We start from the raw sequence: 287,328 nt of genomic DNA on the forward strand, positions 1-287,328 counted from the left end.
TTAACCAAGGCAGTGTGGGAAGCCATTTTGAAGGCAACTACAAAGTGAACCAGCATTGCATCTCTTTAAGTGATGCATTTTATCGAATAGCAGTGCTGTAAACACTGTTACCATCAGTCTGTTCCCCATGAAAAAGGTAAGTTTCCTTAGAAATAAGGAGAGACTGTTTTTAGTATAAGCAGTCAATTTTTATTTTTGCTGCTTCAAAAAAGTTTGTTACAAGTTCATTACAGATATTATGTTCCCCTGAGGAAGATATCTGTTACCTTCAGTGAACAGATTTGCATTCATGTATGCCAGCATGGATGCTGTGTGCCTACATGCATGTCCGAGTGCCAAGAGTTAAATGTCAGGTATATGCAGGTATGCTGACATCTGAAACTATGGCAGGACAAATGGAAATCATTGTCAATTTAATGCTCAATTTAATGTAATATTAAATAAAATACATCCTTGATTAGCAAGTGATTAAACAACTTCAGGTGTGAAACAACTTCAGGTGTGAAACACAAATATTAGCTTGCTAATATTTGTTTTCTTAGAGCAAACACACCCAGGGCAGAGCACTGCATGGGTTTCACTAATTCTGAAAAGCTGGCCAATGCAAATTCATCAAGTTTCACCTGATCAAATGTATTTATTCAGTTCAGACCTGAAGCACAGTGGATTTTAGTTTGGAATTTATTTTTCTTGTTTTGTTTGATTTAGTTTTTTACATTTGCTTTACATTAAAGCCTACAAAATTCAGAGATTGTAATAATTATTTTTAATTTTTGGAGTGCATTGTATCAGTGGGACTAGGCATTTTAGCAACTTAGTCCCTAATGATGTGAAAAAACAATTAAAGCAAAACTAGGGTGTTCCTGAGAGGTTAAACACACTGAAACCTAGAAATAAAAAATAAAAGCTTTTTTTTAAAAAAAAAAACCCAAAAAAACCCAAAAAAACAAACAGTGGAAGTGACTTGGGGGACACAATGTGACAAAACAGTTTCTGAAGTGACCGATAGCAATTCCATTCTGAGTACTTTTGCAGCATTTTCGCAGTGCAGGTTACAGTGCATTTGCCCTGTCAGAGCCACTGTACATTTGCTTAACCAAAAGGATTGTTTGAGTCTATCCCCCAGAGCCAACCTGCCATTTCTAACATGATCACCTCCTACACTACAGTACATTCTCTTCTCCTCTTTCATCATGGCCATTTCTTTGTGAGTTATTTGTTCACATAGGACTGGCATCCTCCAAGTCCCCACACTATTCCCACTGGCACACCTGTATCTCCTTGGCAGTTACACCAGCTGTGATAAAACACCAGTCCTTCGTCACACTCATCACCACATTGTTTCACTAATTAAATGCTAGGCTTGCTTGGGCTTTTTAGCTGCTTGACTTCAATGTGCTTATACTTCATGTATTTGGACTTAATCTTTCACTCTCCTCTGCAGAAACTCTGACTGTTGGATCACATTTTTACTTTTACCCCCATTGCACGGTTAAAGAAATAAACTTTTGAATTTACTGTATAAACCCAACAGAAAAAGGGAAAAGTAAGTAACAACTAAATACAACAAACATCATGAGGTCATGTAATGCCAACAAAGGTCAATAGAAGAAAAATGACCAAAAAAGTTTGCTTGAAGTGGTTTGCTTGTAAATATATTTAGCTGTAAGAGAATGGATTTGGGGTTGCAGAGCAGTCTGGTACATGTCTTGTTTCACATGTTGAAACTGGTGAGCTAATTTAAGTCCAAATGTCCAGTCTTAAACTCTACATCTCGTGCTTGAGGGCATCAAAGATTAGTCCCAGAATATTTTCCGATTTAAATGCCACAGCATTAATGTGGCTGCCTTAAATAACAGAATGGCAATTTAACAGTAATGTTATGAGTAATGACAGACAACAGCTGGGTCTTTTTATTTTTTTGTTATCTGTCAAACTAGTCAATAACCAACCAATCACACAGTGGAGTTGGTAAGGCAGGTGAATTGGTAACCAAGACATTTGTTTAATAAACTGCAGCTCTGCCTAAGGGAACTCCAGTGTGGATAATCAGCAGTCTCTGGCCTGGCTACAAACCCTAAGACATAAAGTTGAAGTTGCAAATTTCCCTTCAAAGATTAGAAATGCATTCCAGAAAAAGACCACAGATCTCTGATAAGAATTCTTGCCAAAGTGTTTAGCGCATTCAAAACAGATTTTAAAACCTATGAAGCGTGTGAATCTTTTTGAACTGAGATATGTAAGCTTGTTTGTGCCAGAATTTTCTTTGTCCTAAAGATATAAAGCAGTGTCCAAGCAGCAGTAGTAAACATCTCTCTATCTCTGTGTGGTACTTACTTATATATTACACAGGTATGTGAGTACTGATAGGAAGATATATTGCAGCACAAATGAGCTGCGTGTGGTATTCATGGTTGGAAGTTATGTGCAGTATCTACACATAAGTATGCATGCACATTGAAGCAGTGAGTTGAGGGATTTCTGGGGTCTGTTCAAAACATTATCAAGACCAGCGATCTGTCTGCAGTTGGATTTCACTTCATTCACTCTTCCCTCACCTCTCTTTTCACCGCTCACTCCATCTATCCACCCCCAGCAAGTCATGACTGCTTTCATTACAACCAGACTGTTCAAATAAATCAAGCCTCTCCCCCATTCCCCGCCTTCTTCGTTCTCTCTGAACACCAAGCACATTAAAAAACTAATGAGGGTGACAGACTCTGAGGTTAAGGTTTGTTTTAATCTAAGGACTTTTAGTAACCTTAGTTAATATTTTGTATGGACTGGCTGTTAACATTAACTGGTTTTACTGGTTCATTTTAGTAAAAAACATAGATACCAGATAGGGCTGGGTGATATGACCCAAAATTCATATCTCAATATTCTTTAGCTGGATAGTAATATACGATATATATCTTGATTTTTTTTTTTTAAAAGCCATAAATTAAGAACAAAAAGAGAGTTCTTAGTCAAAGCTGTGTCCCAGATCTCACACAGGCACTTTTATTAACAAACAGTGTAGATGTACAAAAATTACTCAGAAACGAATTATCGGCATTTATTAAATAATAATGCTCCATAAATAAAATAAAAAAATTTATTTTTGTGCATAACAAAAAGCTCACAATTGTGCGCTCAAAATGTAAACTAAAAGACGCTGAGCATAATAACAAAGACAGACTGATTTTGCAGCTGCTCTGTTCCCAAGTTCTACTGCGTGACTGACAGCCTGGAGTTTGAAATCCACTTCGTAAACATGTCTCTTAACAGGTGCCATTTGTGGTCCTTATATACACACAATACGGTAAATTACATTGAAGCAAAGTATGTATTACTCCACGAGGCTCCCGACTTTGGTAGCCGTCATGCTCCAACAATGCATCAAGTGGTGCGCTTTGTAGCTTACCAAAGTTGTACGAAAACATTTTTTGACAGATTACTGAGCGCCGTGTATCACATAAAATCGGTTCGCGGTCAGTAAGCACAACCAGAATTCCACGGGGCGACCGTGGCTCAGGGGCTTGGGAAGCGTATCTGTAACCGGAAGGTCGCCGGTTCGATCCCTGGGCTCTCTGTCCTGGTCGTTGTGTCCTTGGGCAAGAGACTTTACCCTACCGCCTACTGATGTTGGCCAGAGGGGCCGATGGTGCGATATGGCAGCCTCGCTTCTGTCAGTCTGCCCCAGGGCAGCTGTAGCTACAACTGTAGCTGCCTCCACCAGTGTGTGAATGCGAGAGTGAATGAATAGTGGCATTGTGAAGCGCTTTGGGTGCCTTGAAAAGCGCTATATAAATCCAATCCATTATTATACATAAGGCGCACTGTTGATTTTTGAGAAAATGTAAGGATTTTAGGCCGTGGTGTCAATTAGGGCTGGGTATCGTCACTAATTTCTAGAATCAATTCGATTCCGATTCACAAGGTCCCGAATCAATTCGATCCACGATTCGATTCAATTCGATTCGATTTGAATCGGGGAAATTTTGCCTCAGACAGTCAGAAATATTATAACTCAGATCATGCATCAGTACATTTCCATATTTTTATATCCCTAAAAAGAAATCTGACACTTGCGAGACATAATCAAAGGTGTAAGCATCACAGCAGATGCCTTTGTGACAAAGTAACTGAGGATAAAACACAGGAAAACATGATGGTGATTTTCCTGGCCTGGGATTTTATAAAAATATTCTGCAGTAGATCAAAAACAAAAGAAAACCATTAATGAATATGTGAACATTACCTGAGACTGCTGAAGTGAAGCAGAGCAAAGTTACAGAGGTTTTATTAGAGACACGGCTAAGCGTTTTGCAATTTTGCATAATTCTAAAAAGTTTAAATTTGTTCAGTAGCCTATTGAACAGCAGAAATGAGGCTTTCTTTTAGGAAGTAAGTAAAAGGAAACAAACAGCGGCCGACAGCGCTGCAACGGTAGACTTGTGCGTAACAAGCAAACAAATAATGCAGAAAAAAAGATTTTTAGACGGGAAACTGTTCTTGAAGTATACAGAGAGAGCAAGAGAGAGAGAGAGAGCTGTGCGTGAAGTGCGATTTTATCGTAGTGGAAGCAAAACAGCAAAAGTAAGAGTGAATTCATGACAATGTGTCATGATCCTGGGCCATGTTGGCCCAGTATTCTTAGTTCTCATGTGTCCTGTTTAGGCTCTGTTTCCTGAGTTGCCCTGTTGTGGTGTTCCCTGAGTGCTTTCCCTTTGTGATTCTCACCCCCTGTGTGCCCCTCTGTGTATTCATGAGCCCTCGTCCCCTTTCGTGTTTATTCCGTGTCTCCCCTGCCCGTTATGTTGGTGTTCTACTCGTGCTCTCTCTCCTCCTGTCTGAACCTCTGTACTTCCTGTTTCACCTCACCCATCTCCCGTCAGTGTTGTGTTCACTCCTGCCATGTCTCGTGATTATTATCAGTGTCACCTGTGTTCCCCATGTGCTCCCACTCCGCTCGTTAACCCTTGGTGTATTTATGTCTGCGTCTCCCTCAGTTCTGTGTCGCGTTCTCCCTCATGCTGCGTGGATTTCCCCGTGTTCCTTGGTGAGCTTTATGTTAGTTTTTCCCAGTCTAGTTTTGTATCGCCTATCATCTTCTGTTAAGCAATAAAGCTGCCTTTTGAGTTCATCCCTTGAGTCCGTGACTTTTTGCGATTGGGTCCTCATCCTGCCTGCCACACAGCCGTATCATGACACAATGTTTATGTGAAGCGTAGTTTGCTGCTTCTTTTGCTGCTGGTTTACTAAATATTGTTTGGAGAGAGATAAAACCTGCAGCTTCAGAATCATCGCAAAAAGGACGTAAACACAAAGCACGGACCCGCCAAAACTTCAGAATCAGTGAGCTGTCGGCTTTCACCCCCGACCGTGTCCGTGTCGTCAGGTGAGAAAGTCACATCTCACTGATTCTGATGCGTCGGCGGGTCCGTGCTTTGTGTTCACGTCTTTGTGCAGAATCCGTGTTCAGTTTTTTACTGTTTTAGCTGTTTGGTGGTTGTTGAAATTTTGTGAGGTTTAACCTGAGATTCTGGCATTTCGGTCAAAATAAATTTATATTGAAAAATCGATTCAGGATTTTAATGAATTGATATCGCGTTATCCAAATGAGAATCGATTTTAATCGATGTCTGTGAAGGTTCTCAGTCATCCAGGTCATCGTAGTCAAAGGAGCTTGCAAAGAAAAGCGTCTGGACTTCTTTAAGTAGCTTGAAGATTTTAATCGATAAATCGATAATCAAAACCCACCCCTAGTGTCAATGCTGTTGTAGTAAGGAAACCTCTGGCAGTTACTTGAAGGTTCTGTAACTGGCTCGTAGCCGGCAACCAGCTTACTATACAGGTCAACTCCGCTAGCAAAAAGTTCGAAGGAGGCGTAGGAAACTGCTTTACCGAACTTTATTTCTTCTCCAAGGCACGAACACCGCTTACAGTGGGCTGAAACAGTTTACTCACAGCGAGCATCGCCGACACAACTCTGGCTGTCGAGGGAGTTATTATATTCCTTTTATTTATTCTGTTTCCGTCTCTTCTGTAGCTAACCGTTACTTTTCCCCTGCCCCGCTCTCTCTCTACACACACACACCAGGGCAGTCCCACTACACACATCCCGAATACATTTCCCATCAGGCTTCACCCTTAAAGGGCCATGCCTGTAACAATGCGTTAGCCCGGTTAGCTCGTTAACACGTTGACGCCGTCCTGCCCCACGCACGGGGCAGGACGGCCCGTGCGTGGGGCAGTTTCAGAAAACTGAAGGCTCTCTCTCCCATCCTACTTTTAAATACTCTAGGAACAACAAGTAGGCCTGCAGAGCGAGAGCGAAGATTTAACAGGGAGCCAATGAAGGGAAGCCAATACAGGAGAAGTCTGCTCTCTCTTTCTAGTCCCTGTCAGGACTCTTGCTGCAGCATTTTGGATTAATTGAAGGCTTTTCAGGGAGTTTTTAGGACTTCCTGATAATAATGAATTACAGTAGTCCAGCCTGGAAGTAATAAGTGCATGAAGTAGTTTTTCAGCATCACTTATTTAAAACAACATATAAAAGCACAATCATAAATATCAATGTACAAATATGCTTAAAAAAAAAAGGGGGTATTCAGAGCCGAGGCTTAGCAGTGGAGGGGCAGGGATGCAACGCACAAACTCAAAAAAAGAGAAAAGAAAACACACTAATACACAAGTGCAGCACACTATCACACACTCACACTAATAAACAAAAAGAAGACAGGTGTGTAACACTCAAAAGTTCCCACCACCAAGGCGCCCCCAGTCTCCTCCACGTCAGCTCTCCGCATCTGAATAAAAGAAAAAAGAAAATTATAATATATTACAACAAAACTTACATGCAGTGCTGGGGGGGGTAACCCAACTGCAGGACCACACTGGTGATCTGCAGCTAGAAAAAGGGCCTCCCACCAGTGGTAACAAAAATCAAAACTACAAATCAAAACAACAGAAAACAACATACAATCTAAATAAAACTTTAAAATCTGGAGCAGACGGAATCGCCGTATTATTCCAACTTTCCGTCTGCCCGACTATAAGTTAATCATCCAGTCAATCAATGTGCACGCCAGCCGACTTCCGTAGCCAGCATGCATATGGCTGCTGTCCACGCCGATGTCCACTTTAAAAGGCTGGCAGCAGCAGGAAAAGAAACCTTGCAACAGGAACAGACGGTAAAAGCAAAGGCCCACACTTCCTGCAAAGTATAATAAGCATTTACTATAAAAGAACAATAAAAGGCAGAGATCGTAACAAACTGAATTACATACCGAGTAAACAGCGTCACGAATCATGAGGACAGTGGCTCATTGGAGGCTTCCACAGCTACAACTTAAAAATAATATCTGTTTACCACCAAGTAAGGTAATGTACGCACTACACTGAGTAAACACCTACCAGCTGCGATGGAGGCTTCAGAAGAGTGACCCGCAGATGATCTCTGCAATACCAAGGGAAGTCAGGTGACCAAAAAGGAGATCACAGGTAAGCAATCCAGGAATGCTCAAATGCGGGGCGGATCTAGAGAAATTTTCTTAGGGTGTATCACATAAAAAAAAAAACACATATGCAGGTGGTTACATATGGTTAAAATGATTCAAATGCGGTAAGTATACACGTTTTTCATATAAATATTTTCTATAACTTAATTATTCTCTGTAGCCCACATAATTACACACTTTAGTTAGAATCAAAACACATGTTTTATGTATGTACTGTATAGCCTGTATAATAAATAAATATTTAGCCCAATAAGTATAAAATCCAGAAAGCTACACAACACAGGGCGGTTCATTTAAAAACACAAGTCTAACTTAAGTTTCACACTGTTTTTTGTTAGAAAACAATCAACTCATATGGCTCCTACAGTTGCATAGAGACAAAAGTGGACAAAAGAGGGGCAAACTTGTGGCTCCACAAATATAATTATAACGTAACATATACTATATCAATATAAACAATATTGTCACATCTCATATCTCGTATAACAATATATCAATATATATTTAAAGACTCGATATATCGCCCAGTCCTAACACCAGACATAAAAAAGTAAGACTAGGTGTTTTCATGGTCCCTGTGCCTCGCTGGCAACATGTTTGTTTTGGTTTTCGCTCTCTCCCTCCTCCCTCTCCCCCTCTCGCTCTCTCTCTGTCGCTGCGGCGATGCTCATTGCGGGCTCCCGCTGCTGGCCCACACACCTGCTCTCATCACCACACCGGCCGCTGATCCCAACTGATTGCAGTACTACTGAAGATGGCGAATCTACGTTAGTCTTCGCTGGATCGTTGAGCTATCAGCGTCAGTCAACCTGTGCATCTGCAAATCTGAATCTGTAAGCTTTTGTAACTATCCCGCTAACCTGACCTTTTTGTGTGTAGATTGTTTCTGGAACCCGATTACGAGAGGAGTGGCAGAGGAGGAGGAGGACTTGGAGCTTTTGTACAGAGAGTGTACCTTTTCCCTGATCCCTGTTTCCCCACGGACCCTGGCTACCTGGACCCCCTTTCCCCTGCACATTGTATATAGCCACTTGGTGTTGTGTTCACTGTAAATAAACGCACTGTCTTTCGCATATAGGAAACAACTGGCCTGCGCCTGAGTCCCTGCTCGCTGCTGAAGTCAAAGTAAACTTTATTGTCATCTCCGCTACATACAGTCCAGTACATAGAGAGACGAGACGATGAGGCTCCAGTTACAGCAGTGCAAGTAAACAAACAATAAATATAAGAAGAGTAAGAAAATAAATATGCACTTTAGGACTCGGGGTAAAGGGATCAATAACAATTTAAAATTTATATTTTATATTTTGATGATTTAAAGTCTCACACACAACCCGTGGAAAGGGGAGGGAGAGGGGGGCACCAGAGGGAGTCTTCGCCCAGGGCGCCAAACAGGCTAGGACCGCCACTGCATCAAGACATCACATATTTGCAAAAGTGCTCTAACGTTTTCGGAGATGCCTGTTGCCCACAAGATGACCGCACAACATTTTTATTCTTGTTTGTTTTAACGGTATAAACAGTGAAAGGTGGTGGATTAGCCACTTGGTCATGATCAACTCTGGGCTGGACCAATTACAATACAGCCATATTGAGGTGAAAAGGAACACGATTCGTCTCGTACTTCAGCTAGAATGAAAAAAAGACACAAAGCTGACGTTATTCTGTGTTTTTGCTGCACAACTGGCTGTTCTTCTCTCATTCTCTCTCCCTCCCTCTCCTGTTGCTACTTCAATCATGAAACTGATCAATGATCAGCTGATCGGCTTTCCTCTCTTGTTTGTTTATCGCCCACTTTGCGCCAGATATATAACGGTGTACACAAAGAGTTGAACGCACGGGCAGAAATGTTGAGAGCGCAAGCAACACATTGCGAGCAAGCACAAGTGCAAAAACTGAGCGAGAGGGGCTGCTATTGTGTGTGTGTATGGATAATAGCAAACACTGAAATACATTTTTTGCACACAGCAATGAATTTTGTTCACTCAAATTTAGCTTTTCTTCACTCAAAATAAATTTCTTCTCAAAATGCAACACTTGCACCTGCAAATGTTTTTTTTTACGTGCGCTCAGAATAGTGGCACAAAAATAACACCATATTTGTCAGGCTAAAACAAACTGAGAATAAAGGTGTTTGTTGTTTCTTAGCTTCCACTGACTCTCCTCTGTCAGAGTCTGTTAGAAAATGCCCTCGAAAATTTGCCTTCTTTGTAAGTTCATCGCTGAATTTTACAGGTTTTACTGTTGATCAGACATTCCCAAACTCCCTTCCCACAGCTTATTTTGGTCTTCCAGCTCATGTTGCTCTTTTTATTAGGTTAATTGAGTGACTTCTAAAAAAGCAACCCATCTTTTCTTACCACAGCTATAGAATGCCATAGAAGGGTTCACCCATCAAAAGTAGTTGCAGCAAACACACTAAACACCCAAACAAAAAAGTTTACCCTCCTAGTAATTTTCTGTGGAATTTAGAATGATAATCTATAAAAGCCTGCTCCCCAAGCCACAGTGGCTTCTGTCAGTTCTCCAGCTCTTTCAAAGAAATCTCCTTACTGTTAATCTCTTCCATGTTTTAGATTCCAAAAGGCTATAATCTTTTCCATGAATATATAATTAGGTATTTGCATTTTTATAGAGACTCCCTGCCTTTATGTTCAGCGGGTCAACCCTTCATGCAAAACTTTCACGCAGTGAAAGTGTATTTAGTTTCAGTCTTGCTTTTAGTTCTTCTCTTTTAAACTGTATCCAAACAGAGCAGTTTGTAAATGTGTAACTTATCCCACAAAAATTGGATAAGCAGAGTAGCAAAGATCCAGTCAGTGATATCACAAAGCTAAAAATAGCAGAATAAGTCTAATTAATAGCATTTCGGCATTTTGTTCCAAGACCATGGCATTTTTGCATGAGACATCTGAAAGATAACTCATGTTTCATGAAGAACATACCTGAAGAGTGAGGTCAAGATTGTTGCTGTTTGCTTGGATCAGCAGGCTTTTTGTTTACCTGACCTAATAATCTAAACTTCCACATGGTTATTATTAATACCTTGGCTACCTGGATTTTCGTCAATTGCTTGGACAACCGGGATACTAAATTGTCCATGAATAGCAAGTCCTCAAAGGTGCAGTTTTTTTTTAATTGTACATATAAACATACATTGTTTCGTTTTTAACTGTCTTCCAACAAATTACTGCATTTTTGTAAATGTAATTAATCCATTAAAAATACATAGGAATGGGACGCCGGATTGCACACGCTGCCATGTTGCCTCTCCATCAATACTTTGGCCGAGATGAACAATGCCCTCTTGCCCAATTGCAGTTTATGTATATGGATAGAAACAGTCTACAGTACATAGTACAACAAAGTGGAAAAAAAATGTGAAGAAAAGCAATAATGTGACCCTCATCTGGATAAAATCTCTTCCTCCTCTTCTCCTGAACTGAAGTCGGGGCTCTTACACATGAAAATGGGCATTAACATGCCTCCTACAGAGTTAAGAGCCATGGACGTTCCTTGAGCTGCCATACACTCCTATTTTAAAATATTCAACTCTGCAGCTGAAAGAAAACACATTTCCAGCTGTCTGAGAGAAGTGAACAGGGGTGATATTTTCATAACTTAAAGCCAGTGTGAGTGTTTGAGAGATGCTGACAAGACAAGGTCAGTCAATGGCACTTTGTCGTCATGTTTGTCATTTTGTGCTTTCTGTAGCATGTTCGAATGCTCGAGATTTGGTGAACAAAATGGTCATTTACTTGTGTGGGACCGCAAATTAGCCTCTGTGGAGTCTGTGTGAGACACCCATACATAGTATAGCTGAGGTTTGCTAACAAAGCCTGCTAGTGTTAGCTGATAAACTTGAATGTCTGCTCCAATATCTATGAAGTAGCAGAGTCACTTAACATCTGATTCGAAACCTGTTTGTTAGTGTGTAAAATTTTCCACTGGCATCTGTTCTTCGCTATTAGGGAAAAAATACTTAAAAAGACCTCCATCCACAAACCAACACAACGTCACAAAGTAATCATGTTGTGGTTTAGGTTAGCTTAAGCGTGTGCATGTGTGTAATGAGGTAATAAGGAGTTACAGGCTGCGTGTAATCAGCTCCTGTTGTTAATGGAAACCCTTTTCCCAGTTGTTTACCATATTTCTATGACGACACTCGCGTTCATTTAAAACTAACATAAAGCCTCAAAATGAGCTCGAATTCTTCTAAACCACACTGGCAGGATACACTGCAGTGAAAGATCATATAAAAGTATCTTCAGGCCTCAGCCAACACCTCTTGATCAAACACAAAACCACAGTCGTGTTATCATCAGAGCATTTTAATACTGTTCGTTTTCTCAGCATTGCTTTTATGGCAAAAAAAAATGTACACAGAAATGCTATTGACAGACAGAAGAAAAACATACAACAATGACAAAAATACAAGTTTCCCTAAATAAACAGGGAAAGTAGTGTAACAAGCATGTTGAAAATATTTCAAACATTTCCTTCTCCTACGACTGTCCAAAGCAACACAGCGAGTGTTTCAGCTGATATGTTGGGATAAGGGGAAAACATGAACATCTGTGGCTTTGTTTGGACTGGAGAATTGACAAAATAAAACAGTGAAAACTGAAAATGGGTGCTTGATTTTGGACACTTTGGGAGTATTATATAAGGACAATATGGGGTTGGAAGCATAAAAAAGGGGACACAAAAACAGCCGTGAAAACACACACACATACACATCTGAACAATCAAACTCATGTAAGTTACTGCTGTTAGATAACTAAGAATCAAATAAGGCCTTTTTTTTTTGTCAAAATCCTCACAAAAATTGATTGCATGGTGCTTCATTTTTAGTTTGTAATTTGATGCAATGCCATATGTTGTGAGACAAAATAAAGGCTCTATTGTTCTCGAAATCCACATCAGCATGTAATATGACACTAAAAGATGTCGGTAAGGCTCGGGAGCAATGTTGCTTAGGCATTTCTCTGTAAACCTATTATACTCAGTGATAGAGTATGAATCCTTTTTTTTAAGGAAGAAGATGTAAAAAACTGCAAAAAATTATTTAATCTCTACCCCAGACAGGAGAAAAAAAAATAAAACAGATACATTTCATTGCTTTTAGCATTTACATTTCACAGTCTGGTTGGCAGTAAACAAGCAAAACTACACAAACCAATAATAGTCACTGACCAAAAACACACAATGATGATGATTAAAGTCAAGTGGCAGACAAGTAAGAGGGTAATAGCAAACAAAAAGCTAAAGGGGCCACTGTCTAGACGATATCACTGGAACGATACAGTCAGCAGCCCCAGGAGAAAACTAGTGCCTAAAACTCTAAATCTTTGAACTTCCTTTCTTGGCACGTGTGTGCTGCTTTATAGGAGTGAGCTCTGAGGCTGAAGGCCTTTGAACAGTTTAGGGATCTTTACTGTTCAAAAACAGTCTGAGCCTTGTTTAACTATGTCTTTGTGGAGTGGAGGCAGACCTGGCAGAGAGACTAAAGTATCTGACACTGAACTTTTACATTCAGTTTAAATTTTGGAAAAAACAAAAAGCAGTCTGTATTTTATGTAAGAATGGCTGAGTTTTAATTAAAGTAGTTTTATGAATCAGCTTTTAGTAGATATTTAATTACTCCTCGCTGCTTTTGGATCTCATCTTTGGAGAACTTTAGCTTTGATTTACTTCTCCATTTACTTCTCCACTCAGGACAGTCAAAAATCCACCATTTATGCATGGGTTTATAGGCAGGGACAATTACTGTTTAAACTCATGTTAGCAATACTGCAAAAAAAAACAAAAAAAACAAAAGGCATGCTAAAAATACAAAAATACATGACAAAAATGGAATACCATAATATCAACTAAACACTAATAATCTGCCTCTGATGGCACAGAACAATGCAGGCAAAGTCCGTTCCCATTTACCTTTCACAGCAAATATATTTCCCACAAAAAACAAATGATGTGGCAGAATTATGGTTGATGGGTCAGAAGAATCCAAATCTGCACAAGACACTTGCATGTTTTTGTTTCAGATACTGTCCACAACATAATATAGAGTTCACACAGCTCATATGGTCTTCAGCTTAATGCTGATTTTCAAAATATTTTTATTAATTCCACTTCCTTTTGAGCATTAACCTTGTGACAGTCTATAAGTGGAACATTTGAAAGGAAAATCCAAATGTTTTTTTCAGTGCAAGATCTTTTTATAATCCTTATGGTGCGGTCAGAGTTGGTTGAAACTCCAGTTTGTATTGGGACGTGTGGTCCAGATGTTTTCATATACACCAGTGACGTGATCCAGTTCTGTAGCTCAAACACTCAGGCACTTTCCCCATACCATATCTACTAAATCCAGCAACAGGATTACAACTCAGTCACATTGTTTCTGTTTTATAAACAAAAACATTTTAAAAAAGAACTGTCAGTTACAGCTGCGTCAATGCAAAAGGCACTTCCGTTTTCAGTTCGCTAAGACCTTTCTAGTAAATTGCACTCAGTTAGGTTTCACCACCATCTAATCCTGCTTGATGACTTTTAAACCACTTACCATTCATTTTGCAAATTTCCAATATGATGTCATCGTAATTTTACCATTCACTGACTCTGAAATAAATCATCCACTTTGTTGTGCCACCTTTTGACCTTGAAAGGATAGTAAGTGCCACTTTTTGAATTTTGGATGTTTGGACTGAAAATTCGATTTCAATCACTAAGTGAGCGATATCAGGATCAGAAACTATGGAAGGGGAGTCTTTACAAAATCTTCCCAACAGTTAGAAATAAGATGGTTTTAGTGACGTAACATTGTTATTTGAAGGGCAGTGGCCTTGCACTAAGAGTGCTACATAGTCCAACCCCCCGTTTTGTTGCATGTATGGAAGTGGCTGAGGAGTAAAACAATGATCGATCTCCGGCTGTTTGAGGGGTGTTGTACCGTTTCCTCCATTCTCCAGACAAGGTTTCCCCTCCAGTTCCATGGGATCAGGATCAGTGGGGCCCAGTTCAGGCTCCAATCCAGAATTGGCCTGCTTCCTTTTCCTTAGACAGATGATTGTCCCAGCCACCACAGCAAATCCCAGCACCAGTGCAAGAGCAGCTAAAGCAGGTATGAGAGTATATGTCATAGATGGCTGTGTCTCCACCCAGGGCTCTGAGGATGTCACTGGAATCCCTTCGGTACGAGCCTCTGTACATGACCCCATTTCAGCAGAGTTGTTGGCCCGAGAGCTGATTTTCTCTCCCAAAGGACTAGCACAGACTGAATAGGTACAGTTTGGTCTCAGACCACGTAAAGTGTATTCAGGATAGTTGGGTGGAACATTCAGTGTAATGGATCGGCGATCAGGCCCTGAGAGGTTACGGTAGGTCAACTTGATGCCACGAATATGCGGCTGTGACTTGATAAACCGATGCAAGTCAAGAAGGATTGATGTGGAGGTCACCTGACGTGAACTGATGGCATCAAGTTTATCAGGCATCTCGGTGGTAACTATAGAATCTTCAGTTGCTGGTGGTTGAGGAACATCATCCATATTTTCACAGTAGAGGCCAAATGTCCCTGACAGACACAAACAGCCGAGTTCTCCCACTGGGTCAAAATAACAAGTGCCACCATTAAGGCAGATGTTTGGTGGACAAAAGTGCTCATATTGCCCACTGGTGGAGCTTGGGAAGACTGGAGGTTCTGTTTTTGGAGAGATAGTTTCTTCACTAGGTGGTGGAGGAGGAGGAATAGCATTGGTATGGGTTGTTCTTGGAGATGTGTATGGCAACTGTGGAACAGAAGTACTTCCAATGGGAGAGCCCATTTGCAATGTTGTGGTTGATGGACATCCAAAATCTTTGTGATCCAGTTCTGAAAGCATCTTCCCAGCATTAACTAGAGGAAAGTGGCATCTGGTCTCTTCATGTCTCTCAAGAATCACTTTCTTCTCTTTTAGCCAGACAGGGAACCAGGCTAATGGGCACAAACAGTCAAATGGATTCTTAGCTGCTGTCAGGGTTCTCAACTTGGGGAAAGTGTGAAAAAAATGTGGTGGGAATCCCTGGAGATTTAGACTACTGAGATCCAGTTCTTGAAGCCCAGATAATTTATCAAAGTCCTCCACCCTCAGATCCCCCAATGGGTTGCCAGCCAAGCTCAGCTTGGTCAGCCCTTTTAGGAAATCATGTTTTAGGGCCCTGGGCACCTCAGCTAACTGGTTTGATGAAATGTCTAGCTCATGAAGATTCTTCAGGGAGGCTACGAGATCCTCATGTAAAGTAGTAAGCTTTAGAGAGGCCACCTTAAGTGTCTCCAGGTGGGGAGTCTGTAGGTCTGAGGGACTCAAAGTTGGAATATTGTTGTTGCTGAGGTCTAAAAGGAGAAGACTGGGGAACTGAAGTGATGGGAGCGAGGTTAGCTGATTCCCTTGCAGTTTTAGTTCTAGCAACTTTTCTAAACCTTCAAAAGCTTCCAAATGAATGCTCTGTATGCGATTTGAATGAAGATACAGCCTCTCCAGCTGTACCAAGCCAGAAAAACTGCCTTTGGATATATGGGTAATCTGGTTAGTGGACAAGTCTAAGTTCTTCAGTTTTGACAACATCTCAAATACACCATCTGGAATCTCTGTAAGCTCATTCTGGCTCAGATCTAAAAGCTCCAACTCCATTAGACCTTTGAAGTCTTCTTGAGCCAAAGTAATGATGGCATTTTGGAAGATGTAGAGATTTTGTGTCGTTGTTGGGAGACGAGGCACAATGGGGGCAGGAAGATTAATGCAGAATATAGACCCCTGCATTGGGCAGTCACAGCTTGCTGGGCAGTCAGATGATAACACCAGCCCAGAAGACAGGACAAAGAGCAGGAAGTATTGTATCATGGCGATGAAAGGCTTGCAAATCTGAAAGACATAAGTGGAATAGAAAATGGTTAGTGTCAATCATTAGTTGCTTGCTAAGGTGCCCATATTTACAAGACAAATTGAAACATAAACCCTGGTAATTTATAAATAGCTCTACAGGTAATATAATTAACTACTCTATGAAATAAATGAATATTATTTAAGAATTTTGTCAGCCTCGTACTCAAACTTAGATTCGTTTTGTCTAATAACAAATGCAACAGTTCCATAAAACATGTCCAAAGGAAGAAATTCAAGTATCAAAGAACACAGAAATATAGAAAAGTACAATGAGGTGGATACACACATACTTATGCTAGGGCTGCTCAATTAATCGAATTTAAATCTAAATTACGATCTGGGCTTTCAAGGATTAGTAAAAATGACTGAGCCGATTATTAGCCCCTCCCTCGTGCTTTACTCTCGCGCTGTGTGGCAAATCGAGCGCACCTCTCTGCATTTCGAACACGCGTCACAACAATTAAGAGGACCCGAGGGAAGCTCGGAAAGCTAAGCAGAAGTTATTTGGAGAGGAGAGTGACTGCTGTTGGTTGAAAAGAGAGGTAAAAAACTTCAGTGGTGCAGAAACATTATGGGTTCGCGGAGTCAGACGTGGATCAAGTAGACATAGTGTGTAAACTTTGCTACGGTGTCGTAGCTGCACCACAGAGCAACACTGCAAAGATCATTAAACATAGATGTTTACATTTTTTTTTTTTTTATATTGCAAACATTCGCACTGTTATCAGTATTTGCACACTATTTTATATTATTTTTTGACAATCTTTTTAAAGTCATTATTCAATACATTGTTATTGTTAAATAAATATCGTCAAATAATCAAGATCTCAATTTCAGTGAAAATAATCGTGATTATCATTTTTGCCATAATTGAGCAGCCCTAACTTATGCTAAAAAAAACAAAACTTTATTTCCATAAACACAAATATGTATGCAAAATATAATGCCTAGAGCCTCATTATAGTGCCTTTGCTTTTCATGTCTGTAATGATCATCCTCCCCAGGGATAAAGGCCCATAGGTTAAGTGAGAGGTTAGCACAGGCCACCCAGGGTGACTATTTCTGAGTAGATAAGAAGTCAGTTCAGCCACTTCTTTGTGTTTATGGCATCGTTTTTAGCCCGTGAAACCCAGTCTGCTGCAGTGAAGCATGACATGCACAGCCGCAAGTCTCCCATATACAAACATATCTGAGGCGAATATGGTTTGCTGACAGACACATTACACTATTATTTTATAGTGCCAAAAAACACAGGACAGTAGAAAACTGTGGAAAATTCAAGCACTGCATTGAAAATTTCCAACTAATTTTCCAGTGGATGTGTGAATGTTTTTTAAATCTCATCCCGCTTCCCTCTTAATCAGCACAAGATTTTACAAGGTAGTGTACAAACAGTGCTCTACAAAGAGATAATTGTGTCATCAAGCGTCTTTACTTTGCCCACTTTTATTGTTTATAGTCACATGTCTTATAGGAAGAATAAAAATAAGCCCCATGTATGCAGCTCACCCAAAAAGAAAGAAAAAACACAAAAAATGCACTTAAATGTATAACTGCTGTGTAGTGAGTAAAGAAGTTTTAATAATGTGTCTGGATTGAGCATAAAAACAGTAACAAACTGTTCTGCTGTGGAATAATGAAAAATGTAAAAAACAATTAACTTACAAATATGTTGCTGTTTTTTTATAATCACATGTTTAAATGTTCCTATTATGGTACACCATTTATCAATGTGCATTTCAGTCACCATCCTTAACATTACATCAGCTCTTTGTCTTTCATCTTCCTCTCTCTCCCCTCCACTCCCTTGGCCTGGTTTCTATTTGTTAAACTCTCACACTATTGCCCTTTCCAGGACTCCTGAGGCGGAAGTCAAGGAGAAACCTAAGATGTTTTATTAAAGTCAGGCGTGCACACATAGGGCCATACCTCTATTCCCTCCCTGCCCTATTTCTCCGCCATTCATTCCCTTCACCTCATAACATGAAAGTAGGAATTTGCAATATTCTGGGAAATTCTTTATGTAGCGACAGGAATGGAAAAAAGTGGTGCTGACAAGTGTTTTGAACACAACACAAGATTTTTTTTAGATGAATTAATATGGACGGTGCTCTGACCTGCTGCTCTCTTGATTCTCTGTTAACCTAAAGACACACTTTTATTTAACTGATCTTCCAGGACCAGTTAGAATGTTTCTAATGCTGTTTTATACAGATCACAGCACACTGTCTGGGAATTAGAATCTTATCTCTGATTTTTGTCTCTTGATGCCATACTGTATCTATGTGGGAAACTGGTCACTTTGCTAGTTTTTGCCAAAGAGAACAACACTGTTACACTTCATGTCCAATAAGAAATAAACACGGACACTAAATTGAACAGCTTTACAAACCTGCAAGTCTGCATATACTAGTAATTTTAACTGGTGTTTGAACTTTTAGGTAAAAAAACAAAACAGCAATGCAAAGACATGTTTTCAGACCCAAAGTTACTGGTGTGAGTAACATTTTGTGGCCATTTATCAAAGCAATATATCCATCCATCATTCAGTTTTTTTCTGCTTGTCCAGAAAGGTCACCAGTCTGCTGCAGGGCTAACTTTGCCTGGCATTACTTTGCTTTAGTCACCAAACCAGTACTAGTGGGAAAAAAACAAACAAAACAAACAAAAGCTACAGACACAAACTACAATGCACACCCTAATGCATACAATTAAAAGATCTAAGATGACAGCGTGCTCCACTGAACTATTCCTGCTATGACGGGCTTTTGTTCAGGAGAATGTCTTTATTTAAAGCCACTGCACTCCAGAGTCTGGAGCTTTCTTCGTGTGAAGTCAGTTGTTGTTTACAGAACATTATAGCTGCCTTTCAGTTCTTTAGGGTGCTACCTCTGACACACTTGCTAAGTGAATAGTGTGATGAAAGGAGAGGAACGACTGGAATATGAATGGTTGGAGTATTACACTCTTAAAGCTAGCCTTTATAGGCTTTTATAGAATATGTTTGCAAATCCAAGTGTGTAGGTAATCTTGAGGCCTTGCGCTTGCCAACTAACCACTGTCAGGACATGCACGTTTACAGCCTCTGTGAATGTTCTAGAATAGAATAGAATAGCTCTTTATCCGATTGTTCAGTCTGACGTCACTAGCCGTGTCTGGACCTAAACTCCGCTGCAGGTCCATATATCAAATGATCACTATGGCATTACTGAGAGTTGAAAAACTGTCTAAAGTCTTTCATCTTTAATAAAATGATCAGCGTTCTGCTCTACTAGGTGTAACAATTGAGTTTAACATCCAGGCATCCATGAAAACGGAATTTATGACATTTAACGGAGTTAGAAGTTAGCAGGGAGTTAGCTCGCTAGCTTCTATCTAAATACAATATAGCATGTCCTGACTGCGGGGTTTTGGAAACAAATTAAAACGTACAGCTCTGCTATCACTTCCAACATAAATGAAGACAGAAAACTAAACAGCAGTGATGTTTGTAGGGTTACTGAAGTTTGGCTAGCTGGTATATAATGATGTGCTACGTGACCACTAGCGACACAGCTATGTTAGCATAATATAAACAAGCTAACTTTTTTTTCCCACTCGATAAACGTTAACGTGAGTGTTCTCGGTGGTCAGGAACAAATGTAATCGCATGGCAGGATGCTGTAAAAGGACCAAACTTCAGCCAGGAGAACAACTGAGATAATCCATCCACAATACGAGGTTAGTCATTCATATACTGCTGCATGGGCTGGGCTGTAGCTACATCCTAAGGTTTTAAAAACTGAGCTTAAATAAATGATTAGCGGTAATAAAAGCCGAGGGAGGTCAACAGTGATCACTGACTGTTTTAGGAGCTTTTTGAGATCAAATAGAAGAAAATACAAAACATTAAACATGTTAACAACACAAAAGCCATATTAAACGCAGACTACTTTAGGCCCGGAAGTAGGATTCATCGCGTCATCACTGAACAACCGGATTGTGACTGTTACAAGAACAATGAAAGGCAGTTTGGTATCTCTCCGTGTGAAATACACAATAGCGTAAGCAAGTATTTACATAATAACACAGACAGATTTACATTTACACAAGACAGATATGTACAACTTATTCTTACACCTGCATACATACAGATACACCCATAAAGACAGATATGTACAACTTATTCATACACCTGCATACATACAGATATACACATATATATATATACACACGATATACACATATATATATACACGATATACACACATATATATATACACGATATACACATATATATATATAAAAACACCCAGCACGCCCCTGCGGGCGGTTTATCCTTCAAGCTCGGGTCCTCTACCAGAGGCCTGGGAGCTTGAGGGTTCTGCGCAGTATCTTAGCTGTTCCCAGGACTGCGCTCTTCTGGACAGAGATCTCCGATGTTATTCCCGGGATCTGCTGGAGCCACTCGCCTAGCTTGGGAGTCACCGCACCTAGTGCTCCGATTACCACGGGGACCACCGTTACCTTCACCCTCCACATCCTCTCGAGCTCTTCTCTGAGCCCTTGGTATTTCTCCAGCTTCTCGTGTTCCTTCTTCCTGATATTGCTGTCATTCGGAACTGCTACATCGATCACTACGGCCGTCTTCTTCTCTTTGTCTACCACCACTATGTCCGGTTGGTTAGCCACCACCATTTTGTCCGTCTGTATCTGGAAGTCCCACAGGATCTTAGCTCGGTCATTCTCCACCACCCTTGGGGGCATCTCCCATTTTGACCTCGGGACTTCCAGGTTATACTCGGCACAGATGTTCCTGTACACTATGCCGGCCACTTGGTTATGGCGTTCCATGTATGCCTTGCCTGCTAGCATCTTGCACCCTGCTGTTATGTGCTGGATTGTCTCTGGGGCATCTTTACACAGCCTGCACCTGGGGTCTTGCCTGGTGTGATAGACCCCAGCCTATATGGATCTTGTACTCAGAGCTTGTTCTTGTGCTGCCATGATTAGTGCCTCTGTGCTGTCTCTCAGTCCAGCTTTGTCCAGCCACTGGTAGGATTTCTGGATATCAGCCACCTCCTCTATCTGCCGGTGGTACATACCGTGCAGGGCCCTGTCCTTCCATGATGGTTCCTCGTCTACCTCCTCTTTCTTGGGTTTCTGCTGCCTGAGGTATTCACTGAGCACTCGGTCAGTTGGGGCCATCTTCCCAATGTATTCTTGGATGTTCCTTGTCTCATCCTGGACTGTGGTGCTGACACTCACCAGTCCCCGGCCCCCTTCCTTCCGCTTAGCGTACAGCCTCAGGGTGCTGGACTTGGGGTGAAACCCTCCATGCATGGTAAGGAGCTTTCTTGTCTTTATGTCAGTGGCTTCTATCTCCTCCTTTGGCCAGCCTATTACCCCAGCAGGGTACCTGATCACGGGCAGGGCGTACGTGTTGATGGCCCGGATCTTGTTCTTACCATTCAGCTGACTCCTCAGGACTTGCCTGACCCTCTGCAGGTACTTGGTGGTTGCAGCTTTTCTAGCGGCCTCTTCATGGTTCCCATTCGCCTGCGGGATCCCCAGGTACTTGTAACTGTCCTCTATGTCTGCAATGTTGCCTTCTGGTAGTTCAATCCCCTCAGTTCTGACTACCTTCCCTCTCTTTGTTACCATCCGACTACACTTCTCCAGTCCGAACGACATTCCAATGTCATTGCTGTATAGCCTGGTAGTGTGGATCAGTGAATCGATGTCTCGTTCACTCTTGGCATACAGCTTGATGTCATCCATGTACAGGAGGTGGCTGACAACTGCTCCGTTCCGTAGTCGGTATCCGTAGCCAGTCTTGTTAATGATCTCACTGAGGGGGTTCAGGCCTATGCAGAACAGCAGTGGGGATATATATATATATATATATATATATATATATTAGGGGTGCAACGATATTCGTATCGATATTGAACCATTCGATACAGTACTTTCGGTTCGGTACGCATATGTATCGAACAATACAACATTTGTAATTTATTTTATCAATTTTCCTTCTGACGATGCTGTCTGTGTGGAGCGCTCAGTGAATCTGTGTTCGACTACTCCGCCTAGGCTGCACTGTCGAGCGCAGATCCACTGAGCGCTCAACACAGACAGCATAGTCAGAAGGAAGAGCGCAGGGCAAGCTAGCGAGACAGAAGTTAAGCTCTCCTTGCAACAAGCAAATTGAACCTCATTCAGATCTGGCGTTTGGAATTATTTTGGTTTTCATGTGACGTATGACCCTGAAGGTAAGCGAGTCATGGACTAAAGTAAAACAGTATGTTGGATGTGCCATGCAATGCTCAATTACATTGGTGTGAACTAGTGTGTTAGCGCAGTTAGCTCGTTAACGTGTTGGCCGTCTAGCCCCATGCACGGAGCGATCCGCGGTAGCTCGTTAACGGAGATTTGCCGTGTTGTGGCGTTAAGGTCATTTCAACGAGATTAACCTGAAAGCACTAGTGGTAACACAACGAATATGACTGCACATTTATGCCGACATCATCCTAGTGCAAAGACAAGTGGAAGCAGACAAAAAAAAGCAAGCATGCTGCTAACTTTAGCCGAGTCATTTAGACAGCTGTTAGCACATGATTCTCCTTATGCTGCTGAGAATATAGCTCAGAAGAAGCGTATTGGAGCGGATGATGCCGTCATTCACCTCCTACATCGTTCCCTCGCTCACCTGGAGACCGCTGGAAGCACTGTGAGAATCATGTTCTTTGATTTCTCCAGTGCCTTCAACACCATTCTTCCCTCGGTTCTAAAGGACAAGCTGGTGAACTCTGGAGTGGACCATCACCTCACTACCTGGATCCTGGACTACCTCACCGACCGACCACAGTATGTGAGGACTCAGGGCTGTGTGTCGGACAGGGTCGTCTGCAGTACGGGGGCCCCACAGGGAACGGTTCTGGCTCTGTTCCTCTTCACCATCTACACTGCAGACTTCTCCCACAATTCCACCCAGTGCTTCCTGCAGAAGTTCTCTGATGACTCTGCAATAGTCGGCCTCATCACTGATGGGGACGACAAGGAGTACAGAGGTCTGACCCAAGACTTTGTGGACTGGTGCCAGCTGAACTACCTCCAGATCAACGCCAGTAAAACCAAGGAACTGGTGGTAGACTTCCGCAGGCACAAGCATTCTCCACTGCAACCACTGAACATCCAAGGTATGGACATTGAGGCTGTGGACAGCTACAGGTACCTTGGTGTTCATCTGAACAATAGACTGGACTGGACTCATAACTCAGACGCCCTCTACAGGAAAGGGCAGAGCAGGCCGTACCTGCTGCGGAGACTCAGGTCGTTTGGAGTGGAGGGCCCACTCCTGAAGAAATTCTATGACTCTGTTGTGGCTTCTGCTATCTTTTATGGCGTGGTCTGCTTGGGCGGCAGCATCTCTGCTGGGGACAGGAAGAGACTGAACAGGGTGATCTGAAGGGCCAGCTCTGTTCTAGGATGCCCTCTGGACCCAGTGGAGGTGGTGAGTGACAGGAGAACGGCGGCTAAGCTGTCATCCCTGATGGACAACATCTCCCACCCCATGCAGCAGACTGTGACAGCACTGAGCAGCTCCTTCAGTGGGAGACTGCGGCACCCACGGTGTGGGACGGAGAGATTTCGCAGGTCTTTCCTCCCCACTGCTGTCAGACTCCATAATAAAGACCTTAACTGATCAAACACACACATCCATACATATGCAATAATACTAAGTGCAATAATCCTTTCTGTCATCGTTGTATTTTTACTCAGTTGTATATAGTATTTGTATTTGTATTCTATTTTTATCTTATTGTATATTTATTTTATTTTATTCTACTGTATATAGTATTTTATTTTATTCTATTCTGTACAGTTGTGTACTGTATTTATTCTTATTGTATTCAAATTTTTGCCTCATAACTTTTGCACTGTCCACTTCCTGCTGTGACAAAACAAATTTCCCACGTGTGGGACTAATAAAGGTTATCTTATCTTATCTTATCTTATCTTATCTTATAGTATAGCTTTTATTTTGGAAAGAGCCATTTCTCTGTAATAAACTCTCTTTTCCAAAGATGAGTGATTCCTCAATCAGATACAGGGTTTGCAATATCGCTAGCCCGACGTCCCGGAGCTAGCGATTTTTTCAGTCGGGCTACCAAAATCTATCTCTTCCCTGCCTGTCGCGCTATTGTAGGAAAAATATATGTCAATGCTTTTGCATTCTTTCGGAAATGTAGCTGGGTAATTATGTCATTGGCATCGGTGAGCCACTGTCAATATGTGACATATTGAAGTCGCGTTTGAATTTGCGCTTGTTTTTTGCTTTCACTTTGCAATCGTGCGAACTGTGTATAGAGAGCGACAGCACTGATCTGTGAGTGATGATAATTTGTGCACCAATTCCTCTGACATCGTCTTATTAATCGTTAGCTTACTATGCAAACATGACAAGTGAAATCTCCCACAGCAAGCTTAAACATGTGAGAGGTTGATCACGCAGAGAATCGCTGAGCTTATGTGAGTGCGTGTGTAAAAGCATTTCAGTTCTGCTGAGCCAAATAAGACAGGTCAGGGTGAAGAAGTGACAGCCAAAGAAAAGCTTACCACAAAACGGAAAAGTTATGACAAATCAGACTATAAGGCAAAAAGAAAGTGCAGCTTTATGGTTTCATGGACAAAAGAATCTCTGTGGCTGCGATATGACGAGCTAAATAACCAGGGCTGCACATAAGTGGTCCGCAGGTGCGCATTCGCTGTCAAAATAAAAAACACGCACAAGGGTTAGGGTTAAATTTAAAAACTGTACTTTTGAGTTAAAATATATATTTATAATTTTAAAAAATGCATGAACATTTTTTTGTATCGAAAAAATATCGAACCGTGACACCAAAGTATCGAACCGAACCGAACCGTGAATTTTGTGTATCGTTGCACCCCAAATATATATATATATACACATACATACATATATATATATATATATATATATACATATACATATACATATACATACACATACATATATATATACACATATCACCACCTGGGTCTGGGTGCAGTTCCCCCCTCCAGGGGCAAGGGTACCTAGACCCGGTTCGTAGAGTACGCTTGGGGAGTGTGATCGTGTGTACAGCGTCTCTTTATGTCTGTCTCCACGTTGGTTGAGTGTGGAGTAAGTGCATATGAGAGCATGAGGGTGTGAATGGATGTTTGTGTCTGTGTGTGTCTATATGTCAGGTTGGGTATCAGACGCCACCTCTCTGGGGACATCTCAGGCTGCTGAGAATATAGCCCAGAAGAAGCGGATAGTATAGCTTTTATTTTGGAAAGAGACTCTGTAATAAAAAGAAAGAGACTCTGTAATAAACTCTCTTTTCCAAAGATGAGTGATTCCTCAATCAGATACAGGGCTTGCAAAATCGCTAGCCCGACGTCCCGGAGCTAGCGATTTTTCCAGTCGGACTACCAAAATCTATCTCTTCCCTGCCCGTCGGGCTATCGTAGGAAGGAAAAATATATGTCAATGCTTTTGCATTCTTTCGGAAATGTAGCTGGGTAATTATGTCATTGGCATCGGTGAGCCACTGTCAATATGTGACATATTGAAATCGCGTTTGAATTTGCGCTTGTTTTTTGCTTTCACTTTGCAATCGCGCGAACTGTGTATAGAGAGCGATAGCACTGATTGGTGAGTGATGATAATTTGCGCACAAATTCCTCTGACATCGTCTTATCAATCGTTAGCTTACTATGCAAACATGACAAGTGAAATCTCCCGCAGCTTAAACATGTGAGAGGTTGATCGCGCAGAGAATCGCTGAGCGTTATGTGAGTGCGTGTGTAAAAGCAGCAGGATATATATTTCAGTTCTGCTGAGCCAAATAAGACAGGTCAGGGTGAAGAAGTGACAGCCAAAGAAAAGCTTACCACAAAACGGAAAAGTTATGACAAATCAGACTATAAGGCAAAAAGAAAGTGCAGCTTTATGGTTTCATGGACAAAAGAATTTCCGTGGCTGCAATATGACGAGCTAATTAACCAGGGCTGCACATAAGTGGTCCGCAGGTGCGCATTCGCTGTCAAAATAAAAAACACGCACAAGGGTTAGGGTTAAATTTAAAAACTGTACTTTTGAGTTAAAATATATATTTATAATTTTAATAAATGACAAATTAAAAAGGCATGAACATCTTTTTTTGTATCGAAAAAATATCGAACCGTGACACCAAAGTATCGAACCGAACCGTGAATTTTGTGTATCGTTGCACCCCTAATAAATATATATATATATATATATATATATATATATATATATATAGGAGCTGAACCTAACAAGCTGCTTTAAGTTACTCACGCCCTTATTCAGACATCCCAACAGTAATGGAAAGAACCATGTCACATGTGATATTTATCTTAGATGGTGCACAGAACTGTCCATGTGCTGATTCCAACATGTAATCCAAAGGCATACATGACTTATCAGCAGTAACAGTAACATGCGTACATGTATAATTAAATGTGACTTTTAGTTGCCCATATAAGTATTTCATGAGCTGTTTTTATTCTTCATGTTTCACAAAAAGAAAAAGTACAATTTAAAATAAACTGCCTCTTTGTCCCTGTTTACTAAATAACTTTCAAAATATCTTTTAATAATGTTGTCACAAGCTGTAGCTACAATACTGTAGCTGTGTGTTTGATATCAACACACAGGAGGTTGGGAAGCATATCTGTAACCGGAAGGTCGCCGGTTCGATCCCTGGGCTCTCTGTCCTGGTCTTTGTGTCCTTGGGCAAGACACTTCACCTACCGCCTACTAGTGTTGGCCAGAGAGGCCGATGGCGCGATATGGCACCCTCGCTTCTGTCAGTCTGCCCCAGGGCAGCTGTGGCTACAACCGTAGCTTGCCTCCACCAGTGTGTGAATGTGAGAGTGAATGAATAGTGGCATTGTAAAGCGCTTTGGGTGCCTTGAAAAGCGCTATATAAATCCAATCCATTATTATTATCAGTTGGTGTAAATAATTTTCAGTCATCTATCAAAACCTTGTCTCATTATGTCTTTTGACCTTTTTGACCAGAAATATTTTTCCAAGACTTATAAAACTTACCTGATGTCAGACAGCAGCAATGTAAATTATTAAAACTTGTGTATGCTTTACTTTCTACATCTTTGTTTAATCTTGACCATTGTTAATTTCAGTCAAGTAAAAGGAAAATAAGTTGGCAAGGCTTTTAGATAAGTGTTAAACACCACTGTGGCAGGCCAAATGAAATGCCTTAAACATAATATTTTCAAAGAGCTTACAGGAAAGCACATTTATTCTTAACTTTCTGCTTCACAAACACCTCATCTATTTTGAAATTTCAAAGGAATGACAGGATAAGTAGGAGGGGAAATAAGGAAAGCTTAAAGCTCAATCTCAACATAAGCACTTTAAGTTCCTCTGTTTCTTCTGCTGTCTGATATTAACCGGGTGCCAACATCATAAAGCCAAGAATCTGCCAAGCACAGCACTCCAAAAAAATGGACATACACAGTGCACGCAAGTAATCCTGCATTACGCTGCAGTCACAGAACTTGTTGCAAAACCAGTTCTCTTTATTCTTTCGTACGTGTATAATTAAATGTCACTGCTTTTTGTTGTCACAGTAGGACTTAATGGCACACAGCATATCCTTAGCCATGGAGGCTGTGTGTTGAAAGGGGAACGTGCTCATCAGAAGATGAAAATTAAACAGTTCAGCACACACCCGACCTGCAGAACAGCAACTCACAGGCCTCTGAATGTATTCACACAGGCACGCACACATTCTTGCACATGTTCACGCCAGGAGACACACACAAACACAGAGTCTACAACACAGCTGGATTTTGTTACCCACAATACACTGCAGCCATCTCTCACTGTGAGACAGAATGAAAGGCCCACATAAACTTTACTCCTCCCCTGTGATAAGAAGTGGGCAGCAAGAATAAATGGAGATGGGGAATTGCAGAGAACGAGTGTGAGAGGCAAGATGTTTAAATAGCTGGTTCGTTGACGCCTGCCACAGTTCATCCACAATTTGCTGTATACAAAGACTCACTCATCTAAACTTAAAGTGCATGGCAAAACCCAAACATGATTGTGTTGTGTATTCTCTCAAAGCAAGGTGCAAGGAGTCTTGGTCCTGTAGAAGCACAACTATGGTGACTTGACGACATAAGAAAGAAATTCCGCAGCATTATTATAAGTTGAACCTTATTTTGAAAATCCGCAGAACAGTTACATGGCTTAAAAAAGTCATAACAACAACCTCAAGAAACCTGAGCAGGCTTGTACAAAACATTCTGCTCTGCTTTTGGTTTGTTGCTATGACTTCTGGTCCATCAAACTTTATTGGACTGATGTCACTATTTTCCCAAATGTCAGCAATGAAATTAATGAAAAATAAACCTCAAATTGGTACTTGCTATGAATTATAATTTACCTCAAAAAGAACATATGCTCTCGCTCTCTCTCTTGCCCTCTTTCTCCCCCTTGCTATGGCTGGCTGTACTGTATTGTACAAAAGAGAAGTATACCACTGTTAGTTGTCAAGAATAGGATCATAAGAAGATCAACAATGGAAACAACACTCTTTGCAGAAAGCTTGTTATCTGACGCATGACCTTAGGGGGTTTGCACTGCCATTTCTCCCACTGAAAACTATCATTCGGTCACTAGATTGTAGAGGTAGATGCTGCTCTTATCAATGATTATCATGATGACCCTTGAGATGATAGTCATATCAGAAACTTTACAAATAGCAACTGCACTAGAAATATTCCAGAGACGCACAAGGAAACAACCATGAAGGGGAGATCATCCAAATGTCAAACAACTTTTGTATTTGATCTTATTATTTGTGGAGTTGTGAAACCCTATAATGGCAAATTTTATAGTATGTTGAAGGTTAAAGATTGCTCGTGTTGAAAGCTAATATGCAAATTACGGAAATTTGCATTGTTCTTACTGCTACCAAAGGCTGTGCTGCGTTTCCCTCTTGGCTAGAATATCCAGATAAATGACCAATGCAAAAGGGCAGAATAAATTTAGAACATTGTTGTTTAATTATTGAATAATTATTGTCTTTACTCTTTATTCCTATCCAGTTTAAGTACTTACATGTCAAAGAAAGTAGGACAGCTAGGTGGTGAAGGCTACCTAAAACACTGGTATTAATTACACTTCATACACAGCAAAATCTCCAGTGTTAATTTAACACTGGAGATTTTGCTGTGTACCAGCATTATGAGGATTGGTAAACAGAAACTGCTAAAAAAAAAAAAAAGAACCAACTACAACGGCTGTGTAAAAGTGCAAATAATTGAGCAGTCATTTAGATAAATTATGTAGAACACAAATGCTTTTGGTAGCAAATTATTCACATTTGTTTTTCTCCTGACACTAAATTGGATGATGGAGAGACTGGCAGATGTGAAAGAAAAAACATCAGTGGTGAGGGCACAAAGAAGTAAAGTGGCGATCATAAATTTGTGTTAAAAAGTTGTTCTGCAGGGAGGTTACTTCATTTTCTTTTAGAAAATAAAGGAGTCTTGATTTAGTGGTGCCAAATCTTCCAAAGAGGAATATCGTGTTACCTCATGCTTGAAAAGCTTACCAGTAAAATCAGTTTAACAAGGTCTTTCTTTCTAAAACTCTTACCCCACAACTGTTTTGTAAGAAGATCAATTATAGCCATGCACTGTATCTGTACTGTACTGGGGTTGCACAGGAATGTGAAAGCACATGGACAAACATGTGTAAGGATATTATAAATAAAACAGATTAAGGCTTAACACACACAAAGTAAATAGAAATGTTATTCTGATGGGCGTGCTGCATGAAAGTTCAGTTGTGTAAAGGATTTTGTGGTTGAGCAAGTCTCTTTATTTTACCATGACCTCAAAAGTTATGATGACTTCTAGGATTAGTTTGTTAATCTGAGCCTGACGTGACGTCTTTTCTTTCTTGCCTTAGGAACATATAACGGAGAGTTGCATCAGTCTTATCTGGATAGAGTGTCAACAAGCTGGATTTATGTTGCATCACCTATTCTCATAACCCAAGTATCAGTATAGTAAAAAAAATTAACAGAAGATTAGATTAATATATACCATTGGGTGAGATTAAATGAATATATAATCAGGGCTTTATGGTCTGAGATTACCAATGCAATGACTGTAAATACAAATCATCCAAAAACTATAAATGACAATCCAAAAATTACAAAACGCAAAGGAAATGTTTATATATTGTATTGTTTTCCCATTGATTTGATTTTTACTCATGGGAGTAGTACTTTAGTAGTAGTTTTCCTCTACAAATATAATTAATTAAAAAGTCTTCTGTGTGAAAAAATAACAGAGAAAGATAATCAGCTGTCTCCGATGAGCCTCTCATTCTCCATATGGAGTAGTCTTGTACTGTAGCTAGGATTTTTTACTTTGCACAGCAGCTGTGAGCTGGCACAGTGCAGCAATCTGTTGAAGTATTGAGTCTCGTGCAGTCCTTTAATGTGAAATAATACATTTTAATGATCGAAACTATAAAAGAAACATTCCCACAAAGTTAGTCATTGCCTGTGAGGTTTTTGGCATCACATGTGCTGACAATCTATATTAGGATGAAGAAGAATCGCATGCACAATGAGCCACATGAAAGCCACGATAAATAAATTACATTAAAAGCTTAGGTACAAATACAATTTATATTTCTTTGTCATTCTCTTCAGCTGCATTTACTCCTTGACTTGTTCTTCTGTGTACTCTTAATAGAACCATTGTTTTTGGCAAAGTAGCAGCTCCACACTTAGAGACGTATCTGTGACTCCTCTTACTATGTTCCCCTCTGTCTCTCATTAACCGTACCTGCTTTTGTACTGTTAATAGAAGCAGTTACATACCAGCTAAATTGTATGATAGGACAACCTTTCTGACACTGGTAAGGGTAGCTTCAGATATATTATGAGGTTTGAAATATCAGATAAATGGCAATTTGAGCTGAAAAGCCAGAGTAGGGATCCAGTATCTGCCCTCTAGTAACTTACAATGGGTGAGTTGCAGTATCCTGTAAACAAAAATCTATCAGTGAAAGTATTATGACTTTAAGTCTGCCAGCACATAATGACAATTAACCTGGTTATTGCCTTGTAGATATGAGATTCGTGCAGAGGATGTGTAATTACCAGGAGAAGCCATTATAGAAGCACTGAACAAAGTAACCTCAGTCAGCTTTGTGGATGGTTTTGGCCTCTGGCGGTTTCACCAATGCCTTGGTGTGGTGTTTTAAGGTGTGGAAGTGTTCCAGTTATGCTCCTGCTATGCTGAAAATGCAGAGCAGTGTGCTGCGGCTGCCTGTTAGACCTGTTAGAGTCCTATCTGTGGGTTTAAGGAACATTTCCGTAAGGAAATCCAGTCCCCTTCCCAGTAGAATACTAGAAGGTAAGCTTAGCTTGAGGTATTCATGGGCAAATGTATACAGAAGAATATCTGAACAGATTTAGATTTCCTCCTGAAGTAAATCCAAACAGAGCTGTACTGACAAGTACTTGACAGTAGAACAGTGTTAGTGTTGTTGTCGTTTTGTATTTGATTGGACTTTGTTTTTAAATAGGTGCAGATACTTTGGCTAATCTTACAGGGACTGAATGATTCTTAAGAATTGGTTGGCTTTATTACTCTTCATTGCTATCTACTTTTTAAAATCAGAATCTTAGCCATTACCAGGACTTACTAGGACACAATTTCTAACAAGCACATCTGTTATGCCCCAGATGTACCTTTCAACAATGATAATTGCTGAACTGCATTTTGGTCTCTCTGTGCCTGGCAAACCTTAAAGAGTCATTTTTTTCATCACGTTATAAGGTAACGTGATGAAAGGTGTTTACCAAGGTGATAAGGTGTTTACCAAGTGAAGTTAAAAGCAATTATGTTGTTTTTGTGTCTGATCCACCAGCATAACAAGAAGGTGCTATGGAGCTATTTGCTGCTCCCTTTAGGGTTCACCAAAGCAGATAATCTGCCTTCATTCCACCCGATCCCTAGCATGTCCTCCCCTCCTCCATGAACCTCTTTTGTGGTCTTCTTCTTTTCTTCTTCTTTTCTGCCAGCTAAATCCTCAAGATCCTTGGTCCAGTAAATCCACTATCCCTCTGCAAATGTCCAAACCATTTCAGCCTTGCTTCACTAAGTGTATCTCCAACCTGATCAACCTGAGCTGTACTAATTTCTAATCCTATCCACTCTGGTCACTTCCAGTGAAAAATTTAACATTTTCAATTTTGTCACCTCCATCTCCTCCTGTCTTTTTATCTGTGTCACTGCCTCCAGCAGATCTCACTATCAACTTATAAACCTTCCGTTTCACTACTCCTGTCACAAATCACCCTTAACATTCACGGTTCACCCCAGGGATGTAAACTCTTCAAACTTGGGGTCAGCTGTGGCTCAGAGTGATTCACATCCCAGCTCCTCCAGACTGCATGTTTGAAGTAAAGCAAGACACTGAACCCCAAGTTGTCAGAGTACAACTGAGTTCACTTCTGTGAATGTGTGTGTAACTGTGTGAATGAGGCTTATAGTAAAAAATACCTTGATTGCTCAGTTGAAGTAGAAAAGCGCTATATAAGAAAATCTAGGGCAGAAAACACATTTATTGTGCCTTGCTGCTATTAACTCATCAAACAGCTCTACACCACACTAACAGAACACAAACTGAACTTTCATTCATTTTGCTAACTAGAAGAATATGTCTGTGTAAATAAATAAATAAATACATTTTTATTTATATAGCACCTTTCAAGACGGAATCACAAAGTGCTGAAAGATTTTTCAGCCTTTCAATGAGGATGTGGTGGTCAACTGTGTCGAAAGCTGATGTTAGGTCCAACATGAGTAGAACAGAGCATTTTCCTGCATCATTATTCACCAGGCTTTCACTAGAGACCCTAAGAAGAGCTGTCTCCGTGGAGTGAAATCGACGAAAACCTGACTGAAACTTATTGTAAATGCCATGTTTATCTAGAGCTGCCATAAGTTGCTTAGCCACAACCTTTTCTAGAAGCTTAGCAAAGGTTGTGTATCTTGATATGCTTTTGTTTCTTCTTGATGTGTTTACTTGTGGTACACTGGCCACATGCCTGCATTCAGGGTGAATGTTGGTGACACCGGGTTTTCCACAGAGTTGAAGCCTCAACATCAGCAATGAGGCACCACAAGCACAGTTGGGTATTCTGATGTAACAATTGGAGCAGCAAACAAGTCACAAAATCGAAGGTTGTGTGCATGTCTTCACGCTCAAGTGCTTCCAAATCTGTTTTGTCAATCAACAGTTGTAAATAAGCCTGTCACCTGGAGTCAGCTTCACACAGGTGTGCCAGCAGGCAAAGGGCAACAGGCACAACCCATACAAGCATGCCTATTCTTTCACCCACCTTCTCTTCTTACTATTTGTAAAAAAATTTCTAAACCGTCCCAGTGAGGTATGTAATCCTCCAGATGCTCCTTTTGTGGGTATTTTCCTTATAGCAAGAGTAAGTGCATAAAAACAAGTCTGATATAAGTAACGCACACGTAACTTGCTATTGTCTTTTTGAAATGTTTGTAGAGTCACCCCGAAGCAGTGAGCCTCCTCATTCACCTTCCTTGGATCTATCACTTCTTGGCCTGCAGTCACTTGTCGCTCACTTTAAAGCACTGTTCACTGTAAACAGAATCTCTGCAGCAAAGACAGTGATAGAAGTCACAACAGCAATGAAGACTTTTGAAAAAGAGCCAAGGTTCTCTGAGATTTTTACTGTCATTTTTCTCAATTAAGTAAGCCCGCCCCATCTTCATTTCTATTGCATCCTACAATCATTATTTTATATGACAAATTACGTCTTTAATGTTAAACACACGTGTGATGTAACTGTTCCTCCTTCATCTTTCTCCCTTACCTCCACCCCAGTTACTGACTGATGTTTGCCTGTTTGCCAACAGGGCGCCCTCATGTGTGTTCAGCCCTCTGGCAGGGTCCCTGTTAGGCATGACTGTGAGGGAAAAGTCGGGTGGTAGAGGCCTGTTCTCCGGTTTGTGCAAGTTTAAGACAGATAGCATCTTCACAGCTTATCTGCACTTTGAGACATCAAGCTCAGGTTTGGTTCAGACTAATTTCATTTGTTTGGTTCATCACCGCAAACATACACAGAGACAGAATGTTAAGAAAGCAGAAACTCGAACTGAAGCTTATCTTAATTGGCCGTTTACTGGTCCACATGAACCATCTGTAACCATGTGTACAGAGTATCCCATTCATATGCACTCAACTAACTTTGAGTTACCAGAACCCAACAATAAAATTATCTTGGATAATTATTGATTTTAGGGGTTATAATCACTTTTGTGTTTGATTGTATTGAACTAGTGACCTATCCAGGGTGTGCAGCTGCCTTTTAGCCTATTTCAGCTGGGGTACGCACAAGTCCATAACTTTAAATCTTCCCCCCCATGAAAACTACATTTAACCTCACCTGTACCCTGATGAATTTTGACAACTCAATATACATCAATAAATGACAACTTGATTTTCGTTTTTTCTAAGGCTAGGTCTAGTAAGCCAATCGCCCTCACTAACTTCTGATGCAAACCCAGTTATTTTGTCCTGGAATCAGGCCTAATATAAGACAAAAACTGCTCAATTCAGAAAAAAGAAACAATAGTTACTCCTAGTATGCTTAGAAAGAGTTTAGTTGGATAAGCAGTTATAAAATTAATTCATCCAACGATTTCCTCAACCACTTATCTAATTTAGGGTTGTGTTGACCTCTTTTTTGTTGTAGCCTCACATTTCATAAATTTGAGGATGTGAAGTTAGTTTGAGGATGTTAACGTAATACTTATTCAGTCTAATTTAGAAGAAACTGGAGGTCTCATTTCCACAACATTTTTAGCTTACTGGAGAAAGTGTATTAAAAATGTGTATTCAGGTTTTTTCACCTGACTTTAAGTCAGACCCCGGTTTCTGCAAACGTGCAAACGCTGGGAATTTATTTATTTTTGGCTCACGCTGATTATGTTAGCTTATCCAACTAATATTCTAGTTAATAATCTTTTATACATATACAAAAGGGCTGAAATAATTACAGAAAAGCAAAGAAATGTTCTTACTATATACTTTCGTTTACCTGCATATAGGTGATATGCAACCAGCTTCTCTTTTTCCAGCATGTTACACTATATTTATTCAGACATTTCTTTATATTATGTTATATTTCTTTATGTTTTAGTGTTCAAAATATTACATAGAACCAAATTTGTTCTGTGAACATGCCGGAACTTATTTTCACCACAAGCTTCGGATGCTAGAGCACCGCTTGCGCAACTGTCATGGGAGTTCTCGCTTGACCAAAATGTACTCTGTAATTTGTGCGGAAATTTCACTGGGGTGGTGAAAAATCAGAAGCAGTGTTGTTGTTTACAGTCACACATCTAAAGATCAAATTTCACCTTCTGAAAAACCCATTAATATGAGGCACAAGCGGTTCATGTTTGTATGTAGACGTGCATCACTAAAGAACGATTTTGGCATCGATGTGGGATGAGTGTTTACTTTGTCACTTATCTATTTACTTTACCTCCTGACAGATGCTTTAAAATAAACACACGCACACATACACACACACACACAAGCCCATTCTTGTCCCTGTTGGAAGGGGAATCAATTAGTGCAAACTGAACTGCGTGTGTGTATGTTTGTTTGGCTCAGTTAAAGCCACTGACCTTGACTGGTTCATGACCCAGAAACAAAGGCTGCATTTTACACAGGAACAGATTTTTAACTCTTTGCAGTGCTGTTCAGAGCTAAACCAGGCCGTCTGTTCTATCAGCTTTACAAGACCAGACCTGTTCCCTGCCAGCATTTCCACAGTGTGAACGCAGCTACAGACACATAAAATGTGTCCTGGGAGGGCGACTTTGCTGAGAAGCCTTTGTGTCGGTGAGAGACGGGAAATATATGCGTATGAAACATACACACAAACAAACACACTCTCTAAATTACTCATCTTCCCAGCACACCATTTATAATGGCAGGAACCAGGTTTTCTATCTGTTTGTGCTTGCCTCACTATCAGCGCTCACAGATAATCAAACTCATCATCACATACCTCGAATAACCGGTAACTGCCTTCCAGTCAGTCTGCAGTAAAGTGACTATAACTTACTGTGGTGCACCGCAGAGTGTAAGATTGCGAGTCGAACCACTTAAGTCGTCCAACGAATGATGTAGTGTCACGAGGTCAAAGGTCATGTTAACAGTCTGTCTTACTTCTTAGGTTTGTTTTCATTCAAGAAGGAATGTGATGGATGTTAAACAGCAAACTATACAGAAAAAGGAATAGGTTAAATCAGAAATTTGCCTCTGTGTGCAACCGATTCATTTCTGTTATCGCTGCTAGCATGCTTTTTTTTGATGGCCCCACATTGCAAAACTATGACTTTAGTATTATAGCTAACCAAAAATATGTTGATTTCAGTGATGAGTAAAGCTGTATCGTCTCTTTAACCGATCGACTGCTTGAAGTAGAGGAGGATGTACTGTAAGTGTTTAAATCAAGATTACCTTAATTTGCTACAGCATATATAGTGCGCTCAGTGTTGGTGTTGTTTCTTCATCATCATAATAATGTTTGTCCAGGATCAATATTACAACAGACCAATCACGTTGTGATGTCATATCTTTGGAATGTGGAGGAAAAAGGAAAAGAAATGCCTTTGTTTACATATAACACCCTTCTAAAATAAATGGTAATCATTCCAAGTGTTTTCTTTATTCCTTTATGCTTTAGAATATATAATAGTGCTTTCAGTGTTAGCACGGTTAGCTCGTTAACGCTTTAGCACCGTGCAGCCCCACGCACGGGGTGATCCGCATTAACTCGCTAACGGAGATTTGCCGCGTTAATGCAGTTATGGCGTTAACGTCATTTTAATATGCAAATGTTTGCAAAGTTTAACCTCACATTTGGCCCATTCGTTTTTAACAAGGTGTTACTTAGATTGGTGACAATCAGCAAAAGTTCAGTAAACACAAACATAAAGTTTGCAGGTGCTAACAGGTTTTGGCACTTCCACAGAACTCAAAGTAAAGGGTGGTTTCAAAGGTTGTTTGTTCCTCCCGCTGCCAAAAATTATTAATCTGACAGGCTTTTTATGTTCTCCCTTATAAAGTAATGCTCATGGTTGTCTGTCCAGTGAAAATAGATCGGATGAGAGCAGACTGACCTAACCATCGACCAGCTGATCCTGACACTATGTCACTTGATGTCAAACAGAGTCCAAGAAAATTGATTTCCAAACAATAAGAGAGTCAATAAAGAATTTAGCTTGGAGGAACGACTTCTAATACCCATGCCACTGAGCAGCTGTAGCTGTGAAGCAGTCAGACAAAACTACATAGTTTTAGCACTTCACTCATCGTATCAACAGGTAATTGCTACAGCCACTGGTGTGTGGAAAAGGAAGCTTATTAGACATTACAAAAATTGTGACTGGCTGATTATCATCACCTCTTTTGGCTGTACTGTACTGTTAATAGCAGTAGCCGTATGTTTTTGTAACAAACTGTTTTTGTAACAAACTGTTTTTAAGGAGTGTGCTACAGAATCAAATCAAACTGGTTTAATTTAACTTGTGGTGCAGAATGACAGCATGTTGATTTAACAGCAGTTACACAAAAAGATCCATGAAAGCAAAAAAGTGGAAAATGCTACAAAGTCATTAGTTGAAGCTAAAAATATGAATGCTGGAGAGTCACATGTCACACTGCTGTGCAATAGCAAAGAACACTGTAGCTGCTGGAGAATGGTGAACAAGACATGAAAACTTTTATTACATTTAAATTCCACATATGCTGCCCTATCTGCGACAAATCCAGTGCTTCTTTTTTGTTTTAAATAACAGACATGCCATTCTGCATGTCTGCAGTAAAATGCACGGCGTGCTGGAATCAGACTCCTGGGAAGACAAATGTGAAGGAGCAGTGCTGACACGCTTCACTGCAGGCCAGGCGTTGACACACGACTCAGAAAAGCCTCGAGGCTCGGAGGGATGTTTGGAAAAGGAACAGGAAGAAAAAATGGTGTCGTGTTTATGTAGATGGATGGAGTGTGAATGCACAATTGCAACACATACACACAGACTCCCACTGAAGCCACAAGTAACCTCCTTTGATTTTGCACTGATGGGATAAATAAGGCTGGCTTTTTATGTATGCCAGCTCCATTTAATAGCTAGACTTGATATATATTGTAGGTACCTATAACAGTTAATTTGCAGAGTGTTAACTTTTGCAAAGCAGCTGATGGTATCTGCTTCACATCTCTGTTTCACAGAAGCTGAAAGAGGCCAGTGACAGCAATCAAGCGTAGTACTCTAATGCTCAGGTTATTTAAAATAACACTATTTTAGTTAGGAAAGCATCAGTTTGTAGAAAGTACGACAACAAGACAAGACAAAAGTTCCTAAAATACAACATGTAAAGCTTCCATTTATAAAAAAAATTGTTTGTTTCAACTAGAGGAACAAGGCTGAGTCAATGTGCACTTTTTACTTTAATGTGCTCTGGTGTCTGCTTATTCAGCTGTCCTGTGTTGCTATCTCCAGCTGACAGACTACACGGAGTTTAAAGTCCTTTGGATCCTGTATGAACTCTTAGATTTCTATCTACAAGTCATTTTACATGCAAGGCATGCAAAGAAAATCTGTAGTAAGTTTATTTGGTTTGTCTCTGATCTTCTTACTGGTTAGAGGGGGTAAAAGCTCAGTTTGAAAAACATGAAATCACTCCATGCTACAATCAGTTTAATCTCAGTTTAACAACTTCTAAATTAGAACTGGCAGCTCTTTATAGTGTTGCAAACATAGTGACGTTCCCTCTAGATCTGGCAACTTCTGAGGCCTCTTTAAAGATCCCTGCATTAAAAAAAAATGGCGAAAGTCGACTGTTTTAATGAGAACAATTTATGTTACAACATCAAGAATGTGCAAATTATTTTTGAAAAATCTAGCAACGTTTAGCAACCCTTATAGATTAAGCTTTAGTTTCTTAGTGTTTTCTCACAACTAAACTCACTGAAGCAGAATAATGAAGGAACAAAGAACACCTAAAGATCTTTTGCTCTTTCTTATTCCTCATTTTTTAATATTTTGCTTGGAAAATGGGTGCAGGGATTTAGTCTTTGGCCTTAAAAACGTTTTTTTGTAGAGTTGTAAAAAACACAGTTTGTACAATTCCAGTAAGCTTGGAAGTTTTTCAGGAAATGTTCTACAGAAAAAGGCGACAGTCTTTTCAGTGGTGGCTCCTAATCTTTGGAACAATTTATATTTGTCAAACTGTGTTATGTTCACAATTTGACAAATAAATGGGGACAAACTGTGTTTGTGCAACAGGGTACAAGTAACAAGGTGCCTAAAAATCTAATTTATGACAAAATACTAGCTTATTCCTTGAGAGAGGCGCCTTTTTTAAGTTTGAATGATTCATAGGTCAGTGTTGAGTGCCTTAACAAACAAAAAAAACATTCCTCTGAAAATATTCGTTTTCAAGGACTCGACTGAAAATGAGTGAAAAGAAAGGCCTTCAGAAAACCTGGAGAACTATTGCTCAAGACCATGATTAAAAAGCAATTACGTCTGGCTCCTTGGACACAAAATATAAAGAAATAAAGGGGTGGACCAAGACTTTTGCAGAGTACCATATATGAAGACTAAAGAACAACAGCTAACGTTAATGGTGCGTGAGGTTATCTATCACCTTCATTTACTGGCAAACTCTGGGTTTAGCAGGACACATCCCATCCTGAACCCCACCATATGCACACTTTTTCTATCCCTTTGAATAATGGCAGCCATCAAATTTAACTAAGGAGGGGGTTTAGTGAACGCCAGAAGTCTGTGAACTGAACAGCAACCCAATCAAGACTCAGCACAGATATATTAAGACCAAACTGCTGCAATTGAGCCTGTGAAACTGCTCCATCAATCCTTGCAACCTCAGTCTGTCTAATATATCCCATCTGTTCTGGGGAAGGGAGTCTGGTGTGTCTTGGCCTCATCCGTGGTATGGAATAAGGTTTCTGCAGTTGCCTGACCTGCTGACTGCTTGTTTTGGACTTTGCATTGGTCTGTCTATGTTTATGGAGTGTCTTATCCAGCAGTCACAGCTAATGTAGAGCACATTTGACGGACACTAGTAAATCAACACTGGCTCCTATCTACAAACTTAAAACAGAGTCTGCCACGTATCTGAGAGCAAATTTTAGTTAGTGCATCCTAAAGATTAATAAAACGTGTCGTTATTTGCTGTCTCAAAATCAAGCACAGCATTAGTTGCAGCAGTCCCAACAGATCAGGGGCCCGTTCTTCGTACCTCGCTAAGTAGGTTAGCCGGATTAGATTGTTGACGATTTCGCGTGATCCTGGATCAGTCGGTTCCCCGAAGCTCATCCGGGACTTGCTGTCATAGCAACAGAGCCGTAAGCGTAAACCTGCTCGGGAGCAGGTTTACTTTATGTAAACAGGATTAGATCGCGGCCACGCAGGTATGTCCGCTTCATTTATACGAAAGCAACAGCGATATTTTTCCACTGTTTCACCATAAATAAATATTATCAATGTAACTAAAGATAATGCAGCACTTGATCCTTTTATTGATGTCACACAGATACATACAGGTCATTTCCTAAAAAAGGGAAATGTACTATTAACATTCTATTACATGTATGTGATTATTACAGATGTAATTCATATTTCAGAGTAGTAATTGTAAATTACTTCGTGTAATCAAGATGAGAGACCACGGCTATAAAAGCGAAGGTGGATTTGGGAAGCCTGTCGCAGCCATGTCCTGTCCGTATACGCGACCAACCCATTGCGGAAGGTGCAAGATTGATAAGGAGAGTCCTCAGAATTCAGCGTATATTGCGGGACAGACAGGATCCTTTAGCTCAGCGCGACAGTGTGCTCATAGAGAGATATCGATATTCCCGTGAGGGTATTATTTACTTAACCAACTTGTTGACGAGGGGGTGCAGGACCACCACCTGTCTTTTTTTCCTCTGCCCTTTTCTTGGTTGCTGTTATGAACAAACTAACAGAGTATTACAGGCCAGTATTACCTTGCCAAGAGACGCAAAGCAATCTAAGAGATAAATATTACCATTCTGTAGAATACTCCTGTATTCCACTTTTACTTGTTCCCATGTTCTTGTGGGTCCTGTTGTGGCTCTAATGTGAAAGGGGATATAATATAACATATTATAATATAATATAATGCCATATGATATTGGACAATATAGTGTCATATGATAGATCTACCCTACCGCCTACTGGTGTTGGCCAGAGGGGCCGATGGCGCGATATGGCAGCCTGGCTACAACCGTAGCTGCCTCCACCAGTGTGTGAATGTGGGAGTGAATGAATAGTGGTATCGTAAAGCGCTTTGGGTGCCTTGGAAAGCGCTATATAAACCCAATCCATTATTATTATTATTATTAAATTACCTACGAGTTTGATTTGTCAGCAACTTTCTGCCAGCCCTCTCTCCTTGCTTTTGCAGCCTTTGCAGTGTTCTCTTGCGTTTTAATTAAACTCTGAAACTCCTGAAATCCCTCACTCATGAGTTCTTGCTCTGCTGCCGGAAAATACCGAGCACGCCCCTTGGACATTTTCGCCGACCAATCAGCGGGTTGCCGATCAATGTTTCTACTATCGATGCGTAGCCCCTTTTACGACACCCAGTGATGTCACATTCCTGCGTCCAGCTGTAGTAATCGTCAACAGCAGGTGTGTTCGGGGAACCGGATTAGCGAGCTCACGGTTAGCGCGATGATTTGATCTTGGATGTGTCATTTGATCTTGGATGTAGTAAGCGACGTACGAAGAACGGGCCCCAGCTCACCTTTACTCATGGCTCAGCTGATACTTAATGCAATCCATTTGGATGCAAAGACGTAAGGCACGGCTAATCCTGCCTACAGTTGCGGCACATCTGCAGGCTGCTTTGCAACCCATCTCCAATTCCACGGAATAATTGATGGAACAGCTGCTAATTTGCTGCTAACAATTCACTAACAGACCCCAAAGCAGCAAAAAGTGTGGATAATTTTAATTTTAGGGGATAAAATTATCAAAAGAGTCCCATCTTAAGCATACACTCTAAACTTCAAAGTTGAATTTTCATATCTTATACCATCCGTGTTTGGCATCGATATGAATACACTTGAATACACAGGCTACATTTCCACTATGAACCCCTCTGCTTGCCATTGTTGTTTAAGCTGCTAAAAGCTAACTCTTGATCCACCTCTGCGCTCTTTGAAGTGGAATTCATCTGTGAACAAGATGTCCAAATTAAAAATACCACAGGCTCGCCCACAGCCACATTCTGCTATGCAGGATTTAGCGAGACGGCAATGTGTGTAAAGTGCCAAGTCAGATGCATGTTAGACTACAGTAACTCAGACACACAGCTGCTGTCAGACACCGGGGGAGTTTAAATAAAATGTGATTGCCACTTTTTACCCAAAATGTTGTTGTACCCAGGTAAACATTGTTTGTCTTGAAAATAAAAGCAAAGCTGAGTCATTCTTGACCAGGAAATAATCCTCCTCATGATCTTATCCATGTTACAGATAAAAAGAACAGCTTTAAAGTGGTGACGTGCACAGACGTTTCTCATGAACAATAATTACTTGGCGTAATTCTTCTCAGCTTTCTGCTCAATTTAAAATCCGAATTTCCGTTTTACAGCAAACACAGTGCTGAGTCGATAAAACACGCTTTGGCCTTTGATTTTTTTGTCACTGCAGTGTGAGACATAAACATTTACATATGTAAATACTTTGATCTTTTTTTCATTCAAAACCCCAAGATGCATTGGGCATTGTAAAGCAGTGAAGCCAGAAAAATCTGAAAGATATATTATCATCTTGTGAAAAGCTTACTTATCTTTTCCTTTATATAATAATTTCTAGGTTTTATATTCCAGACTTAACTGCAGTCAGTTTCACCTTTCAGAATGCCGCACACCTTGGAACATCGTGACCCTAACCTGCTCTCATACTAATAAGCAAGCAAGTAACAGTTGCACAAGCCTCTTCAAACTCTTTTGTCTTGCTTTGGTGTTCCAAGTATCACCACAGGCTCCTGGCGAAACGGAAACCAGTCGAGTGAGTTTCTTCCTATTTGGATCACCTCTATTGCAATTTTGACTCAGACTCAACACTTTTTTTTTCTTTCTTTTTTTTTTGCAGTTCTTCTGCTTGGTCAGTTTCTTGTCCCAGTCTTCTGGTTGACTGAGTCCCCCTTTAACTCCTGACCCCTTAATCCCCTGCCAGCTGCAGCGAGGCCCCCAAGGAAGACCTGTGACTGTGCGTGCCTGTGTGTTTCTATCAGTATGTATGTGAGAGAGGCAACAAAAGTTCTATGCAAGATATGAATGAGCACTAGCATGCACTTCTGTACTGATTAGCACTGTCTAAAAGCTTTTTTCTTTACACATCATCATTGTGGATTGACATGTGCATGACATTTATCCTCTTACATGAAAGAATTTCTGTTAATTGATAACAGTAGTCTTGCCAGTTATGGTAACTTGCCAGTTACAACATAACTGGCAAGACTCAACATTCATACAAAGAGCCCATAAAGTTGCTACTAATCCACCCGAGGCTGTTATTGAACAGCGAAGCAGTGATTTATGTTATTCACAGACACTAAGTGTCTGACTGTTGAATTTCTTGGGTAACAAGTGTAGCATCACACCTGCAGTCATGGATGTGATTCAGCCGACTTTACAGTAACTTTTGTTGATATCTTTTCACTGTTGCACAACTCCTTTTACCCCCAAAGGGATCAATTATGCCTCTTCATTCATTAGTCACTGTTACACTCCGTCTATCTATTGGAGGCCATCCCAGCTGACATATGACTAGAGGCAGGGTACAACCTGGACTATCCAGCCCACCCCAGTCCATCAGCAACCATTTTTACTCACATTCACACCAACGTCCAGTTAACCAAAGACTATGTTTTTCTTCCGTTTGTGGGAGGAAGCTGGAATACCCAGTTTAGTTTCACCTAGCATTTTAAAAAGAGGAATCCTGAAACTAACAACCATTAATTAGTTGGTTTGTGGGTTTTTTGTTGGTACTCCCTTAACTTACACCAAAGCCTGATCAACCGCCTAGAGATTATCCTTCCAGTACTCTCATGTACCAACTGACTGTTCTGTTGCTATCACAGGGAAACTCTAAGGTCTTATTTAGAGTTAAGATATCAGTCTCCAAGTTAGTAATTTAAAAATACAAAATTTAAAACCAGATTCCTACCGAAAAACAATGGCCTGAGCCCAGCTCTAGAAATTAGGTACTAAACTTGCTAGCAATCGGTCCTAAGAATACTCTTGACTTCATTCTGCCATAGCAAGCTTTCAGTAACTCTTCACTGAGTTAAATGTGCAATCCTGACAACACAACACCAAAGAAGACTGCAGAATGCTACCAAGATAATGCATGCTTTGAGAGCCATTGGTGCACTCCATTTGAAGTCAAAATGTCTAAGGTCCAAGATAGAATTTTCAACTGGAACGTCCCCTCAGGTCAGACTTCCAGCCTTACACCAACACCCGCACGACCAACGCACGTAATGCATGTTAACATTAGTAAAACTGTACAACTTGCAATCTTTAAAGTCACTGTTGTGTATTTGTGATTGGCTAAATAAGTGATATCAGGGCATTGACCAGGATCTGCCTTTCAATGTGCTGCAGCTGTGCTTTTAAGCCAAAATAATAACCATTACATTGCATTGCTAGTGATGCATGGATGCCTGTACCTTCCTAAGGGGCTAAACAGGTCCTGTTTTTCCTTGCTTTTCCAAGTTGACTACTAAAATGCGCTCAACACAGGAGTGATGTCACTCCCAGCACCGATATCTGACTTCTAAGGCAAGCATTAAGCAGCGTAATATTGTGACAGACCAGCATTAACATTTTAGGAAACATATAATAGAAGATTTACCTCACATCCTCTCATTATTTCTCACTATACGTCTAAAAGCAAAAGTTTCTGTAGTTTGCAGAATTCTGTTGTTTTATAAGACAATGTAGAGCAGGAAAGGCAACAGCAAGTCGAGGTATTGCTGCTAAAGGTGCTTCTACAAGCTACTTAATCATCTGTAGTCAGCTCTGTGCAGTCTCACAGAGCTGAAATTTAGAGGGTGTTTAATGTAACCGAATAACTGTTTATGTTAATGTGCATTATATTCTCTATTTAAAAAAAAACCTCACTCATGAATTGTGCAAATAGGCAAACGGAGATTTGAAAACAGACAAAATCAGGTCTTACCTGTCTGAGAGTAAACACGATACTACACATGCACCTCTATGCAGACTTATAGAGGTCCCCTAAAGTAACACCTCACCTAACAATGGCTCAGCGATCTTTCAAAAGTCCTGATGCGTACAACTAGTTAGGCACACACGTCAACTTTAGTGCACGCGGCTGTATTGAGCAACAATGCCGGTTTGTCAAACGGCCTCTGTCCTCACCTGTTGTCTGTCTGACTTGTTGAAAATATCACAGGTCCAGACCTCTGATCTTTGAAATGCTTTGTGAGGCCCTGCAGTCCCCAGGCCATGTGTGTTTGTGTGTGTGTTGACTTGTGCTGTGAATGGGAATGAAAGGGTGTGTATGCGTGCAAAGCAAGACTATGTGCCCCCAGGAGGAAAAAAAAAGATGGAAAGGGGCTCAGAAAGAGGGGGCTGGAAGCTGGGCTTTCTCTAATCTACTACACTACCCCCATCCAAAGACACACACACACACATATACATAGATACACACTTGCCCTCAGGTATATCTCCCACTGAAGGACAGGGTGGTGAAGTGTTATCTTAAAGGCAGATTAAGGAGCAAGTCTGAATTTGAAAGCTTTCTTTATATGGAACAGAGACTGATTCTCTCAGCTCTCAATTGGCAAGGAAAATGCTTACTTGCTTAATGGTCATTGTCATTTTTAGAAGCTGATTTTGCAGTTTTATTAAGGTCTCAACCCCAAGGGGAACTTTTGTTGAATACTAAGATTTTGTTCTTAAACTCGTCACACATTAAGTGCTATGACCGAGTGGAAAAATAGGTATTTTCAAGTCATCAGAAGGTTGACTGTCCTGCATTCTGCATAAAGCAACACAGTTGTTCTACTGGAGGCATCTTACATCTCCTGGTGTCTCCTGGTACCACGCAGGAATGTTACAAGGAGCATGCATGTGTCACGCTCTTTACCTTCCTATTGACTATTGAGCCGCCAGTGTTTATACAACACACTGTGAGGGTGGGTGTTCGGGGGGGGGGGGGGGGGCATGCTTCACGGGTTAGTAAAAGGAGTAACAACTCCTAAACCATCCTTGGTGGTGGAAGGGGAGTAGGCAGGGTTTAAACTCAAGGAGGTTCCCCTCTGGTGAGCGTGTTAAGCCTCACGTTGTTATGTGTTGTTTGAGTCTTGAATTCCTCGGCTGTCAAGGAGGCTTGTAAAGATGTAACGTGAGCCTTTTTTTTTTATGTTGCTGAAAACAGAGACCAAATTTAGCAATATAGCCCAAATCCTGTCATTCAAATGAATGTTTTAGTGGATTTAGGCAAAAATTAGATGCATAACAGGCTGCAAGAAAAAAAGAGGCATCCACTTCCAGTAACTGAAACAATCTTTGTCTCGATTTTTTGGGGGTTTTTTTAAAGTAAATTGAGTATAAGCGTACTTTTTAAGCGGGTGTGTTTCATGACGTTGCAAATTTGCTGTCTTAAAGGTTTTGCACAAAACAATTCAAAGATGTTTTTTGTGACTGTGGAAATTAGGATACTTCAGTCATTGAGATAATAACATGATACAAGTTCCTCTTTCTGACACTTAAATTGTTTAAATTTATCACACTAGTTAAGTTAGAAAGAAATGCATTCATCAACTGCTAAAATAACAAAAGGGAGCAAATCCAGAGCAGCGTAATGACCCAACTCGGCAGAATGATTTATTAGCAGTCGGAGGCTTGATGTTGGACGTCTGCTCCATCAGCGTAGCCCTCACTTCCTTAAATGTTCTCAATTGAGCTGACAAGCAGCTCAACCCACCGCACATCTGCAACAACAGCAAGAGCGAATTCTTCCCTCTATCTTTACACTTTGTGCTCAAATACCAATGTGATGGAAATGACAGTTGCAACTGAATAACGGCAGAATAACAGCTGATGATACTGATAAAGCGTTTGGTTTAAAGATACAATGTGAAGACATATCTATGTAAATATTCAACTGTTCAACTGATATGTTTTTTTGTAGAAAATGTAACGATTCCAGGAATGGATTTTTCCGAGAGAGGAGATATGCTTTAAAATTTCTTACAACTATGAACAACAAATTAAACACACATAAACTCAGTATTGGACTTTATTTGAGATTCAGACACGTATTTCTATGTTATTAGTGTATACTGAAACAAATTTAAGGCTAAACACCAGAACAGCACTAAATAAACAAGGTAGCAGATGAAAGTCAGTTTCAAATGAGGTCTCTTACATTAATTTTTTCCATTGCAAGGCTTCTGTTGAAAGCTTTTTGGAGTTCTAAACAGACTGAGGGTGTTTTCGCACATTCGCTGTTGAGTCAGTTAAACTCGAACTCTGTTTCATTTCCACCCTTGGTGCGGTTCACTTGTGCAGATGTGAACATGGTAATGGCACTTGGGTGTGGACCAAAATGACCACCCCTGATAGGAGGTGGTCTCAGTCCAGTATCAGGCGAACTCCAGAGTGGTTCGTTTATGTTGAGAATATGATCTGAATGTGAGCTCGCGCCAAGCCAAACACCATGTGCACGCTGCAAATTTGAGCTAAACGCTGTGCATTCTGGGATGCAGCAGTACCGCAGATATGCAAAGTACACAAACTGTAACAACCAGAAGTAAAATGATTAAAGTCACCCAGATAAATACAAATGTCAAGAGTAAAAATTATCCACTAGTTCAGGCTACAGCACTTTCTTCCTATACTGAATTTGATGCTCCCACCTCAGACACAATCTGACCTTCAGGCCTGAATTTGGTCAATAGCTGACTAAAGTTTTTATAGGCAATATAGTATAATTAATATAATTGAGAGTATGTACTGTCTGGTGCCTGTAATAAGGTAAAGTTTCCTCCAACACTGTGCTATTAATATTTCCATTATTTTTTCAGCTTCGATGCACTGACCTCACACTACTTCCTGGTTTCTCAAACCTCCTCACATGGTTTTGTAGTGACGCATTTCAGTTCACTTGGAGTTTTCTCTGTTGGAAAAACATACAAGTTTACAAACTCGTCAATTGATTTAGAACAGAGTGTAAAAAAAGGTGTGAAAACGCTCCAAAACTTTAAAAAGTGTCACTGAATGTAAACAAATTCTGTTACTGATTATGATACAGGGAGGGTGGTTATCACAATTTACCTTGGATTAATTGGGACTTTCTGTTCCACATAAAAGAGAAAGCCACAAAAAAGCATTAGTCTTACAGAAAAAAACAAAGCTGGATAACAGAGAAGAAGAAACCAGAACAAGGGAGCAGGAGGGTGAGGCTTGACGGGAGTCTCTCTGCAATGTAAAAATGTCACATCTGCACATGTAAAACGCAGCGGACGCAGAGAAAACAAGAAAGGAATGACAGGATGGTAAAAGTGTCAGGATGAAGTAGGGAGGGAGAAACTTTTCATTCAGGAAAGCCAAGAAAAACAGTGCCGCCAGCTCATCGAGGCTTACAAATCTACGGAAATATAAATAGCACGGTGTTGGAGGGAAGTTCACTTCATTACAAGGGCTAGAAAATAAGTACCGCTTTTTGTGTCACTAATGTTGTTTACCAATAAAAAGCCTACTCAAGTTTGGTACAGTGACCAAATTCTAACCTCAAAGGAGGGGTGTGTGTGTGTTTGTGTGTAAGAGCTAGGTGTTATTCAACTTATGTGGATGTGAATGCATTTGCAAAGTCACATTATGGAAAGTCTACCTAGTGTTATATACCTAGAATATATAAAAATGAATGTACCGACTATGACTTCACCCATCATTTTGTGGGCCTGGCGTTTTGGGTGTTGTCATCTTGGATTTTTGAAAGCAGACGATCAGGAGTGGGACAGTAACGAACTGCCAGTCAAAATCACAAGACAGCCACACCCTAAGGCATAACCCTGCTCTATCGCTCAAAATCATAATTTACAAAATGAACATCAGACTGCATTGACTAAGATTTTTAAACTAGCACCTGAAACCATGAACTCGTTAAGAACGGGTTTACTGAGGTCAGAAATAAAGGGAGAAGTGGGCTCACTACTGTAGAACGTGGCTGGTGGGTCGCCACCTGTTGGCCATTAGTAAGAAAGGATCAGTCACTTTTTGGATCCACAGGCTATGTTCACTCCTTTAGTAAAGAGTCAAGATGTTAAGGCTAGGAAAGAAGTCAATAATGTTGAGCTTAGAGGAAGACTCGTGGAAATGCAAATAAATGTAATGTCTTCTGTATAAATGGTTACTTTTAGCTGTGAAACATCTGAGGACCACAGGGCTCATTTAAACTCCACTAAGAGGGGGGGGGGGGGGGGGGGGGGGGTGTTAGCTGGTGTGGCTGATAACAAGTGAAATCTCACACACACATCCATCCAACCAACCCTCTTCACCTTGTACCTCTTTACTTCATTCATGAGCTTATTAACTCCCTGATGGAGGAACTTTCCTTCATGTTCCCCCCTATTTAGTTGTCATGGTGGCTCGACCTGAACACTTATTAGCTGACCCCTGGGATTAGTCCAAGCTTGAGATGAGGAGAGTTGAGGTTAAGCCTTCACCTCGAGGTGCTCGCTGCAGCATCTCACCAGAAACCTTAATTAAATTGCTGAGACACCGCGTCAGGAATGTTTGCTTTACTCTCCTGTATTCACTTCTGTCCATCCCATCTGTCTCCACCTTTCTTTGCTTTTCCCATAGTCATACTCCACGCTGGGTTTGTTATACTACCCCAAACTCATCACGGAGCAGACAGTGAAGGCAGCGAATTGCAATATAAGGAGAAGACGGGAGGTCAGATTCAGCATATTGCTGTCTAGATTTATTAGATCAACAAGTCAGCCATGCATTGCAGGCATTCCTTCTACATATTACCACTGCAGTATCAGAGAGTTTAGACATGAATATTGATGACTAAAAGTGCTCTTTTGGATGGATGAATCGAAAAGATAGAAGGATAAGGATGGATAAGATATAAATATTGTTTAGAATAACTGTTTATTTTTCAAAAGTTAGAAAAAACCTTTGTACCCTGCCTCTTGTCCTATGACAGGCTACCCTGAAGTGGATGACTGGAAAACAGTAAAATGCCCAGCACAGCTTTCCAAAACCCCTAGAGGAATCTTTGACTCCTTGCCTTCTATTATCAAGTTCAGAGGTTTATGCATTTGTGTTCTGTTGCTTATTCTATAAAATGTCAGGGGGGAAAGTGAGAAATCCACACCACATGATCCCAAAAATGACAGCACCTTGTTCAACTTACAAAGTTTTTCATTGATATCAAAAGTTTTTTTTAAGTGTTCAGTTTACAGAAACATCAACCAAAGACAAGCGCAAAAAAATAAAATAGTCCTTAAACTTGAGTTGGAATCTGTGTTTTTGATCATCATCATACTTTTATATTTAAAATATAAGTGAAGGCAAACTCTTTAAAACAGCCACTAAATAAAATGTGCATATATATATATATATATATATATATATATATATATATATATATATATATATATATATATATATATATATATATATATAGGCTTGACAGGATAACATCACAAAGAAAACAAAATGAAATCATCACTCTGAACTGACTGGCGGTATGTTCCAGAGGTGATACCTTGATTTGTCTCTGGGGAATCAACAGCTAATTGCGGAGATTAAAGTCTCAAGCAGCCAGAGGTGGGAGAGACAGAAACGGTGAAGGGGCAGATAACGAGTTCTAATCCGATACATGCGACTCCAACACGGTCTGAAGCAACGACCAAGATAAGAGCTAATCCTGTTTTCCATGTATCTCTGTAGGAAACGGTCCTCTCAGCGTCTCTTCTGTTAAGTGCGTCTCCTCTGAGCGCGTCTGTCCAACAGATCCTGACCCGAGATACTGACCCGTATATGCGGAGAGGAATGCGAGGATATGCTGACAAAATCACAACCACAAAGGAAGCTTTCACGTCCGGAGCTGGCTGAGTAAAAGGTACTAGAAGGAGCCGATGCCGGATTAATTACGAGTGTGCTTCGGAGCGTCCAAGTTTGCAGAAGAACGGATTAACTCTGCACATCTAATCGATATCACAGCACCCAAACGCATGAGCAGATTTTCTTTAATACAAATCGCTTCAATCCAAAGAATTAAAGGAACCACAACACAGTTCACTGTGCACACAACTTTCAGTGTGGCTATCAAAAAGGCTTACCTTGGCAAAGAAACCCAAAGTCCGCAGGAATACGCTGGAGCAGCTTCTACCCGGACGTTTTATCCACTTTGTTCCTATCAAATGCAAAACCCTCCAAGAAAAGTTCAGAAACCTCCTCTTGCAGCGCAGCGTGGTCGGCGTGTGCACGGAGTTCAGACCAGAAGGTGTCTCATGGCACTGCAGCGCGCAGGCTGTGCTTGAAGACTGTGGTCCGCTGGCGTTCAGCGGCGCACTGACTTTTCAACAATATTGCTCATTGAAGTAAAGGAGGCGAGCACTTAAACAAGCTGGGGAAGTGGGAGGTACGGTGCAGAGCCGGAGCGCGCTGCCGTGCGCGACCTCGAGGCAGGCTGCACCTGCGAGCGCCATCCATTACTCTCCACCTCACTTTATAATACGGCCTATTTTATTTTGAAAATAAATTATATTTACATACAAATATAATAAACACCAGGAAACAAAGAAATTATTTTACCCTTTAGGTCATTTTCAGTGCTGCGTCATTTCTGGTCATTTTAAAGAAAAACAATATTTTGGTGTGACTTGACTTTTTCACAGCGTCATTTTTTTTTTACATTGTTACTTAATATTCGTTATATAGATCAATGTGATTATGTCAGTGATGGATTTTCTATTATTCAGTTGTCCTTGTTTACTTGCGTGTCTCCTTTTCGGTAAGTTAAGCAAAGCAACCCGCACCCTGAGTACGGCGTCGTACTAAGTCAGATGGGAAAATGGTGTTTGTTTTTCTGCTAAATTACCAGGAAAAGGCAGTACTTAAAATTACTCACGCACTACTTCAATGTATTAAAAGTTGTTTTTGGGGATTGTCTGTGTGTGTGTGTGTGGGGGGGGGGGGGGACTTTTTACCCCCTATATGTACCTACGTTTAAGTGTTTAAATATTTGCATCTGAATATGGTTATATTGTCATTTCAAATAAAGTTAATTAAAATTCCATTTAATTACAGGGTAATGACACCTTTAGTCATGGGTCATACTATTTTATATTTATTTATTTATTTTTAAAGTTGTGTCTTTGAATTTTTTATTCATCCCTCTTTTTCCATAGGAAAATTTGTAGCTTTTAGATTCCAAATCCTGCATCCTCAAGAAAAAGCAATGAAGCTGAAACGCAGACTCAAGTGAGATACCATGTCTTCTCTTCACCCCTCCAAGCTAACTGCAGGGAGATTTGACAGAAGTGAGAATTTAATCTCTAATCAGCTACAGGAAATGATCTTATAACAGGAGAGCTTACAGGCTTACAAGAATCGGGTTGTTGACATCTGAAATCAACCAGTGTAATCTGTCCTTAGATTTCTCTGTTGTTTCCTTTAGTTTCACCCAGATAGAAGACAAATGAAGGGCATTTACAACACATAACAAATATGTCTGTCATGTTTAGAATGAGTTACAGGTCACTTTTGATGGTTCTCCCAGCTTTCTCTCAGTGTTTTTCCACAAGCCCCCGTTTGCCACAGTTACAGCTAATGAACACATACATAATGTAAACCTCTTTTTTATTGGCTAGGCATTTTGCCTTAATTTTTAGTTAGTTAACACAAATGCTGTAAGGTCAGCGATACCTTTATAAATGCTTATTTCTGTCCCTTCTACAGTGATGAAAAGCTTGAATCCTCGTGCAGAGTCCACATTTCCTGTTGAAGTGATCTCATAAACACTATGTAGGTAACCTGCTAAGTCATAATTAGCTGCTCTGAAATCATTCAAACATATATGCGCCATTCATGATAAAAGTTTGGTCTCCCCAATAAGTCTCTCCATAAACTTCAACTTCTTCAGAATTCTGCCGCTCGGGTCATAACTTGGACTCCCTTAAGAGACCATATTACCCCAATTCTTCAACAGCTTCACTGGTTGCCCAGAAGCCAGGATAAATTTTAAAATCTTAGTTCTCACGTTTAAGTGTATTCATAACATTGCGCCTCCTTATCTCTGTGAACTGCTTCATATCACCATTGCTTCCCGCTCTCTCAGAGCTTCATCTGCCACTCATCTTGTTGTTCCTTCTGCTCGTCTTATCACTATGGGGCACAGAGCTCTCAGTCGCTCTGCTCCTCGGCTCTTGAACTCACTTCCTTCAGCCTTAAGAACTATAGATTCCCTTCCCTTATTTAAGTCACAACTCAAAACCTATTTGTTTAAACTAGCTTACTAGCTTTAATGCAGATTTTACTTGCTGTCACACCTGGTTTATTTGGGGGGTTTGGGTTTTTATTTGTTGTTTTTTGTATTTTGTTGTTTTTGGTATTTTAATTTATTAAAATCTAATAATTTAATCTACTGTTTTATTGATATCTTTTTCTCTTTGTAAGGTGATCTTGGATTTTAGAAAGGCGCCCTCAAAATGTATTATTATTATTATTATTATTGTTATTATTATTATTATTATTATTATTATTATTATTATTATTATTATTATTATTATTATCATTAAAAGAGGGAAGTACAATAAATCTGCTTTACTCTTGTAGACATTTCCATGACAACTGCATTGCAGAACCTCAGCCACCTATCGCATTCCTCTGTATTTCCAAGTTTGCATTTCCATATTAGGCCTGTATATTTATACGCGGTCTTGGGAAAGCTGCTGCAGGTGCACCGCTAACCAAATACTTCCGCCTGTCACTTAAGCTGTAAATGAGCTGTTGGATGGAGAAACTATATTCAAGTGCAGAGCTGCACTGTGTGGACGGGAACCCACTGAAACCTGAAACTGTCGTCATGGTCACCAACTCTCAACCTGGTAAAATGTGTTTAACAACATCGTTGATAGTGAACCATGCTCACTGGTGTCACTAGGGTATGCAGCAAGGCAAAAATTAATAATCCACCAAAGAGAAGACAGAGGAAAAAGAAATGTTTTTAATACAAAACTTCGGTACATGTACAGCTGCTCCCCACACACACATGCCTCTCGCACATTAACACATTCTGGGAGATCTGACAGTCTAAACTGAGACGGTCAGTCAGACAAGCCGGGGCATGTGTGAGCAATGTCCAGATGAAATCCATCTATGTGACACACGCACAATAAAAATATAAAGTTAGCCAGAGACACGGCTGATTGTGTAGAAGATCATTTTAAATTCTCTGTACAATCAGTTTGTAGAGCTTTACGCCTTCCCCAAGGTAACCCATGACCACCTGTTAGCAGTCCACAGCATGGGGCGCATTTCACTGAGTGGATCATGCCATACCATGGGATGGCATCAGGTACAGTACACTTAGTTGGTTTTATAATTGCTTTTTACTTCTCTTTGGCAGCTATAGATAATTACTCATCATGTACATCTTATATTATCTGCACTGCAGCCTTGAAGGGTAAAATTGAAGGTCCTATTGTGCGAAACCTACTCCAGACTAGCAATAAAGGCACACCTTTGCCATCCTTTTTTTTTTATTTCATATTTTACTTCTTATGATGATATTTTCTTTTTGGGCATTTTTACCTCCACCAAGGAGGTTGTGTTTTATGTAGCGTTACTGTGAGTGCTTTTTAAATGAATATCTGAGGTTTGTAGAGTGGCTCATGTTAATAATCCATTGCAATTTGGCTTACATCAAGGTTCAAGGTCAACTCAGTGATTTCTTGGTAAAACCTGACAAAATGCCTTGTAACTTAGAAAATATGATTCTTACAAGTGTGCTGTGTATTGTCAACATATAGGAAGAATTGTATAAAGATATAAAATATCATGTCACATTTGACCTCTGACCTTTTTATTCAAGGCCAACAGAAGGCCAAGGTCATAACAATGCTACGTAGAGCATTTTAAAATGATGTTGCATACTGCCATTGTTTGTACTGACAACGTATAGATATATAGGTAATGATATGTGGGTATTGTAAATTCTTATTCTAAATTTACTTTATTATGATATTGTAAAGTACATTATAGTAACAGGTCATAACATTTAAATGAGTAATATTTTAAATACATGTACAATGTTCCTGAAAAATAATTTTTTTTTTTGGTAAACAAAATAAAATTGTGATCAAAAACTTGTTTCACTTGATATTTATCACAAAAAAATGAAATGTATTTTACTAAACACTGCAATGATGTTTCAGTGTTTAGTAAAATGTTTAAACAGTGTGGAAAACAAACAATGCCTGCACTTGGCACGTGGTTTTACTGCACTACAAACCTTTTAAAGTAGGTTTAAAAAGAACAAAGAAAAAATTAGTTTACAAAAAATGCAATAATATTCCACTTAGATTAAATACTGCTCAGATAGTGAGCTGCCTCGGTTGAAGTTTAAACTGTCTGAGTGCTTCTTGTTTTCTTGTCGTTGTAAATCATAACTTCGCCTTTGTGTTTTTCTACTTTGACTCCCATGTGATACAACATCATCTAGTGGTACTCTAACAAAATCAGATGCGATTAATCATTTAACCTCCATTCTTCATCTGCTGTACATGGAATCAATCCGTAGCCCCGAATCTCTCACGAACATCAGCTGGCTTTTGTTTGATGGGTCCCATCACAGAGCTGCTTTGCCTCGTGTGAGCCTGTGCTTGGGTGTTTGTGTGAGCGCACATGCGAGGCTGAGAAAGAGGAACAGATTTTGACAGGAGCGCGAGAAAACAAACACAGCAAGCCAGATCCTTTGCAGCTATGTTTGATCTGCTGCTTTACAGCACAACACTAATCTGGGTTGTTCTCAGGGGAAGAAATCAATACAGCAAAATGACTAACCTAAAGGTAGGAAACCTAGTAATGGCTAGTATGGATGAGCAGGGTAATTAATTAGGGCATAAGAATAAATGTCACATAATAATGTGTTAGTTTTTCCACGTATAGATTACCAGATTAAATCTGGTAACATTACTGAGCCTGTGAAAATCTATCTACTATCTATCTATCTATCTATCTATCTATCTATCTATCTATCTATCTATCTATCTATATATATATATATATATATATATATATATATATATATATATATGCATGTATGTATGTATGTATGTATAAGAAGTCAATTTTTGAACACCATCAGACCATGAATGGACACTGAAGACATGCAACAGCACTCCCTTCCAGAAACACTCTTAATACCACAGCACAAAGTGGTGTGTGCTGTAACAGGCTAAGTGTGGCTCTTGCTGTGTGAGCAGAGTAGGAGGACTGCAGTCGGGTACAAAGCGGGAGTGTTTCACTCAGTGTTTATGTGATTCACACAGCCGAGGCTGTGGAAGGCTTGACCCTCCAAAGACCTCCCCAGCACAGCGGAAATGACTTCTGTCTAAGTAAGACTTCAGCTTCTCTGTTTCAGTCTCTCCCAAAGTCCTAATTTGAAGCTTTAGGAAATGTAAATAAGACAGGAAAGTAGCTAAAGCAGAGGGAGTGTTACGTTGCTTGTGCTTGCATTCTGTGTATCAGCCACTGTGCTTTTGTGTTTTTATGTGTATACGTGCCAGCCAGGGTGCATGTGCTTCTATTGTGCACATAGCTGCCTGTGCAGTGTGTTTTACAAGTTCTTCGGGCAGAGATTGTTGTGGCAGAGAGGAAAACATGAAATAACACAATGGAATTCAGGCCTGGAGTTACTCTCCCCACGGGAGGCAGGCAGACTGCGTTTGGTCTGGAGCCAGGAACACTGAAGGAAAATGAGAACAGTGTCCATGCTACTTTTCTTATTCTCTCTTTCTCTTAAGTTGTGACAACGTCTTTTTGATTTTTTTGTGTGTGCTTGTTTGGGGGTTTTTTGTTCTCTTAATGCAGAACAAGCGCTTCCATATGATTCTTCTTCTTTCCTTGCCTTTCTGTATATCTGTGTTTCATATTTCCTGTGTCAGTGTGTGCTCCTCTCACTCTGGTATATTAATAGCACTTTGCAGTGATGATTAGGTTGCCACCTGCGCCCTATCACAGTCCCAACCCACACACACACACACACACTCATTGGCTGTGCGTGTGTGTGTGTGTGTGTGTGCGCGCATGTGGCGCGGGCGGGGGGGGGTTACAGTATGGGAGGGGCAACATATATATATATCAAATATATGTATACATGTATGTATGTAGGACACTACGTATGTTGTAAGGAAATATCACTGCAAGGAAATTAACAGCAAATAAAAAATATGCATATGAGAGAAGGTAGTGAATATGCAGTAGTTTATTTGATTAAAAAAAAAAAAGGGAAGGGGTCTATGCAAATGAAAATATATTTGTCTGATATCCAGTTCAAGAATATCTTCTCCAGCTTCTCTTAGATGTCTCAGTGAAAGTCCCACTCTGTCCCCTTGCACTTGTGTCTCAGACAATGTGTGCAGTGTTCAACATGTCAAACTTTCAGTTTGACTTTTGGAACGTGGGCAGGAAAGCAGGGAGACATACCTGGTAAGGAAGGGAGGCAGTTGGTAAGACTGGTGTGGCCAAAAAGCTCCTGGCTTTTCAATTTGTCGGTGTTTGCTCAGTGTTCTCTCCATGAGCCTCAGGATTTTATAATAGAAATCAGCATGGAAGGTTTTGCCTTTGGGTGCCAAGTAATGGTGCACAACCAAATGAATTTAGGGAGAGAAAAAAAGACAAGCATGGTTTTGGTCTCTCCCCTTGCCCTGATCATTGAGCTGTGATAACCTTTAGCACAAACATGGGGTTGCTCTCTGTCCAGGATTGAGGTCCATGATGAAACTGCCAAGTGCACAGCACAAGTGGTCAGAATGGGACGTCTAGTGAGTGATCTAAAAATAGTAGCTGCACTAGAAGCTGTCTGGATATGGCCAAGAAGATGCCTTCGAATGGAGATATAGCCAAATTCAAATCAGGTAATTGTTTTTCACTATTATTGGACTATCCCCAAAACTTGTCAGTCATATCTGTCTGTATGTCACAGACTAACAGAAAGATCACCCACGCACAGAGCACTGAAAAAGCTAACCAGGTTTATTTTTTCTGGTTCTACCAGAGGTTCCTTCCTGTTAAAAGTAAGTTTTTCGTTCCCACTGTCGCCAAGTGCTTGCTCAATGGGGTTTGTCTGACTGTTGGAGTTTTCTTCTTAATACTGTATGGTCTTACAATATAAAGCACCTTGGTTGCTACATATAAATAAAATTAAACTGAATAAAATCAAATTAATATCAATGCTTAAAATATAGTTGTGAGTGTTTGCGTTTTAGTTTAGCAATTCCATCATTTATTGAATAACTTTATCTTGATATTCATATTGCAGAAAAACATCCTGACATTTTCTTTAAAAACATGATGGCACAATAAAGAATCCATGCTATGTGTTCAATCACAGATCAGTTAAATTGAAACTGTAGAAAATAGTTATTTTACCTTTTTCAGCTTCATGAGCATCAATTATTCTGATTCTGTGGGATTCTGAGAAATCTCTTTCTTTTTTTTTTTCAAATTTGCACAGAAACAGAGAAAATTGAAAAGCATTCACATTCTGAACAGAACAGTTTTAATATGAAAGAGTAATGTAGTTATGTTTAGATTGTTCAATTTCACTTACATATTATGTGCAAATCAGTGGAAGTCACCAGTACCACTAGAGAACCCACACAGACATGCAGAGAACATGTACACTGCACAAAGAACGGCTCCGAGCAGATGATGGATTCAAACTCAGGACCTTCTTGCTTGCTTTTCCCCCCACTTTATTACTTAAAAATTTATGTGTTTAATGCAATTTATTTTAGGTTTTTTGGAGGGGGGTGTTCACACCAATGAAGTAGAAGTCTGAAAAACTCACAAAAACTATATATCAAATATGATGCACGCGTTAAGAGCAGCTCTGCAAGAGACTAAAATTTGCAATTCAATGAGGAGATTTGGCAGATCCTGTTCTTAGCATGATAGAATCTTTGAAAATGTGTAATATGTTGAGCCACAAAAAGGAAAAGATTGAAATAATTGGAAGAAAATGTGAAGCCTTGGAATCAGTAGGCCCAATTATAGAATTGACTCAGTTTAGTTTCAGTGTGGTTATAAATATAATCCAATGTGATGAATGTCTCAATATCTTAATGAAATGAGTGCTGGAGCTGGTGGAGGGGAGAACAGGGAGGACAAGAAGGAAAGAAGAGGCAGAGGAGGTGACAGTGAGATGTCAGCACAACAGGAAAGAAAAATGATCTGACAGGAACTGGGAGGGTATAGTAAAAGAGAAGAGAGAAGAGCGTAGAGAGGAAGACTAGGCGAGATTTAATGGCGGAGAGTGAGTGGGAAGAAGAGAGCAAGAAAAACAACAAGGCCGAGGGAGGGTGGACAGGGGAGGGAAGCTGGGATGACACAGTCATGGGAAACCACATTCGGTCCCTGCCCCAGACTCTGCAGTTGTTGGCCTCGTCAGTGTTGTTGTTTTGTTTTCACATGGCCTTAAACCTCTCTGTGTGGACCACAAACAGATGTTAATGACGTTTCTCACTGCAGTTTGTGCTCGAAGTCATCAGTGCTGCAAATGGGCTGTGGTGAGACGTCCTGTGAGGATGGACGCCAGCAAACAAGAAAGAGGTTAAAAAAAAGAAAAAAGAATCTCAGAAACACTCATGAAACAAAAACATGTGAAAAAAATTTGTTTGGCGATGTTGGCCAAAAACCCAATTTGCTTACTTTACAGTTATACCATTACAACGATGATGAGTGGAGGCCTGACAAATGTCAATATTAAAGGGTTTACAGCAGTTCCAGTCAACACACAGCAAACAGAAGCCCGTGGTGCAAGTCTTTGTGGCTACAGCTGGGGGTGAATTCCATTCAGGCTTTCTTTGGTAACAGGTTTCTTACAAAACATATAATTAGCAACAGTAGAACAATGCACCACATTATGATTAAAGATCAATGACAAATTACACAAAACTCCCACAGCTTGGTTTATCAGAAGTGCTCATTAGCATTGATTCTCTTTGATTTCCCGTCAGTGCAGCTGAACATTTATTTTAAAAGGTATTATCTTAATGTGAATCAATTTAAATGTTTGTTTTCAAGCGTGGCTGAAAGTAAAATACAAAAGGAGCCCACCGAGCCAGCCTAACCGCAATGCAAGCCTGGATTATCCTGTAAATCAATGGCAGTTCAGGGAGAGAGCAAAAATACGTTTTCCAAAAGTAGTCTGTTATGCTTCTTCACTTATACAGTTAGGTTCATATATATCGACACTGACACAGGTTTTGTTTTTTACCTGTTTACTGAAACATATTCCAATTATATTGGAATAGTTATATAATTTACATGGACACCATGTGTAGACTCTCAGCTTTCATTTGAGAGTATCCACATTCAAATTGGATGAAGGGTTTAGGAAATTCAACTCCTTAACATGTGCCAGCCTCTTTGTAAAGTGACCAAAAGCAATGGACAGTTGACTCAAATGCTATTTTATGGGCAATTTTGTTATGTCATTATCAGTTAAGCAGATAAAAGGCCTAGAGCTGATTTGAGGTGTGATGCTTGCATTTGGAGGATTTTGCTGTGACGATATGTGGCCAAAGGTGCTCCTATGCAGGTGAAACAAGCCATCCTTAAGCTGTGAAAACATCAGAGAAATTGCTACAATATTAGAAGTGACAAAATCTACAGTTTGGTACATCCTGAGAAAGAAGGAAAGCACTGGTAAACTCAGCAACACAAAAAGATCTGAATGTCCATGGAAGACAACAGTGGGGAATGATTGCACAATCATTTACATGGTAATGAGAAACCCCTTTGCAACTGCCAAGTTAACAACACTCTCCAGGAAGTAGACATAATGATATCCAAGTATAAAATAAAGAGAAATAAAGAGAGCCTCAAGGCTCAATTGTACTTTTCTAAACAACATCTAGAAATCCAGCAAAGCTCTGGAAAAACCAAGACAACTTCTAACAGAATGACGGTATGAAGAAAGTATGGAGAAGGGGTGGAACAGCTCATGATCCAAAGTATACCCCATCATCTGTAAAACACTGCGGAGGCAGTCTAATGGCGTGGGCCTGCATGGCTGCTAGTAGAACTGGGATACTAGTTTTTATTGATAATGTGACACAGGACAGAAGCAGCAGAATTAATTCTGAGGTGTTCAGAGACATACTGTCTGCTTAAATCCAGCTAAATACAGTCAAATTGATTGGGTGGCGTTTCATAATACAAATGGACAATGACCCAAAACATCTGTCTGTCAATCTCCCGCTCCTTTCTCCCATCACTCGTAACCAAGACCCCGAGATACTTATACTCCTCCACCTGGGGCAGGAACTCGTCTTTGACCAGGAGTGCACACTGCACCCTTTTCTGGCTGGGGACCATGGCCAGATTTGGAGGTGCTGAATCTCATTCCCACCGCTTCACACTTGGCTGCAAACCATTCCAGTGTGAGCTGGGGGTCATCACCCGATAAAGCCAACAGAACCACATCATCTGCAAAGAGCAGAGATGAGATTCTGAGACCACCGAAGTGAAAGCCTTCTGCCACTTGGCTACACCTAGAAATTTTGTCTATAAAAATTACGAACAGAATCTGTGACAAAGGGCAGCCCTGGCGGAGCCCATCACCCACTAGTCCAACTTATTGCCAGCTATGCAGACCAAGTTCATGCAATGGTTGTATAAGGATTGTATGGCTCGTAGCAATGGGCCAAATACCCCATAGTCCCTAAGCACCTTCCACAGGACACTCTGACGGACATGGTTGAATGCCTTCTCCAATACCACAAAGCACATATAGACTGGTTGGGCATGCACCCTCAAGAATCCTTGAGAGGATAAAGAGCTGGTCCAGTGTCCCACAACCAGGATGAAAACTGCTCTGTTGCTCCTGCATCTGAGATTTGACTAATGGACAGACTCTCCTTTCCAGCACCCTTGCATAGACTTTCACAGGGAGGCTGAGCAGTGTGATCCCCCTATAGTTGGAACACATGCTCTAGTCCCCTTGCTTAAAAGTGGGAACTACCACCGCAGTCTGCCAATCCAGAGGTACCATCCCGGATCTCCACGCAACATTGTAGAAACGTGTCAACTAATACAGCCCTACAACATCCAGAGACTTCAGGAACTCAGGGTGAACCTCATCTACCCCAGGGGCTCTGCCACCAAGGAGTTCTTTAGCTGCCTCAGTGACCTCATGCCCAGAGATAGAAGATTCAGTCATTAAATTTGTCCAATTAAATAACTGAAATGAGTTGTCTTATTTAGAATGCATTGTGGTAATGCAAAGAACCAAAATTTGAAAAAAAATGTTCTCTCTGTCCAGATATTTATGGACCTATTTTTATTTTCCAGATTTGTCCTTTGTAAATCATAATCCAGGAATGTCAAAGATTAGGCCCGGTCCAGCCTGCTGGAGTGCTTTCCAAAGTGTGTCAATTTCAGCAAAATCATCACCAGTACTGCTACTGTACTGTATGTGATAGTGTACAGGGCCAGTATTGACAATATTCTCAATACTGATACTTTTGACTTAAATGCAGCTTATGTAGGGGAGAGCAGCGTGTCATGGTTTGTGAGATGAATCATCATTTTGCAAATTCCCAAACCCATTTTAGTGACTAACTAAAATGGGTTAGTCACTAGTTAAACCACTAAATGATTGTGATTTTTACTTTTCACGATAACTGGTGAACAGAACAAAACATCTATTTTGACATTGAGGTTTTTTTTATAGAGGACTTGTAAATGTTTCTGTCTCTAAAGCACTTTGGATCAGCTCCTGCTGTTTAAATATTATATAGGCTATAAAAATCATAGACATGAAAGTGAACACAGAAAGGCTTTTTTTTTTATTATTTATATCTGAGGTACCCAAAACATTGATTTGGTTGATCGAGACGTGACATTTTCAGATGAACAGAACAGAATCAACTTTTTGGGATTTCGTTAGCTGGATGATTGAGCATGCATCAAGACATATTTAACCTCCTAGGACCTGGTGTCCACATATGTGGACATCACATTTTCTGATATCTAGACCAAAATACTACATTTTGCTCTTCAAGGACCTGATATGCACTTACGAAGACATCATACTGCCACTGTTCTATCGAAATTTAAAGCGAATGTCCTCAAATGTGGATCTCATTTTTCTCAGAAACTAAAATCAGGTTAAAAAAAAAAATGCATCCCACGATTCTTTGTTTTTACATTCATCAGGTCCCAATCAGCCCAAATAGCATAGAGAAATTAAAAATTCATGCCATGAAAGAGTTCAGGTCTTATGAGGTTAAAGTATATTTATAATAATAATAATAATAATAATAATAATAATAATAATTTAACAAAATTCAGAGATCTACATACTGATCTTAGAGGACCAAAACAAAGTATCGGTCCTATCATATCATATACAAACAAAATTTGGATCAATCTGCCCATCTTTAGCCAGGAGTACTGGCATGACCAGGAAATAGCAAGTTAAAGGTATGTTTAGATCTTGATAAGTTGTTTGGTTAAAAATACACTGTTATCTGTGAATTTCATATGTAATGTATGCATAAATGCATTATATATAGTGACTGCATATGGAAAGAGTGAGACATAGTGACTAAAATGCACACGTTCATTGTGAGTGCATGGTACTTGAAAGAACTTGACATATAACATATATGTCAACTGAAGTAATTCATTTAGTATTGCTCACTCGGAAAAAACAAGTTATTCTAAGTACTCATTTTGAACAAGTTGCCCTAACTTAAATATCTTAAATAAACTGTAACTTTTCTAATGCAGTGAGTCTGCATAATCTTTTTAAGTACTGGCAACTTGTCAGATTTTACAGTGTCAAAGCACAAGTGGTATGGAAAGCATTTCCCATGACACACAGGCGTTAATCTACCTTCATTATAACCAAAACAAAACCAAACACTGTCCCTGATAGGGACAGTCTCACTTTATCATTACTGTGGCTACAAGAACTACGGTATCACCATTATTTTTACAATTATGTTTACAAGAAGTATGTGTGTTAAGAACAAATTATTCCAATTTTCAGGTCTTTCAACCATCAATAAAATAGCACAAATTGTGATTATATAAGAGATATGTAATAAATCAAGAACATGCATAGATCTTATGCTGGAGCTTCTTTTTTCCTGTAGCAGGGCAGTCTGAACAGCTGTGTTTGTTATGAGAGAAAGAGGAGAGAGGATGCTGGAGAAGAATCGGGAGTAAGAGACTGTATACTATTATGTACGCTTGTTTAATTCTGTGTATATACAACATACATGGGCCTGTGACATGTTTGTGTGTGTTTTTGTCTGTGTCTGCATGTGTGTTTTTAGGGAACTGACCACAGCGGGAGGCCTCCAGCAGCAGGGGCTACCAGTGCTTCTCACAGCCTGCAGAGTGACTCCTTGACAGGGATCGTGAGAACCTGAGTGGCAGGGGTCCTTGTGGTCAAGAGGAACTTGACTAAATGTAAAGAAACGAGAAAAGGCAGTGTACACAGAGCATCTGGCAATTCTGCTCATGGAAACAAGGACGCTCTTTGATTTTCTCCTATTATACTCCTTGCCACTGAAACATCCTCTTTTTTTAAAAGAAATAATAATTATGAAAAATTATTACTCATTGTTTTTAAACATGCAGAAGTGGTCGACATGACCTGCCAAAGCTCAAAAGATGAAAGAAAATTGATTCAAGTGACTCTGAACCCGGCATGGTTGTTGGTGCCAGGTGGGGTATTTCAGGGACTGCTGATTTACTGGGATTTTCCCCATTCATTACAACTGAGGTATGGAGAAGAGCATCTCTGAATTGCCATGGAACATTGAAGCAGATGGGCTAAGGAAGCAGAAGAGCACACGTTGTGCCATGTCGAAACTGAGGCCAAATTTGGACCATAAAAGATTGGAAAACCAATCTTGTCTGAAAGTGTCAATTCAAGCTAAAATTTTCAATGGTAGGCTCATAATTTGGCATAAACAACATGAAATCAGGGATCCATTCTTCATTGTATCAGTGTTTCAGGCTGCTGGTGGGGTAATGATATCAGGGATGATTTTTTCGGCACGCTTTGGGTACTAATTGTACATCATTTAAGCACCACGGGCTACCTAAGCTCTGTTGCTGACTGTATCCATCCCTTTATGACCACAGTGTAACGACAAACAACAAAATCTCTGAGGAATGTTGTTGAATCTGTGTCATGAAACATTAAGGTAATTCTGAAGATGAAAAAGGGACCAACCCCGTACTACCAAGGTGTACCTAATGAATTGGTTAGTGAGTGTATATTTTAATTCAAATGGTTTGCTCAAGCCCTGAATTTGATTTTTTAATTGATTGTCATTATCGTTATTATTATTGTGAAATAAACAATGTGAAAAATGCGATAGTGTAAATTGACTGTTTGTAAATTAAAATGCTTTACAGTGCTCCAACATTTAATATGTCTATGATGAAAGTAATTTGTAATTTGTAAATTTAAATGTTTTTTTGTTTGTTGTTTTACTTTTGATTTTTTTTTTTTTTCATTTTAGAAGTTTCTTTTTTGTTGTTGTTTTTTAAATAACAATAAATTTATAATCAGTCAGAGGCTCATAATCACAGCTGCAAAGTCTTTGGTGGAGGTAACTACATTCTTCTGTGATTTTTCCAAACAACTTTGTTCTGTATGACTGCTTCAAGTCCCTCATCGCTCTTTGACACTGAGCTGGAAGCAGCAGGACATCTGATTTTCTTTCTGTTCCCACACCTGTCTTCTTGCTCTTTGCTGCTGTTCTTCTTTCTCTTAGTCATCAAAAGACACCACGTCCTCTCTGTTTTTTTCCCCCTATGTCCTTCATCTCAAACTCTTACTTGTGTCAGTTTGTGCCTGTGTTATTATTTATGGGCTGGTGAATGGAGAGAGATTGAATGAGACCCAGAGCTTGGCCTTTACCCTCACACTGTCTGCTACTCCTAAATCACCACAGAGTCTGGCTTACTTTCACATTAATGGTTTGTCCATGGTGTTTGTGTGAGTGAGAGAAAGAGCCAGGCACAGAAAGAACAAAAGAGCCGCCTTTTGTCCTTAAACTACTTGGTTGTTTGTCCAAAAGCCTCGTATAGCCTTTGTTTTCTGTTTTCTTGTTGTAAAAACAAGTATTTTATTTTAAAAAATTCAGTTTCTTCAGTTATGAACAACCACTTAGTGACAGTGAAAAGGAAAAACTCTCTTTTAACAGGAAGAACCCTCTGGCAGAACCAGGCTGGGGGAGGGCCAGGAGGCTGCCAGGTCACTGTGGAAGAGATCCAACGATTATTAATAACTAATGATTAAATGCATTTAATGACTGGTGTTTTAAGTTTATTTAGTTTAAAGCCTAATATCAAAAGTATAGAAACTATCCAATCAAAACTGGGAGCTGGTTCCACAGAAGAGAGGTTTGAAAGCTGAAGGTTCTGCCTCCCAAAATTGCAAACTAGCAGTCTGAGAGCCAAATGCTCTGCTGGGGTGATATTGCTCTATGAGGTCTTTAAGATAAGATGGGGCCTGATTATTCAAGACATTGTTTGTGAGTATTCACTCTACTGTCAGCTTGTCTCCAGATTTTTTTCAAATGAGTGTGTCAATATTTGAGGGCTGTACAGGTAAAAAAAATGAGCTCTTTTCGTATTGTCATTGGATTCATTATACTACTAGCTTGGCTTAACTCTGTCACTGTGGTTTTCATGTAGAGGAGCATGTTCATGTAGCACAGAGCTGTTTTAACATATGCAATTAAAACTCTTCAATATAGTTATCTGTTCAGTGGTTTACTTCCCATAAAAAAACCATAATATTCTGCACATCAGTGCAACTTAAACCACTGTACCTGCTTTAAAGATACATGCACTGATGGATGTTTTTGGTGTGTGTGTGTGTGTGTGTGTGTGTGTGTCTACGGCCAAAACAGGACCAGCTCAAGTTTATGACCCTGCAGTGCAGTCTTTCTTCTCAGGGTGACAGAGCAGACAGCCGATCTGCAGGGGGAATAGGAGGCTAGTCTGAAGGACACCTGGTCTGCGAGGAGCTCAGTTGGACAGTATTTTATGTATTTTGTACTTTCAAAGTCATTGAAGCAATTGTAAAAATATATTTTCAGAGTGTCCAATTTTGCCTTGTCATTGTGATTTAAATGGACATGAAGTTTAAATTGGGTTTGCACGTTAGCCTGGAGCAAAATCATCCTAATCCCTCTGTTTCCCTTTATCTGTGAAGCAAGTCACCTTTTTATGCTTTGAAAAAACAGCAGTTGTGTCATTCATTGGTATTTGGTATGTCTATTTTTATCTGTGTATGCTTAACTTCTTCTCAGCTTCAGTAAATTCAAAACACACTTTCTATTACCCCGCACCAAACTACTGAGAAAGGCTTTGGTTTCTTAGGAACATAAATGATATCCAATTCTCCTCAAAGCTACAGAGAGAGAAGGAGAAAGACTGCACACAAATCATTCTGAGCTCCATCAACTCAATCCTTTTTGATAGCATCAAAGGAAGGAAGAAGATGAGCAATTTCCTGTGTTGTGAGTGTACAAATTGAAAAGTCTGTATAGTCTCTGTGAGGGTTTGTGTTTATACCTGAAACAGGAACACAATATATGGCCTAGTAATGCACACACCGCAGACACATGCTCAAACAATCTGTCTAGTGGGCAGAGACAGGAAGTAGTCTGAAAAGGAGGAAGAAAAAAATGGTTGCAACATTTAACATTTAAAGTGACAAAAAGCACAGCAGTGCTAAACCAACAAACGTATGGTACACTCACACTAGCACACCCATGTGTGTGTGACCTTCAAATTTAAAGTTTGTTTGACTAGTGGGATTACTGGTCCTGGTCTTACAGGACTCACAGGTGGCCCCCTGTGTGGATCAGTTGGAGCCAGACATCACTAACACATGTAGTGCGATCAACTCCAACAGCTCCCACAGCCTGGTACTTCAAAACCTCAACGAGAGTTTAAGGTACTGGGAGTCAAAATTGGTGGGTAATTGTGCTAAGTAATCAATAAATCTGTGAGGAACAGTGTGTGCCCACTTCATTGTGTCACCAAAGGCATAAAATACTGAAGGGAGAGAGAGTATGACAAACAAATTGTCGCTATTTAAATTTTTAGCTGTTTTCTTGGTTAAGGCTGCAGTCAGCGGGAGCTAGAACAGGGCCTTGACAGAAAGTTAATGGATCAGAGAGCTGGAGATAAATGAAAACACAAACCTATCACATTACCCTCGTGGAACAGAGACAAACCATTGTATGACCATTAGTTCTGAGCATGTTACTCGCCGGTTTCCCCCCCCTTTTTATCAATATGAAAATTGCTTTTAAAATTGCCAACAATGACTGTAATTCTTTCATGCATGCTTTTCATATTCTTTAAGCATCTTTAAATTTTAAGAAAATCCATGATGTCAAACCATCATTCCCCAAATAGCATTAACGCTCCTGCTGTAGGCACAATACAGCACTCAGTTGTGCAGACTGTGTGAAAGAAATACTTCTTTATTCTAAGCATGAAACTGCACATAAGTGATATTTAAAAGTGTCAGACAATCAAATGCACGTCTCTCCTTTTAGGTTTGGAACCTACCAAAGATTTCAGTACTCACTGTTGATTTCTACTGGAGCCAAAAAAGATTCAGTTCTTAATACACAGTACCCATGAGTGCTTGCCTAAAACTCTGACCTTGATGGGTCAGAGGTTTTGGTGCTTCGTTATGTTCATCAACATGTTCTGGAAGTTTTTTTGGAAGTTTATGAGCGAACTCACTGGCTGACAGGATAAATGGCAGACTTGCCTTTCACCTCAGCATCGTTGCTCCTCTTGACACAATGATGAGGAAGAGGTTCCTGGCATTCCTCCCGAGCTTCCTGATGCGTTCAAGTCAGCATTCCTAAATCCTTCTGTGTGAGCTAAACCTTTCTTTAGATGTCTGTTAAATGCTAAAAGTTGTATTTTAAAATTGTCTCGTTTTAGACGAATGTCACTGTTCTCAAATATATGGCCAGATAATGTTAGGTAAATGTAATTAAAAGTAGTTTAACAATTATATATTTTACCTTAAAAATTCAAAATTTCCATTCATTTGGAAAACAAACACCACATAGTACATTTCTTTGATGCTGGATTTTTGGTTAAAAATGAAAAACTTCAATTGGACTTAAACAGACATAAAATGATTTTTATTTAATGTAAATATTTTAATTGTGTTTTGAAGAAATTTACATCAAACTTTTAAATGAGTGGGGTTGATAAATATGCAGCAGATTAATAAAAATTGTTGTTGTTGTTGTTTAAAGTGGTTAGGAGTGTTGTGGCTTAAATTTTATCGAATCAAAGTCTGCCATCTTGTGGAAGTATGAGAAACTACAACTGTATTCCCAGTACTGGCCAGTTTGTTTAAACTCGTGGTACTTTTCCTATATCGCATTGCATCAAGATCATACATGCAACATAGTTTAGATAACATCAGTTTAACTTGACATAGAAACAAGTATGTTACATGAACTAGGAAAAACACCACAGCATTTATATCCTAAATCCTATATATCCTTTATTTATATGTATATCCTTTGGTGTTATCCATACCATAACACCAAATATAAAAGACAAACACAGAGAGTAAAAAGTACAGAAAGACAAAAGAGCTAAAGTTAAATACAAGAGGATATAAAAGTAACTTAAACATCTCACACTTGAGCTGAGGATAAAGGAGGCCTGGCTGACTTCAATAAAAAGTGATTACAATATCATTTTATCATTTGAAAATCCAATATCACCACAAAGATCTAACATGTAAATATATAAATGTACTCTTAATACTAACCCCTGACAAAAAGCCTCTCACAACCTCTGTGCTTCAGTTAAATATATTGACCTTTTTCAAAGGAAAGAAAATTATATTAACTTGGCCTAATGATCAGATTTTGCAAGATGTACCGTAACAAAGGTGTCTCCATTTTGCCACATAATAAATATGCAATATTTTATTTTTGTTTTAACCATTGGCCAGATTCAGGTTCCCACTCCATTGATCCAAAATCCTATAAACAATCCCTTTTTTGGAAAACCTTCAGCACTGAACTCCCCGTTTGATCCTCTCCCAGTAGTCATTCATTTGCAAGATGCTTGTTGTTGTCGAAGCGATCACCTTTGAAAGACTGCAGCTGCTCAGAGAATGGCTGGGATTGACAAGAAACATTGTTTCTTCTGGAGGGTCAGTAGGAGATACGCCCAGGCGTTTCAGACACATGCCGAGGTAAGCATCTTCAATGTAGATCGGTTTGATCTCAGGTGACACTCCCAAGATCTTCCCAGGAAGGTCTAGTGACATGACGTAGGCAAAGCCGAGCGGATACGGGGGGTACTCTGATTCAGCAATCACAGATCGAGGCATGTAGAACTTTATAAATGGGTTCCTTAAAACAGGACTATGCCACCAAACCAGCCCAGTCATATAGTTTTGCTTAGCTGTGCTAGGATCCACCAACAGTTTCACCAGATTCGGGACATTGAGTATAACATCGGAGTCGATCTTCATGACAAAGGAAGCCTTAGTACAGTGTGCAGCCAGCCACTCCAGCATGACCATAGTCTTGATAGTCAGATTATAGTAGCTGTCCTGAAAGTTGCTCTGAATCAGGTCATGGTACAGTTGATTCTCCTGCTGAAGCTTCTCTTGCTGATGTTTAGCATCACTTCCACCAGGGAGGCCCACTATGAAGACAGTCTCTACCTGCTGACCCAGAATCAGCTTCTCATTTCCCCACGTCTGCCGGATGGCATCCCGAGTTGCCACATTACCGGGTGCAACAGGAACCATCAGAATAAGGAAAGGAGTTGTGGTCCTACATGTAGGCGTGTCATCCATGATGAATTTGTAGTTTCGTGGGTAGGCCACATGATATGGTCCTGGATCCTCCCAACGTGGCTCTGCTGATGCTGGTTGATAAGGAATGTTCCTAACCACTTTGTTGGAATTGAGATAGAAAAAGATGAAAATCACTGCTGCTGCAATGCAAATGAAGATGCCTTTTAGGTGCCTCTTCTTGTCCATGAAAACTACAGAGAAAGGAAACATATTTTATCACGAGAACTTGTACAGCACGTATTCTGCAGACTTCATTGAGTGGTGGCCTCCAGCTCACTCTAGAGGGCAGCAGCGGTTTTTGATACGGGCGACACGGGCGGTTGCCCGGGGCGGCATCATGGTGGGGGCAAAATAAATAAATAAAAAATTACTCGTACTCATGCTGCCCCGACATCATGCCAGCGCATATCGGGAATGTCGTAGGCACCGACTGGTTTTCTATCGCCCATTTGCTGTGGGCGATAGAAAGATAGAAAGTGCTCAATACATAATGGCATTTTTTAACAACCCACTGAAAAAAGAGAAGGAAAGAAAACTTTCTAATCTTGCCAGTCATTTGTGAAGCCAAATTATCTTAATAGTCAATATAGGAACAACATCTAGAGTATATTGTTAAAGATTCAGAATTTTAAGTTCCGTGAAATGTTTTGCATACTGAACCTGGCAACTTCCCTTGTTTTATGCTCAAACAAGTGTACAATGAAAGCAGTCTACGGGAATTCTTGGACTTTAATGAACTTAAAAATACTTAGAAACTGTGCAATCGCATAGGCACACCTGTTCTGCTTGTTTTTCTGTATAAGGAATAGACGTCGGAGAGATCAGATAGACATCCCCGATAGAACCTGTTTCCCCTGCACCTGGAGCAAGGATCCAGTTTACTCCGCCTCCATTAAAACTAACTCGACGCGGAAGTCGTGATGTTTTAGTTTAGTGAAAAAGTGGAAAATTACATTACTGTTTAGTTTGTGAATTACAATATAAAGTGATATATTTATTGATTTTCACCTGTTAGAGATTATTTACTATCACGAGGACATTTTGCCACATAATTATTTGTATCCCCCTCTAACTTAACTGTATGAAGAGGTACAACCTCCAAAATCTCAGGAGTAAGAAGTCATTATAAGACGTGTTTGTGAAATAAAAATCAAGTATACGTGGGACAATTTGTCCGTATTTGGACGGGAAAATCAAATTGTGGGAAGATCAGCATGATATTATTTTTATCCCACTGTAATCTTAATGTATAAAGAGCTAACGTCTTCAAAGGAGTAAAAAGTCCTTATAACAAGCGTATTTGAATTAAAAATCAAGTACGTGGGATATCTGTGACTTGGACAGCCCAGCGCGTGCTCCCGACTCAGGGGGAACAAATTATGTCGGGGATACCTACCTTGGCACAACCGGACCTCTTAGCAGCCAATCAGCATTTAACCTGCTTTTGGGTCATCTGCGTCCAGCGACCTGTAGTTGACCTTTAGATTTGCACGGAAATAAATAAATAAATAAATAAATACATTTAAAAAATAAATTACAATAAAAAATAATTGCACGGTTTTTACTGTTTGTGAAGCCATCCTGTCTGTTCACCGACCGAACGGAAAAATAAAATAAAGAAAATTAAAGAAAAATTATAAACACCATAAATGTACGTTTTTAGCAACTATTTCCGCTTTTTGTGAGCTTCCTCGGAGCATGTCAGTGGACTATGTCTTAAAGAGAAGAGCTTTTCTTTATTCCAGAATCCGGTTATGCTTTGTCACATTAACAGCGATCAGCGCTCACCTGTTTTTGTCCCCTGCATTCGGCATTAAATCGGAGCACAAAGTAAAGCGTGCATGGAGAGTTTATTCAGCACGGGAATACAAACTGACGTAGGTTGTGTTGTTCCTTGATTTCCATCCGCTTGTTTGTGAAAAGCGCTCTTCTATTTCTCTTTTCATTTGAATTTAGATAAACTTCAGAGAGTTCCTACAACGTGTAACCACAGGGAGATCAAACAGGTAAACTCCACGCCCTGAGTCTGAGCACCGCCCAGTCAAGTCACTTCCTTACTTACTCTGGAATTCTCAAACTTTAATGAGCTCTGTGCTACTGCTGGCACTAGTACAACAAACAGCAACAAAAAAAACCCCGAAAAAACACCCACAAATCATCATCAGTGACTCATGACTGTGTAGCAACACACAGTTCAAATCACATCATTAAATTCGCTGATGACACGACCGTGGTGGGTCTCATTAGCAAGAACGACGAGTCAGCGTACAGAGAGGAAGTGCAGAGACTAACGGACTGGTGTAAGGACAACAACCTGTCTCTGAATGTTGACAAGACAAAAGAGATGGTTGTTGACTTTAGGAGGACACGAGGCGACCACTCACCGCTGAGCATCAACGGCTCCTCTGTGGAGATCGTTGACAGCACCAAATTCCTGGGCGTACACCTGGAGAAGGACCTCGGCTGGTCCCTCAACACCAGCTCCCTGCACAAGAAAGCCCAACAGCGTCTCTTCTTTCTGAGAAGACTGAGAAAGGCCCGGCTTCCACCACCGATCCTGACCACCTTCTATAGAGGAACTATTGAGAGCATCCTGAGCGGCTGCATCACTGTCTGGTTTGGGAGCTGTGCCATATCAGACCGCAAGACCCTACAGCGGATAGTGGGAACAGCAGAGAAGATCATCGGGGTCTCTCTACCCTCTATTGAGGACATCTACACCACACGCTGCATTCGCAAAGCCACCAGCATTGTGGCTGATCGGACACACCCCTCTCACACACTCTTTACACTCCTGCCATCTGGAAAAAGGTACCGAAGCATTCGGGCACGCACATCCAGACTGTGCAACAGCTTTTTTTCCACAAGCCATCCGTCTCCTCAGCAAAAAGGGACTGACTGATAAACACGCACACACACACACATACACTAACATTATCACTCAGCTTAACTCAAATACCTCAAAACATTGAGACTGGACTGACTAACCAACACAAGCGCAAACACACTGACCTACACCACCAAACCATCGCACACACCAACCTGTAAATGCTCTTTTGCACAATATTATTACTAGATATATTATATATATTTTTTTTTTTTTGCACTAACTTGTCTTGTAGCACCTTGGTTCCTGGAGGAACGTTGTTTCGCCTCACTGTGTATTTTTAAACTGTATATGGTTGAAGTGACAATAAAGTTGAACTTGAACTTGAACTTGAAATATTTTCAAATATTGTATAACAAGGCAAAACTAGAAACGTGAAAGCAAGATTTTTTTTCTCACTCTTAACTAACTGAAGCGTTTCTTTGAACTACCAAGTAAACAAATTAGTGCTCTCGTTCTGGCCAGACACGTGGCAGCACCTCTGCTATAATTTTGTTCGTATTAAAAATAAAAAATGAAGATATAAGTGTACACATACGTATTTTACTGCCAGTAAAAATTGCTTTATTTACAAATAACTCTCACTGAACTAACACAGCGAACCGCTCAACATGTCTGTACTCTCTGCTCATATTGCCTTCATACTAAATACTTTTTTTGCTTTTTAAAGAACTTATTTTGACATCGCACTCAACACCCAGAAACAAAAGAAAAGTAGCTTCAAGTGCCAAATTGTATTATATTTCTTCACGTCGATATACGGGTCGCAAGTAGGGGTGACGTGGGCAGTAAGTGGCCCACCTGACAGGTAGTTGAAATACTGGTTTTCTGAGCTACAAGGAAACGTCAGTGTAAAACTAATAACCGTTTCTGACGTTGGAAGCAAATGACATCCGCGCAATTGTTTGTTTTTTTTAAAAACAAACAAAAACAAACAAACAAGAAAACAAAAAAAACCCACATACATAAAACAGGAAAACTCACTGGCCAAATTCACAGTCGTGCGTTTGATTAAAGCAAAGTTAACACCTCCAACTTGTTTTTCCCTTCAAACCATACCGTTTTTCCTTTTTGGCATTATCCTGCTGAAAGAGGTCACGGTCATCACAGAATACTTTTTGCATTAAAGAGTGTAAATAGTCTGCAACAATGCTTAGGTAGGTGGTACATGTCAAAGTAACATCCATGGATGGCAGAGTTTTTATAGTCCCAGTTAACGAAAATCAAAGAAGCTGCCAGACAAGACAGGCAAAAAAAAAATGACATTAAAAAATTTCATTTAGATTTTGCCCACATTAGTCTACAAATGTCAAACTGAGAGTGAGATGCTTTTCTTTACATGCAGAACATTTTCTTTATCTTTAACAACAAATCAATTCTTTTATCTGCCTGCAACTATATAATGTAAGATCGCCATCATGGCCCAGTAAAGCTATGAGACTACACAGTGGGCAAAGATGTACAAGCGTCATCAAACCCAACACTTCAGACCTTGAATAAAACTTGATATTCTACATCTTGTTAAATGTAAATAGGCATGTGTTTAGTCTTAGTTTTTGCCTTTTTTTTTTTTTTTTTTGAATAATCAGAGGCATTACATGTTGCAAATAACCAGTCAACCATTGCAAATGTCATTTCCACTAAGTGTATCCCTCATTACTACAGCATACTAAATAAAGTACTACATACATGGTGGAAGCAGTCTGTTTCTGGCAGTCTGTTTGTGTAATTAGAGAGCGTGAATCAATTACAGTCTTCAAGTCCATTTTAACCTTTAAATGCTGTCCATCTTTGAGATCAGAACCCTCGTACTAAGGTGCATTTTTCTTTAAGATGTACAGTGAACCTTGACTTAATGACTCTTTACTGCCAGTGTCTCTTATTTCAGGTGGGACGGACTAAGACACAAGAGGAAGTTAACAGATGTATGCAATGAGACAGTTAAAACAAAGGAATAGTCTAAAAGCATTGAAAGTGCTCAGCACATTGAATTGTCTTCTAAGGACTTTTAAGGATCCCAGATTTCCCACTGATAGAAAAAAAAACAAGACAGTGCTCTACTGTGGTATTATCATAGACTCTAGTATGTGAATGACACTCCTCACAACCACCGGAGAAACGTTCAGGTTTTGGAAAAACATATTAATTACATTCAAATGAATAAGAACAGTCCATTTAATTTAAATATAATTTAATATGTAAAATGAACCTTATAATCTTTTAAAATATTCACACCTTTCACTAGAAGTCACTTTAAAGCTTAACCCCAGCTGTATTATTTCTAAACACATTTAAGTAACTTCAAGTTTTTTTTTCTCAAAATGCTCCGCATACCCTTAAGAAGTAAGTGAAGTGCTGAATTCTTTCACTAATGCATCAGTAGTTGTAGTGGATTTGTCTGTTTGTTTCTCCCCTCTCACCCCTTTTTTGTGTGTGCTTGTGAGGTTGTGCCTCTAGCCTACATTATAACCACACCCCTAAGTGCACCCTAATGGTATCTGGAAACCAAACACACAGGCAACGGTGATAGCCCCAGGTAATGTGGTAACTTGTGCTGTACAAACAACTCCACCCCGTCCGTCAACCCTGCCAAAATGGCTGAAACACAAGCATCAGTTGTAGAGTTTTTATTAAACCTTGCCTGGGATACCTTCAAGTAGTTTATGTTTCAAGTATTAAAATGTCCCACAGGAAACTGAGGAGCCAGGTACCATTGGTCAATGCAAATGTAAATTCCCTGCATATTGCTCTTAATAAAACCTTAAATGTAATGCAGTAGCTCACTTTCATCTTTACAACCCAGTAACCCTAAATCACATTTAAAATATACAAATAAAAAAATTTCCACATATTTCTCTGGAAGATCATTAGAAAAGACATATCCCATACCCAGTGTGTAGGTCGGGTATTCAGGCTCTGGATACAATTCCTCAGGCACATACCACTTGGAGTTCTTGGAACGAACGACTGGTCTGTTCCACATAAGCATCCCTGTCAGGTAGTTTGTCTTGGGGATGCCCGGCTGTTTTAGCATGATTACTAGATTGTCAACATTCAGAAACATGTCAGAGTCAATCTTCATGGCATAGGCTGCTGCAGGGCAGTGTGTACTTAGCCAGTCCATGATCACCATGGTTTTGATTGTTAGGTTTAGATAACTGTCTGTGAAGTCACTCTGGATCAGATCATGGTGCTGCAAATTTTCCTGTTTGAGCTTCTCAACATCATCTTCTCTAGAGACACCCAACATAAATAAAGTGAGTACCACCTCACCCTGAACTATGTTTTCTTTGCCCCATGTCTGGCGGATCGCGTCCCGAGCTGCCACATTTTTTGGTTCCACTGGAACCATGAGAACCAGGAATGGGATCTTGTTCTTGCAAACCTCTGTGTTATCCATAAGAAAATGGTAGTTGCGTGGATAGGCTTGGTGGTACTGGAGGGAGGTAGATCGCACAGTCGAAGGTTCAGTGGTTTTGTTTAATATAACTTTGTTTTTGGGATGAATGCGGTAAGCAGGTGCATTAACCCTACTGTTCTGGTTTAAAAACCACTGGTATTGTTCCTGCAGTGGGAAGCTCTGCCATAGTGACAGCGGGCGGCTGGACAGGGTGTAACACAAGCCTAAGGCCAAAACACAAAATAGAAGCAGTAGCTGAAACCAGGAATGAAATAAGATCTTCTTCTGTGGAAAGATGCTCTGGACAAGTTCCCTAAAAAGACAAGAAAGATAAAAGTGGTGAGTTATATCACCTTTCTTTGCCATTGTTAACAAAGTGCACAGCTTCACAACATTTGAGTTAGAGCTGAAAATCTCTAAGCTCACTGATACTGAAGATTTATGCTTCAGTGGGAAAGCTGCACCATATCAACACTCCTCTGAAATCCTGTGCCATAACCTATGGAACAACTTGATATGCACCTCCTTAATGATGTAAGTACAATCCAGGTGAACACAGCCCACAGCTATTGTGTTCAGCCTCTTTAGTACTGCCAATTTCTGTTGCATGTTTCCAGCTACTTTTATGCTGCAGTTTTTGAAGACAAAACTGCAAATGTGAATGCAATTTTTATTTCTCAGTCTTAACTAAAGCCTTTGATACCATCCTCTATGGTATAATAGTAAAGAGACCTGGACGGGAAAAGACAAAAAGAAAGAAAGTTAAGTTGGGGAGAAAGTTAACAGAGAGGGAGAGAGAGAGAAAAAATGCCAGTTGTTGAGAAGAGGCAGGGGGGAGCAGAGAAACCAGAGCAACTACCAACATAAATAACAGTGATGTTGTTACTGAACAAAGTACTAATAATAAAAGATATTTTTAGAGGCAGCAGCAGCCCAAGATGACATGTGTCTGTGAGTACCTGCTTGTACATCTGTGTGAACATGTCTTGCCATGCAGGAGTGTGCTTGTGTTCATAAGGTTTCCCACTGTAACTGTCTAACAGTGTATGTGGGGAGCCACAGTCCCGCCCACCAACATCTGAAGAAGGCATGGAGAAGCCCACCACACCATGAAAGCTCCAGGAGGACCACCGCAGGGACAACCCTGTGCTTTTAGCTCCTGGGGGAGCCTGAGATGTTCTAAGAGAGGTGGAGTGTAAGACCAGACCTGACACAGACATAGACAAACAGCCACACACATGCATTCCCCTTCCTCACACACCCAACATCAAGACATGCAGAAATGAATACTGTACACTCACACTACCCATAAACACTCTATACTCCCAGGTCAAGCACCAACACCCCCATAGGGGCAATTAGCACCCAGACACAGGAGATGTTCTCCTTCACTCTGGGGTTTAGACAAGCAGTCCGCCCGGCCCAGCACACCAATCCTATCAGCGACTGATTGTTATTGGAAGGTATTACATGAGGTTGTTGTTTTGTTTTGTTTTTTAAATATAATATTTTAGTATTTTGTGTTTTGAAGGAAGCTTAGATCATACATTTAAAGCAGTGAGGTTAAAAAATATGCAGCACGTTAAACATACTTGTGGCTTAAATTTTATAGAATCAAAGTCGTCCATCTTGTGGAACTATGACAAACTACAACTGTAGAATTCACAGTACTGGCCAATTTTTTTTCTTTACAGTCATGGTACATTTCGTATATTGCATCACATCAGGATCATACATGCCCCATAGTTTAGTTTAGATCAGTTTAGTTTGACATAGTCCATGTAAAAAACTTGTCTCTAAGAAACACACCACAGCTTTTATATCCTAAGCTGGTTTACAATGCAAACAAACAAACAAAAAACAAGCAAACAAATGAAAAGAAAAAAAAGAATCAACAACATGCACAATCTATAGTAAATATACACATTAAAACAAACATCAAAACAGCGCAGGGCTATTACAATATACTTAAGTAGTCGACTACATCATAACAAAATACCATAGCAAAACAGTACACTTCATTAACAATTATGGATTGTGGTCATTTGGATGTTTAGCTATTGTTAAAGCAACTGCACAGTAATGTCATCTTATCATCTCGTCAGTTGGAAGTTCTACAGCAAATATCAAACCATACCATAACAACAAATATAAAGACGAACACAGGCCGGAGGGTAAAAAGTACAGAAACACAAAAGAGGTGGAGAAGGTAAATACAAGAGGACATAAAAGTAAATTAAACATCTGTTACTTGAGCTGAGGACAAAGAAGGCCTGATTGATTCCAATAAAAAGTTGAGAACAGTATCATTTCATCTCTTGCCAATTTAGCAATATTACAATATCACCAAACACAAAGTTCTAACTTGTAATTATTATTATTATTTCTTTTTTTTTTTAAGAGAAAAATAATTCTGTTAACTTGGCCTAATCATCAGATTTGGCAAGATGTAACAAAAGTATCTCCATTTTGCCACATAATAAATACGCAATATTTCATTTTTGTTTTATCCATTAGCCAAATTCAGGTTCTCACTCTTTTTGGAAAACCTTCAGCACTGAACTCCCCGTTTGATCCTCTCCCAGTAGTCATTCATTTGCAAGATGCTTGTTGTTGTCGAAGCGATCAGCTTTGAAAGACTGCAGCTGCTCAGAGAATGGCTGGGATTGACAAGAAACATTGTTTCTTCTGGAGGGTCAGTAGGAGATACGCCCAGGCGTTTCAGACACATGCCGAGGTAAGCATCTTCAATGTAGATCGGTTTGATCTGAGGTGACACTCCCAAGATCTTCCCAGGAAGGTCTAGTGACATGACGTAGGCAAAGCCGAGCGGATACGGGGGGTACTCTGATTCAGCAATCACAGATCGAGGCATGTAGAACTTTATAAATGGGTTCCTTAAAACAGGACTATGCCACCAAACCAGCCCAGTCATATAGTTTTGCTTAGCTGTGCTAGGATCCACCAACAGTTTCACCAGATTCGGGACATTGAGTATAACATCGGAGTCGATCTTCATGACAAAGGAAGCCTTAGTACAGTGTGCAGCCAGCCACTCCAGCATGACCATAGTCTTGATAGTCAGATTATAGTAGCTGTCCTGAAAGTTGCTCTGAATCAGGTCATGGTACAGCTGATTCTCCTGCTGAAGCTTCTCTTGCTGATGTTTAGCATCACTTCCACCAGGGAGGCCCACTATGAAGACAGTCTCTACCTGCTGACCCAGAACCAGCTTCTCATTTCCCCACGTCTGCCGGATGGCATCTCGAGTTGCCACATTACCGGGTGCAACAGGAACCATCAGAATAAGGAAAGGAGTTGTGGTCCTACATGTAGGCGTGTCATCCATGATGAATTTGTAGTTTCGTGGGTAGGCCACATGATATGGTCCTGGATCCTCCCAACGTGGCTCTGCTGATGCTGGTTGATAAGGAATGTTCCTAACCACTTTGTTGGAATTGAGATAGAAAAAGATGAAAATCACTGCTGCTGCAATGCAAATGAAGATGCCTTTTAGGTGCCTCTTCTTGTCCATGAAAACTACAGAGAAAGGAAACATATTTTATCGCGAGAACTTGTACAGCACGTATTCTGATAACACAGCAATACACAAATTAATAAATAACAGAATTAAAGTCATAAGGTCTGTGAAGGTTCTCAGTCATCCAGGTCATCGTAGTCAAAGGAGCTTGCAAAGAAAAGCGTCTGGACTTCTTTAAGTTACTTAACGCCCACTCACATCCTGGGCCATCTGATCTCAGGAATTCGCATGATAAGGTGGGGCCAGGTTGCACAATGAACACACCCGAAACTCTGGCTGATTGGGACCCACACCCAGTTTCACACCTTGTCTCAGGCGATTAGAGGATCATCAGGGGGTCCTTTGTCCCTCTGTGGGGGGATACTCCCACTAGGTTTATATCTGGGACTCTCCACCATTTGACCTTAGAACTGAAGAAGCTTCTCGGATGAGAGGTGAAACGTCTTCAAGTAACTTAAAGAAGTCCAGACACTTTTCTTTGCAAGCTCCTTTGACTAAAGTCATAAGGCTTCCAGCTTTGTAGCCCTCAATTTCTCATATCTGCTTTTTGCAGAGAATGTGGTTCTGCAGGCTTCATGAGGGGTTCACAGCTAAGTGTGAATGACAATCAGCACCTCCACATCTGAGAACATGGTCCTCAGTAGGAAAATGCCAGACTGCCCACTCCGGGTCAGGGACGAGTCACTGCCCGGGAGTGGAGGAGTTCAAGTATCTCTGGGTCTTGTTCACAAGTGAAGAAAGTGGGAGCCTGACAAACAGTTTTGGTGCCACAGCAACAGCAATGCAGACGTTGCACCCGTTTGGCACGAGACGGCCGCTCATAGAAGCAAAGCTGTTGATTTACTGATCGATGCATGCCCCTACTCTCAATGTGATAAAGGAGCGCCGCATGATTCACAGTTCAAATAATTGTTTCGTACTGGGCCTTAGTGTGGTCACCCAATTAATCTAATGTCTGAAAGAAGTTGTTTCCATTGCTCTCAAGGACACGCTTACCTTTCTGAGTGGCTGGCCCTTGAAAAGCTCAAAACAGCAGTCAGGTGGGACTGCTGTGCAGATCTATCCTCAGTTACCTATCCAAATTCGCTATCAAAAGGCCTTTACACACCAGATGTGTAATATTTGTGTGAATATTTCTTGTTAAAAATTTATTTGGGCCTCACCTATTTTCTTTCTTGCAGCCATTCACACAGAACAATGTTTTGACATTTATCTTTTTTTTTTGGACACGAATAAACAGCTTTAACCTAATCAGACCACTGCACTTGGCAACAAATGCGCTCATCGTGTTGAATATACAATTCGGAAATAATTCTATTTTAACTCAGACACACAGCTAGACGCGATTCGGGGTCAATCGGCTCACTGAACCTATTTGTTTGCCTCCTCAGATGAAAATCTCATGGTTTGATGGTTGCTTCTGGTGAGAACTAGACATAGCCATAATCTCTTTCTTCCTTTTCTGGTTCAGAAACATCAGGACCAGCTCATCGTCACTTGATGTCAACTTCATGTATTTCACAGTTTCTTTTTTGAAAACTAATTTTTCACAAAACCAAAACACATTCAGTACATCTCTATGTTACAGGGCAGGGTCACATTCGGAAAATTTTTTTTGCAACATACGCGGTAGATAATGACTCAGAAAGCTTTGGCAATTTCTAAAAACCTTCTACCCTTGCCATTCATTTATGAAGTCAAATATCTTAACAGTCAATACAGAAGCAACATCCAGAGTCAGGGGCGATTCTAGGATCAGGGCTTTGGGGGTGCTGAGCACCAGGAGAGCTGCCCAGCCAAGCAAGATAAACTTTACTTGTCACAATGAGACTTCTTCCCTGTCTCTGTCAGTCCCTGTATCCCTAAATGTCTCCAGTTGTCCCGAGTTCTCTCTGATTGTCTCCTTGGTGCATTTAAACCCCTGTTCCTCCCTGTCCTCATCGACTGTTGTCTTCGTCTTCGTTATCAGTCATCATAATTTTACCATCTCTGTGCAAGTCTGCAAATTTCTTTATTAAATAATAAGATTCTTAAATTCATCAAGTCTCAAAACATGAGATCACTGTTTTGTACATTTTAACACAATTTAATAAGCAAGATGGCGCCGGTGTGCATGGCTGACCGTCTCCGACCACGTCTTCGCCTCGGCGTTGTACTTCTCGTTGTTTTATCTTTGGTTTTATGTTCTCTAGGTGATTGTACACTAATAACTTATGACAGAGACACGCTCCTGAATCTTCGGTTTTCCTGTTCCCAACGACCTGACTGCCTTGGGACCGCCGGTGCCGCTATCCCCCTGATGCCTGTCTCCCCTACCTATGTGACCTATCCTCCTCTTCCCATGCTCCGTAGGAAACGCTTCAGGAAACGGGGTAGGAGGAGCGGCGTCCGTGTCCGCGTTAAGGCTTATATCAGAGCCATGGCTATGGACTTCCCTTCTACAAGCCGTGAGCTATCCTGTTTCTTCCACTATCTCAGCAGCCACTCTGCGGCTAGATTGCTAACTCACCGTTGGATTTGCTCCGTCGGCCTTCAAACCTACCCTGCTCGCCCAGTGGCTTACCACTCTGCCCGATCTTGGATAACACCGCCTGGCCGCGGTGTTCAACATAACAACCTTTGCTCCTTGCGACGGGCTACTACAAAGGTCCTGGCCCCCCGGATTCGGATGGCCTTATTTAATGTCAGGTCTCTTTCAAATAAGGCCTTCCTCCTAAATGACTTTTTTCTCACCTCGGGACTGGATGTCCTATTTCTAACGGAGACCTGGACTTCTCCGGGTGAGTTCATCCCCTTCTCTGAGCTTCTACCTCCTGACTGTGCCTTCTTTAGCTCACCTAGGCTAACTGGTAGAGGTGGTGGCTTAGCCTCGGTTTTCAAAAATAAACATGATGCACGGCTGCTATCCTCTCCAACCTATTCCAGTTTTGAAGTTCAGCTATTGGAACTGACGGGCTCTCGGACCACTTTGTGTGTCGTGGTCTATCGTCCGCCTAAATATCATAAGATGTTTATCTCTGAATTTGCTGATTTTTTGGGATCCGTTCTTTTTAAATATGATTCTGTTATTGTTTCTGGAGATTTTAACATTCATGTCTGCTGTATGAATGACCAATTGGCTAAAGACTTTCTTGTGCTGACTGATTCTTTTAATCTTATTCAGTGGGTGAATGAGCCTACCCATGTTCAAGGCCACACCCTTGATTTGGTTTTTTCATTCAATGTGGACATTTGCATTAAGGAAATCAGGAATACTGGTCTCTCTGATCATTCCCCGGTCATCTTCGATGTAGACCTGGGTGATACTGGTCAATACCTAAACTCTCCTCTTTATCCTACGCGCACTATTAATGCCAATACTGTGGTCAACTTTATTACGTCTTTTGTTAACTCCCCATTTAGTATGCTGGATTGTTCTTCCCCACACACACTTGAGAACTCTACTAATACTCTTTTTACCACCTGTTCCTCGATTCTTAACATTGTTGCACCCATCAAAATGAAACGCCCTAGAACTTTCTCACAATGCTGGTTAAATGATTCTGTTCGTGCCCTACGACGTATATGTCGGCGTGATGAGAGGAAGTGGAGGAGTGATAGACTTCAGTCTTCTTATGATATTTTACGTATTAGCCGCTCGAAGTTCCAAACTGCTGCCAGAACGGCTAAAGCGGCTTTTCTCTCTAAAATTATTACCACTAATGGTGATAATCCACGAATTCTATTTAAAATTTTTAACTCTGTGGTGAACCCCCGTCCCTCTATGCCACTGCTGTCTTCCCCGGGTCTTTGTGGAAAATTCTCAAACTATTTTTTAGATAAAGTTTTATCCCTTAGATCTACTCTTCCTCTGGTGACTGATTGTATGTCTACTCCTGATTGTTCGGCCACCTTTTATCAATTTGAACCCGTTTCTCTCTCCACTCTGAAGCGTCTAATTGATAAATTGAACAATACTAACTGTGTACATGATGCTCTCCCATCCCGTATTGTTAAGGATTGTTTCAGTGTAATTGGACCCTGTTTATTGTCCATATTGAACTTCTCCTTGTTTTCTGGCTATGTACCTTCAGCTCTCAAGCATGCCATAATCCAACCTGTTCTAAAAAAAAGGAACCTTGAGCTTAGTGATTTTGCCAATTTTAGGCCAATTTCTAAGCTTCCCTTTCTGGCTAAAATACTTGAGAAGGTGGTTCTGCTCCAACTGCAGACCTACCTTGATGAGAATAATATAAATGATAAATTTCAATCGGCCTTCAAACAACATCACAGTACAGAATCAGCATTGCTTCGTGTTTTCAATGATCTCCTACTAATGGCTGACAACGGACGCCCCTCAGTCTTAGTGCTTTTGGATCTATCATCGGCATTTGACATGGTTGACCATAATATCTTATTAGCGAGACTTGAGCACACTGTAGGCATCAAGGGCGCTGCCCTGGATTGGTTTAAATCCTATCTCTCCAATCGGCTCTCTACGGTACATCTGGCTACATCCTCTTCCTCGGCTGTACCTGTTTGCTGTGGTGTCCCCCAGGGATCTGTGCTGGGCCCTACCCTTTTCTCATTATACTTGCTTCCTTTAAGTGCCATCTTTGAGAAATACCATATTGCTTATCACTATTATGCAGATGATATCCAGCTCTATTTTGAGCTAAACGACGATCTTACTCTGTCTCTGAATAGCCTCCGAGAATGCATGTCCGAGGCCAAGAAGTGGTTGTTGTCGAATTCTCTTATCCTTAATGAGAAGAAAACCGAGATTATGATTTTTGGTAGTAATGCCCTTCGTGCCAAACTCCGGGATGCCTTTGGTTTTCTTAGTTGTTCTCTCTCTGATACTGTCAGGAATCTGGGTGTCCTATTTGACAGCTCCTTTTCACTTGACAAACAAGTGTCTGCTGTTGTCAGATCTAGTTTTTACCAGCTTCGTCTTATCTCTAAGGCTAGGCGCTATATCCCGCATAAAGATCTCGAAAAGCTCATCCACGCCTTTGTAACGTCGAGGCTAGACTATTGTAATTCACTTTATTGTGGTCTCCACTCTTCCCTTTTACAGAGATTACAGACAGTTCAGAATGCTGCAGCTCGCATTCTAACCAAAACCAGCAAGTTTGCCCACATTACTCCTGTCCTTGCCGATCTGCACTGGTTGCCTGTCAAATATCGTATTCAATTTAAAATTTTGTTGTTTACTTTTAAAATTACTAACAACACTGCACCCAGCTACCTTAAGGACCTTTTAAACCCTTATGCTCCTGCTAGGGCTTTAAGGTCATCGTCACAGTTACTGCTGGCTCAGCCCAGATCTCGACTTAAGACTAGAGGTGATCGATCGTTTGCTCTTGTTGCACCTGTGCTGTGGAACAATCTCCCGATTGGCATCCGGGTATCTGATTCTATTCATTCTTTTAAATCACAGCTTAAAACATATCTTTTTAAACTTGCCTTCTCCACCTTTTAATTGCTGGTTTGTTTGTTTGTTTGTTTGTTTGTTTGGTTGCTGTGACCTATTGACCTCTTGTATTAATTCCCTCCTATCTTTCTATTGGTGTCTTTTATTATGGTGGTACAGCTTTTATCTTGCTATTACCCATGTGCTGTAGTCATTCTTATTGGTAGCTTTTATCTATGAACATAACTCGTTATTTTTATTTATCCTTTATCAATGTTTGAACCTTTTATTGTTTTCTGTAAAGCACTTTGGTATGCCCAAGGCTTTTAAATGTGCTCTATAAATAAAGATTGTTGTTGTTGTTGTTGTATATGCTTCAGCCAATACCTTTTCATTAGCCTTGTCTTGGTTTCTTGCTTTGTGGTAGATCTTTATTCTGTTTTCACTGAGATATTTGAATGCTAATCAATAAATCAATATTCAATTCTAAAAAAAAATCTAATCCCCACATTTGTGAAAGAAAACCAAAACAGTTTTTTGAAAAGTCTGTATCAAAACCATCAAATCTGACAAAGGTTATTTAAATGCTGCAAAAGAAAAATGGATTGGAATAAAAAAAAAATACATATCCTAACCTTAATTACTGGGGGAGAATAATGAATGATGCTCACAGTGAGTAAAAAGTAAACTGAATGCATTTTTTGGACAGAGATTCACTTTTAAAGTGTATGTATAATATAATACAGATACATAAAAAATACACTCCAAAAATAGAAGAGTCCTTGAAATGTACAAAATATTAATTAAAAAAATTATAAAAATGGAGACAACTGTGCCTATGGTACAATGTATGAAAAGCTCTTTACTGCAGATACTACTAATATGGCTCTGCAGATTTTTTAATATCATTTTAACCTATGTCGCCTCACCTTGAGGTTGGAAAATCTATCACTGTTTCGTGGTCAACTCTCTCAAGCAGTTTAACAGTTTCTGTTTTGCCTGTCACTGTTCCCTGTCTGTTTTCTTACCTGGTTCTTCCTGACCTTGTACTTTCTCCTCACGTTCCCCTCTTTCCTCTCTCCCTCTTTGGACTGACAATCATACACAAATAGATTGTATTGAATGAAAAAAGTTAAATTAATATGAAAAAAATACTATTGAAATCACTATTAAAGTCCCTTCTCAATGTACTTTCAACCAAAAGGCAAATAACCAAACACATGAACATCTAATAAAAGATATAAATACTGAAACACTGATCCAACATTATCCTTTATTGACGGATAATTTGATCTTACACTTTTAACTAAATGTGGCTACTTTTTTGAAAAAACTTCCTTATATCCATTATGAACGTGACTGTCTCTCTGTACACACACACACAACAGGAGTTAAGGCTAATGGGAATGCAGTCAGTTAGCTGATAAGTACCTTGGGTTTAATATCGGCACATATGACAAAATAACCGGCTTCTCTCATTCCTTTTCAAACAGGACAGTGGTAACAACAGCAGGCTACAGACACTTTTAAGTTTTAGATTTTAAATAGGCTTTATACATTTCAATGGGAGCAACAGGACCGTCAACTGTCGCTTATTTTACTACAGAGCAGGACGGATTGTAGGGTAGCAAACATCATCGGAAAACACGTTTTCAACACTGCAGGTTACTCGGGTGTAATGTTTTTCAGCTAAAAAGAAACATGGTCTGACTCCTACCTAACTATATAAAGAGTAACTGAAGGTTAAATGCAGCTAATATGTCCTGTTTTAAGGCAGGCACTTACACCTCCGCTCCTCTGCATCTCAGCGACTATCGGTCTGGCAGTGAGGGCTAGTGGTGGGCGGATTGATCCAAATATCGATAGTATCAATCCCAAGTCGGGATCGGTATCGGATCGATACTAGCCTGGTTAGATCGATTCTTTTATGTTATGTTTTGTTTGACAGTTCTGCTTGTTTGCTATGCTATGCTGTGCTTTCGGCAAAAACGAAACAGCCAGGTCGCTGGACTCGCCGCTCCTGTGTCAGCAGTAAACACTTTGCTTCCCCCCCCCTTATATTTCGGTGTTGCGCTCAATAATCACACGGTTGCTGTAACAGTTCATTCAACCGCTGCAGCTCTCCCGCTGGCAGCCGTACACATCACCACCACCAAACCTGCAGCGGCATCACAGAACACGCCCTGCCACATACCCCCATCGCCCGCTTCACCCCACCCCGCGAGCAGGCGAGGGAATCGGCCCGGACCATCGGCGCCCCATGCCCCAGCGACAGGGAAGTGTTCACTCTGGTGGTCGCCCGCGACTCCAGCGGAAGCCCGGGAGCTGGCCTGATGGCCACCCATGTGGCAAGCAGCGGCGGCGCAGCAGCAGTGGAAGTGAGCCAGGGCTCAGAGGCAGCTGGGCGGACAGCATTCAGGGCCAGGCAGGACCCCCGCGCACCTCGACCTTCATCTCCAGCTTGGCAGGTCCCGCTGGCGCGCCAGCCTCCGGCTCACCCCAAGCCGCGCGCTGTCCACCCTTACAGTGATCACCCGGTTGCTGTAACTGTAGCCTACATTTAATGGCTGCAGCCATCCTGCTGCCAGCTGTACACATCAACACCAAAAACAACAACAGCACAAGCAGCGCACAGGTTTTAAGCCGGTGAGGCATCATTGTAGATGCAGTGAAGGTGAGTCCATCTCCTCTGCAGCAGCATCGCAGACCATGGCCCGCCACAATAATAAAGCATTTTTTTATTTAATTATAAATAAATGATTTCTCCTAATTATGTCCTGGGTTTTAAGTAATTAATAATACAAAAGGAAAAAAATCACAAAAAACACTTAAGGTCATGAAAATTAATTGTGATTTAGCAATTCAATGAGGCATCCACCTTATTTATTGAAAAGTATCGGTAATGGTATCGGCGATACTGGCCCGTATTTACTTGGTATCGGATCGATACCAAAATATGCAATATCGCACACCACGTAGGGCACAAGAGCCAGAGCAGGGGCAAGGCGAGCTGGAACAAACCATTTGGGGAGGGGGGTATCTATACTTTTGTTGTTAAAATATTACATCTCAACCAAGTACTGCATGCTTTCTATATTTTTTGTAGTGTATCACACACACAAAAAAGACAATATCCTGTACCAAATATTGTCAAAAAAGTAAGAAATCTTTGGGGGTGCTTTAGCCAGAAATGGGCTAAAAACGCTAAAAACGCCCCTGTCCAGAGTACACTGTTAAAGATTCTGTATTTTAGGTTCAGTGAAATGTTTTACATAGGCTACTGAACCTGATAACTTGTTTTATGCTGGAGCGGATGTAGACAGAAAGCAGTCTACAGACACTCATAGAGTGTAATGCAGAGAACACTTCCACTTGTAATATAACACTTGAAAACTGTGGTAATCAGATGTGTACAATAGTTCTGCTTGTTTTCGCTGTTTATAACAAAATATTAAGCCTAGGAGCAACTCTTGGCCTTTTTCCCATTTTAGAGATCACCACACTCCAATGAGGAAGTCAACGTGTAGTGTTAGTCTAGCTGCACAGATGAGTGATGTCCAAACAAACAAAAAACAGAAGCGAAAAAGAGGGTTCAAAAACAATGAAAAAATATGCACTCCACCACTGCCTGTGCATTTCATGCTGTACTTTTAGATCTGTGTTGATCTTCCTTATTCCGGCCCACTTATCAATCAATCAGCATTCGACCTACATATGGGTCATCCGTGTCCAGCCTCGTGCAGCTAACATTTAGAATTGCCCTGTTCTCCAGAACACCGGCAGTGTGTGCCGTTTGTGAATCCCCCTCTACGTTTGCTGATCAAACGGAAACCGATATGCAGACGGAAAAACTACAGACACCATAAATGTAGGCGTTTAGCCATCATTTCCGCGTTCGGTGAAATTTCTCGAAGCATGCAAGCCGACTTTGTCTTATCAGGAGAACTTTTCTTTATTCCAGAATAATCCTTTCACGTAATAACATCATTCTGTGCTCACCTGTTTTTGTTGGGCATTAAATCGGAGCACGAAGTAAAGCGTGGATGGAAAGTTTATTCAACACGGGAAACCCACGTAGGTTGCGTTGTTCCTTGATTTCCATCCGCTTGTTTGTGAAAAGCGGTCTTCTACGCTTTTGTCTTTATAAACAGATTTTACGCAGATAAACTCCAAAGAGTTCCTAAACGGTGTGGTCGCAGACAGGGGACCTCCCAGTGCAGAGTTTACCTGAAGTCACGCCGAGTCTGAGCACCGCCCGCGTCAATCCAGTCTCTTCCGCTTATTCGCAATGAACTCAGTCGGCAGGAAATCATCTTGAAATTATATTTAGAACAAATTTCTAACAATTGATATTTTTCACTCCAAACACTTCCAACTGTTCGCTTGTGAGGATTTTCCAAACACTACAATTAGAAACAAAGTATCCTAAATGTATGTATTTAGTGTTTTAATTAACGTTTTTAAAATGAAATATATAAACCCGTACTAAATATTTGTATGGGGAACCTAAACAAAGACTATATGTCAAAAAATATTCTGCTATTTCTCAATTCTTTCCTAGAAGGTTTTGATGAAACTGATCATTCGTGCAGAGGTATCGAAAACGGTTTCTTACTGCCATTGTTTAAATTCACAGTATATACAGTATACCTTTAGGGAATAATATGGGCATCTGATCTCTTCTTCGGGTCAAATAAGGCCAAACTTTTATAAAATGTTTTTATTTTTAAAGTTGTGCTTAAAATGTGGTTGCCTCTGTTTGTACGCTGTACGGGGATTCTAAAGATCACAAACGTGTCACATTTGACTGGTTAGTTATTTTGAAATATACTGTAGTATAATTTTATGTAATAAATATAAATATGTAATGAAGTAAAGTAAAGCTCAAAGTCCGTACCTATCCACGACTTACTTCTATGTAATGTTTGTGTGATCGAAGTAGACGTCAGGCTGCCCTTATCTGATTTTTATTGCATGACTAAAGAGAACAAAGAAATCAAAATGAATATACAAAGTAAATGTTGCCCAGGGCTGACCTACCTGGAAATGCAAACTCACTGCAAAATATGACACTCGTTTCTGAGGTTGGAAAAATTCCCCTGGCCCCAAATGATATCTGCACAGTGCTTTGACACGAAACAGCAGGCAGTAATCTGTCAGGATGCTTACAGGGCAGGCATGGCTGCTGTCATAAATTTAATAAAATGCAACTACAATTTATTAACTCAGTAGTTAATTCTTTATAGCACACTTGATAAAATACTCAAAAATTCTAAATTTGAATCCTACCATATTGTTTTTTGTTTTTACTTTTATGATATTTTTATTCACATTTTTCTTTTTTGGGACCTCAAAATGGATGTCAGCATGCCGTCTTGAAGAATGTGTCCATTCCTAAAATGCATCTGAAGTTGAGAGAGGGCTTCTTTATTGAAGACGTTTTCAGCAAATAAACAAATAAAATGACACACAGCTTGTCCCTTTAATGTGAACTGAGATAAAAAGAAACATATAAGTCATCATGAATGCTCCTGCTTAGCAGTCATCACATGAAAAACACAACAATAATACCTCATATTCAACTATCAGCTATGTATGCATCATTCTGATGCTCATACTCCATATATGCACACATGCCTATGTTACAAAGTTACTTGTGAGAGAGAACTTTTTCTACAAGAAAAATAAAAGTAGTTTTCATATCCACGCTGAAAACTGTGCTACTATATTCCTCCTCAGGTACATGGACTGATATCATCAGATTGCACCATAAGGGCAACTGGAACTGATGAGCATAACTGATAGCTAAACAGACAATTCAACAGAATTGAACTACCGGGAAATGGTTATCTATAAGAGCTGTAGAGAAAAAAAATCCACCAAAAGCTGTTGCATAAGTACAAAATATCATCAGCCACAATGACGATGTCAGTGCTAACAAGCTTGCCACCAACAGATGCTTGTTAGCTGCCATTAGGCATTTGTTTAGTCTAAGTTAAAATGTTTCTATTTTTGACATGATATTTACAATTTGCAGGACATGTTGCAAATATCAGTCAACCATTGCAAATATCATTTCCAGTAAGTGTACCACTTGTTACTACAGCATAATAAATGAAATACTACATGGTGGTATCTGAATTCATGCAGTCTGTTTGTGTAGTTAGAGAGTGTGAGTCAATTGCAGTCTTCCAGTGAGTGAAGTTGCCCCCCCCCCCCCCCCCCCCCCCCCCACCTTCTTCAAATCCATCAAAAGTGGTATCAAACGTTTGTGTTACGTTTGTGCTGGTTTGTGCTGCAAAAATTTTCGTTTGTGCTGCTATCATTTTAAAGATATTAATAAAAATTACTAGAGGTCATAAGAGGTCAACCAGCCCCCCCTCACATTAATTAAATCAAACAAAATGGGTGTCAATCAGTTGTGCTATGTTTGTGCTGGTTTGTGCTGCTAAAATTGTCGTTTGTGCTGCTTCTGTTTTAAATATATTAATGAAAAGGTAAAGGTCAAAAGGTCAACCAGCCCCCCCACATTACCCAAATCCAACAAAATTGTTGTTAAACGTTTGTGCTACATTTGTGCTGCGTTTCTGCTACGTTTCTGCTGGTTTGTGCTGCAAAAATTTTTGTTTGTGCCGCTATCATTTTGAAGAAATTAACAAAAATTTCTAGAGGTCAACAGAGGTCAACCAGCCCCCCCACATTAATAGAATCAAACAAAATTGATGTCAAATGTTTGTGCTGGTTTGTGCTGCAAAAATGTTTGTTTTTTCTGCTAACATTTTAAACTTTTTAATAAAATAACATCTTGATGCGTGCTTAATCATCCAGGTAAGTAAATCCCAAAAGGTTGATTCTGTTTATCTGGACATTTTCAGTTGGAGAAACGTTTCGTCACTCATCCAAGTGACTTCTTCAGTCTCAGCTGACTGCAGGTTTCCCCAACCTTATAAACAGTACATTTGCATAGGGAAGAAACTAGCACCACTGAATGAACAAAGTGCTGGGGGGTTAGTTCCATGATTGTTAGTATGCAAATTCTTATGAGCATTGATCAATGACAACTAATCAAAGCCTACTGAAGAATGGCCATGAGTACCATTCACAGAAAGTGGGGAATGGCTACAATCATAGCATTGTAGGATGGCGAAAGATGTACCCTTGGGCCCCCCTTCTCAATTCAGAGATGATCAGCATCCTGACAGCCCGATGGACAAAGCTGTCTCTCAGTCTGTGTGTTCTGGCCCGGAGGCTCTTCAGTATCCTTCCTGATGGCAGCAAACTGAAGACGCTGCTGAAGGGATGAGTGGGGTCACCTGTAATGGAGACGACCTTCCAAATGAGGCAGGTGCATTGTCATTTTTTCCTGCAGAACCCAGTGCAGGAGTCATACCACACAGTGATGCAGCTGGTGAGGATACTCTCAACTGTGCCTCTGTAAAAGGTGCTCATAATGGGGGTTGAATCTCTTGTGCTTCTCAGTTTGCAGAGGAAGTAGAGTCGCTGTTGGTCTTCTCCACATTCAGGGACAAGTTGTTGTTGCTGTACCACTCTGCCAGATGGTTAACTTCACCCCTGTAGTAGATCTCGTCGTGGGTCAGCAGAGTAAAGAGAAGGGTGCTCAACACACATCCTTGGGGAGCCCCCGTATTCAGTGTTCTTGGGCTGGAGTTGTTGCAGTCGACCCGTACTATCTGCTGTCTTCCTGTCAAGAAATCTAGCAGCCAGTTATACAGCAAGGTGCTGATCCCCAGCAGATCCAGTTTGTGAATGAGTTGCTGGGGAATGATGGTGTTGAATGCTGAACTGAAGTCTATGAACAGCACTCTGACATATGAGTCTCTAGTGTTGAGATGTGTGAGGGCTGAGTGAGGGGCAGTTGAAATTCCATCATCACTTGAGCGTTTTGACGAAAGAGATCATTTGATTTGATGCAGGACTAACCGTTCAAAGCACTTCATAATGATGGAGGTGAGTTTGACAGGACGGTAGTCCTTAAAGCAGGAGGTAGATGACTTCTTGGGTACAGTAATGATGGTGGAGGCTTTGAGGCATGTGGGAACGGCGGTACTGATTTTGGCAAGGGATCTCCACACACTGTCTGGGGATTGTGTCACCACGGTCTGCAGAGTGGGCTTGTAGTCTGTGATGGTTTGTATTCCTTGCCACTGCCTCCAAGTATCTCTGCTGTCGCTGAAGCTTTGCTGTAGCTGATGCCACGTGACAGGTTTGCCCTTGCTGTTCTTTTGCTCACCTAATTCCCGGCTCTGAAGGCTTGCATTTTTCAACTTTAGCAGCATTTAAACCTGACCTGTGAGCCATGGTTTCTGATTGGCCCGGACAGTGATAGTCCTGGTGTCACGACCTGCAGGATCGGCAAGGTGCTGATCAGAATCTCTCCACTCCTAGCCCTCCTTCTCTTCTCTTTTTTCCTCTCTCTCCCCCTCTCTCCTTCTCTGCCCTGTTTTGCAGGGGCAGAACTCATGGCAGCTTCACGCCCTCGGTCCACACCTTCCTGGATTGGGAACACCTGGGCCTCATCAGACCAACTGGTATATTAGAAGGAGGAGATCAGCTGTTCAACGCTGGATTGCTGTGAAGGCTCTAGTCAGTACACGTCTAGCTCAAGTTTCCTGTGCCTCCGTCTCAGAGACTTAACGAGTGTTTCTTTGTTCCTAGATTCCCCGTGTTTCCCCGTGTGGAGTGTGGAAGGAGTGACTGGTCGCTAGCGGAGAAGAGAGAGGTTGAACTGAGCGCGTGTGTGATTTCCCCGTTTTCCCTGGACCCCTGCCCCTCACGTCTTGTATATAGCACTAACCCCGCACTGTCTGTACATACACTTGGTGAAGATCTGTAATAAACAATCTCTGTTTAAACGCTACTCATGAGTCCTGCAAGTGGTTCCTCTAAGCAACCGGTGACACCTGGTCTCTGTGACATCATCGATGCATTTTGGGATGTAGGCAGTAACAGTTTCTGTATATTCCTGAAAGTCTGCGGTGTTGTCGTGTGTAGCAACCTGTGGTGGAAAAGCAGTCTTGCAGTGCCTCTGAGTACCCTTCTGGCCACACCTGTACCTGCTTACGAACTGGTTTGGTGACTTTGACCAGGGGCCTGTGGGAACCCATGGCACACCTAGGTTTCTGCCTGTACTGACTCTTATGCAAAATAGGTGGAATTAAGACACAGTTCCAAAAGCAAACACAACTGATCAGTGCTGAGAGTGGTCCTGTTGCTGAGGTTGGGGTGATCCTGTAATCTCTTATGAACTACCTCTAACGCTTCTATGACTGGGATGCAAGTGAAGACAGATGTAACATCTCTCTCTCACTGTACATATACTGTTTATAAAATTAGGGAAACATAACCTGCACAAACAAAATAATTTGCAGGACAAATGTTTGACATCAATTTTGTTCGATTTGAAGAAGGTAGGGGGGCAACTTCACTCACATGTGTTTATAAGGTTGGGGAAACCTGCAGTCAGCTGAGACTGAAGAAGTCACTTGGATGAGTGACGAAACGTTTCTCCAACAGAATCAACCTTTTGGGATTTACTTACCTGGATGATTAAGCGCGCATCAAGACCAGCTGATCATTGATCAGTTTCATGATTGAAGTAGTAACAGGAGAGCGAGGGTGAGAGAATTTGAGAAGAAGAGGCAGCTGACAGCGTAAAGACGCAGAATAACTCCAGCTTTGTGTCTTCTTCCATTCTAGCTGACGTCCAGGACAAACTGTGTTCTTTTTCAGCTCCGTACGAAGTGCGTAATAATTTCTCTGAATGCGGGGCGATTCTGTTTTTTACAGAACAGTTGGCAACTCTACTAACTTTATGAATAAAATAAAGTTCACTGTCAGCAACATCATAGCTCCCATAGTACGCAGTACAACTTATTGTAACTGTAAAAAGTCAGCACAACGAAAATAAACTCCACCTAAACTTGGTTTATATCTGACCCAGATAGACTGCAGGTCATAACTTCTTACCTGAAGTTCAGTTCACCTGATACTCGGACCGGCAGCTGCCTCGGGTCTCTCCTCCTCCTGCCTCCACTCTCCCTCATCCACCTGCTGGCCTCTGTGGCAGCTCTGCCACAGCCACCAAAAATTTGGTTACTGAGTTACTTTTACATATCGGCCAGCATCTGGCCAATCCACCACCTTTCATTGTTTATACCATAAAAAAAAAAATTTTAAAAACGAAAAATCGCCATCGGCCCACCGGTATGCCCGATGGCCAGTCCAGCTATGATGTGGCCATTACATTTTTGGTTGTCTAGACCAAATCACTAAATTTTGCTCTACAAGGGCCTGATATCAACTTATGAGGACATTATACTGCCTCTGTTTCATCAAAATTTAAAACAAATATCCTCATATGTGGCTCTCATTTTTCTCAGAAACAAAAATTCAGTTTAAAAAAAATCTGGTAATTCTTTGTTTTTACATTCATTGGATCCCAATATGCCCAAATACCAAAGAGAAATTAAAAATGCATGCCATGGAAGAGTTTGGGTCTTAGGAGGTTAAGATGTGCAGTGAACCTTGGCTGTTTTGAGTCTTTGCTGTCTGTGTGTCTTATTTCTGGTGGGAGAGATAAGGACACAATGGGAACATAACAGATGTATGCAATGAGAGATGAATACAATTGAAATAAAGAAATAGTCTAAAAGAATTGAAATTGCTTTGCAGATTAAAACAATCTGAGGCAATATAGAGAAATATGGATTCTGTAACTAGTATCTTTCTGTATGTCAGAAACTGTCCTCTAAGGGCTTTTAAGGATCCCAGATTTGCCAGTGATAGAAAACAAAACAGGACAGTGCTCTACTGTGGTATTATCATAGACTCTAGTATGTGAATGACGTTTCTCACAACATTCAAGAGAACACTGAAAGGTTGAGGTTTTGGAAAAACATATTCATTACATTCAAATGAATAAGAACAGTCCATTTAATTAAATGTACTTTAATATGTAAAATAAACCTTATAATCTTTTAAAATATTTACACCTTTCATTAGCAGTCAATTTAATCTTTAACCCCAGCTGTATTATTTGTAAACGCATTTAAGTAACCTCAGCATTCTCACATAATAATCACACATGTAAAAGTGCACCCCAATGAGACCTGGTAAACCTATAAAACCTTCAAGCAATTGTTCACCTTCACCTTTCCAAACAAGTAACTCTAAATCACATTTAAAAAAATAAATAACTTCGGTAGTTTATAACAATCTATAAATACATTCAAACTCTAGCATAAAGCTAAGGTGTTAAGGACAAGGTGGCCCAGGCTTTTTCAGGTCTGTCCAATAATCCAGCAGCTGTTTAGAAGAACCAAGAATGTATGTAATGACCTTGGAAAATTCACAGCGATTATATGCATAGTTATAGGCCTTGAACTGGGAGGGTGTTGGTGGTGCTGTGAGGGCAAGTCCAAGCTTTTTCATGCACATCCCAATATAAGCATCCTCAATGTTAAAGGGTTTGACTGACTTTGACATTTCCACATATTTCTCTGGAAGATCATTAGAAAAGACATATCCCATACCCAGTGTGTAGGTCGGGTATTCAGGCTCTGGATACAATTCCTCAGGCACATACCACTTGGAGTTCTTGGAACGAATGACTGGTCTGTTCCACATAAGCATCCCTGTCAGGTAGTTGGTCTTGGGGATGCCCGGCTGTTTTAGCATGATTACTAGATTGTCAACATTCAGAAACATGTCAGAGTCAATCTTCATGGCATAGGCTGCTGCAGGGCAGTGTGTACTTAGCCAGTCCATGATCACCATGGTTTTGATTGTTAGGTTTAGATAACTGTCTGTGAAGTCACTCTGGATCAGATCATGGTGCTGCAAATTTTCCTGTTTGAGCTTCTCAACATCATCTTCTCTAGAGACACCCAACATAAATAAAGTGAGTACCACCTCACCCTGAACTATGTTTTCTTTGCCCCATGTCTGGCGGATCGCGTCCCGAGCTGCCACATTTTTTGGTTCCACTGGAACCATGAGAACCAGGAATGGGATCTTGTTCTTGCAAACCTCTGTGTTATCCATAAGAAAATGGTAGTTGCGTGGATAGGCTTGGTGGTACTGGAGGGAGGTAGATCGCACAGTCGAAGGTTCAGTGGTTTTGTTTAATATAACTTTGTTTTTGGGATGAATGCGGTAAGCAGGTGCATTAACCCTACTGTTCTGGTTTAAAAACCACTGGTATTGTTCCTGCAGTGGGAAGCTCTGCCATAGTGACAGCGGGCGGCTGGACAGGGTGTAAAACAAGCCTAAGGCCAAAACACAAAATAGAAGCAGGAGCTGAAACCAGGAATGAAATAAGATCTTCTTCTGTGGAAAGATGCTCTGGACAAGTTCCCTAAAAAGACAAGAAAGATAAAAGTGGTGAGTTATATCATCTTTCTTTGCCATTGTTAACAAAGTGCACAGCTTCACAACATTTGAGTTAGAGCTGAAAATCTCTAAGCTCACTGATACTGAAGATTTATGCTTCAGTGGGAAAGCTGCACCATATCAACACTCCTCTGAAATCCTGCGCTATAACCTATGGAACAACTTGATATGCACCTCCTTAATGATGTAAGTACAATCCAGGTGAACACAGCCCACAGCTATTGTGTTCAGCCTCTTTAGTACTGCCAATTTCTGTTGAATGTTTCCAGCTACTTTTTTGAATTTTATCAGTGAAAGATTAACAATCATTACCTCAGTATAGGGAACAATATTTATAGCATCAATATAAGGACTCACAAATGGCAACAAATTCCTGGAGGCAGATAATACAGTCATGATAACACTTGAAAAACAGGCCATTTCTTTGTTTCATCAGAAGTCACTTTGACCTTTGTTGGAAAACGATTGTTTGCGCAGGTTTTATCAAAGGGTCTATAAAGATTTTCCACTTTTTTTTTTTGTAATGATAGCACTGAAACTGAGTCACGGATGCCTGTTTAGATTATTTTCTGTCACCAATGCCTTGTGTGAAACTTTTTCTGAGGTTTTCTCTCTGAGCTATTGAACTTGTTATTACCTGTAGGGCTTCATATTTTGTTTATCAAATGTGTGTTGTGAAATTTGCATTTGAGTTCTCATCTCTGCACTCCACACTTTGTGACATCTAATGGTGACCATAGGTGGAAAGTTACAAAGTACAAATACCTACGTTATTCTACTTTAGTAGAAATTTTAGGATTCTGTACTTTATTTGAGTATTTTAATTTCTGACAACTTTTTTCTTTACTCTCTACATTTTTACATAAATATTTATGCTTTCCACTTCTTATATTTTCTAACAGATTTGTTACTTCGGGAATTTAAGTGGGGGAAAGGAGTGTAGGTCTAAGTATGTTGTGTTTGTGATACATCAGAATCTAGTGCTACAGAAGGGGGGAAGCATTTTTTAAGTGTTAGGTCATTTCAAATGTAATGTTTCTATCAGCTAAACAAACATCAACAATCACACAAACTGTTTGTCTGCATTTTGTCACACAGTGTGTTGCCAGGTAAAGGTTCAGCTGCTGTATTTCCAGGGAAAGAAAAGAGAGAGCACTAACTTCACTCAGAGATGGAGAAAGATGTAGGAAAACAGAAAGAACAGGAGAGGAAGATGAGAGGTTATTTTTAAAGGTAAGGGCAAATTAACTGCAAATTTAAAGCTTACATATGATGTCATCATTATCAATCACATTGATAAATTACGTATATTATCACATGTTTTATATATAAAGCTAAGCTGTGCTAACTCCTGTTAGCTGTTATTCAAATGTTGCATGTTAGTGGGTAGTTATATTATGTATATAAATATATAGCTTAATTTGAATTGGTGTGGTGGATTCACAGTAAAGCACTGTGTTGGATTGGTGCACAGTGCAGCATAGGGATGGGTATCGTTTAGGTTTTATCCGATACCAGTCCCAATCCGGTACTTTTGAAATGGTGCCAGTGCTTAAACGGTGCTCGAACCGGTGCTTAAAGAATCAAGAACACAAACTTTGTCCAAAACCTCTCATGTTTAGCTGTTTTTTGTAAAAAGATAACAATGTTGGCCTTTTCTGCAGCTATAGGGGATTTATGGTATCACTCTTGGCTGGAAGCAGTGCTTAAACAATGGAAAAAACACAAACTTTATCCAAAAACCTCTCATGTTTAGCTGTTTCCCACATTTTCTTTGGTCATTTTAGCCTTTTTGGCCAGGGTGAAGGGAGTATCTGCCATCAAACAAGAAGACAGCCACATGTAACTACGACAGTGTTTGCTAGTTCACCTTACATACATTAATTTATTAACGTGGTTAGCCTAATCAATGTAAATTACACACGAACAACATTAAGCTACTGACCCAGAGAAGAACGGCTGCTGCTGCCATCATCATCTGTCATCATTTCTGCTACACTGGCAGGGCTAGGGGCCAGGACTCTCCTCTTTGGGTTCATGTTGCTAACTCCGGGTCCGATAACAGGCACCACACCCGCAGTAGATATGCTCGGTGTGAGGTCCTGCAACAAGCTATCAAATACGGCGCATTTCTCGGCTTTTAAAAAAATGCTATGCGTCACCAGGTGTTTCATCAGATTCGAGGTGTTACCTCCTTTGCACAGTATCACCGTATCAACATAATACCACTTGTTGCAGGCTGCTGAGTTTGCATCTTTTGCTGTGAAGTACAGCCAGACTTTGACCGCTTCACCTTGGGCATTTTTAATCTGTAGCTCTGCTCTAAAAGAACGTACGTACCTTGGCCCGCCTACTACGCTTGCAAAGGTAAAATGATTGGCTAGAATCCAAAGTGTATGACATCTCAGGAAAAAAAAAGCACCAAAAATGTGCGCTGCTTTTCGGTCTGGTTACTACCGTTTATGTCAGAACCGGTGCCGGTACCCATCCCTAGTGCAACAGAGCTGAATTAGCATTTAATCTGACTGGAGTATTTTTAAACCTAGGTATCTCTATTTCTACTTAAGTAAAGAAAGTCTGTGCTTTTCGCTACTTCTGAGGTTGACGCAGTTTCCAAATTACTTCAGAAATTATTTCTAGTATTGTTATAGTAGTGTTAATGGTGATCTGGAGGAAGGAATCAAAAGGTATTTTTCTGCCTCCTCAACATTTTTATTTAATGTATGCTGCGTGACAATGGATGCCATCTATCAACTGGAGTTGATAATTTAACACTTATTAATGCTAACTAGGTGTTAAGAGTTTATATACTAACTCTCAGAGTATTCTAGTTTAACTACATAAGAGATCTTCTAATTAATTCTTAAAAGTTTGAATTTTACTCTTCTGAACTTCTAGAAATTCCTTTGGAAATAAACATGTATTACAAAGAGGCAATGGTTTTTGAAAAACATTTATTTTTGAACTGTGCACTACAATTTCAAAACGTTTTCTGAAACATGTAACAATATGGAGCAATGTACATGTTCTCACTTTCATTAGAATATTGTTTATCAAATGCTCTGACATAGATAAATGCAACAGCATGCTCATTGTTCTTTTCTTCAATACAATATGCATGTCCTCCATTCATCACTTCTGCTCTCCCCCATATTCCACCTTAACAAGCATATCCTGTGTGGAGATTCAATAAAAATTAGTTGTGCACTAATTAATTGCACAAATAATCTGGTAATCAATTGAAGCACAGTAAAAAAAAAAAATCATTTTTGAGCTGTAACTTGTATTTAAAGGCAATATTCTACCCGAACATGTTTGTTGAAATGGTGCTCTCTCAAACAACTGAAGAACACAGACAACAGTTAATGGTGAACTAAATTTAAAAACTCAATCTTTTTCATTTTTACCTAAACCGTGTGCACAAAACTCTGGAGGGATCTAAACGTACAACCCAGTCAGGACGTCTGCAACTGCTGTTAGCTCGGTTTTTTTTGTGGGAGATCGTTTTCAGGCTTGAAGTAGCACCATTATACCAACATTTCACAATCTAGATATTGTTTTAGGTGTATTTAAGTTAACCAAAAACCTGACTGAAAATTCATATGCAAGCTTTTTTTCAAGGCTGTACTATTTGCCCGCAGACAATATATTTCAGCTAGCTAAAACAGATTATTATGCTATCAGCGAGCAACATGGCTAATGCCTTTCACACAGCTTTGTCTCAACTCCAAAAAGCCACAGAAGTAAAAGCTCATAATAATAATTGAAACAATCTCACAAAAAAACGACTTACCAAGCATAGCAAACAACTCAGAAATATGTAGAGCAAAATGTTCTGAAACGGCTTCACTTCAGCTTGGATCAGAATCTGTGGTACTGCGGGCGGAGTCTGTGAATTTACTCTATTAGTGTCATAGCCCCTCTAGGAGTTCGGAGTTAAGAGGTCAAGAGTTAATGTTAACATTGTAACACCTCCAGATTTGAAATAGAAACACTCATTTTTAACACTCGATTTTAACTACTATCATTTTACACCTCAGAGTTACATTAAAAGAATGTGACTCTGCTTAGAGTAAAATTAACTCTACTTTTGCAAGAAGTCTACTAACACCAAAACATTTGACACTTTTGAATTTGCTGTGGCCTATAATCCTATACGATTAAACACTGGTTTCTGTTTCACCAAACCTGTTTGCCTCACTCCACAGCAGTAGAGCCACACCAGTTTGACTCGTTTTCTTTTCTCAAGTAATACTGCTCATATCTGTAATTCTAATTCCCCAAAAGTTTTCCATTGTACTTAAGTCAAGCCAAGTGGATAGTAAAGACTCCGTATGCGCAGCATTGGAGTTCAGGGAATGTTTTATTTGCACACTGCCTTTTGTATTTTATTATTTATTTTGTTCTGTCAGCCAGACTGATTAAACAAATTGCATTTTAATAGTCTACCCATTGTGTTCACTATGTTTTGTTATACTGATGTGTATACAAACTTGCCATGAAAAATCAGTTAGATGCAAGTCACCAATCATTAATCATCAATCATTTCCTGCTCAGAACAAGACGGTCAACTTTGTCTAACTTACCAGGAAGAACAATAGCGCTAACACACCATCAACAATAAAACACACAAAAGACGTTAAATAACATCTTTAAAAATGTTAGTTTTCGTTTGTTTGTTAGTTTTGTTTTGTTTTCTAATCATTCATTGACACCGAAACCGTTTCTTGCTTTTAAATAAGTTGAAAGTGACTTCAATTAATGAGTTTTGTCTGTCAGGTATCCAGTATTCAAGTAGAGAAAATGTATAGCTTATATTATCGCATAAGTCAGCTTCTCCCCGAACGCTAACATTTAAGTTTAATCAGTTAAACTTTTTAATACTGATCTTGTCACTTTTTTCATCACAAAAAATGGAATCAAATATGAATGAAAGCTAAAGAATAGCGACTAATGCGTCCCAGAATGATGAATTCAGAGCCTTTACATGCTGCTGCTTTTCAGGAAACCAAAGCTGAGTTTTGGTTTGGAAGCAGTTTGATAAGTTCTTACCTCTTCGTTCCATTTGCACCTGAGCCAGTGTCGGAATCCCCCATGATCGGCCCCGATCCTTCTTTTCGTGATTCCTTGTTCTCTTTCTTTCCTCTTCGCTTCAGCCACAAAATCCAGCGATTATTTATTTAAGTGGCTCACTTAAGGTGTTCTATCCATTAATGTTTCCAGATAAATGAATGAAGCGACTTCTTTTTGTCTTTTTCCTTTCATTGTGTGTGATATAGGATAAGTGAGAGAAGGAGGGAGGCGCAGGAGCGCAGGAGGAGACTGGGGAGGGAGAAAAGGGGGAGGAGAGAGACGGGACACGGGGGGGGGGGGGGGGGGAATTATAGTTTGTCATTTTCCCCTAATTAGAACCAGCTCATCTTTCCACTCAAGTTAACTGTAATCTGAAAATTTACTGCATGTGGTCTTTTATGGTATTAAAATGGATGTCTATGGGAGTAGGAAGGGTCTTAACCACAAAAATTGTGCGCATGGGAGGAGACGCATTCTTTTTAATATTGAAGGAGTCAGCCGAGTATTGACAACTTTTACGCACAGCACTCTACACCCTAACCCTCTACACCGGCACTGTCAACTGCCTTTTAACGGCTGAGGTGCTGTGGTTCCTACCCTAACCCCAGCCACCAAGAAGCCCGGAGAACTACTCTCTTGTAATTTCTTTAACACTACATAAAGAAATTTCAAGAAAGCTTGCCTAAGACAGCTCGGGCTGTGTTGAAGACTTAAGGTTAAAACATTGACTTCAAAGCATCTTTGAATTGCACAACTATTCTTTTGTGTATGTTCTATTTGTTTGAACACTAGTGTTTGTTCAGTACAAGGGCGTAGATTTGGTTTTGGCATTGTTGGGGACGGATGATTCAACCACCGAACCCTGCCCTGTTTCTTTTTTTTTCTTTTCGTCTTTGCTTCTTAATAAAAAAAAGGAGAAATATACTTGCCTACATATGCTATTCTACGTGCTTTTAAACCATTTAAAATTACAATTCATAGTTTTATATGGGAATTATATAATGTTAAGTTACTATTAAACAAATGACTGACTAAGTATTTTATACTTTAGTTTACTTCAACCATATTCCATATAAATCAGATATCATACAAAAATAAAAATACCTTAAAATACAGTCATGACAATAAAAGAATATGACTTTAAGGACTTAACAACATTACTTCAGTTATACTACACCAACATCTCTTATACATTAGCACTAAGGGAACGCACTGAATGACCTGGTGGTTTTTGTCCATAAAACTACTCGTCTAAGATTACCACAAAGTAAAAGATCTCTCAGCAAAATTATGCAACATTTTAGGCACACTATTGCCCCGATCAAATCAGTGAGCTGGGATGTTTTACTCTAAACATGAACTACTGTTACAGCAACAGACATGGACTACTAGTTGTAATCTGGAAAAGGTCACCTTCTATTTGTTCTCCCGTAAATTTTTTACAGCGCTGTTAATTCAATCTTGCAGGCCTTCTTAGAACAAAAATGAGAAAAAGAGAGCCGATTAGTAGCTCATCCAAGCACAAAACAAAATCACCTGCCAGGTTTTCTCTAAGTGCACTGTCACAATGTTAAAGGGCCCCGTTATACACTGAAAAAAAGGGATTGGCCAACTCTTGGATTTACGTAAGCATCTTGCGTGTATTTAACATAAGTGCCTCATGCTTTAAAGTTAAGTGTAATTATATAGTGTAGAAACTACATGATATGCAGAGAGGCTAGATTAAATTGTTCATATCATGTTCGAGTGAAGTAAGTCAATAACTTACTGCGACACCACACGGGATTTCAGTCTCGCACGCTTTGGATTGTGGTTTCAGGAAGGCATCCATCTCAGTCAAATCGAGCAGCCGCCTCTAAGTAAATTGGGTGGTTGTTGCATTAAAAAAGTCTAACTTGTAATTTAAACACAATAATTTCATGTTTCTATGAATGTAATGAAATCATGAAGAATCTGTACGAAATTCAACAACTTAATTTGTTCTTGTTGAGACGACCTGATACAATCTAGTAAGAGTGGTTAGTTGCTGAACTCATGAAATTCACAAGATCGCACGAGATTTCAAACTGCAGGAAAACCACTGGAGTTATAAGAGGCAGACAACTACACACACACCACATGTATGCTATTGCTATTTATTGTGGTTTAACCTGTCAAGGACAAAAACGTACAAAAGAATTCTGCATCAAGCCTTGAAATCATAGCTTTCCTACTTTTGTTAAGTCTGGATTGGTGGCGTGGTGGTTAGTGCTGTTGCTTCACATTAAGAAGGTCCTGGGTTCAAATCCACAATCTGGCTAGTTTGCACTGGGTTCTCTCAGGGTATTCTGTTTTTTGTCCCAGAGTTAAAAGTCAAGCAGTTGTTAGAATTAGGTTAATTGGTGATTCTAAATTACCTGTGAATGTAAGTGCAAATGGTGGTTTGTGATAGACTTGTGAGCTGTCCTGCCTTGTAACCTATCACTTCAGGGTTATTTCCCAGCCCCCCTGCACCAGAATAAGGTTAGGAGGATGGTAGCTATTGTAGATCCATTCAATTTTTATGGTAACCAGACTCTAGACTTTGTTGAACATTATGTAATATGAAGACAACATGTAGTATTTAAGTGACCAAGTAGTACTGGGGTAAAAGTTATTGAATAGTGTTAAAATAAAATGACAAAATTGTGAAGGATTAAAATATTCCAAGAGCTCAACTTACATCATCTGAACATGTTTCAATCGTGTTTTATGAACACAAAATGCACATGGTTATTACATATGAAAAAGCTGTGTTGATTTAACTCAATTGTTTAAGTTTTTGCCAAAGCAAGAAATTTGTGTGCAACCAATGTCCACTATTGAATCAAGTAAATTCAACATGGCCTTTTGTTCAGTGTAGACATGTCCATGGTGGAGAGTCCCAGATATAAACCTAGTGGGAGTAACCCCCCACAGAGAGACAAAAGGACCCCCTGATGATCCTCTAATCGCCTGAGCCAAGGTGTGAAACTGGGTGTGGGTCCCAATCAGCCAGAGTTTCGGGTGTGTTCATTGTGAAACCTGGCCCCACCTTATCATGCGAATTCCTGAGGTCAGATGGCCCAGGATGTGAGTGGGCGTTAAGGCGTCTGGGAAGGGATTTCAAAACTGGATTATAGATGGCAGAGAGTTGGTGTCGTAAACCCCGCCTCTGTTCAAAGATGGTCGCTCACAGTGGACATAGTCAACTGACATAATTTCACCTAAATACACAGAAAATCTTGTTAAACGCCACACAGTTTGCACACTATTGATATTCTCATTAAGCCTTTTCTAAAGACGTTATAACAATCTATCATCCCTAAATACTAAATTTCTTTTCCAAATTTGGACTACTGCACTTAGTCACAGACCCGACCACTTTATTTAATTATCCTGTATGTTACCAAGCCTTTCTTCTCACACAGTCACAGTGTCTCTTTCAGTGCAAGCTTCACTCATCCAGTCAGACAGGAAACCCAAGTAGCACGTGGGAGCAGTATGCATCACATACAGCACTGCGTGTATTTGTATGAAATGCTGGTTTGTAGCCTCGCTACCAAACCAGCATTTCATCTCCGAGGAAGTTATCCCAGAGAGAGGTAAAGCAAGTGTGTAAGTTCATCTCTGAATGTTTGTAAAGCATTCCCACGTTAAGCTTAACAACCGATATATGGAGCGACTGCCTCTTCTCTCCCCCTCCCTCTTCTTGCTGCTACTTCAATCGTGAAACTGCTTAATGATCAGCTGATCGGCTTTTCTGTCACGAGTCCGTCTCTCTTGTTTGTTTTTCGCCCACTTCGCACCAGAAAGAGGAAACCAGCGGCTGAACAACAGCAGCACATTTAAGCTTAATAAGCTGTTGTTAGAATTTATTTAATATTACTTTCTACTCGAGGATCTTTTTCTACATAGCTGACAGCTGGTAACTGTGCAGGGGCGGATCTAGCAAAGTTTAGCCAGGGGGGCCGATAGGTCATTAACAGGGAAAAGGGGCACAAAGACATACTTTTCTTTCTTATTCTCATTTAAAATGTCGAGCTTTTAATAAATAATTATCTGAATCTTACACCCAAAGTTTTAATCTGATGTAAAATGTATAGAAGTTCATTACTGTCTGCTGTTAAGTCTAATATACCCTAGTAAGCTATATTACTTTTTCCTCTGGGAAGATACCAACCGTGCAGTCTGCAGTTCTGTTGAAGAAAGATGTTGAATCTATTTAATTATTCTTGAAAAATAATTGATTTCTGTGCATTTTTTTTCACACTGCATCAAATTAAAGTTGATTACGTCGATTAAGCATCATGAGGTGGAGGGGGGGGTTCCCTATTTTATTTTATTTTTTGCTGGGAGTTTGCAACCCTATTAGTTAGGTTGCTTAATATTTCTGCTAAGTACTCTTTAAAATACCAGAATAGGAAGGATGGAGTAGGTTTAAGTTTATTAGATTGATCAGTATTGCTGAACTATGAAATATTTTGGGTGCAGTGTATTTTTTACACACAGGTATAACAGAATAGCTTTAGTGTTGTCTATTTAAACTTGAGTATGAATTTATACAAAATGCAGTAAGATATTAAAAAAACTGTTTTATTGATTAAAAAACACTGTGTCAGATTCATATCGGTATCGGCAGATATCCAAATTTATGATATCGTATCGGACATAAAAAAGTGGTATCGTGCCATCTCTAATTTAAACATTACCACATTATTGAATTATCTTATTTTATTTCTACAGCAATCACTTGTTTTGATCAATCTGTACAAGAGCACTTCTAATTCAGTATTCTAAAAACTACTTTAAGCTTTAATCGCTTTTTCCCTTTCACACTAAGTGACTTGGACAAGATGATAAACAGACTCACATGCTCAAGATGCTGTCCAATCTTCATGAGCTCTCTTGTATTTGTAAGTGTTAGTAAGGTTAATACATTTTCTGTATATGTTTCTTTTCACAATTTTCCCACTTAAGCAGTCAGTTTTCTCTTTCCCAGGTTTGCTAACCCAAATTTTTTTGAATTCATCCAATATGCACAGATTTGCTTTTTCTTTGAACAGGTTTGTGCCTACCTTTAAATCTTTAAATCTCATGTTCGCCTCATATCAGATCCAACCTTCGGCCACGTTTGTTCTCTCTGTTGCAAAGGGAACCAGGCGGAAACACCAAATATTAAAACCCAATTCTTTTATCCCCTTGATAGAACAGAGAAAACCGACTCATAGTGGTCAAAACATTTATATTTCTTTTTATTCAATCATCTTCCGGAAGAGAGAGCCCCAAAAGCGAGTTGCAGAAACTCTAACATTAGAATTTAAAAACGTCTCACATATAGGTGTTATTTTGGTACTTTACACCAAGGTTATTATCGTTAACGAAAACTAACGAAATAACGAAAACTAGAAGTGAAAAAACATTTTCGTTAACAGAAATAAAAATAAAAACGAGACTTTGCGAAAAAAGGAAAACTAACTAAAACTGTAATGAGTGTTCACAAAACTAACTAAAATTAACTGAATTTATAGCAAAAATGTGTTTAGTTTTCGTTGATGTGTGTGTGTCATACAATAGTCAAGGGTGAAAATGAAGTTTAGTTTCCAGGTTTTTTTCTTGCTGTGTCTCATTATGCCAGCAGGTGGCAGTACATTAGTCAAGTCGTCTGTGTTGCTGCTCTGTCCACACGTAGATTCATGTCAGGAAAAGTCGGGAGAAAGCGCCAAAGTCCAATTTGGGATTACTTTGAATATGACTGTGTTTTGGATAAAGCATAATTGTAGTGGAAAGAGACAAATTATGAGGGACATTTCTAAAGGGAAAAAAATCCCACAAACCTTAAAGTGCACTTGAAAAGCTCACACAAGAAGGCTAACCTAGCTTACCTTGAGAAGGTAAGGGAGCACACTCAACCCTCATCCCCAGAAAACAGAAGCTAACCCCAGGCAAGGCAGCGTGATGCATCCCGAGACAACAGGACGGGGATATCTACACAACTGTGTGAGTCAATTGCCTTCAAAAAGTTTATCAATTCACTTGAACCAAAATTACGAACACCCGATGCTGCAAAAGTTAATAGTCTCATTGGGGCCAAGATATACATTTTATAGTTGCCTGGTATCAATGGTTGTTCATCTGCCCTAATTAATTAATTAATTAATTAATTTATTTATTTATTTATTTATTTAAAGAACCTATAGGTGGGAATGTGAGTTGTCTGTCTCTGCGTGTTAGCCCTGCGACAGACAGCTGACCTGTCCAGGGTGCAGGATATGGTAGCTGGAATAGCAACATACCCAAGGATAAGCAGAAGAGCATGACTGATATGATGAAACTGGGATTTTGTTACACTTAATTATTGCAAACACAACTAAAACTATAACTGAAACTAATCAAAACTAAACTGAAACTAAGGTTTTTCAAAAAAAAAAAAAAAACTAAACTAAACTAGCAAACAATTGGTAAAAACTAATTAAAACTGATATAAAATCTGAAGTCAAAACTAAATAAAAATAAAAACTAATGAAAATTGCAAAACTATTAAAACCCTGCTTTACACGTCACACAGTTTTGATACAAAGACTCCTTATATGGTACAAGTTCCTCTTTTCTGTCTGGCTTCCTGTATTTATTAATGTACTTGTATAGCTCTACACTAACTTCCTGTTTTTCAGTCTGGCTGAGCACTTAGTTTATGAGTCAAAAGTGGCCTTGCTTTACAAACCTTCATTATTAAAGTACATAAAACAATATATTAAGAAAATAAGCACTGAGGATAAATTAATTACATGACATCTGTAATATTTATTTTAATACAATCCACATCTTAACACTTTTTTTCATATGATTTTTATATTGTGTGATAACTACATAGAAAGTTCTGTCTGTCTAACATTTTGACAAATTGCCTGACAGTGTGCAGAGATGAGGCTAAATTTCATATTTTACTAAGTATCTTTATCGTAACATATCAAGATTTTATTCAGTTATACTATGAACATTAACATTCAAATATTGAAAAAAAATATAACAAAACAAAAGGTACTACTCTGTTGTAAGTGTTATTGTTAGTAATTCACCAATATTAGCATGCTAACGTGCTATAATAAAGCATTAAACATCACTAGCATTACAACTTATTTCCCTTTTTTTTAATTACCTCTATGAGGTAGCTTTCTTCTAACTTCTTTAAGTAGTTTCCAGGCTTCTTGAAGGACATTCCAAGCTCTTCTTTGGGTGTTGGCTGCCTTTTGTTCTGTTCTCTGTCCAGATGATTCCACACTGCTTCAATAAGTTTGAGCTCCATGCTCTGGAGAAGCCAGTCCATGACTGATAGTATTCCACTGTGTGTTTTCCCATACAGCTACATGTTTACTGAATTGGCATTGTGTTTGGGGCAATTGTCATGCCAAAGCAAAAGCCATCACCAATAAGATTGTATTGTTTGTATATGTTCGTAGTTCCATCCAATTTCGCCAAAATCCCCAACATCACTGGCTTGAAATGCAGCAGTCACTGTTGTACGCCTCATAAGTTCATGACCGTTTGACTCAAAATTCTGAAATCTGATTTCACTCCTTGATAAGAGGCGTAACAATTGTAATTTGGCAACCTCAGCCTTTGCTCCATGTTAACCTTCCTTGACAGCTAACCTTCTGAGACCATTTCTAATGAGGCTTCTCATTTCAGGTATTTGGTAGATTTCTTTAATTTCTTAATTTCAGATACTATTCATCTATTGCAGGTAGTTTTTAAGCAACACCACTTTTTCTTTTGTCCTCCACAGTTCCACATCATGCAGAGATCCACTAGATTTTCAGGTGATGGCTCTTTGGAGATCATCCTGTTGGTGCAGAAATAATATTTTTATGCCTATCAAACTGTTTTATTGTTGGCATTTTTCATAGATTCAATTAAAGAAATGGGGAGGGTTAACTCGGCGCAGACAAGGATTTACACTCACATTAACACCTACAGGTCGTTTAGAATCAACAATTAACTTTTCCCTGCTGGGGGGATTTTCCCATGACATTTTTATCAGACACTTCTGTGGTTAACCACAATAAGCCAGTAATTGGTTGGAATCCCATCCCTCCATTCCCTCCTCTTTCTTTTTGTGTGTTTGTGTGTGAATGTTATATACCACAGCCACAGCATTTAAATGTCCTATTTCCTCAGGCTGGCAGTTCATGCCTGTCCAATCAAGGTTAGAATTAGGGTTAGGGTGGGGACTAGGGGTCTAAGTGAGCATTTGCAGATTGAGTGTCATCACCCCATGAGGTTTTGGATTGGAGGTATAAAACTTGTTGCAACCAATCCACTGTCTTCAGTCCAGAGAAAGATTACACGTTTACAATGCTTATACAACTGTATTACTTCTCCAAGTGCTGAAACCTAAGGCTTTCATTACAAAGGTGTATTTACACGTCAAATATTTACTGATTTTCTTTCTCACCTACGAACAATTACCTACCTGGAGGGGAAGAGGGGCCCTTACTATAACCAAAGCTGTGACAGGCATGCCATTGCAACACCCATCAGAAATGTTTTATTGTTAATATGTCACCCGAGATGTGGAGACATATTATTATAACCCACTTAGATATGGGAGGACCATTTTCTGATTCTCCTCGGAGCTATCAGTAACATTCACGTGGTAATTCTTTCACATCGATAAGAAGATACCTGTTTGTCTGCTTTTTCCTGCTTTCTATTCATGCTGGTATACAAGGAAGCTACCTGATGTCATAATCTCAAACAAATGAAACAGCAGAGGCAAACTCTAACTGTGAGTGGGCATAACACAAATAGAGAAGAGTGGACACGCACAGTAAGAAAAACCCTAATTTATTACAATTCTTTATTCTACCATGTAGTCTTTCAACTTGTAAAGTAACAAAACAAAAAACATCACAGCACAAAAATTACACAATGGTGTCACACTCTCTCCTTTAATGCATTTATTGACACTGAGTCATTGCCATAGTCGTAAACATTGGTGGAGTGTTTAAAAGGTGTTGCAGTCGCCCTGATGTACAAATCACATCTGTTGTCAAGCCTTTAAAAAGTTTAACGTTTCCTAAAATGTAATTTAAAAAAAAAAAGCATATATATGCACTTTACAGCTGAGTACATATGTTCCATATACTGAGTGATATATTTTAGCTGAAACACAAGGCACTTACTGGGGCACCTTTGAAATACTGATCAGGATGTGCAAACAGGAATACAAGATCAACACAGATACTGGCCATGTGTGGCCATCGTCAAACACTTCCCCTTCACTGCCTCTGGATAGACTGCTTTTTTTTCTGTTCCTACTTATGCCATGTCTCAACATTTGTTCAAAGCAAATGTGTAATTATTATTGCCATATACACACCTTTGTCTACCCACAAGAATTATTCCTTCAGGCAGGGCTGATCCTGTTTAGACCATTGTCTTGAAACGATTAGTACAACAAACACTAAACTAATATAATCTGCGAGTGAAGGAGCTCTGACCTTCACTTGTGTCAATATGTTTGTTTTTCGTTTTTTTTTTTTTTTTTTTTAGTTCGTTCTTCTTGCGATTAGAAAAATCACATGGTCAACATAGCTTTTTGTTGAAAATAATCTGTCACACGTCATTGTGTTCTAAGTCTGAGTCAAGGTTTTACTGTTAGCTAAAATAAACAGCAGTGGAGATATGAGAGCAACACTGAGCACTTTTCTATGTGCAAATTAGTGCGATAACTGCTGACATTGTCCTGTGTAGCGTGAGACCTCTTGTGATTTAGCATTTTTAAATCAATATTTTTGGGGGTTGGAGGCAAGGCAATTATTCTGTTTGCTTTTGGCTTGGAAATTAAGCAGGTGAGGGGATATACCAGGACTACATATTGCACGTAGCAACTGGTGTACCAAACTGAAACCATAGAAACCTTTACATGATCAGACCGAGTCAAAGATTTTGATTTCAAACTGACTTAAGTACAATCTATAAGAAGACTGCTGTGCAAAATCTTTTCCATAAACACATAATTTCCTCTTCATATGCATAAATATTGTGTAAACAGCTTTGCTCAAATAAAATCAACTGTATCAAGGGTAGCTCTGTATTGTATGTTTTAATATTACATAATTGTGTGTGTTTTGGTGTGTGGACTGTACTTCCTATTGCTCCCCACATCCTTGTTTCCTCACATCTTTATTGTTGAGGAAACAATCTGAGTCGATGGAAGCACTCTGTGGGGGTTGTCGAGCTTAAAAACTACACAAGGCCGGGGTGCCAGCTGTTTTTCCTTAGCAGCTTTGGTAAATTTAATCCACGAGCTTGCCTGTGGAAAAATCCTTTAGGAAATCAAGCTGTAGATGAAATTAAAAAGATGGGTTTATGAAGGCTCAGTTCACCCAGATTACACATATTCCCTAACTTCTGTTATTTAGCTGTGCAGCGATGTGGTTTTGTTTCTCTTTGGAGTAAACATTTCCTAGTGGGTTTATGATCTCAGGCCCCAGTTTCAAGTCTCACCATGATATTAACTTGGTAAACTGTGGTTTAATTTAGAGTAAAACAGACTATGAAGGTGGGTATACGTGATGGCCGGGCAATCACAATGTTTTCCCTGGTCATTACTGTATGAGTCACTATTATATGGACTTACTTTTTGACCTTTGGTTCTCTTACTCATCATCTGGGGTTTTAAAACCAGAGACCAGTTAAAGCAAACAAATTTTAAATGCCCGAGACTTTTTATCAAGCCTACTAATAACTACAAACAGCTATAGTGGTTGAGGAAATTATCCAAACAACATTGCTATCCTTAGGAGTATTTCAACAGGAGAAACTGTTTGCACTGATGATTTAACATTACCCAGATAACAACTAGAGCTATAGAGATACTCAGTAGGTATCTCAGGTCAATGTGAAAAAAAAAATATAAAGTGGATCTGCATGCTACGATTAAGGATCTGGCTTTTTTTCTTTTCTTTGCAATATGGATGAACTGACCTTCTCAAAGTTAAGACAGCTAAATGCATGTATGGTGTAAAAAATAACTGTTATGCAGTACAAAAAGGCCCTGCTGAAGTTTTGCTCATTACAAGACCACTGTACTCAAGTCTGTCTTTAGTTATTATTGGTTGGAATGGCTGAACTGTTGCATGGCTCTAACTGTGGAAGGGATTTTTATAACCTTATACACCCACAAAAGCTTTCCACAGTCATATGCACTGCATTATGTTAGTAAAACCAATAAGGTTTCATGCCCGGGTATTAAATACTAGTGTTTTGTCAGGAGCCACCAGCTTCACAGAGATCTACACCTTTGGTTTAACTCCTTAATACAACATAAATGAGGAAGTAAACGTCCTGTTTTAAAGAGCAACAATATATCAACAAAAGGAAGTGATGCAGGCATACACTGAGGGACTGTAGATAGAATTATCTGGATTTTCCATGATATGCCAACATAAAGACATTTCAGTGTATCTTAATGTGGCACCAAGGTATCCAGAGCGAGTCTCACATGTTATGTACTTTTTTAAACTATTACACTTACATTACCAGTGATTTCTGATAAAATGTTAGTATGAGACACGGTGATAATGATGATGGCAGGCTGGAAAAACACAAAGTCAAACTCTCTGGTTCTCTGAGTTGCTGACAGTTCATCTTAACTAACAACAGCTGGTTTGAGGAGTAGCGCCCTTGATGGAACCACCACCCAAGACAAAGCGTCACTTTGTCTCACCCCAACCCCTGCAGAGAGGTTCAGCACTTCCCCGTCCTCTCCTTCCTCTGATTCCTCCCCGTCCTCTGGCTCCCTTCTTACCACCTGCCCCAGACCTCCCAAAGCCCCCAACCCAAACATAGACGCAGCTGAAAGTCCAAAGCGCAACAGTGGGGAGTCTGAAAGGCTGAGCGATCCCATGCTTCCTCCTCCACCCATGGAAAAGAGCGGTGCCCGGTGGTGGCCTAGAGCTCTGGCATGGCAGAAAGCAGAGAGTGGCAAGGACGTCCCAAGGCCCCCAAGAAGGGCTGCAGCAGCCCCAGGGATGATGACAGGAGTCCCGCCTACAGAGGGCTGTTCAGTGGCACTCTGGTGGGTAGGAAGGCCCAGCCCTGTCCCTGACCTACTTGAACTCCCCGGCTCTTGGGCAACAAAGTGCCCATGAGCCTTGATGTGCTTGCGTAGGGAGCTGGGGTCTGTGTAGCGCTTCAGGCAGCCTGCCATCTTGCAGTAGTAAGGCTTGTCCACATAGTGGGTGCGAGTGTGCTTGAAGCGGTCACTAGAGTTGGAGTAGCGCTTGCTGCAGCCTTCATAGGGGCAGATGTAAGGCTTTTCCCCTGAAAGAAAAGAGAAACAAACAAATATGAGTCAGAGACAGAAGGACAAAGGAAGGAGAAATGGAGGGGAAAGAAATGATTTGATTTGAGAACAATGCCAGAGAAGGATGTTGTCAGTTTGTTTCTAACTCTTGAGATTCATGGTGTGTCATTGCTCAACAAGGAGAGGAACAAAGAAGAAAGTGTTATTCCGATGTGACACTTTTTAAAAGAACAAAATAAAATACTGCATAAGAACAAAAGATATAAAATACTTTATTTTTAATGGTCAATGGTCGCCATTGACCATGGTCGCCTTAATGGTCGCCTTTTGTAATAGCCTCACTGGGACGTTCCTTTTTTTTCAAAAGGTTTAATTTGCTCCTTCTTTACATTATTAGAGTAAAGTCTGTCATTTATGACAGAAGTGATAGCAGAGTTGTACGTTTTATTTTTTCAGAAATCACTCAGTCAGAACATGCTATATTATTTAGTCTTAAAATATTTTTGGAATCTTCCCGTGTACCACTAGAGGGAGCCCACGTACCACCAGTGGTATGCATACCACAGTTTGAGAATGACTGGTTCAAGTCATTGCTGGTTTTGATGGGACTGAACTCACCTGTGTGCGAGCGAGTGTGTATCTTCAGGTTCTCCAGACGTGAGAAGCTCTTGTTACAGGTGGGACAATGGTGTGGCTTCTCATTGGTGTGTGTGCGGATATGAATCAGCATTTTGTACCTAGAAATCATAACAAATAAGACACACATTTACAATCAAGATCAAGCCGTTTTTATTTTTTTCAGCATTTTTACCTAGGATGTGGCTGCTGATATTCAAATGTGTCTTATCTTGGAAGCCTGACATATGATGCTTACATTTATTAGTTTCAGATGTAGCCATTCTTGTATTTTGCTTGTTTACATTATTGTATTTGCACAACTCTGTTGCTTGTGAAGCTCGCACACAAGAATTTCACTCACATGTACTGTACCAATGTACCTGCACATGTGATGTGACAATAAAAGTGATTTGATTTTGACATTATATTGAAAAGATCATGACTCGCTCTGATGACCTGTCACACTGGATTCAAAGCTACTATTGCTAGCATGTTTTCATTTCTTTGTTTCTTAAGGCAGCCAACCTTTTTTGCACCACGGACCAGTTTATGTCCAACAATATTTTCACAGACTGGCTTTAATGTGTCGCGGATAAATACAACAAAATAAAATCAGTACTGGTACCAAAAACAGAAGATTTATTCATGATATACGGGAAAAGACCCAGGGAAACCGAGTTAACAATAAAAATGATAAAAATTAAAACAACGCTAAAAACCAATAAAAACCCTGAGAACCATAAATTTCGCACTCAAGCCTCAACTGTCGCGGCCCGGTACCAAGCGACTCGCAGATGGGTACCGGAAATTACATTGCTTTTAACACCTGTTGCTTAGAGACTGGTATAATTTTTATGAGAAATATGCTTTGTGTCATCCTCATGACAATGGAATAAAGCCACAGAATACCTTGCATTGAAGCCCCTCCCATTTCGAGCACAGCCTTCCCATTGGCAGCAGTATCCAGAATCCTTTTCGGGCTTGACATGGAAGTCGTTGATGTGATCCACCAGGTCCTGCAGTGAATCGAACAGCAGGTGGCACTGAAGGGCAAAAAAGGGAATGAAGCACATGGCTGATAAGAAACCTGATTGTGACCTTTTTAGGAAACTTTCACACAAACAGTTGATGTTTTTTTCTTCTTATGTCACTCTTTCTTTTTAATTGAAAATGTTTGAACAGTATACCATTAAAAGCAACCTTTGTCAAAGTATCTACAGTTCCACAGTTCAGTACAGTAGGTGCTATTTCCTAAATTTGTAAACTCCGTAACATATTGTATTATTTAAATAGTTTCGTCTTTTACTGTTACTGTCTTGGAGCAACTGTAACCCACACAATTTCCTTAGGGATTAATAAAGCATTCTGATTCTGATTCAAAGGATTAAAGAGAAAATAAGCCTCTGTCTCTAGAATTTTCTGCATTGTCCCAGGATATGGATTTTATATCTGTAAATTTAATGTAAATTAAAAAATAAAATGAAAAAGCAGAATCATCCTAGACAAAACAAACCAATAGGCGATTGTGGCAGAGGTGTGGTCCTTGGCTCAGCTGCAGGGGAGGGGTGGTGCAGTGAGCTCAAGGGGCAGTGCCAGGGAGGTTGGTGGGACATGTGTGTGGTGTTATAGTTAATGAGCTCTCTCTCTTTTCCTGTCTGATTTTTAGTGAAGCCGGAGCAGAGAGTGGGGAGGTGTGTCAGAGTGTGGCTGGAAGCTGCTCGCGTGGGTGCCAAGCCGGGGAAAAACGACAAAGAGACTGTCAGTAGTGTGTGTGATGGCAATAAAAGGAAAATAAACCCATACAGTGTGTCCATTTGTGGTCCTTCTTCACAGCAATAGTATTTTCTATAAATTTGTATATTTTAAACATTTATTTTAAAAAGTTTCTATTGCACTAAAAATCAGGTAGCATGACAGATGTTTTGTCTAATTAAATTAATATAATGTAGGAGTAGGTCGTGGATAATAGGCATTGATTTGTAAATAACTGGACATAAACTTGAGCTTATTATATAATATTATACGAGAGTATCTTTCTAACTAAATAGGCAGCTTGTAATCTTTTGCTTGAGGTTATATCAAGAGATATAAAACGTTCTGGGGTCTACTTGAAGGAAAGGCAGATGCCAAATTTAAAGTGAGGTCAGAGGTCAAATGTGACATGTGTCAAACTATAATAACATGATACAGGCACGCAAGCAAACACTATCAAAAACATAACTTTGGCAGAGTCAACTGCAGTTTAAATGACAGGTAATAAGTATGTGTAAGTATAAAAAGATCATTTCATAGCTCGGATAAAGCCATCATAAAAACATAATGTTATTGATGGGTAACTCTAAATCTTTAAAAGAGTTTTTCCTGTGGATTCACAACAGTCACAAACCCCATGAATGTGTGACACAAGCTTTAAGTGTGCAAGCTGATCATCACAAAAAGTTATTCTTCTTTGCTTCATATTTATGGTTCATCCCATCTTCAAACTTAGTCTTAGTACACAACTATACATTTCTGTGACTTTGATGGCTCTGTGTGCGGTATGAATGTGAGTATTAATGGGTAACTGTGGCTTGGTGTAAGAGAGCTATAAAAAAACAGGTGAAAACACTCTGAGGAACACTGCTGCTGCTAGCAAAAAGGGAGATTCTGGCTATTATTAGCCTGACGTGATGATCTTACTGTATGTAATAAATTTAAGTGTGACGTACTGAAGAGCATGTCCATTAATCATAGCATCTGTTGTTCTGATATATGAGTTACGTTTTGTACAGTTTACCTAATCAAGGTACTTCATTGTTTTTCATTCATTTTTTATACATAATTATTAATCCTTTAGTTCTTAAAACACCAGAATATAATATAGGAAATGGTTGATTTTGACCTTTTAATTCACCCAACTATATTTTTTTAAAAACACAAAGTTTATCTATTTAAAATTACACAAACAGATGAAAAAGTAAATCCCTTTTCACACCAAAATGGTTAATTTGTTATTGCTAGATCACACCGCACACCACACTCATTTTTTTATACTGTAACCTCTGATAGCATTTATCCCCGCTGACCTCTTTTTCTGTAACTCTCAGCTTTATATATTTTGTTTCCAGCGCCACTTAGTGGTCAGAGTAATGTTTGCAGGCTCTTTTTCACCCTCATTGAAGAAACTGCTTGTGCCTGCTATTAAGTGTAGGGTTTGAAGCGCGACACATGATTAATAATATTATCTGCCAAAATAATATGACTCAAGCTTCTGCTAAAATGCATGCAATAAACATATAACTAATATATAAGTATAACTAAACCTACAATATTTAATTACACGTACCTTCATCCAACGACAGGCCAACTGAGCATCCATGGAGGGTTCCGGAGAAACCGGCTTCTCTCTAGTCTGACTGATGAACATGGAAGAGGGAAAGCTGTAGCTTCTTGGTGGACTTCTAACTGGGACATAAAATGGATAGCCCTGTGGTGAAGCACCAGGTTCCACACCTCGGTGAAAAGGTGATTCCTAAAGCAGAGGAGGATAGAGAGAGGTCAGAGCAAGAGAATTTTGTGGCAACAAAGGCAAGATGTTCATTAGCTATTCACAAAAAAAGAAAAATAATTAATTTACTTCACCGTTAACGATGAAGAAAGAAGCTGACCTAACACTAAAGCCTGCCACTTTGAGCTTGATCATTAGAAAGATACAACTATCAGAGGAAATGGAGGAAGGTTGTGAAATAATAATGTACTCCTTCTGATCATGTTTACTTCAAGTGTGTTAAAGTACGATTTAAGAGCTTTTGCATCCATGACATGTATGTTTATTAAATGGGGATTGAAGGTCTGCATTTGTTTTTTGATTTATAGAATACACTTCAGCAAATCCAGTGATGACAATGAAAAAGGGCTTGATAATGTAAAAATGAGGACTTTCTCTGCTAAATGATAAATCTGGTCCAAGAAGGGAGATTTTGTGCTGTAACTAAAGGAGTTGTGTGTTTGATGTTTTCACCATTAAAGCACAGCTAAAATTTGATTTAGACAGAATCACTGCGTGGCTGTGTGCAGATGCTGCACCGGCAAATTAGATTCACTCCCTGGATCATTTTTCTATTCAGTCCTGCTGAAGAAAAATGGAGCGCATTCAGCCACGATTAGTCACCGGTGTGAGAATTCTAAGATTGTGGTCATGCCTGTTCAGAAGATTAAGTGATTACATGAATACATACACGTACCTGGAGTGCGTGCTTGTAAAACATTTTTATTATTCTTTTTATTCTTGCAATCGTCTTTAAAATGAGTGCAACACACATGTGTTTGTAATGAACCCCGCTCAGGTTAGGGGAATGTGACATTCCTGGGTTTTTCAAAAGCTGGACAAACATTAAAGGAACTGTTTTAGAAACATGCTCACATGCTCACATGCTGAGAGACAGATGTGACTCACATGTGTACTGTGAAGGTAACACTACAGCCAGCAGCCAGTTAGCTTGTAAAATATTCATTTGTGAGCTGTACAGGTGCTAGTAGTCCCAAAAACCGCTGTTCTATTAATGTCCTCTTGGGTTCCGCTCCCATTTGTAAAATGCCAAAATCCAGCTGTAACAACTACATCTCTGTACAAAAAAAATTATATTCACATTCACAACAGCTTCACAGTTGGTGATCTTTTTTTTATATCTCATCCATTTTGATACTTTTAAGACATCAATTCAGGGGCATGTGCATTTTAATCCGACCAGTGTGCTGACACAGGGAAATGATTACCATTTCCTAGGCCTCACTTCTGCTTATCTGAGATCTTAAACAATCACATGACCTTCTATGAGTAAGCATTTTGTCAACAGTGGAAAGAAAAATCTCCCTTTTAACAGGAAGAAACCTTCAGCAGAACCAAGCTCAGGGAGGAGCGAACATCTGCTGCGACTGGTTGGAGTGAGCAAAATAGCACAGGACAAAAGACGTGATGTGAAAGGGAGCCAGAGATTAATAACAACTGTGATTCAATGCAGAGAGATCTATGAACATAGTGAGTGAGAAAGGTGGTTGAAGAAGAAATACTCAGTGCATCATGCAAATCCCCCAGCAGTCTACACCTATTACAGCATAACCAAGAGAGGATTCAGGGTCACCTGATCCAGCCCTATCTATATGCTAAGGACAGTTTTAAGCTTAATCTTAAAAGTAGAGATAGTGTCTGTTTCCCGAAGCCAAACTGGAAGCTGGTGCCATAGAAGAGGGGCCTGAAAACTGAAGGCTCTGCCTCCCATTCTACTTTTAAATAATCTAGGAACAACAAGTAGGCCTGCAGAGCAAGAGTGAAGTGCTCTAATACGGTGATACTGCAAGGTCATTAAGATAAGATGGGGCCTGATTATTTTAGACCTTGTATGTGAAGAGCAGGATTTTTGATATCTCAAATCAAGATCAACAAGGTCAACAAAATTCGAAGCAGAGGTTTGGCAATACAAATGTGCAACATAGAAGATGTCATTTTTTTCTCCCGTTAATTTTTAAACAAACTAAAACGCTATCCACACAATCCTAGCAACCGCTATCTAGACTCGCAAATTGACATGTAGTTTTTGACAACAATCATTTTTCAAGCTTGATACACTGCTCACAAATTGCTGTTATAAAAATGGGTCTTAATACAAGGTATTGATTCGGTCTGATGCTTTGCATGCTAAGTATACTGCACCCAGCCACTCAATTCAAATCTTTTTAATCCCCATGTCCTCTCTGGAATGTCACAAGAGATTGAAGTCATTACCAAGTCAACTGATGAAACAAGCAAAACACAACTTTCGTGTTTGCACACTAATTGCAAAGTGCAGCAACGCAAGGAGCGGTAGCATTAGTGCACTCCAGCAAACACATGGACTCACCCGAGAGAAGAGGTGTGGCTGAGGGCTGCTGCTGCTCTGAGGGGACTCCATGGGAGAGGATGGAGAGAGGGAGGATGGCGAGGAAGGGGATGGGGAGAGAGAAGAGGCATGGCGCAAGGAGGGGGACAGGCTGAGGTCCATGGCTGGAGGGGTGAAGCAGGACCCAGGTCGTTCTTGAGAGGAAGACAGGGAATCTAGATTAGAGATTAGAGATAAAGCAGGATCCTTATTACACCCATCGCAGTATCATGATTCATTGATTTCTTGCTTTGCTGAGGTTCATTTCACAAAATGTCCCTGTAATTTTACCAACGCGTTATTGTTTGCAGGTAATGCCACGGTCTTAGCAACACCCCTGCTCACTCTTTTTAAATATGTTTCAAAATATTTTAAATATACCTTTTCAATTTCATTGAGGCATGTAGAACATTTCTATAATCCTCTGACTTATTTTGTTCTTTCTTCTTCTTAGATTTTATAACAATCACAATAAAAGTAATAAATAAATCATGAGGCACTTTTCAAAACACGAAGAAAGTCGCATAAAAAATTGCACAAAGCGACTCCCAGGCCATTTCATTTTGTTATTATCGCAGCTATCTGAAACAATCACACAGAACTCATTAATGTAAGTGCATGGTGCTTCATCCATACTGGACACACAATAGCTACTAGCCCTTTGTTTGTCATCAGTAGTTAAAGCAAGCCATTTATCAGTTTGAAGGTTGGTGGATCAATTCCCAGTCTACCCCAGACTGCGTGTGAAGTCATCATTGGGCAGGATACTGAAACTCAAGTTGCCCCCAATCCATCCTTCAGAGTCTGAGTGTATGTGCAAATGTTAGACAAGGCACTTGGGTATGGATGTGTGCATGACTGGGTGAATGAGACTTTTAATAACAAGAGCTTCCATAAACATGGAAGGGAGGACCTTGGCATTGTTCATTAGTTCAGTCACGGCATCCATTGTGAATGATGGATTAGGTCCTCTTTATATGGTGATATATGGACTATTTATTATTATTTATATGGGCTTAAGCTTTTCCTTGTGTGAAGCTCAAAATCTCTTCTCTCTGTCCCAGGTTCACCACTCACCCCAGCTTCAGCCCCTCTGCCTGCACCCTCTACTCTCAGCCCGTCCTACCTGCCTAGCTCTCCAGAAACCTTCCTAAGACTATATATGCAAACCAACCAACTAAATTTGTTGTAATCTCAGTTTCTATTTTCTGCCCATGGGTCCTTTAATCAATAGCAACAGCAGTGTTTCTGTGTTAAACAGAGACGGAAGCACACAATGCAGTAATACCTAGCACAAAAGCTGACACAAGAATGAAGACACAAAGTCCATTGTGTTTGTGAATGTCACAGAGGTGCTGTATTTTTTTTAGGTCACTTCATATCAGTGTCACACTCCTCTTGTTATGAGCTGCACTGACAAAAATGGGGACAATCTTCTCGAGGACACAAATGAGCTACTGTTCACTGGGTTTGCAATAATAGGTTACCAGGAAAGTGAGGACAGAGAATCAACCTATTACGCTATTGCATTACCACAGTGATAAACTTAATTACTGCGCCATGACAATATCAAAGTCATGTCATGTGTGTATTTAGGAGAGTAGAAATGATGGAGAATTTATTTCGGTGATGCTAAAACTGCCAGATGTTTACCAGGTTAACTCGTACCTGGAGAAGAAGGAGGCGATGGAAAAGTTGTGCACTGTAGCCGCAGTCGTTTGATGCTGATGTGGGCACAAATAGAGGACGGGCAGCTCCTCTTTCCCAGTATCCCTGGACCGTCTGTGCGACCTGAGGGAAGCTTCAAGTCCAGTGGCTCATCCACAGACAACATGGCCGCCGATTATTGTTGCCCACCTAGCAACAGACAAGCAAGTTAACAAACAAAGTGTCTTTATTTCAGTAAAGAGCAATGAAAGCAAATTTATTATTAGGACTTGCTTACTAATGTGTTTTTTTTAATAACCTCCTGGAATAAATCTGTACATTTCTTTTCCCTTTTCTCTCTCTCACACTCAGGGATACTGAGTCTGTTGTGGGTGCTAACCACAACTCCCCACACTCTGAAATGACTCTGACTCATCTGGGAAAGAAATACCTGGGACCCACAAATCAAAACAATCTCATTTACACGCAGGGAGACATTTCTTTCACACCACCGTGCTAACGGACGACTATATAACAGGTTATTAAACAAAAAAATAATTTTGCACATCTTACAGCTACAGATGAGTTAAAAGATACGATTAATTCAATTAATTCACTCAATAAAGTGAGTTGTATGACTAAAATCATCCGTTTTTCTTGATCCAGGTTCTTAGGCTCTCGAGATTCAACATTCACACAAATAGTACAGAGTTACACATCTTTCTTCATGGGATATCCGCTGGTGTATCATCAGCTATCATTCCCCTCTTAGAATTTGGATAACAATATTCCTCTCTTTAGTAGTAGAGCATCCACATTTAGACTTCCAGATGCAATGAGAAATAATTCTGCAATAATCCCAAAAAAATTCTAAAATGACAGTCACAAAACTGTTACAAAAAGCTACTTAATATCCCACAAACTGAAGTAATAGTAACAGTTAGTCTAGATGACACTTCACTAAATTGTGAATACTTGTTAATTAACATACTACCTACAAATGTTAGTTGTTCTAGGTCATGTATTCTGTAATAAGGCAATTTGAAAATAGCAGGGCTTAGTTCTTTCGTTGTCAATTTTCGTTGTAGCTCAGTTCCCGGGGGGAAATCATAATGATGTGGGCCTGTTACTTTGATCCTCTGCATTTCTGTGGTGAACACTCGAGGGCCTAAACTAGACTTTTCAGTAGTTTTCCACTTCTGATGGTATGATACTCTGGGTGAAGCATGCGACAAAAGTTATCCCAGCCAACGACTAAACTCATGGGTTCTTGTTAGACTAAATGACTCAAGACGCAGATATGTGCTGCAAAGAAAAAAAATCTCCCAGCAGAAAACCAAAGAGGGGAAATTCTTGGACCAAACCCGCAGTGAAATGCTTGACAGCTGCCGGGAAAGTCAACGCAATACACGACATTTTTGCACCTGAGAATTCCACAGCTGTTATTCACTCCGTGTCAGTGGGAGTGTGTACGCGATGTCAAAAAAAGCTCATCTAATGTTGAATTACATTTGATATTATATATAGGGTGGGCCATTTATATGGATACACCGTAATAACATGGGAATGGTTGGTGATATTAAAGTGCTGTTTGTGGCACATTAGTATATGTGAGGGGGCAAACTCCTCAACATGGGTGGTGACCATGGTGGCCATTTAGAAGTCGGCCATCTTGGATACAACTTTTGTTTTTTCAATAGGAAGAGGGCCATGTGACACATCAAACGTATTGGTAATGTCACAAGAAAAACAATGGTGTGCTTGGTTTCAACGTAACTTTATTCTTTCATGAGTTCATGAGGTTTATCTACTCTATGTTATACATACATAACTATAACATAGATATACACTCAACAGTCCATTATGACAACATTATGACCACCTGCCTAATATTGTGCTGGTCCCCTTTTGCTCCAAACATCGAGTCATGGACTCCACTAGACCTCTGAAGGTGTGCTGTGGTATGTGACACCAAGATGTTAGCAACATATACTTTAAGTCCTGTAAATTGCAAGGTGGGGCCTCCACGGCTCAGACTTGTTCGTCCAGCACATCCCAATGATGCTTGATTTAATTGAGATCTGGGGAATTTGGAGGCCAAGTCAAAACCTTAGACTCATCGTTGTGCTCCTAAAATCATTCCTGAACTATCTTTGCTCCAGCATTATCCTGCTGAAAGAGGCCACAGTCATCAGGGAATACCATTTCCATGAAAGCGTGTACATGGTCTGTAATGGTTAAGTAGGTGGTATGTGTCAACATAACATCTACATGGATGGTTGGACCCGAGGTTTACCAGCAACATTGCTCGTAGCAACACACTGCCTCCACCAGCTTGCCTTCTTTCCATAGTGCATCAAGTTGCCAGGTGTTTCCTCATTCAAAACTTTGATATATATGTTGCTAATTGCAAGTTTACTTTAAAGAAAAGAAAAGAAAAAAGACCGAACCAGGCTTAACTGTTAGCCCTTGCGTTTAATTGCAACCCTAGCATACAGACAAGACAATGGTAAAATAAAAATATTTCCCCATCCTACAAAAAAGACAGTTTGAAAACATTTCTACTTTGCAGAGTTCACTTAAAATCTTACACCCACAGTGCAGAAATGTTTGCAGGTATCCGTTTCAAAGACAACAGTATTTAAACTGCATTTAGTCAGTGTTTGCCTCCAGTGGAACTCCTAACTGGCGCCAGACGTGGGTTGTAAGTGCATTTTGTGACACAACTGCAAAAGCTCCACAGTGTGTCTCACCATATGACTCTTTAATGATAGCTGGCAGCAAGAGCATTCTTAATTTACTTTCACCGGCTGGATTAAACCTTCCAGCTACATGTACACCTCCTTAACTTCTAAACTTGCTGTCGCCGCAAATTCTTCCACAATCACCGACACAATCCCCCGACATAATATAAGGCAGAGGCTAAACCACAATGAAGTCAGTGTTTAGGTCCTCCTGTCGGCTTGCCAGCTACCTCACCACACTAAGTTTCACATTCCACAGCAACCCTGTTGACTTCTCTCTCTCACACGCACACAGCTATTTGGAGGTACTGTAACAGCACGCACACTCAGGACCATATGTCACACCAGTAGACATGTGTATGGCTCATAACCACACATGAGCCCCCAACCTCCCAACGGGTCCACCCCCTTTTTTCCCCTCAGTGACCTGCATTTGGGCAGCACGCCCAGATCCACTTATGGATCCTCCACTGCCTACAAAAACACATAGTTTGACTATTTGCAGACTTACAGTCAAGCATATGTACATACTTGTGCACTAGTGCATGCACTCACTGTCCTATACAGTATAGTACATACTGGTATGGTCTTTGTATGGTCTTTCCATACTGTCCCTCACTGAAAGATGGCACCACTCTACACAGCAGAATCTCCAGTGTTAAATTAACACTGGAGAGTGTCTATATGGGTCCACACCTCTGAGTGTTAAATTAACACTTTTGACGGCGTTATATGTTTAAAAGTAACCTAGTCAGTTTTGAAGATTAACAAAGACTAACACTGAGCAGTGCTGATTTTCTAACACTGGAAAATAACTCAAAATGTTAGAAATATTCCAGTGTTAGAACATCAGCACTGCTCAGTGTTAGTCTTTGTTAATCTTCAAAACTGACTAGGTTACTTTTAAACATATAACGCCGTCAAAAGTGTTAATTTAACATTCAACAGTGTTGTATTTAACACTCAGAGGTGTGGACCCATATAGACACTCTCCAGTGTTAATTTAACACTGGAGATTTTGCTGTGTACCTCAAACCTTCAACAACAAAGTTATGCTTAAAACCAACCTACATTAAACCCATTTGTTTGAAATCCAAAACACCTCATAAGTCAGGAGCGTCATCACACAGTGGTTAGATATGCCTGTCAGAACCCCATAATTCTTACAAGGGAGGCAAGCTGACAAACACGCATACACACAAAGTGCATTGCTTACACATTTTTGCATGGAAATACGTACTGGTTTACACTCAGACTGGATTGCTGATGCTGTGTGTATTCTCAGCACACAAATCGTTATTAGACTCATCCAAATCCCACTTTGACTGTTCGATTTTTTGACGCTATTATATATGAAGCAAAGCAGACACACACATATGCTCACACAGTTTATCCCCTCCCCTCAGGTGTAACACACCCACACATGAGAGTTTGTCCTCCTCTCACAGGAAACATTTGCTTCCACGGTGCCCCGATGTGGCCTCTCCCTCTCTCTTATTTTTTTATTTTTCCTCCCCTGTCTCTCTCTCTCGTGCGCTCGCTTTACTTCCCTCCCTCTCACTCCTTCCTGCGGTTTTCCTCTCCCAGTCCTCCAGCGGAGCATACCTCTCCTGTTCTCTGTACCTCCCACTCCTTTTTCTTTTCTCCTACTTTTTCTTCTCCAGTGCATTTTTGAGCTCCCTTCTTTTATTTCTCCCCAGTTTCACGACTTGTTTTTATTCCTGTTCTGTCCTTCAAATCGAACAAGATACAATGACATGAAATGACAGTGTTAATAACTGAGAAGATAGACTGTAAAGCTTTGGATCAGGCATGGACTTCACAGTCTTGAAGTAAAAACCTTTTTCAGTGTAGGTATTCAATGATTGTTTTTTTTATGTTTTACTCTAGACCTATGCTCGTTCCACGTGTGAAAAACTAGCTGTCAGGATGAGGAGGAATCAGGTTCAACAAGGCAGCAGACAGAGAAAGAGATTTAAGCCAGTCCATCACTCCAGGAACAACGTCAGGCCTGATTTCTAAGGTTTATATATTCTTTGATCTTCCACTCAGTGTCCTTATAAGGTATTATGCAAGACCGCCGCAACAGTGAGGATGATAGGAGGCTTTGTTTTTGTGACGTGGAGGCATACAGAGACAAAAAGAAAAGAGGCCGAGGTGCCCTCATGAGAAATGAAATTGGACACCTGTTTGAACAGCAGTGGACAAAAAAACAAAACAACTGGTTTGCATTAGGGAGAAAAAAAGGGTTTCTAAGGACATAGAAAGGTTGTTGAGAAGCATGGAGGAAGCAGCGGGGGGTTCCTCTTACCACACACTCTGTGGTGAGTTGGAGGTAAACAAGTTCTTGGAGGCAAGTTTGTTTTTCTTTTAAAGAAAGAGGACAAACACGAGTTTTTCTTTTCTCATTGAAGTCCAAGTGTTGCACAATATGTTTTTCGAGGGCCGGAGAAACTGTGCAGATCATCCAAAACACTAATGACTATATCACATTTCAAACTCCAGTCACAAAAACAAAACCACCTCCGCTGCAATCAAGCGGCTTTTTTTTCTTTTCACCGCCACGGCAGCAAAAAGGAAATTTACTGTCAGTGTTCACAACTTGAGAATGAGTTGCGCTGTTGTTTTATATGATGTCAACTCTGATTCACGGCGCGCGCTCTGTGCCAGCATTCACGAGGGTGAACTTCCCTCAGGAGAGAGAAAAACGGCAACAGTGCGGGGAGACTGAGAGCGAGTGGGCGATGAAAAATGGCAAGGAGAAAACAGAAACTGTGGGAGTCAGACATGGGCTCCCACCCTTTCCTCCCCTCACACTTTTCCCATTATTTGTCTCGGCATGTCTCGGCCTTCCCTCTCTCTCTCTCTCTTGCATCTCGGCAGCACAAAGTGATGCAACTGTACCGAGCAAGTCTGCAATAGCTACCAGTAGAGCCTGCAGTGTCTCTCATACTGACACTGGCGTCTACACCACTTATGAAGGGAGTGGTGGCGACTGTCAGGGGGAGGGGGAGCGGGGGGTGGGCGGGTGTAACTTCTGGAATCAGCGACTGTCTTTTTTTCACTTGAAACATACCACAAATCTCACATCTCTATACGTCAATAAGCTTACTTCTGACTCTTGCTGTCTATAGGGAGACTTTTGAAAGGCATGAAGTAGCTGCTCACTTTACCAAAAAATTTGTTCCAAAAGGGCTGAGCTGCTAAGTGTCATGACAAGAAGTGCACATTAGAAAACCCAACTTTAAAAGTTGAACAGTGCTGTTTATTCAAGCTCAGATTCACTCACACAAACAATGCTTTTCCTATTAATTCCTTGAATTAAAGCCCCAGTCAGCCCAAGAGACAGATCAGAAACTCCATGGCAACCGCCAGCTGCTAGAGGAAAATATATATTCCCCAACCAGATGGTGAGGGGTTGCTAGAGGTTTCTGACTGACCATAGGTGAACTTGATCGCTAAAGGCCCAGTGACGGAGCCTTAGAGACTAGTCCAAGTCCCCCTGCCAAACACAGGTTATTACAGAAAACTGGGTATTCCCCAACAGGTTGGCGAGTGGGTGCTGGAGGATGCTGGTCATCAGTAGCTGAAAATGGTTAGTAGCCATTGAAAACAGGCATCATTTTGACTGCTTGGTTAGCGAGCGCTTGCAACATCATGGATCACAAGGAGGATTGTTGGTGTAACACCTACTTTGCAACTACTCACCAATGAATGGGGAATGCATATTTTTTCTCCAACCAACCAAAGATTTCCAGGAGAGGTCGCTGACCAGTCTGTAGGCCTATATGACTAGGTCCTAGGGTTTGTTTTTACATTCAACAACTTCAATAATCAGGGAGTCAACTTCATTGGAAGCTGCAGTGTTGCACACTTGATACTGTCTGAAATGCCACCAGCAATGATCCTCCAGTGCTTCTAGTAAACTGTTATTGCTAATACAAATTGTATTTAGAAATCTGTTCCTTAGGGTGTTTTCACACCTGCTGGTGTTTAGTCCGCTTAAATCAAACTCGGGTTTGTTTCCTCCCTCGGTGCAGTTCATTTGTGCAGGTGTGAACATGGTAATCACACTCAGGTGAGGAGCGAAAGCAAGACCCTAATTAACTCCAGAGTGGTTCATTTATAGTGTGAACGTGAGCCGACCACGATCTGAACCAACTACCAGGTGTACATTACAAGTTTGAACTAAAAACCACCTTGGATTGCTTTTCTGGGATGTGCCAAGGTACAATTAAGGTACAATTAAGGTACAATCAGTGGTTTACTTTTGTTGCTCCCACCCCAGACACATCTGGACAAGAAGCGAGCTGAACGTTTTTTCGTGGTTTGTAGTGATGCATTTAGTTTTGCTTGGAGTTCATTTTGATTTTTCTCTGTGTGAAAAGAAATCAAATCTACAAAACAAAAGAGCTACAAGGTTACTGTGGCGGGGCGGGGCTTGCGGTGCTGTGCAGGGAAGGCAGACGCACCTGCACAGCGAACGTGAACGTGCACCCAGGTCTGCTGTGGGTTTGTTACAGTTACAAATTAATCAACTTATACGGACCAGACTAAACAATCTATAGGTGTGAAAACACCCTTAGTAGTGACCTCAGCTGTCACAAGTAATAACAGTTATTAACCTGTTACAAAAACATCTTCCATGTCTACTAAATTTACAGACTTTTAACATAATTCTTCACCATATGTATTGTGTTAAAATCAACCATATGGTTGTCAGCAATGCCCTTTAAAAAAAACCTCTGTTATATACACTAGGTAGCATAACAATGAATGACCCAAACCTGCTTTATCATACTTTCAAAGTAGATGAAAGGATGAAAGGACTTGATCTTTAAACAAAATGTTTACTTTGTATAAAGAGCAAGGGAGCAGAGAGTCATTTTGTCATAGAACCAAAATTCTTAATGCACCCGAAGGAGTCGCCCCCTGCTAACCATTAGAAAGTGTGCAGGTTCAAGGCACTTTTTCACTGACATGTACTTTTCTGACCATAAAGTACACGACACGCATCTTTTGTAGAAAGTACAATAGTGGTGTAGCTAACACTAATGGAAGCATTTTTTATTCAATTGCAAGTTAATTATTCATTTGTGTCAGATGCCAAATACACAATAGTTTTTGCTTTTTTATATTTAAATCCCAAACAGACTCCAGTGCAGCTATGACCAAAGAGTCACATTTGCTTTAAAATAAACAAAGTGGAACAAGCTCGATCAACAGGTTCTTAAACAGCATCCAGAATGCTGAAAATCACATTTAGGGACATTAGGCAGTGAAATATGTGTGTTTATTGCAAAAATATGGGATACCTGTTTTTTATCATATATAAAAAAATTGCTGAACATTTTGGAAGATAGGCCCTGGGAGGAAAATGCTGGAGAGTTATTTAAGACTCCCCCACTTAGAGCACATGGGGTGGGTGGGCGTTAATCAGATAGGAGCTTTATAAATGGAAAGATCAGTTGAGGAAGAGCTGTAATAAAAGATAAACCCCCCTCGTTACAGTTTATCCCTTCATAACTCAAAGATGAACATAACCATGTATAGTAAACTTCATGCTGGTGGAAGTTAAGAGCATATTTGTACTAACTGAACGGTTCTTACTCCTTAGTTAAAGAGGGTCTGTTTTTCTTCTCTAATTCTTCAGTGTTAAGAATTTTGTCAAATCTAACTCTTTTCAAGAAACACTCTGAAACCACTCCTTTGTGTTTACATTAATGAAATGGGTCAAATGAATGCAAGAAAAAGGGGTGATTTGATTTCACTTTAACCATATCAAACCAAATCACTCCAGAGCTTTTCACTCCCTTTGTACACTCGTACTCCTCCCTGACCAACCAAATGGTTTATTAAACCAACAGTTCATTCTTCGCTCAACACCAAGCAGCAAGCAGACAAAGGAAGTAGCTAACTGATGAACATTTAATCAGCCAGTTAGCTCTGAAAGAACCATTATTCTGAGAAGAATGAATATTGGATTTAAATGAATAAGTTAACAGACACTTCACCTCTACCTGCAGCTTAAAGAATAGCCTGTGTTGCTCAGCTTTATAAAGTAGGCCCACACTGGTATAGTACGTCTGTTTTGTGTTTTGAGATTGTTTTGCTCATTGCAAGTGTAAGAAACAGAAATTGCTCACTGTTTACTTACTTTTTACGTCTGTTTCATCAGATATCTGAAATGTGCAGCAGTTGCACTGATGCAGAGTTTAATATGTTTTGTGTATTAGTTTAGAAAAGTGAATCACTATAATAGATGGCTATGGTTTATGTATTATCTGTCCTTATGAAAAGTTTCTGTCAGTGGTAAATGTAGGGACAAATTATTGGCCTGTTGACAAAAAGCTGAGGGTTTCATCCCCATATGGTTTAAATCAGAGTATAAAATTTTCTATTCTTCCGTACGTAAACTCTGAACACAACAGAATACGCATAACCATAACACCATAGCAGTAATACAGCTTATAAAAACCACTTATAGAAAATCATACAGACAGAGCACTCATTCACACTGCATGTTAAAACATATGCATGGCCTAAAAGAATCAAAAACATTGGGGGAGATGAATGGCTTAGTTAACTCAGAACATGCTCATCACTGCCAGTAATTAAACCACATGAGGGCAAAGTGAGCATGTTTCACTTATTAAATCATTGTTTGTATCTACCTGTCTGACTCAGCCCATGCCTTATGTTGTAAAAACGAATTCATAATTATTTGTAATTAATTAGTTAGTAATTAGCACAGACACAGCGCCCCAAGCATGCACTTTATGACAAATAGATGCTAGTCAAATTTTTTATAGCAGCAACATCTTTCCAAAAGATATGTTGATCTCACGGTGGTTTTGGTTTAATTATACTTGGTTTTGGACATGAACACAAATGCCACAAAGAGGCATTCTTGTTACACTTCACTGAAGTCCAGCTAAGGGTCGATGCATAGCTGGCATGCTGTACTCTGTTTTTTTTCTGAGTCTGCGCAGGCACAAAAACTGGCATGTGAACTTCTGCATCGATGTTCACATGCACTCTCTGATGATAAATGCTCACATTCATGGAAGCAATAAAACACCTCCAATGAGTTCACTACTCTGTTAAAGGGTGTGTCGGGCAATTCTTTTCATCAATCTAAAAATAGCATATTCTAATGTAACAGCGAATGTGTTTATTCCATCATCTGAGGCTCATCGTCGTATTTATGACCTGTCCACGTGTGCTTTGGTATTTTGGTAGCCTTTTTAATGCATTTTGGCCACTCGTCCACACATAAACTGCATTCTATGTGACTGAAAATGGAAAAAAAAAACAACCTTCTTCCAGGTGAAGATTTTCACAAAGTCCATGAACATCATGTCCACATGTAAATTTATATTCTTCTTTTTTTTCTTTTTTTTTTTTTTTGATGATCAGCAATCCGGTTGTTCAGTCTGACGTCACTAGCCGTGTCTGGGTCTAAACTCCGCTGCAGCTCCATGTATCAAACGATCACTGTGGCATTACTGAGAGTTGAAAAACTGTCTAAAGTCTTTCATCTTTAATAAAATGATCAGCGTTCTGCTCTACCAGGTGTAACAATTGAGTTTAACATCCAGGCATCCATGAAAACGGAACTTATGACATTTAACGGAGTTAGAAGTTAGCAGGGAGTTAGCTCGCTAGCTTCTATCTAAATACAATATAGCATGTCCTGACTGCGGGGTTTTGGAAACAAATTAAAACGTACAGCTCTGTTATCACTTCCAGCATAAATGAAGACAGAAAACTACACAGCAGTGACGTTTGTAGGGTTACTGAAGTTTGGCTAGCTGGTATATAATGATGTGCTACGTGACCGCTAGCGACACAGCTATGTTAGCATAATATAAACAAGCTAACTTTTTTCCCACTCGATAAAAGTTAACGTGAGTGTTCTCGGTGGTCAGAAACAAATGTAATCGCATGGCAGGATGCTGTAAAAGGACCAAACTTCAGCCAGGAGAACAACTGAGATAATCCATCCACAATACGAGGTTAGTCATTCATATACTGCTGCATGGGCTGGGCTGTAGTTACATCCTAAGGTTTTAAAAACTGAGCTTAAATAAATGATTAGCGGTAATAAAAGCCGAGGGAGGTCAACAGTGATCACTGACTGTTTTAGGAGCTTTTTGAGATCAAATAGAAGAAAATACATAACATTAAACATGTTAACAACACAAAAGCCATATTAAACGCAGACTACTTTAGGCCCGGAAGTAGGATTCGTCGCGTCATCACTGAACAACCGGATAGGTTATGTTGCCACTTGTTGCTTAGGAATTCTCTTGACATCAAGTGAGATCATTTTTTTAGCAGAAAATCTTTGTTACAAAAAATACCCATGTATAAAAGTTTAAAAAACAACAACAACAACAATTCAGTAGCATTTTGACATGTAAGGGATCACACTGTCAAATACCTTTCAAATTGAACAATGAAATGGTGCAAAAACAACACAAAAAACAAGATAAAGAAAAAGTAAAAGTATCAACAAAAAGCCTGGTTAGACAAAAAGCTTTTTAACTGAGTCCACAGAGTCGGCTAAATGTAATTACAGTGGGAGACTGTTCCAAAGTCAAGGAGCCACAGACTGAAACGCTCTGTCCCGCTTCTGTCTCGTACACGGGAACACCAGCAGATTGTGAGCCTGCGATCGAACCCTATGAGCAGCAGTCTTCGATTCAATCTGAAATTATTAACTTTTTACTTTTCATTCTCGTTATATTTTACCACCATCCCACCATTTGGCAGCAGGACAAGATCAACATAGACTTCACTTCTCCCCTCTGCCTCTCTGTAATTCCTTGCCGTCAACGGTGCAACAGAACCCCCACACCCACCCACGGGCCCTCCATCCTGACCGTTTCATCCACTGCCACCTTCAAAGAGAAAGACCACGGATGGAGAAGAGGACGAAAAAAGAGAATGGAGGATGATGGAAAAGAATGAGTGGAGGATGAAAAAACGGGAAGGGATGTGGGAAATGAAAGACAGAAAGAAAAGCGAGAAAAGTGTTTTTAACCTTGTCAGGCGAGACAGACGAGGCCAAGCACAGTCTGCATCCCAGAAATCCGTCTCTCTTTTTCCCTTTCCCTCAGTTTTTGTTTTTTCTTTGTCCTTCTTTCCTCTTTCTTTCTCAGCCTCCCTCTTTCATTCCCTCAGCTCTGTCATCCAGACGTAAAACACACAAACACATGTGCCTCACATTCCTGCGTGCAGAGCAGATTCACCCAATTTGTTTCCACTGAGTGTGAGTGTGTGTGTGTGTGTGTGTGTGTGTGTGTGTGTGTGTGTGTGTGTGAGGGAGTCTCTGCATGCGTGCTTTCGTATGCGTGTGCTCGTGTATGTGCCAAGCCAGTAAATAATAACCAATCCCAGCTGTACTGTGGACCGTTCCTCTCATTCTAGCTGAGGAAACAAAGAGGGAGGGAAAGGAAAAAGGCTCCATCAAATAGCAGAGTAATGAGCTGGAAAAAAGTCAGCTGAGAATTGAGCAGGAAGAATTAATTTTGTTTTAATGCTAGCAGACATTATGAGTCCTGTAGGAGTGCCAGTCAGTATAGGAGTTGGGCCAGATGCCACCTGAGAAAAACAGTCCATTTGTACACATTTCAATAGAGAGTCAAGGTTCGGCTACCTTTAAGCTATAGGTAAATCACTGCAACAGATTCCTTCCAGATTCCACAAAACAATCCATTACTAAGTTGGCTTCCTCACACTGTGGGAAACAAGCAGACTGACATTTTCATCCAGTTTTCTCTCTGGATTTGTGAAAAACAGTTGAATATGACAGGAACCAAATCTGAAACCAAAACAGGGGTGTTTTTTTGTGCAACCTTAGAAAAGAAGGCGGCTATATCCAAGGAGATTAGACGGGGAAGTAGACAGGACAGCCCACATGAAGAAAGGCAAGGAAGATCTTGAGGAGAGAAATAAATGTTTAGCCACAGGGTCACATCACAGGCCTAGCAGTGTAAGCAGCAATGTCCAGACTTCCCTATCCCTCGCTATCACCTCCAGTTCTTCTGGGTGGATATGTTCCAGAGCCTGCCAATTATAATCTCTCCAGCACATCCTGGGACTTCCCCAGTCTTCCCTCCCATTTGGGCATTTCCAAAACTACTTCACCTAGGAGGTGACACCATTTCGTTTGGAGGAGCCTTTCACTAAGTCCAGACAATCTTCTGTCACTAGCAGCTGGAGGTCCTTTTCTTTCTGTTACTACTCACAGTGGTGATACTGTCCTACTTTTCTATGCATCTAAGGTGGAGATACTGACTTTCCTATATGGCAGGGATTACAAGCTCTTTATTGCTCTCACTGTTTCAAGATTAAAGCAAATCTGTTATACAGATTTACAGTGTAATAATTTTAACTCTGCAAGTTGTCCATTAAAAAGTGGAGATTAGTCCTGAAACAATAAAAACAATCTCTCTCATCTCAACTTTAATGCCACTGATCTGGGTCAACACCACCCTTGCCTGTTCCTCACCTCTCCGCTAATTTCATTACATTACAACTTTAATTACATCATTACTTCGCCTGAGCCAAGGTGAGCCATACCCGAAACTCTGGCTGATTGGGACCCACACCCAGTTTCACACCTTGGCTCAGGCGATTAGAGGATCATCAGGGGGTCCTTTTGTCCCTCTGTGGGGGGTTACTCCCACTAGGTTTATATCTGGGACTCTCCACCATTTGACCTTAGAACTGAAGAAGCTTCTCGGATGAGAGGTGAAACGTCTTCAAGCAACTTAAAGAAGTCCAGACGCTTTTCTTTGCAAGCTCCTTTGACCAGTGCCACTTGATTTTCCCTTCAGTGGAATAACTTATTAAAAAAGTTTGGAGTGCTTTTTAAATCCCTCGTCAGACTCCTTATCTTACACAAAGGTTTTCTTCTGAAGGCACTTGCGCTTTCCAAGATGGTGTCACGCAGTTTAATAGCAAAGACCCTGGAGATCAGATGGAGTCTTTGCATCAAGCAACAAGAAGACCCTAGACATGAACATGACATAATTTCCTTAGGGATTATTAAAGCATTCTGATTCTGAATCTAGATCCTCTGGGTCTACTTTTCAATGGTTTTGAATGTGCAATAAAAGTAGTGGACCACCAAAAGAGTTCCAAAATGTTACTTTGTGTCATTAGTTTGAGTATATCACTTTTAAAAAGGGAAACTGTTTTAAAGAGTGTTGAATCTTTGCTTGACCACATTTGTCAAATTCAGTTCAGATCAAGTCACAACAACAGTGGGCTCAAGACGTTTCATATAGTGAAGTATAACAGGGAGATAAACAATAGAGAGAAAACCCCAACAATTAAACGACTCTCTATGAGTGAATACTTGGCAACAGTGGGAAGAAAAAACTCCCTTTTAACAGGATGACACCTCCGACCTAACCTGGCTCAGGGAGGGGCAGCAATTAAGCCAACAATCTTTCATGTAGGCTTCCTAGCAGACCTAGAGATTTGTTGAGACTGACACCTACGCAAAATTTAACATCATCAAAGTAGCCACAAGAAAAAAAATAAACAGTCATCATATTGTTGTCTACATCTAAGGCCACTTGAACACAGAACAAGATCCTACGCCCATCTGCGACGGCACTTGAGCCCCCTTTACAATCATAATTCCCGACCTTGAGGAGACAAGGCTGTTTTCCTCTCTTTCTCTACCTCACAACTCACTCCCTCGCTCTGCCAGGGCTTTTTCACTGAGGCCAGCATTTCGTTTGCCTCTTTCCTCCAAACACAAACCCAAAAGAAAGAAAGAGGGGTGGGAGAGGAGAAAATGAGAGAGAGAGACGGGGGGGGGGGGGGGTTTGAGTCGGGGTTTTCGGAATTTGGTCTATGTTTGGATTGGAAGCGAAGGCCCCAGCGCTGGGCTCTCAGGAGGATAATGGAAAAGAGGGAGAGAAGAAAGGGAGGTTTATGGCTGTGTGTGTACCCTCACAGGTGGTCGGCACATACTGACGGGTCCGGGGGGGGGGGGCTTTTGTGTGTCAAAATGTGTGTGTGTGTGTTCACGTGGGGTTGCCGAATCGTGTCCGCCTGTTGGCAAAAGTAACGCCATGTGTGCTCAAAGCATGTATGCTCAAAGATACATGTGTGTATCTTTGCAGATGTTGGCACCAACGCATGTGCGCTTTAGCTTGTAAGAATCAGAGAAGAGAGACGTAGAGAGGAGGTGAATAAGACATTCCTTAGATGCAGAGGAGTGGGGGGGATGCAGGGAGCCAGTGGTTAGTTAGTGGTTTGAAACTAAGAGGAGAAAAATGAACGTCTCGTCCAGGGCTAGGCCTGAAAATGCTACCGCAAACCAACCAACAAGCCAAGTGGGAGAGGAAAGGAGACCGGAGCACAGAAGAGGAGAAGGGGAAAAAAGCGAAGGATATGAAGAGAACCAGTGAGGCCTCCTCTTCCTCCTCTTCCCATATGAGGCCTGCTAACTCCTGCCTGTGCCGCAGGGGAGAAAGAAGGGGAGTGGTGCTTTTATAGCTGGACTGAACCGACTGAACCCATCATGTACAAACAGCAGGGAAAGTATGGAGACAACAGAGGCCTGAGGCCAGCAACCACGCAGGGGGCTTCAGATGGTTTCAGGTTGAGGGCCACAGGAGGGCTGGAGGTCCAAGGAAGAGAGGGATGGAGGAGTAAGAGAGAACCCCTCCAAATCTCCCTCGAGTCCCTTTTCAGTGATACATCAACAGTTTTGGTTGTTCTTTCTTTTACCTGTTGCTTCTTTTATTCACCTTTGTCCTTCTTTTCTTTCTTTGACTATTTTTCCATCTCTTTTCCTTGTTTTCTTTCTTATTTCCTCCACCCTCATCTTCATTCTTTGGTTATTCCTGCCGCATGTCTGCTCCATTTTCATTTTCATTCCTGTTTGCCTTTATTTTTGTTCCCTTCATTTTGTAACATTTCTTTCGTCTTTCTTTTTTATCCCGTCTTTCTGGCCTTGGATTGCTTCCTTTCCCAAACTGTTTTTTTTTTCTTGGCTCATCACTGGACTACTCCACTTATTAAATAACTCATTCAGTCAGTCTCTTTTTTTGGCTAAATTGCTTTCTTCCTTCATTCCTTTTGTCTTTTTTTTGCTGCACTTTTTTGTATTGCACACTCCCTTTCTTATGTTTTATTCCTTTTCTTTTCTTCTGACTACCGTCCTATCACATCTGTTCCCATTGTTTTCCATTCTCTTTCCATCATCTTTGTTTCCCTTGTTTTCCCTGCCATCCTTTCATTCTTGCGTTGATTTCCTCCTTTGTTAGTCCACATCAGATTATTTATTTTTCACTTTATTCACTTCTTCCATTTCATCTTCTGCCATCCTTTTCCTCCCCGTGGCTCTGTTTGCCCTGAAACTTTAATTTTTGCCCATACAGTTTAGTCATTTTGTGTATTTTCTTATAACTGATTAGTGTTGTGAACTGTGATCCTTTGTTTCTTTTTTCACTAACTTTGTTTCTACTTTTTTTGTACTTTCTGGTCTTTCTTCCTTATTTTATCATTCCTTCCTAACTCTTATCTCCCTATTCTATTTGTTTCTTTCTTTCTCCCTCTTTTAACAATTTACTTAAATTTACTTACACACAACCCTGCAGGTGTCCATATGCATGAGCAATGTTCCCACCCTGTAGCAGACTGAGTGGGTGGAAGGGGCCTGTAAGACAGATGCACCCAACAACAACAGGAAAGGAGTTTTCTTGGCTCAGAGTCTTTTCTAAAATCCATCCATGTGCGTCTGCCCAACCTTTGGAGAGCAGCATGATGCAACAAGCCTGCAACACACGCAGTACTGCATGACATGAAAACCACAAAATCAGCAAAAACTTTCGCCCCGACCACCATGTAACATCAGTAAGGGATTTTTGTTGGTCTTATGCACCAGTGGCCACTCCCCAAACCCTAAACCAGGATTTCAGACCCCGGAGAATTGAAGTCTAAGTGCAAGAATGAAGTTGGGAAGTGTTTTTCTGATACAAACTTATGCAGCAAAGCACAGAGGAGCTATGCTTGGTGTGAGGAGAGTGGAAGTTTTGTGTGTGCTTTGTGTCCACCTTGCCACACTTATGGGTGTGTAGAGTTGGTGTATATGGGAGTATTTGTGTCCCTAAATATGGCAACGTAGCTGTTTTAAATTTAAGCATTTGAGTCTAGCACAAGTTGGTAGTTTGTGGACAGAAAAGGTCTTACGGTATGCAATTATATACAAACACAATTGTGGATCACCGCAAAAAACGACAATAACGCCACTGTTACAATGCATGAAGCTAAAAATATGTCCCTTGTCAATGCATTTTCTCAGAGTATAGGCTTTCTGCTAATTTGGTTCAACTGCTTCCAGAGTGAAGACGCTACATTAGGAAATTCCAGCCAATGTCAGTGTTCAAAATACCAGTCTGGGCAATACCAACAGTAATACTTGGTAATCGTGTAAAGAGTCTTTGAGATCTTAATTAATCAAATAATCTTTCAACATTTAGTCAGACCACATCTGATACAGGCAAGAGAGAGACACGGGAGATGAACACAGGCCACTGACACTGCTAAATGCCATCTAATTTTTAGATATGCCAATAAAAAGTCAATAAGGTCAATGCCAATATTTGGCTGACATGTTGTTACAACCCCACTTCAAACTTCATGCCCCACCTTGAAAGCACTTTACCCCACCTTTTTATTTGGGCATGCTCGTATGGCACAAGCACAGTGGACACAGTACAAACTGGTTACAGGATGATGGCAATAACTGTAACACAGGCCAAATGATGTGGATGGTACATCGATGTGCAATGCTAGTCCAGTTAACTGTCACTCAGAAAGCAAAAAGAATTGTGGTGAAGAAATCAAATGTAATTGATTTTATGGGTTTTGTTTTGGGTTTTTTTTTCTTGATTGATATTGGATTTCTTGAATTGATCGAGAAGTAGTTCTAGTTAAGCTGAGAAATTCTTAGTGATCTGACAGCCAAACAACGTCCACCCTAATTTTGTTGTTGTTGTTTGTTGATAAACTGTTTGTTCATAAAATGACAATGTGAAACAATATTGACCACAAACCTTTTCTTGCTAGATATTCCAACAAGGACATCCAGCTGAGTGTAAGGTATATCTCCAGTCTCAGCACAACTTTGCTTTTGGAAACTATTTTTCAACCAGACATCAAGGTAAAGGGGACAGCTGATGCTTTTTCATATGTAGCAATTCTTTTACAGCTCGTTGAGCCCTAAAATTGTGATGTAACTTACCAATTTGTTACTAACCAATTCATTTGCACTCTTCTTTGTAAACAAGGAAATAATGCTGTTGTTTTCCTAGCTTGGACCACTGTCCCTCACATCAATGTTTAATGTTTAAAATTCAACAAAACAACATTTCATCAAGTCCACAGAGTTTTAGTGACTGGTTATTTCTTTAACTTTTTTTTTCTCCAAGCAAAATACATTTCAGAAGAAAATCAGAGCTCCCAGACGAAACCCCTGAGGAGCTCCTGAGATTACCAGGAGTAGGAAGATCATATATGGCTGTAAAGATTATTGTCATTAATATTAAATTAATCGTTTTAAGAAAAAATCATAAAATGTCATTTCAAAAACTCAAAGCAATATCTTTGAAAAGGTCAGAAAAAACAATATATATCCAGATTACAGACAAAGAAAACCACAGGTGCTAAAGATTTCTAGTATTTTTATTGATTAGATTCATTAAAACCCCTAAAGACAACAGATGTCAACCTGTATTAATACTGTAAATGTTTGTTTTTTAATACTTGAATCATGGCTCGTATATTTATACATAGCTAGTTAAATTCTGTAAGTGCTGCCACACTTATGGCCGCCACATATTGTAAATCAATATTAGGGAAACGTCAAGGGACTCTTAGATTTCTAGATACACAGACAAAGCTGAGATTTACCTTATAACAGCCTGTTAGTGAGGCAGATCTTCTCCCTGTAGTTTGCCTGAAGATGCTTCTTCAATGGTCGTACTGTGAGCTCAGAAATTCATCAAAATCAAGCGAGTTTGTCCGACGTGTCCTGTATCATCTTCATCAAAGTTGTCGGTTTTCACTGGCTGCTCTCAAAATCAAAGAAATCTGCGTTGTTGAAAAGCAAATCCTCCCCTCGGGGAATCGTTCGGAAGGTAAAATATCTATTGCTAGTGGTCAGTTTTCACATATGTATTGGAAAACCTTGTCCTGGGAATATTTTTTCTTCAAAATGACTATTATGTAAAAAAAATTTAAATGAATAGGGATTTTTTTTTAAATTGTGTGTCACTCAAATATACGAATGCAGGATACTCTGCGGCGTAAATGTCAAATCTGGCGTAAAATCAGGCTCTCCGAGAGGCGCATCGCTCAGTTGCGACGCTGGTCAACTGAGCTTCCAGCGGCGGAGAGGAGGGAAGAAGCTGTCTGGGAGGGAGAAAGGGAGAGGGGGCGTGGAGAGACACTGTGACAGCATGAGCGAGAGAAAGAGAGGGAGAGAGTCTGACATCCGAGGGAGCATTCCTCCTCCAGCTGTTGAATATCTGGACGTTTTCATTGCAGCGCTTCTTCATTTTTATTTTGTCATAGGGGAGACCGGGGATAGCTGTAACGTGGGTCAGTTGTAACACTTCCAATTTCTCCAATCAGGGCTAAGTTTCAAATGATGTGACTCATCCTGTACATGCCCAATTCAGTTCTGCTATCACATGTGAAAAATCAGCACATTTTGTCAAACACAGACAATTTAACATGAAAAAAAGTAATTTGTATGCCAAAAAGTAAGTTTTTCTACTTTATTTCAATGTTTAATAGCATTATCTGCTTTGCAGCTAAACTCAAACTTAAATTATGTTATTTGTATGTCTATGGGGATATATTCTGTGTAGGTCTTTAGTGCTAATGTTTTAGCCGTTGGCTGTAATGTTAGCTAGTTCATGGCTATAGGAGTCTGGGTCAGTTGTAACAGCAACAGTCTGGGTTAGTTGTAACAATAATGCAGATGTTACAACTTACCACACTATTACTTTAACGTATATTAAACAAGTTGGGGCAACGACATCAGCAGAGAGAGGTTCACTGGTCGCATTTGTATATGCGGTTAATGCCATTGGCAACACAATTCCTCCACTGTTTGTGTTCCCACACATACATTATGCAGGCCACTGTGTCAGAGATGGGCCAGTAGGAAGTACTGGTAGTGGAAATAAATCAGGATGGGTGCAAGAAACAGATTTCCTCATCTTTCTGAAGCACTTTGCAAACCACACCAAGGTAAGCCATGATAAAAAGTAATGGAATTGCGATGCTGGTGAACAACTACATTTTTTCAGCTTCATTGTTATGTTCAAAATTGGTGCAAGAGTTGTAGGTTATAATGCCCACTGAGCCAATGAGGCCAAATTCAAGGAAGACCAACCAAAATTAATGAAATATTCAGTTGCAGAAAATTCCATAACTTGTCTTTTTTGGGGGGTTGGAATATGTTCAAAAGCTAGATTTCTGCATTCTGTCACACACATTCATGTGTTGAATAAACAAAGATTACATGTTAATGTTTTGTTAGTACCCTTATTTCATTGTGTTACATTTCACCCCAGGATATGTTACAACTAACCCAGACTATGGGGTTAATTGTAACATTTCACTCTTCGTGTTTGAGGCCATACCATGCAATGGGTAATTGTGCTGCAGAGAAAATAGCTGCATTATTTAATAGCAGAGACATGTAAATACTTTGCATTACATTTTGAATCCACTACCTTAAAAGAGCTTCAATTTACAGACAGAAATGTCAAAAATGTTACAACTATCCCCGGTCTCCCCTACTTTCCAGATCCAAATTGTTGCTACATATCATCCATCCGTTTCATGCTGATTTAAAAGTAGGGTGTAAGTGTGCGTGATTTTCAATATTTTTGCAATTACTGGGAATTAAATCGGGAATCAAAAGCGGTAATTATGCTACAAACCTTGAATTTCTAGATGTTGATTTTAAATTAAAGCACACACACTCACGACTGGTTGTGCGAGCCTCATGTGTTTGTTCTTGTAAATAAAAGATGTACATTTATTTGTGGTCCCGTTTTAAGGCTTTGACATTTGCCTTTGTGTTATTCTTTCTTTCTTTGAGCTTGAAGTGATCACTTAGACCAGAGGGTTGAGAGGCACAGCTGCCCCCTCATTAAAATGAAATCATAATCTTCTTGGATGACCTGTACCACAAAGCAGGTCATTTAATTTTTCATATAATTCTATTACAAATGCACCAAAAGACACAAACAGCAAAGCCACTGTGGTGAGGCCCACAAGAGGCTGAAATTGAAGGTGATGCTCAGCAAACAACAATCATCCACAGCAGCCTGTATTGGCACACTTGTCACTCGAATCCATTTATTTGTTTATTTTGCTATTTAGTTGCTTTCAAAGAATATCCGTCAAATTTTAAGATCATTCTGTTGTTTCAGTATGGCTGAAAACTTCCAGGAGGCTGCGACCCGTCACCATTGAGACATTTGCATTTTGCAGCTTTGTTTTGCATTTACTTTTCATTTCTTTTTTACTTCCACTTTCACTCACAGATAAGTTTTAGATTTCATTGTTGCACCGTGAATATGCACCAGTTACCTGTGAGTAGATTTCACTGCAGCTTTTTCATGCTCAGATAGTGAGACATGCAATATCGGTCTCAAGGACTGCACTGACATTAGAGCTTTACAATATTATCCTATACTTTTTAAACACTTTTCAAATTCATAACAAAATTCTCCGAAACATTTGTCTGTAGCTCAAAACCAGGAAAACCAGAGAAATTAAGGGCAGCAAAGCTGACTGCTTTGGGAACTGCAGATAAAAAAAACATTTTTTGATTAACTTTTATTTCTTGTATTGAAATGGCTTTTGTTTGCTAATTTTCACATGAAAATATGATGAATACTTTGACCTTCCTCCCTGAAACTAAAACTGTGCAGGCGGGCTACATGTGTGCTGAATCTGAGAACTATAAAGTGGCTGCGTGTTTTTATCACTCCTCTTTCAGGGACATAAATCTCCTAAAACAGTTATATTGTCGTGACCTGGCTCTTTTTTTTTCTTTTTTTTTTGAGGAAGAAGGTCTCTGCAGTCTAATTCATCACTTTATAATGTAAACACTTTAAGGATCAGAGTAAGGGCCGTGGCCTCCAGGCCTCCAGGAAAATGATGTAGAGATGAATATACAACTCTCTCATTTTTTTTCAGTCCATTCCACTGGGGTGGAGGTAGGGAGGTAGAGTGGCCAGTTGGAGTGGCCACCAACCAGTTGGAAGGTTGGTGGTCTGATCTCAGCTCCTCCCTTGTGCTGAGGAATCGTTTAAGCAACAAATTGAACCCTGACTTCCCCTGTGCATCAGTCTTATCAGAGTATATGAATGGTAAATAGCCTGTATTTGTATAGCACTTTACTTAGTCCCTAAGGACCCCAAAGCACTTTACACTACATTCAGTCATCCACCCATTCACACACACATTCACACACTGGTGATGGCAAGCTACATTGTAGCCACAGCTCCCTTCGGGCGCACTGACAGAGGCGAGGCTGCCGGTCACTGGCGCCACCGGGCCCTCTGACCACCACCAGTAGGCAACGGGTGAAGTGTCTTGCCCAAGGACACAACGACCGAGACTGTCCGAGCCGGGGCTCGAACCGGCAACCTTCCGATTACAAGACGAACCGCCAACTCTTGAGCCACGATCGCCCCGTGGCAGAGATCTTTGTAAGGTTTTAAATTCTGGGATCAATTTGACCCCAAACATTAAATATATTAGTCTTTAGTTTGATACAACTTGGTAAACTAAACTAAACCATTCTCTTTGCTTTTCATACTTATTACAAGGATGATGACAGTCACTTATCAGATGCACAAACCTGTTAGACATTATTAGCAGCAGTAGCAGTAGTAGTAGTGGTAGTAAATGTCAGTTTTCAAAAATGTCCTTTTTTGATAATAAAATGTTAAAAATTAAAGTATTATGACATGAATACTCCAGCGAGTTTTAGCAAACAACTTTATTAGGTGACCAACATGTTTTAGTTTGTGGCCTTCATCAGGGTCATTGCAAAACATATATTTAAAAAAAAACAGGAAATAGAAAAAATCCAAGTGGCCCAATCACACATTCATCATACTTTATTCAAAAAAATAAAGTATGGTCGTTTCTGCAATCCAATCATGTACAGTATGGACTAAGAATAAAATAAATCTGTAAACACCTTAAAAGGTTGTTCTGTCAATCTACAGCAAACCCATTTCATAAATTACACATCTTTTATAGTTATAGTTATTCATAGATGTGAGGAGATCCTGTGTGAACATTAGCAGGGATGTTTCTGAGACCCAAGCAAAACTATACAAAAAACCTCTCACGGAGATTCAGGAAAACACTACACCCTGCAGGGTCATTTTTTCCTCACACCAGCCTTTTTAGTGTTCAAAAGCTGTGCTGAAGTGTTTCTACATGCTATTGACAACATGATACTTACAAAGTAATAACAAACAACATGTAAGCATCTAAAAATATTCTAAAATGTCCATATTTGATATTTCTTACAGCACTTTATATTTTCTTTTTCTCCAAGGCAAAAACCAGCAGCTTAGACAAATTTGATTCATTTGGTCAGAGAATTGAAGAAGTAGCACAGAAGTGAAGTGATGAGTAGTTTTTAAAATACAAAATACAAACTCGCTGATGTGATGCTTGTCATGTTATGTTGTCTCTCTCTGTCTTGTAGTGTGATCACCTCCAGATCTCCATGAAAAAATATTCTTTGTGATACTTTCAATCCTGATATATGAATTGCAATAAATTAATCCTGTTTAATCAGATTTACAATTATCACTTTTAGTGAAATATTCACTATTTCTCTTATATTATCATGTAATGATCCTTGTAGAAGAATAAAAAATTATAAAAAAAGAAATACTAAATGTCAGCTACTTTAAAAGTACGTTTTTTGGAAATAAAACAATAAATGAAATTTACTTTATGGACCAGATGAGGAATCTGTGTATTAGGAAGACAATGATTGTTGTCATATCTAGTTATATGAAACAAGCCTGCCCTGACAGCCCTGATAAATTCATCATTAGTACTTAATAATGATAACTGGTTTTGGTGTAACACCTTTGGATTACTTCACACATCAAAAAACTAGACATAGTTTAGTTTAATTTGGACAAAAGGATGATTAAATATTGTCATAATTACTAATACTGTATTATATGATATATTACACTTTGATGCGATGGCTTACAACATATCAGAGTAGGACCGAAGCAACTCTAGTATGCAAAGTTTTAAACAGGAAGTAGCTGTGGATGCGACATCACTGATCAGCAGTAATAAGTTATAAGTAATAAGGCTAAAATATTACTTCAGTATATTAATTCAAATACATTTGGAGAAACAGAAATTTTAAAAAGTTCAAAATAAAGACACAAATGTTTTAATGTAAAAAATAAGTATGTTAAAGCCAGATAAGCAAACTTGATATTTACAGTCAAGTCAAGTCAAGTCAAGTCAAGTTTATTTATAGAGCACATTTAAAAACAACCAAGGCTGACCAAAGTGCTGTACAGTAAATACAGATAAAAATACAATAGAACACAATTTCGTAATAACACCTCGCTGATAAAAATAAAATAAAAATATATAAAACAAATAAATTAAACCTTTCTAAAAGCCAATGAAAAGAGGTGAGTTTTAAGAGCGGTTTTAAAAGTTTCTAGGCTTTTGGAGAGTCTGACGTGAGGAGGTAAACTGTTCCACAGTCTGGGTGCAGCCACAGCAAACGCCCTCTCTCCCTTTGTCTTTAATTTATACCTGGGAACATCTAAAAGCATCAGGTCGGCTGACCTCAAAGATCTCCTGGGGCGATAAGTACTAAGGAGTTCTGACAGGTAAGAAGGTGCAGTGCCATTTAAAACCTTAAAAGCCAGCAATAAGATTTTAAAATCAATCCTAAAGGCAACTGGGAGCCAGTGGAGAGAGCAGAGAACCGGAGTGATGTGGTCTCTTTTTTTTGAACCGGTCAACAGGCGAGCGGCAGCGTTCTGCACCAGTTGAAGGCGATGTAGACAGGAACGATCTAGGCCAGCATAGAGGGAATTGCAGTAGTCTAGCCGTGAAGTAATAAAAGCATGGACCACTCTTTCTAGATCGTTCCTGCAAAGGTAAGACTTGACTTTGGCTAAAATCCGCAAATGATAAAAAGATCCCTTAACTACAGAGCTAATTTGTTTATCAAGTTTAAAAGCATTGTCAAAAATAACACCAAGACTCTTAATGGAAGAAGTGCAATCGGAGGTTAGGGGTCCCAAAAAGTCAAGAGAGAAGTTGGGATCTTTAGGAAGCCCAAACACAATGACTTCAGTTTTGCTTTCATTAAGGTGTAAGAAGTTAAGAGTCATCCAAGTCTTAATGTCAGACAAGCAGGAGAGTAGCGGCTGCAAAGAAACATTGCAGTTCAACCTCAGAGGGAGGTAGATCTGAATATCATCGGCAAAGATGTGGAAGGACACATTATGTTTACGGAGCACATCGCCCAGAGGGAGCAAGTACAGAATAAACAACAGGGGGCCTAGTATGGACCCCTGAGGTACGCCACAGGTTAAAGGAGCTCTGGGAGATGACAGTTCACCAAGGTGAACAGAAAAACTCCTATTATTCAAATAGGACTGGAAAAACTTTAAGACAGTGCCCTTTAAACCGACACAATGTTGAAGGCGGGATAGCAGTATGTTGTGATCAACAGTGTCGAAGGCTGCTGTCAGGTCCAGGGTTACTAAGACAGTGTTCTTAGTAACAGTGTTCTAGATAAAATTCTAGGAAGACGTATGAACAAATCTCACTTCCTTGCAACTCTTTACACGGAAGTGAGATTTGTTATATATTTGCCATCAGTAGCAATATCAGCTACAGATAGTAGTTATGGTTACACGCCAAAAGGATTGTTAGTGTACACTTTAAACACTGCAAACCCCAAAAAGTAGCAGAACTTAAAAAAAATAAAACTTAAGGCAACCTATTGCCTTAATCTGCATGATTTCAGATCTGCTTTCACAGACTCGTCCTAAACGAATGAGTGAGAGTGCACTGTAAAAACTGTGATTTGGGTTAATTAGTATCTAATAGGAAAGTAATAGTAACTATTACTCAGTAAAAACACGTATGTGTTGTTTTGATTAAATCTAAGCAAAATTAAACATTTTTGAGATGTTCAGTTATTTAAATTTACACAATTTTGTTTGGGGTAAATTAAGCAATAGTTAGTTGAGCAGATTTAACAAAAATGTATGAGTACCATGAAAAATGAAGAAATCTAATAGATTTAACTAATGAAAGCAGTTCCATTTCAATCATTCTACACTTCCGCCCGTAGTCCGTTGTGCCATGTGCAGGACACACATGCTTCAGCAGTGGATGATCTCCATTTTGTCCGAGGTAAGATTATCTTAATTTGTACAAATATACGACACGTTTTAAACAGTAACATATAGCAGTTTTGAGTAAAAGTTCTAAACAGTATGATACGTCAAAATTAGATTAATAATGACCACTGTAATGACAGTATTGTATTTTTACGCAAAATGGCACGAAGGTCACTTTCCAAGCCTTTGCGGTTGTGTTACTTCAGAGCTTTGACTAACCACGTTTTACCATATTAAAAAAATATATCAATGATGTATTTCAATGGGCTGTAACCCCCCTCATTTATTTTTAAAATTTTATGAAAAAGTTTTGCACTCAGTGGTGAGTGATGTAGTTAAAATCATTTGTGCGGGATTTTGTCAGTCACAGTTTTTCAAAGCTTTTGTCTCCACGCAGTTTTTCAGTTGTGGTAATTAAGCTAAATTGTCTCAGTCCAGCAAAATACCTGGTTTTCATTTTCATGCTGTCAGAGCCCCGTGAATTTAGTGCAGGCACAGCTCACATAGAGGGATGATGCAAGTTTCTAGTTGAACTGTATCAGTGAGACGCACGCTCAGTCACGATGTTTATGTTTCTGTAGAACGATCTTCAAGATAAAGGTACTTTCAGGAAATAATATAGTAATGCGTGTTTAATCTGACATAAGTCTTTCATAATTTCTATGTTTAACACCCAATGGTGTTTGGATACAGAGATGACCTTGTGTAGATTAAAAGGACATCTTTTCAAGTATGGGAAGATATATACAGTATATAAATACACAAATAGTGTTATTTCATGTCATGATCTGTCACCAAATCGGTACAGAAAATAGGGTCTATCCCCTTTTTAATCTAATAAAGAGTTTCATTGTTTTATATACGAACATCACCTTTAAAAAATGTAGTATTAATTCAAATTTGTCTTTAACAATTTGTGTGTGTAAAATTTTTACTTTGGAGAGTGCGATTGTTATTAATGTTGTGTTCTTTTCAGTTGTTGGAAGATCCCTCAACTTAAATTCAGCTGATCAGTATGTAGACTATGCATTTTGAATAAGTTTTGATGGATGATTGTATTAAATTAAACTACTAGTTTTGAAATTGAAGCAGCAGAAAATGACTAAGTTGACCCTACTTAATCTAATGTAACTCTGCCCATTTACATTTTATTCTAGGTTGAACGAGATAGAGCTCCATGTAATCACTGATGACCAAATGGAGAAGTTGGTTCTTCCATTAGGGATCCCACCAACAGTAGAGGAGCTGCAAAGTGTTGTGAAGGATACCTTTGGAATTTCAAATGACTTCAGTCTTAAGTATTTTAAACCAAAATTTACTACTTCACTATTCGCAGAAGTGACCAGATAAAACACAAAGACACTGTGAAGGTTGTTGGCATCACCCTGGTCATCCTGCCAGTTTTCGGCAGCCCCTCTGATCAACTGTCAACTGACTATGACTCATCATCCAATCCAGTTGTATCCAATGCAAACTCTGCTGCAACCATATCTTCTCAGGACACAATTATTCTCAAAAGGCAGAAGTTCACAGAACGTTGTGAGCCCTGGCCAAAGCTGTTCCCCATTCCACAGTCTGCATATAAAACTGAAATGTAACTGGAAAGAGCCACAGAGGAGTATAAAAAGAGTGGAAAGCTTCTGCCCACCTCCAAAGTAAAGACTGACATTCTCGAGAAGTTGGCTGAAACTGTATTTTCAATTATGGCCTATTCTTCCTATTATTTTGGGGCAAGCACTAGTGAAGAATTTCAGTGCATACAATCTAAATTAATCAGAAAAATGTCATATTATAAATTTTGTATATGTTTTATATTCCACAATAAAAACTATTACTGTTTGAATGTTGTCTTTGTGAAATTGATTCATTTTACTCAGAAAAGAAGTTAAATTAATTTCATTTTCTCTTACTATTCAGTCATTAATTGTAAAGTTTAATTGGAAAATTAGTGAATCCAATTTGAGTTTTAATTAAAAACAAAAAGTTTTCATTTCTTTGTAATGGATATTTTAGTCATTTTTTACTAAACCTTTGCCAGATCGTTAGTAAATTCAAAGTAATTTTTCTCAGCGATTCATTTCAAATGAACTAATTTTTTGTTACAATTAGGCAATTTTAACCTTCAATTTGAGATTTTGTCCCTAAATTCAACACATATTTACAAGAGAATGTTAATAATATCTATTTTTGTTTTTTGTTGAAATTTAATTAACATTTTATCTAAATTTTACATAAATCACTTGAAATTTAAATCTACTTAAGTAAATTAAGTGTCACTTTGTTGCCATAGGTTTTTTAAGTAACCTCTAGTCACAGTTTTTACAGTGTGATCACAAATGAATCGGCTAATTACAAGATGATTTTAGGACAAATCACCTCTCCGATTTCTCGTCTTCATCATAATCTTCATCAGAAAGGTGTTTACACTACTTGTAAAACAGAGGATTCTGCAAAATGTCATGATACTTTAATGTGTTTAAACATGAAAAGATGTTGGAGATTGAGCTAAAGGCAGGAAGGAGAAAAGGCAAAATATGAAAAAAAAATCTGAACAAAAGGTCGGTTGGCTGTTTTTAAAGCTTGCAATTGATGCAGATGTTTTAAATGCCCCCAATAAATTCACTGCAGTAAAGTTTTTTTTAATGTTTACAATGTTTATTGTTTAATGTTTGAAAAAGAAATCAGAATCTAAATCAATCCAGCTGTTGTATCAAACTAAAGACTAATATATTTAATGTTTGGGGTCAAATTGATCCCAGAATTTAAAACCTTACAAAGATCTCTGCCACGGGGCGATCGTGGCTCAAGAGTTGGCGGTTCGTCTTGTAATCGGAAGGTTGCCGGTTCAAGCCCCAGCTCGGACAGTCTCGGTCGTTGTGTCCTTGGGCAAGACGCTTCACCCGTTGCCTACTGGTGGTGGTCAGAGGGCCCGGTGGCGCCAGTGTCCGGCAGCCTCGCCTCTGTCAGTACATCTCAGGGCAGCTGTGGCTACAATGTAGCTTGCCATCACCAGTGTGTGAATGGGTGGATGACTGGATATGTAAAGTGCTTTGGGGTCCTTAGGGACTAGAAAAGCGCTATATAAATACAGTCCATTTACCATTTAGATAAATTGGTACATTTTTTTAAGTAGCAGGTACTTAATATGCAAAGTAGATGAAGCTGATCAAAAATAATAAGCTGAATGAACTGAAATGGAACAAAATGTTAGATGAACTTACGCTATTTCTTAGTTTTTTTTAAATTAATATTACATTACTTCATTTATTTAAGTAGTTTCAGCATTTGCATTTACTGTGTATTAAACTAGACCAGCTAATAATAAAAGTCTTGAGTCATGTATTCTGTTTCCAACCCAGACATTCATGTGTTAAAGTGTTCTATAGGCAGTTATATACAACAGTTCTCCAGGCTTTCTGAAGGTCTGGCTGCTTTTTCACTCCTTTTCATTCCAGTCCTTAAACTTGACCATTTTCATAAGAGTGTTGTTGGTTTTTTATTATTATTTCTGAAGCAACCTAATACGGACGTATGACTTAATCCTGTCACTTCGCATATAAAGAAACTCTACTAGTAGAGCACAACAGTAAGTAGCAGACCTACAAAGCTCTGTACCCGAGGTAACCAGCAGAGACCTACAACAAGCACGTATCTACATCTGTAAAACATGGTGGACAGACTTTTGCACAACACTAAAACCATTAAACAAGATTATTTTGATTAAGCATTTCAAGAGGAAGGAAGTTACAGCTAGATCTCAGGGCTGCGTGTGATGTATTTATCGTCCCCAACAAGATGAAAACTTGCCTTTGCTGAGACACTGCTCTTAATTTCAACATGTGAGTAAAATTTTATGTTTTTATGGATATAAAGTAGGAGATCTTAAAAAACCAGATACAAGTTCTGTTATTTTATACATTTTCTTGTTAATATAGAAACCGAAGCATTCCTGCAGTCATGCTGTTTGTAAAGACTCAGTGGACGGTGATGTGTTTCCTCCTGCACATAACAGGTATTATTATTATTATTATTATTATTATTATTATTAAAGATCTGTATCTATAAACTTTAGAGCTAGATATTTCACATGAAATAGGAGTGATGTTTTTAGTAAGACTGGTTTTACTGACAACATTAATGAGGATTATCTTCTGATTAGACACAGAGCATTGATATAGACTTTATTAGCAACACCTCTTTTTTCTTCAGAACCTTTCCTATAGATTTGAGTTACTGTTGCCTTCTGCATCTCACCTGTGGCCTCTATCATTACTATAGCATTTTCTCTCTGAGTGCTGGATAGTTTCTCATTGTCGGGCATACTTTCTCTAAGAAAGTTGTGTGCGAATATCCCAATAAACAAGCAATGTGGCACCAACAACCATCAGTAACTTAAATCACTTTTCCTCAGCAGGTTGTCTTGACCATGTGTATATGCCTAAATGCAATGAGCAGCTACCATGTGACCGGCTAATGAGATATTTGCAGTAACGATCTAAACAACTTTTAACACCTTTGCTCACCTGTGTGGTCAAAATGGTGTAGAAATCATAAATACACTGATTTAAACAAACATGTTTAATGGTAGAGCAAAACTTTGCATACCCACACACGTTATCTGACATCCAGTATTCAAATGAAGTCCTTCTCCTTCTGTTAAAGCGGTTATAGGGCTACAAAGCAGAATCTGTGCTTTAAAAGGTTCATCAGTGGATCTGCCATGCTCCGCTCAACATGCCACCTCAAACATAAGCTGGTACACTGTACACACAAATGGCTCCAAATATGTCCTGACAGAGCTCTCTGTGGATGGAGACAATGGAACATACAGCATGGCTAAAGACAATAACTTTACTCTGACAATCAAAGTTTTGAGAGAAATAGATGCAAAGTTTTACTGCTGCAAAGAAACTACAGAGAACCCACAATTCTGCTTGAACAACCAAACTGAGCTCCGTGTTTCAGGTAGAGCTGCTACCATTCATAAATTACTGCTCACTTCAGTTTATGCGCACTTATTTTATCCATCATCCTCTCAGAGCTGCAGGTAAAGGTGATTCCTGCCACAGAGGGACAGACAGTAACACTGATGTGCAGCAGCAGCTGTCCTCTGACTGAAAAGCCTGCAGCCTACATCTGGTACAAGAACAGAGAGTTTCTCTATGAGGACTGGTCTCCCTGGTACCAAGAGCTGCTCAGCAGTGAGGAAGCAGTCACATACTCCTGTGCTGTCAAAGGCTACGAGCATCTCAGAGCCCCTCAAGTCTCTGTGGGTGAGTAACGTTCCAAAAACAACCCCAAAGTGTTAAAAGCTACAAAATCCTGGCAAGCCATTAACAAATTCTAAAGTTAAAATACTAATTTTCATCTCTTTTTGTGCAGATTCTGTAACTAAAACGTGTTTCAGTGTGACTTATACTGAAAGCAGCATGTGTTCCGAGAAGCTGAAATCAAAGGACCAGTTCTGCTCCATCACATATCCGACAGGTTTCCACATGCAAACAAACCATTCTCCCCAAAACATATCACAGGTCGTAGCAAAAAAAAAAGTATTTATTTTCTTCCAACAGATTTGCACGTTCAAATAACTCCTGTCAGGAGCTTTGTCATTCTGACCTGTAACACCAGCTGCCCTGTGGCTGATGCTCACACTGCATATAAGTGGTACTGGAACAGAAAGTTATACAATGAATGCGAGCATCAAGACATTACCATTTTGAAACCCAAAGCAGCCTTCTTCTCCTGCGCCTTAAAAAGCAATGAAGATGTGCTCTCTCGTGAATCCTGTGAGTACGTGTATGAGCCAAACATACGTACGAAACAAACAACAGGCAGGTTGAAGCAGAAGTAAAATTGCATGTGTTTAAACTCTGTTTTAGGCATCGACAATGCAAACTGCAAGGCTGTAAATTACGTCAGCAGGAGAATCTGTGCCCTGGAAGGTTCCTCTGTGAACATTGCAAGTCAATACTCGAGCCATTCCATCTCGAAGTATGGATCGTGGTATAAAGTACAGCTTGGTGGTGAGGAGGATGACTGTAAGGAGGTATTTGACGAAGCTACGGGCCGTGTGAAGCATCACGACAACATGAAAGACAACCACACACTGAGAATTAATGATGTGAAGAGGAATGACTCGGCTGAATACTCATTCAGACTTGAGAAAGATATTAATCTCTGTCATTTACCTAGAGTGATGTTAGTTGTCACAGGTAAGTTTAATTGATTTAATACAGAATCACCTGCAGTGTTTAGTGAAGTGCATGTTTTTATATCATATTGATGGTCCACAAAATGTGTTTCATACAGGATTTGATTTAAAGAAACATAACAGCAAATTACCTGATATCATTATCATTATTCTTTCAGATGTGAAGCTAAAATTTGAAAGCAATCATTTTGGATGTTCAGAATTTGTACCATAAAATTTTTATGCTAATTGGAGACAGTCAAGCAGAAGGCCCGTGTTCATTTGAGATACAACCACCCTTACAGTTAGGTCCATATATATTTGGACACTGACACAAGTTTTTTTTATTTTTGTTTTTTTTACCCGTTTACTGAAACGTATTCCAATTATAGTTACATCATGGACATGGGCGTAGTGTGTAGACCCTCAGCTTTCATTTGAGGGTTTCTACAATCAAACTGGATGAAAGGTTTAGGAGTTTCAGCTCCTTATCATGGGCCACCCTCTTTTTTTAAAGAGACTAAAAGTAATTGGACATTTGACTCATCATCTGGTGACGTCTACAAGTTCAAGCTGTCATTGCCTGCAAAGGGTTTTCAACCAAGTATTAGAAATAAAGATTTTATTTTCAGTTATTTAATTTGTTCAGTTACTGAAATGCCCCTAAAGTGAAGGGATTGTGTTAAAAATGCATTGTTCCACCCACTGAATTAAAGCTGAAGGTCTTCATTTCAACTGTATCTGAGTTGTTTCATTTAAATTTCGTTGTGGTAATGTACAGAACCAAAAATAGGGAAAAAATGGTCTCGTTCAAATATTTATGGACCTAACTGTATGTCAGATATAATTGATAATCACACGTCAGTTTTGTCAAAAGGCACAAAAACTCTTCTGTTTTGTTTTTTTTGTTTTGTTTTGTTTTCTATCCAATCGAACTATCTTTGAGGTGTGAAAGTGAGCGTGAGTCCTTCTGCAATGGTGACAGAGGGTCAGAGAGTCACACTGACCTGCAGCACCAGCTGTCCTCTGACTGACGACACAAACTACATTTGGTACTTCGACAGTCGACCAGTCGGCCACCAAACTAAACATCTGATCCTGGACCCAGTCAGCAAGGAGAATGAAGGGAACTATTCCTGTGCTGTGAATAGTCCTCAGAACGTTAGCTCAACTGAGAAGGCTCTCACTGTCAAAGGTAAGAAGGACATAATGTTAAAGATCCTGCTCACTTTCTGACTCCCTTTACATTTGGTGAATGGAGAAATGCAGGCTAAGTGATAGCAGCAGGCAGAAACTTCAACTTTTTTCTGGACCAAACCAACAAAATAGCAGTCTGGCCGTTAATTTTATACTATTCTGAAATATTTTACTACAATGTTTACTTACATCTTACATCAATCTCTACAGCTCTAGAGAAAACCGTAGCAAGGCTGAACGTATTGAAAATGACTCTTTTATCGCTGATCCCTGCAGTTGTATTTCTACTCTACATGAAAACAAGGTAAACTACTTCACTTCAGATTTTGTGTCATATCTTCTGTCTTCAAAACTCTTTTCTTTCATATAAGAAAAATTTGAGTTTGATATATTACAAATGTAGGAAGAAGAAAACTGTGACTGCCACTGCTGAGAAAAGTGACAGGGAACAACCTGGACAAGTAATGAGATATGTCAAACTCTGAAATTACTGTTTATGAAAGTGTGCCCACAGTCATCTGCATGTCCTCCTTTCAGATGGACCAGCTGTATGAGAGTGTTGAACTGAACCCTGCTGCACAGTGAAAACCAGCAGAGAAGCAAGAAGACACTGTGCAACATCTGGTTGGGTAGCTTGTAGACTTCCTCTTCCTCTCGTGTGCAGAGTATAATCTGAATACAATTGATCTTATTCATTTAGATTCATGCTGGCAAAATATGATCCTGCATGTGCAAAGAGACAAACAGCCCTGCAAACTTAGAGTATGTCAAACTTGAGGCCTGTACTCCAAAGCAGGATTTCTTCTTATCCAGGCCATCTTTAGCTTTGACTCTTGCTTTTTTGTACCAGTTTTCACTTTTTATTGGGGTACATTACCATGGTAACTTAGAAACCTGTAGGTATCAAATCACTGCCCTGGTACCCCTGGGCAGTTTTTCAACAGTGTCTAATATCTTCGTGTTTCCCCAGTGAGCTCCAGTAACAAATATAGTTTCTTGGCCACAGCATTATTTGTTACTTTTTCCTGTCGACTCCAAATAAGTTTACAACTATTTTACTGTTCTATAAGCATGGATATGCGATCCCAATAAGGAACACCTATTTGTACTTCCTGATATATCAAATTTGCAAGTAGACTAATCCTACATTTGAATAGTTTTATAGTCATTCTTTACGTGCTCTCAGACAGTTAAGCACCACTGTTGCTGCAGCTGATTGAATAAATACTAAAATAAATAATAACAATTTATTTATAACAATTTAATTAAATAGGTGATAATAATTCATCCAGTTCCCTCGTTTCTTAATAACAGAGCTGTGATACTGACAATCTGTATCTGTATCTGGCTTCAAATGAGCTCAACTGTATTAATATAGCTGATTTTTGTCCAGTCGTATTGCTCTGCAAAAGCTGTGTTACTTTGAGTCTGTAATTTGTATTTAACCTCTTCGTATTTTTCCCATAATGTATTTTTTAATGTTGTTGTATGAAATCAGCTGTTCTGCTGTTAGTACACTTAATCCATAATCTTTATTGGTGAAATGCTGCCAGCACCACCCCTTTCATGTGAACACACACATGTTAACCTTAACATGTGTGACATATGTTGAGCTTGTTTTGTATTTAAGAGCCCCGTAGGTCACAGAAATGACAGATAACTTTATCATCTTCCTGCTTTATATCATGCAGTGGTGGTGGTGAATTCAGTGTAACTAGCTTTTCCTGTGATGCCAACTTTCACACATTAGTGATGCTGTTAGAAAATAAATAGCCATTTTTGCATGTTGTGATTAAATCCTTTTCAGGTTTCATTTTTCATGTTTTAATTGCCATGTTTATCATTTTTAGTTTATTAACCTTGTTTGTTTTGACTTGAGTTTGACCATCTTTAATTAGGACTGTTTCCCAGCCTCTGTATGGCTTCTGTATGGCATCTTAACTTGGCTGTTTTTAAAGGATTTTTGTGCAAATAATAAAAATCAAAAAGTTCTTTTTATTATTTATGGAGATTTTCTTACTAGACTTTGGATGCAGGTTTTAATGACAGCTTTCTTGCCTTCTCTTAGAGGACAAATCTTAATTTACAATTCACTGGCAAAACGCACAATCCGATAGCAGATACGCCCCGAACTGCAACGAAAATCATGACGATGATGATGATGTGATGAGAAATACTTTATGACGACATGATCTCCCCTTCAGTGTAACGTTAAAACAAAGTTCTCAGTAGAATGCCTTTTAAAGTGCTGTGATGATATGTGGAATCAAACACAGCAAAAACTGGAGAGTTAAAATGTGCTGGAGTAAATGTCTCAGAGTTGATTTTAACCCTCAAAGTGTGATTTAAACACTTTCTGGTTTAAATTGTACTCTGTGTTGGAGTTATTTGACAAAATGTATTCCATCAGTGTTGATTTAACTCTTAAAAGAGAAAATTCTAAATACTGTAACTCTGCACAGAGGTTGGTTAAAAATGTTAACTCTGTCATTAGTTAACTTAATAGCTTTAATTCTGTATAGTTCATTTTGAACTGGAGTTAAGCCCAGCCCTCCCAGACACCCCCAGTGCGGGCAGAACAGTACTGTAGAACTACAGGGTAAGCAGAATTATGTCAGACTTACTAAGATAGTTAGAAACTTGTGCTATAAAATGTATTTTGTGCATTTTAACAATTTAAACGAAGAAAACACGCTAGCTTTTGGCGCTAGCAATAAAGAGTTAATGCAAACTGTTAATAGCCTCTAACTATATCAGTATTACAGATCACATTCAAGCTGTTAGTGATGGAAAAAACCCAAAGTAAACTGCTCAGGCTGGCATTCATGCCCCTCTATTGTTTGATTTTTTTGTGGAATTTCTGACATGTAGTTTAACATCAAAAGAACTACAGAAAAAGTCTTCAAACATGCACTGTTTTATATAGTGCGTGACTGACTCGGGGTAGGTTTCGGGTCGCAGATGCCAACAGACTTAATAAACTGATCCGTAAGGCCAGCAATGTTGTGGGGATGGAGCTGGACTCCCTCAAGGTGGTGTCGGAGAGGCGGATGCTGTCCAAGATAAAGACAATGTTGGATAACACCTCCCACCCACTCCATGACATGTTGGTCAGCCACAGGAGCTCGTTCAGTGAGAGACTGGGATTACCGAAAAGCACCACTGAACGACACAGGAAATCATTCCTGCCTGTGGCCATCTCCCTGTACAACGCATCCACTTAACACACTGTTGCTGCTACAGCTACACATGTTTCTTTTCCAACTATTTATTTATAAGTGACTTATGTATGTATGTATGTATATATATGTATATATTGTACTATTCTTAGTTAGCGTATTGTCTGTCTTGTCTTAATGTTGGTTTAAAATGGAGCACTGTAACAAAAAATAATTTCCCCCAGGGATCAATAAAGTATTCTGATTCTGATTCTGATTTTATTTTGTCCTCTTAAAATTTCAGTCTTGCATTTTTCAGAAAAATGTTGGTCCAGGTTAAGTATAATCAACAACTAAAGTATGTGAAGCTAAATAATGATGAAGGACACGACTTTCTGCAATTTAATGTAAAAGCTGTGTAGGTTATTGCTACTTTATCTTGGATAAAGAATATGTTCACAATAATATTTTAATACATATTGTAGGAGCTTCTTACATTGATGTAGATTCAGATTTGTGTTTTTAGCAAAGGTGTTGTTCGTATTAACAAATTGTTAAGCACCATATACAACAAGACACAAGTAAGAAGCAGTGCTAACACCAGAAGCACAATGAGTTTCTTTGTACCATTTTTCACAGTCATCGAGAGATTTTGCCTGCTACCTGGTGCAAACATTACTTACAAGGATGCAACAAGGACAGAGGTTGATGCAGTGACCTTGTTGGACAAGGCAACGTGCTGTTAACAGTGTTCTCCGATGATGGTGAGGCTACACACTAAAAAGTATAATCGAGCACTTTACATTCAATTGAACAAATTATTTGATGTTTTCTTTTTCTTTAGTATTTTCGCACCTGTCTTCTGCTTCTGAGTTGTCTGACTCCAACTCAAGCTTCAGCTCATGTGCCTCAACTATAATCTTAGATGAGGTCTCATGCAAGAGACAAAGAATTAACAATACTGCCACAGTAAACAGGCTGCTACAAAGCTTCACACTTGTGCTTTGTTTTTTTCCTCTCAAGTTTCTAGAAAGATTCCTTATTGCCAGGTTTTTCTCAATGTTCATTTTTCTCTTTTTTGTTTGTTTTTCATTTTTAAGAGTTAATTGAAACTGTCTTAAGAAGCAAGTCTGGTGGTGACAAAGTAATACAGGAATACCAAGCAACAAACACCATGAAGGACGCCACAAGATGACAAATGGTTAACATACTTGTGGCTCACATGATTGATAATCATGGGTATGTATTCAGTGTATGTTGTGTTCTTTATACTTGTGCCAAATAAATGCATACTAATTGTCTAAATTTAAAAAACTGAAAATCTCCTCTCGGGCACCTTCCCCCAAAAGCAATCAGAGAGGAGTATGCTTTGGGCATTGTGATGCCGATCCCCTCGCTCAAGGATCCATATGCAGACAAAGCCTATGTAAAAGTCAATATTTATACAACACAAAATTATTTAATGATGGACATAAAAATTATCTGATATTTTGTTATGAGCTAAATCTGACAAAATATGTTGTGTTTTCACTTATCCAGGAGCAGCAAGGGGTGCAGGATACATTTCTTGGCGTATGAAAACTGTCCAAAGACAGATTCGGCGTGGATCTCCAACACCACCTAATAGGGTGACAGACAGTTCTTCGGGTGGCCCAAATCTCCAAAGGACTGTGAATGTTATACACCAGCTTGATGGGGATGCTTGCAAGGAGGCCATGTCTTTGCTCAAACAACTCTGTGATTTTACAGAAGATGAAGGAGACCTTTCAGCACTGTCAGAGGCTTGTTAATGATCCAAGCAGAAGCTTCCTACATACAAAAGGACTGGTAAGTTAGAATTCATTTTTTGAAATGGTTTGGAATTTGGAGCTACCAGTTGTTTCAAATACAATTTTCTTTCTTAAAGGTGGAGCAAGACTTCACTCTCCTGCTCGATGACGACACATCCTCCAGGTTGCTTCAGAAATGGAAGACATTCTTCAGGCCAAATGCCATAAAAGAGGCTAAGAAGCTCACTTCAACACCAGAGTTGCTTCGCTTGATGCAGTCAGCAGAAGGTCATCCAGAAAATCATCAAGATGATTCTACAAGTGAGTTGTATTTTTTTATATATATATATATATTAAGGGTTAAAGCTGCATTCAGGGGCACATATTCATTTGTTTCTGTGTTTTTTAACATTTTAATTCATACAATTAAGACAAATTAAATATTTGCCCACTTTTTCTAGTTTTGCTATTAGAATATAATATAAAGTCAAACAAAGCATTGTCTGTTTTGTTTGTATGTTCATCCTGAACTAATAATCCTATAGATTTTTCTTCTTCTTGTGTATCTCTAAAAGTTGATATACTTTTGATAACTTTCAACAATAGATAGAAGACAGAAGGTTAAAAATTGTATCTCAGCAGAGTCACTTATTCAGTCTCTAAAGTGTTATTTTAACTCTGTTTTGAGAGTTAAAACATGAAGTCTGGCACAGTGTTAAATATTTTAACTATTTTAAAAATGTGGATTTAATTCTAAAGAGTGTGGACTATGTAAACCCTGAAAAAGTGTTGAAAATGATTCTGTGGGAGTCAATTTAACACTGGTCTTTGTGCTTTGAAGAGATGAAATATTTAAGATTTCCTAATCTTAAATGTGTGTGATAACAGTCTCGTCTTCTGTTGGAAGATATACACATATACATATATTAGACATTTTATTGTGCACCTCAAATGACAGCTGATGAAGATTTACTGACAATATTTATATTTACAGAAGCAAATACTCTGTTTAACATATTTTGTGTATGTACATAGTTAAGATGTTTCAATTCAGGGCAAACTGTATACCTCTGTATATAGTACACTGAGTCTTTGATTGACTGATAGATTGATTATTCAATATTAATCTCTACATTTATGGGCGTTACACTACACATGTAGCCTTTGGTCAAGACCAGGATATGGTGGTGACATTCTTCTTGCCTTCATTAAATCTATTATTGATATTTAAAACAATTTTATATTTAATATATATTCACCTTCATATTCTATTATTGGCATACCAGTGACGTAACGAGGCCTTGTCGGTCACGTGGTTTTGACGTGTCGGACTTTGCTCGATACATTTTGCTACAAGCAGCTACTCTTTTCTTGGATCTGTAGCCGCTCGTGTTGCTTGTTTCGTCCAAACAGCGCACAAAATATCATGGAAGGCAGGAGTTACGGCTCTGGTAAATATAATCTGTTTAGCTTTTGTTTCACATTTGGCTATAGATATTGATAGTTACCCAGTTAGCCACATGCTTTGTTCCCCTGAAACATGACCAGTTTGTTAGCCGTTAGCTAAGCTAATGCCGTTTAAAAAAAAACAACCAAAAAAAAACTCCCCAGCATAAGAGCCAGCCTTTAGCCGGTTGCAGCCTGAAACAAATACCTAGCTAAACAGTAGTCGTGTTGTATTTTCTTACCAGTTATTACAAAATCTGACAAGTACCAGTAGGTTTGTTTTAGCGAAAATTAAAAAAAAAATCGTCAGCGTTACGCTAGGCCCATCGGCCACGATTAATGAAACACTGCTAGCTACGCGGCCCATCTCGCTGTCGGGCAGATTGTTTGCTAGCGATGCTAACGCAGACGGCTTTATGGGCCTTGGGCGGTTTGTCACTTGCTCTGCCAAAGTTCGTTAGCTTATTCTTTTAAAATGGAGTCAATGTCGGAATAGTTTAAAGGCTAGCTGATAAAATGGCCGCCTCTGAGAAGATGCCTCTTAGTCTTTGGATTTAATTGCTGTTCCTTTCTGAACTGCACAACTCTATTAAGACAGAAAGCTTGCAAATCAATTGTCAAATGGTTATAGTTATAGCAGTGGATTCCACCTTCCTATGCTTTTGAACGATTTGCGCTATTGAACAGCTCCTTGTAATAAATCCGCACATGCTTGTGGACCTGTTAGTATAAAATTCCCAGTGCGTTTGTATTATCAGTCCATATTCTCTCTTTTTGTAGGTTACTCCAGTTGGGGAGGTGGCGGTTCTGGAAGCAGAGGTAAGTTGGTACACTCAGCCCTGAATTACTGCTATTCATGAAGCAAGTAAGTAGTGCATGTTTATTCTGTTTAATTAATTTGTTTCCTCACAGGGAGTGTGTTATTCTTTTTGCCCCACCCCCTTTACTAGGTTCTGGTGGTTTCGATATGCACGGGGGAGGTTATAAGGATTCCATGTCTGGACTCGGAGGCTATGGAGGTGGCAGCAGCCACATGAAAAGAGGGCTCTCGGGAGCATCTCTGCTCTCATCGACGGGCACCCATGCAGATGCAGTCATTGCTAAGATTAACCAGCGCTTGGACATGCTCACTCAGTTGGAGGGGGGGTTTAAAGGGGGTCGGAGTGACAGGTAACAGTACTTTCCTTTTTATGCTTCATACCATCTTTCTTAGTAGGGTATCATTCCCACACATCCATGCACCTGAATATGTGCCAAATTTGCATAACAAATTTGGCCCTCTGGTTGCTTGAGCGCATCGTCTCTTAGTGTCACGTCATGTCTGGCTGATGTCAAGTTACCACTTTGTTCTACAGTTGTCTCAGTAAATGCTTAGGCCTTCTAATAGCCGTTCTAATTTTAAAGTCCAGCATTAGGACCAATTCACACCTGGCTGCCCTCCTAGCTTGCGATTCTCCACTGATTCTGAAGAACAGTTATTCACAGTGGTTGGGGGTAAAACAAACAAAGGTATACCACTGTTTGCAGAGACTTGGAGAGTTGATATCCTTTGGAAATTGTTGAGGTTGCACCAGTAAATTGTGCTGTTTTAGTCTTTGTTACGGCATTACTGTTGCACTCAATCCTTGTTGGAAACAAGTTGCCTCAATTCCCGCTTGATGAGAAGATCGTATCGTCCAGGCTGCATTTGAATGCCTCGGCATCTGAGGATGCATTGTTTGCTCCCATTTGCTATGCTGCAGTATCCCTCATTTATTGAGAAGAAAATGATGATGTGATCCTTTAAACCAAAGACATTGTGAAATGCATGGTCCCCTGTTGGAGGTGCAGTTACAGACCAGCTTTTCCATTTGTTACAAACTGACATTGTTGCATATAAAGCCAATCCATCTTTATTGAAAACTCTGAGCATTGCTTTTGTCCCGGCTTTGTGTTTGTGTTTACACACGTTGTTTCTCTCATCCTCTGTGTGACCTAACCCTGTCTTCTGGCTTTAGGTTACTGAAGAGAGATGGGTTTACAGGTGCCCTGATAATGCCTTGTTAAGCTGAAATGTTTATTGAAGGATGCTCAATGTATTTACAGAAACACAATCTCCCCTTGAAAAATGCCCAGTATATATGTTTTGTTTTTTTTTGTATATAAACCCCTTTTCATCAGTATTTATTGTAATTGAGTCAGTTCCCAGGACACTTTACTTCTTGTGGATTCTGATGGACCATGTTCATGTCTGTTCAGGGTTTTACAGCCCATCCTTTAAAAAGGAGGGAGGCTTAAAAAATTAACTGCATTTCCCTAATCTGCAGTAGACTTGAGATTTTAAAAACAAGAGGAATAACCTTTCAATGTACCACAAGCACAGTGTTTAAGTTGTTGTGGATCATTAATTTTTGATCTAATTTGTTTTCTGAAATGAAGCTGGGAGTGACAAGAAAACATGGAGAAAGCGAGACCACAGAGGAGAAGGAATAGCAGGTGGAGAAATCCAAACCTGGCTGCCCCTCTGCCTCCCTTGCTCTCTGCTCTTCTCTACCAACCCTCTTCCTCCCTCCTGCAGGTTTGACCAGTACGAGTCATTCGACTCGCGCTCCTCCGCTTTTGCCTCCTCCCGAGATCTCTACAGATCTGGCGGCGGTAGCTATGGTTTTGGTGATGGCCGGGAGGACAGCATGCTGTTGAGTCAGCGAGGAGGCCAGGGCTTCGGAGGGGGACTTGGGCTAGGAGGAGGAGGAGGCTTTGACAGCCCCTCCTCTTCCTATGGAGTCGCTAAAATGCGACAGAATATGAGGGAGTCCTTCACCAGTCCCCAAGGAGGAGGTTCTGGAGGTGGAGGATGGGCTGGAGCAGGCCGACGTTCCCCCAGAAGGGGTGGAAGCGCCGGGGGTCGAGGAGCTACTGGAGGGTTTGGAAACCGCAGGTCAGACCCCACTCCATTAAGCGGAGGTTTGCGGGGAAGTGGTAGCGGTGGCCAGTCCCACCGTGGCCACTCTCCAGGAGGTGGTAGAGGAAAGCTCCCTTCCCTCCTGTCCAACCGCATGTACCCTGAGAGTGGGGGCTTCCAGGGTTCTACTCAAGGGCCTCACGACTTTCCTGGGAGGCATTTTGGAGGGGGCCCACGGGCTGGCCGGCAGCGAGGCCGCAAGAGACCCCTTAACAAAGTAAGTACCTCCAGCCAAATAAGACCTCCTCAGATACCTGGAAAAAGTTAAGCCCTTTCTAATTCCCTCCTTTTGTATTCTCAGTCAACTGGCAAGTCTTGCTAAACTGCCTGTGCCTGCTATTTGCTACCTAAAGCAGTTTGTCACAGATAGTGCCCAACACATATTTACAGTATCACTTGCCCTTCTAGTTCCAGAAGAAAGTAACTGCCCTGCATCCACAGTAACGACAAATCCCACATCTCCCCACACAATTCATTGCCCTGATAACTGTCCGGATGTTGATTTTTATTTTTTTTTTTTCATTAAGTAGCTTAGATAGATTTTTCCCTTTTCTTTCCTTTGCCCCAATTCTGGCTTGTCTTAAGATGAGGCTAACACTATTGATGTGGAAATGCCACGAGGAGAATATGAACATTGCCAAACATTAAGTCTAGCATCTATTAGTGTTTAATTCTAAGTTGAAGGTGTATTGTCCAGGTTTGTATTTATTTTTATTATCACTAAATGCATTTGTGTGCAAACTGATTTCTGTGTACTGTAGCAGGTGAAGCCACAGCGGGATATTCAGAAGAAAAGAAAGCAGACCCCGACATCAGGTGATGAGCCAGAGTCGAAGATGAACAAGACGGACAGTGCCGAGTCAGAGGCTACGCAAGGTACTGTTTTTGTCGACTGTGTGCTATTCTCAAAAGACCTCATTACTTGGCAGATATTTTGGTGTCTTTCTTGGTCTTATGTGTGTGCTCCGTGTTCTTAGAGCAACCAGAGAAGAACGGCGATGGTGGTGAGCCAAAGACAACAGCTGCTGCGGTTAGTGGATCAGCCTTTTGTCAACAGTGGCATTTTAAAGGTTTATTGTATTACTTTAGGATCTAATTAACTTGTCCCAAGAAATTGCTTTAAGCAACCGGTGTACAGTTTCAGATGGAAATAATAATTTAAATGTAAATGAGGATGAGGAGGTTTTACAAAACAGACAAAAAGGCTAAATGCGATGTTCTTTTTTTCCTTCATGATCAAACAATGTCACAGATTTGAGTTGAATATGTGTTGCAAATATTTATGACAGCATGACTACATCCAGCAATACACATCTGTTAAGTTCAGATGATGGAGCTATTTTTGACTTTTTTTTTTTTTTTAATTTCTTTGAGTAATGAATATTTTTCTTTGCAGGAGACAAAACCTGCTGAAGAAGGTGATAAAGGTAAGCTTAACTCCAGTGACTCCTCACTGCTGATTTTTTTTTTTTTTTTTTTTTTTTTTTTTTTTTTTTAAATTATTAGTTTGAGTTAACTGAATATTGTGGAAACCCAGCATTAGTTTTTGGGTTTTTTCTTTGCGTATAGAGGTTTCTCCAGATTCTCTGAATCTTTTGATATTGTGTTTCATTATTTCTTTAATTATTTCTATACAGTTAAATAATTTATTTACAATTTACACTGTCTCTGTTTTTGTTTGTTTTGGGGTTTTGTTTTTTTGTGGGGTTTTTTTTTGTTTGTTTGTTTGTTTGTTTGTTTGTTTGTTTGTTTGTTTGTTTTTGATTGGGGTTGTTCCTATATGTGTCTTCTGCACTCTTGCTCCTGATTAGCTGCATCCAAACTGGAAGAGAAGAAAAAGCCACAGGGCAAACAGACACCGGCCCAGGGTCAGGACAGACACCCAAAAATGAGGAAGAGACGAGGATTCCTGGAAAGGTGAATTTACAAACTCCTAGAAAGTTCTTTCAACTCTCATTTGCTGTTTTTGTTTTCAATCTCACCTGTGGCTCTTTCTGATGGGCTTTTTTCACTAAGACTTTAAATATTTTTCCAGGGTGATGTTTGCATGTTCTGTGTGCAAGTTCCGTTCGTTCTACAAGGAAGAAATGGAGGCTCATCTTGAGAGTCGCTTCCACAAGGACCACTTTAAGTTCCTTTCCAGCCAGTTGTCCAAGCCCACTACAGACTTTTTGCAGGTAACTCAAATTTATTGGAAGTCATATTTATGATTAATGAAGAACCGAAACTGAAGAAACTTGCCAATCATAGGCTTTTAGAAATGTTACAGTGCAACAAGTACTTGTTGTAAATATACTAAAACAATTTGGAGTGTGGTTAAATGGAAAAACACTTCTGGTTGAATCTGCTGAAATATTTATGCAGTGATCTTCCAGAGCCGACGCGTGATTTATACATGTATGCAAGAATAAAGATATTGGGCGAGGTAAACGTTTGATGAACTGTAAACTGAAAAAAAACCTTTCGTTTGTAGGAGTATTTGCAGAATAAGTTTAAGAAGACAGAGGAGAGGGTGAGCCAGCTGGAGAACCACAGTGCTGCAATCTGCCAGGTGTACAAAGAGCAGGACCTCACCAGGGGTAAGCAGAAACTCCTGCTGTGTGTTGAACTGAAGATGCGCATAGATTGCTCACTACAGATATTTCTCTCACGCTTGTACAGAGCTTGGAATGGAGCACTTTATGAGGAAGGTGGAAGCTGCTCACTGTGCAGCATGTGACCTTTTCATTCCCATGCAGCCCCACCTGATACAGAAACACATCAAGTCTCCTGACCACAACTACAACCGCAAGGTACAGCAGGTCTTCTGCAAATGGACTGCCCCACAAGCCTATATGTTTAAAAGTACAATACTACATTCAAATCAGTGCCCTTTTATTTTTATCGCCGTCCTTCGGGTATCATCGTTATTATTTTGGTGTGGCTTGTCTGGTTCTGGAGATATCGGCCGTATAAATGGATCTAAATAGCACGCAGTGCATCCAAAAATAATAATAATTTCAGCATCATTGAGAAAGTCCACAAATGTTGTTGTGACCAGTTTCATGTAGTAACTGTTTTCTTCCAACTACACCGTCCTGTCATTCTGCAGAATGTTTCATTTAATTGGCAGATGTAGACAGTAGAAGGAAATGATTTGTATATGAAGCTGCTTACACAGCAATGTTTGTAGGCTGTGTGAAACTGGGTCCTGATTTCTGTAGAGACATTGCTGCTGACCTTTTCACTGAAGCACTGAAGGCCAGAGGTTGGCTAATATTGATTCTGCCTTATCAGAAAACATTTACAACTTCAGACTGTCAGAAGTTTGTCCCATCCACTCCGTTTGTGCAGTGCCTTTTTTTTTTTTTTTTTTTTTTAAATGCAGTAACTCTGCGAAGTCCTGCACTAATTTTATAAATGGTGCCACAGAGCTGAGGCTATTGTTTACGATGTTTTGTTCTGACATGGAAATGTTGTTTATTTGAAGGGTATGATGGAGCAGTCCAAGCGGGCCAGTCTGTCGGTTGCTCGAAGCATCCTTAACCACAAACTCATTGGCAAGAAGCTGGAGAGCTACCTCAAGGTATGCACAGAGTCCTGTGTGGGCTTGCATCAGAAATAAATGTGATTATAAATATGCACCAACTACTTGTATGTATATATTTATTTATTTATTTGTAAACACAAAGAACAAAAGACCAGTCGTGTCAGTAAATGCACTGTTAAGAAAAAAGGAAACTTATACTTGGAAAAAATCTGATTAATAACATAACACTTTGGAGGTTTGCATCAGCTGTATGGGTTGTAGCGTGCAGAAACTGTCTGATGCAAACATGCATAACTGACCATGAGTGCAGTGGGTCAAAATGTCATTATTTTTCTCAATTCTTTTATTTCGTCAGGGTGAGAACCCGTTCACTGGTAACCAAGATGAACAGGATCCAGAAGACAGCATGGCAATGGACGTATCGGAGTTGGAGGTCACAGGCGAAGCGGCAGAGAGCCAGGCGGAAGGAGAACCTGCCAAAGATGAGCCTGCTCCTGAGGGGGAGATTAGCAAAGAGGTGGTCGAAGGAGAAGCAGGAGAGACTGCTGAAGCAGCAGCAACATCAGAAGCAGCAGCAGCAGCAACATCAGAAGCAGCAGCAGCAGCAGCATCAGAAGCAGCAGCAGCATCAGAAGAAGCAGCAGTAGCAGCAGCAGGCACGGAAGAAGAGGGGGAGGAAAAGATGGAGGAGGAGCAAAAGATGGAGGAGGAGCAGGGGAACAAGAATGAGGAGAACCAGGATGAAGAGGAAGGTTTTGAAATTGGGGAGGAAGAGGATGAGGGATATGTGGTTCATGATGAGATTGGTGAAGAGGGATTACACGGTGACTTGGGAGATGAAGGATTGGAGGCAGCAGTGCACGAAGAGGAAGATGCCAATGATCATGAATGATTTCTGCACTGTGTGAGAGAGAGAGAGTGAGAGAGTAACCTTTCCATCTGAACATCTGTTTGGACCAGTCTATGACCTGTACTGTCCAGTTTGACTGCCACATGTATTGTGGATTACATATACCTGCTCCCGTCATGTTTCACTGTCAGTCTGAGCTTGTTGTTTGAGTTTGATAAAAAGCAGTTGCACATTTTGTCTACTGCTCTTCTTCTTCACTTTCTTGCAGAGATTTACATGAAAGCAAATGTCAAAAATAGTAACTCTTGTCTTCTGCATGCATACAAAGTTAGGGGTAGACTTCTTTTTAAATATGAGAGTAGACCGGACGTGTGGTTTACCCTTCCTCAGTCTCAATGCTGAACTGATCTGTTCCCAGGAATAGCTTTGTACTCGGTGCAGACATGAGAGGCATTGTTGGACTTTTCATTTCAACATTGGCAAGAAGACACATGAGCATATTTATGAAAACGTCAAAGTAAATTTTTTTGTTGTTGTTGTGCCTTTTTGTTAAAATGTAAGTTGTTTAGAATTAAGAAATTGCGGCTATTGTAACATTGAGATATATTGTGTACTTTTTTGGGGGGGGGGGTCCAGAGTTTACACATTGTTATGGCTTTCAGGCCTTTCCCAGTATTGATGAATGACTGTTTTCCAAGCTTTTGGATAAATCTATTAGGAGGAGGGCTTTTTAACTCTGCAGGTGGGGCTGCCTGAGATGATTGAGGGGACTGTTTGTAGAATAAGCGTGCAACATTTTGAATATCATTCGGAATATTTTCAGTCGTTTTAGTTTCATCTCGGTCTGGGAAAGAAATAAACTCGTTGACTAAATCAGTTTCTTTGTGTTAATTCCTAAATAAAAGTGAAATTAACTCAGTGGCTGCTTAAAAGGTGCCTTTACTAATTTGTGGCAACGATTCAACGAGGTGCTGGAAACGCTGCTCGTGGATTTTTGATTCATAATGATGATGGCAGCTGAATCTCCTGTTACATCACAGCCCTAAGGTGCTCTATTGGATTGAGATATGGTGACTGTTGAGGTGATTTGAGTACAGAGAGCTCATTATTATGTTTGAGAAAGTGTGCCAAAAAAAATTACCCTAACACTATAATGCCACCAGCCTCCTGAAGCATCGAGAGAAGGCAGGATGGATCTGTGCTTTCATGTGGTTTACACCAAACTCCGAGCCTGTCAAAATATCACAGCAGCAATCCGCTCATCAGACCAACAATATTTTTCCAGTCTTGTTGATTTATCCTGTGCAAACTGTGACCTCAGTTTCCTGTTCTTAGTTGACAGGAGTTGCATCTGGTGTGGTCTTCTGAATAGAAAAGAATCGCTCTCTTTTTCTACATGTCTTTATTATAAGAACAATGAAACACAGTTTGCGATCTCTCCGTTGTGTGTAATACATAATAACACAGGCATTTACATTTACACAAGAAAGATGTGTACAAGTTAGTGCTGCTAGTGTAGTTCAACATTTAACATGTTACACATTCAGAGATGCTCTTCTGCACATGCCGTAAACATCTAACCTCAACAAGGCAGTTTTTCACAGAGAGCTGCCACTCGCTGGATATTTTCTGTTTCAGAGCATCCTTTGTAAACTCTCGAGATGGCTGTGCGGGAAAATCCAGACCATCAGCAATGCCCATCTAGCATTGACAACCATTCCAAGTCACTGAAGTCTGGATTTCAGCAGGTCGTCTTGGCCATGTCTACATGCCCAAATGCACTGAGATATTGCCATATGGTTAGTTGAGATATTTGTGTTAACAAGCTGGTGAACAAACATACTTAATGAAGTGGCCAGTAAGTTTGAATTGGAGAAGGACTGCATGTGTAGACCTTTAACGTAAACTGAGCAGGGTATCAAAAGCAAATCATCTAGCAACCAGACTTATCACATTTGTGATGTGTACATATTCACTGCTAATTTTGCACATTTTGATGCAGACTGTTGACCACAATTCTGATAACCTGTTGCAGAGGTTGTTTTGATACTGTGCTTTAATTTAACACCATCCCAACCACTAGGTGGTGTACCTACTCCCTCCTACCCAAGCACTGATAACAGTTTTCATAAACATGAGTGGTATAATATCTTCTAGGACACAGGAAAAGGCAGAAAAGCACAATTTACCGCCATTATCTCCATCAGTATTCAGCTGGATTGACATCTTCATGACTTTCACACTTACCAAACAGTAGAATGAGCCCTCATGCCACTCACACAGCATTACATCTGGAAGACCCCGCTCCCATCAAGATCTAAACATCTAATTACGCACAACAACCGTGGGCCTGAGATCAAATCGGGCAATAAAAGGTTATTTGCAGTAGGTCGATAAGCTGTATAACAAATTGTCAAGTTTTAGAAATGCTTTTAACTTCCGTTGTGTTCTCTATAGTTTGTAGAAAACGTATTTACAGAGGAAACAGATGTCAGCTCGGTGGCCTACGTGCTGTCCGTGCCGTGCACATTTAAGCTGTCAGCTTGTTTTCTACTAACTAAAAACAGGTTTTAGTGTACGCGCACTTTTTACTCGGTTATATATTTAGACCCACTCGTTTAGTAAAGTGAACACCGACCTGTCTCCTGACTGAAATGATTACAAGCTATTGCGTGATGTTAACCCAGGAGAGAGGGGAGGAGTTGTAGGTGACATTTGTTGGCCTGCCCCCCGTGCGTCTGACGTCATTGACGTGAAACGGGACTGTTTGTTCTGGATTTGGGGCGAGGAAGGTCTGTGAACGCTGACAACCGACTGAAGAAGGTAAAAATATCATTTTTCGCCTTCGTGTGGCTTACGTTCGTACATCAAACGAAAGCTTACGACCCCGGGGATCAGATAAAACGCTTACAGCGGGCATCGGTGGCATATTTCCCGCGCGCTCAGTGAGCGCTTCGGGAAGCGGAGCATGAGCTGTCTTCGCAAGGCCTTGCACCGGTTCGGGCACGCGATACAGCTCATTTTTTTAGGTTTTAGGCGCGAGCGACTTGGTGTTGTTGTACATATTCTGCGTTGTGTCTTTCTCCTTTTAACGCTCGCGTAAAGGTCGTTTTTGTAGTAGCGGGCGCTGTCTGTTGTCAGTGTGCACGTTAGCTACATGTCGCTAACATGCTAGCGAGCTAGCTGCTAGGCTGTTTGTTTGTAGCCCCGTAGGCCGTATTCGTGACACAAGTTACGTTCTCTTGGTAGCGTAGTAAAGGCGCTATGGCGCAGAAGCTCATGTGAAATGTGACGTACGTCATTTCGAGAATATCAATCCCGTCAAAGTTGTATTCTGAAACGCAGTTTACGTGCGCAGCTGTCACTTGAGCATAGTGGAAATGGCGATGCGCCGACATGGAAGGTTAGCAAAGGAAAAGCTGAGGAGTAAAGTTGTTTTGCAACAAATTGGGTCGTTTTTATGATCCGGTTACTGGTAGATACTAAGTAGTAGCAGTATGTGATACATTTCGCAGTATCGTTACGTCTAGTGGCTTTATCGATAGAATATTTGATTTGTTGTTGATCAGATTACCTGCGACACTGCTGCGTTCTTAACGTGCTGTGTATGTTGTGTGTAGTTCTATGCAGTTACGTAGTTTGGAGAATGACTTGGTCTTTCGTGTATTTTCCCGCAATATTTATTTATTTTGTCTCAAGCACTCGCTGCAGTGCTAACTGCTGCCCAGTTAGAATTATTATGCATATATTACACGTCTATATTCATTGATAAGGTAGTTATCAACATGCAATCCACTTAACTGGTAAATGTAGGGAACAATTATTCACTTATTTAATGTTTGTTTGTTTTTGTTTTTTTTAAACTAATGACGGATCTGTAGCTGGAATATGGATCTGTAACGGGTAACAGGCATAGAAAGAGATGTAAATAAAGCTTTTGGTCTTTAGTAGAAGAAACTGTCAGGGTGATAACAAACTAAATGTTAGCTGTTGTCTCTGATTCATTCATTTTGTCTTACTCAGAAATTCCTTTGACCTTTGATCTCAGCGGGTACCAAAGGTCATCTGAAGCATGCCAAGGTTGTAGGTCAGGCAGAGTTCAGTTTTAATGCAAAAGAGTACCATATTAGCTCCTGTCACCTAATTTGTTCTAAGTTTGCTGTACATAAACAGTAGCACAAAAGACCTATGAAAACATGCATATATAGGACGCCCCCTCCCCGAAATCCTGAGTTATTGTTGCAAACTGCTCCATGTACTAGATGTTGACTGGGATAAAGAAGAGTAATGTGCCTGTATCATCCAGATGAGGGCTTTCAATTCTGTGTTTTGTGATGTGGAAGTGTTGTTTTCTATTGTGACAGTTTCAATTTTGAAAAAGGGCAGTTTGCACGAACAAAATCTAACAAACTACATAAATTGACTCTAATTCAATTTGTTATCTCGGTCTCTCACAGGTGTGACACTCGACTCTCTGTGTGTTGTGGTTTTTATGCTGCCGCAGCGTGTCACTAACAAACATCCCACATCACCCTGGGAAGTTGCCACCTCCCCAACTGAGATATGATCACACAACTGCTTTAGACCACAGCTGCACAGCTACAAACATGTAAGTCCACCAAAAATAATTGGCCTTTGAGTTGAGAGAGTTTAATGATGAGTTTTTTCTGCAAGATAATTACCAGTTTGTTTGTTTGTTTGTTTTTCATCTGTGATTAGAAAGTAAATACACTTACATTGTGTTTTCAGCTTTTAAAAAGTCGCCATTATCATAAAACATTTCCATCAATCAGACTTTACCAAGGCATTCTTAAACCTGAACCCCAGTTTTATCTTGCCTTGTGTATAGTTATTATTAATATTACAAAATTTCTGATATTACTAACAAAACCTGAGTCTTAGATAAGGTATGCATTTGAAGTTCTGCCTCATCCTGTTGAGCTGTTCAGTCAATTCCTTCTGTAAATATTAGTGCATTTTTGTTGTTTTGCCTAAATTACAAATGCATGATTGATTAAAAAAAAAATAAATACTCCAAGCTATGGATTTGTTTTGTAGTCTTTGTGCTTTTAGGACAAGTAAATGCTCTGCATTGTTTGTGGATATTTTATAGCTGGTGAAGCATGTAATGTGTTTACACTTTCTGCTTCCATTTGATGGATCAGAAACTTTGCAGGTTAACAGTCATAACGGTATTTGATCTTAAGCAATGATTCAATATTTATTCCCAGATGCTTTAAACTAAGAGTTTGATGTTGATGTGGAATGCATGCTTTTTGTTTGTGCACATAAACACACGTTGAGTCCTCAGTGCCTGATCCCAGTTTTCGCGCAGTAGTTTCAAGCACGTGATGACAAAATCAGATACTGAGTTTGAGTCACAGCTTAAAGAGCAGTGAATGTGTCAAAGATGAGATCTTTATTGTTTTCTTGAGCGGGGTGAAAAAGATTGACCCTTTGCCAAGTTGCCTCTCTTTCTCACGCAGAGACCTTTGGCGATGTACTGTAGAAGAAAATGCTCACACTGGGTTGTGGTCGTGAGTAGGGATGGGTATCGTTTAGGTTTTATCCGATACCAGTACCAAACCGGTACTTTTGAAACGGTGCCGGTGCTTAACAGTGCTCGAACCGGTGCTTAAAGAATGGAGAACACACACTTTGTCCAAAAACCTCTCATGTTCAGCTGGGGTTTTTTTGTAAAAAGATAACAATGTTAGCCTTTTCTGCAGCTATAGAGCATATATGGTATCACTCTTGGCTAGAAGCAGTGCTTAATCAATGGAAAAAACACCAATTTTGTCCAAAAACCTCTCATGTTTAGCTGTTTCCCACTTTTTCTTTGGTCATTTTAGCCTTTTTGGCCAGGGTGAAGGGAGTATCTGCCATCAAACAAGAAAACAGCCGCATGTAACTACAACGGTGTTTGCTAGTTCACCTTACATACATTAATGTAATAACGTGGTTAGCCTAATCAATGTAAATTACACACGAACAACATTAAGCTACTGACCCAGAGAAGAACGGCTGCTGCTGCCATCATCATCCGTCATCATTTCTGCTACACTGGCAGGGCTAGGGGCCAGGACTCTCCTCTTTGGGTTTTTGGGGGATGTTGCTAACTCCGGGTCCGATAACAGGCAGCACACCCGCAGTAGATGTGCACGGTGTGAGGTCTCGCAGCAAGCTATCAAATACGGTGCATTTCTCGGCTTTTAACAAAATGCTATACGTCGCCAGGTGTTTCATCAGATTCGAGGAGTTACCTCCTGCACAGTATCACCTTAAAGCACTTGTTGCAGGCTGCTGAGTTTGCATCTTTTGCTGTGAAGTACAGCCAGACTTTTTATTCTGTAGCTCTGCTCTAAAAGAACATACGTACCTGGGCCCGCCTACTATCCTCTGAAAGGCGGGCCCAGGTACGCCAAACGATTGGCTAGAATCTAAAGTGTATGACATCTCAGGAAAAAAAGCACCGACATGTGCGCTGCTTTTCGGTCTGGTTACTACCGTTTATGTCAGAACCGGTGCCATTACCGGTACCCATCCCTAGTCGTGAGACAGATAATTGAGACAGAACGTGTAAAAAGTGGTCTGATCTAGATAGTGGGGTGATAGGAGTTCAGATTCAACGTGTGGCAGTAATGCTAAATGTGAGATACATTCTGAGAAAGTCATGTCAAAATTCTCATAACGGCTGCAGAGATAATGTTTTCCTCTGTGGTTCTTTCAGAGAGTCACGTGAGGAGTGGAATGGCCTGAAGGGGTTCCCCCCGGTCCCACCTGCCCCTGCCAGGTCCAATCTGCCTAAAGTGTCTGCTCAGTCACTGCAGCCCACCTCTGCGATGGGGGACGGACTGGAGGCAGGCAGCAGCCAGAACCCTACCTCCGCCCCACCGCCTATCCCCTTCAACCCTCCACCCCCCGAAACATGGAACCCCTCCAGACCCAAACGACAGACCAACCAGCTGCAGGTAGTAGGACGTTGATTTGTGAACCATGTCTGCTAGTGAAATGTCAGTTTCACTTATTTAATGTGTGTATAATTATTTTTTTTGTTTTTGCTCTTTTTCAGTACTTGCAAAAAGTGGTATTGAAGACATTATGGAAACACAATTTTGCCTGGCCCTTCCAGGCTCCTGTAGATGCCATCAAACTCAATTTGCCTGTGAGTCACGTGTGTGTGTGTGTGTGTGTTTGTTTCAGTGTGTGTGCAATAAGAGTTGAGCACAAAGATAGCTCTGTAACAACTAGTAAATGAATTCCATATGCAAAGTTTCACACAGTAGGACCCGGTGATGGTGGCACCCTGCAGTAAAACACGTCGCTGCCTTTTCTGCTTTTCAGAAAGTGTGTTTTTCTTTTCTGCATTTCCTCATTTGACACTTTGCGACACGTCACATTGACTATTTCAGTTAAGTAGGGAAAAAAACTCTCCTGCAGTCTTCTGTGGTCTTCTAGTTATGGTTACCAAGGAGACACACAAGGTAGTACCTTTAGTCTTGGCACTGACTTTTTGCTGCAGGTGTTGGTTTTTCAGAGGGAGGATGTTAAGGATGCATCTAGGGCTGTGACTGCTGTTTTTGCTGTTGTTAAATTATGTGCTGTGATAGAGCTGGGCGATATATCGAGTTTTTAAAACATATCGATATATTTTTATACGAGATATAAGATGTGACAATATCCTTTATATCGATATAGTCTATGTTTTCGTCCACTTTTGTCTCTACACAACGTTACTCCGCCTCGCCTTCACTGAAGACAACTCCCCCTCCTCCCCCATCGCTTCACGTGCAGGCAGCGACAAGACGGACACGGCAAATCTCCGTTAACGAGTTACTGCGCATCGCCCCATGCGTGGGGCTGGACGGTGTCAACGTGCTAACGAGCTAACAGCGCTAACCCTAAAATCCTTTCATTCTCTCAAAAGTTGATAGCGCGCCTTATGTATGAATTCTGGTTGTGCTTGATGGCCGCGAACCGATTTTATGTGGTACACGGCGCTCAGCAATCTGTCAAAATGTTTGAGTACGACTTTGGTCAGCTACGGAGCTGCACCGTTTGATAGGTTGTCGGCGCATTACGGCTACCGAGGAGCTTCGCGGAGTGATACGTACTGTGCATCAACGTAATATTACCGTATTGTGTGTGTATAAGGACCATAAATGGCACCTGTAAGAGACGTGGTTATGAAGCGGATTTCAAACTCCAGGCTGTCAGTCACACAGCAAAACTTGGGAACAGAGCAGCTGTGAAATCTGTCTTTGTTATTACGCTCAGCGTCTTTTAGTTTATATTTTGACTGCACAATTGTGAGCTCTTTGTTTAGCACAAAAACAACCTTGTTTTCTTTTATTTATGGAGCATGATTATTTAATGAATGCTCATAATTTAATTTTGAGTAATTTTTCATGTACATCTGTGCTGTATGTTAATAAAAGTGCCTGTGTGACATCTGGGACACAGCTTTGACTAAGAACTCTCTTTTTGTTCTTACTTTATGGCTTAAAAAAAAAATCGAGATATATATCTTATATCGCCATCCAGCTAAAAAATATCGAGATATGAATTTTGGGTCATATCGCCCAGCCCTATGCTGTGATTGGAGGGTGATCTACTAACAGTGCAGTGATTTAGATACAAAGAAGCAGCCAGTTTATTTCAATAGCAACCAAAATTCTGTCAAGAAAAGCACAAATTAGAGGCTCAAGAAGCAGCAGACACCATGAAGGACTGAGTAATGTACTAATGAGAAGCGTATTACAGGGTAAGCACAGATCTGTTCAGCAGTTCAGATCAATGACAGGCAGCCGAAGGAGGATCGTTCTGTTTTTGGGTAGCTGATAGAAACTGTCAGGACTGTGTGACATTGTGACTGAGACTCAGGTGGAGTGCAGGATTGATCCAGAGGAGAGCTGGATCAAGCCTCCATCTCATTATGAACTATTTCACAATATAAACGTGAAATCTGTGAGTAACAGCTGACCCGTGCCATGTGCAGAAGACTACAAAACTTTATTTACCTCCAAATCTTGAGCCTCTGATTTCTTAATTAAGACACTGTTACTGTGCCACATAACTAAAAGCACACATCAGTCTGGGTTATTTTGTTTTGTTGTGATACTTCACAGTAAGTGCAGTTAGACACAGTATGTTTAAAAACACATTCACTGTTTCATAAGTAGTTGTATATTGATAGATATTAGTTTGTAACAGATCCAAGCAGAGAGAAGTTCAGTTGTCCTCAGTAACAGTGGTATTACTGAGAAGCAGGTTTATGTAGGGCTCCGCTCTGACCTGCGTTCCTTTTTTTTCTTAAAAATTGAGACTTTTGTAATGAAGTGATATTTTTCATCTGTTGTTGTTGTTTTTGTTGTTGTTTATAATAATAATAACAACGTATACTTTATTGATCCCCGTGGGGAAATTCCTCTCTGCATTTACCCATTCACTCAGTGAAGCTCAGTGAGGTTTACATGACCTGCAACAGGATAATTCAGATTATTGTAACAATTTTTTAGTCCATCTTCTGAATGTTGTAGTTTTAATATGGCAGTAAGTTCATATTAGTTTTCCTGAAAACCTTTCCCTGAACTCAAGATATTTTCCATTGAAATCAAGGAAAATTGGTTTGGAGGGAAAAAAAAGATGGGAGGTAATTTTTGGAGGAATATTCAAAGAAAATAAATGGATGTCTTCTATGTATGAAAACAGAAGTGCTTTAAACCTAGAGTTTCTTTAATGTCCATTAAAATGAATGCAAAAAAGATTCCAAAGTCTCTAAAAATGTATTTGGAAAATGGTGCTCGGCTCCCTTAATCTTTGACCTCTGATAATTTTGTGGGCTATTTCACTAGTTTCACATTCATTCAGTAAATAGTCATTATGAGAGTCGGAAAGGAGGATTATCCAAATTCAAAACACAAAGATGGTGACAAGGAAAATGCTGAGCGCCGGGCTTGAGAATGGAATTTCACTAGCCTTTTGTCTATTCAGTAACCCATAAACTGAGTTCAGTCTATAATCCTGAGCAGCTTTCCTGAGTTACTTTACATGGTAAATATAATTCTTTAGGATCCTATTAGCATAGTATTTAAACTTGTGCAGGGAATAGCCAGTTTTCATATGAATGTCATTCCCTTGAGGAACTGGATGAGCTTTTAATTCTGTTTTCTTTCAACTCTCTTAATTATTCTTCTGTCTAGCTAAAATACTAATACTCGTTTCCCTGCTCTTCTTTAAGGACTATTATAAGATCATAAAGAATCCTATGGACATGGGCACGATTAAAAAACGCCTGGAGAACAACTACTACTGGAATGCCCAGGAGTGTATCCAAGACTTTAACACCATGTTCACAAACTGCTACATCTACAACAAGGTCAGCCACATTAGATTTTCCGCACACATGCGACTGCCCTGCTCAGCGACATTAAGAGACATGGATTGTGGCTAATGTGCTCTGTGGTTTTCATCTGTTTGTGTGTTTAGCCCGGGGATGATATTGTCCTAATGGCAGAAGCCTTGGAAAAGCTCTTTCTCCAAAAGATTACAGAGATGCCGCAGGAGGAGACTGAGATTGCTGTGGTTACAAAGGGACGCAGAGGAGGCAGGCAGGACACGGGTATTATTTTAGCATCGTTCATTTGTTTTTCTGTGAAGCAGAAGAATTCTTCTTGCTGCTTTCCCTCAGTAGAATTGGTACTCCAACTTGATGCCAGAGGATGTGATTCTACTTCCTGGTGTACACTTAAGACTTCATGGAAGAGTTTCCATGCGTCACCAGCAGTGATATGCAAATGCTGCTAATCTAGCCAGCTCAGCTGGTATGTTTGGTTTCATTGTTGTCTGCTCTCCGCCACCCACTAAATCAGCCACACCTCATATGGAACTTTTATTGGGAAATCAGGTTTTGGTTATGTCATGCCTGTTGGTGATCTGCTTTACAACCTGTTGACCTAATGTTTAGCTATGCTAAAGTTTTGTCTTTGTGCTGCTCTCGTGTTCTTCCTTCTAGGTCTGATTTCAAAATCAGATTCAGGACATGACTCATCATCCCCCTCTACCACCCCGCATACACGAGGCTTTTCGTCCCCTTCAACCACTCCACATACCCGTGCTGCACCCGCCCCCCAAGGTTCTCCTGCCTTACCCCTGAGGTTGGACCAGGTGCTCGTCCAGCCTCTGGTCCAGCCTCTGGTCCAACCTCTGGTCAAGCCTCCGGTCCAGCCTCCGGTCCAGCCTCTGGTCCAGCCTCTGGTCCAGCCCCTGGCTCAGCCCTTGGCCCAGCCTCTGGCCCAGCCTCTGGTCCAGACTCTGGCCCAGAGTCTAGCCCAACCTCACCTTCCCCGTGTGCCTCCAACAACCACAAACCATGCGCCCCATCTGGGGCCTCCATTCTCCCTCACCACTTCAGACGTCCTGGCCCAGGGAATGACTTCAGTTCCACCTCCGACTGTGACTCACCCAGGCCTCCATCCTACTGCCCCCATACTGCAAAGTTCGCCTGCTCTCATCAAGGTAAGACGACATCTATTGTTACAAAGACACTTGCTGATGTGTTTTTTGGTTTTTTTTTTCCAGACTGTGACCTCTAAACTCTTCTGTTCCAACAGCAGAAGAAGAGCCAGAAGAGGAAAGCTGATACCACGACACCCACCGCCAACGATCAGCTCAGTGAATCGTCTCCCATTTCTGCCGAGACCCGGCCGCGCAGAGACAGCAGCCGCCCATCAAAGCAGCCCAAAAGAGAAGCATCACAGCCAGACTCTCAGCATCAACTTGGAGGAGTCTTGGAGATGGGAGGGTCAGGAACACCGAAGCGCCAGGAGCAGTTACGTTGGTGTGCACGCCTCGTCAGAGAGATGCTGTCTAAGAAACACGTGGCATATGCCTGGCCTTTTTACAAACCTGTTGATGCAAAAGCTCTCGGTCTCCACGACTACCATGAAATCATCAAGCACCCCATGGATCTCAGCACCATCAAGGTGATTTTATTACAACATGTACAAACCTGTTTTTATAGTTAGGAAGGTTTCAGCCTGAGTCTGCCTGTGATAAAATTTGCTCTTGATACCAAAGCTTTTTGACATTTTGCTGGATTTCTTTGTTTAGTTTGCTTTTATTTAATCTTTTTACCACAAACATTTAAACAACTAATGAGCCACACAAACGTCAGACAGTGAATAATAATCAAGAGGATGTAAACTAGGTAATCCCAAATAAATAGCTAAGCTTCAGCTTGATAAGTCAACTTTTAAATTGCCAACGTGCATGTCTCGTGTGTCTTTAAATTTGCAGAATTTTGATCGCTACTGTTTTGTTTTTTTAATCCCCTCCAGAAAAAGCTGGACAACAGACAGTACAGAGATGCTCAAGAATTTGCAGCAGACGTCAGGTTGATGTTCTCGAACTGTTACAAATACAACCCTCCAGACCACGATGTGGTTGCCATGGCGCGCAAATTACAGGTAAACCACACATTTCACACACTGCAAACCGTAACCTACATTATATAACCTATATGTGCAAAAGTCTTTAGACCGCCCTCTAAATTTGAAAAAAAAGCTCTTACCAAAATCTCATAGAAAAGTTTTGAACAATCACATAAAGTTCATAACCTTCTGTGCCCACACAATTTTGATCTTATTGTACAAAGGTTTGATTGTTAGGTGACATGCTTTGCAGTGTGTGGATGTGGACAATTTCCTCGTTATATCATGACATCTTAATGAGTTTTAACATCTTATTGTTTATTCCATGTGTTTGATTTGCATTTTGTAGCTGCTGATCTGAACTCTTGATATGTGTAACAAAGAGGTTTTGGTGTAAGTAAAAGACTTTTAAGTTAAAGCATAAACATTAAGCTGGAAAAAAGAAAGTCAGAGATGACCTATCAGTGAGACAGCAGAGATTTTGGGATTGGCTAAATTCAGGCCTGAAGATCATTGCAGAACCCAAGTGGATGATTGCAGGATTGTTTTCTTTGTAAAGCAGTACACCTTTGCAGCATCTATCAAGCTGGTGTTGATTGATGACTGCTGTAGGTTACAGAGTAGTTTTTCTTATGTAGAAAACTTTTAAGTCAGCACCAAAGTAAAGTGAGAGAAAAAGAGCATGCACTTGGGCTGTGCGATATGACCAAAATCTCATATCCCGATATTAAACATCTACCCAATAACGATATAAATCACAAAAATTTAACATTTTCTGTAAATTCTGTGAATCTCGGGTAGCTGAAGTGTTTCCAGCTGGGCGTCGTGTAGCTGGAGTCGAGTGTTTTAACCGATGCATGAAACTACACATTTTTAGACAGGTTGTAACGGCCGCCGTTTTCTTTGTGAGTATTTATTACACGGCGTGCTGCGGGGAAAAGCCTGCTCTAACGTTTGAGTCTAAGGTTTATTTTTTTGACACCCGGCGGCTCTTTTTTGCTTCTCATCCGTAAACACTCTGCATACTTTTTCACGTGATTCAGTTTATTTTGAAAAGTCTCAACAGGATCTTGAGCTTTATTGTGAAAGGTTTATGTGGAACATAAACAAGCGGACACGCGATGGTTTTACCGTCGTTGTTGCTAACCGCAACGCATAAAAACAGGCGCTTGTCCGTCCGTAGTGTGGTTATATTAAGTATAAGAGAAAGAGAGAACTTTAAGAAATTAATATAGCCACTACAGTGACCATCAAAACGATGAAAAAATATTGCCGTAAACAGTTTATTTTGCGACACCACGAAACAAACAATAGCGTAAAATGAAACGATAGTTTTTATATCGTCAGCCGATATATATCGTTATATCGAACAGCCCTAGCATGCACAGCAGTTAATTAAGCAGCACAAACTCGAGTACAACCTCGATGACTTCCAGCAGTCAGCTCTTCTCTTATTCATAGGCTGCTTACATATTACATGTTGCATCCTCTATTGCAGTTACATATCTGATAAAGCTTGCCTTGTGTTTGAGCTGCTGACCTTCTGCGACAAAGAAATGGAGGAAATTCACATAGAGGGTTAAAAAAAAAGTCTATGGTGTACAGCATAAAAAGCTAGTGTGATTTAACAGTTTTAGAAGAGCTTCTAAAATAGAGATTTGAACCCGTAAAGGGCCAGTTCACCAAATAGTACAGTATCTGAACGTGTCTGTTGCTCCACTCGAGCTGACAGCTTTTCTTGCTGTCCTTCAATCTTACAGGACGTGTTTGAGATGCGTTTCGCCAAAATGCCCGATGACCCAGAGGAGCCAGTCCCTGTTCCCACCCCGTCATCAGCTCTCCACCCTGCCCCCTCCACTCGACAAGTCCCACCTCCTTCTGCCGCCTCGGAAGATGAGAGCTCGAGCTCCTCAGAATCAGAGTCTTCAGGAGGAGACTCGGAACAAGAAAGGAAACAGCGATTAGCTGAGTTACAGGAACAGGTTAGATGAGGGAAAGTTAAGGGGAGGTTGGCTAATTAGACACAAGAGTTGGGTTGGCCGTGTAGAATGGTCTGAGTAAAACACGGCTGAATGCTGGAGAATCAAATGTGCAGAGGCTTATCATCTCTTTAACACACAAATGTGTGTGTGTGTGTGTGTGTGTGTGTGTGTGTGTGTGTGTGTGTGTGTGTGTGTGTGTGTGTGTGTGTGTGTGTGTGTGTGTGTGTGTGTGTGTGTGTTTCAGCTTAAAGCTGTCCATGAGCAGCTGGCAGCGCTCTCCCAGCCACAGGTCAGCAAGCCCAAGAAGAAAGAGAGGGAGAAGAAGGAAAAGAAGAAAGAAAAGCACAAGAAAAAAGTGGGAGCAGAGGAACCTTTGGAGACTCTCCCGCTTGCAATGCTTCAGGCATCTAAGAAAAGCAAAAGTAGTAAAGAACCTATCAGTGCAAAGAAAGACAGGAAAAAGCCCAGGTAGGTTTTCCAGACGTAAAACTCAGGTTATTGTACCTGCACTGCATGGAGCTCATCTAAGAACTTCTCATTTACAGTAAAAAAGAAGGAGTTAAAAATCCCCGGCCTGCTGTGCCCCCTCAGCCTGGGCCGACCCCTCTCGTCCCTTCGGCTTCTCTTGAAGATGTTGACATCGGTGCGTTAATTAAAGAACATATGATTGAGTTTTGTTGATATGCATGCCTGGGACTATTGTAAACCTATTGTAATGCGTCCTCCTCCAGACATGTCTGCTGACAGGTGCAAGCCAATGTCGTATGAGGAGAAGCGCCAGCTGAGCCTCGATATCAATAAGTTGCCCGGAGACAAGCTGGGCCGTGTCGTGCACATAATCCAAACCCGTGAGCCGTCGCTGAAAAACTCCAATCCGGATGAGATTGAGATTGACTTTGAGACACTGAAGCCCTCCACGCTGAGAGAGCTAGAGAAGTATGTCTCAAGCTGCCTCAGGAAGAAGAAAAAACCATCAGGTAGGCTTTTTGCACATTTAGAACCTTTTTTAAAACACTTTCACATAAGGTTCGTAATTCCAAAGATTCTCATGCGAGCTCTTGTTTTTAAGTCTTTGTTCCCCATGCTTTCCAGTTAACGTTATCTGGGTGCAATCTTACTTTCACATATTGATAGTTTCTTTTGGAAGATGTGTCGCTGCTTCTGTTATATTGGATTATGTGAACAATATTCTGTTTAATCTCTGAATGCTGTGGCTCTTTTTTGCAGCAGAGAAGCCTCTGGAAATGCCAAATGTGACAAAGATGAAGACGGGATCCTCATCTTCAGGCAGCAGTGACTCCTCAGATAGTGAAGACTCTGACAGTGGTAATATACACTCGGCAGTCTGCACCAGCAGAGTCCTAGGTTTTGTCTTCAACATGTTATATTTCTTCATTTCATATTGTGCTGTCTGTACAGGGCTGGTTCCCAAGCAACCGAAGAAGACTTCAACTAACAAGGACACCAAGAGACCGCAGCACCAGTTCATTGGTAGTGGAGTGGGCCCAGTCACTTCTCAGCCACAGCAGCCTCAGCTTCAGCCTCAGTCACAGCTTCAGACACAGCTTCAGCTTCAGCCTCAGCTTCAACCTCAGACACAGCCTCAGGTGGTCCAGTCCAAACCACCATATATCCCGGCTCCAGCTATTTCCCTCCCTGTCCCTGTCCCCTCTCTGGATTCCTCCCAGCTATTGGCCTCAGGATTTGACCCTCTGGCCCACTTCATGAATTCTCACCTGACGCAGTCCAACACAGAGCCTAATGCAACCATTACTACTGCCAGTGCTCCTGTTGCCTCTGGCCTCCTCAATACCAACGCGCCCACCAACCAGACGCCTTCTGAGACGCACCCTTTCCTAAACCAACATCCCATCATCCCTTCTCCAGGTACGTCCACCAGAACAGGACTCTGCTTACAACTCTGTATTCACTTCATCAAGAGCCAAAAAAAGGTGGATTTTTATGCTTTCCCGTATTTTTGGCCATCTATGTACTGATGCATCCTCAAACACAACTCTGGAGTAATGAGTTCAGTGTCTGTCCAAGAACTACATGCGTGCTAAAAGCTTCAGACTGTCAGGCTGTTCAAATAATTTGTTTAAGGCACTTTTTTCTCCCATGCTTTTAGCTCTGATGTTACAGAGAGTGGAGCAAGAGGTTACACCCAACTACTCTTTGTTATCAGTGGGCAGCCAATCAGAGCAAAACTTCCTTAAAGAGGGAGCAAAGGGAATTATATTGGCATGTTTCAGAGGGTGGACTAAATGAGGATCATTTTATACCAGTTATTCTTTAAGTCTCTAAGAATTAAAGCGTATAGCTTGAAGTGTGCATAATAGGCCTCCTTTATTGTGACAGTACATCTTTTAATAGCTGGAGATAATTATATGTTTATCACCAAAAAATGACTGTTCCATTTATTCAGAAGACAGCTGCCGTCTTCTGTTACAACTTAACAGTTAATTGTTAATTGTTCAGACTGCTTGCTTCGTCAGTCAAAATAAAGTAAAATCACTGCTATAAAAATTTAGATTCTAAACTCCTGGAACTGTCCATAGTGTTTTTCTTCTCTTGTGAATACAATAATTCAAGAATGAGGTGACGTACGATTTTCAAATTGATATCATAGGTACAGTTGCTAAAAATCTTAGACAAGTTCGAACCTCAGTGACCTCGACCTCAAGGTCAAGGAGGTCCACTTTTCTGAAAATCACCATAGATTTTTAAATTTATCTACTATCATCTACTATGAGAATGAGGAGTGGGGGCAGCAGTATTTTTGGTTTTATTGTATTGAGCAACACTATTAACTGTAAATGTTTTCAAGCTGGAGGCTCATGTCAGCTACTCAAAACACACATCAACGCTTGCTAGTCTGGACTTTCTTCTTCTTTCTCTTGGAGTTCTGCTCCTTCAGCAGCAGCTCTGTTTAATGCAGTTTCCTCTTCTCTACCTTCTCCTCCAGTATCGCTTCTTTTAAAACAATAAATGGCTGAATTATTCCAAAGTGACATGCTGCCATTGCGTAGTGTTTGAGTAAGCCAAGGAAGGAAGAGCAGATAATTACATTTGCAAGGTTGTTGTGTGTTGTTTTTTTTAAATATGTCTGTAATCTATATGTAGGGAAATGGTGAAATATTTCAGTCTAATGAGAGGTGAAGCTTGAAGAGCTGGAGCTTTCATGATATACACATCCTCCTGTTTCCTGTGTTCTTTACATTCATGCCTTTCCCATTTTTCTCTCCTATGTTTACAGCAATCCATAATGCTCTTCCCCAGCAACCATCAAGACCTAGCAACCGTGCAGCGCCACTTCCACCCAAACCTGCACAGCCTCCTCCATCCTCCCTCCCTTCAATGCCTCCAGCTTCCTCACCTCAGCTTCAGCCCTCGCTTCCTCTCACCCTCCCCCCACAGCCTGTCCCCCGCCCTCGCGTCCCGTCACCGCCATCCCACGGCATCCTGGGCACCCTCTCGGCGCAGCCTCCCCAAGCCCTGCTGGAGGACGACGAGGAGCCAACGCCCACCAGCTCTGAGACCCCACCGCTCAGCCAGGTCCACAGCCTCCTGCAGTCACTTCAGCCCAGAGCCCCCACGCAAACGCTGCACACGCATTCTCCCGTGCAGCTGGGGCCGCCACTGCATGCGCAGGTCATGACAACAGCCGCCCCCGTTCTGACGCAGAGACACGGCTCAGGCCAAGCGTACATGCAGCAGTCGTTCCCGCATACGCACACGTCAACACCGCAGCAGCAGCAGAAGGGCGGGGTGCTGCAGCAGAAGGTACAGCAGCTGCAACAGCACCAACAGCAGCCATCGCCACAAAGCAAAGTGGAGCCTTTCACAACAGGTAAGGTGTCTTAATGCCTCATGGTCACACACATTCAGATAGCTGCTCTGCTGACAGCTGCTTCTTTCCAGTCAATTTCCCTCCACTGCTGTCGACAGACTGAGCAGATCACAAACAGACCTAGACCACAGATCTCACCACAGCCCATTCGCAGTCTTTGTCAGTGAACTGTACCAAGTAAAACTTATCCCAACATATTGTGTCATATCTGCACTTGGCCATAGTGTGGAGCAAAATGTATTTGTCTTGAAATGTGCTGCCTCTTGGCCAGGACTCCCTTGAAAAAGAGGTCTTTGATCTCAACGGGACATTCCTGGTTAAATAAAGGTTAAATAAATTTAAAAAAAATCTCTGTCTTTTAAAACATTGCTACATGTTGCAAGGCATCTATCATGTGACCTGTGGTTACAGCTGAAAACATGAGGCTGCTCCTGTTGCATAACAGCACAGTAAAACAATACTTGAAAGTTACAAATCACTGCACGTTGTGTCGACCCTAATGCTTGGTACCGATTAGACATAATCACTGTAGGCACACATTAAATGAGGCATTTAATTAAATGATGGGACACCGATGTTTTTGCAGGTTGCCCCTCTCCGCTGATGATGCACTCTCCTCCGATGCCTGCGTTCCATTCAATGGGACAACAGTCGCCTCCACAGACCAAGAAGCATGTAAGTGATTTAGCATTGACTTTGTACTGTTTGTCTGTCTGGATTGGAAGTTAATGCCTCTCCTCATCTTATGTTTAAATGTATAGTTTGAACGAGTGAGTACAAACAAGTACAATAATCAGTTCAAATGTTAAAAAGAAGCAATTCGACAAAAGTGGTTGTTCATCCTGTGTAGGAGCAGAGGTCAAACATGGGGATCAAAGAAGAGAAGCTTTCCCAGTCACCAGTGCTGCCACCCTCGCCCTTCAGCCCAGGCGTTCGTCAGGATGCACACAAACCAGACAACAAACACAGTGAGTGCAAAAGTGTGTATGTGTCTGTTTTACAATCCAGTCGTATGTGAATAAAAAGAATCATACATTTAGCTGCAGGTAACTTTTTGCATTTTTTTTGTTGTGCTCAAACCTCATTGGTCAGCGGTCCCTCGTTTATCGAGTTACATTCTAAAAATAACCCACGAAAGGTGAAATCGCGAAGTAGCCAGTTTTATTTTTTGCAATTATTATAGATGTGTTAAGGCTGTAAAACCCCTCACTACACACTTTATACACTTTTTTTCAGGCAGGCATGAACATTTTCACACTTTTAAACAATCTCAAAGTTCAAACTTTTGTAGAAAAACAAGTTTAGTATTATAGAATGAAACCAAAGATCAAACCCTGTTTTCAGTTCCAGAACACGGGAATAGAGCAGCTGCAAGAGAATTCAACATTAGTGAGTCAATGGTACGGAGGTAGAGGAAGCAAAAACAATGAGTTGAGTAAAGTTTGACTTATCTGACTGTTTTGTTTTGCTTAATGCACCTTATAATCCAGTGTGCCTTGTGGTCCGAAACATACGGTAACTTCTACCAGAAGTCCTACTTTTTGTGCGATGGTTAGCATCTTCCTCTGCCTTTTGGGTGCTACTGGAGGTACCTGTGATGGTGCAAAGCGTTTCGTCAACATTGTTGTGTTTGTTGGGTAGAAAACCTGCAAACATACAGTACAGCACTTGTACTGACACTGCTAGCCATTAGTGGTGCAACGGATCAAAAATCTCACGGTTCGGATCGGATCACGGTTTTAAGTCACGGATCGGATAAATTTTCAGATCAGCGAAAAAAGACAAAAATTTAACATTTACTTATTGAAGTATTTTTTTTCCTGTTAAAAACATTCAACTCAAGACTCATCCCACGCAATTATTAAAAAGAAATTATGGTACAAAATAGGGCAGTACAGTCTTTGTATCTACCAATTCAATTTTATTTATAAAGCGCCAAATCACAATAACAGTCGCCTCAAGGCACTTTATTATTGTAAGGTAGACCCTACAATAATACATAACGCTCATTATATCGCACTCCGCTGTGATATCATGAGCTTTTGTAGTAGTTAGGGCAACAGAAGACGCCTAGGACAGTTCAGCCACAACCTAAATCTTTTCCCGCTCATACATGCTTGGAACGATCTTGCCACTAAAGTGGACGCGAGCGGGATATCATAGCGTGGCTCAAGCACGTTGATCATAGTTTAAACCCCTTGTTTTGCACAATGGCATACGGCCTCCCGTCTGCAGCTAAACACCCCAATAGCTTTTGTAATAGCTTTAGCCCGCTCGGATTGGGCAGCAAAGGGTTGCTTAAATGCCGCAAACCCCTCTGCTCCTCCATTTGGATCACTAGCGCTGGCCATAACTATCTCTTGACAGACCCACCATGCGCACCATACACATACTTTTTTTTTTTCTTCTTTTTCGAATCTTCGGATCACGTGCGTACCAAACCGTGGAGTGGGATCGGTTCAGATTACGGATGAACCGTGATCCATTGCACCACTACTAGCCATCGAAGATTTATGTGAATTTGACATGGTTAACAGCAAAATTACAAACAAAAAATAAATAAATCCGCAAACAGCGAGGCCACGAAAGGTGAACCGCATTATAGCAAGGGACCACTGTATATATCGAATCCAGAAGGCTTTTGTATGCATTCTCCCACAGTTCCCTATAGCCAGCTTATGGAAGCAGCATTGAGTCAAGTGTTGTTTTCATTGCAAAGTATTTTAACAGCTGTTCAGAACTAATGTCTGTCCAAACGAACACACCACAAACTAATCCTGGAGATTCCAAATAAAAAGTTTCCCAGCTAAAGCTCGCAAAGGTTGTTGGATTTTAAAATGGAAATTAGTGTCGACGTGGCTTAAAGGGTATAGTATATAGAGTTACTCTTTCTTTGTCTCTCACAGGGTTAGATATAAAGCCGATGGATGGCTCTCGTCCCATTTCGCATTTGGCAGACTCGCCTGCACCACCCTGCTCCCAGCAGGACAACAAAATCAAGCAAGAACCCAAAACTCCCATCGCTCCCAAGAAGGCACAGGTGTGTAGAAGCCTGAGATGAGAGAATAATTTCATAAGCCACATTAAACCAGACTGTCCTTCCTGGTTTCTTTTTTCTGTCCTTCATTTTGGCCTTTTTTAAAACTTGACCTGGTTTTTCTGTTTGTTTCTTTTCTTTTTATAGGAGGTCAAGATAAAGAACATGGGTTCTTGGGCCAGCCTGGCTCAAAAGTCCCAGTCCACACCGGCGTTCTCGGTGCGCTCTTCAAGCGACAGCTTTGAAAGATACAAGCAGGTCGCGAGAGAGAAGGAGGAGAGAGAGAGACAGCTGAAAGCACAGGCTGAACAGGCCAGGAGGGAGCAAGAGAAGCTACGGTGAGTGGGAGGTTAGCAGGTAATGTGTGACCAGGGAAACGCGTCAGAAGCTGTAATCCTATTAGAATTTAGCTTGACTTAAACAGTCATAAATATCGCGCTCATCACCACTTTATTGCTTTTGCTCATTTAATGGTTTAGTATCACACAGCTTAGTATCCTGCCAGCTGATGTAAATGTCAGACATTTCCGCCAAACTTACAAGTCAACTGTGAGTAAGTGTGAACTCTCACACTTTGATGTGAAACCTTGAAAGTGGGTTGCTCCGGTTGTGAATCAGCTGCTACGTTTTGGGTTGGTTTTCCCAGAATACTGAAACGACTACAAAGCATGAGCTGCACGAAAGGTACAAGGAGAAAAGTAAAAATCAATAAAAAATATTATTTTATTAACATGGGACAGTGTACATTGCACTGCTTCATCTTGTCTTAAGACATTGCAGGGATTGAACGTGTAGTTAAACTGACAGAAAGTCGAGTTTCACTCACTTAAGATCAAAGTGGGTTGTATGTGACCCTCGATGCAAAACGAGGTTCAGGTTAACTGGACGAAAGAATCTGCTGTTGGTTAGGTTGTATTTGAGTGTGACCTTGATGGGAATCATTTATGGGCATCATGCAGTGCTGACTGCCAGCTGTCTCACTTTTTGTTTGCTTGTTGTCGCAGCCGTGACGACAAGGACACGGCGGAGCCGTTTCGCCGAGTGCCAGATGACGACCGCCGTCGCCCAAATCAGCAGTCGCCGCACGCTCCAGTTCCTCCAGCTTCGACTCCTCCCACTCACTCTCCGCAGGCCCCACCTACACAATCACAAGCCCCCCCACCCACCTCCGCTTCACAGAACACGCTCAACCAGGACAGGGCGACGGCACGGCGTGAGGCACAGGAGAGGCGCAGGAGAGAGGCGGTATGGGAGAGAAAAGGGGGGGGGGGAGAGGGAGGGAATTATTTTATCAATTTCTTTTTAGAATCTATCTTTCATGCTGCTTCTCGTCCTCTGGTTCCTCCGCAGATGGCAGACACCATTGACATCAATTTCCAGAGTGACCTGATGGCAATTTTTGAAGAGAATCTGTTCTGAGAGGAAGGCACGAGAGCAGGACCCCGTAGACTCACAAGAAGCAGATTTGCAGATCGCTTCCAAACACCCGTGCTGTGACGCACACGGTCGCTGCTTACACAAATGCACACATCTGCATACACAGACTCAGTACTAACTGTCCCTTTCTCTCAGCAGTTGAAACAGCTGGTTTGTGTCGTGAATGAGAGATGAGGGGAAGTGAAATTAAAATAACAAGCCCCCCTTTTGTTTGTTTGTTTTTTGTTTTTGTTTGTCCCCCCCTTCCCCGGCTTGGTGTCTCTGGTTGTAGGTTCTTGATCACCATGGCCAACAGGTCCAAATGGTTGCCCCCCACCCCATATGAGGATATGATGAAAAGGAGGGGACTGAGCATCTATATTTAAAGAGAAAAAAAAAAAAACAGTAAAAAGCATGTATGAAAAGATGGGGTTAAAACACACAGATGAATGAATAATAATGCTTTTAGTTTTCTCTCTGGATCTTGTCTCTTATTTTATTTTTAAGTTGGATTTTTTTTTTTTTTTTTAACTGGGAGGGTCGGGCCGGGGTGCTCACGTTTGCCAGGTTGAGCGGTCATCTGTTGTTTCTTCTTAAGGCACCGTGGGGATGGGGGAAACCCCCCCGCCATGGCTCTATTCAAACCCTTTTTCTAAGACCTTTACATCCTTCAGCTTCTCTCTTTCTCCAGTTACCAACAGAAGAGGTTGAAGAGAGCAGCAAGGAAAGAGCCAGTCACCACATTTAAACAAAAAAATTTCAACGTGTCCTTCGCCTTAGTGCTCCGGCCTGTAAACTAATGATTGCACCCCACAAATTATACATATTATATATATAAATAGAAACAAATACGTATAAATATAGATATATAAATATATATATTCTATACGATGAAAAGTCAACAGGAAAAAGGAAGATGAGAAGGATTTGGATTGCGGGGAGCAAAGCTCGTCTCGGTGTTCATCTCTGAGCTCTGGTTTTGATTTTGTAGAAATTACTGTAAAGAAGAAGAAAAACTTTTTTATGATTCTATTGAAAAGATGTGTTCTCTCACACACACCTTTTTTCTCTCTCCTCTGGTTTTGTTTTTCTTAACTCTATGCCAAAACCAATCTATCGAGTGCTGAAACGTCATTCACTTTCTTTCTTCTTTTTTTTTTTATGTGTACTTCTTTTCACTTTATATGAAAGGTTTTGTTTTTACTGCTATTTAATTTTCCTGTCCCCCCCCCCCCCCCTTTTTTTTTTTTTTTTTTTTTTTTTTTTAAAAACCATGCAGTAGTTTGCTCTGTACTAGTTTGAAGCAGTTCCACCAATCATCTTATGCGACTACTTTAGTAGCCCCCTCCCATCATGCTCCAGTTGTCCGATGAATCCGCTCTTGACTCATTGATTACTTGTGTTCTTTTATGGATTTGTTATTTTTATTCATCATGTTCATGTTTTTAGTCTCTTTGCCGTCTCATCTTCCACTATCTCGTTCCCAGCTTCTGCAGTCTGTATAATAGGTTCTGATTCTGTTGTTTTTAGCTCTTATTTCTGAGATGTTTTTATCATCCACGGTAACAGTTTTGGGATGTTGTATGCCATTGTGTTTGGAAACTGAGCTTTTTTTTTTTTTTTTTTTTTTCTTTCCCCTCCCCCCCGACTGTCTGTTGGTTGGCCCACTGATCCATGAGTGTTTCTGACTCTATAATCACGTCTTCTTCTTCTTCTCCTTTTTTTAATGTTCTACTTCCTTTCCGTTTTCATATTTAACTGTTTTTAAGTTTCTTTTCCCTTTGCTATGTTTTTTTTTTTTTCTTTTACCCAGAACAATGTGTTGGTATGTTGGTGAGTGAGGCATTGAGGTCAATAGATTCATCTTGTTCAGATTATGGAGTACAACATCTTTTTTTTTTGTTTGTTTGTTTGTTTTTTAAAGAAAAGTATTAAAATAATATTTAAAAAATATTTGGGTGTTCATGGTTTTTTGTTTTATTGGTTGAGTCTACAAACAAGTGAACTTTAGTTATCCACTGTCTGCCAAGGGGGGGGGCTGTTCCATCATTTTGCTCACTGAAGAGTCATTGTTACAGTACAGCTCCACTCTGTGCACCTCCTGGATGGTACATGTGCTTTATGTCCTATGCAGACTTCACACTTTGGCCCAGTTACCTCATTCCAAATGTCTGTTTGACCTCTTATCGGGGTGGGGTGGGGGAAAGGTTCCCCTCTGGGCAGGTCGCAAAGCCAACGCAGATAGACTGTTGTGTTCACATCAACCTGTAGCAGTTCTAGCAATTCTAAATTTTTTTATTTTATTTTTTTTTTAAATATAGCCTGACTAAAAAGGTCCCAATCAGGTATTGTCTGATGATGATAAACATAACACCTGTTACAAGATTCAGCTGTGATGACTGGCAGCTGTGATGCTTGTGTCAGGGCGGAGCTATGTTCTTTACTATTGCAAAAAGGCAAGGTTTGTCTGGAGCTCAATCAACCTGAATATTCGGTAGAGACTAAGCAGTGCAGACACAACCCATGCTAGCGTCTGCTAAGAGAACACTTGCATTACCATTCAGGAGAGAGGAGGAATGTGAATGATGCTGCATTTCTTTTTTGCTGTTATAAATCCATTTATAATACCAAAATATAAATGCATTTGTATTTCATAATGAAAGACTCCACTTGAGGCTCAAATCAGTGTAGTGATCAACCTGCAGGTGCTTAGTGCAGCGTTAACAGAGTGTTCCCAACAGTGAGACACTGAAAAGAGGGTTTGAAAGAGAACTGTCTGAAACTGAATGTTTATATTAGCCTAATGCTGGCGGTTGTTGAAAATTGCATAGTGACATTTAAATAATAAACAGACCAGAACCTTAAAGCGGGCACAGTCACACTTATGTACAAACGAAAAGAATGACTGTGGCTAATTTTGCCATCTACTGTCACCTCTTCCTCAGCACTCATGGTTCAGATCACAACCATTGTGTAGAAGTTGGCCTTCAATTTTATTTCAACATTACGTGACTCAACTAAACTGGTGGAGTCTTTCCACATACATGTTAAAACCTGTCAAGTACTCAAAAATGCATTTGTGGAGGTTGCTGTGACGCAAGGTGACAACAACACATTTTGCTATGATCACTTGCACAAATACACAGAAACACAAGTGAAAACCTTAGCAGCCATCCTGTCTCAACTGTTTAAAAATCAAGCAATAATACATTTTTGCAGTTTTAGTTCTGTGAATGTGAAAGCCAGAGAAACTTTATTGCCAAGAAAAAGTATTTACTCACCAATCCAAATCACTGAATTCACATCTTCTAATCGCTTTGACGACCACAGGTGTAAAAAAATCAAGTAAATGTAAAAATCACCTAGGCATGCAGACTGGTTCTGCAAACATCTGGGAAAGAATGGTCGCTCTCAGGAGCTCAGTGAATTCCAGCATGGTACCGTGATAGGATCGCAGCAAGTCCAGTCATGAAATTTCTAAATATTCCACAGTCAACTGTCAGTGGTATTTTAACAATGTGGAAGTGATAGGTTACATAAAGTCAGAGACACATAGTACACAGAGGTTGCCAACATCACTAAAGACTTTCAGTGCGTAGAGAGCTTCATGGAATGGGTTTCTATGGCCGAGCAGAGTTTGGCTCCGCCCCTTAGCACCAGTGAAAGGAACATGCTCCCAACTCATTTCAACCATGTGCAGTGGTACAGTACGCAGTGAAGCAAGACAACGCTCCTCCAAGATCATGGTGCTACATATAAGGGACAATCAACACAGGCCTCCATAAAGTGCAAGTGTGCAAAAAACAAAAACACCAGACACAACAGAACGGTGCAGACACAACAGTGCAATAGAAAAGTGCAACAATGACAGTGGGTTATGCAAAAAGACTGAGCATTGTGCAAAAAGTAACTTCGTGTATGAAGATGTGCATGTGTGTGTATGACATTGTGCAGATAAGTGCTTGAGGTAGTGACGTGTATGAGGGTATGCATGTGTGTCTGTCCAGTCACTGAGTGTTCAGGAGTCTGATGGCTTGGGGAAAGAAACTGTTTCGCAGTCTGGCAGTGAGGGCATGAATGCCCCGGTACCTCTTGCCAGAAGGCAGCAGGGTGAAGAGTGTGTGTGAGAAGTGCACAACGCTGGTGGCTTTGTGGATGCAGCGGGTGCGATAGGTGTCTGTGATGGAGGGAAGACATGCTCCAATGAACTTCTCAGCTGTTCACACTATCCGTTGTAGGGTATTGTGATCCAATACGATGCAGTTACCATGCACAGTGATGCAGCTGCTCAGGATGCTCTCGATAGTCCCTCTGCAGATGGTGATGAGAATGTTGGGAGATGGGCTTTTCTCAGGTCCCGTGTGAGGTAGAGACGCTTTCTTACTTATGGAGCTGGTGTTGAGGGTCCAGGTGAGGTTCTCTCCCAGAACACCAAGGAATTTGGTGCTCTTGATGACCTCCACAGAGGATCGATGTTGCAACACGACTGCACACCAGTGCACAAAGACATCGATGAGCGAGGTTGGTGTGGAAGAACTTCACTGGCCAGCACAGAGTCCTGACCTTAACCCATAGAACACCTTTGGGATGAATTACAGCAGAGACTGCAAGCCAGGCCTTCTCATCCAGCATCACTGTCTGACCTCACAAATGCACATGGCTGTTCGTAGTGTAGACCGCAGATACAAACTGTGCTACTTTTAGTTGTTCTGTTGGAACAAGGGTCACTGCAGCAGGTAGCTGCTCTTCCTGATACAACATCCTTTAGTTCGACCCTTAACCACTACTCTATGGCAGTACGACACAACTGTAAACTGAATACATACAGGGAGATGTAGTTTCAGTGTGTTTAAGGTGTTAAATGAGTCTGAATTAGTTTTTATAGCACAACAACTTGTGATTCAAACCTCTTAAAGTTAACAGCTATGTCAGCGACAGAGCCAGCATTCAAACACTTCTGCTCTACAGTTTGAATCAAGCCCTGGCCCTCCAGTACTACACATCTGAAGCCTTTGTGTGGATAAAATAACGTGGACAGTTTTATTTAAACTGTATCCTAAATCTAGTCTCCCATGGCCTTGAGCAGCTGATAAACCTGCTGCTGCAGCAAGGATCTGCTTTGTTTCTTTATCATACTGAGCAGGGAGAAGGCTTTTCCTGTCCTCTGCATATTTGACTTTCAAATCGTTGTGTTGCATAGCTTTTAAATGGTTTGAATTAAATTCAGGGCGGGACAGAAACCAACGCATTTCCAAATACTCCACTTGGAAGAGAGGGCAGTGTGTGTAAATGCAGGAAAACTGACAAGTTTTCCTGCATTTACACAAGTCATACCTGTGACAAGTCATACCTGTGAGAGGATGACAAGAAGTTAGCATAAAAATAAGGGATGCCCAGGACAAACTGCGTGCACCTCCAGATAAGCAGGAGTGAAAGTGGGGATCTTGAAAGGACAGTCTTGGAGTGTTTTTGTGTAAATAAATTAATTAAAGTGGAACGGCAAGAGCTCTTTTCTACTACATGTGGCAACACATTCTAAGAACCTGAGTCAGTCAGGCAAGCTGCATGTTGTCACAGACAAGTCATGTGATCCACTTATGAACCAGAGGAGCACAGCCCTTTGCATTTTTGTCTCTTCTGCTCATGTGCACATTTTTATGTCTTCTGCAAAAGATGAAACATGTTTACTCAGCATGTTGAGGCACAAGTTTACGTTTACATTTGATTTAGTGCTGTTTTGTGAAACCTTTGCACGATATTCTTAAGGCATCTTGAAAGAAGTGTTTCCCCAAACTTTCCCTTGGCCCAGTAAAACAGGGCCCTTTGTACTGCCAAGCACTTGTAACTGATTATATGTACACTCACCGACTGTGACTCGGGTGGTAGAGCTACCAATCTACCAATTGGAAGGTCGGTGGTTCTGCCTTCGGAACAATTCATTTTTCATGGCACAGATTTAACAATGTGCTGGAAAGATTCCACAGAGGTTTGGTCCATATTGAGACAATACTCATACACATCTGCTGCAGGCTTCTTAGCTGTACATTCACGATGCTAATCTTTCGTTCCACCACATTCCAAAGGTGCTCGATCAGAAGTTTAGATGATCTGAGCTTTGTGACACCGCGCATTATCCCGCTGTGAGCAGCCATTAAGAAGATGCCTAGTTTGTGGTCATTAAGCAAGGGAAATGGTCAGCATTTAAACGATGCTCAGTTGATACTATTGGGCCCAAAGTGTGCCAAGAAAATATCCCCCACACCATCCATGTTTCATATTTCAGAAACTGAGACTCATCAGACCAGGAAACCTTTTTACAGTCTTCCATGTCCAGTTTTGGTGAATTGTAGCCTTGGGTCAGCATACCTGGATAGAAACCATGGAAACACGGGGAGAACATGTAAACTCTTTACAGAAATACCTTGGCCTTGGTCTGATGGTGAAATTGACCTTCTTCTTGCTGTGAGGCAACCGTGCTAACCACTGCTCCACCGTGCTGCTCTTACCAAAATTTTCTGTCTGAAATCAGCAAGGCATTTTCACCCAGAGAGCCGTCACTCACTGAAAACAGCAAACAGTAGAGAGTGAACTCAACATCAAAGGTTTGAAGGATATGACTAAAGCAGATGATCACAGAATTGTTTCCATTGCAAGGAAAAAGCACTTCACAACATTTAGCAAAGTCAGGAACAAAGCAAAAGACTTAATTTAAACACACGGGGTTGTCCTAAAGTTGAGAGCAAAGTTGAAACTTGAGAACACCAGGTTCAGAGCAGACGTCATATTTAGAACGATGAAGAGTGTTAAGATGTAAAAGAGGAGACGACTATCTAAAGCACACCACATCCTTTCCAAACACGGTTGAAGATGCGTAATAGCTTGATGGCTGACGGTAGATCTGAGTCTGCAGTGGTTACTAACGATGTGGTTGCAGATAGAAGCAGCAGCATGAATTCAGAAGGGTGTACAGCTTCGATTCAGTCCAGTGCTGCAAAACAGACAGATTCATTTCATTGACCTGACCTCAGTCCAGCTAACAGTGCTTTCATATGAAGAAGAAAATGTAAAAGCACAGACCCACAAACAAATGTCTACTGAAGGCAGCCACAGTAAAGGCCTTGCAAGACAACTCGAGGGAGACTTCTGGTGAAGTTTGGGGTTTCCAAACTTGCAGATTTCCCCATTTTTAGTGACTTCAGTTTATCCAATTAGTTTGGGGCCTGTAATTCCAAAACAATTCATGTAATACTTGTGTCAAAGCTGTTGATTGTTCAAAGCTGTTCAAAGTCTGTACGTTAATCGCAAAGTTTTCACAAAACACCTGTCGTGTTTTTAGAGGAAATATGCTCCATTTGCACGTAAGGGGCATGTGTGTCCTAGCGCGGGGGTGGGGATTTACAAATATTCAGCACACAACTTCTACCCTACATGTATGGTTTCCTCCCCCACACCCAGATTGAGTAAGAACTGCCTCAGTCTTCCCGTTAATGACATTAAAAGCACTCAGGCTTGGAAATCAATTACAAGGGAAGTCATTGGGACATCAAGGTTCTACCAAAATTGATGCCAGATGACAATAAACAAGTCCATATGACATTTACGGACACGCAAACACCCAGCCACGATCCAGAGCTGAACACATTGCACAAGACCCCACATGGTTCTGTCAAAAACACACAGACACACTCACTAATGCATTCTCCTGCTTACACGCAACTAGTTCTCATGCTCTGCTTTGTGTTGCACATGGTTTGCTTGTGGGAGGTGATCTGCTGTTTCAGCACACACACACACACACACACACACTGGCTGAAAAGGTCTACACCCTCCTCGATAAATCTCTCTCAAGCATGTCTGCTGTCTTTGCCAGGTTGTTGTCTTGGGATCGACACAACCTTTCCTTTTTCCGCCTCTTCCTCCATCCTGTTCTAAATAGAGCTCCTCTTTTCTTTCTCTTTTTTTCCTGCTTGGATATTTTTAGCAACACAGGGCTCGTTTCCAAGTAACCTTTTGGCCTTGCTTTTGCATTACCTGATGATACCTAAACGGCACTGGCACATAGCATGTAGCCCAGAAAAGCTAAACCAAAGTTCATATTTCATATTTCTCTAGCCTTGTCTTTGAAAAAGTAATTACAGCTTGGCGTTTTCCGTACAAAAAAGGACACAACAGTGAGGTAACACTAAACATCTGCACAAAAGATTTAGGATCATTCATTTTACAAATATCACCAATCAAAACCACACGATGATACCCTGAACACCAGTGCCAGGGCTAGAAAACCAACAAAAAATGTTTAAAGGAGGAGAAACAAAGCAGTTACGAGCAAAAAACAGTAGTTGGAACTAAATTACAATGGAAATGTACACTCTCAAATATAGCAAAGTTTTTGATAGAAATGTTTGAATTTCTTCCTTCATTACACAGAAACAGAAAGCCTATTTTTCAGGAGGAGACTCTAAATGTTGGAGGCAATGTGGGGATCAGGAGGCTAACCGCTGGAATATGGAATATTTTGGGGATGTCTGGTGATGAGGTCCGTACTAAAGAAACAGGCAGAGCAAGTAATACTGCTCTGCCCATAGTTTCCACTTTATTCTTAGGAAATGTAGATTTTCAGACAAGATGACCACATTAATATATATTTAGTATTCTGATGTATCTGTTGTGCAGGGCCACGGGTCAGATTTGAACCCGGGCCGGCCGCTCTCAGCCATGTGGGCGCCCACTCAACACGCTGACCTAAACCAGTGCCCTGATGTGTTTATGTTATCGCTTCCAAATTGTATAAAGTTCCCATAATCTAGTAAAAATCTATCGGTGGTGGAAGGTAAAACATTGTACTAGTTCTGCTACTTGCCTTGTAAACATAAACAAGGGTTGGTCTCATGTCTCAAACAACTTTATTCACATGCAGCCCACTGAGATTAAAAATTTCCCCTTTCTGTAAAGTGCACATGACCAGCTTGTGACAAGAACATGAGTGACGGTGATTTCAATGCACTAAATCAAAAGTTAAACAGCTGACAACCACTGATGATTTCACATGAAGTCCTCTTTCGTGCTGTCCTGTTGAAAGTTTTAGGAATATTTGGTGAATTAATTCAGTGCCACGTTACCACCAGACACATGGTTATGCATATCATTTTTAATGGATACCAGGATATCTATATTGATATGGTAATGTGTTAGGCACAAAAGAATGTTGGGTTGTTTGATAGAAATGAAAATCATCAAGTTACAGAAGGCTGAACCACATCAGCGCATGTTCCTAATTAGACATCGGATGGTGTCCTGGGGGAGCTCCGCCCAGATCTGGATAAGAGCGCCAATAAGCTCCAGGACAGTCTGAGGTGCCTCGGATGAAACAAAGCATAATGTCCCAGAGATGCTCTGGGACCAAGGGTCTCATCCCAATACGTTATGGCAGGAGTGCTGTTACTTAGTCTACGTGTCCCTCAATGGATATGTTTCCCCAGACAATCAATTACAAACTGGTCAAACTGGTCATACTGAACGATGTTAAGCAATAAAATGTTCTCCATGGTGTCTCCAGACTCTTTCACACCTGTCACAGGGGTGAAAAGCACAGGATGCCAATGGTGAACCTCCAGATAAAGACTTCCACCATGAGCATTCATCCTACATTAAAGCAATTTCTAAACAATTAAAGTACAGAAGTTCTATTTTTCACTATCCTCTACAGAAAGTTCTCTTTTTTACCCAATGTGTCCACAGTATGAAATTTCCACAGGAAACTTTCTGTGAATTCACAAAAACGTCCTGTTTAAAGTCCAAAAAGTCACACTGACAGATTTCTTTCATTAACTCCAGCAGCGTTTGTACTGTTGTCATGTATAAAAACATACTGTTGAAACCTCTTTTTCTTATGTTAAGATATTGCAGGGGTTAAATGCATGGTTACATTTCTTTACACTGTGTGAAAGGGGAGTTTCACTGTTACGGCCCCAAAATACAAAATTAGTTAAACAGCCTCGGTTTAGACTATAATAAACACAATACTGGCTGAAATCCACACTTTATCTGCAAAACAGTTTATACCTCATCAAAAAACTGTATGAAAAGCACAAAACATCCAATCAGGTCGCCCTCCCTCTGGATTCCCCAGCTCTCCATATCCTAAAAGATTACCACTCTGAGATTGGTTGCTTTTTATTGGTTACCGGCACAGAATTGCTATTATCACTGCAGAGCTGAAGAGCCAAGAGATCTTACAGGATATGTGCGATAATCACATTTCCCCAAAATTTCAATCAGCTGTGAATGAATCTTATTGCTGAATTTGTGAGACAAGCCCTGTTTTCTTGCCACTGTTTAATGTCCACTTACCAGGAAATCTGCTGTAAAACATAACTCATAGTGCAGTAACACAAAATTTCAACCATTAAATTTAATATCATACTGCTCTGGCCTGCTGGTAACCTTGGCCTGCTCTGTGTTACACCATAATATTAGAGATTTGTTAGAGTTTGCACACTGTCAAACAGGTGCGGAAGAAACAGACGGCAATCGGCATCCTTTTCTCTATGACTACGGCATACCCAGCCTCCGGCCAGCTGCCTCTGACACTGGGAGGAAATAAGGAAATGGAGGAGCCCAATACAGCTAACTGGAAACTGTGAGTGCTGGAACAACCACACACTGGACACACATTGTGAAATGCAACCCGCCTAATAAGGAAAGCAGATTGAACATGCTGAAGAAACATGTCTGAACCATTTCTCACATCCTAACCAACCACAAAGTGGGTCACTGGTGTAAACAGGAAGGGGTATTCAATTTGCCATGTGTCTTCTGTCTCTGTCTTTGTGCAGTCTTTCTTTTAGTTCCTCCTTATCTTTTCCCTTCTTTATTCTCATCTTATTTCCATTATAAGGTTGTTTGTACTTTTGATAGTCCCTCTGGAGCACCAAAAAAATTAATGCAGTGATCCTCAGTGCAAACAATTGATCTTCAGCTATACGTTCGCCTAGTCTACTCCTAAACAGCAGAAGACATTCTGACACTCTTTAGTCAGTTTCGGGCATTAAGCCAGAAACATACACTTAACCTGTTAGCCCACTTGTGTACGTGGAGGTTTCTGTGCTCATTATAACTGTACAAAACAGAAGCTTGAGGTAATCCAAGGTACCATTTTTTTACTTGAATACTTTTTTATTAGATTAACTGAGAGGTCAAAGGAAGTATGATCTGCGCCCAATGTGCTCATGCAAAGTTTAAGGCGGGATGCTAATCCACAGACTGTATAAAAAAGCGCTACTAAAGGCCTCATTTTGAGGCCTCGAGGTTTTGCAGATATGAAACATGAACATAGACCCTGTGACATCATCCAGTGGTTTTGTACTCCATATTTTGAAGGGTTTCAAAAACCAGAAATTTCAAAACTTCTACTTTCAAAGAGTTTGAGTGCTAAGTTTTTAGCTAACCCTAGCATGTAACACTAGCAATATATGGATGTAGCGGTCGACATCCATATATTGTATGGGTGTGACACACACACTGCAACACACACCTGCTAATTAGTGTTAACTAACAGCAATTCCTGGAATTTCACTCACCAAAACTAAAGCACCAACTTCCTGGACCAATATCACAAACACAAGCGAGAGTTCCAGCTCAATTATAAAGGTGAGGCCTAGCAGACACTGCAAGTCAAAGTAGTCAATCAAAGTGGCCGGCACGCAAATGTTAAGCCTTGGTAAGCATTAAAAAGGTGAGCTTTTAAAAAAAATCCCATCCTGTGTGGTTTTTACGAAGTAAAAATTAGCACCAAATACTTTGGGGGCCTTTTTGGGGTGTTCTTTTGGAGCCAGCCTCAAGTGGTCATCAGAGGAACTGCAGTTTTTTTTTGCCACTTCCACTTTGGCCAAATTTGCAGTTATAGATTTGAGACTGAGTAAATATACAACATGCATATGACTTCCCATACGGTAACAAAATATATTTTGAAATATATTTTGAAATACATTTCAAAATATATTTCAAAATACAATTGAAAATTAATTAAAAATCTTTCAAAAGTATATTTTACCCTTCATATATTTCAGTCAAAGAAAACACATTCACATATAACAACTGAGAATCTTTATTTGATATCTAAAACAAACATAGCATATAAATCAAGCTAGGAACATACATTATACAACATTATTCTTATAACATGCTTAAACATGCTTAAACATTCTAAAATTATATACATATAATATCATTAGTTAATCATTAAGCGTGTAATCATTAGTTATTATTAATCTCTGGCTCTCTTTCACAGTGTGCATTTTGTCCTGTTGGAACAAATGAAAAAAAAAACTGAATTGAAACTGATCAACAAAGTAATTGAGAAAGATCAAAAATAATAAACTAATTCACAAAGGAAGAAAAAAAATCAGAGGAACTCAGCTGTCTTGGTTGCAAAGATTGACTGAGGTTTACACAGCTTTAATTACTTTGAGCCTTTACTACTACAATACATCAGACGTGACAGACACATCCAGCCTTAAAGCTCACTACAAACCACGTGATCATTTACAGTTCACCTGCTACTTTAGTTTATATCAGGGGTGTCAAACATAAGGCCCAGGTGCCAAAATCAGCTCAGCAGAGACTACAATGTGGCCCACTGAAAAGCTTTGCTTTTATTATTATTATTATTATTATTATTATTATTATTATTAATGTGAAAGAGGGAATAGAATTTAAACTTTTAACTGTTTCTGTCGTACGTTTCACAGGTTTTTCTATTGATTAATTATGCCAGAAACGTTTCTGCAAATGTTCCACTATAGAAAAAACATTATGAACAAGCTACCTGAACTTGTGTAATTTTACACATTGCAGTTGTTTTTCTTACATGAAGATATCTCGGGTATTATGATGTAAAATTAGCTCCACATCCCTGGTTTTTATCTGCCGCCTGAGTAGCGTCCTTGCCCACTCTGTCAATCACTCTGACGCTCCGCTCTCATTGGCTGACATGCCCCACCGCCAGCCAAACAGGGTGGATACCAAAAACGCGCAGGTTGGCAGAAGGAACGACCAAAAAGCTCCAAGCTGCTCGTTTAGTAGAACGAGTTGGAACAAACGAGGGAGCGGCTGCCGCGCCTTGTGTACGCCTCCTGGGACAGAGTTACTGCGCACAGGTAACAAATGCTAAGCCCACCGGAAGCGAAACAAAAGTTCGAGTAAAGATGACGCAGAAGACCGAGCGTATTTAACTTTGTGAGACTCAAAAGTAAAAGGTGGACTTGAGCCTCGATAGAAACAGAAAAAAACCCATATCATAGTAGTTTTTTCGGCCCTCTGTTTTTGTGGGGTTTTTCCTTTTTTTTCACTTTTGCTTTGTGAGCTGGGGAGGAGTTCTCAGGTGCGAAAACAAGCAAAGATCTAACCTGGATAACTATACCTGCTGGAGGCGTTCACAGACGACTAAAGGTGAGTTCAAACTCGTCTCCCGCTCCACATTCACACTTCTTCTGTATTAAAAAAAATTCAGCGGAGGGCGACGAGTTTGAAATGCGCGCCCGGGGAGAAGAGAAATGTTTGTACGGTGCTTCATTGTTTCCTCCGTGCGGAGGTCGCGACTCCCGTGAGCGTGCGAAGGTATCTGCGCGGAAGGAGTCTGGAGCTCATTACCTTACGGAGAAGCAGCCGTTCCCTTTTTTCTTTTTAATGCAGCTAAGCAGTTTTGCCACGCTTACTACGAGGGCAGTGTTAACTTTCTTCCAAAGTAAAACAACCATTTTTCTTCCCTCTGCCTTTATTTTCCCGGATATCTACACAGCACACTGCATATGCAAATAGAAAAGGAAAGAAAACGCCAAACGCACATTTACAGCACAGGTGTCGCCTACAGGAAAACAGCCCTGCAATAAAGTTAAACTGTTCCGTCTGTGGACACAGTGTTACGGCGTGTTCACTTCACAGAGTTAGTGTTGAGTTTACAGTAAGTCCCAAAAAGCGAAAGCAGCAAATCTGCATACGAAAAGCTTCACTTCAGGACCAGAGTACTGAGACAAAGTAAAACTGTATCTGTGCCTCTTCATAAACCACCATAAAGTTAACATCTCTGGTCTGCTTATTTTCTGATCCATCGCTCATTTGTACACTCTAACAAGGTGTCAGAAAGTATTAAACCTTTCTTTTTTTTCCTGTTTAGTTTGACTAAGTTATTTTGGAGGGAGGGCTGTTCACATTATTCAATTCAGAGGTATAGAAAAAGCACTGATTTGTTTTTGTACTGAGTTTGAACGGCTGTGTCAGTGTTCATATGAAAGATGTGACAGGACAAACCTTATTTTGTGAATGTTAAATGGACTGGTTCTTGTATAGTGCTTTTCTACTCTACTCAAGCACTTTATTACACCTGGCCTGTCAGCTGAGGTTTGAATTGACATGACATGCTAATGATCACTGCATCGAAAGCATGTTTTTCACAAGTTAAAAAGAAAACGCCAAAAGAAACAAACCTATTGAATCCCAGTCTTAAACATGCAGTAAACACACACCACCTCAAACTTGTATATACATTTTAAATGACATTCCTGATCCAGTCTCACTATTTATGCATATCAGCAGTGCATGTCCTCTGTCTTTATTACAAGATATTCACTTGGGCTTTAAAAACAAACAAAAATAAGATTACAGGAAATGCTAATTATGGGAATGAAGATTTAAAGAAAAACAAGGGTTAAGGGGGGGGTGTTAAAAACAGCTTAAGTTTTAAAAGTGAAACAAAGACTGGATCAGTCATATCAGGAGAAACAAGCAGCTGTCTGTGCGTGTGTCTGGGTGATTAAAGTGCTAAAGGTAATCTCCATATAGGTGACACATGGTGAGTGGTGTCAATACTTCACAGTAGAAGAGAGGGGGTCCTGTGGAGAGAAGTACAATCTCAGTTTTACCTGGAATCAGAGGTCACAAACACAATCAATTGTGTCTGCCTACACCGTCGTATTGGTTTCAGCTATTGTGGGGGTGCATGCATTTCCTAGTACTGTTTCCTATTCTAAAGAAAGGCTGGCTGAAGTCAATAAGCTAAGACTCTTTCTTTAGGGAGAAAGAGGGCAACACTGAGGGGAGGAGGGAGAAAAGGCCTTGGGTGTGGCTCCCCTCGTAATGACCAGTTTCCATTCAAACCGGTGTTTACTGATCCCGTCGAGTCCTTTCACGCACAAACACAGACACACGATGCATGAAAACTCACAGGCTGCGTGCGCGCGCACACACACACACAGTGGTCAAGTTTAGAGGAATGCGCAAAAGTCTTAATTAGGCGTGCAGGAAATGCTGTAATTGAATGTTAGCCGGTGGTGACAGTTGGTTGGTCTTTGTTCTAATGCAAGCTGGTTTGTTGTCGTGAACTTGTGTGTTCAGGTCACAAGTATCAGTTGTAAACCCACTAAGACAACAGAAAATGTGGGAAGGGGAAACTGCTAAATGTATGTGTGAATGGAGGGGGAGGGTATGAGACTGTAACCCACAACTTCCTAACATCAGCTTCTTTCTCCTTTTCACATGTCAAGTATTAGTTTGGCATACTTACTCGTATGCCTAACGATTTCCGGTGTGTGTTCAGAACTGTAGCTGCTGTTACAGCTTAAGCTCGACTTAAGCTGACCAAGTTTTACTTTTGGTCTTTAGAGTGAGCCTGTAATAATACTTTATTTTTGTAGTGTTTATCAGATAATTGTATTATCTTTATGTAATAATAATAATAATAATAATAATAATAATAATAATAATAATAATAATAAAAATTTCAACATAAAGTGCATTTTTATTTTCTTAAAAAAGGCAGAAACAAAAGGTTATTTGACCAGCTTCACCTTTAAACTCCGAGTAACCTTAGCCAGCATTCTTTTGTAAATTAAGCTAAAACAGTGATCATCAAACACTTTAGTGCAAAAAACAACAAACTCATTGGACTCACAATACCTCCATGCTTATTTATTGTCTGTCTCTTTCAGCCAGTTATTTAGACAAACTAGCCTGTTCACATTTTCAGAGCTCAAGGCAGATCTCTCTTTTTTGTTACTATGTATTTTGCAAGTGAGAACAGTCTCTCCCATGGGACAGAAGTGGCAGGACTAACCAAATACTTGCAGACCAGGACTGACATCTGTGGGTAGGTCCCTGCTCGACTGGAACACAGGGCTCATCTGAATCAGTAGCACACTTTCTAACCCCCTGTCTTCTACCACTGATACTAGTCTACAGTCAAGAGAATTTGTAAGTTTGTCTGATGTTGACTTAGTAATTTTGGTCCTGAAGCCAGTCATTTCATCAAGTTTGGCCTGCCGACAACTTTTGTTGGTACTCAAACTGCTAACTCTAACAGCTCCCACAGTTTCTGTGCTGCATTTAGATGGTGCCATAAAGTTAAAGTGCTTCAGTGCTATGCAAACTCTGTTTGCACAAAACCACGCTTTTATCAAGGCTTCTGTTGGATAGACTGTAGAAATTAAATTTGCCTTCGTTCAGTCCTAGCAACACGCTTTCTTCTGATTCTGCTGGGTTTTTTTGGGGGGGGGGTTTTGTAGCTGTGTGTGTCACTGTAATCGGTATACCAGGAAATCATGCATTAACAAAAGTTCCCCTTTGCTTGAAATGTAAAGTGCGATTAAATATGTTAATTTTTTTTCACACAATGTTTTTTCAAATGAATCACAATTAACGCATTAAATTCCCACCCCTAATTTTTACATTCTTGAACATTCGTCCAGAAGTTTGACATAAAAGGACAAAAGTAGTCACGTGTGAATGAGTACCATTACTGAGTATATATTTTAAAATGTTTTTTTTTTTTTTTTTTTTTAAAGTCTTAATGACCACATGGGAAAATATGTATTCCCTGACCGGTTGTCAAGTAGTTGCTGGAGGTTGCTGGCTAACACTAGGAACAAGAACCTTCTTGTTATTGCTTTGATCGTTAGCTGACTGCAGTGTTCACCTTTACACCACGTTCCAAATTATAATGCAAATTGTGTTTAAGTGTCATAAAGATTAAATACGTTGTTGTTCAAATAAACCCATGGATGGAATCATGTCTCAGAGCTCTTTGGATGATTGAAATCAATCTCGGACACCTATGATTATTAGTTTGCCAGGTGAGCCCAATTAAAGCAAAAACTACTAAAGAAGGATGTTCCACATTATTAAGCAGACCACCATTTTCAAGCAATATAGGAAAGAAAAAGGATATTTCACAAAAACTTAAGTGTGATCACCATAATGTTCAGAGATTTGTGGCTGAGTCAGAACACACATGGGTTCGTGCAGATAAAGGGACAATGATGAAGGTTTCTGCCAGACAAATACGTCAGATTAAGAGAGCAGCTGCTAAAAGGCCGTTACAAAGCAGCAAACGCATATTTGAAGCTGCTGGTGCCTCTGGAGCCCTGCGAACATCAAGGTGTAGGATCCTCCAGAGACTTGCAGTTGTGCATAAACCTTATATTTGGCCACCCCTAACCAATGCTCACAAGCTGAAACAGCTGCAGTGGGCCTCGAACTACAAGAAGACTAGTTTTCAAACAGTCTTGTTCACTGATGAGTGCAGTGCAACCCTGGATGGTCCAGATGGATGCAGTGGTGGATGGTTGGTGGACGGCCACCATGTCTCAACAAGGCTGCAACGTCAGCAAGGAGGTGGTGGAGTGTTTTGAGCCGGAATCACAGGGAGAGAGCTGGTCGGCCCCTTTTGGGTCCCTGAAGGTGTGAAAATGACCTCTGCAAAGTATGTGGAGTTTCTGACTGACCACTTTCTTCCATGGTAGAAAGAGAAGAACTGTGCCTTCTGCAACAAAACCATCTTCATGCAAGACAATGCACCATCTTATGCTACAAGGAATACCTCTGCATCATTGGCTGCTATCGGCATAAAAAGAGAGAAGCTCATGGTGTGACCCCCAGTCTTCCCTGAACTCAACCCTATTGAGAACCTTTGGAGCATCCTCAAAAAAAAAAAAATTGAGTGTGGGATGCAGTTCACATCCAAACAGCAGCTCTGGGAGGCTATTCTGACATCCTGCAAAGACATTCAAGTAGAAACTTTCCAAAAACTTGCAAGTTCCATGGATGCAAGAATTGTAAAACTGCTATCAAATAAGGGGTCCTATGTTAATATATAACTTGACCTCTTAAGATGTTTTTGATTGAAATAGCTTTTGATTTCAGTAAAATTGATCTACTAATGCTGCAAATTCAACAAATGACCATTTTCAGTTCTCTACAACCTATAAAATGTTTCAAAACTCTGTGCGTAATAATTTGGAACAGTGCATTTTAAGTTTTTTATTTTTGAGAAACGTACTGTTTTCATTGGCAGTTTTGTTGAGTAACATTTGAATTATACTCTAATGGTTGATGACTCAAAAATTATGCCAATCGGCCAACCACGCTAAAGCCATTGTCACATGTCCGTTATTAGACTGCGGGATAGTAACACTTACTTTTTAAATGTACAGGGAGTGCAGAATTGTTAGGCAAGTTGTATTTTTGAGGAATAATTTTATTATTGAACAACAACCATGTTCTCAATGAACCCAAAAAACTCATTAATATCAAAGCTGAATGTTTTTGGAAGTAGTTTTTAGTTTGTTTTTAGTTTTAGCTATTTTAGGGGGATATCTGTGTGTGCAGGTGACTATTACTGTGCATAATTATTAGGCAACTTAACAAAAAACAAATATATACCCATTTCAATTATTTATTTTTACCAGTGAAACCAATATAACATCTCCACATTCACAAATATACATTTCTGACATTCAAAAACAAAACAAAAACAAATCAGCGACCAATATAGCCACCTTTCTTTGCAAGGACACTCAAAAGCCTGCCGTCCATGGATTCTGTCGGTGTTTTGATCTGTTCACCATCAACATTGCGTGCAGCAGCAACCACAGCCTCCCAGACACTGTTCAGAGAGGTGTACTGTTTTCCCTCCTTGTAAATCTCACATTTGATGATGGACCACAGGTTCTCAATGGGGTTCAGATCAGGTGAACAAGGTGGCCATGTCATTAGTTTTTCTTCTTTTATACCCTTTCTTGCCAGCCACGCTGTGGAGTACTTGGACGCGTGTGATGGAGCATTGTCCTGCATGAAAATCATGTTTTTCTTGAAGGATGCAGACTTCTTCCTGTACCACTGCTTGAAGAAGGTGTCTTCCAGAAACTGGCAGTAGGACTGGGAGTTGAGCTTGACTCCATCCTCAACCCGAAAAGGCCCCACAAGCTCATCTTTGATGATACCAGCCCAAACCAGTACTCCACCTCCACCTTGCTGGCGTCTGAGTCAGACTGGAGCTCTCTGCCCTTTACCAATCCAGCCACGGGCCCATCCATCTGGCCCATCAAGACTCACTCTCATTTCATCAGTCCATAAAACCTTAGAAAAACCAGTCTTGAGATATTTCTTGGCCCAGTCTTGACGTTTCAGCTTGTGTGTCTTGTTCAGTGGTGGTCGTCTTTCAGCCTTTCTTACCTTGGCCATGTCTCTGAGTATTGCACACCTTGTGCTTTTGGGCACTCCAGTGATGTTGCAGCTCTGAAATATGGCCAAACTGGTGGCAAGTGGCATCTTGGCGGCTGCACGCTTGACTTTTCTCAGTTCATGGGCAGTTATTTTGCGCCTTGGTTTTTCCACACGCTTCTTGCGACCCTGTTGACTATTTTGAATGAAACGCTTGATTGTTCGATGATCAAGCTTCAGAAGCTTTGCAATTTTGAGACTGCTGCATCCCTCTGCAAGATATCTCACTATTTTTGACTTTTCTGAGCCTGTCAAGTCCTTCTTTTGACCCATTTTGCCAAAGGAAAGGACGTTGCCTAATAATTATGCACACCTGATATAGGGTGTTGATGTCATTAGACCACACCCCTTCTCATTACAGAGATGCACATCACCTAATATGCTTAATTGGTAGTAGGCTTTCGAGCCTATACAGCTTGGAGTAAGACAACATGCATGAAGATGATGATGTGGACAAAATACTCATTTGCCTAATAATTCTGCACTCCCTGTATTCTGTTTGATGTTTCAGCCGTCTAATGTGCAGTCAGCAGCTTTTGAAACAACCAGCACTGAGCATTCATGCTACAGTAAAATGACCAGTTTTAAAATGTTTATATTTTTAACAAATCTAAGTAATATTTTGCAGCATTAACTTCCTGTCTTACAAGATATGACAGTGTTGCAGTTTCCGGTAAATTTCAACATTTCTATTATCACCATTTTCCCATCATCTGATAACTTTTTTTTTTTTTTTTTTTTTTTTTTTTTTTTTAAATTTGAACATGCAGACAGTCTGAAGAGGAAAGCCCAGCTTATAAGATGAAGTTGATATCCGCCGTTGCATGTTATCTCCAATGAGGGTTTTAGACTTTGCTGAGCCAGCTAACATTGTGTTGAGCTAACCTTTATGTACCCGTCTACAACCTAGACCAGAGTTGCTGCAACAGATTTACTATTATTTCTCAATTTGTGTGAGTAGCAAGCTCTTATTAGTGCATCAGTTTGATATTTTGGGAAATGACACAAAAAGTCTGGCCATTAAACTGTCCTACATACAAAAAAGTGTTAAATCTTATTTTTACACTTTACATCAGATGAGACAACACGATTTGTTGGTGAGCATTAGCAGTGTGCCTTTAGCTTCACTTTTACAGTACAGAAGTATTATCAACTTAGTGGTATTTTTTTAGTTACCTAATTCTGAAAATGCTGTCAGTTTCCTTTTAGGCAGCAAGTTTTTATTTTTATTATTTGTCTACCAGATATTCACTCTCGCCAACTTGAGGCAGACTATTCAGTAACTTCTCACTGACTAGTCACTTACTTTGTGTGTCCTCTGTATAACCTTGGTCACATAGCAGCATGTCTGTTGTGCCTAAAACGGTGTAGAAAATGCGATGAGCACTTCAGTTGTGGCACATCATGTGACAGCAGCTGCTTAGTGCAGCTTAAGATGCACTTTGCACTGAAGCGTTGTGGTTTTGTGCTTTTTTGAAATAGGAAAATACAAATTCGCAGAACTGTCAGCCGTAGTGCTCAAGGTGCCTTCTGAAATCAAGGTATGTTTGCAGGTGAAACTTAAATGGCAGTTGGACATCTAATTATGACTTAAGAGCTCGTCTTTTTATTAATATCTTTGGCTCAATGCACATGTAAACATTTCGATGTCAATTGCAGACTAATGTTGGGCTTTTACAAACAGAGTTGGCCAATGTGATTATGCATTTAAAATAAGGAGTGGACTTGTCCACTTAGTACAATGGGTAAAATTAAAGTATGACTTTAAAACACAAATCCAACAATGAGAACTTTTTTTTTTTTTTTTTTTTTTAAAGCTGCAGCTGCTGGCCGTATGTAGTCGAGGTAGTATTGCATTCATAAAGGGAATAGCATCCTTCTTACCTTCCTGTTGCTCGCCACAAATTTGTGATGTTGTTCGGTGAGTTTCAGACACATTCCCATGCACACCACTGTTTCACTACTTTTAACCATTTGGATCCTTCCACATTCTGTCACCACAGGGATAGAATGTGGAAAGGCTTTTTTTTTTCTTTTTTAATTTCCTCACCTGTTTTAATTTGTTGCCTCGATCAAAAATTGAACCCTCTTTCCTGCAGTGGTCTCATCCATCACTTCATTTCCAACCTGTGACGTTTGCACTCCCGCTGCATTTCTCACATTTTTAATTTGGCATTTCTTTCCACACATCCTTGGTAGGAGAACGGGTCACTAAGGGTGTGTGTGTGTGTGTGTGTGTGTGTGTTTGGATTAAGATTGAGTTACATAGCTGGATTGTGTAATTGTGAGGTGTGTCTCTTCTGCAGGGAGCAGCTCTGCTGTTTCCATTGTTGGGAGAGTTGAACTTGGAACTGACGGCACTGCGGTGTTGTCGTGCAGTGCTGCGTTTCACAGGAGAGTGGAGACTGTGCGAGGTTGTGCTGCTGACTCAACAATAAGAGCACACTGTGCAGCATGTACAGGTTTACCCTAAATAAGGGATTAGTCAGTTGTTGGCTGCGTTTTGATCTGGGCTGTGTTTGGTTTCAGTTACAATCATTTAAAGCCTTGCCTGTTCTTGTTGTGACATGTCAGATAGGAGTTACTCAGTCGTAGTATATGAACGTAGTGTATAACGTTGCTTTTCTTACAAATCAAGGTTTTCTGGCTTGTACAGGGCAAAGTTACTTACGATGTGATTCTGTGGTAAATGTATAGATCCTTATTTCTATTTTTTGCCAAAAAAAGCTAACAACCTTTTCGTTGGGGCTTCAAACCTTAACCTTAAAGCTTACGTGCTGGAGACGGCTCAGTAGCTAAGGATGCGTTAGATAAGTTGATTAATCAGATAGTTAATGCAAGAAATGCCACTCGCGTATTTCAACAAAGCTGATTAGATGTGCACGTAGTCTGAGATGTTCTGAACAACAACAACAAAAAAGTGATGCGACTCGCTTCCAGCAATTACTTCTCTGATAATGTAAATTGATTTCAGTTCAATTGAACAGGAAAATAGTTGCTGTGCACTCAAACTTATTTTCTGCAGCACGACACTGAAGCATCAGAGGACTGAAAGGGGAGGTGACCTGTTTATCCACAGCTTGCGTGGGGGCAAATCTTGCATACTGCTTTATCTTTGTTGGCTGGGTCAACTTTATTATCGCAGCTTAGCCCTGTTTGGGAACAGCGTTATCTTTCTAGGATTATAAAATAAGTGTGTGTTCGGAAACTGCCCTCTGAGTGCATGCTTTGTAGTGCATTGTAATAGGTCATGTCAACATGTCTGCATTAGTTTAACAGGAAGAAGAGCCTCTGTATTTTTGATAATATTGGAACGTCACATGTCAGGATAATCTATTTAGATGCTGCCTTCAGTACATAGATTTGATGAAGGTTAGTGGCGTTAATAAAGTGCTCATTTGTATTGGTGCAAAGTCAGTTTGAACTTGCTGCCCTACCTTTTCACTGTGAAAGAATATAACGGCAAAAAGCAGGATGTTTTCTTTTCTTTAAACGCTCAGTAGGGGTGTTTAGTTTATTTAGGTGATTTTAATGAATTATTTATTGATACCTTACAATTTTCATTCCATATTAGGTATCACATTTTGTTTGGCCACTAGATACAAAAAGCTTTTCTGGTGATTTAACCCCAACCTGGGGGGGGGAGTCCAGTGCTTTTACCGCTATAGTGCTGTATATCTCTGTACAAGGGCGTCTAGAAATGGTTTGTTCGCACTGGTGTTTGACTCTGTTAAGACAGCGCAAATGCATAGATGTTCTGACTGTAATTTGAGCTTGACCTGTGATGGACGGCAACACCGGGATAAGCTACAAGGGACAAAAGCCACAGCTATTTTGCATGATAAACATATTTGTCACTGTTTTCCAGTAATAGTCTGATTTATAGCCATAGTAAAATTCCCCTGTTAACATCTATAATTGTCCTTTGTGCAGAGCAGACCAAAGTAAAGTAGTTTGGCCATAATGCACAGAACCACATATGGATAAAAACCAAACATGTATTTGCTCAAACGCGGTGGTGGTGGAGTTGTGTTGATTTATTTTTTTTTTTTAGATGTGGACACCTTGCAGTTCCCGAGTTGACCACGTACTCATCAGTATACCAAAGTATTCTAGAGTCAAATGTGAGGTCATATGACAGCCAGCACTGAGTGATGCAACCGCACAATGATCCCAAGCACAGCCGGTTACTTTTGTTGGAAAAGGAAAAAAGAATCGAGGTGTCGCAATGGTTCAGTCAAAGTCCAGACCTCAACCTGACCGGGAATTAAAGAGAGCGGAAATGACTGCCTGCAAGCTGCAATGAACTGAAACAACCATGTAAAGAAATTCCTACACTGTGATGTGAGAGACTAATAAAGTAAAATGGCAAATCATGACTTTAAGTTATAAGGTCTACTTAGTATTTACCTCATCTTTAGACCTGGTAAATACTTGGTTATTTTGTCATCCAAATATTGCTTTACTTCCTTCTTACCTTAATCTTGTCAAACTATATTATTTTAAATGTTTATTCTCTAAATGCTAAAAATTTTAAGTTAAATATTTGCTGTCTATGTTGGATATCATTTCACTATGACCAGTTTCTGTAGTTTGTTAATAAATGCTTATCACTGATTTTGAACTGTTATGCATAATTTAATGTTTGCTCAAACTTACTACTTTTTCTCCAGAATGTAGATGTGCATCCAGAGAAGTCCCCAGGCTTTCAGACGTCTGGATAACTCCAGTCCTCACCTGCACAGCTAATGGCATGCCGATCTCCAAACCTCCCAATGTGGCAAGTGTCAGTGGTGCCCTAATCCTCCTCCTTCTACTCTGCGTCTGCAACACCACCCTACTCTTTCTACTCATCAACGTTTTTCTCATCCCACACCCCGCTCACGCCTCAGGATGGGTAACATAACCGGTACCTGCCATGACAATGAGACCATCGACTTTTTCTACAACAACAGTGGAAAAGCCATTAATACTCAATGGAAAAAGCGTGACGTTCTTATTGTCACGCTGGGCTTGATTGTTTGCTTCATTGTTATTTTTTCCAACTTTTTGGTAGTAGCGGCCATTTTCAAAAACAGACGGTTTCACTTTCCCATCTACTACTTGTTGGGTAATATGGCTTTGGCAGACCTTTTTGCAGGTAAATTTTTTTCCATTTATTTTTGTAAAACCATTTGTGAAATAACTTAAGTTCACAGAAAACCCTTCACAAAGAGAAAGTAGAGCAAAATAGAAACACATTCTCACAGTTGTTTCCATTGAAAAGCAACAGTGATCTCTTAAACGCAAACCATGAATGCCAAGTTGGGGATTCTTGGACAGTCAGGCAACCTTTTGAGTTTGATTTAATAGTACTCCTGACTATTTCAACTAAGTTTGTACTGATCACAGCGATAGCATGTTACCGCGATGAGTCTCTGACATCCTCATATTTCATGTAAAGATTGTTCATTGTCCTGCTCTGGTAACAACGATAGACTCTACTCAGAATGTAACAGTGTAAATAGTTTACCTCTGTTTAAAAGATCTCCTCACTTTCCTCCTCCTAGGTTTTGCGTATCTCCACATGATGTTTCATACTGGTCCCTGGACTATAAAGCTATCACCGAACCAGTGGTTTACTCGTCAGGGGTTGATAAATACCAGCCTGACAGCCTCGGTCCTCAACCTCCTATTCGTGGCTGTGGAGCGCCACCAGACTATCTTCAACGTCCAGCTACACAGCAGCATGAGCACTCGGCGTGTTTTCATAGTCATGGTGTTAATTTGGCTGGTGGCAATAATCATGGGCCTCGTTCCCCAAATGGGTTGGAACTGCACGTGCCATCTAAGTGAATGCTCCACCATGGCACCGCTATACCACCGCAGCTTCCTGATATTCTGGGCCGTTCTTAACTTGATGACCTTCTCCATCATGGTGGCCGTATATACCCGGATCTTTCTTTATGTGAGGCACAAGGGCAGGCAGATGTCACAGCACACTTCGACGACAAGACAGAGAGAAACCATGATGAACCTGATGAAGACAGTCTCCATGATCCTGGGTAAGGGAGTGCACACAATACATATCAAGTCAAATAGTTATGTTTGGGAGATAACTTTGCGTTTTTAGCTTCATTTAAAAACATCACGCTAACAGAAAAGCTTTTGAAGAACCCAAAATGATGATAAAGCGTGTGCCGACCTCAGCACGGCAGCCAGGCCGGTTCCTGTTACCTGTTCACTGCTTTTGAACAGGTAAAAAAAGCAGCGATGAGCAGTCGGGCTGCATCCTCCATTTCTACCTGTTCATGTTTCTACAGTAGAATCACCATGGAGATCACTTTAAAATATCTTTGAACTGGTTTTCAGATTTTCTTTGTGTTGCTTATTTTGTGAAAACACTAAAAGAAAGCTCTTACATGTGTACTCATTAGGACAGGGATTTGTGTCAGTGCATTGCACTGTAGCCTAAGGTTTGTATTGTTAACTGGTAATTATGAGAATGCATTATGGACTAACATGAAAATAATAATAACAAGTTTTAGACTGCTCTCTGGCAAGTAATTACCGTAATATATATTGTAGAGTGTCTACCTTACAATATGAAATGAAACGCCTTGAAGGTGACTGTGATTTGGTGCTATATAAATACATTGAATTACTTTTGAGAAAATAATGGGGTGTGTGTGTGCTGAACATTTGTTGTGAAGGACTCACAACCAACCAACCAAAACATTCCAAACGATGTGATGCTAATTCACTCCCGAATATTAAAAATCTCTGTGTGCAAGGGACGAGGCTGAAAATCACTGACCTGTAAATCAGTTCAGTTTGTTCTCACGCTTAACTCTGTCACAGTGTAGACACCAGTCTGTCCTCTGCTTCACTCAACACACTGACATACTTGAAGTAGCAACTTGGAGTGAGCATTCAAACTATTTCTGGATGAAAACCACGGCTTCAGATTTGGAGGTGTAGATTCTCATCCTGATCACTTTGCAATCAACTGCAAACTATCACAGTGCAAGCTGAAGGTCACCACCTGATGGCCAACACAACAGCATCTGTGAAAGGCAGAGATGAGATCCTGAGACAACCATGGCTGTGCGTGGAAATTCTATTGATGATAAAAATTATGAACACTAAGTGTACATAATTTAAGTGACTAAGTGATCGCAGTGCAAACCATTGCCATCTACTGAATTCTACTGAAAGTTTAGTTGGAGAAAGTTGCAGAGGATAAAGTTTCCCGGGAAACGTTTATCTTGATCAAACACAGCCAGCCTTCTCGGCCCGTGCAAGCTCGTCTCTTTTCTTGTCTGTTCCTGTAAAAATAGGCTTTACACACACATTACCTCCTCTCTTCCTGGTACTGATTTCTTCTTATTTTCTAATCTAGTCTTTCTCCTTTGCTGCTCTACTCTCACTGTCTCATTCTGATTTATTTTGATTTCAATTAAATTCCTCCAAATTTACCCCCCCCCCCCCCCCTAAAAAAAAAAAAGAAAACGCCAAACAAAAAAACCCCCACAAGTGTTTGTCCCGTCACTCAGCAGCCAGGATTCAGTTGCTCTGGCATGTAAGGAAGTTGAGGAAAAGCCAGAGCATGTCCTGACAGGGAGCTGCATAGTTTTGTTAGCATGACAGAAAACTGCTCGTTTCTGCCTGCATGACACTGCTGACAATTTGTACCTGCGAGCAACATCATCAAGACAGTGAGGACATTTCCTCATTTTATCATTCTGAGAGACACATAAAGCCACTATGCACCTGAGTGTGTGGTCTCACATCCTTTAACTGTTTTTGCAGCTGGTAGTTTTGCATATATTAGTGCTGAGCATGCTACCAAAGTCTGCAGATATTATACAGAACAGACTACTGAACTGGCTAATCTGTGTGGTGTGTGTGTTCCCTCATATGCTTCCCCCTACCCTTAGAAATTAACAGAGTTGTAAAGAATTTCTTTCTCCCCCCTGACTCTGTAGGCTGCTTTGTGGTCTGCTGGACACCCGCACTGGTTGTGCTGCTGCTCGATGGTCTGAACTGTGACAGGAGTTTGGTGCTAGGCCCCGAGAAATACTGTCTGGTGCTGGCAGAGTGCAACTCCTTCGTCAACCCCATCATCTACTGCTTCAGGGACCAAGACATGAGGAGGACCTTCAAGGAGATCCTGTGCTGCAACTGGTCTCAGAGGCACAAGAACAGAGGCTTCTCTGAAGTTAAATTTCACACCGTGGAGCAAGAGGTACTGTCCGAGAGCAATGGAATCAATGACAGCAATCACAATCAAAACAAGCACATGCTCTAAGGACTGTTTATGATTTTAGGCCACTTGGTATCATGCTGACTGTAGTCAGATGATCTGTCCATCTAAATATTTTGAGAGAGATGTGCGACAGCAGCGTAGCTGAATGTGGCTCGTTGTTGTTTTGTTTTTTTTGTTTGTTTTTTTATCTATCTATATATCCATTAGGGGTGCAACGATACACAAAATTCACGGTTCGGTTCGATACTTTGGTGTCACGGTTCGATATTTTTTCAATACAAAAAAATGTTCATGCTTTTTTAATTTGTCATTTATTAAAATTCTAAATGTATATTTTAACTCAAACGTACAGTTTTTAAATTTAATGTTGCTGAAACAACAAAGGGATAAAATAATAAATCTATCTGATCGAGAAATCACTCATCTTTGGAAAAAGAGAGTTTATTACAGAGAAATGGCTCTTTCCAAAATAAAAGCTATACTATACGCTTCTTCTGGGCTATATTCTCAGCAGCATATTAAACATATCAGGTCCCCATAAGGAGAATCCTGTGCTAACGGCTGTCTAAATGATTCGGGTAAAGTTTGTAGCATGAGTGCTTGTTGTTTTTGTCTGCTTCCACTTGTCTTTGCACTAGGATGATGTCGACGTAAATGTGCGGTCATATTAATTTTGTTCCCACTAGTGCTGTCAGCACTAGTGGGAACTGGAATGACGTTAACGCCACAACACGGCAAATCTCCGTTAACGAGCTACCGCGGATCGCCCCGTGCATGGGGCTGGCGCAAACTGCACTAACGCAGTAGTTCCCACCCATGTAATTGAGCATTGCGTGGCACATCCGACATACTGTTTTACTTTTGTCCATGACGCGCTTACCTTCAGGGTCATACTTCACATGAAGACCAAAATAGTTCCAAAGGCCAGATCTGACTGAGGGTGGGGGAGGTTCAATATGCCATGGTGCAACGAGCTTAGCTTCTGTCTTGCTAGCTTGCGCTGCGCTCAGTGGATCTGCGCTCGACAGTGCAGCCTAGGCGGAATAGTTGAACGCAGATCCACTGAGCTCCCAACACAGACAGTATCGTAAGAAGAAAAGTTGATAAAATAAATTAAAAATTTTGTATTGTTCATACATATGCGTACCGAACCGAAAGCACTGTATCGAACGGTTCAATATCGATATGAGTATCGTTGCACCCCTAATATCCATATAGATAGATAGATAGATATTTGTTGTTTAATTTCCTGAATGTCATGCCTGCAAAAAGTCCAGTTTGTGCCAGGTTTTCAGTCTATATACACACAGTTTACACACTGCATCCAGTAGTTTCATCCATCTGTCAGTGAGACCTGGCAAATCGGCAACATGCGACACAAATCAGGGAAGAGCAGACACAGCTAGTCTTTGCGCAGGCAGGCTGATCAGTTAGGTGTCCGATGTTTTTGTTTGTTTTTATTCTTATTGTCACTTCAGTGCTTCTTACTGCAAAGAGCTGAAAAGACTCGTTAATTAATTACTTATATGTAAAATGTTGCAGAACCTCTCAACATCTCCCTCCAGTTAAAATTGAACAACAGGTTAGAAGCAGTTTGATCAGAGCCAGCTGCATAAAACTGTAAATGCAGCATGCAGGGATAGTCTGTAAAGTGCTTCACATTACTGTCTCCACTCAGTTATACTGAGAACTTGGGTTGCGGAAAGATAACTTTTTAATTATTAGTAGTATTATTGTTGTTGTGGCTTACTTTTTCCTTTTTTTTTTTTTTTTTTTTTTTTTGGTGCATATTTTGGGGAAGTTTCTATTAGGAAAAACCACGTATCTTCACTGTAGTGCTCACTTCCCCAGTCAAAGCCTTTGTGCTGTTTTTTCTTTTTTCATATATTCAGCTGAGAGCTTGTCTATGGTTGTATTATGTGAAAATTGTATTAGTCTTTAGAAGTGCACCAGAAGCCACAAGCACAGCGTTAATGTGCACTTTGCATACATGTGAGTTATTGTGTTCTTGTCTGTCTGAGCGATTGTAAACAAATGTGCTTTTTTTTGTTGCGCTGTAGTATCAGTGTTGACTGGTCCAAGAGATGGTTTAGTTCATGGCGATTGGTCACATCACAGCATTTATTGAGGCGTAAACAAACACTGCACTTGTAGAATTTCTTTTAGTAAGGATGTGAGAAAAAACACATTCAGAGAAAACCTCCAACAGAGGTCCAAAACACAGAACTCATTCAACACAGTGACTTTGTGTCAAATGTTCCATAACTTAAACTTTGATATTCTACAATGTTTCTTTTTTTTATTATTATTATTTTTTAATCTAGGATCTGTTGGTTGTGTGCTTCTTTCAGTTCTTGTTTCTCACACTTTAATCCTGCCACTAAATTCTCTGTGGGGATTTGTGGCAGACTGTGTCAGTCAGTAATGCGGAAACTGGTAAAGCAAATGGCCTTTCTGTTTCTGTTCAGCTCACAGTTGCAGACTCGTCACCATCATTCAGAAATCCCCCACTTCTTTTGTGTGTGCGCGTTGCACCTGGCCAAATCAGACTAAACGATGATTTATGTGGGGTCTTGTTTGCGACTGCTTTGCATTTACCTTCCGTTTCACTGTCAAATGTAAGCCGACTTTGCTAACTTTGGTATTAAATCTGAAAACGTGCGACATCTAAACCCATGCTCGAATGTGTACCGCACGTGTTGAGAGAGTACACACTGCTGTGTGATGCTGTTGATGGAGGAGGTCAAGAGCTGAAGAGTTGACAAGTGGGTGGAAGCTGGGAAGAAAGAGGCACACAGCCAAAGAGCGATGAAAGTGTTGGAATGCGAGCTAAAGACAGAAACAACAGGGCTGCAAAAATGTTATGTTGAGTTTGTTCATTGTTCAGTTGACTCTACAAAATGTTGGGAAAACTAAAGATTTACCTAAATAGCTACACAGTGCTGTAGGCAGTTTTTCTGTGTAAAAACAAAATTCAAAAATTAAGACGCAAACATAATTCACAAATTGACACTTAAAGTATTTTGTGAAGGGGAAAAAAAGGAAAAAAAAAACTCTGTCACTGTAAATGAGATACATGACCTTTTTTTTTTTTTTTTTTTTTTTTTTTTTTTTTTTTTAATATTCAAAACATTTCATTTATTCTACAGACAGGCACAATTAAACCCAACGTTTAGCTTCATCATTATTAGGATTTTTATGCGTGATATCTGTTTGTAGACTTATATAATTGTATGTAATTATACATGTATATTGCATATTGAGGTAGGATCAAATGAGTTTACCTTTAAGTCTGTACCAACCCTTTCTTTGTCTCATTATTGTTTAAAGTGCATTTTGTTGTTATAGTCAACATAGTCATGTTCAAAATAAATCAATCGTTCAGTGAAAAAAAATAAAGTATTTTGTAAATAGCCACTTTATTAGCCACTTAGCATGCTAATTAACTGCCACCAGTAGGGACATTACTGTATAAGCTTTCCTGTGTGTCAGTAGTGCTGAAATAAGCGTCTTTGACTGGATGTCTTATAGGAGTGCCAAAAATTATATTAATAATTGTTGATCATGCTGAAATTCTGTCTCAACATCTGTTAAACATGGACACTAAAACAAAATTGAAAAAGAAAACAGGCAAACATGTATTCTGATAGATTTTAAGTTGCTACAATGATTTTAGACAGACTTTCAGGCTATTGGTGCAATTAACTGCACAGCAAGTCATGCTAGTTGTTAGATTATTCCATTCAAAAGTCCACCAACACAACTTTTTTTTTTTTTTTTTTTTTTAATTTAAATTTGGAGTCTTTGCGGACTTACTGTCTTGGAATTGGCGTCAAGTGTCCATTTGAAGAACTGCAGTTTTTGGCACTTCGGCACTGACTTTATTTTTGCGTCACAAAGTTTGTTGCTTAGTAAGAAACTCCTAGCCCTAACCCTAACCCTCCCATTTAGGTTTCTGATTTGCCGTCGTTAATATTTAAGCTCGATATCGCAAACTTCAAAGCTTAGAATTACGGTTTGAACCTTCAGTTCTGTCTTAACCTGTTCAAAATTTGGTTGTGTATGCGCAAAACATCTGTGTTCACACTGTGTCCCATCATTCATGCAGAATAAAGGCCACAAATATAATTCCATGCATATGCACTTTTATCCAGCCACCAAATTTTCCAGGCCAACTTTTTAACCGAAGGTCAAGGAGTGACCTTCACATAGCTCCTCAAAATCCCAATCAGTGAGGTTAAATCACCTCTCTGCCTTATGCTATAAACAGATTTGGTAATTACCCAAATGCCTGGAATTATCCTGTTGCCTGATGCAACTATTACTCTAGTTTATGCTGACCGTAACATTTCTGTGTCCTGCGTGCACTTCATTAATCCATGTGTTTTGTAGCTTGTGTTGTGGTAGTGTTTAAACCAGTCCAGATGTGTGTTGGTGGTTAGCGGGTCATGCTTCTTGCCACATTTCCTCTGACTCGTTACTCTGGCATGTGTGTTCAAAGAATACATTCTCGGTACAGAGGAAGTGCTGCAAGGAGTGTGTTATCTTGTTAGTGTGCACATGCATTCTTGAGTGAGAAATAATTCACAGAAACATTGTCTTTGTTTTTTTTGGGGGGGGGGGACATAAAGATCAAAGAGAGGCATTTGGGCCACTGAAAGGAAGTTGCATCTTTAATAGAGCGCGTTAACTGTAAGCGCTCTCAAAGAGCACAGCATTGTGTCTGTTTATACATATATATCCTAATTATACCTCTTGTCATTTAGATTTTAATTAAATCAAAGTTTTAACCGATTGTTATATTATAGGCGTACTTTTTTGTTTTTGTTTTTTCCTTGGTGTTGTTCCAGCAATTCAGGAAGTTTTTTACGTGATTTTTGGGCTTTTTTTGTTTTGTTTTAAATTTTGTACATTGTTACAACTAATAAGAATAAATGCACCATCTGTGTACGTCTGCAATTTGTTTGGTCGTGTGTGTCTGTTGCTTTGCGGTAACTGCTGAAATTTGCAATTTAGAAACATGGCAGGTCGTGTGGAAACGCTCCTTTGGGTATGAACATGAAATTCATCTCTTTCTAACTGCTTGTTTGTTTGTGGGTTTTATTTTTTATTTTTTGCTAGTTTTCATATGACTAACCCACCCACCTCCCCCCTCTCTATTTTTCACATTCTCCCCGTTGCATCTAATCCCCATTTCTTATCATTGTCATGATTTTTTTTTTTTGTTAATAATTTTTAAACCCTTCACCCTCCTGGTTCTTTGACCTTATTTTCAGTTTCTCACACTCTTGTCTGTTTCTCCACCTTTGTCTCTAGAATGGTAAGTCTCGTATCCCCAAGGCGAAAGAGAGGAGCAACGGGGCGCCTCTCATCCGTGCCAGCTCAGAGGACATCCCTGCAAGTCTGATTAACTGAGACCAGCTGAGAAATTTCGAGGCATGCACACATACATATCTAAGTGAACTTATCTGTGTATGTACACAAAAATGAGCCTTGAGCTGGTTCTTCAAGGATTATGTAGATTTTTTTTTTTTTTTTTTTTTTTTTTTTTTTTTTTTTTTTATATAAAGGGTTTTACCTCTGCTGTGGGTTTAGTTTCTGCAGCTACTGGTAGAAGAGATACACTCTTTGGCTGGAAGCTTCATAACAGCAGCTTGATCTTCTCATTTAAACACAAGCCCGCCATCAACACCTCCCCTGCACAGACGCGTACACATTGTTGGGATCACTTGGACAACATGGGAGACACACGTGAGAGTTTCCTGTTGAGACATGAGTGACTCGGCAGTTTTTTGTTGTTGTTTTGTTTTTGTTTTTTTGTTTTTTTTTTTTCCCCCTCAGTGACAACAGTGATGGAAGAGCAACACCTGGAAAGCTACACAGCAGACCGTGGAATAAATGTGTGAAAATGTGCAATCATAAAGAATGCGCTCTGTGCTTTAGTTATGAGCCACACAAGAGTAGTTTGCTGGCTACTCTTAGCTTAAGTTAATGTGATCCAAGTTGTTACCACTAGTGCAGTAAGTCCTCCTTAATAAATTTCGGGGTGTTTATTTAATTGCATGACCAGAAAGCTTTTTGTGATTTTGTGTGTGTGTGTGTGTGTGTGTGTGTGTGTGTGTGTGTGAGAGAGAGAGAATGTGAATAAAATACTAGAAACATGACTTTTATAACGTGGATTGATTTAAAAAGTAAACAGTAAAGTCCTGGAGGATGGATTTTATTGGCCTGTGTTATTTTGAGTAAACAGTCAGCTGTTGTGTATGCAGATATAGTTTCAGACAGGGGCCCAATGGCCACTCTGAGGGCATTAATAAGTATTTTAGTAACATTAAAGTTATAGATTAATCAGGTTTGATATTTTTAAACTAGTTCAAAGATTTAAAACTATTTTAGTGGGTTTCTTACACTTTTTGTCCAATCAGCAGCACTTTTTTTTTTTTTTTTTTTTTTTCTCTTGCTAACATTTGTAGATGGTGTTCCTGTCACAAATGTTATATGGATTGTTGTTGTTTTTAAATCCCTCAAGGTATACGTGCCTGTTATGACGCACAGTTTTCGTTTTCTTTTATTCGTCAAAATGAGCGCCGTGCCTTGTAAATCTACAGCCAGTGAAAAATGTGGTTACAAATGTTGCGTTTCTTTTTAATATACAGCCAGTGTGATATAAGAATGAGATGCAAGTTGTTGTTTTTATTTATAGTTTTTTTTTCCACTCACTGCATGCTGCTTGTGTTTGCATAATGTAAATTGTCTCTGCTCAGTGGAAACAATGTTCACTTACAATGTTTGTCATAGAAATATACAACTTAAATTTGCAATGACATTGTAATGGTTGATATTGTAACAGTATTCAGTAGTAATTTACGGGGGGATGAAGCCCATCATTTGTCAGCAGGATGATAATCCACAAATGTTTTTATTGCTGAGTAAAGTGAGTAAAGCTTTTGAGTAAAATATTGCAGCTGATTAATATTGATTTTTGGGAGAAACTGACATGTTTAAAAGAACCGTTGACGGCTGTAACATGTTTTCTGCCATTATAATCTGCTCTCTGAGTGATGCCATTAAAAACGTGTATCTTGCTGACTGTGGCCTGTTTACAGAGTTGTCACGTCTTCCTTCCAGAATGGAGGCGGTTGTTATCTGTTTGCAGCTGGACGAATGGATCGTATGATCTCATTGAGTTTCTTTTTAGGCACCTTTGCCTCACTTGTTGGATCATTTGCCTTATTTTCCTTAGATCGAGGAACAGTGTCTGTCTGACTGGTAATGTCTTTCTTCTCATCCTTGGAAAGTTTCTTTTTTATTTGCTCTCCAACTCTTTCCAGCCCCCCTTTGTCCTTCTCCTTCCTTCCCGGTGAACCAGTTTGACTCGTCTCTTTCTTTGTGTAATCCATCGAGAGTCCTTTCAGCAATGTCGGCACTTTGTTTGCTGTCAGTGACGGTTTCTTCTTGGAATGCTTGTCCTTCCTCGACTTTTTCACACTCAGTTTGTCCAGCGACAGAGCGTTCTTTTTGCGTTTCTTATGAGGCAGCACCCTCTTCAGTTGACTCCAGGTCTTTTTCAGAGGTGATTTCTTCTTCTTCTTCGGCCAAAAGATGGTTGTTTTTGAGGAGGAGCCACCCATTGCTGACCTGCAGGAAGAAGTAAAATGTGATCAGCACAAACGCACAAGTTTGTTCTGGCAGCTTTTTACAACAGTTTAACACAGCTATAAATATACCTCATACATAATACCTAAACAATTTGAAAGCTAGATTTTAAGATTGTTTAAATAAAAACTCCTAACGTGTAACTGTGTCTTGATGCATGCGCAGTCATCCAGGTAAGAATGTGTAAGTATATTTGGAGTTTTGGGATAAGCAAAATTTGAAAACATCAGCAGGGTCATTCCAAGCTGATGGTGGTTAAATGTATTTCAGTGTTAGGTCTTAGAAAAGGGCTGTATTTGATTATTACCTACTCATCTGGTTAATTTGATTATATTACAGAGTTTAGTTCTCAGTCAAGGAGAAAGTTAATTAATGATGGTGATCTAAGGTAAAGACGCCCAACAAGGCTCAACATCCTCTAGTGGGCTCCTGCCCAGCACTGTGACAGCTGATTGGCAGTTACCATAAAATACCAGAAGTGGCAGCTCCACCATTGGAGCCAGGTGGAACCTCAGACTGTCCAGGAGCTAAGTGATGCCCTGATCCAGCTGGGGGGGTGCATCTGTTGTCTCATTGGGTGCATGCTACAATGTTATAAGGCATGTGTACAAGCACGTGAGGGCAAGACAAATTTGAGTTACTGCAAGTAAATTTCAGTAGAGTGGACTAGCCTGCATAGTTTTTCCACTTTGATATTCAGTATCTTTAACTTCAGCCCTCTGTAGTTTCCTTTCCTTCATAACACATGATCCAGTCCGTATCAGTATAGATATCCAGAAGATTTTATTTTTTATTTTTTATTTTTTTTACAATTGAGATCTGATGTCTTTAAGTGTTCCTTTAATTTTTTGACCAGTGTAAATATAGATAGGTATTTATATAGGTGTAGATATACAGAAATATAGTGTGCTTTTAAATTTCTAGTTTGGTGATTTATATGAATAGTATGGTAATTTCACAAGCCATATATGGAAATTACCATACTATTCACAGACCAGAAACCACACATTGAAGATGTGTTGATTACACTTTCCTGTCACATTTACTTAGGGTTAGGGTTTAAGGTTTCACTCAAAATGCACATATAAATAGTATCACTGTTCAAACTAATGTTACTCCACTCTGGACTATCACTTCAGTCTCTGCTATTTGCAACAATGACTGTCACAATAAGTAGCTTTGGTAGTAGAAGTACAACAGAAAGAGTTATCAAAACTGACAACTTTTATATTTCAAAAGGTAAAAGAAGTATAACAAAGATCAGTTCCTCTTCATACTATATTATCTGATACTAAAACCTCCAGGCAGAAAGCCAGGGTAATGAAGTCTACGTACCGCGAGTGCTCTCCACAGTCAGACCGAACAAATGTTTTGGATGACTTTCTGTGTCGTCTGTGCCGAGTTTAAACCTGAGACTTGCTTATAACGAACATTTACACAACACTTACCCTTATGGAAAGTCTCTTAAGAATCAACATCAGATAACACCGCTGTCCTCCTGACTGTGACAAAGACTGGGCTTTTTTCATGTGATCATGCACCAAACACAGACAGAAAAACCTGGAAGAACCAACCTGTTCTGTGACATTCTCCAGAGCTGACTCTGCTTGTGTTTCTGCTATGTCAAAGAGGCATGTCTCCCTCTTAAAAATCCATTTTGGACACTTATGAATATGACATGTATGTTTGCTGATTACAGTTTTGCACTTACACAACTGTCCATTTACATTTAACCGGAGTGCCCTGTGGATCAATGTTGAACTTTGTGCTTTTCTGTTTGGGTTTTTTTTTTCTTTTTGGATGAACTTCAACAACAACTGAGCACAATGTCAAGCACCCCCTCACCCTGGGTCCTGTGTCACAGAAGGTTTGAACTGAAATAAAACGGAAGCTCGCTGATCCAGAAGATAAATCATTCGCATTCTCACTCTCTCTTGTTCGGCTTTATCCTCTCTGCTCAGAAATCTCAGAGTCACCCAGTTTCATTTCAACCAGATTCCTGATGCAGTTTGCAGGTTTCTGGGCATGATGTTTGCTCACACGAGATCTAGCTCCTGCAGTTTCTTACACAGTGCAAAAGCTTTCTAAAACATTCAAGCTTAAACGGTTTTCTTGTGTTTCCTGGATGCCGCAAGAGAAATGCTTCCATAAAACGAAGATTCTTTGAGATTTTGTGTGTTAAGACTTAAGCTGTGCTGCAGCATGGCTTTTTTAGCAGCACATTGCTGATGTTTTGATTGTCAGGGTGGTTTCCTGTTTCCTGAGTTTGTAACACCTAACACTGGTTATATTCGCTAAAATGTTTTGGTTGTCTAAATTCATAGGGTGCCGAGCTGGCACTGAATGAATTTCAGCATTTTCTTCTGTCTGCAGGCAGCTGTTTCATAATTTGTGGTCATGCAAACCTTCAACCTCCAAGGGCCCAACCAGATAAGAGCATCAGACTGTGGTTTTTAGGTTAACTATCACATGGGAGGAAAAACTTATCAATAACAAGACCATGTAAGGGTCTTAGGGTGACAAATCTATGTAAGGTCTAGCCCTCGGTTCACAGGTTCATGGGGGTGTCAGAGTGCTTCAATTTGTTTTTATCATAAAATCTTTTGTTTGTTTCTGTAGTTTGGTTTGGTAAAGCTACTCATTTGTGTGACGCTTGGGTAAAATTTGCAAGAATTTCACGCAAACTTTTCACTTTCTCTTTGAGGTTACTGCGTTAGAATACGGTGTGAAAATGAACGTGAATAAGGCTGTAACATGACACAATGTGGAACAAACGAAGTGCTGTGAATACTTTCCAGATGTAGTGAGTGATCGTGTGAGTGATCGAGTTGATGCCTTGCTCAAGGGCGCCGCCGTGTGGAGGAAGGAGGCTGTTACTCGCGTTTATGCCGAGTCTACAGGCTGAAAAGTGGCGTCGGGTAATTCCATCAATGTGCTCTTGTGAACCGGAGCGGAGGTTTGTTAGTGCTGTTTGTGCTGCTGCGGAGAGCATCGCCGATCTGAGAAACATCCTCATTGGCTGATTTGTGACGTTTAGGGGGGCGTGGAGCCGGCTTGGTGGCACCAGTGTGACATTTATTTTTTAAAAGAAACAAATCTGTCAGCAGACCACGTTTCTATTATCAACCCTCTGTTTGTGATAACTGATTTATTATCATTCATTTGTTTGTCTTCAGTCTAAATCGCAGAGCCCTCCTCCGTTTCCCCTCCTCCCCCGCCTCCTTCTCCATCCCTCCTCCTCACATTTCCCCGGTGCTGCTGCTGCTGCCTCCGTGTCTTCGGTGCGGTACACCGCAGCCATGGTGGACTCTCCCAGCGCGATGAAGAAGACCTTCTCGGTGCCGGAGATCAAACCGCTGGACCAGTACGACTTCAATCGAGCCAAGATCTGCGCCAGCGTTCGGTGGCTGCTGTCGAAATCCTACGGCTCTGCAGGTACCCTCCAGCCTCTACCCACAGCTGAGGCGCATCTTGGGTGGGGCGCTGTATCCCGCTCCATATGCAGCTCCGAGTCCGTCTAACCCCGCTATCTGCCTTCAAAGGAAAGCCCTTCTCCGCGTCATCCATCATTATCATCCTCTGCCCCGACGATGCTCGTGGTCAACCTGGGCCAGCGTCTCCCCCCTCTATCGGGTGTGCAGTTTCCACAGCGCGTGCAGGTTATCATATTAGCCAATTATTTGACGTGAGCACGAGGCTTGTCAGAAGGAATCTCCTCAGTGGTGCGTGATGCGTGGAGGAACCGGACAACAAAGCCTTTGTCAGAGCCGGGCTCAGTCAGGCCTGTGGAGAGATTTGTAACGACGGGCAAATTTATTTGTTGGGTTTTTTTGTGGATTTGGGAAATGTGTATGTATAGCTCATGCGTGGGCCTGCTCTAAATGGGTCAAGACCGCATAATATTTGTGTCACTGTTACGCACGCACGGTGTGGTGAAGGTGACACAGTGGGGCTGCTAAGACAATGGATGGCTTTCTTGCACCACACGCATTCATTCCCTGAAGAAGTTCTGAATAAACCCGGCACAAGTGCCACCTCCTCCCTGCATTAACAGGCCAAAGAATGCAGAGGGTTTCTGAATGCTGTAAGCAGGTGTAGGTGCAGCATCCTGCTGCGTTAAACCACCTCTCACGAAGACCACGTTGTTTAGATTTTGGTTACACTGTGAAAGAAATGTTAGGTCAGCTTTGGTCTTTGTGCACTTTATGCCTGCTCTGTATCGGATGACATCATGCTGCGTGGCTGGGTCTGCAATCAGCAGTTTTGTCATTTGATCAGACCAACCGACCAAAACAAAACCGTATTTGATTTTGAAGCAGTTCAGTATCCTGCCAGCTGCTATTGCTCTGGTTAGTGTTGTGGCTACCTCCGGCCTCCTGTTAGTATGATAAATGTGACAAGACCCAATCTCACATAATGTGCATGTAGGAAGGTTCAGACTGTGCTGGCTAATGCAGTGATGTCACACAGCAGGCTAACTAAGCAGTAGTAAACCTGCGCATGTAATAATCCAGGTTATCTGCTGCAGTAATGGCTTTAGACAGAATTTCATATCACATTTGTGTCTGGCCTCCCCGTCAGTGCAGGACAGCAGAGAGGAGGAGAGATGAGCTGTAAGCCTCTCAGCAGGGAGGCTTCATTGTTATCCGTCAACTGGAAAATGTCCACTGGGGTGTCTTGTCGAATTTTTAATGGAAGCCCCGAAGAAAATGGCACTAATAAAGCCGCACATGAGATTCATGCACCGGTCACAGTCCTCACACTGACGAGGTTTATTATTCCACCCAAACAGTGGACAGGACCGCAGAGAGCTGTTATCTAATGATTGTGTCACTTTAAAACAAACAGAGACATTATGAAACCAGTTGTATTTTTTTTCTTGGTATCATGTGGTTTCCAAGTCAAGTTAGGTAATAGTCTTCTAGTAAAGACTCCGTGACCTTTATTTAACCAGGAAATGGCCTCACTGAGAGTCAGTCCTCTTTGGCAGGATTGTCCTGTCTGAGCAGGAGTCACGCATCATCAATAAAATATTTCTAACTCACGAGAAGTGACAAACCGAGAGTCACCACATGCGTATGTGTTCACATCAGTTTTAGCTCTGTGTTTGGTCTACACCAACTAGAACTGAACCACCTTCTGTGAGTGCTGGGGATTTAGCAACCATTCAACTTTTTCAGATGCAACCCAAAATAATGTTGACTTAAATTTATGTCCTGAAAGACATTCATAGGTTTCCCTGGTAGTAAGGAAATCATCAATTTCAGCAAATGTAACCCTGAAATGATGAGTGGACTTTAACTCAACATGAATTTAAATTTGTCTAAACAGAGGAACCATTTGAATTCAAGCACATTAGTACCTTCTCTCAGTTTTCAAGCTTATATGTTACAAATTCCCATTTTAACTCGTGGAATATTCTGCTTTTCTTTGATAGAACAGGATGTTTTTCATGTTCTGGGATAATGGTTGCACAAGGAAACAATCTGAAGAGTCTGAAGAGTCTGAGATTGGCTCTGGAAATCTATCCTGGACATTGTTCATTGTTTTTAGAATGATTAGCAGGTCAATCCATGGAGAAAATAATCCATATCTGCTTCCCTAAACACGTGTTTGCACTGTGGTAGAAAGATTTAAATGGATAGCTCCACAGTCCTGTTTGTAATGTTCCCTACTCTGCAGTCCAGTCTCATTGCCTCAGCTGTGATTGGGACAAATGGCCACTTTCCATTTTCATCGTTCCCATAGTGACCGAAGTCCTGTTTCCTCCCAGCTCTCTTTACAGAGTCTGAAAGGCAAAGGGGTCCAACCCCAAAAACAGTGCGCGTGTGTCACACTGCACTGCAGTGTGTGCTCAGTGTAATCGATGTGCTCGTCAAATCTTTTGTCTCCTCTCCTCAGAGAAATGGGCCACAGCATAGGAAGGAGGAGTTTCAGTTACATAAGTAAGCCTTACGACAGTGGAGAGTAGTTGTGGCGCTCATTGCGGGTCACTCTGAAAATGTGTGTGGACGGATCAAGAAGTGAGGGGGTAGAAAATAATGGCAGAGACTTAAAGAGATCAGGGACTGACTGCAGAGTGAACGGAAGTCATGCGAGCTCTGAGAGTTCCTTCAAATCTACTCCAGTCTTCCAGATCATGCCAAGTTGGAATATGGGTCAGTCAGGGAATTGTGTGTTTTTGTGGTCACAGTGTGTATGTGTCTATGAACTGACCAACTCCTAGCGGACTGGACATGTTCACAAACACACACTCTCTTGTCTGGGTAACCTAGCTGAGCTGTACATGAAGATGATGACATTATTGCCTCCTGCAGTCAGATTCTGTAGCTTTCCGTCACAGATTTCCATTGTGGGAATACGTCTTCAGTGTGTTCCATAAGTTATTTATATTTTTCCACAGTTTATGTGACAAGGCTGGCTGCAAACAGCCTGTGTGACTGCTGCGGCCTTTATTTTACATTGGGCAGTGTTTTCATAAAGCCTTTCTCTGCATCAGAATTCCATCTGGCAGTTTTTACCGTTCCCAGAGCACAGCACAGGAAAGCTCAGTGTTTTCTCCTCATATATATCGGCTCACATGCACCTAAGAGATGTAGCTCTTGTTTAAAGTGGACAAGTTCTTATTCTCAATGATCTCGGCTTGGAGATAATAGATGAGTGTACAGCTTGCACCATTCAGTGACCGTCCTTTGAATTTCTAAACACAGTTGTATCTTTTGCATCTAGCGTCGTTTCTTTAAGCATAAGCATTGTTGCAGATCAGGTACACCCTTTCATGGAAACGGCATTCCCTGTTGGCTGTGGCCTCTTTCAGCAGGATCTATATGTTGTTGACAACAACATGGTGCCAGATACCACAGCACACCTTCAGTGGTCCATGCCTCAAAAGGTCGGGGCTGTTTTTCCAGCAAAAGGGGAACAACACCTTATTGGACACGTGGTCATGATGTAATGCCTGATCGGTGTGTAAAGAGGAGCTAGAAGTTGGTGCTTTAATCTCAAACCTCTTTTTCAAAAGCTGCTACTGGTCAAACTGGCAGTTAAAAATATTTCATAAAGAATTTTTCTCTTTACCTTTGCATGCTAGCAGCATCCATTAAGCTAATATGCTAATTGTAAGAAGATTTAAGGTCAGATTTACTGAACAGGCCAAAATAGCGTGGAAGTCAAATCTCAAATACGTTTTTTTCTATGCTTTTTAACTAGCTTTCATACTCCATTGGATGTATCAGCAAAGAACTTCGGGTTAGTATCTTGCCCAAGGATATTTGGCATGCAGACTGAAGGGAGCCAGGGATCAAACTACCAACCTTCCAATCAGCAGATGACCTGCTCTACCTCCTTAGCTACAGCTACCTTGTAATAGGTGTGATTCAGTGTTAAATATCTGTACAATTAAGAATATCTGCTTGATTTAAATAGTCCCTTCTCTATATTTTGTGCCTTGAAAGAGTAACTTCCAGAATCACAAATGCGACAGGGTCAGTTGCAAAAAGCTCTACGTTCCCACCTCTTGTCACTGTGCTCTCTTAGTAAATTCCAACAAAAACCCAGTTTGTGATGGAACAGTGTGTTAGTAAATCTGGCCTGTGAAGTGAGCTCTGACCACCATGTGAATGAGAGCGAGGCAGGTGATCCACTGTGGTGACCCCTAAAGAGAGCAGCCAACAGGAGAAGACCTGTTGGCTGCTAATATTTGCTAATATGGACTCTTCTTCCAAAAACCAAAGTGAGAATGTCCTTTTCTTTTCAGAGAACGTTCCGGTGGAGTTGCGCGATCCGCTCTATAAGGACCAGTATGAACAAGAGCACCTCAAGCCGGCTGTCTCCAAGCTGCTTCTCTCCCCGGAGATCTACTGCAGAGCTCAGGCACTGCTTGCCCAGGCACACGGGGTCTCTCAGCCAGCATCGCAGGGGTCTCCAGCTGATAACTCTGCCCTCCTGCAGTTCCTCATTAAGAAAGGTTTCGCTCCGAAGGTCCAGGATGCCGATGTCACAGAGGAGGACCTTAGCAGTAGCCCTATTAAAACGGTGTGTGTTGTGTATTTGTATGATGGCGTATTTTCTACTTTAAATTCAACCTGCAAGTGGTTGAATGCTTTCAGCATCTCAGGTAGCATTTGAATAGTCACTTAAATACAATTTAAAAACATTTTTTATAGGAGGTTTCCAATGTAAGATTGGATCATTTACAGGAAGGAAAAGAGTCAGATCTTCAGACTGGCCTTTCCAACTGTGCCAACATTTCAGTCTCAGTCATACCAGCTACTCAGGTGCTTAAATGGTCCTTCTTCTCCCTGATTGGTGCAGAAAGCCCACCTCGCCCTTATTGACTCGCTGATGTCACTGGCTACCAAAGAGACGGTGGGTCAGGTGAAAATGGCGGTGGAGGCGGAGCAGATGGGTGTTGGAGCGCCGTGGGAGAATGGACTGCTCTTCTGGGTCAACAGGGTGAGAACACAACATCGGTGATTTCTGCTGGTCTCAGCAGATTCAACTTCTGTCCCAGTTCATGGTTTTTATTGGTTTAAAGCCTTAGATTAAGTTATCACACATAACACAACATCACTGACAGGACTAGTCATGAGAATCTGAATGCTGAAATACCACAGACTCTGCATTGTCTCCAGTGGCAACCTGAGGTTAGCTCCAAAAGCGAATCAATCCACACCGACTGTTAAAATGTCCAGCTTTACAACAAAAATAAACACGTTTACAACCTGACACAAAGAAGCGTTGGTCTTTGTAGCAGAGAAGACATAAAAAAACCTCACTAGATGAAATTGTATTGAGATTCAAAGTTATGCAGATTTACATGACCATTTCATCCTCAGATGGATGCTGTCAAGAGACGGACATAACTACTATGATGACAACCACTGGTTTCTACTGGTTTAAAGCATCACTATTTCCACAATCACTGAATGGTGTTTTGATTCTGGGCGTGACAAGAGAGGGGAGGACGACGTGTCAATCACATGTTGTTAGCCTGTGAACGTATCTTGGATAATTGTTGTTTCTGACTCGTGGAATGAACGAATCTTGTAAAATGGGCAGACTTGTTTACAGTCCATGATGTCCCCCATCTCTCACGCCATGACAGCTGGGATAGTGAAACTTGCTAATTAAGCTAAAGAAATTATCATTATAATTTCATTATCAGCTAATGCTAGCACGTTAGCTAGCATTGGCTAAGAAACATTTTATTTCTTGTGATAAAACATTGTAACTTTGAAATCATGTGAGTTCTACTGTAATAGTGTTTGTCTTACATTTGCAGTTGAACCAGAAGCTAAGAGAAAGCACAGAAGAAGAAGAGCCGCCTAAGTCACAGAATTGCACAGACTTGCAGCCTGTTCAGGACTCGGTAAAATACCGCCAACAAACACATAAATACTCACATGCTTGATGACTTGTAATAAAGCATGTATGTGCCTCATTGCTATGTTGCTGCAGCTTCAAACATTGACCTTGCCCTTCTTCTGTTTTCTCCCCTCGGTTTGTTTCTGTCACTCCTTGATCTCTGGCAGTGTCAGTCCACCCGGTGGTACTGGAAACTAGTCCCCGTAAGTGTACTCTTCTCTTCTCTGTTGTCCTCTTTGTCTGTCCATCTGCTACGGCTGACATTATTGTGCCTGCTGGAAATGCCCACACATACCTTTTACCTGTCTCCTCATAAAAAGTGTCCAGTAGACTTATCTTAATACCAGCTGACCGATCTGTTGCCCCATTATGTCCCGAAACTCCTTATTATTGTCAACTGATGCTGTTTTGGACACTGGGTGTTTCTGACGTTGCTACATTCAGTCATCAGTTTCATCTCAAAATGAGCCAGATTTTTAGAGGCGAGGTGGAGGAGGAGTTGCTGAAGAAGGAGGCGACAGAGGTGAAGTGACCTTTATTAAGTGGTTATTAAAAGACATCTGTGCTCCCTTGGTTTGTCCCCTTCCTCTCCTCCTCCTCCATCGCTCTGTCCTCTCCCCCCTGAGCAGACGTTTTTTGGTGTGGCGGTTCCCATGATGAGCGGCCCCCTTGTCATTTATGCTTGTTTCCCTCTCTCTGCCATCCCCCATCCAGCATGCTATCGCTTTTTGTTTGAAGGAGTCGGGGAATAAGCCGCCAGTGGTAACGTATAACACCTCGCTCTTCTCTCACCCTCTCCCCCCACCCCCGCTTCCCGTACCATTGCACTCGACTGACCGACAAACCGACCAATCGCCACACCTCACCTACCACGCTGTCGACCAGTGACTGACCGTACAGCTGACTGCGAGCTAACCACCACTCCAACCTCGAGGCTGGATGGATCACTTTAAAACTCATTAGCCTTTAACACAACTTCTCCATAGTTATCGTTGTGTGTTACAGAGCCTTGTTATAGGAGGCACGGCGCCACTGCGTGCTACCCTTTGAAGCTGAACGCGCCTTCTTTGTCCTGCTCCAACAAGGCTGTGGAACAGTCAGCTTACGTTACAGATGCCTTGTTTTTGGGTTTGTTTATCTCATGTGGACGTCAAAGACTGATGCGGCATCTGAGCTGCGAGACTCACCTTTTCTTTCTCTTCTTTTACTTTTTTCATTTAATCAATGCCAATTAGAAGCAAAGGCTCACAGTGTCATCAGTGCCCATTACCACTGCATGGACACCGAAAAACAAACATCCTCCTTTTCACGTCTTTCTTTCAGTCTTTTTTCTTTGTTTGCAATGTCCCTTTTTAATTGTTGCACTGCACCTTCTGGTTGCTGTGTCTATATGTGTACAAACTTGAGGCATCATTGGTCTTGTGCTTTGTTTCTATGGGCTTTTCTTCTCTTTGCAGTTTTTCCTGGCGTTTGGCTGGCTTCACACTTTAAGTCAATGCTTTTGTTTCTTGTCTGACGGAAACACAACGCTGGCTGATTTTATATTTCCTTTGCTACTTCTGAGTCTCTCTCTGAATCCCTTTAAAAACAACCCGTTTCCCTGCCTGTATACTCTTAGTCTCACTTATTTTATTTTTTTTGCAAAACGTTCTTTTTCCCCCCTATGTCAATTTTCTTCTCCTTCCCTCTCTTTTCTTATCCAGATCCGCTATAGGAAGGACAAAGTGCAGTCTAAGTTGACTCCCACTTTCCCTCTGGTTTCTGCGGTCAAAGATCTGTCTAACGGCTGCGCAATAGCTGCTGTGCTGCACTATTACTGCCCCAGCTTGCTGCCTCTAGAGGGTACACGTTAACTCAGACACTAACACACATTCATAGATGTGCATAGATGTACAGATAGGATGATGAAATATTTATATTTAGTTAATGTGCGCTTCAAAATACTCAACAGCTTAAGTGATAGGGCTGTAATTTAAAATACAATTTCCTGTAAATGTTGCTTGTTAATGCATTTCGTGTAACTTTTAGTACATCAGTATAGTCACAAAACCCAATAGTGCCTCTCATGTTCTCTATTTAGATTTTGCCTTTAAAAAAAGCATCTTTTATCTTGATTTGAAGCAAATATATTTAAAGTTCTTTGCCAAACATCTGGAAGCAGCATTGTTCCATTGTTTTTCATTGTTTACTCCTTCCAGATGTGTGTCTGAAGGATACCATGTCAGTAGCTGACTCTCTCTACAACCTGCAGCTGATCAAAGAGTTCTGTGAGAGCAGCTTGCAGAGCTGCTGCCCCCTTGCTGTGGAGGATATGCTCTACGCGCCACTGACTCTGCATGTAAGCGTCACGGTCTCTGACATTAAACTGTTGTTAGTTAACAGAGAAACTTTGTATGGGTGTTTACTCCTAACTTAATCCTTTCTATAGGCTGAAAAATGTTTGTGGTCTGAATGTAAACCAGTTGGTTTCAATTTAAACCACTAGAGGGCAACAGAAGCCAGCTTTTAGAGCGAAAAGGTATAACATTATGACCACTGACAGGTGAAGTGAATTAAACCGATCGTCTCTTCATCATAGCGTGAGTTGGTGGGATATACTAGAGAGGAAGTAAAGACTTTGGCTTCAAAGTTAATGGGTTAGCAAGAGAAAAATGGGCAAGGGTACAGATTTGAGCGAAGGGCTATATTGTGATGGCTGCATGATTGGGCCATAGCGTCTGCTAAACTTTAAAAAGGGTTTAAAAAGCATCTAAATTCATGTTGGGTGTTTCTAGTCTGCAGTGATCAGTATCTGTCAAAATGTGTAAACCAGCAACAGGGTCATGGGCGGCCAAGGCCACCTGATGCATGTGAAGAGTGAAGGCTGGTCTGTGTGGTCTGATCCAACAGACGAACTATTGTAGGTCAGGTGGTAGAGTGGATCACCTACTAACTGGAAGGTTGTTGGTTCGATCTGCTACAGTCTGCATGCCTAATATCAGATAGAGTAGAAAAGCACTGTATAAGAACCAGTCCATTACGAAATTGCCAAATAACTTTCTGCTGGTTCAATGGCCTGTATTTATATAGCGCTTTTCTAGTCCCTAAGGACCCCAAAGCGCTTTACACAACCTGTCATCCACCCATTCACACACACATTCACACACTGGTGATGGCAGCTACATTGTAGCCACAGCCACCCTGGGGCGCACTGACAGAGGCGAGGCTGCCGGACACTGGCGCCACCGGGCCCTCTGACCACCACCAGTAGGCAACAGGTGAAGTGTCTTGCCCAAGGACACAACGACCAAGACTGTTCAAGCCGGGGCTCGAACCGGCAACCTTCCGATTACAAGGCGAACTCCCAACTCTTAAGCCACAATCGCCCTGATAGAAAGGTGTCAGGGTACAGACTTCATCACAGTTTGTTGTGTATGCGGCTGCATAGCTGCAGACCAGTCAGGGTCGCTGTCCACCACTGAGAGCACCAACAATGAACACATGAACATCAGAACTGGACCATGGAGCAATGGTAGAATATGGCTTGGTCTGATGAATCACGTTTTCTTTTATATCAAGTGGATGATGGTGTGTGAGGGAAGAAGCCAAGCCGGCAGAGGCAACGTGATGCTTTGAGCAACGTTCTGCTGGGAAACCTTTGGTCCTAACATCCATGTGGATGTTACTTTGACTCGTACCAGGTACCTAAGCATTGTAGCATGACATTACCTGATGGCCTGTCACAAAAATGATTCAGGAATGGCTGGAGGCACACAGCAGTGAGTTTGAGGTGTTGACTTGGCCTCCAAATTCCCCAGATCTCAGTCCAATCAAGCTCCTGTGGGATGTGCTGGACAAACAAGTCTGATCCATGGAGGCACATTGCAACTTACATGAGTAAAAGGATCTGTTGCTAACATCTTGGTGCAGATACCACAGCTTCAGGGGCCTAGTAGAGTCCGTGCCTCAACAAGTCAGGGCTGTTTTGGCAGCAAAGCGGAACAACACCATACTGGGCAGGTGGTCATAATGTTATGTCTGAAAGGTCTATCTTATCGTTATAGTAATATAGTTATCTTGAATCTGAGGCGTGACATTAAAGCAATGTATTCAGTGCTGATGCTGTCTTCATAATGTCCATATGTCACGCTAACACACTCTTTTCCTCAGCTTAACATCATGAGCTTCATAGCAGAGCTGCTGGAGTGGTTTGAGATCAAGAAACCTGATTTTGTCCAGCCCGTACAGCCCATTGACCTCACAGGTTTGTGACTTCACCACGTTAATAAGAACTTCTTTGCTTTACTGGCTTTGTGCACATTTGTTCACTGACTGTAACACTGCATTCTGTACCTTTCAGATGTCTCAGGGTTAACTGACTGTATTAGTCCCGTCACTGGTAACAGCAACAGGTACCAGCATGCCACACATACAAGTACATATACAAAAAGTGGTTAGAAATATTATTTAAAAAAAGACCAGTCACTAAACCCAAATTACTACAGGGTAGGAAATAACACTCAACTGAAATAAATCTGAATACAGTCAAACAGGATCTAATCAAGCCATTTGTTGAGTCAAACAGATGGGCCACAGACAAAAATTGGCTGTGTTGTGTAACACTGTTGTCCCTTTTCAGCGGTTCTCCTTCTTTCATCTTTAAACAACCATTTGTACCCATCTCCTCTCCAGTTTCACCAGGTAACAGTTACTGGGCACGCATCTTTTATGCCTATTGCTATTTTGCATTTGCGTGCAATTAGCCGTTGTGTGAGACTTATGAGTTATTTTCTTTGCAGAAAACAAAAGCTGGACAAAGAAACAAATCAGGTAGATATCCTTAAACCCTTTATGTGGTTTCTATCGTAAGTGTTGTGTTGCTCTCATATTTTATCTTAATTTTTTTAATCTTCTTACTTTGGCTTCCGTGGACTCTGCTTTTCCATACTTGTTGGTGCAACTCATCCATTTATCCATCATTCCGTTGTCACCCACCTCTCTGCAGTCGTCCTCTGTCAGCAGTGACTTTCAGCATCCCATTTGGCCTGGACAGTGATGTTGACATTGTCATGGGAAACCCAATAGATTCTGTCTTTCGCTCCGTCAGCACTGACAGCCTCGCCACCGCCATCCCGGCAATGACGTCCCCGATGACATCAGCAGGGATGACTCGTGTCCCGTACAGCCCTCCGGAGGATCTCAGCCACCTGGTCAGCGCTTCAGCCCCATCGCAGCGCTCTTCCTGGGGTCCATATGCACACACTGCACAAATGGGAGAGCTGCCGACCATTGAGGAGGCGATGCAGGTCGTCCATAGACCGGGCAGCAAAGACCAGAAGAAGGGAAGGGTACCTGAGAAAGGTGGGAAAGGAGCTTTGGCAGACAGGCCAGAGCCCAGGTTACGTCCTGAAGGAGCTCCAGCAGGTTTCTTTTTGCACTCGCCTGAAGAGGATAATCCCCAGCTCAGCAGCTCTGCTCCGTGTCGCTCCGGAATCCTCTACCGGCCAGTTGGAGGAGAAGTGGGCGGCAATGAAAGGCAAGGAAGGAGAGAAAGCCGGGAGAGGTCAGGACGTTCTGATATGTCACGTGATGACGACTCTGTACTGCGAGATGGCAGCGTCGACTCCTCGGAAGCATCGGACGATATGCCCAGAAACGCCCCGGGTAACATACGACCCAGTAGCGGTCGTCAGGGAAACCACAGCACCAGCAACAGTCCACGCATGACGAGCTTTGCTGAGCGACGAGACAACCGAAGAAGACACCCTGCTGCTACTGGAGAAGAGTCGGCTTCTGCTCAGACTCCAACAACCCCAGCAACTCCAAACACACCCTCCACCCCAGCAGGTGCAGTAGGGTGCCAGGACAGCCCAGGTCCCAGAGGTCCGGAACCTGGCTCTGAGGCCTGGGAACTGGGAGTTCGTCTTGAGGAAAAACGCAAAAGCATCGAAGCTCAAAAAAGACGTATCGAAGCTATTTTTGCCAAGCACAGGCAGCGGCTTGGAAAAACTGCTTTCCTTCAACTGAAAAGAGAGCAAGGAGAAGGAGGAGGTGAGGCAGCGGATGATAATCTGACCCTTGATGAGCGTCTCACTCGCATGGAGGAACAACTGAAACAGGAGGAGGAGAAAGAAAAGCCATCTGTTTCCAATCCTCCGCGGTTAGAGAAACAGGTCACATTCTCTATTGAAAGTAAGAAAGGATCAGAGATAGAAAAAGGAACAGAGAAAGTGGGGGAAGCCGTTTTAGTGGAATACAACGAGGTGGTGCAGAAACTCAGTGAGGCTCTGCAGTCGCTACAGAAGGACATGCAGAAACTTACCGAGCAGCAACAGCAACTCATGAGCAACCAAAGACCCAAAAATATGCTCAGAACAACTCCAAAATCAACAACTAGAAGTAATACCAAAACACCATCCAAAACCCCTCCTCACACTCCAACAAAAACACCACCAAGAACTCCGACAAAAACCCCAACCAGGACTACCAGTAAAGCTTGGGTGATTCCTGCTGGTTCCAATGCTCCATCTGCTTCTTCCCCATCACGCCGGTCTCATCTTGTTTCCTCTTCCACATCACCAAAAACTATTATATCTTCCTCCTGCCCAGCTTCTCGCACTAAGAGTCAGTCCACTCCCCGTAGCCCCAAACACCATCCACGTATCCAACACCAGCCTCACCCACGGCCTTCCGAACTTAAATTCCCTCCGCTCAATCGCGTCTTGACACCAACCCAAACTGTGGACACACTCCCACACCTGCGGCGCGTGTCGCCCAGCAAGTGTCAGGTACAGACCTCTTCTTCCTTCCGTATCGGTGGACCCCGGACTCCGCAGGAGTCTCCCCAGGCTACCCAGCAGCCACAGGCCGCTGAGAGCACCTCGGACACAGGCTCAAGTGAAACACCCACCCAGTTTAGCCTGGAGTTGGAGCAGGAAGACACAGGGGTCATTGGAGGGTTGCCGCAACCCAGGCAAGATCGTCTAAGAGCTGCTGGAGGGAGCAGCTCTGGTGCTCCTTCTGAGTGCTCATTTGAAAGTGAGACTTTGTCCATGTCTGCTGCGTACAGCACAGGAGGTGAAGGAGGAAGAGCCGCGGGTGCGGGAAAGCAATGCAGCCTGATTGAAGTATCATTATCATCTCTTGGGGGACCAGAGGGGGGAAGCGATGAACCAACTGATGAGGGGCAGGAGTTCTCCTCCGATTCCATGAGCGACCACACAGAATCCGCTGTGGAACCTGCAGAACGACTCCCTGCCGAACCTTTGGATCCAATAGAGCGACTAAATTTGGCAATAGAAGACAGCGATGTGCCAAAAGAACAAATTGGATCGAAAGGCGGACATGCAAGAGAGGCGGAGATGTTAGAACCAGGTGAAGAGCAGAACGAAGTGGGAGCCAAAGGAGGAATTGGATTTTTTTTCAAGGTGAGTTCTTGCAAAAGAGAATGGACAAGGAAAAGTGTATTTTGGATGCACATGAATTACATGCTTCTTTGTTTGTAGGACGAGGTTCACAGTGAAGGGGAGATGGCTCAACGTAGAGCGGTACTGTTAGAACGACAGCAGAAGAGAACAGAGGAACTAAAGAAGAGGAGACAGTGGAATGAGCAAGAAAGGGAAATCAGGTAGTGTTTCTATAAATTTGTGAAAGCAACTATACAAAGTAAATCCCCACAGATTTGCTTTTCTTGAATTTGTTGATTAACAAGTCCAAATTTGAGCTGCACGTGTGTAAAATTAACCTAAATTTGTTTGGTTGGGTTTAGACTAGCATCCTCAGAAAAAAAAGCGGCATCACCTTCCAGCACACCTCCTGCAGCCACGACCTCACCTTCTCCTACACCTCCGGCTACTCCAGCTCGCCGTGGAGATTTTACACGGGGGGAGTACGCATGGCGGCAACAACTCAGACTCATGGAGGACCTGGACAAAGTTCTTAAGCAAAAATCGACTAACCAAGGACGAACTTCCACTAAGAAAAGCCGCTCCCGGCCTCGCAGCATGACCAGAGAGGAAACGCAGCTATCTCTGAGTCCCGCCAAGGGAGCGACTGGTAAAGCCAAAATAGTTTCGAAAAAAGTATTTCTACACTATTTGAATGACTGAAATATTTTTATGTTCTACCATTTGCTTCCCCAGGTACTAAGTTGACCAGAGTCTATTCTCACTCCTCACTCAACCTGGCAGCCACAGACGAACCAGGAAACAATGGTGGTGACCCCACAAAGCGACTCCGCAGGTACACTGCTGCATTGTCAGGTCGCAGCAGCACAAGCATAGCTTAAGAAATTGCAGCATTGGTTAGTTGGCCAGGTGTTTGCATCCGAGTGAAATATCAGAAATTCCAGTGATAAAGTTAGAAAGTCAGAAAAAATAGGATTTGTTTTTGTTCTTATTAACTTAAATATTGATACCTACCTTTGAGTTATTTAACTTACTAACTCAAAATTTTCAGAAAAGAAAATTCTGGTTGTGGATTGCAGATTTATTTATAGTTTTTCAATAATTTAGTTTGTTTCTATCCTCTATGTTCAATACATTGCTCCAATCCATCAGGAAGTAGCCGGCATGCTAGAAAATATACTACCTGTACTTCCTGATGCTGGCAAATCTGTTGACATCAATAATGCAACAATTTGTTGTTTTTTCACGAGCGTCTTATAGGGCAGTTTATCAACACAGCGAGATTTTAAATACAGTATCAACATTCATATTGATACTAACGATATTTGGATCAATCTGCCTACCTCTGCTGTCTATTATGATGTCATAATGCGACCAGGGCACTCTTGGTTTCTCTGCAGCACCCGCCCTGATTCACCTTCAGGTTGTGTAACACCAAACAGACTGACAAATGGAGAGAAGGACTCGGAGAGTGGTTCAAATGGAACTTCACCTGCCCCAGAATACTCAGGTACAACGTTAAGCAGGTCCAACGCGATCACTCGGTTCCTTTGTACTTGTAAGCAATAGCCAAGTGCTTTCAGCTGTAGTTGGTCTGCAAAAACCAGCGTGTCTGTTTTGTTTTTTTACATTTCAGGTCCAAAACTCTTCAAGGAACCAAGTTTCAAGTCCAATAAATTCATCATTCACAACGCGCTCTCTCGCTGCTGCCTCGCAGGGAAGGTCAACGAGTCTCAAAAAAACAAGATTGTTGAGGTAGAGGACTCATTTTACTTCACTTTTAATCAAGCTCATTGTGAATTCTGCTATTTCTGTAACTGTAGGCGCCATATTTATTAAAATCACCCATAATCCTTCACGTCCTTTTTTGAAGCATAAACATTGTGCTGTTTTTTACATTTTACTTTACTAACACAAACATTTTCATTATGGTGATCTGGTTTTGAAGCCTTAACAAAATAAATCTGCTTTTCATTCACATATAGAGAGTAGAATAACAGAATTATCTCCTGAAGCTGAATATCAGTAGCTCAGTGACTTACTGAGGTTGCTACACTGAGGTGAGAAGAAATGACACTTTATTAATTCTGTTAGTGGTGGCAGGCCATAAATAATGCATTTTAAAGGTAGGAGCGAGGGCCGTGTAAAATCTGACCGATGTCTGTGATCAGCCCCCGGGCCAGACTTTAGACATGCCTGGTGTAGACCATACTCACAGATGCAACATGTGCTTACTGCATCTTTTATTCATGTTTTTCCAACTTCAGGAAATGGAGAAGAGTCCTGCCAACCACTTCCTCATCCTCTTCCGCGATTCCAGCTGCCAGTTTCGAGGCGTTTACACCATGAACCCTGACACCCAGGAGCTTGCGCGATTGGCTGGGGTGGGCCCACGGACGGTTAGCTCCATTCAGGTGGAGTCCATCTACAAATACAGCTCAGACAGGAAGCAGTTTAGTGCCATCCCCTCTAAAACGATGGGCATGAGCGTGGACGCCTTCACCATCCCCAGCCATCTCTGGCAAGGAGGAGGAGCGGGAGGTGGAGGAAGCAGGAGAGCAAGTGTTACTAAGAAGGCTGTCACTTCCAAGTGAGATCCAGTACACACAGTGGCACATGGATGATGAAAACACTCTAAATACACTGTAATTACAGTCAAACTGAAGTGAAACACGAAAAACATACGTGCACACTGACAGGCCTGTAAAAAACACCTTACCTCTGTTGGCCTCAGATTTTACAAGAAATAGGAAAAAAGAAATTGGAGCGATTTGTACTCCCCTTCATGTGCACGAAAGTGTCAACAGCACAACTTTGAGACAGGAGCAGCACACTGACACAGAGGAAGGTTTTGTAATTACTCAAGGATTAGTTACTTTTAAAAAGTCTCCTTACGTACACTTTCATTGTTTGAAAATACAAACATGTTTTTTTCTTTTGAAAGAAAATAGTTGTTTCCTGAAAAACTTCATGAAATTACCGATTGCTAGCCAGTCCTCCCCTTAAGTAAAACACCAGTTTTTTACACAAAGCCAAACGACAGAGAAAATGCCTTCACGTCAGAGTGTCTGACGGGACCTTCGTTGTGTATGACGTTAATTCTACCAGTAACTCTTAGTGGGTGGATAAAGCACATTTGTTTTGCAAGATGAAAGATAGCCATAACCATGTGATACATATAGCAGAGGCGAGCTTTTTCTTTTGGACATCTGTAAATGTGTAGCGGTTCTCAGAGATGATTACCACAGCATGAATGGTTATTTACTGTACGTGGTATAAGCTTATTTCAAAATAAGATCACAGTGGAAACTTGTGGTTTTGATGAAACTATATTGATGGTATGTGAGCATTAGATGCCAATTTAAACAACTTTTGTATACTTGGACTTATCAAATCTTGAGAATGACGTGTCATAAACAAGCTTATGTCTAGAAGTACCTGAATTGTTGTGCTCTTGGGAAGAGATTGATACAGACTGGAGTTCCAAGCGTTGCCATCTTTGTATTCCCTAATGAATCTTTCATTAAAATAAAGAAAATCTTTCACATTTGTGAAACTAACAATAAACTGGAGACCATTTTGCAACTAGATCACATCAGCTGCCACACATTCTGACACCCAACGCATAAAGAAATGCATAAAGCCTAAATAACAAAAAAATGAAATTGCTTACAAATCGTGGGTTGCATTGCATAAGCTCATCTATAAATTATGCTCTTTGAACTGTGTTGGAAGCAAAATATTTTCTAGGTTGATGTAGACCTTGAACTTCTCAACAGTTCAGAGCCTCTGTCATATTTTCTGTTCTTTTCTATTCTATTCTATTCTTTCTTTATTTTTTGTTTCATAATGTGGCAGGTCTGGACTGCAGGCAGGCCAGCTAAGCCACCTGAACTTCTACCGTGGAGCCATGCTTTATTAATGCAATCGGACCACTCTTTGACTGAGAAACTCTAAGGTCTTTCTTGAAAATGGGGAAAAGGTCTGTATATATCATTCAGCTTTAATGGAGCCCACACAGATGTGTCCCATTTCTTTTGTTTAAAAAAAAAAACAACAACAAAAATTTCCCAGTATTAATTTAAAAATAAACATTTTTTAAACCCCATTTTAAATATTTGATGCTTAATAAAATAAAACAAGTGTAAGGCCGGTGGCCAGACCACACCACACTTCATTTTCCTTGTCCCTCCATAGTTAACACAATTACATGGACATTAGAAGACAGAAACCTGGTCAGTGACTCAGGGAAACGATTGAACACTGCGAGAATGAACATAGCAGAGCAATTTTGCTACATAGCAAAGAAACAACAGTGAAACGCACTATTTGCAAGATGACACCGTTGCTTTAAATATTTACCTGCTGTTCATAATATTAAAGAAGGAACTCGTGTCTTGTTTTATGAGAAGGACAAGTGAATTACCTTTTGCTGGTTTTACACCACACGTGGTCTGTCATATTCAAAGATGGCCAGCAGTCATTTCATTATAATGACACACCTTCTGCAGTAGAAACTTCCCATTGCAGCAAAAAAGGAAAATCTCTATACAGTTGATGAATGTCACAGGGCAGTATGTTTAAGCACCAAAACACCTAAAAAGATTCATTAGGGATTCAAAAGCATTTGTTAAGGTGAAGTCAGAATGGACTGAATGTTACTGAAACGGTTCTCTGCTCTTGGTTGAGTGCACACAGTGAAACTGGTCTCTTTCAAACCAGCATACATGTATGAAATAACAAACTGGAATAAACTCCACTGATCAAACTTTTCATTGTTGTCGTTTCTCACACTTACAGCATGTGACCTCATCTTACTGAGAAGACAAGATCATTTCATATAACTGACGTAAAGTCGCTTATTGGCTCTTTTAGAGCCTCGCTATTGGCTAGGCCAGCCATTAGCAACCTTCAGCTTCAAAAGCGCTGTTGTGGCTCCTTTCAAATGAAGGGAGAAAAAGAGCAGCAATCTCGGGTAACAAGGATGTTACATGTAATTAGGACAGGATAGATTAATGTACATGTATTAATGATACATAGTAAATGTATAAATAGGCTTACGGTTACGGTACAGTGGCTCGTGAGCCGCAGGTTGCCAACCTCAGTGCTTGGCTTTGACGTGGGAATCACCAAACACCCCATGATATGATATTATCACAATACATTGCTAACGATATAATACTATTCTCATTCATTCATAAAATTCTCATTCACTGCTTATTTTCCTCCACAAATATTGACAAAGTTGCTACAGGGCTGCAGGTGCGCTCCAGCCTTGCTTTTTTATAGGTTTTGATCCATTTCTCCTGGTTGCAAGGGAGATGCCGTTCCATGTGAACAGAACCAGAATACATGTGGGAGACCATTTGGGTCGATTCCCCTTCAGTTGTGCTCACTGACAAATGAATAAAAGGAAAATTGAACATTTTAGTCAGTGGAGTCCAGACCATCAGCAACAAAATGAGTCCAACATGAGTTCATGTTTATTTTATTGCATCTTCATCAGAAACAGAATGTATATATATTGTGTATATATACAGCACGTAGCTCGGAGATGCATCAATAGAGGATGTAATTCATTAACATGTCAATTTTATTGCGTTGGTTTGATCAACTGGGATTCTTTGAGATCTTTGGAGCAGTCTTACTGCAGTTGGTTGAAACTGTAGGTCACACTTAAGCAGACGGTTTGCAAAGCAGTGCGACTGCTGGGCTAAAAGCTAAACAGAGAGAACCCACACAGACATGGCTACAGCAACGTGGTTGTGGAGTGATTTTCTAGAGAAAATATGACTAATCAAGATTTTACATGAGGGCAGACTGAACTTCTTAATTTCTACACAGTGCTAAATTACATTAAATATAACAATTTCCTTTACAGATAAACACAGTTTTAACTTTCAGTATTTCTTACCAAGACGTTTACATCCTTGATGGCTGAAACACTGATCTCCTACTCCCTAAAACACACACAAAGCTAAATAGCTGCTTACGTTAACATAATGATAGTGACTTTCTTCTTTACTGATAAAGATGTGGCATATTATTATTATTAGCCGTTACCACTCTTGTTGTATCACCCTTGCTTACAGTACCATGTACTATATGGACATGTATAGAGATTACCAGAAATACACTAACTGGCCACTTCAGTAGTTCCACCTTGTCAGAACCAAGATTGCTCAGAGAGTTTGAGACGTAGCACTGCTCTACAGCAACCCCTAGTGGTGAGAAACACTTCTGACCACTTTAAAGTAACAGAACATACAAAACATTTCTTATTTTTGGTCAAGTTTAGCAGGGAAAGTAATTTTAAAGGTTTTGAAACATTAATCGAAAAACTAAAGGCCAGAGCCAAGGAGTCCAGTTTTACTTTCAACAATCATACTGTTCAGGTATAAATGTTGAAATTTGATTACTCTATAAATTCCCATAACATACTGGTTAAATGTATTGCAAAGGAAAGGTATTTTTGGTAAATATTTGATTGCACAGATCTAAGTTTGGAGCTGACAAATCATATGGCTGCAGTTTTGGGGGTTCTTCTGGGCCAACATACTGGAAAGAAAAGTGAAATACAAAGTCATAATCTGGGAGCTGTTTGTATTATTAGTTAGTGTCTAAGATTGCAAGAAAGATCCCAATGAAAATGCAAAATGAATATGTTGCCACATACATCACGAAAGTGATGAAGAAGTTGAACGCATGAACTTTTAGAAAGTTGCACCCAGGCAGTAAATATTAAGAACTTCAGTGTGAAACTGAGCATTGAGATAATTAAGTCTGGCCTATTAATTCGTTCCAGCATTTCATCTATCAACCAGCACAATAACTCAGATTACTAACCTTCTAACTAATACATAGATTTCACTTAAATCTACGCTGGAGCGGTGGGATAAGATTGGAATGACAAAGTGGAAGTGCACGTGATCAGTGATTCGAGAAGCTGCAGGTGCAAAGCTGCGATAGAACACACAGTTAAACACTCGGTGCCATAAGTAGGGGTATAGTGAGAAAAGGAGGAAAAGGAGAGGAACAGCAGGTCCGTCTGTCACACGCAGACTCAAGCACCTCCACTGTTTGCTTTCTGTTTAGATTACATAGAAATATATCTGGAAAAGCTGCTTGAATCACATCTGACTGCTGCTAATGAGCATCGTTTGGCTCGACCACAGGCTCAGTGTCGGCCGGTGTCTCCTCGGGGCTGGTAGCCACGCTGTTCGACAGAGTGGTGCCAGACTGGGGCTCCAGCGACGGGCTCACAGAGGTGGGATCGGAGGAGTTGGATGCCGGTTCCAGCAGGTTCTGGGTGGACGTTTGGGGATTGCTGAATGCAGCTTGAGCAGGCAGATCAGATGGAGAACTGGGTGGAGTGTTTGATGGGGACAGAGTGGGTGTGTCAGAGGGCATCTGTGAGGTGGAGTTGGACGTGGTGTTTGAGGACAGGTCGGAGGGAGTGAGTGAGGGGGAATCAGAGAGGCTGTCTGGGAGAGGCTCGAAGGGGAAGTCTGTGGGCGAGTTGGTGGGAGTCGGACGGGGTGTGTGCGCAGGTGTCGGCTCGTGTGGATCTGAGCAAACTGGCTCGCCCTCGGCCACGTACCACACCTCGTTGTGCCTGTTCAACAGCTTCAAGGGGCTACGCACAAGAAACGAAGAAGAGACATGAACATAAAAGTTGGAAGTAGGCGACGATGCCTTGTGCAGCAGTACAAGTCCAGATAATACTGTTTAATGAGTGCACAACATGGACTAGAGCAAAAAGAACCACATGATGACACAGTCATGAGCGATTCCCTCAAAGAAAATTAGAAATGAGACATGCGTAGCACCTGTCGTAGCCGACTCCGTAGTGATAGCTGTGGTTGTACAAAGCTCGAACTCTGGTTAGCTCTTTGGTCAGCAGGTGGGCGTGAAGTCTGGAGGTGACCGACAGCATCCAGCCTCCGTAACTCCTCACGTACACGTCCATCTCTGGCATCTCAGTGAAATACAGCTGTGCGATGGATGCAGAGAAGAATCCAGCACAGTGAAATACATGTGGAAAACAAAGTGGAAGGGCAGCAGAGTAGCTTTAGATATATAATAGAAACTCTTACACTTATATACAATTTGATCCTTTTATTTGTGGGATCAACTAGAGAAATTTTGCACGATACACTGTTCAAAATAATTGTTACACTGGGCCTTAAAAAGCCTCCCGTGTCCTCAAGAGCTGTGGAACTAAGACGACCATCTGCTGTCACTGACAGCACACAGAGTCGATAGTTTAAAAATAAACTGCTTGAAACAAGTGTGTTGATCATTGTAACGTTATACACACGCTACCTGGAAGCCTTAGTAGGTACACCTTGCTTATACTGCGCCCCAATTCTTTCCAGCACAGAAGTATCCCCCACACATAACCACCACCCTAAACCACTGACACAGGGGGGGATGGATCCATGTGTTCGTGTTTTTTTACAACAAACATCTGAATGTTACAGCAGAAATGGAGACTCATCAGATCAGAGATCAGATCAGTGTCCATTTGTTAGCTGACAGGAATGGCACTTCAGGTGTGGTCTTGTGTTGCTATAGCGCATCTGCTTCAAGATTCAGTGTGACGTACATTCAGAGATGCTCTTCTGAAAACCTTGATTGTAACAAGCGGTTATTTAAGTTACTGTTGCCTTCCTGTCAGCTTGAAGTAGTCTGGCTCACTTAAATTCGGATGCCATCTCTACATGCTTACACGCATGAGTTCCTGCCATGTGATTGGCTGATTCGTCTGTTAAGAATCAGAAAACACAGAGAGCACTGGCGCCTTGCTGACTCAGCACTATGCATTTCTATTCTGCTGAGTGAGAGCAGCAGCAGGGCCAGCCGCACTAAGTACCGCGCACTCGTCAATGATCTCTATTGATCTGAAAGCTGAAAATCACTGATTGAATTACACAGTTACCGGCAGGATAAACAGCGTTTGACCTCAGTAGAGGCAAGGGCAATTCGAGGGCTTACCTTGTCATTAGTGGGTGCTGGAGGGTTGTCCTGATAGGCTGACGGCAGTGGGAAGTTGAGCGTGTAGATAGCAGGCTCCCACATCTTGGTCTTCTCTGGGATCTTGACCAGGACAGGAGCGGTCATGTCCATCTGGACACCTGAATGACCACCGTCATCATCATTCCAAACACTGATGCACTTCATCAAAGCTCAATTTGACCTCCTGTATATCGACTTCTTACCTCCTTCGTTGCTTCCGGTAATATACTGGAAGAGTCTCCTGAAAGCCATGGCCGCACCCACTCCCATGAAATAGGCTTCAGCATCTGTTGACACCCAGCGAGTGGGGCTGTAGTGCCGCACCTGGACACGAACGCGCATAAGCACACGGTATGTGAGAAATACGAGCTTGACGAGTCGGAAACGCGTGTTGCACTGCTGTCTGCTGAGAGCTTTCACTCACTTCATATTCATCCGTTTTGCAGATCAGCTCATATTCCAGACATTCCTTTGACTCTGTGCAGTAGCTGCTGTTGGTACTGGGTCTGCAACAAGAACACTGATAAATTACATTAATTGTCCAGCAGCGCTACGTGGTCAGAAAAAGTCAGGTTCATAAAGAAACTGGGGATGAATTCAGCTGACTTGTGCCTACTATGAAGCTCCATAAACATTCAATGTACAGGGTGGGCCATTTATATGGATACACCGTAATAACATGGGAATGGTTGGTGATATTAAAGTCCTGTTTGTGGCACATTAGTATATGTGAGGGGGCAAACTCCTCAAGGTGGGTGGTGACCATGGTGGCCATTTGGAAGTCGGCCATCTTGGATACAACTTTTGTTTTTTCAATAAGAAGAGGGCCATGTGACACATCAAACTTATTGGTAATGTCACAAGAAAAACAATGGTGTGCTTGGTTTCAACATAACGTTATTCTTTCATGAGTTATTTACAAGTTTCTCTTTGTTCACAGCCATTGACATGTCGAACAGGTTAACACGTGAGGAGCGGATCGAAATTGTGTTGATATCTGGTGAACGCAGTAACCGGGTCATTGCAGCAGATTTCAATGCAAGACACCCTACGAGACCACCCATCTCCCATGCTACAGTTAGCAAACTGCTTGCTAAGTTTCGTGAAACTGGTTCAGTGTTGGATTTGCCAAAATGTGGACGCAAGAAAACTGTCACTAATGAAGAAACATCAGTGGCTGTCCTAGCTTCATTCAGCAAGAGCCCACAGCGTAGCACTCGCCGCATGTCACTGGAGAGTGGCATCAGTCGAACATCCCTTCAGCGGATATTAGCTACTCACAAATGGCACCCTTACAAACTCCAGCTACTGCAGCATCTCAGCGAGGCTGACCCAGATCGGCGCACAGAATTTGCAGAATGGGCAAAACAAAAATTGGAACAGGACCCTCAGTTCATGCAGAAGATTTTGTTCAGTGATGAGGCAAACTTTTATGTGAATGGTGAAGTTAACCAACAAAACCACCGCTATTGGTCTGACACTAACCCACATTGGATGGATCCCTCCAAAACTGTTAGAACAACAGAAGTGATGGTTTGGTGTGGTATATGGGGTACAACGATAGTGGGTCCATTCTTCATCAATGGAAACCTCAAGGCCACTGGATATTTGAAATTGCTACATGATGATGTGTTTCCCTCTTTATGCACTGAAGCTGGCACGTTCCCTGAGTTTTTCCAGCAGGATGGTGCACCACCACATTATGGGTGCCAGGTCCAAGCATTCCTAGATGAACAGTTTCCTGGAAAGTGGACTGGTCGTCGTGGGCCAGTTGAATGGCCCCTAAGGTCTCCTGATCTGACCCCCTTAGACTTTTATCTTTGGGGTCATCTGAAGGCAATTGTCTACGGTGTGAAGATGTGCAGCACCTGAAACTACGGATACTGGATGCCTGTGCTGGCATTTCTCCTGCGGTGTTGCTATCAGTGTGTGCAGAGTGGGAGAAGAAGGTTGCATTGACAATCCAACACAATGGGCAGCACATTGAACACATTTTATAAGTGGTCAGAAACTTGTAAATAACTGATAAAAGAATAAAGTTTCCTCCTTGAGAGGACACAAACCTCCACTTTAAAGCCATGTTTGAAAACCATAGCGTGGAACTGAAACCGGAACATTTCAGTGCCATCATAGGTTTGTAATGCAATCTGCACGAAGCGTTCCACCTACCCAACACTGCCTTCAGCTGAGACCACAAGGGCCAGAATAGCAAAGATTGAGATGAAAGCCCTGTGGGAGGACACACAAGGCAATGATGTTTGCAAATGATTTACATAACAAAGAGGAAAAAGTCTCATGAGTATCAAAGAATCATTTGATGGGAAACAACTAAGAGAACTGTCTGTGTACAAGTTAAAAGAGTGATGAAGAAAGAAACAGCATTAATGATTTTGTAGCGAAAGGATGTTGTGTGGGTAAAATAACTACAGTTTCTCTAAATAATCAAAGGACTGCTGTTCTAAAATGAAAGACAATGATAACGACAGATTTTTTTTTTTTTTTTTTTAAAGGTGCTAGACTGCAGAAATCGGAGTTGGCCTGCTGTGCTGCATCCCGGCGTGTTTGCACTGCGGAGGTGAAACAGGACACGTTTTCCTGCCTCAGTGCGACGCAAACAGGGAGAGAGCGAAGGAATCTGCTGCATCATCAGGCTGGGTCTTTTCTAAATCAATCCAAAGGCATTTCGAGGTCAAGGAAGAACCGGGATCGGCAGCTCATCGCATCCCGCTGTGATCACAACCTGTTCAGATCCTAATTTTATTCCAACTTTACAAAAAAGGCGTTAAAGAGGAAGGGCGTTTCACAGATACAGGTGATGTAGTAACCGGGCGGACTGTATCCAAATGAGCTCATCGGTGAGCTTCATTGTTTATTATTATTATTAACACTGATGTATTAGAGCAGCTTGAAATGCATTTTCCTGCAGCCGATAAACGATGACGCAAACAAATCAACTTTACCTGTGCGCAACGCCGCAAAAACTCCTGCAAAATAACAGTCAACTACTATCACAAACATCACCATCACCGAACGGTTTCTTAAACTAGAAGATACTCGAGATGATACTTACATGGTCGCGACCCCGCGTGCTTCTATAAGTGTCCACCTGCCAGGGGAGCGCAGGGAGGCGCGGTGTGAGGAGACTGCAGTCTGATGCTGGATGCACTGCGGAGTGACTGCAGTGAGCACCGGCGTCTGCCTGCAGCTCGCAGAACGGAGGGGCGGAGCAGCCTCGAGACTGCCAACTGTATCCCGTTTCTGGGGTTTTTTCCGCTTCGAAATTTTCCATTAGTAATGAATCACTGCCTGCTGTGCAAGCAAGGGTTAAAGTAAGGATGGAGATCCCACATGTATACTGCTCTACAGCAAGGGTGACAAACTTAAGGCCCGGGGCCCAGAATCTTCCGGCAAAGACTCCAATCCGGCCCACTCGGCTTTTGGAAAATATATACACTGGCATGCTAGATTTTGTACTTTTAACTTTATTCACATTAGCTTTACAGCTTTGCCTACAGATGGACACATCCCCCATTGACAATGACAGGAAACAGTGCTTATAGTGTTTGTTTTTTTCAATTTACACTATATATTTTTAAACATTAGGCCAACAGTAACAAAAAAAAATAAACAGGACATCTTTACACTGACAGAAAGGGCGTTTGACTGGTCCGGCCCACTGCTCCCAGAGTGTGCTGCTCCACATTAAATGACTGCCATTCTTGCTGTACAAAATGTTGCTGCTTAAAAAAAAAAAAAAAAAAAAAAATGTAATTGTGTGTGCATAGTAAGCTGAAGGTGATATAATTCCTTGGGTTGCTTCATTTATAAAATAGCGTACTAGTTTACATTTACATTATTAACTAGTTTGTTTTACATGGATGGGTTCATTTTTGCAACTTTGCCCAAGAAATCTGCTTAACTTAGGTAATTTCCCACTGCAGGAACTCTTCGAATCAACCTCAGGAGGAAGTCAGAGAGCAGGGTCTGGTGTTTAACCAGTGTTTAGTTCTATCTAATTTTGCTCTTAAGGGCAAAAATGTTACTAAGTTAACCCTTTAAGACCTACCATAGAACCAAGTTCGCCAGAGCTTATATTATATTTTTACATGCTGTGGAGCCATTTTTGGGAGCATTTCAAGTTGCTATACATCAATACAACCATTATAGCCCAAACTTTAATAATATGTCTGTATTAGGTGCATAGTAATTACATAAATTGCAAAAAAGTGCAATAAACTACAAAAAAATTGAAAATCGTTTTTGTTTTTTTAACATATATTTCTAGTTAGAGAAATTTAAGAGGCTTATCCCTCAAAACTGTAAATACAAAAAAGTTACACAAACTAGTTTCCCACCACAGGAAATTTATTTTGAGTGTCTTCATAGTTTTATTTTTGAAATACACCAATTTTTATATACTGCAGGAAAAACGAAAATAAATATTATAGTGCAAATTTGCAAAATAACAGCATATGCATCAAAATAAACTATTTCCAGCAGTGCAATATGAGTCTTAAGCATCCCAGAAACGACACAGAAAGTCATAAAGTCAAACATAACTTTTTAAAACACATAACAAGTAAAACACAAGCTCATAAGGCCCCGATCGTAAAAAACTACATTTCCGCAAAATGACGTCACTTCCGGTTCCGGGCAGGTCATGCGGTCATGTGATAGTTCGCGCTGATGGACGTAGGAAGTGTTACAAACAGCTGATGGATCGGCGAAGCGTGTTTCTGGAATATCATGTTTTTGTTGCTGCAAGTGATTTTTATGCAGTTTTTGCAAAGCTATATGTGGAAGGAAACTGTGACCTAGGACAAGCTGATGGCATAAGATGTAAGTACAACTCCTCCAGTTTCATATGCAAAAAAATTATTGCGCTAGCTTACTTGGTTGCAGAGCTACCGGGATTTAAAAATAGTTACGCAAAACAGAGCGTGCCCGCTCCGATCGGCTGTAAAGGGTTAAGAAAAAGAAGGTATTCCTAACTTGCATTGATTTTTCGCCTTCATTGAGATCTAATGTGTTTTCAAAGAGTTCCCTTACATTTTCAAGCATTTAGGTGCATTTAGGCATGAAAGCATCGTCAAGATGACCTGCTGAAAGTCCAAAGCATTGAACTCTTTGGACCCCTTGGTGGCAACTGAGCATCAGTTAAACACCACAGCCTACCTGAGTACTGTTGCTGACCAGGTCAATACCTTTCTGACCAGATGGTATGCATCTTCTGATTGCTGTTTCCAGCAGGATAATACAAAATGTCACAAAGCTCAGATAATCTCAAACTTTTTTCTTGAACATGAAGTCACTGTACTTAAAGAACTACATGATGTGAAGCACGAGAGTACCATAAATCACCTTTAACGTTGAGGCAGATGTAATTTAAATAAACAGATGGGCAGGAAAGGTTTGGCGGCTGTCATGCAAAACCTGCTCAGTAGTTACTTTACATATCATGTAAATGAAGAAACAGCAGGTCAGACCCTCAACATGTTGTAAGCATCACAATCAGCTGACTCATGCAGAGTACTACTGTGTGTGTGCAGACAGCAGCTGAATGTGTGGGCCTCTGAAGGAGCTCCGTCAAGTCGGTGCCCCTTTACCAGGCACAGGAGGAGCCAAAGCTCGGGGCAAATGTGACTCCTTCTGCAGGTTCCCCACTTTTCTTCATGCTTGGAGCACAATTCTTTTCCCATCTTGATTATTTTAGTGCAAGCTATGCAGTTTAAAACCCCAAAAATGACATATACATAACAGTGTAATCGGAGAACTTTGCAGAACTTTATTGTGACAGCTGATACAGACACCAAACAGCTCTCTGTAACAATTAAAAAAATGTTTTCACTGAAACTAAAGTGAACTTCACCCACTGCTAAATCCTTCCCTCCAAGGTACTGGGGTCATCCCTGCACCGAGTGATTGGAGTAAAATCTCAGTAGTCTTTCCTCATCGCCACACCTGTTTGTCTATCCAAAAAGAGGAAAAAAAATCTGATTGAACCCGAACTGTCTAAAGCGCTCCACAAAGCCTCTCTGCACTGCTCAGCAAAGTGTTAAGTGCCTCCTTTTGTGTCAGCAGTCTTATTTACAAATGGCCATCCACCCAGTTTGGCTGCACACACATTGCTGATCTTTTCAAAACCTAATATCAAACCAATAATTCATAAAATAAGCTTCACATCAAGAGCAGAAAGGTAAAACCAAAAGCAGGCAAATTCAAAAATGATCAGTTAGGTCACTTCTCTGCCCAGTTGGCACAGCAATGCCAAACGAGAGATGGGGGGGGGGGGGGTTGTAAAGAACAAGGCCGTCATTGAAAACGCAGAGGGCAAACTTCTCTGCTTATTTTAGAGAAAAAAAAAACTGTTCATCTGCCTACATCTTCACATGTCACCATATTGGTTGTATTCACAGAGGTGTACTGGAGTTGTCCTCAAACCACTAAAGCACTAAATTACAGCAGCAGTCCGAGTGACGGGCTGGGAGGAACGCTTAAGTCTCCAACATCAACAATAATACTGAAATATAACGTTTCAATATGTAATAAGTCAATCTATATTGAAATATACAACTTCTTGTTAACCATATATTTCAATATACAAATCATACATGTAAGAGGAAAAAAAAAAACCTACGGTACTGTGTGGTGATAAAGTGGGATTTTTATGACCCGTGAACAATGGGAATGAAACACGAGACGGATGCTTAAATTTGAAATATACTGATTAGCCTTTCACCTGAGTATGGGCTATTGTCACTGGGGTGGGGAGGCGGGGGTAGCCAAATCCTGTGTCGTCTCACTTTCACTCACACACTAAACACACTCTGCACAGGAATAGTTACAGCTAAGAGGCTCGCAGAAGTACCGTTTTAAATAGCTGCTATAAACACACTCAAAAGAAAGTGTCTAAAAAATTATCTTTGGAGGGGGAGAGAGAAATGAAACATACACAACATCAGAGCTCCTTTTCATATCTCCACCCGTCCATGTGGTTGTATCTCAGTACCTCTCAGTTTTTAGGTGGAGCATTTAAGGGAAACAGAGAGCGTCCAATAAGTTAGTCCGTTTCTTTTCTTTTTTTTTTTTGCATAGCCAGACAGTGGGCACAACCACTGCAACCACAGAAAGAGTTTCAATGGGAGAGCTGTCACTGGAAGTGGGGAGCCTTGGTCCGTGTGTGTGTGTACCCCTTTCTGTCAGCTGGCCTCGGGATGTTTAGTTGGCCGCTCCCAAAGATGCAGCTTCCTGCTCACAAGGTGGACTCTTTCTGGCGATCGCGTCCGTTGGACGTCTTCTTGACTTTGGAAATGCCCTCGAGTGCACCTGACTCAGTCACTCTGGACACAAACAGAAGAGCAGCAGCACTTTTAATGGCAAACACTTTCTCAACCTTCATCTTAGTTCAGTCGGAATTATTAAATCTTATGGAAATCACAGAAAAACAAACGCTTAGCCACACATTACCCACACGAGCCTCCTCCTTATGTGATGGAACTAAATAGACAGTCAGCACCACTAGAATAGTTTCAGCTCTTTCAGCACCATCACTCATAAAGTAATGTTTTCTTCAATATTCATTTATGATCACACCACACACATGCTATGCGATATCATAGTGTTTTCACTTTGTGTTAATGAGGACAAAAAACCAAATCTCAATAAAAGACTCATACGGAGATTTGGCTACTTCAACCATACTTTGAAGACATGCTACTTTCTATAACTTCTCCAAGTATAAATTAATCAGGTAAGAACTCAGTAACAGGATAAGTTATTTAAATGCCAGGTGTGGGCTCATACAGACGTGTCACGCTTACACTTCATCATTCTCGACGTCGTCCTCGTCCTGGGGAAGCTGGAGATAGGGGTTATTGGATGCTGGGCGAAACTTGTAGCCCGTCAACACAAAGAAGATGAGAGTCGACACCTCCACCAGAAACTGAAGAAGAAACAGTGCGTTTAATAACAGACAGGAGAAAGTGTCTTAACACTGTCCACAACATCCGGAAAATTTCTTTGCAAACAAATAAGTAGCACAGGGCCTTTTTAACATATGCGCTGTTTCACATTCTTCAAGCAACGCTAATATCCCATCAGGCCTCAGAGGGGAATACAGTGCTCTTTAATAAAGGGCTTTAAATAAGTAATGTGCTGGCAGATTTATACCAGCTCACATCAGGCAAGTATTGCCAGTCATTGTTGATTCAGAGAGCACAGACCGTCCTCGACTTTTTTCAAACAACTGCTGTAAGCTGCACCGTCATCGTCTTACCTCATAGCACCACTGCCACTGGAAAGGCATAGTGAATTTGAGCAGAATGGCTATGATCCTTGTAAAGTAGATGTAACACACGATCTAAAATGACAGAAAACATTTCAGTAAGAACTCTTTAAATTTGCACGGTTAAACAAAAAAAAAATATCAATCACACTAAAATCTTCATTTTCCTCAGGATTAATTTTGCTTTGCTAAAAAACATTGTCAGAGGCAAGTTTTCAGTGTAACTGGTAAATCTATTACTGGTCCGATTGTTCAGATGAATGGAGGGTCACAGAACAACAGCAAAATACTGGCCTTCTTACCATCACATAATAATGGCGGAAGAGCTTGAGCTTCTCCAAATTCATGGCAGCTGAAAGAAACATGCACCAAGTTAAACACAGAACAAAACCTCTCCACCTATTAAAGCCCTGTAGTTGCAGCAGGACTCACCTTTGCCATCGGTGCTAGAAGCCTCTTGTAGGTGACGGATTGACCTTTAAAGACAGAGACGTGTTATACAATGAATCTGCTATTTGGGGCAAACTTGCATGCATACACCACGTAACACAAAGTTCATTTCGAATTACAAGAAACTACTTATCTCTTGTTTCATAACTTCAAACTGAAAATTTTCATGACTGTTTCATCAAGTAGGCAGGGCTGGACGGCAATGCTTTTGGTCCCCTCTCATTTTTTTCATGAAGTTGAATTATTCTGGGCGTTCTACTCTATCAAACATGCTCCACTTTCCCATACTGATCCTCTTATCCCAGAAATCTTAGTAACTTTAAACACTAGCCCCCAAAACTAATTTGGGACTAAAATGTAATTCAATAACAGATATCACACTGACCACACAACAGGGAAAAGGATGGCTCCACAGCAGATAAGGTCCACCAGAAAGAGGATCTCCTTCCACACGTAGTACTCGCTGGAGCCCTCCTCTGTAGACTCGATGATGATGTATGCGACGTTAGCCAGGACCTGCAGCACGACCGGCGAGCCATCAAAGCAAATACACATAAAAATCACCCAAACACCATTTGATTTGCTGCTCACCTGCAGAGGAATGACGATCATGAAGATCTTCTTCTCCTTGTCGGACAGGATGTATTTCACGAAAGCCCAGCCGGTACCAATCAGCGCCAGTGTGATGAACAGGAGCGCCCCCTTTAGCCTGGGAAGGATACAAACATTTTTTGTGTGTAATACAAATCAAATACAACCTAGGCTAAGACGCCGATTCTGCTGAGGTTCTGCTTACAGGTGTGTTATATAATACATGATGGCCCAGCCCTCAATAGGATGCCCCTTAGTGTTGATGAAGTAATAGTTGATCTGAGAGAGACGGGGACAGAGGCAGAATTCAGTGAGTCTCTTTTTATGAGAGGATTCAAACTCAAGACTGTGCTGTGGTGGTGATGCACTTACACTGTGGAAAACCAGTGACATGGACTTTGTGAAGGCTAGCGCTGCCATCAGCCAGTGGATCTTGAACACACTGTAACTGCAAACAAGCACAGAAGAGAGATGTTTAAACACTGCAGGAAATGCTTTTATTCCTACTGCTTAAGGTTCATCCAAATAATTAGTTATGATGTAAATTTTAGTCAAGCAATTGAAAATGTTGGGCAAATGCTTTGGGGCAGGATACTGTATGACCTCTGCAGCTCAGTTTTGTTAGTCTGTCTTTTTTTTTGGGAATGCAAACCTGTTAGCTAAGCTCGAGCCATGTCAGCACAGAAAGCGTTTCAGCCATCTTTAATAAATCCAGCAGTTCATGGGGTCGCATGTTTTTATTCTGTAACTCAATTTTCCTTCCTTCTTCCTTATATTCTGGGCTATGAGCACTTCCAGAGCAACAGTAAGCCACAGCAGAACACTCTGCCAGAGCTATAGCTGCCAAGTTGGCTAAAGGACAACACGTTTTAGTAAATCACTCACTGTAAACCTGCTTTATGTTCCTTTAGTGGGAAGGCTGCAGCATCTATGGGCATGTCTGTAGAGTCCTGCGGGGCACTAGTGGGATCTAGAGGAAGGCCAGTGGTAGCTAGTGCTCTTTCACTGTCATGATTGGAGCAAATACTTCAGATATCTTCTTAAAAAATGTATTTGGGCTGCGTTGTCAAGTATGATGTGTCAAAGAAGCCAAAGTCTTTTTTTTTTTTAAACTTTATAAACTAAAAGTTCCTTGTAGTGAGTGTGAAGTACTTGAAGTTACTCAACACCCACTGTAAAACAGTGACTGTGCCACAGTCTTCCACTGAGGTGTGAACAGGATCCTATGCTTAATGATCTAATTAGTGTCAATTAGCAAATATTGTCATGCTTCATGTTAGAGTGATTATAACAATAAACACTACAAACTGTGTTCACTTTAGTATGGGGTCATATGAGCCAGTGGCCCTAACCGTATTCTTCCATCATACACTTTGTAGCAAGAGCTTCCCAGATTATGCAAGTGATTTTTTTTTTTTTAATTTCCAATCCTGCAAAACAGTGTGGTTCACTATTACTTCATTGTGCCCGTGTACCTGTGCTTCATGAGATTGTACACCCAGACCAGAGCAGCAATGAAGAAAACTCCAGCCATATAAAGATAAAGGCGAGGCAGAGGGATTTCCGCTGCAGAGAGGAAGCCATGGGGATTCTTCTCCCTCACTTCAACCTGTGATGCACGCAACATGGTAAGCAGACACACGCACGTGAGTGTGCATTTTATAAACTCAAAAATACTCAACTCACTGCAAATGAGTAGGGCTCGTTAAATCCCGGATCGCTGTTTCGACAGTAGTGGAACTTCAAGCTGTACAGGCCCTCCGCCTCTGAGCCAAACCGTATGCGGAACTGTTGAGAGAAAGAGAAAACACTTCCTGTCAGAGACAATCCTGCCCTTAAACATGCCTGAGCATACTGGATAAGGAGGATTTTCTTACACTGAAGCTGTAGATGCTGCCGTTTTTTTCCAAATCTAAAGTCACATGGTGGCGACTGCTTAGCTAAAATGAAATACAGCGTAGAAATTAATTTTGGGATTAAAATCAAACTAAAAATAGACCAAAATAACAAAAAACAAGAAAAACATACATTGAATGTCCCTGTCACGTTAACAGCTTCAGGGTTCTGCACAGCCTGCTCTGGTTTCTTGTCATCGCTCCGTTTGTCTTGGTGCTCCGCTGACTTATCCTGATTTTTTGATTGTTGTTCTGAATCACGTTTGACTTTCTCCTGATCTACAGAGCACAAGTGCAGATGCCAGGCACAAAGGTAGAAATTTAGTTTATTCCGAGCATTCTATACACAGGTGGATGCTTTCATATCAAGAAAACAAAAACAAAGGCAAAGTCGAATGAAAACAAAGGACAGTATAATAGCAATGCCTCTTTCCACTAGTACCTACTTGACTCGGCTTAGGCTTGTAGTACCAGGTACTTTTTTTAGTGCCTACTCAGCCGGAGTTCCACACAAATCAGAGGTGATCCAAAAATGATGTTAACAGACTGCATAACACCGATTGGTTAGTCAGTGATGTCAGTGTTTGAGTCGTGAGAGCGTCTTGTTCACAAAAATCAACACTGTGGTCCCAGACTGTGACAAAAAGCCACACGCTGAATAGTAGCTATACAAATCGCTTCGACGCCCGCCATTGTTGTGCCGTTTGTTCCACATATAAATGACGTAACAGCACTTTCAGCCACGTTGTTATGAAGATCCCACGCACATTGGTTGACACTCGACTGTGATGGCAAATGATAAAAACAGAGTCGAGTCGAGCAGAGTAAGTACTAGTGGGAAAGAGCTACAAGTGCATTTGATGAAAATCCTTACACTGTGTAAAATATATCAGAGACTATGAAATTATCTTACATTTGACATATTATGTAAATACCATAAACAAACACTTCTTAAGACCTGCTCCTTTATCACAAAAACAGAAGAACCTTGATGAATACATCTGAGTTACTCTTCTCTTTATCAAAAAATAAATAAAGACAAGCCTTTAATAGAACACTTTAAATAGAATTGTTTTTGGGGTGGGATAGAAATTTAAAGTGTACTTTGTTTAAATGATGCCACTGAAGGAAGCAAAATCCAAATTTTGGTATTTGTGTGGCCAACACTAACCTTTATCTGCTTCAACCCTTTCCTTCGCAATCAGTATGTTGTCTTGTTTATTCACAGCATCCACACTGACGCTACACAAACACAAATTATACAGTTAGCCTCCACACACTGAGCTGCCGACGGCACTGTAACAAACATTTTTGAATATTAGTGCTGAAACATCCACACCTTTGGTTCTTGATATTAATGAGAAAACGAATGAGAGGCTCGGCATTGGTCGCATTTTGAGTGAGCAGACATTTCTTCAAATCCTCTGCCTAGAGGGGGAAACGTCACACAAACACTCACTCAACACCTGTATTCATAATAACAAAACTTTCATAAGTGCATTTCAACAAAAGGCCGTCCTTGTCCTACATAATTGCACAACTGATTTTGAAAGGTCTGAAAATAATGATGTACAATGCTGACAGAAATATTTATGGTGATGTACTTACTGTGTAGGACAAGACTCCATTAACACGCGATCTGGACAGGCTGAACCCAACCTTAAGAAAGTGGGATTACGTTAATCAGTAGGGTTAAAAGCAGCTGATTCAAATCTCTATTTATTTTATAACACATATTTTATCACACTAACTCAATCTGCAAGTTTTTACTGTCAAATCAGCTCTTAAAACATGACACTTGACACCATCGCAAACACAAGACCAAAGGTTGATGAGCTCACTGCTGCTGCTTCATGACTTTTGTGTCAGGTTAGCCCGACTCACTGTTGTTTCGAGCACTCCACTACATTACTTCAGCGGTCACACTGCTTACAGTGCACTCGAATGTTTAACAACAACTGTCTAGGAAGAGAGGCTTATTAAAGGCAAAACAAACAAAACAACAAAAAATGTCAGCGACGTAGTAGCTCATCTGACCCATGAATAGTCACAATTAACAGGCTGTTCCCCACAAAACAGCACCTTTTGTTGAGACCTTGCAGCTGAGTAATTCAGGTGAAGACCCATTAGATGATCGTTGCGTGATGGTTTGATTAAATCCTGATTAATACTGTAGGAGAAGTGGCCGTTCTAATGAAATGTGAATAACTGGATGGATTTCATTTATGTTTTAGCTCATTAGTCCTTCAGTCTGATGAATCATTGGGGAAAAATAAATAAATAAAATTTGAAAAAAGGTCAGATTGAATCCTTTTGTTTTAAATGAACTATTAGCCTGATAAATGGTTCTGAGACCAATTTTGTTGTCTGTTTATTTTGTTTCTATTCATTATTTTTGCTTCTGTACCAAGATAAATAGAAATCTTTGCTAAAAAGATGTTCTGGGCTGTGAGGTCAGTCTCCTGATAATGAATATGCAAATTCTCATAACCACTGATCTTTGGCCTTCATGAGTGGTGCTAGTTTCAGTCATTGTGCAAATGTACTGTTTATAAAGTTGGGGAAACCTGGAGTCAGCTGACACTGAAGAAGTCACTTGGATGAGTGACGAAACAGTTTTCTCAGTGAAAACGCTACATCCAGATGAACAGAATTAATCTTTTAGGTAAACCTAACAAACACTTTACACACTGTATAAAATATACAAAAATAGAAGAAAATATTGCCACATTACATAGAGAATCCACAAAATAACAACACAAATATGTTAGCTGGGCCAAAAATACTTCATTAACTCTGTCTGCAGCCTAATCGAGTCAAGATATTAATTCTTTAACAAGCAGTTAACAAACATATAGTTACATTTTTTCCCTTCAAAACCTCAGTGTTAAAAATTTTTTTTTAATTAATTAAACCTGTTGATGATTATAATTTGCTGTCCATTTACACAAAATGGACAGCGACTGTGGGTTTGATTATGGATCTGCTACGGTGAACCTGTTTATTAAAACCCAAGAGGCTGTACAATTATTAACAAAAACTGAAAAATTCCACAGATAAAGTAACGCAAACTCAGAGCCTTCATTTCCAATCACGCATTAATTTTGAGTCTCTGTCCAAAAGGCATATTTTGAGTGAAATTCTTAGTAACAAAGATGAAGAAAATGTTCTTTTCATTCAACTTTTGTTTTAGTTTGACCACATATGATAAGTTTCATGGGTCTTTACAGGACTGCTAGTTGTTTCTATTTTTATTTTTCATATTCAAAGTCAAACAACTGTTGATGCACCTGTCCCGAATTACAGATGTGGATTTACATTTATGGAGAGGCTGGAGAACATTTTGACATAGTTGTATTCAAATGTGGCCTCAGATTTAAAGGTTTTATGCAAACAAATGATAAATAGAAATGGAATTGCACATCTGTAATAGATGTGCCATTTCATATTAATATATAAAACCGTACATCTAACGGTACTGCCTGGTACAACATTACCTCTAGCTTGAATTTGTTCCTGCTTTTTTTATTATTATTATTATTATTATTATTATTATTATTATTATCATCATCATCATCATCATCTTTCTTTTTGTAATTCAATTCTATCGTTTTGAAGAACACAATGCCACCTGTTGAAAAGAAAGGTCAATGAACCACCGCATATAACCAAACACACACACACCGGACTTACTGGGTACTTGCTGAAGTCCACTGAAGTCTCCGGGACTTGCAGTGAATGCAGGTAGACATCCAGAGTTCCGTTAGCGTAGAAGCCAAAGTCGTTGAGGTCGATGGTGTGGCGAATTTCATTCTGGTTGTAAGAACAAACAAGTAGAGCTCAGCTGTTGTGGTTCAGTCAGTAAACATGTCCCCTAAGACTCAGATTTAAGAAGCTTTGGTAGCTTTTCTCGTGCGCCCATAACAAAACCCAACGCGACATTATGTTTGGACTGTCCTCTGCCATTAGAATTAATTACAACATACGAATTGAGTAGTAAGACGCTCGACGGGAGCAGAGGAAAACAACACGCCATTAGCTCCCGAGCTAGCGCTGTCATAATTTGTTGCCTTACCGTCAATGTAAGCTTGTGTATTCTTGCTTCGCACCCAGGCAGAAGTAATATGAATAAAAATCCAGCCACAAAGCAGACTCTGTGCCCCACCGCCATCGCTGACTCGCTAGCGGTAACTAGCTGCTAATACTAGGGAGCGTCAATCCTTCCAGGTGGCTAAATAACAAGCTAGATAGCAGACTTGAATGTAAACCAGGTCAAATGCGAGAGTTAGAATCTTTCAGCTTAGCTTTCCGGCTCTTAAACGGCGTCGTTTACTATCAAACTACAACCATGTATCTTGTTTTCGAATTCCTTTCTGCTGTCATCGCTTAAGGTAACAGCTAGCTTGTAGGCGTCACGATCTGACTTCCTGGTCTGGTGTCAAGAACAAAACGTTGATTAAGGTGCGGACAAGAGCGTCAGCTGCTGCGGGCTCACACCCGCTACAGTGCCACAGCCGAGATATAGACAACACTCTGCGCAAGCAACCGGAGCAATGTAGGCTTTAAAACTGCCCACCCGTACAACCCGCTTTTCTGTACTAATTTTGTGTCAGAAAACGATAAATGTTGTTCAAGGATCTGACTACACCTTATATGAGTTGTCCTAGATTTTGATCACGTGGTTCAGCCCTGACACTAAGCTTCCGGCTAAAATGAGTTCACGTGATTAGAATGACCCTCCACGTCGGATACAGTCTCTGTGTTGTTACGTTGCGGAGATGAACTTTTGACACGTGGAGCTTTTATTGTTTCAGACATTCAAACTACGACTTTACGTTTTGTTGTCTCACTCAACAAATGTTCTATATTCTCTGTACACGTTATTTGTATTGTCCACAAATCGCGATTATTGTTCAAACAAGATCATTTTTATAGCCCCTCTGATGACATGGTCCAAAAAATAAATAAATTGTGGCCACAAAATACTACTTCGTGCCGTCGAAATAGTATAACGTGCCCACGAAATACTTATTTGTGGCCACGAGAAAAAAAGTCACTAAGGGGGATTTTCTGGGACTTCCAGTCATGAGAAGCTTTGCAGCTGTCTTGAATATTTTTTTCACCTGGGAATAAACTTTCTCACTGTAATATGATGAGTTTCAAATTATTTGGAAATAACTAATAACCCTTTAAAGATTGATGGATAGAGGCTGCTAAGATGTCCAGATGTATTTTTAATATATCCTGATATTTAAAATTGTGAAAATGAATGCGGGTGTAATTTCTTTTTCACACAACAGTAAATCTACAACAACTGACTAAACAACTGATGTATTATCACCATTATAGCTGAACTTGTATGTGACTCCTGCTTTTAGTTGTTGCTGTTGTTTGGCTGGAGTCTACACCCCTGGTGTAGACTCCCCCCTGGTGGGGGGACTCCAGGCCTTGAGAGCCGGTGTGCTGCAGGTTTTAGATGTGTCCTTGATCCAAACAGCTGATTTAAATGGCTAATATGGCCTCAATATATCTTGAAGTTCTCCAGAGGCCTGGTAATGAACTAATCATTTGATTCAGATGTGTTAACCCAGAGTGATATCTAAAACCTGCAGGACACTGGGCCTTGAGTTCCCCACCCCTGGTCTACACCAACTCCTGAGGTACACATCTGGCTCTTTAGCAGCTCGGTGCTCATTGGCTCTTTGCTATTCGTGTCATTCTGGTGCTTGGGCCTGAGCAGGTATAATGGTTCAGTAATATAGATAACTGATTGCATATTATTCAATTCTTTTTACATTGTAATTTGATTATCTTTTAAAATAATTTGACCAACTTTAATTAAAAAAAATAAATACATTTTTTTACAGCCATTTACACCAGTTTTTCTTGATCTACTGTTTATGTCTTGTCCAAGTGCTGCTCTGCACACAGCAACATGTGCACACACACACCAGCCAGCAGTCTATGGTGAGAGGTTTGCTGCAGTCAGACAGCTTGATGAAGTGTGTGGAGGCCAAAGAGAAAGAAAACCATTTCCTGGATGGTGATATGTGAACAGGAGAGATCAGCAAATTTATAGAGATGCTCGATAGAGACTTGATTATTATCACAGTCTTAATTCCTCTTTTTTTAAAATTTTTTATTCCTATTTATTCTATTTATCCCCTTCGTATATTTTATTTATATTGTCTCTGTATTTATATATATGTGTGTGTAATATTCTGTAACTCTGTAACTTCTGTCGGTGCTGTGCTTTTTTGGAAATCGAATTTCCCAGAGGAACCCACCCGAGGGATTAATAAAGTTCTATCTATCTAGAAGTAAGGGTAATATTTGATATTCCTATTCCTGTAACAATCACACTTATGAAAATACACAAATTTACGATAAAGCACATGTGCTGACCACAGAGTGAAACTTCCCACAAGAATGATGCATGGAATTTTCTATTGATTCTATTGATGTCAGATTGGGGATTGTGGTCAACAGATTTAGTTTCAATTCAAGTACCTAATCGTAGCCTCAGTGATTATATAGGACAAACATGTCTTAGTCAGCTGAGAGTAATTAAAAACATTACATTTACACTGTAACCCATGGCAACCAAGGTTTGAGGTGAGGAGGAAGAGGATGATATTTTATTATGACGCCGGTGGTGTCGTCGCTTTTTATTTCCTTGGGGAACTTCTCGTCTTACAATAAAACAAAGGTATGATCCTTCATATCTTGAGTCCAATGGCACAGACATGAATTTAAATGGCACAACTTCTCTTCTTCTCCACCTTTGGGGTGCAACATATGTATCCGGTCTTCAGCTACAGATGAAATCCAACTAGTCAGAAGGAAGATGTCCGTCTCGGCCACCATATACAAAGGAAACATGCCGGCTTCCACAAACCGGCGCACAAACTTATGTATTTTTAATAGATTGATTGTAAGTTCATGTGAGTGCATCAGTTTGTTGGAAGATGTAACCACTATGTATGTTTATGAGTACAATATCAAGAAGTGGATGACACAGAAACATCAAAAACACAGCTTCACCTGCTGACCTCAGATGAAAGTACGAGTAACTCCTGACACGTTTACATACACAGCTTAACAGGCCTGATTTAATCTGAACATTTCAGAGTTTGTTGAAACAGCAAAGCACAGGTGGACATTTGTACGTGTTACAACAGATAAATCACAGGAATAAAGATTAAAATGAATAGTGGCTCAATATCATTCAGGCTTTATTTTCAGGGTTCTGGGATATAACTCATGCTGTTTCATGATAAAGGAGGATAAAGAACCCTAAATGACCCTGTGTGTTTGTTATACAGTCGACTCCCGGTAGTCGTGGTGATTTGGGACCACAACTGCCGCAAATACTTGAGAACCCCTCTAAAAACGCTTATAACTGCCTATTTTAATAGTTCAAACACCAAATATATTTAATCTCCATTGAGATTATTTTTGGTAGAAGTTTATATTCATAGGTGCGGTGCTGCTACCGGTGACCGTGGGGGCAAAAACCACTCCTCCCTGCTGAGCCAACATCGTGGCTCCAGCGGTAGGATTTAAAGTAGAGGATCCAGAGGATGCAGCTGCTCTGCCCTCTACAGCTGAAAGGACAAAGAAGCAGAGAATCAGTGGTAATGTCTGCACAGAGGCAGACCACAAACAGATTGTCAGTTACAGGTGAGTTTAAGAAACTCTGCATTCACCGCACCTTCAAACTTGCGCTCTAAGTCGTCTGCGATGTTGTTGACACCCATTTTCCTCAGGATCGCGACAGAGACTTTCACAGCCGTCGCTTCACCGTAGCTGTCTATCATACAACTCACAGTGTCCATACGGTCTTGGCCCTCGAGTTTGCTCTTTGGAATTGGTTTGCAGCTGTCCACGATCTTCATGGCGAGGAACCACTTAAAATATTTATACTCCTCATTAGTCAGGTCTTGCAGTTTTTCTAAGAGCAGCTCTGGGACCAGCATGTCTGCTCACTGAACAAACGAGAGAGAGAGAAAATGAGCTCTGTTTCTTTTAAATAAATACTTCTTTCATTCCTTTATGGGCTTAGTTGATCAGAAAATTCATGTCTGTAACTATCTGTCTATTTTAAAGTATATTACACCACATTCAGTTTGTTCAAGATGATCTATAAAACAACAATAAGGCATTTAAGTGTCACTGCCCCCATTATCATAAAAATAATAGGAATACTTAAAAGTGTTGTGCAGTTAACTCCTCGGTTAATGGTTGCTTAGCTTAGAATATTGAACTTTTAAATATTATAAAGAAAAAACATGTGAGTGTAACTTTTCTGGTGTAAATCTTCTGTATTTTTAAGGTTCTGTGAACACAACAGAGACTACTACAATAAGTCCACCAAGAAAATCCTTTGCAAATCTGATGTGTGCATGGAATAAAACATTTATTTATTATGTTGTTGTTTTTAAATATGGTTTTTACTTTCTGCTTTTATTCAAAGGATGTTTTGAAAAAGTCTACGAGGAACCAAAGTTGTACTCAACAGTGTGATCACATTTTTATATGTATGCTATATGCTAGCCCCAAACCCTCTGGCTCTCTTCCAGTGTCTCCTCGGTCCTCTCTTCCTCCCGCCAACCAGTTGCATCAGGTGACTTCCCCTCCCTGAACATGGGCTCAAATGAATGTAAATAAACCTGAAGGACTAGTTTAAAACACTGAAGCTAGTCGTGCAGTAGTTTCATTTTTCGTCGCTGTGTTTAGTGGGATCGCAGACAACGAGGAAGTAAATCAGCGTCACCACGTCAGTGAATTAATAGCAGTGCTAATACAACTTCTAAAACCTGCTAATGAACCACATCTGGATCTGGATCATACATCGGTCACTATATACTCTCAATGTCTGCGTTCGTTCACATCCGATGTAAAGCTGCACACAGACAGAGCGAAAGTAAACAACAAGAAAGTCAAGTTCAAGTCTCCGTCATCCTTTCTAGCTCCTCCTGTTTCCTTTTGTATCGCAGCGCACAGACGTTATTAAACCTCCAAAGATGTGCATTTTAACTTTGGGGAATTTTATGAATCAAAGAACTCACCTCGTCACTGACCCGCCGATATAGCACCAAGCAAAGGATGTAAAGAAAATGGCGCAAACGAGTGCTTTCGGTTTCAAACCCTCTACCGGGAAAGTTCTGCGAAACCTACAGGACTACGTCAGGAGTGACTACTCAACACGTAGTGAACGTATTATGACTTAATGTGTGCACAGCCGTACTTGGTCAAGATACAACTAGTTTATATATAATCCCGTTGTGTTTATACGTCTTATGTCTATAGTCACATAAACGGAACATTTTGTCCTCCTTGTGATTCTGCCGGTAAAAAACAGCTGCTGTACAGATGTGCCTGAGCGACTGAGGGGTTGGCTGGTACATTGTAGTGATGTGTCGGTCACGAACGAAATGGCTCTTAGAGCCGGGTCTTTGATGTGAACGACGCGAGCCGGCTCTTATCACAAGCCCTGGGTTCTTTTTTTCTTTCTCTCGCCCTCTCTCTCCCACTTTTTTTCCGCTTCACTCCGCATGAGCCTTGTGCTTTGCGCTGGGAAGAGGGGGGAGGGGCGGTAGTGTAGTAGTGGCCGGTAATAAACCAATCCAAATCAAATCAAATCAAATCACTTTTTTTATTGTCACATCACATGTGCAGGCACACTGGCACAGCACATGTGAGTGAAATTCTTGTGTGCGAGCCCCACAAGCAACAGAGATGTGCAAACACAACAACACAAACGAGCAAAATACAAGAATGGCCAACCTGAAACTAATAAATATATGTACAATATATAATAGTGTATGCATTTCTGGATGTGTATACTAAATATTTTCCTACGTGTGTGTGTGTGTGTGTGTGTGTGTGTGTGTGTATACACATTTTTACAAATTAAATAGTAAAAAAAATAAAATAAAATAATAATAATAATAATAAAATATATAAAATATACAGAGTTGAATATGTGCAAAACAAGTGGCATTTATATACAGTGTGGAGTGCATAATGTTGAAGTTCCAGTAGTGAAGCTGAGGTGTCTATGACGTGTTCAGCAGTCTGATGGCCTGATGGAAAAAGCTGTCTCTCAGTCTGCTGGTACGGGACCGGATGCTGCAGAACCTCCTTCCTGATGGAAGCAGTCTGAACAGTTTATGGCTGGGGTGACTGGAGTCCTTGATGATCCTCCCCGCTTTCCTCAGGCACCGCTTCCTGTAGATGTCTTGGAGGGAGGGAAGCTCACCTCCAATTATCCGTTCAGAGCACCGCACTACTCGCTGGAGAGCTTTGCAGTTGTAGGCGGTGCTGTTGCCATACCAGGTGGTGATGCATCCAGTGAGGATGCTCTCAATGGCACAGTGATAGAAGGTCCTGAGGATGCGGGGGCTCATGCCGAATCTTTTCAGTCTCCTTCAATCCTCATGAAGAACAGTGCTCTTTAATGAATTCAGCACAGACTAACATCGAAGAGGTAGCAGTGACACACATCAGTTATCAGCTAGCCATCTAACTGTATTCTATCTCTAAACCTTTACCAACTCCGCTTTACTCTTATTTTGCGACACCACCCTCTAGTGGTGCAATATGATATAAACATTACAGAACACAACATCTCCTCTCTCTTTATAAAAAGTTCACCAAATAGCGTAGTACAGAAATAAAGTAATTCACTGTTTAGCAAACCAAACATACACTGGTGAACTTAAATGTTGCAATAGTTATAACATCAGAATACTACAACTAGAAAAGCTAAATAAGCCTGAAATTGTAAAATAAAAAGAAATTATTCCAGTTTTTCCATTACAATTTTTTCTTAGTGCATTGGTGGCAGGAAATCAGTTCTTCTTAAACCCAAAATAGAACAAGTAATGACATTTCTCTAATGTCCTTTTTCAAGCAACCTATTATGGTACAATATAGTCTTTGTGCCAACGAGGCTTATACTTGACGCGGGGCAGTCTTCTGGCAGTAGGTGAGCCAGTCTGGGTGTGGTGCAACCTAGCAGTGTCAGCGTTCTTTTCAGTCACTGGGCGACAGCGTGCTAGATGAGTGGCATTCCAAATCTTCCCATCACTCAGCAAGAAGGCATTCAAGCCTTTGGCTTTTGTTACTGTTACAGGAGGGGTAAATCTGGGATGTCCTTTAGGGACATGGTGGGGTTTCCTTATCCTCACACTCTCTCCTGGTAGAAAAGAAGGTTTCCGTGCGTGACGCCTACCATCAGTGTAACGTTGCATTTTCAACTGATATTTCTGAACTGAGTGACGTGCAACGTCATCCAGTGGAGACACAGCAGGAGGCAAAGGGAGGACATCCAGTTTAGTACGCATCTTCCTGCCATACAGGAGTTCATAGGGAGAGAGGGAAGTAGTTGCATGCTGCGTTGCACGGTAAACTTGAAGCCAATCCAGCACAGTCGCCTTCCATGGTTTTGACTGCTGGATTGCTGTCTGGATACAGGTGCGGAGGGCACGATGAAACCGTTCGATTGCTCCGTTTGCACCTGGGTAGTAGACAGATGTTCTGCTGTGGGAGATGCCTCTATTCTGAAGGAATGAGGTGAACATTGCAGAGGTGAACTGTGTACCATTGTCAGTTACGATGTTCTCTGGGTTGCCATGACGACTAAAGACAGATGAGAGGAACTGAATGACATCATCAGTAGTAGCAGAAGGTGAAAAGGCAAGCTCAGGCCATTTGGAGTAGTAGTCAGTCAATGTTATGACGTATCTACAAGCAGGTATTGCAGTATCAAAAGGCCCAACAATGTCAAGACCAAGTTTTTTCCACGGTCCATCAGGCAGTGGGACGGGTTGGAGAGGAGCAGGATTAGTATGTGCAGTTTTGTCATTGGACTGGCAAAGGAGGCATGAGGTTATGGCAGACTGGACTTGTGAGTCCATTTTTGGCCACCAGTAGAGATCTCGTAGTCTTTGTTTTGTGCGCACAATCCCTTGGTGACTTTCATGTGCCAGCGCAATGAGTTTAGGTCTCACTGAAAGTGGTGCAATGAGCCTTGAGCCTCTGAGAACATAATCACTCAGGGTTGAAAGTTCATTACGGATTTTGTAGTAAGGTGCAAGCGTGACATCAAGTGCTTTGATTGAGGCAGGCCAGCCGCTTTGTATTTGTGAACGCAAAGCAACCAGTTCAGGGCAAGTTGAACAGGCAGAGTCAAAGTCCGCAACTGGAAGAGAGGACATGGCAGCAGAAACTTGGGCTACCATTTCATGATCTGCATCCGATGTAGGATGGGAAGAAACAGGCAGGGGCAGGCGAGAGAGATAGTCAGCTGTATAGTTCTGAGAACCTGGGCGGTAAATAACATCATAGTCAAAACACAGGAGGCGGGCAGACCAGCGGGCGATGCGCATTCCAGCCCTATTAATCCCTTTGGTGCTCAGCAGTGTTGTCAGAGCTTGGTGGTCTGTCCGCAGAGTAAAACGTCGGCCCCACAAATACGTTCTCCATTTCTCTGCAGCCCACACACAAGCATAAGCTTCTTTTTCAACAGTTGAGTACTTTTGTTCTGTTGCAGACATTGTGCGGGAAGTAAACGCCACAGGTTTTTCTGTGCCATCAGGTTGCACTTGAGCAAATACAGCACCAAGCCCATAGTCACTTGCATCAGTAGAGATCACGACACACAAGGCAGGGTCAAACAGTAGCAGTGCAGGACTATTCACCAGGAGTTTTTTTACTTCTTCAAAGCTCGCTTGTGCATCTAAAGTCCATGTGAAGGTGTTCTTGTCGTTAGCACAGGCACGCATAGGGGCTACAACAGTTGCAAAGTTTGGCAAGAACTTGGAGTACCATGACACCAAGCCCAGGAAGGATCTCAGAGCAACAGCATCAGATGGGGGAGGGGCTCTCAAAACAGCATCAATATGCTCCTCATCAGGAAGAATGCCATCAGCAGTGACAACATGACCTAGGAAGCGTAGCGATGTCTTCCTAAAATGGCATTTGTTTTCGTTAAGCACAAGTCCAGCATCTTTGAGCTTCTGCAGGACAGTGCTAAGGTTTTGGTCATGCTCAGCTGCACTTTTACTGTAGACAGTAAGGTCATCCAGGTAATTTTGGACACCTGGGAGGTCTTTAAGGATTTCAGCCATCATTTTCTGAAAAGCTGAGGGGGCAGAGGCCAGTCCATAAGGTACTCTGCAGAATCTGAAGAGTCCATCATGTGTAATGAATGCTGTCAAATCTCTGCTATCTTCATGCAGGGGCAGCTGGTAGTATGCATTTGCAAGATCAATTGTAGAAAACACTTTTGCACCCTGTAAGCTGGCAAACAATTCATCCACATGTGGTAAGGGGTAGCAATCAGTGATCACAGCTTTGTTTGGTTCACGGAGGTCTGCACACAGCCTTATTCCACCAGTTTTCCGTCCTGTCACAACAATTGGGGATACCCATGGTCAATCCGTTCAATGACACCAGCTTTGAGTAAACGATCCAGTTCTGCTGAAACTGAAGCCCTCACAGCAAACGGGAGACGTCGCAGCTTCTGACGCACAGGTTTGACTGTTGGGTCAACTTTCACTTTATGCACAAAGGCACGCACACAGCCAATATCTGGGGCAGCAGGGATGCAAGAAGCAGGTGATGGATTTGTAGACATCACAGAAGCAGTAGGATCAGTACATGGAGGTAGAACAGTATTGCCTTCGTGTATGTAACTAGTTGAAGGTCAGGTGGTTTTAGTGGCGTACCACTGAAGTGCTCTTTGTAGATGTGGTTAGGCAGGATAGAAACTGCAGAACCTGTGTCCACAATCAGTTCAATGTCCTTAGCTGATGAGGTAGGTGTTCTCACATTTATGCTGCATTGCAATCCTTTTGATGCATGAGAAGGATCTGTTAAGTAAAGGACTGTGAGTTTTGGTAAATGGACTTCCCGTACATCTCTTGTCTTGGATGAGCAGCAGACACGAGCAAAATGTCAAATTTTATGACACAGTTTACAAGTAGCTTTGGCAGCAGGACACTGACGAAAGTTGGCTAAATGACTGTTTGAACCACATCTAAAACAGTTCTTAGATGTTTTTGTTGCATGAGATGGCTTTGCAGGGTGAGCATTGTACTTATGTTTCCTCTGCATGGAGTGCGAGTGAGACTGCATAGCTTGGACTGGGGTACTACTGTCTGCAGCTATGGATTTAGCTTGTTGAACTGCAGATTCCATTTGTGTTGCCAGTGTAACAGCTTTATCTAGTGTCAAATCAGGTTCCAGCAAGAGTCTTTCTCTTATGCTGGGGCTAGACACATGTTCAACTAGATGATCACGGATCATTTCTTCTGTCCTGTCATCAAACTCACATTTAGAAGCAAGGTCACGCAAGCTCGCCACATACTGGATAACAGTCTCATGTGAAGCTTGTGTTTGCTGTCTGAAAGCATGTCTTTCCACAACAACATTTACCTTGGGTGAAAAGTATTGTTCTAGGGCAGTAACAGCAGAAGCGAAAGTGTCACCTGTGTTTGGCAGTGAGTAGAAAATCCTTTGTCCCTCAGTTCCTAAGCAGTGAAGTAAAGTAGCTCTTCTTCGTGCTTCAGGCCAAGCATTCCCTGTTGCATTGATCACAAGCAAATAATTGTTGAACATACGCATCCACATGTTGAATGGCAAAGCAGGATCTCCAGGGCAAGGCAAAAACATCGGCGGCGGATGGACGTTTGCAGCCATGATGACTCAGCAAAAAAACTCAAAGCAGAAAAAAAAAGCACGCAGGGGTTACTCGTCGCCAAAATGTAGTAGCGGCCGGTAATAAACCAATCCTCATGAAGAACAGTGCTCTTTAATGAATTCAGCACAGACTAACATCGAAGAGGTAGCAGTGACACACATCAGTTATCAGCTAGCCATCTAACTGTATTCTATAGTGATGTGCGGATCGATCCTGAAATATCGATTCCTCCGATACCAATCATTTATGTTCTAGAATCGATTCTCACATTAAAATATCGATATTTTAGTAATTTAGAGTAAATTTGTAGTTTATCATTAACAGGAACACAGTGGAAAGAAACTATAACATTCGGATTGCCTACATTCAAAGGAACTACTTCCTCTTCCGCCTTTCATAGTCATGTGCGAAATACGGCTGTATAAATGTCTCGCAGCCCCTTGGCGTGCGCACTCACAACAATGGCTGAGCGTAATTGTGCGGATGTATTTTACCTCCACAAACAGCTGAGCCGTGGTTTGCAATAAATGTGGCAAAAAAAGTGAGGTGTTGTGGCCATACTTGCCAACCTTGAGACCTCAGAATTAGGGAGACATTCAAAAGGGCTGTTTGGGCGGATAAATATATTTTACAGGGTTTATTTATCGGATAAAATACGTTAAATGTCACCGTTATTATTGGCCGGCCCGGAAACAGCGGGGGTGTCCAAATTCAGAGGCTGCTTCCACCTGAGGACCGGCCTTCGCGGTCTAAAGAAAGCCGGGTAGTACGTCACGAGCTCCCTCGGTGGAGTGAAACTCTGCCGTCTGCTCCTTGCTGTCTAAAATATAACCGGACACTGACGTAAACTCTTCTGTTTAATCAGTTTTCTGTTTGACGTTTATTCAGCTGTGTGAAAACCCCGGAGGAACCCTCCCGAGGGAATAATAAAGTTTAATTTAATTTAATCTAATCTAATAACTTTAATCTCAGCCAAACCGATTTACTCACGAACAAATAAAACACTGAAAAAGCCAAACAAGAACATTTTGAAGTTATCAAAGTGACTTGTACATCATGTTTAACCCGAGTGGTGAAAGACCGCGGGGGTTTGAAGACGATGTGTCGGTCGGCTCAGATATTTGAAGTTTACACAGCTACATTCTCACCTGAAAATATGTTAAAAGTTTTTTTGCGACCCAGAAAGAGAAATAAGAGTGATATTAAAACTAAGTCGCTGCCGTCATTGTTGGAAACTGGAATTGGCTGGGCCGCGCTATGAATTCTGCGATATGGTTTTTCAACTTTGTTGTCCGGGTGGAAAATCTGGAGAAAGGTGGGATTCTCCCGGAAAAATCGGGAGGGTTGGCATGTATGGTTGTGGCAACATCACTAACCTTGTCAAACACCTCAGAGTAAATCATATCACAAAATATGACAAGCGTATGTTGAGGCGAACTGAAGAGGAGGAGAGGGACAGGTGCTGCTAGGGTGAGAGTCTCTCACGGAGTCCTTTAGTCCTCCAGGCAGGCAAGGTGTTCAAATAGCACACAACTTTAGTTTTTTTATTTCTATATGATGAACTCTGCATTATTAAGTGATAAGAAGAAGGTATTCTGATGTCCTGTAATCATTATGACGCTATAATTTGAGATACAATAAATAAAATCCGTTTTGTACAAAGTATCGGTATCGGATCAGTATCGTAGATACCACCCTGAATATTACTTGGTATCGGATCGGAAAGGAAATCAGTGGTATCGCACATCACTAGTATTCTATCTCTAAACCTTTACCGACTCCGCTTTACTCTTATTTTGCGACACCACCCTCTAGTGGTGCAATATGATATAAACATTACAGAACACAACAGGTAGTTACACACTCAGTAGCACAGGAACAGAGGAGGGAGAGACAGAGAAAGACAGCCAGGGACAACAAGGTCACATTAGAAAGGTATAGTAATCATCCACAACTATTTTCGGTTGCAGATGATAAAGGATTCAGAAAGTTTATTCATGCAGGCCCATATGACAGAGAATATGCATCTTCTTTTTGTTTTCATATTTTAGTTTATATTTAATTGTGTTGTGGTTTGCAGTGTTTTGTGTTGTTTCACTTTAAATTTGTAAAAGGAAAAAGCTGAAAATTTAAATAGTTAAAAGTTGAAATGTGAATATTTGATTTTTGTATTATATGATTTATTTATTATATTTTATGTGGCGTGAATAAATAAAAGTATATTTACGGTGGCCCCTACAGACAAAGCATGTAAAAACTCCAAAACACGTAAAAACTCCAAAACACGTAAAAAAACTCAAAGCACGTACAAAACACAACAGAAGTGCTCCAGGATGCTAGGGCGCAGTGTTGAGCTTTTGTTACCTAGTGGCTACACAAGCCAGCAAGTACCAATGACCGGATTTGGTGTGTGGTAATAACAGGTAAATGAACATTGTTTTTAAATTATTTGAATATATATATGTGAGTGCACAAACAATACACATATGCTTTCAACTGTGTAATTTAAGTGATCTAGGTAACCAGTGGCGGTCCTAGCCTGTTTGGCGCCCCGGGCGAACACTCCCTCTGCCCCCCCCACACACGCACACACACACACACACACATATAAAACATAAAACATATTAAGGATTATACATTAACATAAAACTGTTGTCGGAACCATACTGAATTTCGCCATAGAAACACACACACACACACACACACACACACACACACACACACACACACATATAAAGAGAGAGAGAGTATGCATTGTATGCAAACGGCTACCAAACAGCCATCATAATTCGTCATACAATGAGAACAGGACAAATCAACAATTGACAATGACTAATTAGTGTGAATGCTTGAAAAGCATTCACAGTATTGTTCTTCTAATCTTTATTAGTGTGAATGCTTGAAAAGCATTCACAGTATTGTTCTTCTAATCTTTATTATTCTATTTTATTATTATCTATTCCGTACGTTTTTTGAAAGCCTACTCCTTCAAAACCGTTCAACTTAGAAAAACCATTCAAACACCATTAGATTCCTATTCTTTTGGATACTGTTGCTTGTATTTTTCTCATTTTTAACATTTATATTTTTAATTTTATTCAACTTTATTCAACAAAAATTTCCCATGTATTTCAATGGGGAGACCCTTCAAATTCTCATTCAACTTACTCATTTTTAAACTCTTACTACTTCAACATACGTTCACATAGAGCCACCAGTCAAACTTTAAAACGAAGACAAGACATTCAACTATTCAACTTGTATTTATCTTTTCAATATCTATTATACTTTTTCTTCAGTTCCAGTTTAAGTTTCATGATGTTTTTTCACCCGTTTCAGAGTTTATAATGGGTGTGTATGGGACGGAATGTTGGGGCTAGAGTGAGGCAGCTCAACTGCTAGAGTGAGAGGAGCAAAAAAATTAATCTTAAAATCTTTTTTAAAACTGCTGCTGTGTCCGCAGCGTTTGCTCTACAGGTATGATTTTACCCTCAAAACGTAGCCATGGCTGTCCTCTTTCATCCAATGTGTTTACTATTGTACTAGGTGTTATGGTTCTTTCATAAATGTCACCAATGCACAGCCTCCTCCCTCAAACTCTTCCATAGACTCTAATGTTAAAATGGCTCAGAAGGTTAGTTTGAAAATCAGAAGAGCATGGTGTCTTTCCACTGTCACCACGTGCATATAATAAACTCCACAGACATGAAAACTGAGAATTTGGTAGACTAGACATTGCTGTCGCTCACAGTGAAAGAATTTTGTCAATACGACTTTTACTTTTCATTTGGGAACAATTTGTTTCGGCCTGACTTTTCTGTTCATTTTAAGCAGCAAAAGTGAGGTGCATGTCTGTGTGCGTGTGTATGGAGCCATTGGGTGCGGTCACTATAGCAACCAGGCTCACACCTGCCTGCTTAACGAGCTCTCTCTCTCACTCTGCCAAAATTAATCTTAAACACTTCTCTTTCAACTGCTGCTGTGTCCACAGTGTTAAAGCCATCATTTTACCCTCAAAACGTCGCCATCGTTGTTCTTTTTCCAACATCTTGTCTTTCAAAGCTCAGAGATGTAAACTTTTTAAACTGTGTGGGTCCAAGTGGAGGGATCACATTTGAGTCATTCAGTGATTCAAAGAATATGACCTTTTAATATTCTTTCAGATGTTTTCTGACTCTAAATGTTCTTTTCTCATTTCTTAGGTTTTTCTAATTTACAATTAAAACATTTTCAGCTTTTTTCCAACTTCTTCTTCTGTGTAACCTTCAGCTTTTAGCAGTTCAGCACTTTTGTTTTCAGGTTAAATTCGGGTTGTTTTTTTTTTATCTCATTCAAAATTTTTAACTTAAATTCAGTAATTATTTCATTTCAATGCATACATTCAGATTCAAGCATTCACACTGCAGTTTCTTCAGAAAATGCACTTTCTAGTTATTATATTTTATCTATTCCGTACGTTTTTTGAAAGCCTACTCCTTCAAAACCGTTCAACTTAGAAAAACCATTCAAACACCATTAGATTCCTATTCTTTTGGACATGATTGCTTGTATTTTTCTCATTTTTAACATTTATATTTTTAATTTTATTCAACTTTATTCAACAAAAATTTCCCATGTATTTCAATGGGGACACCCTTCAAATTCTCATTCAACTTACTCATTTTTAAACTCTTACTACTTCCACATACGTTGACATAGAGCCACCATTCAAACTTTAAAACGAAGACAAGACATTCAACTATTCAACTTGTATTTATCTTTTCAATATCTATTATACTTTTTCTTCAGTTCCAGTTTAAGTTTCATGATGTTTTTTCACCCGTTTCAGAGTTTATAATGGGTGTGTATGGGACGGAATGTTGGGGCTAGAGTGAGGCAGCTCAACTGCTAGAGTGAGAGGAGCAAAAAAATTAATCTTAAAATCTTTTTTAAAACTGCTGCTGTGTCCGCAGCGTTTGCTCTACAGGTATGATTTTACCCTCAAAACGTAGCCATCGCTGTCCTCTTTCATCCAATGTGTTTACTATTGTCCTAGGTGTTATGGTTCTTTCGTAAATGTCACCAATGCACAGCCTCCTCCCTCCAACTCTTCCATAGACTCTAATGTTAAAACGGCTCAGAAGGTTGGTTTGAAAATCAGAAGAGCATGGTGTTTTTACACTGTCACCACGTCCATATAATAAACTCCACAGGCATG

General features: G+C 40.7%; 15 protein-coding genes, 2 long non-coding RNA genes and 1 pseudogene across 32 annotated transcripts; 7 read left to right on the forward strand and 11 right to left on the reverse strand.

The window, feature by feature from the left end:
* Positions 1-11,826: 11,826 nt before the first annotated feature.
* On the reverse strand, positions 11,827-52,206 carry LOC147327407 (vasorin-like). Of its 2 annotated transcripts, XM_086295011.1 has the most exons (3): positions 51,986-52,206; positions 48,728-48,804; positions 11,827-16,408 (listed from the first exon to the last, which is right to left on the reverse strand). In XM_086295011.1, exon 3 carries the CDS (start codon positions 16,385-16,387, stop codon positions 14,297-14,299), a length of 2,091 nt encoding a protein of 696 aa, XP_086151137.1. In that variant the 5' UTR covers positions 16,388-16,408; positions 48,728-48,804; positions 51,986-52,206; the 3' UTR covers positions 11,827-14,296. The 2 variants fall into 2 exon arrangements, with proteins under 2 accessions (XP_086151137.1, XP_086151136.1); XM_086295010.1 differs by lacking the exon at positions 48,728-48,804.
* A 4,968-nt stretch (positions 52,207-57,174) lies between these two features.
* Positions 57,175-67,684, forward strand: LOC147327408 (uncharacterized). Its single transcript, XR_015130021.1, has 3 exons — positions 57,175-57,265; positions 58,633-58,786; positions 65,222-67,684. It is a non-coding gene; the product is annotated as an uncharacterized LOC147327408 (long non-coding RNA).
* Positions 67,685-70,156: 2,472 nt separating this feature from the next.
* On the reverse strand, positions 70,157-74,968 carry LOC147327409 (beta-1,3-galactosyltransferase 2-like). 3 transcript variants are annotated; one of them, XM_086295014.1, is made up of 3 exons: positions 73,564-74,967; positions 73,172-73,253; positions 70,157-71,966 (listed from the first exon to the last, which is right to left on the reverse strand). In XM_086295014.1, the coding sequence occupies exon 3, from the start codon at positions 71,959-71,961 to the stop codon at positions 70,978-70,980; it is 984 nt and encodes a 327-aa protein (XP_086151140.1). In that variant the 5' UTR covers positions 71,962-71,966; positions 73,172-73,253; positions 73,564-74,967; the 3' UTR covers positions 70,157-70,977. The 3 variants fall into 3 exon arrangements, with proteins under 3 accessions (XP_086151140.1, XP_086151138.1, XP_086151139.1); XM_086295012.1 differs by lacking the exon at positions 73,172-73,253 and having other exon boundaries at positions 73,653-74,968; XM_086295013.1 differs by lacking the exon at positions 73,172-73,253 and having other exon boundaries at positions 73,564-74,968.
* Positions 74,969-76,836: 1,868 nt separating this feature from the next.
* LOC147327410 (beta-1,3-galactosyltransferase 2-like) lies at positions 76,837-91,124 on the reverse strand. The gene is made up of 2 exons (XM_086295018.1): positions 90,998-91,124; positions 76,837-78,375 (listed from the first exon to the last, which is right to left on the reverse strand). Exons 1-2 carry the CDS (start codon positions 91,012-91,014, stop codon positions 77,424-77,426), a joined length of 969 nt encoding a protein of 322 aa, XP_086151144.1. The 5' UTR covers positions 91,015-91,124; the 3' UTR covers positions 76,837-77,423.
* Positions 79,182-91,272, reverse strand: LOC147327411 (beta-1,3-galactosyltransferase 2-like). 2 transcript variants are annotated; one of them, XM_086295017.1, is made up of 2 exons: positions 91,226-91,272; positions 79,182-81,602 (listed from the first exon to the last, which is right to left on the reverse strand). In XM_086295017.1, the coding sequence occupies exon 2, from the start codon at positions 81,595-81,597 to the stop codon at positions 80,614-80,616; it is 984 nt and encodes a 327-aa protein (XP_086151143.1). In that variant the 5' UTR covers positions 81,598-81,602; positions 91,226-91,272; the 3' UTR covers positions 79,182-80,613. The 2 variants fall into 2 exon arrangements, with proteins under 2 accessions (XP_086151143.1, XP_086151141.1); XM_086295015.1 differs by lacking the exon at positions 91,226-91,272 and adding an exon at positions 90,998-91,137 and having other exon boundaries at positions 79,642-81,602.
* Positions 91,273-97,950: 6,678 nt separating this feature from the next.
* On the reverse strand, positions 97,951-104,681 carry LOC147327412 (beta-1,3-galactosyltransferase 5-like). Its single transcript, XM_086297538.1, has 2 exons — positions 104,462-104,681; positions 97,951-99,374 (listed from the first exon to the last, which is right to left on the reverse strand). The coding sequence occupies exons 1-2, from the start codon at positions 104,503-104,505 to the stop codon at positions 98,273-98,275; spliced, it is 1,146 nt and encodes a 381-aa protein (XP_086153664.1). The 5' UTR covers positions 104,506-104,681; the 3' UTR covers positions 97,951-98,272.
* Positions 104,682-113,309: 8,628 nt separating this feature from the next.
* On the reverse strand, positions 113,310-144,092 carry LOC147327413 (zinc finger protein GLIS2-like). Of its 2 annotated transcripts, none has more exons than XM_086295020.1 (7): positions 143,641-144,092; positions 124,973-125,161; positions 123,287-123,459; positions 120,736-120,921; positions 118,320-118,453; positions 117,411-117,529; positions 113,310-116,809 (listed from the first exon to the last, which is right to left on the reverse strand). In XM_086295020.1, the coding sequence occupies exons 2-7, from the start codon at positions 125,136-125,138 to the stop codon at positions 116,136-116,138; spliced, it is 1,452 nt and encodes a 483-aa protein (XP_086151146.1). In that variant the 5' UTR covers positions 125,139-125,161; positions 143,641-144,092; the 3' UTR covers positions 113,310-116,135. The 2 variants fall into 2 exon arrangements, with proteins under 2 accessions (XP_086151146.1, XP_086151145.1); XM_086295019.1 differs by having other exon boundaries at positions 123,287-123,480.
* LOC147327414 (uncharacterized) lies at positions 140,029-160,559 on the forward strand. The gene is made up of 11 exons (XM_086297399.1): positions 140,029-140,128; positions 140,190-140,325; positions 155,824-156,146; positions 156,221-156,454; positions 156,564-156,668; positions 156,752-156,967; positions 157,061-157,393; positions 158,318-158,566; positions 158,779-158,872; positions 158,972-159,029; positions 159,106-160,559. The coding sequence occupies exons 1-11, from the start codon at positions 140,029-140,031 to the stop codon at positions 159,151-159,153; spliced, it is 1,896 nt and encodes a 631-aa protein (XP_086153525.1). The 3' UTR covers positions 159,154-160,559.
* Positions 160,560-162,337: 1,778 nt separating this feature from the next.
* On the forward strand, positions 162,338-164,105 carry LOC147327415 (uncharacterized; annotated as a pseudogene).
* Positions 164,106-164,788: 683 nt separating this feature from the next.
* Positions 164,789-173,137, forward strand: akap8l (A kinase (PRKA) anchor protein 8-like). Its single transcript, XM_086295024.1, has 13 exons — positions 164,789-164,946; positions 165,722-165,760; positions 165,892-166,111; positions 167,499-168,099; positions 168,644-168,758; positions 168,860-168,912; positions 169,279-169,309; positions 169,694-169,799; positions 169,918-170,059; positions 170,356-170,461; positions 170,544-170,674; positions 171,352-171,447; positions 171,767-173,137. Exons 1-13 carry the CDS (start codon positions 164,922-164,924, stop codon positions 172,301-172,303), a joined length of 2,202 nt encoding a protein of 733 aa, XP_086151150.1. The 5' UTR covers positions 164,789-164,921; the 3' UTR covers positions 172,304-173,137.
* Positions 173,138-175,019: 1,882 nt separating this feature from the next.
* LOC147327417 (bromodomain-containing protein 4-like) lies at positions 175,020-196,930 on the forward strand. Of its 3 annotated transcripts, none has more exons than XM_086295021.1 (22): positions 175,020-175,084; positions 176,719-176,870; positions 178,992-179,232; positions 179,334-179,426; positions 182,502-182,639; positions 182,750-182,882; positions 183,276-183,778; positions 183,874-184,245; positions 184,600-184,728; positions 186,453-186,674; positions 186,919-187,142; positions 187,220-187,317; positions 187,406-187,651; positions 187,902-188,000; positions 188,094-188,561; positions 189,931-190,524; positions 191,111-191,199; positions 191,375-191,492; positions 193,431-193,564; positions 193,709-193,899; positions 194,566-194,806; positions 194,912-196,930. In XM_086295021.1, the coding sequence occupies exons 3-22, from the start codon at positions 179,104-179,106 to the stop codon at positions 194,978-194,980; spliced, it is 4,290 nt and encodes a 1,429-aa protein (XP_086151147.1). In that variant the 5' UTR covers positions 175,020-175,084; positions 176,719-176,870; positions 178,992-179,103; the 3' UTR covers positions 194,981-196,930. The 3 variants fall into 3 exon arrangements, with proteins under 3 accessions (XP_086151147.1, XP_086151149.1, XP_086151148.1); XM_086295023.1 differs by having other exon boundaries at positions 187,905-188,000; XM_086295022.1 differs by having other exon boundaries at positions 183,877-184,245.
* LOC147327418 (uncharacterized) lies at positions 191,312-195,224 on the reverse strand. The gene is made up of 3 exons (XR_015129845.1): positions 194,543-195,224; positions 192,003-192,116; positions 191,312-191,892 (listed from the first exon to the last, which is right to left on the reverse strand). It is a non-coding gene; the product is annotated as an uncharacterized LOC147327418 (long non-coding RNA).
* An 11,108-nt stretch (positions 196,931-208,038) lies between the features above and the next one.
* LOC147327419 (lysophosphatidic acid receptor 2-like) lies at positions 208,039-230,117 on the forward strand. Of its 5 annotated transcripts, none has more exons than XR_015129846.1 (6): positions 208,039-208,426; positions 219,202-219,668; positions 220,078-220,572; positions 222,496-222,755; positions 228,093-228,248; positions 228,372-230,116. XR_015129846.1 is itself a non-coding variant. In XM_086295026.1 (6 exons), the coding sequence occupies exons 3-6, from the start codon at positions 219,422-219,424 to the stop codon at positions 228,189-228,191; spliced, it is 1,101 nt and encodes a 366-aa protein (XP_086151152.1). In that variant the 5' UTR covers positions 208,039-208,426; positions 218,583-218,954; positions 219,202-219,421; the 3' UTR covers positions 228,192-230,117. The 5 variants fall into 5 exon arrangements, 4 of the variants coding, with proteins under 4 accessions (XP_086151152.1, XP_086151153.1, XP_086151151.1 ...); XM_086295026.1 differs by adding an exon at positions 218,583-218,954 and having other exon boundaries at positions 228,093-230,117; XM_086295027.1 differs by adding an exon at positions 218,583-218,872 and having other exon boundaries at positions 228,093-230,117.
* On the reverse strand, positions 228,685-232,182 carry LOC147327420 (uncharacterized). Of its 3 annotated transcripts, none has more exons than XM_086295030.1 (2): positions 232,007-232,182; positions 228,685-230,414 (listed from the first exon to the last, which is right to left on the reverse strand). In XM_086295030.1, the coding sequence occupies exons 1-2, from the start codon at positions 232,018-232,020 to the stop codon at positions 229,919-229,921; spliced, it is 510 nt and encodes a 169-aa protein (XP_086151156.1). In that variant the 5' UTR covers positions 232,021-232,182; the 3' UTR covers positions 228,685-229,918. The 3 variants fall into 3 exon arrangements, 1 of the variants encoding a protein (XP_086151156.1); XR_015129847.1 differs by lacking the exon at positions 232,007-232,182 and adding an exon at positions 231,881-231,993 and having other exon boundaries at positions 230,275-230,414; XR_015129848.1 differs by lacking the exon at positions 232,007-232,182 and adding an exon at positions 231,768-231,902 and having other exon boundaries at positions 230,278-230,414.
* A 1,185-nt stretch (positions 232,183-233,367) lies between these two features.
* Positions 233,368-251,951, forward strand: LOC147327421 (calmodulin-regulated spectrin-associated protein 3-like). 3 transcript variants are annotated; one of them, XM_086295031.1, is made up of 19 exons: positions 233,368-233,867; positions 238,189-238,466; positions 238,746-238,886; positions 239,716-239,802; positions 239,966-240,001; positions 240,513-240,560; positions 241,502-241,640; positions 241,997-242,136; positions 243,948-244,041; positions 244,138-244,189; positions 244,417-244,478; positions 244,577-244,607; positions 244,783-247,204; positions 247,283-247,404; positions 247,546-247,832; positions 247,919-248,018; positions 248,584-248,693; positions 248,820-248,938; positions 249,451-251,951. In XM_086295031.1, exons 1-19 carry the CDS (start codon positions 233,732-233,734, stop codon positions 249,775-249,777), a joined length of 4,731 nt encoding a protein of 1,576 aa, XP_086151157.1. In that variant the 5' UTR covers positions 233,368-233,731; the 3' UTR covers positions 249,778-251,951. The 3 variants fall into 3 exon arrangements, with proteins under 3 accessions (XP_086151157.1, XP_086151159.1, XP_086151158.1); XM_086295033.1 differs by having other exon boundaries at positions 244,885-247,204; XM_086295032.1 differs by lacking the exon at positions 240,513-240,560 and having other exon boundaries at positions 233,369-233,867.
* A 704-nt stretch (positions 251,952-252,655) lies between these two features.
* On the reverse strand, positions 252,656-259,434 carry soul5l (heme-binding protein soul5, like). Its single transcript, XM_086295034.1, has 7 exons — positions 259,272-259,434; positions 258,371-258,430; positions 256,626-256,707; positions 256,405-256,525; positions 256,181-256,320; positions 255,013-255,176; positions 252,656-254,819 (listed from the first exon to the last, which is right to left on the reverse strand). Coding segments are annotated over exons 1-7 (1,059 nt in total). The 5' UTR covers positions 259,274-259,434; the 3' UTR covers positions 252,656-254,329.
* Positions 259,435-261,963: 2,529 nt separating this feature from the next.
* On the reverse strand, positions 261,964-272,099 carry gpr108 (G protein-coupled receptor 108). The gene is made up of 18 exons (XM_086295035.1): positions 271,497-272,099; positions 271,115-271,234; positions 269,030-269,080; positions 268,761-268,849; positions 268,593-268,663; positions 267,555-267,700; positions 267,404-267,466; positions 267,213-267,314; positions 267,002-267,135; positions 265,899-265,974; positions 265,732-265,805; positions 265,527-265,644; positions 265,321-265,451; positions 264,918-264,961; positions 264,788-264,837; positions 264,477-264,560; positions 264,022-264,143; positions 261,964-263,541 (listed from the first exon to the last, which is right to left on the reverse strand). Exons 1-18 carry the CDS (start codon positions 271,590-271,592, stop codon positions 263,454-263,456), a joined length of 1,659 nt encoding a protein of 552 aa, XP_086151161.1. The 5' UTR covers positions 271,593-272,099; the 3' UTR covers positions 261,964-263,453.
* Positions 272,100-274,037: 1,938 nt separating this feature from the next.
* Positions 274,038-276,765, reverse strand: LOC147327424 (caspase b-like). Its single transcript, XM_086297539.1, has 3 exons — positions 276,493-276,765; positions 275,136-275,409; positions 274,038-275,028 (listed from the first exon to the last, which is right to left on the reverse strand). Exons 2-3 carry the CDS (start codon positions 275,398-275,400, stop codon positions 274,874-274,876), a joined length of 420 nt encoding a protein of 139 aa, XP_086153665.1. The 5' UTR covers positions 275,401-275,409; positions 276,493-276,765; the 3' UTR covers positions 274,038-274,873.
* Between the last annotated feature and the right edge of the window lie 10,563 nt (positions 276,766-287,328).

This window comes from Aulonocara sp. 'chitande type north' Nkhata Bay, linkage group LG6 (assembly GCF_057382095.1).
Source record: "Aulonocara sp. 'chitande type north' Nkhata Bay isolate Kocher_YH1m ecotype deep benthic linkage group LG6, A_spYH_male_GT1.1, whole genome shotgun sequence".
In the NCBI taxonomy this organism is placed as follows: domain Eukaryota; kingdom Metazoa; phylum Chordata; class Actinopteri; order Cichliformes; family Cichlidae; genus Aulonocara; species Aulonocara sp. 'chitande type north' Nkhata Bay.

Bases quoted from the DNA above. Each gene is read 5' to 3' on its own strand.
- LOC147327407 (XM_086295010.1), bottom strand. From the start codon at position 16,387: ATGATACAATACTTCCTGCTCTTTGTCCTGTCTTCTGGGCTGGTGTTA.
- LOC147327409 (XM_086295012.1), bottom strand. From the start codon at position 73,680: ATGGAAATCAAGGAACAACACAACCTAC. The intron at 71,967-73,652 runs GTCAGTTTGTAT...CTTTCTCTGTAG, and splicing joins CAAGGAACAACACAACCTAC to TTTTCATGGACAAGAAGAGG.
- LOC147327411 (XM_086295017.1), bottom strand. From the start codon at position 81,597: ATGGACAAGAAGAGGCACCTAAAAGGCATCTTCATTTGCATTGCAGCA.
- LOC147327412 (XM_086297538.1), bottom strand. From the start codon at position 104,505: ATGGGGGATTCCGACACTGGCTCAGGTGCAAATGGAACGAAGAG. The intron at 99,375-104,461 runs GTAAGAACTTAT...TTGTCTTTTTAG, and splicing joins GGTGCAAATGGAACGAAGAG to GGAACTTGTCCAGAGCATCT.
- LOC147327413 (XM_086295019.1), bottom strand. From the start codon at position 125,138: ATGTTGTCTGTGGATGAGCCACTGGACTTGAAGCTTCCCTCAGGTCGC. The intron at 123,481-124,972 runs GTACGAGTTAAC...TCTCTAATCTAG, and splicing joins ATCGCCTCCTTCTTCTCCAG to ATTCCCTGTCTTCCTCTCAA. The intron at 117,530-118,319 runs GTATTCTGTGGC...TATGATTTCTAG, and splicing joins GGGAGGGGCTTCAATGCAAG to GTACAAAATGCTGATTCATA.
- LOC147327414 (XM_086297399.1), top strand. From the start codon at position 140,029: ATGCTACCGCAAACCAACCAACAAGCCAAGTGGGAGAGGAAAGGAGAC. The intron at 140,326-155,823 runs GTTGAGGGCCAC...ATTCAAATGAAG, and splicing joins GGGGCTTCAGATGGTTTCAG to TCCTTCTCCTTCTGTTAAAG. The intron at 156,669-156,751 runs GTTTCCACATGC...TTCTTCCAACAG, and splicing joins CTCCATCACATATCCGACAG to ATTTGCACGTTCAAATAACT.
- akap8l (XM_086295024.1), top strand. From the start codon at position 164,922: ATGGAAGGCAGGAGTTACGGCTCTG. The intron at 164,947-165,721 runs GTAAATATAATC...CTCTTTTTGTAG, and splicing joins AGGCAGGAGTTACGGCTCTG to GTTACTCCAGTTGGGGAGGT. The intron at 168,100-168,643 runs GTAAGTACCTCC...TGTGTACTGTAG, and splicing joins GCAAGAGACCCCTTAACAAA to CAGGTGAAGCCACAGCGGGA.
- LOC147327417 (XM_086295021.1), top strand. From the start codon at position 179,104: ATGGGGGACGGACTGGAGGCAGGCAGCAGCCAGAACCCTACCTCCGCC. The intron at 187,318-187,405 runs GTGCGTTAATTA...GTCCTCCTCCAG, and splicing joins TCTTGAAGATGTTGACATCG to ACATGTCTGCTGACAGGTGC. The intron at 188,001-188,093 runs GTAATATACACT...CTGTCTGTACAG, and splicing joins TAGTGAAGACTCTGACAGTG to GGCTGGTTCCCAAGCAACCG.
- LOC147327419 (XM_086295026.1), top strand. From the start codon at position 219,422: ATGGGTAACATAACCGGTACCTGCCATGACAATGAGACCATCGACTTT. The intron at 219,669-220,077 runs GTAAATTTTTTT...TCCTCCTCCTAG, and splicing joins TTTGGCAGACCTTTTTGCAG to GTTTTGCGTATCTCCACATG. The intron at 222,756-228,092 runs GTACTGTCCGAG...CTTTGTCTCTAG, and splicing joins TTCACACCGTGGAGCAAGAG to AATGGTAAGTCTCGTATCCC.
- LOC147327421 (XM_086295031.1), top strand. From the start codon at position 233,732: ATGGTGGACTCTCCCAGCGCGATGAAGAAGACCTTCTCGGTGCCGGAG. The intron at 233,868-238,188 runs GTACCCTCCAGC...TTTTCTTTTCAG, and splicing joins GAAATCCTACGGCTCTGCAG to AGAACGTTCCGGTGGAGTTG. The intron at 247,205-247,282 runs GTGAGTTCTTGC...CTTTGTTTGTAG, and splicing joins GAATTGGATTTTTTTTCAAG to GACGAGGTTCACAGTGAAGG.
- soul5l (XM_086295034.1), bottom strand. The intron at 256,708-258,370 runs GTAGGTGGAACG...TTCTTGTTGCAG, and splicing joins TCAGCTGAAGGCAGTGTTGG to ACCCAGTACCAACAGCAGCT. The intron at 256,526-256,625 runs GTGAGTGAAAGC...GTTCGTGTCCAG, and splicing joins GCAAAACGGATGAATATGAA to GTGCGGCACTACAGCCCCAC.
- gpr108 (XM_086295035.1), bottom strand. From the start codon at position 271,592: ATGGCGGTGGGGCACAGAGTCTGCTTTGTGGCTGGATTTTTATTCATA. The intron at 265,645-265,731 runs GTAAGCAGAACC...TATCCTTCCCAG, and splicing joins ATGTATTATATAACACACCT to GCTAAAGGGGGCGCTCCTGT. The intron at 264,144-264,476 runs GTAAGACGATGA...TTTCTTCTTCAG, and splicing joins AGTGGCAGTGGTGCTATGAG to TTTCTGGTGGAGGTGTCGAC.
- LOC147327424 (XM_086297539.1), bottom strand. From the start codon at position 275,400: ATGCTGGTCCCAGAGCTGCTCTTAGAAAAACTGCAAGACCTGACTAAT. The intron at 275,029-275,135 runs GTGCGGTGAATG...TTGTCCTTTCAG, and splicing joins CTTAGAGCGCAAGTTTGAAG to CTGTAGAGGGCAGAGCAGCT.